The following is a 252,939-nucleotide window of genomic DNA, read 5'->3' on the forward strand; positions in this document are numbered from 1 at the left end:
GCAAGTTGTAATCGTTATACGTTGTCGGAAGCATCAGGGGTGGTCAGCAGTGGTCAGCGGAGGCCAGCGGAGGTTGACAGAAGTCAGTCGTAATTGTTATACGTCGTCAGAAATATAAGCGGAGGTCAGGAGAGGCCAACAGAGGCTGGGAGAGGCTGGCAGTAACCAGTAGTAATCGTTATACGTTGTCGGAAGTATCAGGTGTGGTCAGCAGTGGTCAGCTGGGGCCAGCAGAGGCACGCAGAAGCCCGCATATGCTGGCAAAGGTTAGCAGAGGCCAGCAGAAGCCAGCAGAGGCTGTGAGAGGCTGGCAGTAGCCAGCAGTAATGGTTATACGTTGCCAGATGTAGCAGATGTGATATCTGAAATGATATACATATGTACGCTCATACATAGGAATAATAAAAAAGAATTTATTTTTTTTCAATAATTCAAATATGATCGGGGGGTCTTAAAACGTGTATTTTCGTAAGAAAAATTTCACAAAATTTTTTTCATTATAGTATCTTGCTTATGTTCGTCTACATACATAGGTCGGAAAATAAAAAATACCTGGCCAGTCGAGACTTGGAATCGTATGCCCTCGACGTGAGGTCGAATTTCAGTTGTTCAAGTGCGAGAAGGCAAAGGAGCCTTCCTCTCTCGACTCCCACGAGACGGTCCGAAATTACTTCGGGCAGCTTCGGAGAATCGAGAAAGGGGGCATGCGTCAGTTTGCCTTTGTCAACTCTCCATACTCCACGAGCTCACGTAAGTACGCGTGATCTGGCATAGTGTGAGTAGTGCACCCGGTGCTCAATCTGGCATCACTGGTTGAAGGGAGGTCGGATTTCAGTTGTTAGAGCGAGAAGGCAAATGTGAGCCTTTCTCTCTCGGCTCCCACGAGGTGTTCCGAAATTGCTTCGGGTAGCTTCGGAGAATCGAGAAAGAGGACATGTGTCAGTTTGCCTTTGTCGACTTTCCGAAACTCCACGTACGCGTGATCTAGCATAGTGTGAGAAAGTGGAGTGAGGTGTCCCCGGTGCACCCGGGGCTCCGTCTGGCATCTCTGGTCAAAATATGAACCAAATATCCGGACGAAGTTCATCCAGAAATGAACAGAATTCAATTCGAATAATAGATGACAAATATAAATACCAAGTAGCTATTTATCAGTCACGTTTATTTCATTGAATAATTATTCAGACGAGCCTCCGTTCGTTTCGTATGAAATATAACTTCATTTCATAATTCAAATTGTAATTTTTATCGAACAAATAATTAATGTCATATTCACGCTTGTGCATACATGCTTTGTTAAAAAAAGATGCAGTGTGAACGAATTTTAAAACGGAATGGATAGAAATTTCGAATAAAGAATAAAATATAAACAACTGTCAATCCGCTACTCGTTAAATAAAAATATAAGTGTCATTTATAGTGTAATATATTTTACAACGAACAGATGAAAATATAATTGTTCGATCAAATAAACGTCACGAGTAAATTGCTATAGGTTGGTTTATATGGATTATCTATTATCCGAACAAAATTGTTCCTGACTCCGACTTTGAAACGCTTGGCTGGTGTTCACATTCAGATTTTGAGTCACCTTTAAACGCGATATCACTTGCTGTACGCTTCTCTGCAGCACCCAGTGTAAAAACGATGCACGCCCTTCCACGAAGTGGCGTCATGCGTCGCGATCTTTATTCATCGTGGTCGCGGCGTCCAGCGTACGACACAGCTGGTAGCGAAGCGTACATTACTACACCTGTTCCTTCCACTGTCTATTTTTAAATACAATAGTTATTAGAGTTCACGACATTAATTAATTAAAGAAAAATGAGTGAAGTAACGCCCTTTATACAAATAATTGAACAATACCCGTGTTTATATAATCATACATTACCAGAATATTCAAAGAAAGATATTACAGAAAAGGCGTGGAAAGAAGTGGCGATAGAAATGGAATGGACTGGTAAGTATAACTATATTATTAATTGTAAATACAGAAATTCCACTGTCATAATTGGCTAACTAGTCAAAAAATTAGCGTAGAAGATCTAGCCACGAATTTGAGGGGGAGGGAGAGGGGAGGGGAGAAAGGAGTTACTGGCCCGGGCCTCACTATCGAAGGGGCCTCATTTTTTCAAGTACTAACCCTTTGTACTCCACTAATACCATTACGGCGACATGTATAATGCGAACACAATTTAATTAAAGTTTAATTTATAGAAACATAAACTTAATTAACAAAATAAACGAATACAATATTAGTTATATGGATTTTTTAATTTTTGTATGAAAAGAGAACATTTAATTCACAGAAGCGGCACCATAGAATTCCTTTGAAGCTATTAGTTATTTGTATTGAAAACAATTGTTCTTTACCATTTTGCAATCTGGAGTTTCGTTTTTGAGATATCAGCTGTTGAAAGTCATAGATCCGACTACCGGGGGCGCTGTTCACACATACAGGGTGTTCGGCCACCCCTGGGAAAAATTTTAACGAGGGATTCTAGAGGCCAAAATAAGACGAAAATCAAGAATACCAATTTGTTAATGGAGGCTTCGTTAAAAAGTTATTAACAACTAAATTCAAAAATTTCAAATCGTTCTGGAAAAATTATTTTCGGTTGCGGAGGTCAATTACAATCATTTTTGGTGAATACACATACCTCCGAAATCCTATCCATTTTCGAGAAAAAAAATCGGGTAGGTGTTGAAATTTTTCAGCGAAAAAAAAATTTTTCAAATCGTTCTAAAAAAATTATTTTCGGTTGCAGGGGTTAGGTCAATTGCAATCACTTTTGTTCATTACACATACCCCCGAAATCCTACGCACTTTCGAGAAAAAAATTCTTTACCAAAAATCTAATTATAAGTGCCTTTCAACGAAAAAAAAAAATTTCAAATCGTTCTGGAAAGATTATTTTCGGTTGCGTGGGTCAATTGCAATCGTTTTTGGTGAATAGACATACCCCCGAAATCCTGCACATTTTCGAGAAAAAAATTCAGTACGGACGGAACTTTAGACGTTAACAACTTTTTGACAAAGCCTCCATCAACAAATTGGTATTCTTGATTTTCGTCTTATTTTAGATTGTAGAAGATAAATTGTTACTTGTTTGAACAACAATAATAGTTCGAATTATAGAATTAAATATTTTGCAATGGACAGATAAAAATTTTACCTATTCGAATAAAATTTTGATCAATCTTGCTTTATGCCAAACATCATAAAAGAGATATCATTTATTTATTATTTAATTCTATTAATATTGTTTGTTTTCTGCAGTTGTCGAATGTAAAGAAAAATGGAAGAACATTCGAAACGCATTTGTACGAAGCTTGAAAGCAATACCAAGCGGATCCCGTGCCAAACAAAAAAAACCATACTATTTGCACGATATTATGCAATTTTTGTTACCATTTGTAAAACCTGTGATTCACGCTCAAGATTCCGGAAATCATCCGCCTCTTTCGGTTACCGAAACATCTCAAGAAGTAAAAGAACAAGATGAAACGGGGACGGAGATAGATGTAATGGAAGAACCGTTTCTTTTAACTCTTAAAGAAGATCCGGAGTCACGAAGATACAGAAAAAGACTAAAACCGTACGCGAATGAAATCGATAAATTGTTTGTAGAGTATTTGCAACAAAAAGCAAAGAATTCTTTGACGGATGATCATCGAAAAATGTTTTTGATCAGTTTGCTTCCCGATGTTAATAAACTTTCGGACACCGAGATGCGGGAATTTAAATTGAAAGTTTTAACGTTGTTGGATGAAATTCTATCGCGATCAAAACACGAACATGACGTATAAATGCCAGTTAAAAATTTTCATAATTTTTTATCAACGTTTTCTGTTCTTTCATCAATTTCACATAATAGTACCATCTACTCCTCCACCTATCGATTTTGCTATACCTGCACAGGAAAATACATATCGCTACAAAAATAACTTTTTCAAAATTAATGCCTTGTTTATTCCTATGCCTCTAATTTAGATTCATTATTATGGAACCTGAATCCAAAGCTCAGTCCTCGGATTATATATTATGTATAATATTAATGAATTATTATGAATAATTTAATTTCTGTTTACCACTTTCATCCAAATTTTTATTTCAATACTTTACACGTTATTGCATATTTGTAGTCAGTATGTCTATACGTACTTGGTTTCACTATTTGTAAATAAAGATTTTTATACGTATTATAGTTGTCATGTATCATATGTTATATAATGCAGTATCAGATATGTAACTACTTACATATGTACATACTCACGTGTGTTTTTAACGTCATTGACGTTTAATAACATTTTCAACAAAATATGTAACTTTTATCATGATTAAAAATTGTTTAATGCTGCAATAAAATTCGGCTTACATACAAAATTTAATTTAAATTACAGTCCTATGAAGCATAATTTATAAATATTATTGGCTGTAAAATTGTCTAGGTTAGTTTTATTTTTAGTGATATTTTTATTCGCAATAGTTCATACATAGATGTACATACAGTACCTGAATTAATTATGTAATCGTAAAAAAATATTATGATCATTGCAGTATTGGGTTATTAAGAATCATGTTAAAGTTTAATGGGTTTTATGGAAAATCAACTGAACATTTACCCAGTATTCCATATTCGAAGTTCATGGTCGTAAAAAGATATAAACATCAACATAATATGAAGGTATTATTTCTCTATTTGATGTAACTTTTGTCTAAGTCTGTATATTTAAAATTTAATTGGTATTTTAATTTAAAAATGTATTGCTTATGCTTGGAATTATTTTTCTGGATACTTTAATATACATTACATTATTGAGATCAAATGTTTTATTGTATTTTAAGAACTGGTACAAAACATTGGAGGTTTCGGAAGACTGTGAGGATGAAACGCTAAGATTGGCATTTGTTTACCTAGCAAAACGGTTTCATCCAGATAGCGGTACATCTGAAGCTAATGCAATTAAATTTTCTGAGGTATAACAGCATTTATATTTATTCGTATATGCTATTCGTTATTAATACAATATATGGAACAAGCCATATAAATTATCTACTTTGATTATTTTTGTTGTTGAATCAAGCTAGGCAAAATAACAACAAATTTTAATTGCTCTACTAACAATGAAAATAATTGACAAATAATACAATTTATTTTTAATAATATCAATTTTGTTTTGAATAGATTGAAAATGCTTATAGACAAATTCGTAAGGCGAGAGTGCAGCAGAAAGAAAAAGAAGCAACGTTACCTGATGTTGAAGAATTTGATATTAAAGTATATACACTATAATAAATGTACACACATATCTGTTGCTTGTCCGATAATTCTAATTTATGCCTGTTAACTTTTTAGCATACAGCACCACAACATCGACATTATTTAACATATAATGTAGGAGTTGGAACATACAGTAAAAGACAGAAACTATATACAGCAGAGAGAGCTCAAAAAGCAGTTGATAATGTCATGGAGCATAGGTTGAAAAAGTTGCAAGCCGAGGAACGTAATACATTAGTTGGACAAGATAAACAACGTGCTAAAGACATTAAAACACGTTTTGGTATGGATCGTTTGGTAGAAGATTTAATTCAAGAAGCAATGAATCAGGGTCAATTTAACGATCTACCAGGCATGGGTAAACCTTTGAAAGAAAATATGATTACCCGAAACCCATATGTTGATTTTGTTACATATAAATTGAACGAGGTATGAAACATGATAACAAAGTTGCAATATATAGGATGGAAATATTGTCTTTAAAATCGGTAATACCTTATATGTAAAATACAATATGCCTGTAATTAAATTACAGGTACTAATAGAAAACGGATTTACTCCGGAATGGATACAATTATCTAAAGAAATTCGAGAGGAAACAGAATACTTACGAAAACGGTTAAAAGAAGCACGAAACGAAGTGGGTTCTCTTCCATTGAGTCTTGAAGATGAAGCATCTTGGAAGAATGTTATAGAAGATTTTAGGTCTACAACAAAACGTGTAAATAATAAAATAGATAAATACAATTTATTAGTACCAATACTTCAAAAACAAATGTGTCATATTAAATTAGAAAATCTTGCAGAAGAAGCACTCTCTATACCTCCAGAAAAAGTAAATAGAAAACGTTTAAATTACGAAAATATGAATTCATCTGTTAATGAACATGACAAAGGAATATTCGAAATCATAACTTCTATTTTTAATAAAAAGACTTCATAAGATATAAAATATAGTTCTTTTACATTCTGTATATACAGAGCACTGAGAAACTCTGAGCACAATGTGCGACGAAAATTAGGTATCATTATGTATGAATAAAGATAAATAATTCACAATAACTGGGTAAAAAATATACATATATACTTGTAGACAAAAATAGTTACAAAATATTTCGAGTTCAATAATTCCATACAATGGAATTATCTTCTTTCAATTGTATCCTTCCTGTGGTTAAGTGTTTCAAAGCAAGGGGAAATATGCGATGTTCAGCTGTTTTCACTCGTTCTTGAAGAGTCTCTACCGTATCGTGTGGTAATACGGGGACTGTTGCTTGCTCGATAATTGCTCCGGAATCTATATCGACCTAAAAATAATTTTTTTTAAACACATAAGATCTTTGACAAGTATTTAATATATAGTTTTTATATCAATTTATCAAGAATATTTTATACCTCGACAAAATGCACCGTACATCCTGAGACACGTATACCGGCTGCAAGCGCATCTTTATGTGCACACGCGCCTTTAAAGGATGGAAGCAACGAAGGATGCACATTTATTAACGCACCTCGCCATCGGGTTACAAAACTATCTGATAAAATACGCATGAAACCAGCAAGACAAATTATTTCAACTCCAGCAGCATCAAGTTCAACATTCATCGCCGAATCGAAAGCTTCTCGACTAGGATAGTCAGTATGTTTAATAACCTGTTATCAAATATTAAAATAAAATAAAAGATAGCGAGTAAATATTCTGTGATAGGGAATTAAAAATTAAAAAATATTAATTACAACTGTCTTAATGCCAGCTTTTTCAGCTCGTTTAAGTCCTTCAACACCTGATTTGTTCGATATTACTATGACTATTTCTGCACCAATATGTTGCGTTGGATCTCGAGTTGCATCGATTAGCGACTGCAGATTGGTACCGCTACCAGATATGAGAACACCGACTCGTTTTAAAGGCTTGCTTAATCCCACTACGATGTCCGGTACATATCGTTTCATCTCTAATTCCAAGACTTCTTCAAAATTTCCAACATTCACTCTAATTTGATTGTCTACAATGTTTTGTGCAATTAGTATGCATGATGTGCAAATGTATCGTATACAAAAGTTTTGTTCAAACGATATCGAATAGAACATACCTTTCTGATTATTTACATATCCAATTACTTTAGGATCTTCCATTTGCAGTTTAAGTAAAACTTCATCTTTATCTTTTTCCGAACAAATCAAAATAGCGCCAATGCCGCAGTTAAATGTTCTTAACATTTCTTCTTTGCTTATGCCACCTGGATAAAATAAATAAATCTAAATAAAAATCGGTGGGCAGTTGGCCGTACTCTCGCATTGTTAGTTCTTCCCTTACCAATAGCTGCTAACCAACCAAAAACTGGTTGTATTTTCCATTTAGTCGCATCCAATGTTACTCCCATATTTCTCGGTAAAACTCTTGGTATATTTTCTGTAAGACCTCCTCCAGTAATATGTGCAAATGCCTTTACCAAATTCGTTTGCAAAGCAGGAATTACTCCTTTTACATAAATTTTTGTCGGTTTCAAGAGTTCATTGCCTATAATGTATAATAATAAGTATAGATAAACTATTTTTATGAACGTAATAAATAACTAAATACCAATTGTTTGGTTATTCTCAGAGAAAGGTGCTATATCCAAATATTTTTTATTTGCTATTTTCAAAACTTTTCGAACAAGACTGAATCCATTGCTATGTATTCCACTTGAAGGAAGGCCAATTACAACGTCACCATGCTTTATGTCATTTATACGTGGAAGTAATCTGTCCCTTTCTACCGCGCCTACGGCAAATCCTGCTAAATCATATTCTCCGTTGGAATACATATCGGGCATCTCTGCTGTTTCCCCACCGACCTACAAATAACAGTTTTTAGAAGAGCTACAGCGGTGCCATAGATTCCATCAAATGATGTATTAAAAAGTATAAGAGTGACCAATTTAAATCGATTCCACTCGAATATTTTCGAAATTATCGACGACACTAAAAAATGATTTTTCTTCCTTCTCGTCCTAATCGAAGGTTGAAAACTATTATCAAGAATCTATATTTCGAACACTTACCAATGAACATCCAGCTCTTTTACATCCTTCGCTTACTCCGTTTATAACATCTCTGGCTATATCGACATTCAACTTGCCACAGGCGAAATAATCGAGAAAAAATAATGGTTCTGCACCATGTGCAAGAACATCATTTACACACATAGCTACTAAATCTACACCTACTGTATCGTGTACGTTGCATTCAAATGCTATCTGTAGAAATAAACCGATCCGTAACATTTAGAAAATTTTAGTTACGATATAAACACACATTCGTACCTTTAATTTAGTTCCGACACCATCAGTGCCAGATACTAAAATTGGATCCTTGTACCCCAGTGCTTTTATGTCGAATAATCCACCAAAGCTACCAATCGAACCCAACGTGCCCAAACGTTGTGTTAAACATGCTGATGGCTTAATAGCCGAAACTAATGAATCGCCCATTGCTATATCCACGCCGCTACTTTTATATGTAAGTTGTCCGTGATGTAATATAGATCTGAAAATATTGATTCATTAACATTAAAAAAAATTAAGAGTAACAAATTACTCAATCTTAGAATTTGAATGAAAATTCTGTCACGGAATTTCTTTATTCCGACGTTTTAATGTACCTTGCAATTCCTTTATGTGCTATATCTGTTCTAAATTGTTTTCCTTCAAACGATATGCTTTGAGCAGCGTGTGTTGCTTTGGCGGCAGCTAAAGCCAACGAGGATGCTAAACTTACTGTAATCAGAACTCTTCCTCCTAATAAACAAGTAAAGTCTATGTAGCCTGTAACTTATTTGTAATATTTCTATATAAGTTGATTTATGTTAAAATCATACCATTAGTCAACAATTCTTTCTCGGGAGAAATACTTGTACCACTGTGGAAAACAAAATGGTTCGATTTTCTTAAAACGTCATTGACCCCAGTTATAACTTGGCCTTTTGATGATGATGACGGATATCCGCGAGATGCCAAAACAACACCGACAGCAAATACATTTTCTTGCCATGTGACTAGAGATTCAACCAGAGAACCCTCGCAACAAGCCTAAGCGACAGTATACGTTAAATTAATTTCGATAAAAAACTAATATATTGAAGCAGTGCTAAAGTAGTAATTACCTTCATAATTGTAAACAAATCTGATTTCAGCAATGGCAACACCACTTGTGTCTCTGGATCTCCGAATCTGCAGTTAAATTCTAAAACCTTGGGTCCATTCTTTGTTAACATTAATCCAGCGTACAGTACACCTAAATTTTTGAATGTAATATTGTAATTACGAACAGTTTAAATAGATTTAATTTGTGCTTTAACCCCTCGAGCGATTATGTTGTATATCTAGGGTGTCTCGCTATCAAATAATTAAACGAACTCATTAAACACGATGCATCTAAAAAATAAAACGCAACACTCAAGGGGTTAATCTATTTATAATATAAACGAACCAACAAATGGGATTTGCTCTTCTTTAAGGCCTTTGATGGTTTTCTGAAGGATATCTAATTTCACTACTTCGTAATCTTCTGTTTGTAATAAGGGACATGGGCAATAAGCGCCCATACCACCAGTATTTGGTCCCATATCTCCATTAAATATTCTTTTATGATCTTGTGCAGGTGCCATTGGTACAACAGTATTTCCTGCGATGAAAGAAACCTTAATAATAATATCATATTAGAATAAAATTTAAGGGGATGTTCTAGTCTGGACATTAAGTTTTTATGTGTTCTTTGGAATTGAAAAGTAAAAAAAAACTATGATACTTTTGTATCGGATTTGGTCGCACGATTTTGGCCTATATTTAAAAAGTATGCACAATTTTTTTCATATAAAAATATTGAAAGATAACATTTTACCAGTGCTTTAAAGCTGGTTTAATGCTTTAGACAAAAATACCCCTTTAAGTCTTTTATTCAGAATATCCTATATTGTATACCATCTGTAAATGCTAGTACAGAAACTTCTTCACCCTCGAGTAGCTCTTCAACAACTATCGACTCTCCAGCAGATCCAAACTTTTTGTTTGTTAAAATTTCATCTATCGCTGTACATGCTTCTTGTTGATCCTTTGCTACAATAACTCCTTTTCCAGCTGCTAAACCTGAAGCCTTTATTACAAGTGCTGGAAATGGTGCACTATAATAAATCATTACACATGTAACAGTTCTAAATAATTTATCTGCAAATGAAATTTTATATTTACTTCATCACAAATTGCTTTGCTTCATCCGCATTTGTAAATCCTTTCCATTTCGCTGTAGGAATTTTGTGTCTGTCCATAAAATCCTTTGCCCAATATTTGTCAGATTCAATTTTAGATGCTGCCATTTGTGGCCCAAAGCAATCAATTCCTACATTTTTTAATTGGTCCGATAATCCATTTGCCAAATATTCTTCTGGACCGACAACTACTAAATTTACATTGTTCTCCTTGCTCCAGTGTGCTACTTCCTACCAAAATGTATAACTTTAGTGCAGTTTTAATATATTTCAAGTTTCAAAAGTAAACAATGGTAGAAGAGTGAAAAAACATACCTCGTTATTCTTTACATTTAGTTTTACTAAATCAACCTTATCAACCAATGAAATTCCAGTGTTTCCAGGCGAAACATATATTTTATTTACCTAAACAATAATTCAAATTTAAAACACAATTGTAAGTATGAAAAAGTTATACCGAAAAAGTTATGCAGAAGTTTTACCATTACATTTTACTTAAATACTTATTTATCGATAAGATATTTGTTAACTTATTACATTTAAAATACTTACATAAGGAGACCGTGAAAGTTTCCAGGCAATTGCATGTTCTCTACCACCACCACCAATAACCAAAACAGTATACTGCATAGTGACTAAAGGATATAAAGTTTATCATTACATACAATGAAATAGTACAAAGCAATTACAAAGTTAACAAGATTCTTCGTAGTACTAATTATTCTATTAATCAAAATTATAAAATTGTCATTTTCTATAATATAATTTACTTCAACAAAATTATGACCTTCGTTTTAAAAACGTAAAACAAATCAAATTGGTTTTTTTGTCTCCGAGAAAAATAGATGTTTTAAATAATACGTACTACTTTTACCTTGTTCACGTTCTTCTGATAATGCTTCACGCGCTTAAAGGTTTTTCGTTCAATTTGTGGTATTTGAAAAATTTGTTTCTTGATGCAACAGGTAGTGACGAAGTACAGACAAGATTGGTCAAAACAGTGACGGACTTTCGTAGGATTTTCCTGATCATGCGCACTGGAGCGAGCGCTACAGTTCTCACTGCCGTATACACTTAACTAGAATTTAGGGTACCGTTTGATCCCAGTAAGGAACAAAATTTAAGGAAGTTACAAGGAAAGAGACAAGTTTTTATGAAGGAAAACAGCATAAATGTACAATAAAAAGTGGAAAACAATTCATTATTTATTTAGTTTTTACGTGTGCAGCCGGTTCATTACATGAACACCAACATTTGTTGCTAGGGTAAGGAAAACTGCAGAAAACCTTACCAGTATTCGAACAAAAATATTGCACGTAAAAATGAACGTGAAACACGCAAATACATAAAATATATAAAATTATATACTGGAAACATATACATTATCAATATTAACCGAATACATTTAAATCAAATTAATTTCATATGTTTTAGTCGACTTAAAACTAAAAATGTTAGGATTCCCAACAGACCCCTTACATGCACCTCCTCTTGCGCTTAAGATACATCTATGGCAGCGGACGACATGTAGCTGTGACGTCAGCTTACGCATGTGCAGAAAGGAATCCCGCGAGGGAAAAATCCCACGAAAGTCCATCACTGGGTCGAGATACTTTGACTTTTTCCTATTTCATAGAACAACCGCTAATGAGTATTTATTGATGTATCGCCATTCGTGTAATGGAGATTGCTTCTTCGCAGGGGTTAATCCATTATAACCCGCATATCACGAGCGATGACTCCTGACCTTTCAAAACAGTTCGTGATATCTGCAGACCATTTTTTTTTTTATTGTGAAATACATATGTTCGCCAACAGCACATAAACATATAGGAAAACTTAAAACAGGCAAACGTAATTTGCTACCAAAAAGAAAAAAACCGAACAGAGATTAATAGAAATACATTTACTTCTATTGGTTTCGTATAGGTAATAGGTTCTTACATTCCTTAAAAAATCTCTTGTCAACGTTTTGAAGACCAACAATATATAAGTAATAAGAAAACATGTTTACAAGATAGCAGAAAATATCTGTTATTACAGCAATATTTTTAACTTTTATGTTTTTACAATGGCTGCCAGATCATTTGCGTCATTTACTTACTATGTTTAATTTGTTTAAATTCTAACGAAATGAAAATAATCAAGAGTAAATGGATATATCAAATAACGAATCGATCGTTCCCGACGTCTCAATTTTTGAAGACAGTAAATTCTGAAATAAAATTAAATTTAATATCTTAGACACGATTTTTCTAATTAATTTGCAAAATAGAAAATTATAATTTGTATTATCTTCATTTCGTTATTACATTTCTGCAGTTTGTACAGAATGAAATGGTTCACTTTTGGAACGTTTAATAATTGTTAGTCCAGAAGAACATTTGGCAAATAGATTGGCATATAAATTAAAATATCTAGGAATCGTTATTTACATTGTTCAAGTTATTTCAACTCGATACGAACGACCGTGAAGTTTTATCGGACGATGATATTTTGTTTCCATTTCAACGAAGTATTACACGGTCATCGTAAAAACAGAATGATCGAAAGATTAAACAAACAAAACATGCCCTTATAATCTGACATATTTACGAAAGATCTCGCGTATAATATTTTTTTACAAATATGTTCAATTTCAACATCGTCAATCAGACGAGGCAATTTTGGTTTTCTACGGTTTTGTCTCTTCGTCGAAGCACGTGTCAAAATAGTCATCATCGATGCCATAGATTTTTATCCAGTGATGAGAAAACTGCGAAATCGACTGAAAGTGAAGATGTAGTCTCCGCCGAGGTCGCCGTTGTTAAAGACTGCAAAATACCTCCAGAAGTTAGTGATCGAAAACGTTTTAATTCTGTTTCTTCTATCCAGAAAATACCTTTGGTCCAACATTCCACTTTCTTTCCACTTTCTATATAAAATTACAAAATTCTACGAAACATAACATCGGTTAATTTTTAACATCGAATACTGTCCACTATTTATTGAAGAATCAGAACAATTTCATTGTATGACTAATTAATACGTAGGAACGAAAACCGGAAGAAAAACCAAATCTCCAGACAGTTCGGGTATATCGTTGGAATCCAGAAAAGCCAAATATAAAACCATACATGCAACAGTTCACTGTTGATTTAAATAAATGCGGTACAATGGTCTTGGATGTATTGACGTTAATAAAAGCACAACACGATCCCACGTTGTCTTACCGACGATCGTGTCGCGAAGGAATTTGTGGATGTTGTTCGATGAACATAAATGGTGTTAACACCCTGGCTTGCGTCACGTAATATGTCAATTTGAAAATACTTTCTTCGTTACTACGAAATTACGATATATAGGTTATCCCAATTTTTAAACTCTTGTCGGGAATTTTTTACAAAAGAAAAAACCGTTTGTATAATTTGTAAAATATACAGAGTGTTCGGCCACCTCAAGAATGCCAATTTGTTGATTAAGGCTTCGTTAAAAAATTATTAACGTTTAAAGTTCTGCCTGTAGAACGACAATCTGCGAACAGCTGAGTGCATGCGATAGTAGTTCTCACTCAGCATGAGAAACTCTACTTACTGACGTATCGGCAGCCTTACAGATTTGTGAGTGAGAACCACTATAGCAGCTGTTCGCAGATTGCCGTTCTACAGGCGGAACTTTTAACGTTAATAACTTTTTAACGAATCCTCAATCAACAAATTGGTGTTCTTGATTTTCGTCTTATTTTAGCCTCTAGAATCTCCCATTAAAATTTTATTTATATTACATTTATAATCTGAAGCTTGAAATGATTTCCCGCATGCGAATCTTTGAAACATCATAATTCCTGAATGGATTGGAGGATTTTAATGTTTCAAAAGGTAAAACTACGCGTATTTTGATGGAGAATATGTGGAAATTCCAAAAATGTTCGAAAACTTGTTCCTTGACCCCGTAAAGTGAGGAAAACCCCATAAAAATGGTCCAATTTTCAAACGGCCTTAACTCCTACAATAGTGAATATATTTCAATGAAATTTTTTTCTGAAGTATTGCTAATGGGTACCTACATAAAAGTATTAGACAACTTTTCTGTAGAGCGTCAAATAAATTTATGAAAAATCAAAAACGAATTTTTAAGAAAAATCGACAGGGGGTAGGTGCCTAAATGTTTCAGCGAAAAAAAAATTTCAAATCGTTTTGGAAAAATTATTTTCGGTTGCAGGGGTCAATTACAATCATTTTTGGTGAACAGACACACCCCCAAAATCCTACGTGCTTTCGAGAAAAAAATTCAGGAAGGTGGACAAATTTTTCGACAAAATTAAAAAATTTCAAATCGTTCTGGAAAAATTATTTTTTTTGCGCTGTTCAATTACAATAATTTTTGGTGAATAGACATTCCCTCGAAATTCTACGTACTTTCGAGAACAAAATTCTTTACCAAAAATATACTGTGTGGCCGGAAATGTTTCTATAACTTTTTAACGTAGCCTCGATCAAGAAATTGGTATTCTTGATTTTCGTCTTATTTTGGCCTCTAGAATCTTCCATTAAAATTTTCCCAGAGGTGGCCGAACATTCTGTATATTTATAACCATTTTATGTACATATATTTTTTTTTTAAATTGAAAATAGTAAGAATCACGTATGCTATGTTTTGCTAAATGTAGGTATACAAAAAGAGTAGTGGTACTATATGCCCCCGCGGACAAAACATTTTCGTTCCCTGATATTTTTTCGTATCATCGACAACATCGGTATTACTGAAAATGATTAAATTAAGTGGGACACTCTATATGGATAGATATCATTTTTGATCCGATTATTTATAATTATTTGTTTACTGTTAACTATCTAACAATTTATACAATGTATGAAACCGTTTCCTTTGCTTTTAGAAAAGTAACGAAATCATCGAAACCAATAGTCATATATCCTTTACCGCATTCATACGTAATTAGAGATTTAATAACGGATATGGAACAATTCTTGAAACAATATGAAAATGTCGAACCATTTTTAAAGCGTCCTGGAGAAGAAAATTTCATCGGTTTACGACAGATTCTGCAAAGTCCAAAAGATAGAAATAAACTTAATGGTTTATATGAATGTATACTTTGTGGATGCTGTACTTTTGCCTGTCCACCGTATTGGTGGCTTGGTGATAAATTTCTGGGGCCTGCTACTCTTTTACAGGTATATCCTAAAAAAACATTAAAATATTCTTAGTTTCAACGAATAACAAATACGTTGAATTAAAATTTAATACCTGTGATACCTGATAGGTTTAACGCAAAATAATGTTTTTATTGTGCAGGCTTATAGATGGATAATAGATTCACGCGACATGGCACATAAAGAAAGACTCAGCAAATTACGAGATTTTTATTCGGTATATCGATGTCACACTATTTTCAATTGCACAAAAACGTGTCCAAAGGTATAAAATATTATCTAAGAAAACAAAAGAGAACTAAAACGTTTCCAGTAATTTATATTTCAATATTGCATCAACAATTTCTTAAAGGGTTTGAATCCGGGAAGAGCAATAGCTCAAATAAAGCGTTTGTTAGCGGGACTTTATAAAAAAGAACGACCGGAAATGGAGACTCCACTTCCAAACCCTTGCAACGGTGAAGAAATATATCAATGCAAGGAAGAATAGCTACTAGAAAAGAAAATGTGATCCACGAAACATTATTCTTGAGGCGTCTCGTAATTGTACATAAACCGGTATTTTTGATTACACGCAAGATCTTGCGTGCTATAAAATGAAAAAATTATCGAATTACATTTTATACATTAATCATAAAATCAAGTAGGGGAGGAATATCGCTATACAAATAACTTTTAATGACAAGAAGCATGTAAACATATAAAAGTACAAAAATAATTTCTTAAAATTATTCCTTAAGTAACATTTTGGTATTCGTTTTAGATTCTATACTTTGTTCTTAAATATCTTTGTAGTTAATGTAACTTAATTTTAATAACAATATAATTTTACTGGTTAGTTAAATCAATTGAAAGTATAATTACTTTTAATCTCATTTTTTATCAACTTTATGAACTAAAATGTTAATCTTTTATGGTATATTTTTCAACTTTTTTGTTGGCCTGGAAATTATTCAGGTTATATCGCGCATACATCGCTTAATACATAGCGAATAGATTGCAACTCATTAATTTCTGAAAAAGCATTACGAAAAGTTCGAAATTGTGTTATTGTATTTTGTAAACGTAATATTAAAAAAAATAAGAAATTTCTGAAAGTAAATTTTTATCGATGATATATTACTACTTAATTCTATTATTTGTACTTATGCATCCAGTCGCGCTCGTTTTAGTATACGTTTGTATTCACTGTTGACTTGACAATTCCTCGAGACACTTGAAGGCATTGTATTTTCCTGATCGTCTCTCGATAATAAGTTGTCAATAGTGTCTCGAAGGTCACGATCCTGTAACCAAGGATGTAACAAAACTTGTTTTATGGTAATCCGTTTTCTTGGATTGACCGTCATCATACATTTAATCTAAAAGAATGAAATTGCCAGAAATTAAAAGAATTTCTCATTATAAAACTATATTTAAACAATTTTGTGCTTATACCAAATTTATAGCTTTCTCAGAGACGTGTCCAAATTTTGAAGCAGGAAAACTATAATATCCTTTCATTATTTGGTCTTGCAAGCTAACATTCTTGTCTTGGCAATTAAAAGGAACTGCACCGCTTAAACACGCGTACAATATTACTCCTAGACTCCAAACATCTACCTGGATATTGAAAATGTTAAAAAATGAAATTTTACAATTTCCAATATTTGGTTACTGGTTTTCTGAATAAATAAATGTATACACTTTTATGTACATACTTGATTCGTATAAGAACCACGTCCAGTATTAAATAATATTTCTGGTGCAACGTACATAGGCGTTCCACAGAACGTTTTCATCATAGTTTGTGCATCAACTAGTTTCGACAAACCAAAGTCTGATACTTTAGCTAATGTAACATCCGAATCACTAGCTAATAATATATTTTCTGGCTATAAATTAATAATATTCATTTATTGCTTGAATTTAACATAAAATATATTCTTTAAAACGATTAAAGAATCGATTATTCAAATGACTAACGTTTAATAAGATATCTAATAGTTCGAATGTTCTGCGTGCTACGTTACATAAATGTTTAGTAAAAATATTACTATGTTATAGGGGGGGGGAAGGGCAGGGAGATATGAGGAGAAACTGAGTAGGGGAGAGGGAGGGGAGTTGGCTAGGTGGTGCCTAGAAGAGATAAGGGAAAGGGAAAGGGAAGGGGGAGAGGAATTGTCGGCGTGGGAGAGAGACAGGTTGGGGTGTAGAGGGTTGGGAGGATTGAGGGGAGGAGAGGGAGGGGCAAGTGGGCGAGCGGGCTGGGAGGGATGGGAGGAGGAAGATGGGAGGAGGCAGGAAGAGGAGAGATGGGGAAAAGTGGTGCAGTCGAGGTATAATAGGTGGTACAGGGAGTTGGTGGGACGGGAGTTACCGGGGTACCTGAAGGCAGGGTGGGGAGAAGTGAGGTATGGAAGGCTAGCTAGGTATAGGATGGGGAACGAGATGAGGGGGGGGAGGTACTGGGGGGATGAGGAAGAGAGGAGATGTAGGGTATGTGGTTGGGAGGAGGAGACATGGGAGCACGTTTTGGAGAGATGTACGGGGGATGAGGCAGAGGGGAAGGGGATCGGGGAAAGGATAAGGGAGATTTTGGACGAGGGAGGGGGAGGGGAGGGGTGGATAAAGAGGCTGGAGGTCAGGAGGAAAGAGAAAGAGGTGGAGAGGGGGGAAGGGGGGGATGAGGGGAGGAGTGAATGAAGGAATGGAATGCAAGGGCGGAAATGGAAGTCGACGGCGGGGAGGGCGAGCGGGGGTGGAGGAGTGGGAGAGAAGGGAGGAGGGAGAGAGGGAGAGAGCGAGTAGCGTAAGGTTAGGCTAAGAGCGTGCGGAGAAGGGAGATGAGAGAGAGAGAGAGAGAGAGCGAGTAGCGTAGGATTAGGATAAGAGCGTGCGGCGAAAGGAAATGAGAGAGAGGGGAAAAGCGGCGGGGGGAGGATGTAAGGGCAGTGAGGAGTAGAGTAAGAGTAGAATAAGTAGGATAAGTAGGATAAGTTAGGTTAAGGGAGAGATGGAAATGTAAGGTGGGGAGGAAGTGTAACCCTAAGGGGAAGCAGGAAATAAATCTATCTACTATGTTATAGGGTTGTACGGGTAGCCTGAAATTCAAGCTCGAGCCGTCTAGAAATCGGTGAATTGGAGTAGCGTCCAATACATTTCGGGTTAAATTACGTTGAATGGTCCCGAAACAATTCGGTTGCCCGAGATACAGGGTGTTCGGCCACCCCTGGGAAAAATTGTAATGGGAGATTCTGGAGACCAAAATAAGACGAAAATCAAGAATATCATTTTCTTGACTGAGGCTTCGTCAGTAAGTTAGTAAGTTATTAAAAAATTAAATTAAACAATATCAAATCATTCTGAAAAAATTATTTTCGTTTGCGGGGGTCACTTACAATCATTTTTTATGAATACACGTACCCCCAAAATCCTACCTACTTTCGGGAAAAAAATTCAAGTAGGTGCTGAAATTTTTTGGCGACAAAAAAAATTTTTCAAATCATTCTAAAAAAATTATTTTCGGTTGCAGGGCTCGATTACAATCAATTTTGGCCATTACACATATCGCTGAAATCCTACGCATTTTCAAGAAAAAAATTCGAGAAGATGCCTAAATTTCTCGACGAAAACGAAAAATTTCAAATCGTTCTGGAAAAATTATATTCGGTTGTGGGGGTCAATTACAATCATTTTTGGTGAATAGACATACCCCCGAAATTCTGCGCATTTTCGAGAAAAAAATTCAGTACGGGTGGAACTTTAAACGTTAATAACTTTTTAACAAAGCCTCCATCAACAAATTGGTATTCTTGATTTTCGTCTTATTTTGGCCCCTAGAATCTCATTAAAATTTTTTCCAGAAGTGGCCGAACACCCGGTATATCGGGCTGGAATTTTGGACTACCCGTACACCTCTACTATGTTACATCTTCCTTTTATTTTATCGAGTTATTTCTAATTATGATCTTCTGCTTATCTTGTGTAATGTATATTTAGAAGAGAAATACCTTCAAGTCCCTATGTGTTATACCAGAGTCATGAAGATAACTAACAGCAAGTACAACTTGATAAAAGATCAGTTTTGCAGTCTTTTCTGATAGTCTGCCTCTGTTTTTGATTCTTTCAAATAGCTCACCACCTTCCATTAATTCTAAAACTATATATACAGCTTTTTGACTATCCACAATCTCTTCCAATCGAATAATACAAGGCTAAAAGTAAAACATTTAATAATTAATAAAATATTATTAATTTTGATAATCTATGATACCATATTAGCTTACATGCTTCAAAGCTTTTAATATTTTCACTTCGTTCATAATTTTTTCTGGGTCATTCAGTGGATGTCTGAGACCGCTTGCACCGCCCAGTTTCATAATTGTTTTCATTGCAAATCTTTTACATCCAATTTTGGAAAATACCATTTTTACTTCTCCACATGCCCCGGATCCTAGTTTACGGGACACTGCATATTTGCTTTTTAGTTCTAAAGGCAAATCGTTGCTTTCAAATGCAATGGTGCTCATAAATATATATACTGTTACAAACATAGAAAAGACAGATATAATTAAAAATTACATTGTACTTAAAATATTAACATGAAGTGTTTAAATTATAAATATAAGCATTACACAGTGTTACAAGTTTTAACGACCATTAAATATAATTGTATAATTACATTTAAAAGAAAATATAAAAAGTATCTACCTGTAAGAATTGGTTGGGCTAAAGATATCACATCGTTGCTTTCCAATACAACTTTCTTCCCACGGCCTATTTTTACTTTATTAATAAAAGTTCCATTCTGGCTTAAATCTTCTAAATATATTATTGCATCATTTATATTACTATTAATGAACTCTCTAGTTATTCTAAAGTGTTGTTTACTCATTACGCTAAGCCATTTTGGTTTTAACTCGTTTTCGGTTATACATATATCACATTTTTCTGAACGACCAAGCGTATAAACGTCCTTGGTCATTTCTACGCAAATAATTATCTTTAAATGTTACAAATTACAAAAAGCAACATCGCATTTTAAAATTATAATTGATAAACAGCGGAAGTAAAATATAACTATACATTTTACAAAATATACATAGATGAACATACGTTAAACAGTATTAAATATGTAAAAATATTTACCCATTGTTTTAAAAGGTAATTTAATGGGACATAATCTCCCCCATACGACTGTAACTTTTTTTTGTGATAACTCTTGAGATTGAGTCAAACATACCGACTCTGCACTTTGTGTATCAGGCAATGTTAAAACAATTTGTTCATCGTTCATATTTAGGAATTAATTGGTTCAATATAAACCAAAAATATTCGTGACCCACGTCTAAATTTTCGATGTCAATTAAATAAAATACGATGAAATCCACCGTAAACAATGCTAACCCATAGCAACACAATTTTAGCGTTATTTTTCATTCAACTACTAATCAAGCACTATATAAATTAAATAAGAAAGCGTATATTAATTTCGTCGATTTAAATGTTTCGAAATTTATATTAGGCATAGAAAAGAAATCAAATGGATACTACACAACTATATCCCATAACGTAATTCACGATACACGTTCTTGCAATCGGAATACTAAATTTGTTTAGAAGAAAACTTGGATATTATTTGAAATTGTAAAGATTTTGAACTTCGCGATTTCGCCTATACCCTAGGTAAACGTGGCCAGACAATGTGGCGCCTAGGTAGAATACGTTTCCATGACAATTTATACAAAGTCAATCAGCGGACAAACCACCGAAATTGTCATTGTTTATTGAATACCGCCTACGAAATGTAGCTATGATTATTAATGTGATATATGTCATAAGTAAAGAAATCAAAAACAATTGAGATATTTATTTGTTTTATGTTAAATTAATCTATATTCCAATATTATTGAATAATTCTTTTCAAATAGTCGTGAAGTAAGCAATGACACAAGATGTCACTGTCATATTTATTCACGTCTATTTCGATGGTAAAATTGTTTTTTTCAATCAAAAATCGAGGTCACGTTCATTTTCTTAAACGACACTTTATATTACTATCGTAAGTTTCAAGTAACGTAAAGAAAAGAATGAATAAATGTTTAACACTGTAATGGAAGACAATTTGAACGTTTGTCGTTGTGTGAGTAATTCCATAGTAATTTGTAAAGGGCATCAAAATATGTAATTCAGTACATTTTAAAGTAGCATAACGTTTGAACTATTAAAACTGCGTCGAATATTTTAACAATGACTTTCATTGAGGCGATCGAATAAAATTGTACATTTTCAAAACGATTTACTGAATATTTACTTTACTTAAAATTCGAAAAGTTATCGACACGTGAAGTGTTAAAATACGAAAGAAACTAAAAAAATAAATAAATACATTCGAAATACCTATGAGGGAAGAGAATGAAGTAACAGAAAAAAATGGGCAAGATTGGAAATTTAAAATGTGTACATAAAATTCTGTCATTCATTATTTAATTTCAAGAAAAATAAAACAATTATAAACGACGACTTTAATTTCGGATGGTTTGAAAATAGGCTATTTTGAACAAATTGAACATACTACAAAAAATCATATGAAATCATTGTCTATATGTTCAATTAATTATTAGGAAATTAATTTTTCATTAAAATCCACTACGCGACGTTTCACAAACGTTATAGTTTGCATTTTCAATGAGCTAAGAGACTGAAATTAGTTAACATCATTAACGACTTGTTGAACTTAAGACGAAAGACTCGAATCACGAAATTATCAGTTAAACCGATGACATTGGATTGAAAAAAACTTTTTTACGAAATAAAACAAATTTTATTTAAGTATATCCTAATCTGTTCAAAATAAAGCATTATTGGCTCTTATACAAAGGCAAACAGTTAAATCACGGTATAAAAAGTGATTACTTTGTCTCAGTGGTAAGTATTAGAAAATATTTCATTATATCGTATAGTATTTGTTAAGTTATGGTTAACAAATGTGCGAAAGCAGGTTCAATGCAATAGACATGTTTCACCTCGTAAAATTTAATTGGCAATATGAAATTATATGTAGCTGGACAAAAAATTATTTAAATTTAAACATATCCATAATATAGAACCGCAAGTTTCGATATAATAAAAAGTTAGGGTCGAATAATCACTTTACAAATTGGTACTGGTCGAAAAAAAAATTGTATACAAAGTCATTGTGGCGTGTACCTAATCTTATGTTACGTTTACTAACTGTAATTAATGGTATATTTCTAGTAATATCGTTATTAGTATTATTATCACTTCAATTAGAATTCGTTATTTTGGCAACTTACGGTTCATCGGAAATTTTACATATCTTTACGTAGCCGTGATAGTACAGCTTAATTTATACAATCTTTGCTGCAGTGTCACAGTTGATTCACATAGGTATATTTTGTTTTCATTTTTACTGGCACTACATTAACGATTGTAGCATATATGTACCACGTATTTGACTTTACAAAAATTTATTTATATATATATTTACGAAAGTAAGAAAATACGAAACGGCACTAAGGAATTATTATTCAATGATAAACGTAAACATTTTAAATTACAGGATTTCTGGTGTAAAGGGTAGGTCTTAGCTCTTGAGCAGGAGGGACAGGGAAGTTATGTTTATAACTATCAGTATTAAGATAATAATCATACAGATGATTTTTTTGCTTTATGTATACGTGTAAATTAGTTTTTTTTTTAGCTGTCTATTATGTAAAAGGTGAGCTGCATGTATTTCCTTTATGTTCTTCGTATCAATGGATGGTACGTCAGTGGCGGTAGTATAAACTTGATAGAGCTGTGCGAACTTATCTTTTATTTTCACACATACTCTGTCTCCCTTGCATTGCATTAGGATGGGTCAGGCTTAATCCGTGTTTAGTGGCACTGTGATTCATTAGCTTAATGCTGAGCATCGGTTTCTTTCTTACAGTGCTTACGGCTTCCCTACATAAGTACGACAGACAAAATTATCAAAACGCGAAGAGAAAATATTTAAGTTTACATTGCCCAAATATCATAAAACTTACCAGAATTAAATAAGTCTTTCCATTTGAATATTTGTTCATCTCCTACGAACACTCCTCTTGGCTTTTTCTGACACACCTCGCCACCTTTCTCTTAAATTCTGTATAACTTTCCCTCCACTCTTTCTGTAGCATCGTAATAATTATTGTTAATAACTTTAGAATGCCAATTAATAACATAAATTTTTAGTAAGCACATAGAATATTACTTACGGCAGCATCCACATTAGCAGGGCTTTCATCATTAGGATCTGCGAGCATACTTATAACACTTATGAGAATAGTCTCAACCGTGTGAACTGGTAACCATCGTTCCGATGCTTTTTCGTAGCCCCACTTGTCATCCCCAGGTTCGTGTAAAATCGATATGCACACGTTACCATTTTTCTCGACTACAAATACAATATAGTATTATTTCTGATATTTTTTTTTTATAAATGTTTTAAAATTTAACGAAAAGATACTTACTGTTTGGATGCCATATTTCTGTTATAAATTTCATTCTTGGTGGCCTAAGTGGATATTCTTTTGGAAATTCTAAGTGTGCTTTGAAGAACCCACCTTCACTAAAAGGCAAAAAATATTTATAAAAATGCTTAAAATTATATGAATTTTATTACATATCATTGTAAATACATTGGTTTCTTACTACAATGTATCTGGAGGTCCAATAATGAGTACTTCCCAATGATATATGTCATTGTCATCTATGAGGCCTGCTGAAAACCCTTCTACTGGGTTTTTATTTAATTCTACAAAGAAAACAGAAAACCCAAGTCAAGCACTTTCCTCTTGTATACTAAAGTTATTTTTCTGTTAAGAAAACGAATTGAAAAAAAATTCAGATTATTTATCGATAATTACAATAAAAGTGTTACTACATAAAATATAGACTAGCAAAATATAGAAACATTAAAAATACTTTCTTATCGGAAGACACTAAACGGTTTAAACGTACATACAACCAATTATACGTTAATACGAGACTACCGTCGGTTTGGGGAAAAAAAAAGAACATAATAAACACTTTTGTTATTCGATGTGTATAGGTTAAATCAAATCGCACCGTACTAAATAACCGTCAGCACCAACGAACTAATGACGGTGAGTCAGCGTTTATACGATATTTTATGTAAAAATCTTAATACAAAGCACGCGATTAGTGTCGATCCGTGCACAAAAAACGAAGTTTAAGCGATGACGTTGGTAACATAATATTGGAGATTTTATGGCGTCGATCTTGTGTCAAAAGTAACAGACTATGGGTTTGAAAAAGGCTGACCTTCGGTGGTCGTTGCACGGGCATGGGTTTTCTCTGTCTTTTTTTTAGTTCAAACCGCGTCGTGCACGGTGGGACGCGCGAAATGCTATAAATAACATCGGTTGCGATTATTTTCGGTAACAGCAAAACCGGTCTTCGGTGTATGTGAAAATCACCTGCAAAACGGTTTACGTTCGGCTAGGGTACTATCACGGGTAAACGCGATACTGAATGCTAGGTTAAAGTTATTCATGGGAGGTACACTACGGTTCCGTAGCCGTATTGATTTTCACGCCCTAATCGAGCGCAGGGCCACCGTGAGATAACGAAAGGCTTAACCGGTGCCCAGATAAAATTCTAAAGGCCACGGTGAGGCTGATATCGCGGGGAAAAAATGTTCACAAAGGCAATTTTCGAAGGTCGAGACACGGTGGTGACGAGTCGCACGAGTTTTGAGTACAAAAACGGTTCCGGCTTTTCGCCGAGCTCTAATGCGCTGCACGGATCACACTTAGCACTTATTCTTTTTTTTAATCGGTACCTGCTAATTGTTTTCGTAGTAGAAGCGCGGACTGTGGCTCTGACATTAATAAAAGTTCCGTTAAATAAGACTAAAGCTGAAAACAATCACTTTTGCTTGACTGGAAAGATGGCTAGGTACGTCGCGGAAGCAATGATTGCGCATGCGCCACTACTTAAACATATGTTCTTCCGTCTCTCTGTACGCCGGCCTGATCAAACACTTGCGCTCTCTATTGGAAAAATTTGGAAATATTGCAGAAACAGAATACTTTTTGCTATCGATAAGTAATTTCTGTTATTAGCAGAAGACAATAAACTATGTATAGAAACCACAGATTAGGCACAGAATAATCCTATTGCCATAGACGAGTTATCGAATAGACGTTACATGCAATGCTTTTTTCTAGGCTCAAGCCCTCTTATTATTTCCGTATCACTTTCATAGTTATTGGTTCACGCTAGAATTCGAACTTAGCACTTTCAGTGTTTGGAATTAAGACTAAATATTGAGAGAATTTAATTATTCCAAACACAGACGAGGTATGCAAATAGATGTTACATCCAATGGATTTTTTCGGTCTACTCTGGGCTTCCAGAACCCCATTATCATTTTCATATTACTCACAACGTTATGAACAGACTATAGCCCCCATTATGGTAGGAATTGAAATTACAGAAATTCTTTTGTTTTTTAACTGAAATCGAGCAATCACGAAATGTCTTCTTACACGTTAAATACATACTAATTATTCAATTTATAAATATTATATCACCAAGTTTCATACTTACAGTTGTAAGCATGATTATGTTTATTTTATCGAATGTTAGAATATCTGGTAATTTTTACAATTATTCCAAAATTTGCAAAAATTAAAGTACGTTGATTATTCATGCTTAGAAAGCACATTCCGACTACGCAGTTTCTACGTTTTCTTAAAATGAAAATACGTATGCAAATTGCAATTACAATAATTCATAAAAACGAGGAACATAAACAATCAATTAAATAAATAACACTGGGAAATATTCAATCGCGATCAGAATACAGTTAAATATAAACTATTCCAATTTATCGTTAATATCTACCGACACCATTTCTATATATTTCGATATACATATGTCGAAGTAGATAAAAAGTTCGTTAACGATTTTCATATTTCGTCTTATGGACTTTCGTGGCCCAATCTGACTGCCATACCGACTTGAAAATTCGGAGGTGATTTTAGCGACCTCTTCTCATGGATGGCGGTCAGTTGAGAAACTATTCACTGAATTAGCATTGACGGGCAGACAGCTGTAGCGTGTGCGTAAATACATGTGGGTTGCTATGGAAGGGATTGAAATTCATTTCTAAATCCGTTGGTAATGTTGCGAGTGACATGAAGATAGTAATGGGGTTTCGAGACCCCATGAAAATGGGCCAAAAAAATCCACTGATTGAAAGATCTACCCGTATACCTCGTCTGTGACAATACACTAGAATCTTTAACGAATCAATGAGAATCAAAACTAACCTAGTGAAGAAGCTCTATATTTATGATAACCCATGCAAGGCGGATCGCAGCCAATTTGCTAATATTATTTAGTTTTTAATTAATAATTGCATTACCCAGCTAAGAGTGATACGATTATTAATTAAACGGTAAATAATATTACCCAGGTCTCACCACGTGGAGGTTACTGCGAACGGAGACCCAGAGGGAGATAGATGGAATCCAAGTTCCATCGATCTCTCTTTCACAATTTTACAATCTGAATAACTAAACTAAGAAGATAGAAGGAACCAAAATCCCTTCGATCTTCTAGTTTAGTTGTGCCAAGTAATTATTTTGTTTAAACGAGGGATGAAGCTAAAGAGTGGGATACGCGACGCGACGCGATGCTGAACCGTACAGCGGATCTTGGGATCGAACCTACTGCCCTTGCTAACTCGATCTCAATAGGAGAACGGATGGCTGCATCCCTGAATCGAGGTCTCCATTTCTCCAACGAAATCCGCCGGGAGCCCGAAGACTAAAAGTTTCTTTGAATTTCTATCGAGAACCAACGTTGCAAATGATACGAAAATGGTAATGAGATCTCATGGGCCGAAAAAATACATTGGGTGGAAGGTCTATTCGTATAAGTTGTCTGTACTATTTCTAATTATTGACCAAAATAATTACTTAGCCGTTATTATTCACATCTCGAAAAACATATCCTAAACATAATACAGGTAAATTAAATAATACTTAATTCTTGTGTCACAAAAATATTCGAACATTAAACAGATCTTATTAATTTTACATCAGCATACATACATATGTACATTACAATTTAAAAGCCAAGAATGAAACATTACGTCGTAAGTATCCTTATATGATGTACAGGGTTGCTATTATTAATAATTTGATCCGATATTTAAAAAAACTATTTTAAATTCGCAGCCATTAGCTTGGTGTTACTCACGAAGAAAAATTTTTTTCCATGGGTAACACTGATTATCAGGTCTCACCACGAGAAGGTTACTGTGAGTGAAGAGACGAAAGGAGATAGATGGAAGCCAAGTTCCATCGATCTCTTTTTCACATTCTTATAATCTGGATTACCAAACATAAGAGATAGCAGAAATCGAAATTCCTTCGATCTCCTCGTTTAGTTCTGCAAAGCAAGTGTTTGATAATAGAAAACTAGTAAAAATTGAGGGATACGCGACGCAACACGATATTGCATCGTGCAGAAGATTTTAGTATCGAATCGTCTGCTCGTTGCTAAGTCGATTCTACAGAAAAATGAATGTTTGATAACTTTACCGATTTCAGTAGTTCAGTTGGCTGTAATTTCCACGATCATCGTTTTTTAAAAGAAGAGGTCGTTTGAAAATCACTGGTTTTTTATCAGGTTGGCATTTCAGTTGTGTAACACTATATCTCATTTGTGCTATTATCGGTTGCATTTTGTTGTTATTCTTCTTCCACGAGAAGAAGACACAGCGTGTTTACATCTCCACTCCTGTTACAGTCTACTGACTCACAGGTATTGGTTGAAAACGGTGATGAAGATTGGTGACAACCAATCAGCGGACTGCAGCAAAAGTGAGGATGTAAATACACTGTGCCTTCTTCTCGTGGAAGGACGATACATAGCCATTTTGTCATTTTCGTATCACATGCGACGATACAAATTCAGAAAAGAACAAAACCATAGCACTAATGGAATAGCAGGAATTATAATTGAATTTAGCGACTATCAATTACTTTTATTATTTTTTCTTTGCGTTATGTTACAATTTTTGATATCGAGTGTTTCAATCTATTTTTACTAAAAATTACGAATCACAAGATTTTAATATTTTGTTTTATCACCCTCTACAATTTCAACTAAACATAATATTTATTATTACTAAGTCTATAATACAGTTATCAAAAACTCAAACGTGTATGTAAATTTATTTTAATAAATAGTATTGAACATTTAATGCAATTCATCATTTTATTGTAACATACATAAATATCATTGTATAACAAAACAGTAATTTATGCATTCAGTTTTACATAAACCTTAGGTTTTGAAAAAACCTTGATACCTTCCTCTAATTTATTTAGTTGTTTCTCTATTTCTGTTTTCCGTTGTTGTGCCCTAAGTGTATCTGACTTTATAGGCATCATATTTAGTTCATTCACATAATCTTGATAATCTGTAATGTTAACACAGAAGTTGTAATAGATGATGAATAAAAGACATTAATGTAAAGGTTTTTTTAATTGCATACTTTTCTTCAATATGTGCAATGTTTCTTTGCGTTCTTGGTCAGGTAATTGAACGTGACCATTAGGACAATCAGGATCTAATACCTCTTCTTTGGCTTTTTGTTCTTTTTCTTGAGCTTCCTTTCTGTTTTTAAGATATCTAATGAACCAAAAATTTTTTAATATTAAAATAGTGTATTATTAATTATTAGCAATTATTTTACAATATTAAAGCATGATGGAAAATTTTAAATAAAAATCACGTTAAGAAATCTGGAAAATTTATAATATTTCCTTTAATAACATACTTAGGAACAACACCCTTGCGATAATTGTTTGGTGGGATATTACTATTATTATTATTATTATTATTTAACCGAGTGGTTACTTTACTAGCTACAGAAATATGTTTCTTGTTTAATTTTGTAACATCTAGTTCTCCTTTAGACGAAAATAACTCGGAACTTCTTAAATTAGTTTTATTCTGTATATTTTTATGAAGATCTTTAACATCCCCTTGATCTAAAGGTGTGTTTGTTGCATCTCTTAGGGCTTTATCATTCAATTGATTTGGTTCGTTTTTATTTTTTGAATCATAATTGTTTAAACATTTCTTTGAAGGATATCTGTAAAAAAAAATTATATTAACAAAAAAATATAAAACAGTACAATTATACTTATTTTGTACCTTATCATTCCTTCAGAATATAAATTATCCATTTCCTTTGTATCCAGTGTTTGGATACCTTGACTTCTGAATTTTGTTTGAATTTTTGTATCATCATCAACGTGTTTACTTGATTCGCATGAAAGATTAGGATCTGATAAAACTTTCTCGTGTAATCTCTCTACAGATTTATGCAAGCTCTTACACTCCTTCTTTTTTTGCTTAACCGGTGAATTATTATTACTTGTTGAATGTAGCATATTTTTTGCGCTAACAGTAGTTTTGTTCAACATTGATGAATTGGATTTTTTACACAACTTTTGTTTCTGTTCTATTTTGTTATTTACAATTACATTATTGCCTTTATATTTCTTTACTTGAAGATTCGAATTCATTTTCGATTGAACATTTTGATATTTATTACCAATGCTTTTGTGTTCATGCAATCGTAACTTTTGTATTTCATCTATTTCTTTATTTGTATAACATTGTTCTATACGACGAACATTCTTCACATTCTCATGAATAAAATCTTTTCGTTTTATTGGTTCTAAGAAAAACATAACAATTATTAAAACAATATTAAACAACTGTACATACTTGGTGTTTCACCATAATTTAATGGAAATTTTATCAATGATCATCAAAGCTCTTTATAGAAAACATTTTGTTACAAATTGTCACTCTATAAAAAATGTTTTTCAGACTTTAAAGTAATTGTTTCAAAATCATGTAACTTAAGCAACCTACACAGTCTTATAGGAAAAAGTAGAAAACACGCAAAAAAAGATTCCCTCTTTGGAAATGCAATCCGATGGTAAACATATTACTTTTTAAATATATTCAGTCTTGATTATAATGTTAGTATACAAATTTACAAATGACATAATTATGACTTACTTGGATCAGGAAAAACACCTTTTAACGTTGTCATATTTACAAAACAAAATGATTCGATATTTTCGTCTATGAATTATTTACTACTTTTACTGTTAATTTATAAAATAAAAGCGTAATTTACATTTCGATTTCAACGTTAATCAAAATTATTACGTTAAATGACAACATTTCTAACTGGACAATTTTTAACGTATAATTTCAATTTTCTTGCGATCATCGTTACCAAACAAACAATGTTGTTTATAAACCGACATTCATACAACAGACTATAGTATTGACAGATAAAAGATAACTATCGGTTGATAGGTATCTTTTCCAGTTTTCACAAATGGTTTTGTAGCGCCTTCAGTGACATGTTTCGGAGTTAAATAATAGAGGGTTGTTGCGTGCAAGCGTCGGAAAAGGAGCATGAAAACTGTTATAACATAGGCATAGGTTCTTGAAACAATTATGAAGAATACATTTCAGAATACATCGGTTTAAATTCAAACTTTTGCATCCGTTCTATTACTGTTATTTTTTAGATTCTATACAGGTTCTGAAATAGTTCTGCATGTATCGTCCTTCCACGAGAAGAAGACACAGCGTGTTTACATCCCCACTCTTGCTGCAGTCCGCTGATTGGCTGTCACCGATCTTTGTCATCGTTTTCGACCAATACCTGTGAGTCAGCGGACTGCAACAGAAGTGGGGATGTACACACGCTGTGCCTTCTTCTCGTGGAAGCACGGTAGGTCGTAGGTGTATAGTGTAAATATTTGTCGTCTACGTTTACCGTTTTCGGCGGTCAGATCAGATTTCGCTAATTTTTTCAAGATACACATAAATTAAAGCTAATAAGTTTCTACGATCGCTAATAAAACTATATAAAACAATTACCTTGTAACTTCACAATTTTGCCCCACTGGCTGAGATATTTATAATTATGAAGAAGAGAGGAAACGACTTCTTTGCAAGCAAAAGTAAAAACAAGATACTGACGGAAGTGTTACTACAGTAGCATTTTAGTTATAAATGTAAGAAAATGTGTTTTTTTTTAGATTATATAAGCATCATAGAAAATAATAGCAATCGTAATACAATGATTGATCAAGTTTTTCGTTTAATATTTGAATGACAGTGACCAGTATAAACACTTTATGAATTTTTGATGTAGAAACAAAACTACGCTATTATTGTTGCATACCTTGTATTCTGTGCGTACCTAACCTAATTTTTCGTATTAGGCAAAATTTATTCTCGAATAATGAATAAAAATGTTAGATTCGCTCGTAACTAGCTTTTGTCAACGACTTTGCTCATCTGAATATTGGTTTAAAAAATTCGTTAGATTCTAATTTATAATCGAATTTATAAATAAAACGTAGATAGTTTACGAATCAATCTAAAATTTATACTTGGTTTTCGTGAATAAAATTTGTTTATTTTGTATTTTAAGTAAAATAATTTAGAGTGGCAATAGTTGGGTAGGCGGCAGTAAATGGGTTCTTTGCTCTAGTTCTCTGCCAGCATGACACTCATAATTACGTGGGTTTTTTCTTTTCATTACTTTTTATATTAAATGGACAATACAGTAACTATGCATAGAAATCGTTTATACAGCTTAATATTTATTTAACTTTGTTTGAAACTATCGTTGGGCGAGCCGAAACAAATATACAGTAATTCCAGCTATAGCGGATACATCTAACTTTATTGATGTATTTATACGAGTATTTACATTTGCTTATAGAGACTTATTTTAAAAAATATAACAAATCCATTTGAGAAAAGAAATTTTAGTTTTGTATACTTAAAATGTTGCGTGCATATAACAGTTTTGAAAGGGTACTAATTGTTTTCAGACCAATGACATAACTATAAAATATGTTTCCTGATGTATATGCTAATAAAGTTTATACATATAGCATTGCCCACTTCTTTCCTGATAGTACATACTTTGTAATCGCTTCGTGGTTATTTCGTTTAATCTACTTCTTAGTACTTTTCTAATTGTATATTTCCTCGTACCGATTGAGGATGTTATTGATCAATCGGGCGAGGATAATATACAAAGTAGATTTGTCTTTAATTGGCTTCGAGATGATCGGAATGCATTCTAAAATTTTCGCGTATTATTACATCTCCGGTGTTTCCTGCCGGCAAAGCATTGAATTGCATTACGTATATTCTTTAAAGATTCAATCATGATTTTAATTCGTTAAATACATTTCACTTATTTTTTTTTTTTTTTTTTGCTTTATATCTCGAACTTATATTTTGTAACGAAACATAAATTACCGTTTATCCACATATATTTGTTGGAAACATCTTTCAGTATCTTTTATAAATAATGTATCTTGAATATACGAGGTACTTACCGCAACGTGTGAAAATAATTGTATCAATTAACCACGGTCGATTCTTTCGTTCAATACTGAAGTAAAATAAAGGAAAAAGAAAATAATACTGCAAAGAATTCAGCACAGTCGATATTTTCTTATCATCGAATATTACAATGTAATTTTCTGACTTGTTTCTAAGATTTTTATCAAAAACTTAAAAGTTTCACATGACATTAAATGTATTAAATACACGTCCAATTATATCAGTTTTACGTAGGTCTATGTTTGTGTATGTATATGAATTTTTTTTTTCGTGTACGAGCATCAAGTTTACATGCATAAGCACAACAAACATACGTTGCTATGTATGTATTATATACATGGTATGAAAATGAAACACATTTCGTTTTCTTACATATCCACTTCAAATAAAACACATATTTGATCCGTAAGAAATATTTCTGGAGACTAGAGAAACTTTTTCATTAATAAAGTTTATTCTATAGTTTGTAACTTCGATTTTTTAAGCAACAAATTGAAAACAATTTTTTCGTTGTTTATATAAAGAATACTTCTTTTCTTGGCCATAAGAATATTCAAATGTAGTTCGTTAAGGATGACGTTTATAAATTGTACACTTTATATCTACGGTTTTACCTTGAAACCGTTTCTCTTAAAAGAAAGTACATATATACATATAATATTGTAGGGAAAATATACACCGTTATACGTAATTTATATTTAATTAATAAGTTTACTAACTTTAAATTATACACAAATACGTAAATTTATTGCTATAACGTTTCATACACCATCCTCGACGCAATTCCTGTTGTTTATGAGGAAGATCGTGACTATGCTGACACGCAGGGGCAATAAAAAAGATTTACTGTTTGTTCAAAGTGCAACATCTTAATTCTTAGAATGACTTCTTTTTTTTTTTAATATCCATAACAATATTCCAAACCCTAACGTGCATAATTATAAGAGCACGTAGAGTTGAAAATACCATTATGGAATCCTTTTTGGCCTATCTAAGAATCCATACTTTTCGAGGAATTTATTTCACCGGACAATTATCAGAATTCTTGTGCAATGAATTTTCTTGTGAAAAAATCTCACTCTTTGGATAAAAATTTGTTTTCGATATATGCATTTGATAATTTTATTAATGATACGTTTTCAAGGAATTTTCATTATATACAAATGCAATATTGTTTGTATCACAAAACATACAAACATTGCTTGGTGTAGATTCGTTTACCATTACAAATCTCAGATGCGACTTTATGTAATAAATGCTCAATAAATGATTTTTTTCATTCTTTTATCTTTCCTTTCCTTACTGAATGATTTTTAATGCTCTAACTTCTTTCCTGTCATCGTGGAAAAACAATACTCTTTTTAAATAAAAGAAGTATTTCTTTTTTGTAAATTCTACTGGCCAAAGTATACTTACTTTTTATGCCCAGAAGTAGTATGCACAATTGTCATTTTTAACTACGGATAAGATATTCGTCAACGCTATAAAACTAATCGGAATAACTTTCGGTTGTTATTCTAAAGTAAAATTTCTGAAGAAATTGGAAACTTTTTGTTCGACTGTAATTGAATTTTAGAATATACAAAAAAAAAAGGCGATTATATATAATACGTCTAAAAATGTTAATTGTTTGATTTTGATAATTATGCATACACGTCTTTGGAAAAAAATTAAATGAATTCACTCATCTTCTGACCAATGAATTCACTCAGTCTCTTTCAATTTAGTTTACAAAAAGTATTTCCTCGCAGGGGGTTTGAAAAGTATACGTTTCTTTCTTTTTTTTTTGTTTTGCAACGTCGATAAATTAAAAAAAAATCGTAAGAGAAGTAGGAGAGGGAAGCGGGAACGGTTGGCTTTTAAAATAGAAGCGATGGATCTAGTAGTAGACTCTGTTCAGACTTGTAATGTATTCTCCTCTGACCATACTTTGCCAATCACGTTGGTACTGAATCGTCAATACCGTGCCCACATTGTACCAACAACTTACAACATTTTAACAACTCTCTGTTACTCCCAAAAGCTGCAGTATGTCGACAGATGCGACTATAATACAAAGCAAGGGCACTTGATAAAATAACTTAGTCTTCTATTTCATAATTATCTATATGTAACGTACATATATAAAACAAATTATGAATAAAGAAATGATAATCAGGTCGGTACAGTATTATGATTTTTTACCTTAAAATTTTTTTAACGCCTGATTATACAAATAGATATATATCACGAAAATGTAAGATCATAGTTAACGCGCCGAAGTCCACTCTCGAAAAAGAAAATAAAGGAGCCACTCGATTAGGAAATTCCGGATTAAAAATGTACATGTGCATGGGGCATATAATAAGCGGTGGACTACGATTCTATACGTTTCTCTTTCATTTGGGAGCATCGTGATTCGTTTATGTTTTTTTTTTTTTATATTCAAACCTTAGATCAATCAATCCAGTATAGATAAAGCCCACTCGTTTCAGAATAGGAACAACCAACCAAATCTCCTCGTGTATGTTAATCGTTATTAGTCATGATATCAGTAATAATGTTAATATTTGAATAAAGTAACATGATGCGCAGTCAAATATTCATGGAATACTTGGCTGCACGGAGGTCATGCGAGGATCCACCACAGTTATCTTCCCACTGTCAATGCTGTCCTGTTCTTTACACCATATATATATATTATATCGGATTTATTAGTATATATATATATATAGTATAAATATATACACGCACGCTAGTTTTAACAATCTTTCGTCACATTCATTCATACATACATAACTTCAGAAGAGAGGAACGTCTCCGCGAAAGCAAAGTCCCTCTAACTGCTTTGACGTGCTTTGCCTCGGATATTTTAGCTTTCCGTTGCTTGTTATTCACCGAGTAATTCACTTCCAATGATTCCCGTTGCCGCACTCCTTTGTTTCCTTTTCTTCTTAATTTGAACTTCACTTTAATTCACAATGACTTATCACATGTTTTTTTTTTCTGTTTCTCTTTAAACACTATTATCAAGTCAGCTCACTGTTTGATACAAGGAACGATAATACAATTGAATATTTACGAACACAACATTTTTGTCATGCTGAATAATGTAGCTTGTCTTGTAGAAAGACGCAAGCTCCTGGACTTGCGGCGACCAGTCTCGCATCTCTCGCAATGTTTTATATAGTCGGCCTGTAAGTATAGTTGTAGAGATGGTGGAGGTGGTAGTGATAGTGGTAGTGGAGTGGTAGTGGTTATCGTGGTATTGGTGATGGTGATACTATCCGGGTTTTTTTTTTACTATTTACAGTTCGTTATAGCAATCGCTATTTTTTCCTACAATGAGATGGTGTTCAGTGTTCAGGATTTGGCATGTATTAGCATATCAAAGATTTTGTCTTTAGTTTCTTTCCACTACGAACTGCTTGACGCGTTCATACCACTAAACATGCCAATACTATACGAGGATTGTTGCTGCTGTTGTTGTATCTGTTGTTGTTGCTGCTGCTGTTGATTATTCGCTTGACGGCCATGCTTTGGCACTGGAGGTTGAAGATATTCGTGTCTAGCTAATGTCAATACATCTATACGTTCTTCTTTTCTATATACTAGGCAACTTCTTATGAAACTCTGAAAGGAAAAATATTGTAACGTGTCAATAGCATCTTTCCAATCTTCCGAGTTAATTCAAGGTTTCGTTTTATTATTTAACCCATTCGGTATCGACGGTGACTATAGTCGCTATTCGGATATCGTTCGTAGCAGCCGAACACGCTCGAGTGCCATAGCAAACACAATTGAACCATTCCGTACCGAAAAGGTTAAGTAAGCTTAAATTAAAATAAATACCTTTGCTTCGTTGCTAACAGTCGGTTTATTTGCAAATTGAACTTCAGTAGCTTTCAGAATTGTATTTTCTTCTAAAATTGTAGCTTGAGATTGATTATGTCCAAAAGGCTGAAAGTATATAATTCTTGGTAGTTCAAAATTTGTAAATTTATATCGCATGTAAATAATAAAATATTTAAACAAAATTACAGTAATCAATCATACCTTTTTACCATATAGACATTGGTAAAATATAACACCCACGCTCCAAACATCAACTTTTGATGATATTTTGGGAGGATTTTTACCAATCATGAAACACTCCGGCGGAAGATACCTATAAATCATGTAAAATATATATACTTTTTTTCTTTCTAATGTTATTATTGACGAATTCAAATATAGAGAAATATAACTGCGTCCTAAGCTAGAAATCACATTTTTCGCATGGTATAAACATACATACCAATAGGTACCAGCTCCTTGAGACGTTAAATCCATTCCATGATCTGGATTGTAGTTTTCTTCGTCCATTACTTTACTTAATCCGAAGTCTGTAATTTTTATTTCTCCACAGACATTACCTTCAGTTAATAATATATTACCTGTCAAGTTATAATATTAGTAGCACAATATGCAAAACCGAATAAAGTTAGTAAATAATTAAATCTATTTATATACAAAAGAAATTTACCTGGTTTTAAATCATAATGTATGACTGGGGGTTTTATTTCATTGAGGTACTTTAATGCAGACACAACTTGCATAACAATAGATCGTGCTTCTCTTTCAGGTATAGTTTTATGCTAAAAATGAAGAATGTTTAATAAAACATTTCTGCAGTATGTATATTAATATGTATATATATTAAAACTACATCAGTATACGTACCTGCTTGAGATAAAAATCTAAATCATGACCATCACAATATTCCAAGACAGTACAAAAGGAATTGGCATCAATTTCAAACACATCGTACAACTTCACAACACGAGGATGATCAAGAGCTTTATGAATATTATATTCTCGTAACGCATGTCTGTGTAAAAATGTTCGAGATAATCTATTAGAAATACACTATTATATGAATAAAATTTAGTGTAACGTTATGTAAACATAGCACGAATAAATAGTATTTTAAATATAATTCCGTTATATCACACTTAAAATACTTACTTAATATAATTAGCTTTCTTATCCTCTTTCCAGTCTTTATTCAGTTGATGAACTTTACAAGCGACATATCGTTGCTCTTTTAAGTCAAATGCCTATAAACACGAATTACTTTGATAGTACTTAAATAAATATCTGTAATCGCGAAATATAATTTTAAAAATATAATCGCCGTACCTTATGCACTTCACTGAAGCCACCTTTCCCTAATAACATTAGTAGAAGGTAACGTTCATTCAATACAGGATGAGAGTTGAATCTTGATTGGTCCTCATTATGAATACGTTTCAACTCTCTGATGTGCAAATTTCGTTCTCTTTCGAGTTTTTCCATTTCTAGTTGCAGATCTGCATCTTCTTTTTTCAACGCACTTTGTCTTAACTAAAAATTTAACACACACAAATGCACTTAACAATGATATAAGCGGGATAAAAGAATCTCACAGTCATTGGTAAGTTCGTAAAACGCGCGGAGGAATAGAAAAATTTATTACCTTGAGTATTTCGTCAGCTTCATAATACTCCTGCCATGTATAAGATCCAGGTACTGCATCTGGTTTCAAAAACGTAGCTTCTGTGCCATTATGCAAGGAAGGTTGTGGCTGACTACGTTTTCTACCAGTTTCACTATTTGATGGCCTCTTTTTTAATAGCAGTTTTTTTTGTTTGTCAATTTCTTCTCGTTCAGTCGCAATTTCTTCTTGTCGTCGTGCTAATTCTTGAAACGCATAACCATCTGTCCAGTTTTCTTGAAATGTTGCGCCCACCCTCTGAGTCACAAATTGACCCAATCTCAGTCTATTTTGCATACATTTTTGCCTAGCCTCCTTTTTTTCTATGTTTGATTTTTCTTTCAGTAATTTCTTTACAACGTCTATACATTTATTTATATGGGATTTGTGCTGCTCAATCAGTTTCTGTTGATTAGCCATTTGATGCCTAAGTTCGTCTGTCGTCTGTAAACAAAGTATAAATATTCGTATTAATTTAAGATATAACGAACTTTACTACATTATACATAAATGATTAATAGAGTTACATTCTAATAAAGAACTATTTAACGATAGTTTTAAATCTTTCTAAAATTTGTTCCTTCTTCATTATTTATTGCTAGCATAAAATTGAAAATTCTAAGAAAGTATTCATTTTATATAATATACTTACTCTATTTAATTCATCAATTTTGTTGTTACGTAATTCTAAATCTGAAGAGGCTTGAGTTTCGAATTCTTGTATCCTCTGGCAAGTAAGTTCTGTCTGGAATGCAATTAATATATTTTATAATAAATATAAGCAAGCTACTGTAACATCTGATACATTTGTCAGCATAGTTCATAAATACGAGATACCTTGCTGCACCCAAATAAAGGTAACGCGAATATTAAATGTTCTTATTTGTTACGATATATCGGCAATTTCATAAAGAAAACTGAACAATATTCTAACGTTTAGTATATGTTTTTAATGAAGTCAATACTACATGTGATTCAATTATAACAGCCTGACTCATTGGTTATCAAAAGTAAAATTACAGGATAAAACCCAAATATATTGATAGAACAGAACTGTCACACAGGCAGCAAGGAAAACACCAAAAATGTATGCAGGGCTCAAGGTATGCATGTAAATATGAAAAAACAGTAGAACATTCTGTATTTTACATTTTTTTTCCCCCAGAATAGGTAATATTTCATACATTAACTAACAGTTTGCAATTTACTCGTATTTGTAATGAAATCTAATTATAATTAAATACAATAACAACAAACATGCACACCTGTTTTTATTTTGGCAATTAAAATGAACATAAAATTAAAGAACTTTCATAACTTAAAGGCAAAACAAAAATTTTGGACTAAGAAGTGATATTACAAGGTAGCCTGCACTCCTATGATAACAAATGGATACAGTGCTACAGTCCAGTCAGAAGTTAGCTCAGATTACTGCAAACATCTGACAAGAAATGCCCATTATAGATTATTTTAGAAAATTAAATATATAAAACCGATGTGGCATTTACTTTTTAAATAAAAACTGAAGTATCCTAGTAATAAATAATAAAGTAAGTATATAATATTTATAAACTATGAAATTTCACTATGTAATTCAGATTTCCAGTGATAAGGTATTACAAAGAATTACCATTTATCTTGTTTAAACAATGAAAAATTCATTTTAAACATTTGTATCATTGAAGCATATAATTATTTCTATATAAATGTCATGAATATATTGCTTCCATCATAACTCGATTGCTCAATAAATGGTTAGGGAAGAATTAAATTTTCAATTCAGTTCAATTTAATTATGAATGTAACTCTTATGGTACCTTTTCATGGAGATATTAATACATAATTTAAAATAATCAATTTTATACAAGTGAAATTACAAAATTCAATTTGTAAACTGAATTTTTGTAGGTTGTTTCTTATAAAATGCTTGCAGGAATTACCAAATTTTGCTTACATTTGGGGTGTTAGTCTTCGCTTGCCTGACCTGGCTTGTCCTACTGAGGTTGGTAGGCCTTACCTGCACCTGCTTGCTGACCATCGAGCCTGCAGGTTGTGTCGAGGCTGGTGGAGGAGGAGGTGGAGGTTGAGGATGAGGTCTTGGTGGCTGCATCAGTGAAGAAAATTCTGCCACTGAAGAATTGGGTGTTGTTACTTGCGGTGAAAGGAGTTGTTGAGGCGATGGTGGATACTGTCAAAAAATAATTTGATAAAAGATCAGACAGAATATAGAGGAAAAAGTTAGAAAAGACATTGAGTTGTAATTATATCATGGGAAATACGTTTGAGGGATGCAAAAGTTTGTATATATTATATTTACCATAGGATAACCCTGTTGAGGAGAAGGGCTTTTAGCACCACCGTGTCGGATGGGACTATTGCCCAAATGATGCTTTGGAAAATACTCATTGATCTTTTTATTTTCAAGGGCAGCAACGGATCTAGAACCCTTACTTCCTATAGGTCCCCCTGTAACTCCTCCACCTCCATCATCTGCTTTTCGCTTTCTTTTTCTTTCCGAAGGAGTTCTTGGTACCTTTTCCGGAGTATTCGGGTCTACCTCCTTATCACTATGCGATGAGCCTATCACAATTATTGCAGTTGTAAGAGAAAAGATTTAACAATTTGCAAAGTATTTATTTAAATGACATTTATTTTATCCGAATACAGTGACGATACGGTAACTTACCAGTGCTCATGTTCGAATCTTGACTATGAACCGACTGACCAGAGTTTACAGTTGATTGGGGTGCCATCTGAATTTGTGACCCAGCAGACATCTGAAATTAAGAAATACTGATAAAAAAAATTAACGTTTAACATATTTCTTCATGAAGAAATATTGCAACAAAATACGAACAAACCATTACAGTACTAACGGAATTAGGCAAATACTGCTCAAAACACCGTAACGAAGAGCAAAGATCATATTATGTACACTTTATTTTGTACGATTACCGATATTGAAAAACAGTATACGCTTGTTTAGAGAAACAACATGGAGAAAAGTATCGTATCGCGAATCAAGATTCGATACTTGCAGAAGAGGTTACACTTCGAAAATCGTACCGGCGTATAAGATATTGGCCAACAAATATCGCATGTTATTAAAAGATACGATTTACTGCAGGAAGAAACTTAAAAGGATAGAGAAAGACTAACAAGGAAAACAGAGGAGAGAAGACGAATAAAGTGCGAGTGAGAAAGAAATAGGTTTAATAAGAAATGAAAAAAGAAAGAGTGAGAGTGGAAGACAGTACAAGAGAGAATAAGAGAGGGGAGGGAGGGAGGGAGAGAGAGAGATAGAGAGAGAGAGAAGTGACACCTTCCAGGATAGCCTATGGCGGAGCCCCATAGTCGTATTTGCTACTTGGATTAATAGACAGTATGTCAACCATAGACACAGTTTCGCGCACAATTTGTACGTAAATGTCAATAGCACCGCATGAACAAAATGTGCGATATATGTTTAGAGCTAGAGGAATCACGACAAAATGGAGGACCCTAGCAGAGGGGGGCGGCGAAGGGCAGAGAGTTTACGGGGCTAGAGAAGAGGGAAGAAGGAAGGCGACGGAAAACGGAGAGGGGGGTGGATGTAGAGAAGCAGAGAGAATGAGAGATAGAGAAGGGGGGTAGGAGGTAAGAACTCGATGGCAGAGGAGTGGTTGGATCGGGAACCACGGACGCATACCGCAAGGGGGCAGTTTTACTCACTGCTTCACTTCTGAACTCTGGTCAGGCCGGCTAGTTAACTGGCTTTCCTATCGTACATACTTTTCTACATACGCACCAAATACAGCCACTAGGCAAGCTGGTTTCGATTAACAGCAACGATAACCGCGATGACACACTACGTCACCAGGTTTGTGACGTCGATACCCCGATAAATTACGCACTCTTATTATTATTATCGGCGGCGTGTCAGCCACGTTTACTCTGCGCGCGGTTAAGAACCCGGATTAATGGTAAGTCCTCATGGACGCGGTCACGCGTTTGCGCGTTTGCCAGGCGGAACGCACACGTTCGAATTCCACGCTCTGTCACTGACGTGCACACGCCGTTTGCGATTAAAACATCGCTACTGCAAAGCACTGCAAATATGGATGAATCGTTTAAAAAATTGCACACCTCGACTCCTTGTCCTTTTTGATGCAACTTCTGTTCTCTGTTTTTAAAACTTCAATCGCGTAATTTATACATTATCGCTATATTCACGTTTGTTTGGATACGTTATTTCTTTTTTCACTTACTATATACTTGCTAAGTTTCAATTAACCTGCAACGTTTGAAAGTAAGACTGTGCTAGTAATCAATACGCGTATCGTTAAAGCGTTTCTATTACAGGAAGTAACTATTTTTATGCTTAATATTTAAGCAAAACACTGTATCCCGAAATGTACAAACATGAATGTAGAAAAATAGAAAGAACGATGCGGCATTTATATTCTATTATTGTTTCACGAAAATTCTAATGTATTATTTGTTCGGCAGATAAAGTAAATTCTTGTAACGTTATATTAAATATTTTCTAATGTTTCGTATTTTAGATTAATGTTAATGCAGTGTCGTATAATTTGAACTAAACAAGAACGGAGTACATGTTGCAATGGACGTTCAAAATTGTTTTACACTTTGATATCTTAGTAAATAGATAGCTTACATAATATTTCTGTGTGCAGTAATCTATATATAATTAAGGTGTTCGCGAAAAATATGAATGTAAGTACACTTTATCACGTACAACGGTAAAATGTTACGATACCATCTAAACGTTTATCGGAGTCAGAAGGAGAGGAAACGGAAGTAAACACAATGTTTATAAGAGTATCAATATTAAACTATATGGGCAATTTTAAAATTATATCAGAAATCTGCTCAACAACGTAAACGTGATCAATTCCACACGAGAAATGATTCAATCAAACACCGATAGTAATACACACAATGAACATAATCGTTAAATAAGATATCAAATCTGGAGGTTCTTACAATGATAGTAGCACGTGTAAACTATGATTTAACTTGACGTTTGCCGCGCATGTTTATTCTTGTGTGGATAAAGGTATCAAAAAGATCAAGAGATAAGAGGACAGAAAGAAGAAAGCTGAATAAAATATATATAATTTGTATACGATAGATTGGAAAAATATTCATCGTCGTGTACGAATCTGATGTGTTCGCGTATCATCAATTAGAACATAACGATGAATTCTGAAGATAGGATTCATGATATACGGATGTTTCCTATCGCTTGTTCGTATTTTATTTAAACGTGCCAAAAATCCGACAAGGGATAGGAAACTTCCTTATCGATGAATCAATGGCCGTGCCCGGAACTGGGCTAGAGGGCCGGGGAATCGTTCCTCCGGCAGCGATTTGCTTTTAAGACAGTCTTGTCTGTATTTGTGTGCTTACGCGAGTGTGCGTAAGCATTGCTTACAGGGAGGTTACATGCGAAGTGGTGTCATATACGAACCCAGTGAATCGGGACATGCGGATTTTACAGTGCACTCCTCTAACCCTGACGATCTGGCTCCGGTATGACCATAACCATGGAGTCGTATCGAACGATTTAAACGCCGCACATAAGCTATCTTTTCCGAACGCACACGAAGTTGGCTCACTTCGTGTCTTCCTCGGCAGTGCAGTTCCACTTGTAAAAGTGGCGTGCAGTTAGCTCGCCGGGTAAACAGCAACAGCACCAGCAGCACCGAGTGCCGTCAATGGCCACGATAAACGTCATTACGCGTACGTTTCACGGGCCACAAGCGAGCCAAAAACCCCGGCGTGGACTCGCCTAATCGAAACGGAACTGGAACTGTCCGACCACCGTGCCCCGCTCGCAAACTACTATCTAGCGGAGGTTTCTCTTTCTCCCTTTCTCGCTTACTCTCGCACTCCCTCTTTCCTTTCCTCTCCTCTTCTTTCCTCACCACTCCTATGTACGGCAAATGAGCAACGCGCGAGATTCCGAGATGCGGCAAAAGGTGCAACATCCATCTCCCTGCGACGGCGCTACCGCTCTGCGATCACAACAGACAGAGAAGAAAAGAGAAAGAGAGAAATTGGGAGAGAGCGAGAGAGAAACTAAGGGAGATCGAGAGACCCATGAGAGGAAGCAAAGAGGGGAAGAGGAAGGCAAACAGAGGTTAGTGAGCATGGTGGAGAGGGATGGACAGCGTGTAAGTTGGAAAGAGAGCTGGCTGACTGAGGGAGAGGTTTTACAGGGGGAGGGTCAGGAGGGGCAAAGGGAGAGGAAAAGGGAGCCGGAGGGAGGCATATGAGACATTCCTTCAGTGAACGGGTCGACCGAGTGTGAGTGCAAGCAAGCCGGTAAAATCGATGTGGCGAAGTGTGGCTGTGCCACTACGGAGTGCAAAGGGTGTGTGTATACCCTGTATGTGATCGGTGGTCTGCCCTGTGGCGTTACTTCGTACTGTATGTAATACAACTCGCGGTATTCGTCATTAAATCATGTCAAATGGAACGAAATATACGTCCACGGTGAAACGTTTTCGCGATATTAATAAATTGTATGCGTAGATTTTTAAATATCACTGAAATTACAATACATACGATGTAAAACTGTCGTGTAACACTTTCATTACCTACTATCGCGACACTGTAGATTTTTCGTCTCTATTGCTCGCCCGTGCGTAAAAATCTTACGCATATTATATTTTTCTCTTGTTTTCTTCTTGGCGTTACATATAATTATTCAAAATATTTCGAAAGTTGTTAATCCTCCATGAAATCCTTCACGGTGCGCCATTACGTTCGAAATACCCTTGTCGTTTTGTATAACGTGTTTCAGGAAACATCAAATTCTTGGCGTTGAAGATTTTGATGAAAAAAGATTTCGATAAAGCGTGTAAGTATTTGATAACGAGCCGAATAATTTAATAACATCAATGACAGAGTACATACCCAGTGAAAATATATAAGCCCGTCGCAGTATGTCCGGTGTGAGTCGAAACACTATTTTAATCAGCAGAATCTTGTACCGATTTGCACGATCATGTAAGGCATCGTGTACGTAGGACGGCACCTGTCTCGGAGTCGGACGCAGAGCGCCCTCGCAGTGGTTCCACTAGTTACGCTCCTGCAATATGCCGTGCCGACGCGTGCTTCAGCCTGTGCGAGGGCGTATTGGCGAGATATAGTCCCAGTGGAGGGGATTGAAAGAACCAAGCGTACGTATGAGATGACGGCTCGACAGACGAGCATAACCGGTCGGACGGGAGGGCAGGCGGGAGAGTATGTCAGGTTTAGGTCGAACCGCACAGCGTTTCTCAGTAGTCGCGTTTCTATACTCCGATGGTGCGGTCGTGTCGCTTTCTTCGACGTGTTTCTTGATTTTGTGTATAATTTGCACTTGATTTTCACAATTCGTAACGAACTATGTTTTCGCACGTTAACAGTACCATCGATTGGTCGCAAATCACCGTCATGTCACATTACATTGTAATTCTTGATCGTGGTTAAAGAACGTTCCTGCGAAAAGTCTTCTTATCTCTGACGTTCGCGATCACGTAGAATTTCCCTCTATATTGCGTCGGTTTCTATAATTTTATATTCCGACACATAACTATCGTCTTGTTACGTATTTCTACCGTGTATACGTCACATCGTAATTTAGACTTCTAATTATGTATTCACGAACCACGGCCGGAACTACGAAATAACCGAAACGTCGAGTAAACCACGAAAGTATCTTGCCATCGGAATATTTAATACGTCTTTCACTCTGAATACGACACAGTTGAACGGAGCAACGGAATACTAGTTCTTTATATTGATGCGAGACGGGAAAACGACGGGTGCAACGTTGCAATATTTCGGAAGCTGTGACAACACCGCATCAGCATAGTGTTTTCATCGTTTGATGGGTGGAATAATCGTCGGGTTCGCCGAGATGTGATTCTTTAACTAGTACGTGACGGATGTACATAAATGAATGTTTGTTTGCATATCATTTTTGCAATGGCTTCTATACAATAGTATTCGTGACAAACCGTCGAACATCAGATTTAAACGAACTCGATGTAATTTAGGTAATGTGTTGCTTATTAATTTTTTTTTAGTTTAAAATTTCATTGATTCTGTTTGTAATAAAAATGTTTGAAATTTAACAAGACTAGATATATTGATACAGCCTATCGATAATGTTTGGATGGAGACATAAAGTGATTTTAAACAATTTATATGTACGAAACTCGAATATTATTCTTGATTAAATGTTTCGTCATGCTTGGGGCTAAATATTTATAAAGAAAAATAAATCCCTCGAAAATGATCGTGCGCGCGAATAAGGGATCGTTACGAGTCTACGATGTCCGGCGATTATAAAAATAAATTTAAATTAAATTGAAAAACAAAAAAAGTATATTTGAAAACGAGATCGAGGGAACGTCGAAGCAAGAAACATTTGCGAAGAGAACATGGATACGTGCACGTCGTCTGGCTCCTAGACCTTGCAATGCCATTCGATCGTAGAAAACAGAGCGGCAGTGGCAACAAGAGCCACGGTTGTTTGACGTGACGGCAACATAGCAATGACTATCCCCACTCTTTCGTAGAAGCGGCCACTGTTTTCTCCTCCATACGTTGGCTTAGCCTCCTCCAATGAACTCCCAATAGGTCGCACACTCATTAGCCTAGTCGCGCGCGATTCTCTCCCTCTGCTCTCGTGGTGCCGCTTGCCGCCGGCCGATCAGCTGGTCGGCCACGCGGCGTTGCCTCGTTGCTCGGCCTGCGCTCTGCTCGCCGTTTCGCCACGCGGTTTTCTGTGTACACCGTTTCAGAGAAGGTTAGGTACGTTCCGATATTCCGTGTAAATGGCGTATGCGCACTGCACGTTACAAGGACGAGTTCCCTGATCTTGCCAAGTTGAGACGCCACTCGTAGCACAGTACAATCGTCGTCTAACGTTTCAACTATTTTGCTTTTTTTCTAAAAACATACACCATGCACTGTAACACTGTACACTAGATATTTTTCAAACTAGTATTTCATAAAACCACGCAATACGATTATACATCCGATAAAATATACGATCGTGTAAGTTATCGTTATCAGTTTTAAATCTCTTTGGATTGCTGTTCGCTGATAAATTAAATTTCCAATTTAATATTTATTTCAACAATAAATGCCGTATGGTAATATACCGATTTCAGTTTAGCTTTAGATTTAGTTTAGCTTAAAAACTAGTTTTTTTTACACTTCCAGCATTTCGATAAATGCTTTCTACAACATTGTATAATTTTATTAGGACTATTTTATAGCAACAAGGCTTTAATTCTATGTAAATGCAATGAGCAAAAATGAAGCTGATTATTTTACATACTATTTTATAAATTTTTTTTTTTAAGTTTCTGATAATAGATTTTAAGGTGAATTTAACGATCTACGATTCAAAATTATCGAAGATCATACATTTCCAAAAATAAAAATCTTTTCAAGCTTTTTCTCATTGCTATAATTCACTTTTGACACTTCAAATCCACAGTTAATATATGATGGAATACTGACTGAAACTAACAAGCTAAAAGTTGTTCATAAGCAAAAAGCACCGTGGTTTTTACGTCAGTGATGTCATGAGAAATATTTGTGTTCGCGAGAACATGCTTTTTAACTGAATGATATAATACTTATTTTGACTTGGAAAATTATACGAATAGTTTCGGTTTACGTTCGATTTTCATTGGCTATGAATTTAAGGTAGTAAAACTCGTTCTAAAACATGTAATCAGAATTATTACAACAATTGTACCGTATTATACAAAAAGAATTTGTTGGCCAATATTTATATTTAAAACTAATTTTTGACTAATATTTATATTTGAAATTAATTGTTATGAAGAATTCTCACAACAATCCAACTTCTGTTTATCTTGTTAGAAATAAAACTACAAGTATGTGTTTGTGCATTGAAAGTATCTATTCTAAAAGTTATTTTACAATGATACAGACTAATTTACCGGTGATACTTCAAATGATGTGCACGAAATAAAATGTTGAATGTAAAAATATTTGGATAACTTAACTTCTTGTATCGTTTTAAACCTAAAACTTATTCTGGGTGTAGAAATTTATTTTTTAGGTGGTCACATGTATGTATTCAGCTATTAAATACATGTAGGTATAATCGTGCGTTACGCAAAAAGTGTTTCTTTCATGTAGCCGACAGTGGAAGATCAATGGCAACAGTCTTTTCTTTAAAACCGATTTGTTGAGGCACACATCAATCTCCAACAGTGACCTTGTATATGTAACCATGAGCAGAGCGAACTGTTTTATTTTTATTGTTTCAAATTATCTTCATCTTCCGATTTACACAAATATTTACTTATAATTCGGGATTTTATTCGGACTCGTATTATCCAATAATTCTACTGTGGGCCAAGGCCGTTCTTCCATTTAAGCGACGCGATTGAAAAATTGCGTTAATATTTTAAAATAATTTTAACTTCGAGGATAGCCACATTCGTATCGATTATGAATCACTTCTTGGTGCTCTGTCGCGAGGTAACCTTGACATTGTTTTTATCAATGCCAACCACCTACTTTTTTTGACGTTACCACTCTATGCTCTTTACAATTAATACCTTTCAGATTCTTAAAATTCTGATGATACGCACATGTAACTTAAATATTAATACAGAGCACAATTTTGAAAATAACTCATTGTATCAGCCAACAAACCAGACTTAAGTATTCGCTTTCACGCGACACAGGTCTCGACTTTACGTTGGCGTTGACTGATGCGATTTCAAATACGTTTTGAAAGAAATTATTTGTATAGAAAGTAACGGAATGTAATAGAAACTGAAAAAAAGTATCAATAAAACTTAACGCGACATCTGTGATTGAAATGTCATAACAACGCTACATTAAAATTTTCATAATTACAAGTGTCACGATATCCAATGTCACGGCATCAAGAGACGTGACTTTATGTCACATGAGAACGAAGCTTTAGGTGGGAGAACGGCCTATGCGAGAGAATACCACGATCCGACGCTGCGTACGCAATGTCTGTAAAAAATAATGGCAGTGAAAGAGATGCACAGAAACAGTATTATAGAAGCAGGTGAACGTCAAACCGATATGGATGCAATTCTAAATTTAGCAACGTTTGCTATGTCTGCTCGACCTATCCCTATTTACGACTCCGTTCAGTGATTCAAATTTCAAGAATGTATCCTGGGCGTTAAGCAGGGTATTATCGTAAACGCCAAAGCACGTAATACGACCTCTCTATCATCACTTATGTCCCCCGTGGTTTCTTGTTTTTCTCTCTGCGACTCCTCGTGAATCAAACATGTATAAAGAAATTCAACATTACATACAGCCAGGAAACGAGGAAAACAATTCTGAGGAGTACTATGATGCAAGAGTAATGCTACTCGACTGTTTCTTGACTGTGTTTTCTAAAGCTTGGATTAATATTACGTTAGAAAAGAATTTAAATCCAACACTGGGCCAATAGATGACACTCTTCGAAGGTATTGCTTGTGCGTTACTAAGGAAGATTAGACATTCTGTCCAACGAGATTCTTATTTCTTTTAGGATCGTGATTTTCAATTTTCGCCTGTACATACCCGCGCAGGTACTATGTGTTTTCCGTGGCTGAATTCGTGGCTGCGTCTGTACCGTGACGTTGTCCTATATTAGTTTCATGAACGGACATGAACTAACGAAGTAAATAACGTTGTAGGTAAAGAGCTCATGGGTCTCCTGGCGTTACCAGCTTAGAAATCGGAGCGTGCGGCGGCGCCACTTTAGATTCTTTACATCAGGGGGTCGGAAAACTACGGTCCGTGGGCCAGAGCCAGCCAACATTGTACGGTACGCGAGCCGACGTTTTTCAATGAATTTCATGACAGAATCGCGAAACCTGCTATTTCAGTACCGACAGAGTTCATCCGACGCAGCCATGTCCGTTCGTTCGCATTGTTGGGTACACTAATATTGAATACCAATTAACACGTGGTGGCCACCGGTGACCGTCACTTTAGTATTTCGGAATCGTTTAAAACGAAAGAACCGTAGTACTCGTAAAATTTTAAACAACGCTACTGTTGTTAGAAACACTTTAGAACTTTGGCACACTACTGAATCATCAAAATTCTATTTGTCATGTTGTAAATAGAGTAAACGTCGAGGACATCTCTAAATATAGTAATATGACGTGGCAGTCAATGCGTTAAAACTAATTATTTCTCATAAAATCAAGGTATCATGCTTCTCACTCGTTTCCCAAAACTATGTTTATATGCAACTGTATTCTGCGCTTTATTAATAAAGAAAAATTGTTCAAATTGTTTTTGTATATACATACGTAATATCTTCCATTTCATTTTCTTAGCTAACAAAACCTGAAATATATAATACACAACCACAGAAAATATCTGTCGTCCCTTACTATATATTGTATCTTCAGAATAGACTGATGTTATTTTTATAAGAAATAATTCCACTCGTTCACGTATTGTTCGGTAAATTAATTTCGAATATAATGGTGACGGGCACTACAGTGTTCCAAAATTGTTTATAACGAAAGAACTCTCGTACTAATAAAATTTTAAATAACGCTACTGACGTTAGGAATGCTATAAAGAACAGTGGATCACGATCGAGAATTTGTACGTTCTTTTCTTTTGTTATACCATAATATTGCAAGGTATTTTTAGGAATTCGTAGCAACGGTATCACCCGTGAAGTGTTTAATAAATTTAGGCGTTTCTTTCTTGTTTTCTTCGATTTTCCGCGCGTCTGCGCAGGTTCCGCAATCTATCGAGCCGTCGCGTCGTGTCATTGAGTTCTCAAATGCATACGTATATGTACACTACCGTCCATAAGCATCCGAAAACTTAAATGTACTCTGTTATTGAAAGCAGATCTATAAGGATGCGCAGTAGCGATAAAATCATTGTTGAAGCCATGGAATAAAAAATGAATTTACAATGACAAATACGTGTAATGTATATCAACTTTTTAAAAATAGTTGCAAATAAATATTAGCACAATGATAACAAATAAAATCAAAAAAAGATGTAACATTAATGAAGTAGTTAAACATATGCACGTGTGAAATAAACAACGAAGAAATTAGAGACTAATAAAAGAAAAAAAGATAAACAAGTTTAAAAAGTATTTTTACACCAGAAGAGGAAATATTTTTTGTATTTCATCTCTGTTAAGGAGTCCTAATGGTGGAAAATCAGTAACCTTTGGTGTCTACATGGAAATAAATATAAGCTTGTATTCCTAATTGGTCTAATCATATATGACCACTCTGGAAAATGAGTAATGTACATATGGACGAATAAAAGGTAAAAAAGATTAGATTAAATGAAAATCAACGATGTAATTTTAAAATCTGGCGTTTGATCCGTTATGTTTTTATGGCAATTTTTTTTTAGAATTTACTTTTACACGAAAAAAAAATTATTCTTGTGTTCACTTATAAATCAGTAAACGTACATTATTTCTTTTCTATATTTTAGTGTTGGTTATATTTTCATTTTGGTTGGTAAGAAGTTCCAAAAGAATAATTTTTAATTTCCCTGTTGGAAAAACTTGCATGTACACTTCTGACAAATTTTTGTTCAAACCCGACATTTTATTTATTTTTATCGGAACTTATGATGTGAGAACTTTTATTACATAAGTTTCATTTCAACAGTTCCAATGGAACCTATTAAAAAAGTTCCATAACTATGTCGACCTCTGTTTAAATCTTTTTGTATAAAAATATGTTGTTCTTTCTCACTTCGTTGTATTAATGTAAACTGACGCGTGATAAATTTTTTATATTTTTAACCTAATTTTTCTTGCATATTTGATGTTAATCGTTCTATAATTTCTCGTTACGGTAATCGTCTATACCGAAGAAGACCTAAATCTAAGATCAAGTTTATTAGAAATAATAACATGCCTGTAGTAACTAACTTGTTATTAATTTTGGTCTTCCAAGTCTCAAGCGTGAACTTGAATGCTCTACATACATAACCGAATTAGATAGAAAAATCAGATAATGAATGCTCAAAATCTGAAAAGGATCGTTTGGGCACAATTACAGACAACGACAAGGAGAAATTCAAATAGATACGTATAACAAACTCATTACCAGACTACCACGATTAACACAAGCCATTATTTCCCAGAAAAGCGTACAGATAAGATGGACATTTAATTTTTCTATACGTCACTGCATCATCAGACATTGCAGGGTGTTCAGTTGCAAATGGTAATCATTTTAGGGCAGGCACGTCGAACACATTTTGGTCCAATGACTACTTTGCACTTGCGTACAATTATTTTCTGACAGTTAATAGCATTTTAATTTCTTTTGCAGACGGACATATTCGAGTACCAATAAGATTCTCTATGATCGTAACACTTCGTAACGATTAATAAAATTTCTTATATAGGGTGTTCGACCACCCCTGGGAAAAATTTTAATGGAGGATTCTAGAGGCCAAAATAAGGCGAAAATCAAGAATACCAATTTGTTGATGGAGGCTTTGTTAAAAAGTTATTAACGTTTAAAATTTCGTTCGTACTGAATTTTTTTATCGAAAATGCGCAAGATTTCGGAGGTATGTCTATTCACCAAAAATGATTGTAATTGACCCCCACAACCGAAAATAATTTTTCCAGACGATTTGAAATTTTTTTTTTACGTCAAAAAATTTAACATCTTCTGGAATTTTTTTCTAGAAAGTAGGTAGGATTTCGGGGGTACATCTATTCACCAAAAATGATTATAATTGACACGCGCAACTGAGAATAATTTTTTTAGAACGATTTGAAATTTTTGAAATTAATTGTTAATAACTTTTTAACGAAGCTTCCATCAACAAATTGGTACTCTTGACTTTCGTCTTATTTTGGCCTTTAGAATCCCCATTAAAATTTTTCTTAGGGATGGCCGAACACCCTGTATATAAAAAGAATGATTATTGTTTCGTACTAAAAATTGTTACATTGCTTTTTGGCTAATCCAGCCAAAAAGTGCCTAAAACGGAATTTCGTTACATTTAATCTTCGTCTTATCTTGGCCTGTACAATCGTTCTCTAAAAGGATTGTCATTAGTAATCGAACAACCTGAATTGCGCAAATCAATTTTCAATACGATGCAAAAGGCTTTCAACCCGATATTACTTTCATTGGAAAATATTTAACATTATAGTAAACGTTAATACGGTATTTACCTGAATTTCCTAAGTGTCCGGATACTTATGGATGGTAGTGTACATAATATACAAGGTGTCTCTAGATAAGTGCCGCACGAAATAGTTGCTCAGTGGTAATGTAAGAAGGCTATCCTTAACACGTCTCGTGCCGCATGGGTCGTGACCCACGATGGACTTTCCTTATAGGCTTCTTGTAGTTTTCACTATTAAGAGAAAGATTGTTGTGAAATAATTCGTAACATCACCAAACTGATACGTAATTAATATGTCTAGCGCGATTAGCATACCGTGGGTCACCTATAACCTACGCGGCGTTACTTTTTCTTTTTTCTTTTTCTATTTTTTTTTTGCTTTTACTAGCAATAGCTACACCCGATGGGCGTACAACTATCGTCGAAAGAATCACAAGAGTTTCATACCTCTAATGAAAGTAATACCATTGAGAATTAAAAAAACGATCAAATTTGTCACGAACTGTAAATGAAAAGATATTCGACGATACATTGACGACCGTGTAAGTGGACGTTGTCAGACATGTCACAAAAATACGCCAAAAAGGTTTAGTTGCCCAACTTAGGAGAAACTGTACCGTAAAAGTAGCAACATTTTCCAACGATTGTTTTAACAAACTTCACATATATGTTTATTATGATCTAACGTTATACCAAGTGGTACAAATGAAGTGTTTGAAACTATTTTTTCAGGAACCAATAAAGATATGGATTTTACTTTTTTTTTTTTTTTTAAACACTTTAACTGCCACAACATCAGAACTTTTAACCGAGGAAACTAAAACAATTAATTCTCAAGTTGAAACGTTAAAGAAAATAAATTTTAATAGGCTTCGTAACTTTTAGCGAGAATTACGAATACTACTTTTAAGTTATACAGGATGTTCGGCCACCCTTGGGAAAAATTTTAATGGGAGATTTTGGAGGCCAAAATAAGACGAAAATCAAGGAAACTAATTTGTTGATTGAGGCGTCGTCAAAAAGTTACAGAAATATTTCCGGTCGCATAGTATATTTTCGGTAAAGAATTTTTTTCTCGAAAGTGCGTAGGATTTCGGAGGTGTGTCTATTCACCAAAAATGATTGCAATCGACCTCCGCAACCGAAAATAATTTTTCTAGAACGATTTGAAATTTTTTAATTTTGTCGACTTTGTTCACCTACTTGAATTTTTTTCTCGAAAGTGTCTAGGATTTCGGGGGTGTGTCTATTCACCAAAAATGATTGCAATCGACCTCCGCAATCGAAAATAATTTTTCCAGAACGATTTGAAATTTTTGAATTTAATTGTTAATAACTTTTTAACGAAGCCTCAATCAACAAATTGATATTCTTGATTTTCGTCTTATTTTGGCCCTCAGAATCTCCCATTAAAATTTTTCCCACGGGTGACCGAACACCCTGTATAGTTTGCAATTGTCTAAAATATCAAAGTTTTTGTCTCGTAAACAATTTTAGGATTTTAGACTGGCAGTCAACGTGTTAAATGAATAGTCCAGGATCGCAACAAATTCTTGTGGGGTTGACTGTTAGAAAAATGGGAGGGGGCATTCGAGTAATTTTTTTAAACGGAAGATGATATTATTTTGTTGTTATTTATAGTAAATTAAAAATAAATTGAAATTCGTGCACGAAAAGAAATAACTTTGAATAGAATAAAATTCTCACGAACGAAATTACAGATATTATCAAATATGTCAAATATGTCAAATTTACATTAATTTTAAAAACGCGATATCTTAATAGAGAGTTACGATTGTCAAACACTTGATAATTTTTGTCAATATGACCATCGTCGAAAAATGTTTTGATTCCGGGTTGTTCGTGTGCAGTTGAATCCGAATGTGGAAGAATTTTTTGCTGGACTCAACTCTGAACCGGGATTCATTCTTTCCAAAATTAGTGTAAATTTGACATGCCTATTTGTCTGTGATTTCACTAGCGTGAATTTGTATTCGGTAAGAAATAGATTTTTTCTCTTCCGCGTGAACTTCAATTCAATTCGAACGGTATACAATTTGTAGCTATGCTTTTCAGATAAATTAATGTGAATATCTTTTATTTTTTAGGTGTCGTTGTTCGTTGTAGCTCACTCATTCATTTTTTGGTAAATTTATTAAATACTATTGAAAGTTTGTTTGTATCTATTTTTTGTTTTCATGGAGGCTACTCCTCCTTCAATTATAAATCATCTTCAGATAGATACACACATTTTGAACATATCAAAATTGAAATTGTCGTACCTATACTCGATCACGATTCATGTAATCTATACGTGACAGAACAGTATGGATTTCATCAATTTAACAGTTGATTTTTTTCAGTGAACTTTTGTTGCGTATAGTCCTCGAAGTTATTTAATGGTGAAAAGTTTGTTCATTTTTGTATTCAGCACGTCAAGCAGAGTTAAATGATACCCATATTGCATGCGTTAAAAATATTTTCATTTTCAAATTTAGTAAATAAAATTACAAAAGAAAACGTTTAAAAATGTTCATTTTTCAATGATTTTCAGACTTTTTCGGAATTAAATGATTATGGATTTCATTTCCGGTAAAAAATATTTTCATTTTCAAATTTAATAAATAAAATTACAAAAGAGAACGTTTAAAAATGTTCATTTTTCGATGATGACCAAATTCGTAATTATCATAATTTCTTCATAAATAGAAAATTTGGAATGACCCGCCATTTTTTGACCTACCCAATAAAGGTATAACATTTCTATTAACACGCGGTCTACCATTTTTAATACTTCGATTGTCATGTCACATTTATGATGTTTCAAAAACAATGTCCAAAAATAAATACTAAGACAAATCTATTATATTTTATACGTACAAAATGTTGATTGAAATTATGAAAACAGTTGTACAAACCTAAATTTAATGAAACGCATTATATTACTTCTCAGAAATTAAGCAGGGATACAGTTTATCAGTCCTTTGACTTCTGAAGATAATTTTTAAGTGATTTTTCGCCATTTACCAGTATTTTAATACTGAATTAGTTCTTGAAGTCATCCTACTAATATCCTTAATAAACAATCGTATAAAAAGAAAATTGTAAAAGAAAATATATCTATTGACACGATTACAACTTGAACCGGTAATCTGTGAGTTGTCTTGCGCGTGTATTGGTATTAAATAGTTAAAAATACTCCTCCTAATCGTTACATAACGAAATCTCGTTCTGACGATCCCTTTTAGTGGCCTATTGGTCAACGATAAAATAACAGAGAACAGTACAAACCTAAATACAAGTTAAAAGTTAATTTAATAATCAAATCTCGATGTTTTGATTATTTATCTGGCGATGAGATTCGAAACTTTTGACAAATCTCGAGGCTATACTTTCTGGTCAACATGATACAATATAAAAAAAAAACACCATTAGTGCTTATTTCTGCAAAAACACCGAGAGTAAAAACAATATTACTTTAAAAATATTTCTAATAAAAGCTAAATAGATATTGTTCATCTTCAATAGTATTTCAAAGTCAGTAATAAGTTTGTTACTTTTATTTTTAAGAACCAAAAAAAAATAAAGATCTTGTTTTCGTTGACATTAACAATTATAGTTTATACGTAAATATTTTCATCAGTGGTAATTTATACGAAATTATGAAAACAAATTTTGATTTTCTATTTAAACATTTTGATTACTTAGAACGTGTTTCAAACAAGGAACAGATTATTTAGCATGCAAACACCACGTGTCCATTAATAACTGTGTTTTATTTTCTGTCTCCATACATTAATAATAACTCAATTATGATGGATTACATTGGTTAACGTAAAAAAACAATTTCTTTTTTCTTCAAAAAAAAAGAAGATAAAGAATATTTATTTTAAAATGTTAATTTAACGTTATTTTACATCTGGAGATAATCTGTATTTGGTCAAAAACGAAATATAATTGTTACTGTCAATGAAAACATGGATGCTTTTAGAACCTATACTTTTTTAATTTAACATTATTTTACATTCAAAGATGATCTGCATTTGGTCGAAAACGATTATGCACGAAACGTAATTATTAATCTCAATACTTGTTTCGTTTTATAAATAATATTGTTAGAATGTTACGTTCAATGTCAATAATCGATCGAATGAATTTTAAAACGGTTATGTTGTATGGTGTCCCAAAAATAACATTCAGGGTGGGGCTCGAGCGTATGAACCTCGACCAAACACTTAATGTAGGTAAATCAGTAACGATCGAATCCTCTAGTTCGTCTCTGTGGCACTAGATGGTTACCGCAGGTGACCTCTCGGTTGCAAACAGAAAAAGTGTTCTTGTCGAATTCGGGATTATTTTAAAAAATCACAGTAAAAAATATTTTATCAACATTTCTTCCCGATGTCTATACTTGTACACTTTATTCAGCTTTCACGCTGAGAAAATATCTCGAATAAAACTGTATTTATAATGTCAGTGCGAATTAACTCAACACGTTCGCAGCTGCTGACGTAACATCACGTCTTTTCTTAATATGTATGTAGTTGTTTGTTGCCCGGCGTAATACTATGTTCTTCTCATTTTTGCAGGTTATTAAACATATATTTACGTCTTCGCGATTCTAGAAACTGTCTGACAATAAATTGATTCCAAATTAATTACAATTAGATAAATAAGTTTTATAACATTGAATTCAATACGGTATATAATCATAGACAAGAACTTTCCCTGAATGAAAGTATTATATGAATACCATACCGTCGGACGACTTTCTTTTACAGTTCATAATCCAATTAAAACTACGTGTTATTTTCGTGTGAAAGTGTTTTATTAATTTCAGTTTTTAAAAATACATTTACTTAACGAAGTTTAAAAGCTGAATTTGAATATATCGCGAGTTTATGAATTTAATAATTTCTATGTTTACACAATAACATAGTATACTAACTATAGAGGTCGTGTCAAACTCAGCGGCTGCAAATGTGTTAACACACTTAACCACCGAATATTGTTAATTTATAAATATATTTTTTCTGTTTTGTGAAAATATATGATTGTGCCATTTTTGTTATTCGTCTCTCAAACACAATTTTAACCATATTTTATTCCCGACAATTGCAATATATGATATGTAGATTAGTATAGAAAATGTAGATTCTACTAAATAAATTTATCTAACCTTAAAACATTTCTTCTCGATCAAAAAAATGATCACCTCAGGCAAAAAATAATTGAGCTGTTTAGGATAATCGAGATGAGGAAACTATTTTCTTTACACGTGATCGGACACAAGAAATACATGTATTTAAGATCAAGCAAATAAAAGAATCGACTTGGATATAGGGAGAAGATTCCAGGGACGAGAGCCACCATTTTCTACCTAACTCACACCGTCTCGGTCGTTTCTAGTGAAGTCTCGAGTTGCAAGGCGGATTCACATTATCCGTCGAATAGCTGTCGGCCATTCTTCGATTGGGTTTATGTCACAGATATGCAAAATTCGTTTCTGCATACCATTTTCAAAACACGAATAAAAGATAAACAGGTGTTGCCTGTGTTGTCTGCTCATTACCGAGGGTAGTCTTTAAGCTTCATTATTTTGACGAGACCATTGTCTATGTATATTCTTTTGTTTCTCTGAGTTTACGATTTTTATACTTCATTGAGACTGCGCTTAAAAAATAATCCTGATTTTTCTGCGTGTACTGCTTGTTTCTTTTAATCCCTAATTCGTCATAAATATTTCGAATAAATCATCGTACACAGTTCTTTTATTAGTAATCTATTATTCGAATAGAATTCTGTCCATCTCTGACGCAGTGACGTTCCCCTTCGAGGTACAAGTTTCTGTCCCTCTTCACGGCGTGGCAGTTATCCCCACCATTTTAACTGTATCTCATTCGCTTTCACTGTTCCTCACTCTCGTCCCCGACGTACTCGGAGGCGATCGAGACGAAGATAAATAAACAGCTCTCAATTCCTGGAACACCAACCTGTCCCTTTTACGCCACTGTCAAACTTGTATAACGCGCCAGAAGCGTACAAAATTTTATTCGAATAATATTAATAATTAAAAAATAATCAGCGGTTTCCCGAATTGTTCACTTTTTTCTATTTTTATGATACCAGGGTATCCCACTTAACCCGTATGCATGGAGAGATACTAAAAATCCACTTACATAACGAGGCTCTTGACTGACAAATTAAATTAAATTGTCCTTATTAAAACTATGTAAATTATATATCTTAATACCTAGTAATAATAAAAATCTTACATTTTATTGTATGTACAAAAGGTTTTATATTTAATATTACAACCTGTGAAAATACATAAGTTAGACGATTTCACATGACTATTTAATTCAACTTATTCATCAAGAATCGTATTACGTAACTGGATTTTTCATATTTTGTAGAATTCATTTTTATTAGAAGTTTCATCTTTTATCTTAAATTATATATATTTAACCATTTTTTTAATGTTATACAGGATGTTCGGCCACCCCTGGAAAAAATTTTAATGCGGGATTCTACAGGCCCAAATAAGACGAAACTCAAGAATACCAATTTGTTGATGTAGGCTTTGTTAAAAAGTTATTAACGTTTAAGTTCCATCCATACTGAATTTTTTTCTCGAAAATGCGCAGGATTTCGGGGGTACGTCTATTCACCAAAAATGATTGTAAATGACTCCCGCAACCGAAAATAATTTTTTTTTCGTCGAAAAATTTAGGGGCCTAATTAGATTTTCAGTAAGGAATTTTTTTCTCGAAAGTGCGTAGGATTTCGGGGGTATGTATAATGACCAAAAGTGATTGTAATTGACCCCCGCAATCGAAAATAATTTTTTTAGAACAATTTGAAAAATTTTTTTTTGCCGAAAAATTTCTGCACCTACCCGATTTTTTTTCTCAGAAGTGGGTAGGTTTTCGGAGGTATGTGTAATGACCAAAAATGATTGTAATTGACCCCCGCAATCGAAAATAATTTTTCCAGAACGATTTGAAATTTTGTAATTTAATTGTTAATAACTTTTTAACGAAGCCTCAGTCAACAAATTGGTATTCTTGATTTTCGTCTTATTTTGGCCTCTAGAATCTCTCATTAAAATTTTTCCCAGGGATGGCCGAACACCCTGTATAATTATAGAAATACTGTACCGAAGAGGACCTAAAATGGATGTCGAAATTTGTATGTTTAATACACGCTTATCTTATACTTCAAAGACTAAAACTTCGCGTTTAATTTATCATTAGACCAAGCAACAGCTCGTTTCAAAGTTATCAAGGTATTCAACGTTAATGTTTAGACGTTCATTTATCAATAAAGTATGAAGTACTTGATAGATTAGAGACATAGTCCTTCCACAAAGTAGAATTGCATTATATTCACATCTTTTGGGTCGGTTCAAAAATAATGTCAGAATTTTCGGTATGAAACAGTAATTATTTTTTGTTTAATATAAGGAATTGTATTAAACAACGTATCAAAGATTTTGAATCACAACTTTGAGAGTCGTTTGAATTTATAACATCTTTTAGACTAAAACCACATTCACATTCTTATTCACTTTCTAATATCAAAGTACCTATAAAAATTGAACCTTTAAAGTGAACCCAGGAGGATTATTCTTTTCAAGTGTCCTAATATCTATGACCGGTAGTGTACATCTTCTCGTCATTCATTTTCTAAATAAGTCCATTCAAGAAACTATTACCTAAAACATTTTTTATACAATAGTTGATTTGTAAACTATTTAAGGTGGTTTAATTGTATTGTATTATGCCGTTTATTATGTTTTGTTAACGCTTTGTATTATTGTATTAATGTAATTTGTTATATTCAACATTACTAATTAGCCAGCCCAATGTATCTGCAAGTGCAATGAATTGTCTACTTCCAATTATTTTTTAAATCTCTAGTGACAGGTCTATAATGTCCGGTGTCCACTTGAGAGCATGATTCTTGAGAGTTGGTATCGAGAATAAGAGCTCTTTCATGCGAGCAAGCGGAAGAGCCTTCATGCTAGAAGTTGCCCCGTCACTCTTAAGGTCAGCTCCCGCGTATCCGTATGAATGAACCCTTACTTTCAATACTGTGCCCACTATACCAGTGTTTCTCAACCTATCTTGGCTCATGCAATTTGAACCATAAGTTTTATTAGCAATAACGAAACGTAAACTATAACGTAAAATTTGGTTGGTCGATGGCAAGTGACAAAAAGTATTTCCGTCATCGATAACGATTAGGATCGATTGGAAAATTTTTTCTCGTCGTTAACTATTATAAGTAACCAAAAACAAAAAATCTCGATCATAAATAACGTTTATTGTGTTTTGGTTAAAATGTTCAAAATAATTATCACTATCTTCCATACATTTTCGGATACCATAACCGATTGATCGTGTCTGACTTATGATATGGCTCAGAGTTAGGCACATGGACGCAGAATTATTTTTCGCATGTTCTCTGAGGTTGTGACTTGATATTCTAAGCGTTTCCACAGGAGCAAAATCAACTGGTAATTATCAATAATTATTTTGAACGCTATTGGATATGTAACAGGCATTTAGTTATTATGTTAAAACACATAAATAATGAATTTTTATTAATGGACAGAAACATCAATGTCATTTCAAGGTCACTTATATTTTTACTTTTTGACTTATAAGAAAGGAAAGTATTGTAATCGGGTAAAATTTAGAAAAACATGTTTCTTTACGAAAAGGCACGTATTAAAATTCTCATTATTGTTTCGCCACCAATAATCACTCATCGATTGCCATAGTGCTTAGTAATGGCCGCCGTTTCAAGTTTACAACGTATCCTTCAAACACTTGGAACATCTGAATTTCAATAGTTATAAATTTTTTATTATGTTAATGTCATTAATGGCGATATAAAATGACAAGAACTGCAACAAAATATCTAATATTTCTGTTTTTCGTACTAAAATTTGAGAAAATGTCGAGGACATTTCTAAATACAAAAAACAGGTATGGTATCAAAACGGTTGAATGGATTGTAATGAAACTTTATATTTGGGTTCTATATTTTCATTTCAAGATCTAATCAGTTTTTCAGCAATATAGGTCCATAGATAATGATATTATAGGGTTTTGGGTCGTCTAGCATATACAGGGTGTTCGGCCACTCCTGCGAAAAATTTTAATGGGAGATTCTAGAGGCCAAAATAAGACTAAAATCAAGAATACCAATTTGTTGATGGAGGCTTTGTTAAAAAGTTATTAAGGTTTAAAGTTCCGCCCGTAATGAATTTTTTTCTCGAAAATGCGCAGGATTTCGGAGGTATGTGTATTTACCAAAAATGATTGTAATTGATCCCCGTAACCGAAAATAAATTTCCAGAACGATCTGAAATTTTTTTTGTTCGTCGAAAAATTTAGGCACCTAATTAGATTTTCGGTAAGGAATTTTTTTCTCGAAAGAGTGTAAGAATTCGGGTGTATCTGTAATGACCAAAAGTGATTGTAATTGACTCCTGCAACGGGAAATAATTTTTCCAGAACGATTTGAAATTTTTTAATTTAATTGTTAATAACTTTTTAACAAAGCCTCCAGCAACAAATTGGTATTCTTGATTTTCGACTTATTTTGACCTCTAGAATCCCCCATTAAAATTTTTCCCAGGGTTGGCCGAACACCCTGTATTTGTTGTTTATAAAAATTCTACAAAATGTTCTAAATAAATCTCAGTATTGGTTTGCTTAAATGATTGTTTTTTTCGATCGAAACGATGTTAAAGAGACGCGTTAGGAAATATTGAGATGTATTCGTACGTGTTAATTTGAAATGGGACACAGTATATTCTTTCCTCGTGTTCATAGAGAGTAACGATACGAGTTCAACTACATCATAATTATAATTTTGCCATTGTTTAGAGATCTATATCATTCTTTTTTTATGTATCACTTTTTAACGAAGTTGCGCTTAAGAATTTTTCATGGCATTTTAACGCCAATGATTATTATCGACGTCGTCGAACTATATTTCTCCAAAGTAACAGGAAGTAGATACCATAGTAAGTACGTTCCATGGGATGATGAAGTTGGATGTAAAGAGACCTAGTCACGCTATCGAAATTTAATTGGCACGCTATTTATAGAATTTTTACAATCTTCTTTACAAGATCGTCCGTTACTCGAATGTTTTACCATCAAAAAACTATTATTCGAACGTAACATATCCTTGTTAACTCGTTAGTTTACATTTCTAATTAAAGTACCATTGTTTACAATTTTATAAATACTAGTATCGTTACACTCTATGAAACCGAGGAACAAAATATATTAAGTTTTATTTAAAAAAATGTAAATGACCTTGAAGTGACCTTAACGCTGTCTATTCAACAATCTCTCTTTTCTTTTGAAGAAAATAAATTCATTTAAAGATTAAAATTAGATATTACCGTAGCATAATTATTATCAGTCATAAGTATCCAATTAGATTTGTTCTGTTCAATATACAGTTGTATCATATAATCTAATCTGATCTTATCTAATTTAATTCGCTTTTATTAATATGCATGAGTAAATAAAAAATTATATTTTACACTCGAGACCAATTTTTTGACATAGGGATGGCATTCCTTCCGGTTGTATCGTTATTACTGAACACTCTGTACGTTACGGATGCTAAGGATGGACACGTCTTGAACATATGACATGCAGCAAGTCTACGAGATGAACAGATTTGTAGATATGCAATTGTATTACTACTCATGGCCTTCTACATATTTTTAATACGGTACATATATGTATTTACATAACTGAATAAAGTATTTTTAGTTAAATTTCCTTTTCAGAAAAGAATAGGTATGGATTTTTGTAACTAAAATTGTATACCAAATGTATTTCAGAGAGAAAGAAAGATCAGCTCTGGAAGAAATCCTGTCATATTTAATCAGAACTTTGTTAAAGCTGCAGCCTGACAAATTTTTCTCAATAAAAATTATTGGACGCTGTCCACATCCGCCATACCTACGGTACAGCATCACGTTCACCGTGAAACTGATCTTTCTTTCTTCCAGGAATACATCGTATTTATACAATTCGACTTACGCGCAAGCTCCGGAACGAATTAATCGCGCGAGTCAGTGGTTTCCAATCTGTTTGGAAGGTGCCCCCCTAAAAGAATTAACAGAAATGAATATGTCAGAAATTTTTCGGGCACTTTATTACAAAGCATTATTAAAGCATACAGAGAAAACGTTTATTTAATATGTTTTTTCCATTGAAAATTTATAAGTAAGATTTATATGAAACATTTTTCTTAGAATTTTTGCAGATAAAGAATATATTTATCATATCAAAATCTAATCGCATCTTGAAATGAGAATAGAATACTTAAACATGAAAATTCATTGAAATACATTCAACCGTTTCGATTATGTTAAAATACATACATACATACATACATCAAACAAAAAAACATTTTTTTAAATAGTCAGAATGTGGGCGGGGATTTTGAAACGTGTTTTCCCGTGAACAAAAATATTTATCGAAATTCTTTTTGATTACAATATTTTCTTTCCTTATACGGGGTGTTCTACACCTGGGAAAAATTTTAATAGGAGATTCTAGAGACCAAAATAAGACAAAAATCAAGAATACCAATTTTTTGATGGAGGCTTCGTTAAAAGTTATTAACATTCAAAGTTCCGCCCGTACTGAATTTTTTTCTCAAAAATGCGCAAGATTTCGGGGGTATGTCTATTCACCAAAAATGATTGTAACTGACCACCGCAACCGAAAATAATTTTTCCAGAACGATTTGAAATTTTTTTTTTCGTTGAAAAATTTAGGCACCTAATTAGATTTTCAGTAAGGAATTTTTTTCTCGAAAGTGCGTAGGAATTCGGGTGTATCTGTAATGACCAAAAGTGATTGTAATTGACTCCTGCAACGGGAAATAATTTTTCCAAAACGATTTGAAATTTTTGAATTTAATTGTTAATAACTTTTTAACGAAGCTTCCATCAACAAATTGGTATTCTTGATTATCGTCTTATTTTGTCTTCTAGAATCTCCCATTAAAATTTTTCTGTACCCCAGATAAGCGACAGGTTTATATTCATGCAAGACAGATGTACCACAATTGTTATTAAATTGTGTTGATTAATGTATTAATAGAGAAAAAAAAATGATTAAGTTATCCACATTTTTCTACATTAAAAATATTCGTTTGCACACCCACCCCAAACTGCCATGCTCTACGCTTTGGAGGATACTAGAGTAAGAAGAGGACTAATTAGTAAACTAATATAACTATTATTATCTATGCTAAAGAAATTGTACTGTTGCTTATCTTAACACTTTGTCAACTGCATTAATTTTATTTACGTAGTTACTAAGACTCTTTGTTATCATACGGGGTGTTCGGCCACCCCTGGGGAAAATTTTAATGGGAAATTCTAGAGGCTAAAATAAGACAAAAATCAAGAATACTAATTTCTTGACTGAAGCGTTATTAAAAAGTTATTAAAAAATTATATTAAAAAATTTGAAGCCATTCTGAAGAAATTATTTTTGGTTTCGGGGCTCAATTACAATAATTTTTGGTCATTAGACATACCCTCGAAATCCTACCCAGTTTCGAGAAAAAAATTCGAGTAGGTATTGAAATTTTTAGACGAAATTAAAAAATTTTAAATCATACTAAAAAAATTATATTGAGTTACAGGGGTCAATTACAAGCATTCTTTGTGAATAGATATACCCCGAAATCCTACGCATTTTCGAGAAAAAAATTCTTTACCGAAAATCTAATCTCTGGAATTTCTAATCAGAAATGCTTCCCTGAAATTTCATGCGAATCTTTAAAATGTTATAACTTTTGAACGGATTGGACGATTTTAATGTTTCAAAATGCAAACGACGCGTATTTTAGTGGAGAATATGTAAAAGTTGTAAAAATATTCGAAAAGTTGTTCCTTGACTCCGCAAAATAAAAAGAACCCCACAAAAATGGTCCAATTTTCAAACGTCTACAACTCCTACAATAGTGAATATATTTCAATGAAACTTTTTTCTGTCGCAGAGTTCGTGGGTACCTACAATAAAGTATTAGACAACTTTTCTGTAGGGTATTAAAAAAAAATTATTAAAAATTAGAAACGAATTTTTAAGAAAAATCGACGGAGTAGGGCCTAAATTTTTCGGCGAAAATGAAAAGATGCAAATCGTTCTGGAAAAATTATTTTCCGTTACGAGGTTCAATTACAATCATTTTTGGTGAATAGATACACCCTCGAAATCCTACGCAGTTTCGAGAAAAAAATTCGAGAAATGTGTGAAATTTTCCGACAAAATTACAAAATTTAAAATCGTTTTGGAAACATTATTTTCGGTTGCGAGGTTCAATTACAATCATTTTTGGTGAATAGACATACCCCCGAAATCTTGCGCATTTTGGAGAAAAAAATTCATTACGGGCGGAACTTTGAATGTTAATAACTTTTTAACGAAACCTCCAGCAACAAATTGGTATTCTTGATTTTTGTCTTATTTTGGTCTCTAGAATCTCCCATTAAAATTTTTCTCAGAGGTGGCTGAACACCACTGTATATCAAATGCCTCAATTGAGTATATGTATATGAATGTTATAAATGTTCAAATACTTTCCTGTATGAGTGTATATTCAAACTTTCTTTTAGTTTATTTTTGTACTTGAAGAAGTTACGGAAAAAACTAGCCGAAATGTTGACCGAATAAATCGTATTCTACGTACATATATCTAGAATTTTCATTTGTCCTCACAATTCTTATTAAGAGGTTCCTAAGCAGCTCGACTAAGGTGTGTTTGTTAGAGTTCTATCATGCGTGGACCATTATTGATTACGTATCTCGGGTGGAACGTACGACGTAGATTCCAATGTCAAATCGACCTAACCAATTCCAAGTTCTATTACTATTTACTTAAGACATAAATTAAGTGATAACGCTACTTCGAGCTTGAAAGACACTATTTATTCCCAACTTCTATCATAAAGAAAATGTGGTTATAACTCGAAAAATTAACGTTTTCATATTTATTTAGTCAGATGTGGAAATAAAAAGATTTATATTTTCTATATAAATAATTACGTTTAAAAATATACACGGGATATTTGGCAACCGATGTTAGAATCTTTAACAGACAATTTTACATGCTACAAAATTTAATTGTATATTTTCAATTCACTTTACCACATAGAGTGACGATAATTGCTACTTGTATCATCATTTACCAAACACCATGTATATTCGTTGTCTGTAAATATTTAAAAAAGCGTTGCAAATAAACCTTGAAGATAATTTTACACAAAAAAGTAAATCAAAATTTACATAAGAATAACATTTGCTGGAAACAAAAATATTCGTATCCTATCATTTAAGATGAAGTATTAAAGTGTATATAATTGACATTTTATGAAGAAAATTATAAAAATAAAGTACCTACCAATGGTATTCTAAAAACAAAAGCAGTTCCCAATAGCCTATCGCATCTGCTCATTATTATTAATTTTCCATTCTTCCTGTTAAAATAATTTTCACGATCGACCACTTCCCTTTGTATTAGGTCGTACCACATGACATTGCCGATATTTGACTAGTTGAAGACTGACCGTGATTAATAAAGCAAATATAAAGTAATATATCCGTTCTACTATACAGGGTGTTTACTTTAACGTGTACATCTAGAAATTTCCGTTCCTTTCAAGAGATTCGAAAAATAATTAAAGAAGAGGATTGTTCGTTCCATAGAGGAAAATATTTAATAACCAAACATTTTTATTGTAGATTATACTTCATAAACAATTTCACCGACATGTTCGACGCTAGATCTACAAAACTCGTTAATTTTATGGATTCCAAATTCCATACTTAAAGAATGGCGGACCTGGGTTCACTTCCGTCCTATACCAGTTGAGGTTAGGTTCTATAATAGCATTTTTTGTTATTCCTTGTCATTTAATTTATATCTATGAACTTACGTACAACTTTATTATATGTAAATGACTCGTATTCAAAATGCTGCTAGAAAACCTAACCTCAACTAGTAAGGGTCAGAAGTGATCCACGTTCGCAGTCCGAAGGTTAACTCGCTAAATCGAGATGTAACTACAATTTACAAATTTCTTACCAAATTTATCGCGCCTACTAGTAAAAAATAACTCCGTTTAACGGTAAAAGACTTTTCCATTTGCAAAACTCGCTATATGTAAAGTTTATAGTATTTTTCGTTTTATAAACTACGTTTTCACGTCCCTACCTAGTATCAATAAATACGTAAATTGTAAATAGCGATTTATGCCAAAATTACCTTCATGACACGACACTAGCGTTGCGTTCGGCTACGAGGACAAATATTCACGGATATATCCAACGGAAGAACGCGACGAATACATGTTACTAAATTGTACAACGAAGAGAATTAATCATTGTACGTTTAATTACCGTATCACTCAGACTCGTTCGCGATATTACAGTCGTTCGAAACAGAGAAAACCGACGTTGATCTAAAGACAAACAATTATCATCGAATATTAACGGATACAAAAGTGTTCGCACAAATAAATTGGTTAGGATTTAGGAGTCAACTAGCTTTAACCTATAAACGAGTTTTGCTCGCATCAAGCTAGCGGTCGGTAAAAAGACGCCCGTCTTGTACGATAAGACCCGTTCTCATCGTATCGTACACCGGATCCTTACAGGTCGACACCTGGTAGATATCCGTCTAACCAAGAATCTGGTTCCATTGTTCGGATAATCGTGGTAAACGTGATGCAATCGGATGAGAAAAGAACGCAGCTGAAAAGGTATAGGAAACGACGAGGTAAACGGATAACTAAATTAACAGCTTGTTAAGAGAATAGTCTACTGAGCGGATGAGTAATCATATGAATATACAGACAGCTGTCTAGGTGAATACGCAAATAACCGGATAGTCGAGTAAGCAATTACGCGCATAAGCGAATGGAAAGATGCACGAGATAAGTAGATAAATAGACGAGTATACGTGGACAGAGTCGGGCAGCTAAGAGGACGTATCGTGACGAACGACGGAACGGCGAGGTGAGGGGTAAAAGGGGCATTTTCTTTGCTTGCTCGGGCGTCGATATATCAGCAGTCGGCGAGAGAAATTCACCGTGGCGGTAAAAGCGGACGGTAATGCAGATTGCGAGTCGAACTTCTAGTCGGCTTCTGTTGCCGCGTTGCACTCTACGCGTGGTCCCTGCATTTCCCGAGTTTTCGCTCTCCAAGCACTCCGCACGTTCTGCCCGCCGACCATTTTCCTTCTGCTCGACTCGTCTCGATACCCTTCCTCGCTCGAATTAGCGTCCCGTATCAAACATCCTCGTCCGACGACGGGAATAGAATACTTTTGCATCATTTTTACACGCGTTCTATTTATAGAATTAGAATTCGAATAACTGGCTCGATATGTACCGAAATAAGTCTCGATCGGGCGAATGCAGCGCGTCTAGTTCGGATCTCGGAAACACGAGAATTCATACCAAATATCTGGTACCAAAACTTAAACGGAATCGTACCTAGTTACTTTTTGTTTATTTTTTTTCTCTCTCTCTCTTCACGGTTCTCGGAAATCTTTGAAGCACGTTCATCTTCGTGCAATTACTGCGTGTTCGAAAATCATTTGTGAAAGATCAATCGACACACGATTATCATATAGATTACTTTTATCCGAGAGACGTAATCGCGTTATCATGCAATACGTAATAATTTATTATAGGTTGTATAATCAAACCTAACTTGATGTTCGGTTTATAAATAATTTTCTTATCATATAGAACATCAATTTTTCTCGGATTAAATGTTTTTTTTTCTTCCTCTATAATGAACAAAATTCAAGCATTCAAATGCTCGACTCCATACAAGACATTTAATTGTAACGGTACGATTTTAATTAGCAAGGTCATAATCAAGGTAATGCGATCCATTCAGAAGAAATTAGAAGGTCGTTTACTATGACACAGAGACGACTGCCTTTGATCTTTATAATTTATTTTAATATTAATACGGTATCCCATGGAACGATTAACTTGTACATTCAAATTCGATATTTGATACATGCAAGTTAAATGTAAGATAATAGTTCGTAAAGAATATGAGTTACGATACCAGTTTCGTAGAGTAGAGAATGATGTGGCCACGATGGCCATCGAGAGAACTGGAAAAACACTCGCACACGACGGGAAGAGGTTACAACTTTTCGAGGCTCGAAAAGGCTTCAGGAACGTCGAACACGGGTCTGTCCGTACGTGTTTAGTTCCCAAGGTTGGTAGGTAGGTATGTATAAACCTTCCATACAATGCGCGTAGTACCCACTTACTATCGAAAGGATCAATACGGGGGACATGCACCAGCAGCTTGCTTGCTTGCTTTCATGAATCTCTCTCGCTAAGACTGTAGGTCACGCAGCGACGTAGGATTACTTTTTCACGACGAAGGAAATACGATAGTTTTTTTTTTCTCGCTTTCGTACGTTGAACGGAATTTCGACCAAGGTAAGTATCCCAATTATCAACACATTTTTTTCAAATCGTCACTTTAGATAACAACCAAAAATTTTATGCGAGCTACACAGTGCGTTTTACTTATTTTATAGAAATCATCATTCATTTTACATTTAAATTCTTAATGAACTTCGGTTTGTTCGAACCTTTTTTATTTAATTTATATTATATAGAAACTGGTCCTAAAGAGAAACTGACACGAAATTGAAATATTAATACATTTACAAATGTAACTTGGGTCTTTAAGTCACGAAAATATATACGCTGCACTCAAAATCCAAAATATATACTTTCGACAATATTATTAATTACACTTATAGAGTACTAGAAAAAAGTAAGTATTCCACCGAATTATAAAATAATTCGATTTATTATGCTATAATTTGAAAAAATATCGTAAATGTGACCAAACAAGGAAAATTGTATTAATGAATTATGACTGGACTAATGTCGAAACTAGGTACACTTATCCCAGTTGTGCGTCAATAACAACAATACAATAAGTAATCAATTAAAAATTAAAATTCACGCTAGAAACAACCGAGAATTTAAATATTTTCAGGAGGGAAAAAATTTTTATCTCGGTACGCAAGGGATTACAATTGTGAACTTGAATTTTGCAGAGTCACGGAACGAGACTACTAACGCTTATGTGAAACAGTTATTTTATTGGATAGTTAATGTATAAACTGAAGGTTTAAACGAGCAGTTTCTGCATACACTACGTTTTCTGATAAACATCTATACCAACGAATACTTTGGTTAGAAGATACACGATTTCGTATTTTACCGTAGATTTTATTTGATTCCCGAAGCCTCCGAGGAACAGAATTTGATGACGAGGTATCGAATTTCTCTGAAACGGAGGAACAAACGGAGGTCATCTCAGGGGTGTAGCACGAATGTCATTTACCCTCCCCGCCTCGTGGCATCTTGTAATCGGACCAGTTCGGCGTAACTCGTGCATGTTCGTAAGAATACGGTGAGCAGATACAAGAAGGTTAACACTCCCATATTCGCAAAGAATACCTTTTTCCAACAAAAACGAAAGTTTTTCGAGGCTGAACGAACAACCAGTCGGAGCTTCGCGTAATAATATTTATTTTTACACGCTCGACGTATTTATCCTGCATTTTTTGTTATTCCCTGGACGACTGTGTATCATCCGAACGTGTATTAAATATGGACGAAACGAATACGGGACATAATAATTTGGTAAAATAGAGATAGAGACTGAATTTCAATAGGTATTTGTACAAAACACATAGTGGTTATCCAATCGCTGAAGTCTATTGCGATTTTATATTAAAAATGTAAGATAAGCCCAAACGACAGAATCGTTTTCGTATGAAAGATCGACGTCGCATGCTCTTGATAGAGGAAGCGCGTCGATATAGTTCTCGATTAAAGTGTCACGTGGTATCGTTTGTTCGATAGAAATTGATAGTTAACAGCGACAACACGTACGCTGCATACGAGTCATGGCTGTGCGTAGCGTCACGGAAGATATCGCAATAAATGAAAATTTCTTATCGAGCGGTCGAATTATCCGCACGCATGCTCGATTGAATTTTAAAGTTGTTGCCCTCGACGACGTAATTTCGTAAGCGTGTTAATATTTTACGTTATATCGTATCGTTCAATGAGGGACGAACAAAGAATCCGAGGCATAAACTGATTTAACATGGACGAGCGAAATTCTTGCCTAGATTTCGATCGTAGAATTAAATATTCACAACGATTAACTGTTCCAGCGAACCGAATATCACGCATAAATTGCTATTGGGTTGGCTTTATCGATCACGCGTTATTCGAATAAAATTTTGCCCACCTCTGTGGTTTAGCGAACTGTAAGCCAGCGAGAAGTTTCAATCTCTACGGTACGATGACGACCGAGGAAGGCTTGGAACCGTCGGAAGCTGCGTTTCAAGTAGCATCCGCCAGGGGCAACGAGAGTGTCGCCAAAGGTACAGAAGCGGGGAACTGGCGGAAGAAACAAACCCGTCCACATGCAGTTTCTTTAGCGAAGTGACGCGACATGATCGTCGCTGCTCCACTGAACGGTAGGCAGTGTTGTGTATAAATAGACGGGGCACGTCGACCGAGCCGTCTGCTGTTCTCTCATTGGTGTTACGCTATTGCACGCACGCCACTCGTGTGCTTACGCGATAAAGGGTGGTTTTCATATCGATTCGTGTCACGGTTCTCTATATTACCGACACTCTGCGAACAGTCCGATGACTAGTCAAAAATTACTTAATTATTACAAATCATTCAAACATCACAAACTGCCAGTGATATACGTAGGATCTTTCTCGTACCCGCCAAAAAAGAGATCCTTTGTTGATTATTCGTATATTTATGAATTAATTAACCCTTTATGCTCCTATGATCACACTCTGTTCGTCATTGGTTTCGTTCCAGTGGCTCTCATGGCACACTTTGTTCGCCATAGATGGCATGTAAAGTAAATTGCAAAATAAATAAATTTTATATGATTCGGAGACATTTGTATTAAAAGAGAATGGTGAATATGTTGTAAGGTACGATATTTTAAACAATTTTGGCAATATTGGCAAAAATCTTAGCAAAGACTCTACTCGAACCTAATCAGTAAAAATAGTTAAAGTAGGTGGTCGTTCATTGATACATACGTATAGACAGAATTTAATTTAGTGGTAGCGATAATTTTTACAAATATCTCTGAATGTTACGAATAAAATCCATAAAGAGAGGTATCATCGATAACTTCATCAGTTTTCTGACGGCAGTCCTCCCGTAAACGTGATTTCGCTAGTTACCAGTTGTTGACAGCTGTCACTCATACGTGACATTTCCAATTAGTAGCTATCGGCCGCAGTCACATAGATGTGACTTCACCTAACAGTGATTAACAAATTTTACACATTCTCTTTTCTTTTGTTTTCAGCTATCAACGACCAATAACTAAAAGAGGTTGACAAAAGTTACGGTTAGACTTTGGAAAAACCTATCTCTACATCTTTTTTTAAGACAAAAGGATCTCTGAAGATAAGATTTGGCTATCCGTAACTCATCATTTCTATTTTCGACGATTTTTAAGTCGTATTACAAGAACTTTAAAAATCAATCTTCTAAATTCTAGAAAATGCAAATTATTCAACAAAGTTTTGAGTATCTGGTTATATCGGTGCTATAATAAGCCAAGGTTATCTCTCTTCGTATTATCGATACGGTTACGAGTTTTTAATAGCCGACGAAGAACTTGATAAAGCCAGATTTAACAAAATAGGAAGTGGGAAATTTTATGCAACACAATGTTGCTTTCGTTAAGAACTACGGAAATTTTTTGCTTTTTTAGTACTACATACCCACTGTATATGAGCCAATCCGTTAATTTAGTGAAAATATTTCAAACAGAGAACAAAATAATTAATTTAAATTAATAAAAAAATTATTTGTGGTAAAAACTGTACACCATTTTTTTGTAACCAAGCAAACAAACAATAGAATTAGTTTTCAAACTAATTGCAACAATGAGGCGGCATAATGTTTTTATAAATCTTTGAAGAGTAAATACGATGTTTTGTTTTAAATTTAACCTTATTGTACTGAACTACCAAAGTATTTAGGATGTTCAATATTTTATAAATTTACAAGAGTCTGACTGTAGATCTTTATAACTTTGCAGAGATTACGGGAGAAAAAAACGCCGTTAAGATAAATTGAGGTTGCCATTGATCCCCTTTTTCCTTGTTAAATTCATTGGTCAGGAATAATCGGTGATTTTCGCTCAATAGAGTGTTGCACCCTAGTCCATGAAGAATCAGGAATATCCCTGTTCACGGTACTCCGACTCTTGGATTGGCTCGTGCTCAGGGTAGTCAAACAATGAAAGAAGCGCAATTTCGGTTAATTGTCTATGGTTAAGTTTTGTTGGGATTGTAATCTTTCTATGTTGGCAAGAGAGGCGACACGAACGCCTCTAGCGGTCACTCCTTGTATTTCTTTTCTTTTTCTATATCTAGATTATCATACAGGATAAGTCATCTAAGACTAGAAGTTGAAATACTTTCGAAACTGCTGGTTGTATTGAAAAAGGCTTCAGATAAAACTTGAATGATTTCGAGGCGGCCGCTACTCCATGTAATTAGCATTTTTGTATGTGGATGACATTTGAAGGTCAAGTTTATTTTTTAAAGATACACCAATCGATTCAGCTCATCATCTCTCAATAACAAAGTATAAAGCTAGTTGTACCGAAAAACCTTTACTTTAAAATATATTTCAATTTAAATATTGCAAAGTACTGGTACAACTGCAGCCATGTTTTTCGTTTTACTTACAGCGGTATTTGTCTCTACAATGTGACAAAGATTAAGGAGTAGGATTTATCTGTAGTATTTTACATATTATTTTGTTTACTACAGATAATCTTTTATATAGCAGTTCAAGTGTAACGTAATATACAGGGTGTTCGGCCACACCTGGGAAAAAATTTAATTGGAGAATCTAGAGGCCAAAATAAGACGAAAATCAAGAATACCAATTTATTGATGGAGGCTTCGTTAAAAAGTTATTAACGTTTAAAGTTCCGCCCGTATTGAATTTTTTTCTCGAAAATGCGCAAGATTTTGGGAGTATGTCTATTAACCAAAAATTATTGTAATTGAACCCCGCAATCGAAAATAATTTTTCCAAAACGATTCGAAATTTTTTTTTTCGTCGAAAAAGGGCCTGGCGGGATATGCATATGAAAAATGCCCCCAAACGGATTAGTTTGATTTTTGGCTAGATATTACTTCTAGATATGTATATAACTTTCCTTAATTTTGAACCCGAAATATGCATTAATTTTTAAGTTATTTAACGATAAAGAATTTTACAAAATATTTTTTAATTGAAAAACTATCTGTTCAAAAATTCTGAAAAAAATATATGTTGTACATACATCTGCCGCCCATCTAAAAAAAAATTGTTTTCTTTAATTTGTTTATTGCAAATGTTATAAAAAAGGTAATATTTATTTTAATCATTTTTTTAAGTGCTTTATCGTTTTGGTACCACAAACATATTTTGTACATATATGTATTAGACATTTCTGTGTAAGATATATTTTTTTCAAGTCGATTGTTGTAGTAGAAGGTATTCAAATATACTAAAAATGGGTGTAGCACGCGGAGCGCAAGGAGGCTGCCATAGTCGCGCGGCGCGGCGTAACTCAAACTCGATCGCTACACTAGCAATTAATGAAGATATTAAGCAGAATAATAATTGTACGAATGGTAGTAAGAAGCAGTAGCACACGTAGTAAAATTAATTGTTGCAAGCAATAATTTTATTATTTATTAGTACAAAATACTTAATCGTCATATCACTATTTTCATTTATTATTGGATGTATTTCATTTTTAGTAAATAAATTCGTCAAAATTTCAGCTGGTTTGAGAATTTTTGATAAATATCTGCCATGAGCTAAATAATAAATTAATGCAGCTACATGCGAACAGCAACCAACTGTTCTTTTGCCACTTGCACATACGCAAGCATATCGTGTCACTCCTGAATGTCCTATAGTATTTGGCAAATATTCTATATAACAGCGATATGTTTTTTTGTTTATATGTCGAGATTTTACAGATAATTTTAAAATATTACTTCTTTCTTTGACATATTTTGCAGTAATTGAACCATCCGCGTTCAATATTTCTGCCAAATACGAGATAGCTTGGGAGAATTGGTATGAGCCTGTGAATAAAATATGTAAATCATTTTCCGTCATTTCCGGAAAATCGAAAATATCTGAAGTAGATATATCGCTAAATATTAATTTTTTTCTGCTCCATCCGTGCTTTTCTATTTCTTCCGACAATGAGTTTTCTTGATTCTTTTTTTCTTTCATTTGGGCAATAATATCCAATCGTCCCGCATCGGAGTTTAAACGTTTGCCATAACGATTTTGTAAAAATGATGCAATTTTACAATAAATCCCAATTTTAGGTAACATTTTATTGTCTAATTTTCTGTCCAGAAGGCGATATTTTTGTTTAAGTATTCCATGGATGGCTTCAACCACCCATCGTAGTTTTGTTACAAATCGTGAATCATTTGATTCAATAGTTGACAACTGAGGTCGTTTCCCTTTTAAAGCTGGCATTAGTACACCATAACCTTGTTCAGTTAACATATTTTTAACGTCTCTGAAACCACGGTCGAGTATAAAAATATCCCCCTTTTTCATTAAATTACATAATCCATTTGATTCGGTCATTATTTCTTTCATTATTGACGCATCATTTTGAGTAGCGTAATATGGGCCTAGAATGTCTACAATATAACCATCTGTTGTACATATGGTAAATGGTTTACACAGAGGCACTTTTTTTTGTCCAGAAAATGACTTTCGTTGATACTCGTTATTAGAACTTTTTTGGTGTCGTATGTAAGTGCCATCACAAATTAATAGTAATTTGTTATCAATGTCGTACAACGATTTAGCTACATTACTAGTGTGATTATTAATTAGATATTCCCTAGTCGCAGATTTTAAACCAAACTTTAAGGGAAGAACATCTTTATCAAACGCATTCATGACTGCATTTGAATAATCTGAAACTAATTGTTTATGTTCTAACTGAAAAATAGAAGCAATTGTTTCATTTGCGTTACCACTTCGTAATTTAAATAAAAAAATAATAATAGCCTGTGTAACATTTCGAGATGCTGAATTCTTCATTGATATTAACATTGTCTTCAATTCTATAATATTCTCCCACGTTAAGCCAGTAAATATGAATAATTGTTCTTCTGGCATATTAAAATCACCAATTTTGTCAAACAATGTTGAATCACAAGTAATTGCTAAACTATTTAATAATTGTTGTAATTCTACAGGCTCAATGGAACTAAAATGTGAATAAATGGATATATGTTTCAATTCGTCATTATACAATTTATTTTTAATTAAATGTTTTCGACAACATCGATTCCCTTTAGGAACATAGATTTTTATCTTAATATATATTTGTAATCTTGCTTCAAACGGAATAACATGAATATTTTTTGTATCATTACAAATAAAACAATATTTGTGTGTTGCAACAGTTCTTTTTATGGGGACTTCAATCTTTATAACGTCATCTTTAGCTGATTCCATAAGTGAAATATTAAAATCTGGATCATCAAATGAAGATGAGACTGAGCTTTCCACAATCACATCATTTTCATTATTATTATCACAAGCACTGTCGGTTTTCTTATTTTTATATGCTTTTATTCGGCAATTGTTGCATAAAACATCATGTAACACAATTTGAGATTTTAGATATTGCGTCAAGAATTCCGCCATTTTTTGGGATGTCACGATCGTTTTGCGCGGCGATACTTTGATGACATATTTATTGCAGGAAGCACATTTCTCAGCGTTTGACATATTTCTAACAAGATATAACAAGATTATATATAACTAATAAAAATAAACGTACAGCTCAATAGCATCTACTACGTATCAAATAGCTTTCACTTTTGTTTGGGCAAACAAATGCAAGAATGGAAGGCTGTTGTCTATTGTTTAATGTACGATATCCGCAGCCAGTGTTGGCGTAATGCGCATACGATCATAGCGCAACTTGAGATTCATAACATTGCATATTATTATTCTGCTTAATATCATAATTAATTGCTATGTAGCGATCGAGTCTGAGTTACGCCGCGCCGCGCGACTATGCAGCCTCCTTGCGCTCCGCGTGCTACACCCATTTTTAGTATATTTGAATACATTCTACTACAACAATCGACTTGAAAAAAATATATGTTACACAGAAATGTCTAATACATATATGTACAAAATATGTTTGTGGTACCAAAACGATAAAGCACTTAAAAAAATGATTAAAATAAATATTACCTTTTTTATAACATTTGCAATAAACAAATTAAAGAAAACAATTTTTTTTTAGATGGGCGGCAGATGTATGTACAACATATATTTTTTTCAGAATTTTTGGACAGGTAGTTTTTCAATTAAAAAATATTTTGTAAAATTCTTTATCGTTAAATAACTTAAAAATTAATGCATATTTCGGGTTCAAAATTAAGGAAAGTTATATACATATCTAGAAGTAATATCTAGCTAAAAATCAAACTAATCTGTTTGGGGGCATTTTTCATATGCATATCCCGCCAGGCCCTTTCACACCTCAAATTTTTTTCTAGAAACTGGGTAGGATTGCGGGGGTATTTCTATTCGCCAAAAATGATTGTAATTGACCCCCGCAACCGAAAATAATTTTTCCAGAACGATTTGAAATTTTTTAATTTAATTGTTAATAACTTTTTAACGAAGCCTCCATCAACAAATTGGTATTCTTGATTTTCGTCTTATTTTGGCCTCTAGAATCCCCCATTAAAATTTTTCCCAGCGGTGGTCGAACATCCTGTATAGACATAATCTAAAAATGTCTGCTTTATCGATGGAATTTTGATTGCAGCATCTTTTACATGGTTTCTGTTGTACCAATATTCCGCAATATTTAAATTAAAATATCTCCTAAAGTAAAGTTTTTTTCGATACAAGTAGCTTTATATTTCTTATTGAGAATGACGAGCTGAATCGCTTTGTGTATCAAAACAATATATGACTCCATTTAAAAAACAAACTTAACCTTCAAATATCATCTTCGCGTCCACGTACAAGAACATAAATAAATATGTCTGCAAAATATCGCAATTAAGAAACTTAACTTTTTTTTTGTAAAAAAAAATCCTTAAAATGATATAAAAAAAAAGGAACTCCAGACTGAAATACTATCTTAATCATTCGAATAGTTTACCGCGCATAAATGTCTAAATTTCAAGTAAAAATCGATGCAGATTCGCTGATCTACTTATTCGGTCATTGCAAATGCAACGATGACGTAGTACGCGCTCTCTTTTAACAATATCTCACTAACGATTGAATGACACCACGGGAGAATAACTGTGCACACAGGCACAGTAAGGTCCCCCTTGACTGCTGCCTATCAAGTTACAACACGCCAGGCGTTACCGGTTTTCGAGCCATTCAATCTGGCTGGTTACTTTCCGGACAGACCGCGTATGTCCGTGAACGTTCCGTTTTGGCGAAGCTGCGGACAGTTGTCCAGAATTGACCCACGATTTTCTGCATTTAAGATTATCCTGATAGATCCACTTTTCGATCCTATTATTTTTTTGCCTTTAAGAGTGCGAGACAAGTGTCCAAGCGCCGTGCACATTGCACCTTGGTCGACACTCACTTTCCTTCCTTTTGGATCTTTTCCGTCGCATGCAACCGATTGGATATGGAAACTTGACTCGCTTCAAGTTGCACAGCAAGCTTTTCTCGCGTATGTGCTGTGTGTTTTTCATCAAAAGTGCTTCCAATTCGACTTGGGTTGACCGAGTTCGACCGGAACGCGATTTGTCGTGCACGTCGAAATTTCTACTCTCAACCCCTTTCTTTTTGTACCGAAAAATGCCTACGAAATTATTTCCTCGTTGTACGTTTGTATCTCCAACAGTTTGTTTATTCTTCCCCGTTTAACCTCCAGAGTACTGTACCGGAGTCACTTTTGACTCGTCGCTTTCCTCGATACGCTACCGTGCATAAATATTTGGACAGCTGTTCATTATTATAAGAATGTGAATTATAGTATTAGTGCAACCCTCTATTATAAATCTGGTTCAAGATTTCATCTTAGACGGTCATACAGTCTCTATAAACACCAAAAAATATTAATTATTCAACGATTTTTAAAAATTGTTTCGCTCGTAGGAAAATGTAAGTAGGGAACGAAAGGGTTAAATGTAAGAGTGAGTCACAAATGACTCCGGCACAGGCTACAAAGTCCAGTACTCGGAAGGTTAAGGGTACGAAGGATAGTTTCATTGTATAAAGGGTGTCCGGTCACTCCTGGGAAAAATTTTAATGGACGATTCTAGAGGCCAAAATAAAACGAAAATCAAGAATAGCAATTTGTTGATGGGGGCTTCGTTAAAAAGTTATAAACAATTAAATTCAAAAATTTCAAATCGTTCTGGAAAAATTATTTTCGATTGCGGAGGTCAATTACAATCATATTTGGTGAATACACATACCTCCGAAATCCTACTCATTTACAAAAAAAAATCGGGTAGGTGCTGAAATTTTTCGGCGAAAAAAAATTTTTCAAATCGTTCTAAAAAAATTATTCTCGGTTGCGGGAGTCAATTACAATCATTTATGGTCATTACACATACCTCAAAAATCCTACGCATTTTCGAGAAAAAAATTCCTTACCGAAAATCAAATTAGGTGCCTAAATTTTTCGACGAAAAAAAAATTTCAAGTCGTTCTGGAAAAATTATTTTCGGTTGCGGGTGTCAATTATAATCATTTTTGGTGAATATATGTATCCCCGAAATCCTACCTACTTTCTAGAAAAAAATTCGAGAAGATGTGAAATTTTTTTACGAAAAAAAAAAATTTCAAATCGTCTGGAAAAATTATTTTCGGTTGCAGGGGTCAATTACAATCATTTTTGGTGAATAGACATACCTCCGAAATTCTGCGCAGCTTCGAGAAAAAAATTCAGTACGGGCGGAACTTTAAACGTTAATAACTTTTTTAGGAAGCATCAATCAACAAATTGGTATTCTTAATTTTCGTCTTATTTTGGCCCCTAGAATCCCCCATTAACATTTTTCCCAGGGGTAGCCGAACACCCTGTATAAATCGGTGCTTACTTCGATAATTCCATTTTTAACGATGTAATTACGGTCTTTACTATTTATTATGCAAGCAACGAACATCAAAATTAGATCAATCGTTGCAGAATAGTGCAAGAAAGAAGATTACAGTGAAAAGCGAATATTGCTATCGAAGTAGTAGCATCTTCTGTAGGTTTACTTTATAGATTCGAAGCAGATGACTTTATTATGAATCGATATTTCACATTATTTAAAGAAAGTTTCACATTGAAAATTTTAACGAATTTAATTATAGTGTATTACAAATACTAATGAAATAACTATCAAACGCTTGCATCGAATCACAAGGTTACGAGAAGATAATTGTAACAGTAGTCAAAACATTCTACGCCGAGCTAAACTCGACATAGAATTAGTTGGAACGAAATAGGATGTCGAGTTCAGATCGACATAGGACCGCGAGGAGTTAACAAGGTTTTGATCGAGTGATAGAGTTTGAAACACTGAAGTTAATTATACAGTTTAGTCTACTTCGCCCAGACCTAATCTAACCTAATCACTGCCATTGGAAGGCAATTTTATACTATGAGTACAAACAACCAAATGAAAAATTCTGAAAAACACTGCTTGCAACTGGACAAATTGAAAGTGGTAATTCAGAATTAGCGAGTAAGTGTATTATATATTTCACCAAGATAACGTGTGACCATATGAACCGTATCATAAATCGAAAGGCTCGACTACTCTACTTTTTAAAAATATTTTAGTCTCAAAACATTAACAATTTTGTCTGTTTTTATTCTGTGGAGTTAACCCTTTTGAATTATGACATATACATATGTCTCTTTTGATTACATTTGGAATAAATTGCACCACACAACGATAGACCATATTAAACAATTCAAAATGTTCCTTTACAATATTGTTCTACCTTCGATAAGAGCAGAGTTATAGTTTGACCCAGTTATTAGACTCACCCTGAAATTGTTAGATACTGCATTTTCCGATTTTCCGATTTATTCTAATCTCTACAAAATTTTCTTGTTGTTAGTAACAAAAATTTTGACTGTTTGGAACGTGTAAAATATCATTTATTGCCGACTATTCTGTTACCTTGTAAGCTTGTACGTATTTTCTACGATAAAGAAACATTTGCGTTAAAATATGAAGTTTCCTTATTTACTTAAAAAGAGAGGTAAACATCCTGGAGAACCGTACAATTTAAACGCACGAGTCAAGCTTGAAATATGATATAGTCAGTCCTAAGAAATACAATAAAAAATGGAGGCGTTGTTTCCCTGCGCGAAAATAGATCGAAAATTTATAATAAAATTTTTTTAGGCGAGGCTTCGCTTAACTACGATAGTTTAAACAGTTGACATGATTGTTTAAATATGTACCTATTTGTTCACGTATATACAATTTTACAATCAGTAAGGATTAAGAGGCGTTTTCATTTTGTTGAAAATTAGATCATATTTAATATTTTTTGTTATTCAAATTATTTTTATATTTTACAAGTACGTTTATTAATTTTCCCTCCTATGACAAAAATATTGAACAATTTGAAAATCAGAGGAAACTGGCGAGGAGTCATTAAAAAATGTTTAAAATTAAATTTAAAATAACGATCTTATGAACAGGAAAAAATTCTTTTCGAGACCAGAAATATGTCTTTCGATTAATAAAATAATAAACTGTTGAATATTTTTTATCCTCCGTAATATACTTAGGGACGAGTGGTTTCGTACTGCACATATGCTTGTAAAATTTGAAGAGTGAAATGTTTAAATGACATTACCGAGACCGCATGTATTAACAATACGTTGAGCACAGCTGTGTACACAATAAAGTGGAACTAGTTTCAATAATTTATCATTCGATAAATGCATTAATTACCAAGCTTCTCTTGTATTTTATTAAGCTTTACCAATTATCAAACTGTATACACGTGAACGAAATCAATTATACAGGGTGTTCGGCCACCGCTGGGAAAAATTTTAATGCAGGATTCTAGAGGCCAAAATAAGACGAAAATCAAGAATACCAATTTGTTGATGGAGGCTTCGTTAAAAAGTTATTAACAATTGAATTCAAAAATTTCAAATTGTTCTGGAAAAATTATTTTCGGTTGCGGGGGTCAATTACAATAATTTTTGATGAATAGACATACCCCCAAAATCCTGCGCATTTTCGAGAAAAAAATTCAGTACTGGCGGAACTTTAAACGCTAATAACTTTTTAACGAAGCCTCCATCAATAAATTGGTGTTCTTGATTTTCGTCTTATTTTGGCCTCTAGAATCCCCCATTAAAATTTTTTCCAGGGGTGGCCTAACACGCTGTGTACAAGTAAACAAGCATACCAACTGTCTAAGGCATAACTTTTACCGAGTCAAATGAAACGTGTTTTATTTTTAAATAATGACAAATTTATTTAAAATATATACGTGTCGTTCCCATTTAAGTTGGGCATTTTAAATATAACTCTTAATCATTTTTCCTGAATTCACTTTTTGACTCGATAAAAATATTTTTTTTTAACAATTATTTTTACAGTTATTTGCATTCACATACAAAGGTGCTAAAAGGCACCTTTTGGTCGAAATAAGTATGCTTAAAATCGCGGTAGAAATAATGTTAAAGAATTGATTCGAGACCATCGATTTTAAAGCGATATTCGGTATAAAGTATTTTTGTAATTATGAATCATTAGTATTGAAACTCTGCATACGTATTTTGGTCATGTTTCTAGATAAAGCTGGTAAATTATTGTACCAATATCTTTATTATTAATTAAGAATTTTAAATGGCTGCCACGGATTGGATTGTTGTATTCGTCTGAAATAAAAAATTCGAAAACAATTTTTATTTAAAATGAATTAAAATTTTTAACTTCTCTGGGTGATATAAAAGAACTATTATAGACGCTGACATAATTTTAGATCACACGATAAAGGAGCATCTATTTAATAATGTAAAATTTAAAGAAGATGAATCGATTCATATTTTAGATATCGTGGCAGCCATTGAAAATAACAGACCGCTAGAAACAGGCAGTGCCTTGAGTAATAATATTGATTATTGCACGAAAAGTAAACAGCGTTATCTCGAAAAATGGTTAAACGTATAAGAAAAATTTTTAAATCTTTGTTCTATAATTATTATAATAATTCTTTATTTTAAAAATCACCTAAAATCGAGGTCCCCGAATGGGAATACCACTTTAAAGAATTCATCGACTCCAGGAATCCAGAGGTTTATGAAATTAGGATAAACAAACTTAGAAATCCATCTTCTCATAGTCTAATTAAACACACACATTATCCACTTCCAAAAACATACATGAACGTTTTCGACGTTTATCCGATTTTCTTAGGGTATAAATTAACAAATCTGAGAATTAATTGCATGAAAATATAAACATGATACAAAACGTAACACGCGAAGCACAAATGCGAACACTATAGTCTAAGCGTTTAACAAGGATATAAACTTACATTATGAATTTTAGTATTAATAAATCTAAAATTTATGTGTAACTAAATCTCCTTTCTCTCTCGAAATCATTATATAAACATTATACATGCTAGAGTATATCTTTCTGTAATATTATAATAATCAATTACACAAAAATTATATTAGTATAAGGAATAATTCATTCTCACCAATGAATAAAATATATGTATGCTTGATTGGTCTATGAGAAATTGAATTTAAGAATGTTCATGAGCAACAATTTCAGATTTATTTTAAACTTACAAATTGTTGGCAAAAATGCAACAATGCAAACGATTTTTATTTTTATTAAGAATCTTTGGTTGTAACCGAGTTACGATTGTTCGAAGTTGGAGCATAAAATACGTCTTTTATTTATAAACTGCCTAATACTAGGATCATCTAAAAAGTAATGCACAAATGCGCGTAAATAAAAGAGAACGTATTTAACGTCATGGTGGTCACTGGTGACAGACGGCTCAAACTCACTACGTTTTTCTAAAATAATGTTTCTGTCATTAGGAGTGTTAGATGCACTAACAATTTACGAGAAAGTAACGAATACTAAAACTGTTTATTTCTCTGCAAAAAGTAGACAAGAGTAACACAGACGAAATGTCTTAATAACTATTATCCGAAAGTATGACCCAACTTAGATAGAAATGTAAGAAACATTGTAATATATAGTTATACAGGGTGTTCGGCCACCACTGGGAAAAATTTTAATGAGGGATTCTAGAGGCCATAATAAGACGAAAATCAAGAATACTAATTTGTTGATACAGCCTTCGTTAAAAAGTTATTAACGTTTAAAGTTCCGCCCGTGCTGAATTTTTTTCTCGAAAATGCGCAGGAATTCGGGGGTATATCTATTCACCAAAAATGATTGTAATTGACCCCCGCAACCGAAAATTATTTATCCAAAACAATTTGAAATTTTTTTTTCGTCGAAAAATTTAGGCACCTATTTTGATTTTCGGTAAGGAATTTTTTTCTCGAAAATGCATAGGATTTTGTGAGTATGTGTAACGACCATAAATGATTGTAATTGACTCCCGCAACCGAGAATAATTTTTTTAGAACGATTTGAAAAATTTTTTTTCGCCGAAAAATTTCACACCTTCTCGAATTTTTCTCTATAAAGTGGGTTGGATTTTGGGGGTATGTCTATTCAACAAAAATGCTTTTATTTGACCTCCGCAATTGAAAATTATTTTTCCAGAACGATTTGAAATTTTTGAATTTAATTGTTAATAACTTTTTAACGAAGCCTTAGTCAAGAATTTGGTATTCTTAATTTGCGTCTTATTTTGGCCTCTAGAATCTTCCGCTAAAATTTTTCCCAGGGGTGACCGAATACCCTGTATAGTTATACATACTTGCCTTTAAACGTATTTGGATTTTAATATTTTACTATTTTCTTTAACTACGCATAACAAATAGAAAAGAGTCAAAGTAAACGTTAGTCGGTCTAATAAGAGCTAAGTAATAAAAAATGTATACTACCTTCCAGTTAAGAAATCTGGAGAAATTTTCCTCCTAATAGTCGCCTTAAAAGAATTTGCCACCCTGGACCCTTTAAAAGTCGATATCTCCATTGATTTCTAAGAAAAGAGCTCGTAACGCTTTATTCGAAGCATACGCGGTATAAAACGTTGCTCGTGTGTTGGACACTGTGTGCATTACTTTAAAGATAATGCTTCGTATTTTGTTATGCAAGGTGTCTCACATGTTAGTGTGAACTACAAGTAAAAATAAGATTAAAATATAGTGTAACAAAAAAATCTACAAATGCTTCGTTAAGTTATAACAAAATATATGATTAAATATATCTCCAAGTCATTTTTTATTCAGAGGATGGAATTTCGTGAATGGTACGTAAGTACGGTAAACAGAGATAATTTTTTCCAGTCAAGAGTATCGTGAATCGACGTAACCACGTATACGCATAAATATTTAATTTACAGAATAACCATGTATGGGCAAATGAGAATCCATATGCTACGCAATAAAGATCATTTTAACATCAATTCAAATGCAACGAGCATGTATGACTATGTTTTAATTGGTCTTCGTTTCCTTTCTGAACAGTTAACGAGAGTCTTTTTTAACACATTCACGGCTACTTTTTTGTTTAACTTCTCGGTGATGCATTCATGGATATTTGTTATACGACAATTTAGTCTTATTTTTACTTGTGTATATTCAGAAAAGTGTGAGTCAACGTATCGAATATAATAAGCTTTTAGTCATGAATCGTAAAAATTCGAGGTGGAACTGTTTCCTGGTCTGTTGTTGCTCATGCACCGATGATTAGATAATAAACGATATTGATACGTGTGAGAGGGGGAATAGAACTGGAGAATCGGCGAAGAAAAAGAAAATGTATCGGAGAGAGTGTATACGAGAGCGCGTGCGCACCCGAAAATGTAGCTCACCCTTGCTCCGAGAAAGCGTGCCTCCAATAGCTCCTGCTTCCTTGGGTCCAGGGTGGCCTGAATGTGCTCCATCTTGACGCCAGCGCCTAGAACAACAAGTTACACGAAATAAAAACTTCGTTGTTTGCTGGAAGGCAAGGAAGCTGTTTGATGAAGTATGGACACGATGATGAAGCTATTTGATGAAGCATGAAACCGATCATCCTATCCGTAAGTGTTCTCGTCTTGTCTCTGCTAAAACGAAAACCACCGACTAAAGTGCACCTACTCTAGAATCGACCAGGCCACGTTGTCGCCAATATTATACTAATTCGCTTTGTCGGAACGATTACATATATCCATAATTACGTAATATGTCTGACATTGTCACGTCCACAATACAACTTCAACCAAAACCAAATTGTTCCTTCATTGTAAGCTTGTATCTCTGACAGTTCGTTTATTCTTTCCCCCATTTAACCTCCAGAGTACTGTGCCGGAGTCACTTTTGACTCATCGTTTTCCTCGATACGCTACCGTGCATACATATTTGGACAGCTGTTCATTATTGAAAGAATGTAAATTATATTATTAGTGCAACCCTCTATTATAAATTTGGTTCAAGATTTCATCTTACACGGTCATACAGTCCCCGTAAACACCAAAAAATATTTAACATATGTTTATTTAAATGGGAAAGCATTAATTGAAATCGGTGAAACATTTGATTTTGCGGAGATGTTTAAATTTGTCCATTACAACCGCTTCTCAACTACTTTTTATTATTTAGACCCCTGCGTTGAATTGTGAATGTTTGCAAGAGAAAATATATCTGCATTAGTAAAATGTCGGTGTGAGTCAGAAATGACTCCGGCACAGCCTGCGAAGTCCAGTACTTACTAGGAAGGTTAAATGAAACCTACTATGTTGAGCAGAATTCATTTTTAAGTTTACTTCTCGGTTCTAGCATTTTATCATTTTTTAAATAACATTTAATGCATCCGACGATACACATTCATCGCATGCTGTTATGTTATTAAATTACTAAATAATTTAACATGGTAAATAGCATATTTTTAAGAATATCTTTCTAGACTTAATAAGCTGTGGTCTTTAAATGCCAGTTGGCGAGATTTGACGAAAAATTTTCATGCTTCACTGGGCTTTAAGGGGAATCCCCCGAGTTGGAAGGGACAGATGAAAATATTCAATTTTCGAATCACACATGGGGCTCACTTTAAGAATCATTTCTGTAGAGGAACTGGCACGTGCCAGTTGTGTATACATACGCGTAGAAAAAAAAACGAATACATTGTCGCGTTTTACGAGTCTAGTCCCTTGTTGAGTTGCTGGAATATTAGACTCGGAGCAAATAGAAAAGACTCGAGAGAAAATGTCCTTACATGCAATAGAACTGGGAATCAAGATTGAGTCGTACAAGTACCCTTCCTCGATGATACGGAAAGCGTTGAGAGGGCTAGTAATTCTGGGTCTTTACCCCTTGGTGTGGAGCGGCCAAGGGGTAGATTACCATGCTTGTGATCTCCGGATCATGGTGATATAAGCACAATAGAGCCTCGAAACACCAATGCGTCGAAACGCAAGGCAACATTCACTGTTGCGTTCAGCTCCAAGTAAGTGTATCGCACAATTTATGGGATGTTGTTACACATATATGATAACGTTTTCAGAATATTTCCGTAGAACGTTAAATAAGTTTATTAAAAATGAAAAACAAATTTTAAAGAAAAATCAACAGGGTAGATGGAGAAATTTCTCGGCGAAGTTAAAAAATTTCAAATCATTTTGAAAAAATTATTTTCATTTGCGGGCGGTAATTACAATCATTTTTGGTCAATAGACGTACCCCCGAAATCCTACGCACTTTCGAGAAAAAAATTTAGGAAGCAGGACAATTTTTTCGGCGGAATTGAAATATTTCAAATCGTTGGGAAAAAATTATTTTCGGTTTGGGGGGTCAATTACAATCATCTTTGGTGAATACACATACCCCCGAAATCTTACGCATTTTCTTGAATGAATTCCTGAACGAAAATATAATGTATGGCCTGAAATGTTCCCCGGAAATTTCATAATCTTCGAAAATGTTATTTACTGTAGATATTTTGATAGTTAGATACTGTCATAATATCTAGTATTAGTTATAAATTTATGATCAATAAGTAATATGTTTTGACATAATGTTTTCTTAGTGTTTCTATTTTGGCCCCCTCTCGATATATTTAGAAACTATTAGTTTTAGGTAATTTAAAAGAGACTTATTGATTTTTTAAAGTAACGTATCCTATAAATAAGTATATACATTTAAAGCAGGATCACTTAAACTGGCACCTAATATAGACAGAATTTAGTGTCACGGTACCAAAATTGTTTATTAATATCTTCGAAACTGAACTGAACTGCTTATTGTACGTATAAAAGATCGTTTATATCATTTTTCAAACCCATCAAAATCAAAGATGAATTACAGTAAAAATTATTCAATGCCCGTGGTGCCTAAAATTGTTATGTTTCGCGTGCTTTTACGAAAAGTTTAATAGTAGATATGAAATTCATTGTATAAAAAAAATATATTTTAAGGTTAGTAAAAAATAAAATATTATATTGACGCGTATGATTAAAAAACAAATTGAAAAAAAGATCCTGCAAAAAACTTTTCGACCAGGATGCGAACGCACGACCAGAGTATTACAAGGCAAGTATCGTATCAACTTTGCTAAGTTTTTCCAAACTCTACCACTGAACGAAACCCGATTAAAAAGTCATCGTCAAGCTTCAGGACCTCTCCTTGCAAAGGAAAAGAAAGAATTCGTATGTTTATCGACAGTAACAGATTATAAAACTTACATTTATTTAAATTTAAAATTATTTGCTCGTAAATACCCGTTCCTTTAGGGCAGACGGGGTTGCGTAATTAGTCGCATAACTTGTATGCAAATCGAAGATTGATAATAAAATTTAGTAAATTTGCGACATAATACATGCATTTTTAGATCATGAATAAATACTTAATAAAATTATACAGGGTGTTCGGCCACCTCTGAGAAAAATTTTAATGGGGGATTCTAGAGGCCAAAATAAAACGAAAATCAAGAATACCAATTTGTTGATGGAGGCTTTGTTAAAAAGTTATTAACGTTTAAAGTTCCGCCCGTATTGAATTTACAAAAAAAAAGTTAAGTTTCTTAATTGCGATATTTTGCAGAAAAAATTTTTATTTATGTTCTTGTACGTGGACGCGAAGATGATATTTGAAGGTTAAGTTTGTTTTTTAAATGGAGTCATATATTGTTTTGATACACAAAGCGATTCAGCTCGTCATTCTCAATAAGAAATATAAAGCTACTTGTATCGAAAAAAACTTTACTTTAGGAGATATTTTAATTTAAATATTGCGGAATATTGGTACAACAGAAACCATGGAAAAGATGCTGCAATCAAAATTCCATCGATAAAGCAGACATTTTTAGATTATGTCTATACAGGATGTTCGACCACCGCTGGGAAAAATTTTAATGGGGGATTCTAGAGGCCAAAATAAGACGAAAATCAAGAATACCAATTTGTTGATGGAAGCTTCGTTAAAAAGTTATTAACAATTAAATTCAAAAATTTCAAATCGTTCTAAAAAAATTATTTTCGGTTGCGGGGGTCAATTACAATCATTTTTGGTGAATACACATAGCTCCGAATTCCTATCCACTTTCAAGAAAAAAATTCCTTACTGAAAATCTAATTAGGTGCCTAAATTTTTGGATGAAAAAAAAACAATTTCAAATCGTTTTGGAAAAATTATTTTCGTTTGCGGGGATCAATTACAATCATTTTTGGTGAATACACATAGCTCCGAATTCCTATCCACTTTCAAGAAAAAAATTCCTTACTCAAAATCTAATTAGGTGCCTAAATTTTTGGATGAAAAAAAAAACAATTTCAAATCGTTTTGGAAAAATTATTTTCGTTTGCGGGGATCAATTACAATCATTTTTTGTGAATAGACATACCCCCGAAATTTTGCGCATTTTAGAGAAAAAAATTCAGTACGGACGGAACTTTAAACGTTAATAACTTTTTAACGAAGCCTCCATCAACAAATTGGTATCCTTGATTTTTGTCTTATTTTGGCCTCTAGAATCTCCCATTAAAATTTTTCCCAGGGGTAGTAGAACACACTGTATACCCGGCGTTAGAAAAATATTTCCAACTTTTACTTTATTTTCCTCGTTCCATCGTAACTTCTTAAGACCGATCGAATGAAGAAAATTGTCATTTGCAAAAGCACACTTACATCGCTAGAAGGTAAAGTTCGTGTCTGAGGGAAATGAAAGGTTCGATAGATGCCGATGTATTTGTAGTAACTGCTGATTTTGCTGAAAATAACAGTTTTGTAAATCTAGATGAAATGCATAATTATGAATGCAAGTAACTATTCATGCTTTTGTAATGCACAGCAAGCAACGTAAAGATCAGGCATAATATAATTTCTGATGCTGGAGGATTTGTATTGATCGAGAATCCGGTCGATGCTCGCCAGAAAATAAAAATGATTCATTCATAAGTTCGAATCTATCAACGAATACTTTAAACCGACCTATAGACGAAAATTAATTTACAAATAGTTATTGGTTCCAACTTCGTATTTCGACAGGGTAATGATCCGAAACGATCCTCGAAATTGTACCAAGGCTTTGTAAAACAAAAACAACGGGAAAAAGTTCTAAAAATCATGAAATGGATCGCCTAATTTGTCTCCGATACGACTACGGTGAGATGAATTCTGCAAAAGAATAAAAATTCATTATCCAACCATAGTTGCACGACTATGGACATGTTTACAAGCAGAATGAGAAGCTTTAAATCAAAACTATTTTGAAAAATTAATAGATAGAATGTTTAGAATTTGTATAGAAGTAATCGAAAACAATTTGGATGATTATGTAGAGAAATAAATATACATGTCCGAAATACAGTAAAATTTCGTTTTGAGATCAGTTTTATCGATTCCTCTTGTTTGAAATGTATTTTACAGAATTCGGGACATTAGTCACCAACTGACCTTCGTATAGTATTTTCGATATAAATTTTGGTAATTAGCGGTTCGAAGTCAAAGGACCCCGCACAGATATTATGGAAAATGGCCCCCGGTTAAATTAGCTGAACTTTTGATATGATGTAGTTCATGATGTCTTGATGAAAAGTTCCAATGGGCCCAAGCTCGTAAAGTGAACAGTTTCCGAGATATGGGGGATCAAAAGTCAATAATAGTGAGCCTTATTCTAGACTACCACGTTTGAGCATATTTGAGTGTAAGAAGCACTGTTGTGACCCTGTAGGCCCTTAAATATTACCCCTTGACCCCCTGACCCTCTGACTCCCCTTTAGGAGTCAAAATAAAAAAATGCCAAAAAGGTAAGAAATAGTTTTCTGTTTTATTGTACAAACATGAAGCACCGTCGTTATTAGCATTACCCAGTGTGCACCATGAGGAGGTTGCTCGATCGGATTTTGCACACCATGTGGCCCTGAAAAGGGCCGTTTTTATAGTTCTCTCTATTTGTCCATAACAATCTCAACATTCATATTGTCTTGATGCCCTCTATTAGCACAGATTGACACTTCGTTGGTAGATAACAGCCTTAGAAGACTAAAAGTTTATTCACGATTTCGGAATCGTACCAAACATCAAGTTCTTATTTCTCACATTCCCAAAAATGAACTGGAACTAGAAGAGGAAGTAATAAATGGTTACTACTGCATCTGTCAATCCGGTACCAAAACATTGGGTACATGTGCACATATTGCAAGTGTTTTAAGGTTTTTAGGATTCGTCATAAAAGGCATGCCAAATATTCGGATGGCAACCTTCTAAATACGACCAAAAATGCCGATAATAAAGACTATCAAGACAATATGAATGTTGAGATTGTTATGGTCGAATAGAGAGAACTATAAAAACGGCCCTCTTCAGGGTCACATGGTGTGCAAAATCCGATCGAGCAATCTCCTCGTGGTGCACACTGGTTAATGCTAATGTCGACGATGCTTCATGTTTGTACAATGAAAAAGAGTACCATTTTTTACCTTTTTGGGGGTTCTTTATTTTGATTCCTGAATGGAAGTCAGAGGATCAGGAGGTCAAGGGGTAATATTTAAGGGGTCTGGTAACTCTAGAATATTGAAAAATTCGATTTTTTTTTTTTTGGCTTAAATAATAGTTTGAAGCCTTAAAAACATTATGCGAAAGGTCTCAGTGTCGGAACAATGTTTTTGCTGAAAATTTAGAGCCCCAAACGATGACGTGTGTCTGCGTCCTGTAGCGCGTTAAATGCATTTTCCTCGGAACTATGTTTTACAAAACGGTGTGCAGCATTACTCCAGTTCTAATTAATCAATTGCTTTGAAAATTTACAGTTATCTTTACTATTATATTTATTAGGCATTGACAATCCGTTTTTTTTCAAAATTGTCAAATAATACTGCAAAATATTCGTAACAAGAACTCGTTTTTGTGTTAAAATTCGATTTTAAGTTTCAAATATCTGCCACATTGTTCATTTTTATATAAATTGAAATGTCTCATCGTCAATGCCTAGGACATTTATCATAGTTAATGGAATATTTCGGTTTTTGTTGTACATAACAACCATTTTACCACAATCCTGCACACCAGCTGGGCATCAAAACAAGAAGTGGCTCGGGAACATGGCGCTGTGTAGGCTTAATTATAAATATTTTTTAAACATTGCCAAGGGTTTTTTTCAACATTTGTTATACCTAAATACAGTGCAAAGTTTCAGGATAATTGAATGCTTACTTTATCTTCAGTGTTGCTTAAAAAAATGCCTCGTTTTCCATACCGCTAGAGGTACCAGACCCCTTAAGGGCCCACAGTACAACTACTGAGTTTTAAGGGGTCAAATAAATGGACAGTGTACAACAGTGCTTCTTACACTCAAATATGTTCAAACGTGGTAGTCTAGAATAAGTCTCACTATTATTGACTTTTGATCCCCCATATCTCGGAAACTGTTCAATTTACGAGCTTGGGCACATTAGAACTTTTCATCAAAACATCATAAACTACATCGTATCAAAAGTTCAGCTAATTTAACCGTGGGTCATTTTCCATAAGATCTGTGCGGAGTCCTTTTGTACACAACTTAAAGTAACGTGTACAAATTTGAATTGTACAATGCGAAAGACATATAACACGGTAACTCTAAAAACTATGTCAAACTGTACCTCTTCTCTAAACAAAGATACAAAAATCTAGATATAATAGATAGAACAAATTATGAAATACATAAAATGGTATTGCTATAAATTTCTTAGCAGACAATATAGTTACTCAAACGTTGTAATTTAAAATCAGAATCCTGTAAGGGCTAAGGTTAACAGATGCAACGCATGCTTGGAGAATTTGTTAGAAAATCAAATTCTTTACACAGTGTGACTTAATTTAAACGCGCGAAGCCTCATTTTACCAACATTACGTTCGATCGCGTCAATCAAGATCGATGGAATGAACGCGCTGCTAAGATCGAACAAATGAAAGAACCAGCTTGAGAAAACTTTTTCATCTGTAATGACGACCACTTGAGAATTTTACTCTTCAGATTCAGTATCGAGAATAGGAGCCCCTTCATACGAGTAAACGAAAGAACCTTCATACTGGAACTCGCCTCGTAAGGTGTCTGTATGAAAGAATTCTCACTCTCGATGCAATGCCCACTAGAGAGTTCCTACTCTTGATTAGAGTCTGGCTTTTTGTCAATTCTTCCTCATTTCCCGGGTTTGGGATCGAAAATAGTAAATTTCTCAGGATTTTTTAATTTCTCATGTATTAGTATTATATTTGTTTGTATAGGTTGCAGTCCACAAATAGAGCAAATCTTAGATAACTAAGAGAAACACGAGATCGAAGTGTCGTGGTTAATTTTCAGTTTCCAGAAGGGCACAAGCCGAGCTACGACATTCGGTTTAGTATTTTGCCAAACGTAGAAAAGAACTGCGAACGAAGGACAAATAAGAATAACACAATGTGAAATTTATTTATTTTTTGTTAATGGGACCCTTACTGATATGTTTACGAGGTTCTGAGTAAAATCAGACCAAACACGATACAAGTTGGATCATATTTGCGTATTTAATCGTATTAAACACCATCTTATACTCTATTAGAAGTAGGTTGAATACAAATTATATCGTGTTTGGTCTTATTTTAATCGGGAAACTCTCACAAAGACATTGGTAAAAGTTTCAATTAAAATAGAAACAAAAATAGAAACGTTTCATCTTTGCGTTATGTACTACGTAATAGGGGGATTTCCTCTAAAACCGGACAGTAGCGATATCTTTAGAGTGTGAAACGCTATGCGATCGTTATTTCGCATAAACATTAGTACGGATAGAATAAACAATGATCAAGTTTCGCTATGTTCTAGTCAAGTGTACATAGCTAAAAAAATCAGTTGATTGTTGCGTGTAATTAGAAGCTAACGTATCGTGCAAATTATAAACTACCATACTCCTCAATTTTTGTAATGAAAAAACGCGTGAATAGTATTATTATATCTTTTGGTAAATACTTTTTTAATTACCTTTGTATTTTGTATACAGGGTGTTCGGCCACCCCTGGGAAAAATTTTAATGAGAGATTTTAGAAACCAAAATAAGACGAAAATCAAGAATACCAATTTGTTGATAGAGGCTTCCTTAAAAAGTTATTAACAATTAAATTCAAACATTTCAAATCGTTCTGGAAAAATAATTTTCAGTTGCGGGAGTCAATTACAATCATTTTTGGTCATTACACATACCCCCGAAATCCTACACACTTTCGAGAAAAAAATTCGAGAAGGTGTGAAATTTTTCAACGAAAAGAACAAATTTCAAATCGTTCTAGAAAAATTATTTCCGGTTGCGAGGCTCAAGTACAATCATTTTTGGTCATTAAACATACCCTTGATATCCTACCCATTTTCGAGAAAAAAATTCGAGTGGATACTGAAATTTTTAGACGAAATTAAAAAATTTCAAATCATACTAAAAAAATTACATTTATTTACAGAGGTCAATTACAAGCATTTTTGATAAATAGACCTACCCTCGAAATCCTACCCACTTTCGAGAGAAAAAATTCAATACGGGCGGAACTTTAAACGTTAATAACTTTTTAACAAAGCCTCCAACAACAAATTGGTATTCTTGATTTTCGTCTTATTTTGGTTTCTAAAATCTCTCATTAAAATTTTTCCCAGCGGTTGCCGAACACCCTATAGTGCAATGTTTTTTATAAAACAAACTATTTTTCATGACTTTGGTTGCTCTTGGTTCCGGGCAGATCATCGTTCCCTATTACCCGACACTATAAATCTAAATTTTGCTTATTCATATTCGTACTAATGGCTTCAAATGTACTAGAATTTATCCTCCGGATAGAAATATATTCTGAGACATTGATTATGCAGGTTGTGAAATGACAAATATTCCACACGAAGGAATAAGGAACCAGCAAAATTTGACTTCTACGATGGGATCTGAAGATCCTAGAGTAAAAGATGAGAAGACAGACGTGTAGCCATCTCCTGTTTTCGCTGATAATATTTCCAAAATAATTCTGAAAGTATCTTCCTTACCTAATGCCAAGGAAAAGAGAACTGATTAAAATATTTCTTTGGACAGCGAGAACTTTTTTCCATAGAATTAGCCAAGTCAATGCTTTCATTTGTTAGACCTTAATTCAAAAGCTCGCTTTTCAGCAGTTTTACCAAACGCTTGCATTAGAAAGTTTCATAGCTTTACACCAATATTACAGAACAAAATCTTATTGAAAACTTGCGCATTTGATGAAACTGGCACTGTTTCCAGCACAATGCAGTACATTGGATCGCGTTCTTACCTGCAATCAGAATGAAGACAAATCTTTATTTGCGTAAAAATTGAAAAGAACAAATAAAAGAATAAGCAAGATGTTCCAAGTTATCTTTATCCGATGACAAACAGATAAACAGAATGATACTCTTTTTATTCAAGGAAAGGCTTATTTTCTCATTGGAATAATAAAACAGGAGTTTCTTAATGTACTCCGCTAATATTTCTGTAGACAAATTTTTCGACGAAATTAAAATATTTTAAATCATTCTAAAAAAATTATTTTTGGTTGCGGGCATCAATAACAATCATTTTTGGTCAATAGACATACCCCCGAAATCCTACGCACTTGCGAGAAAAAAATTTAGGAAGATGGATAAATTTTTGGACGATATTAAAATATTTTAAATCGTTATAAAAAAATTATTTTTGGTTGCGAACGTCAATTAACATCATGTTTGGTCAATAGACATACCCCCGAAATCCTACGCACTTTCGAGAAAAAAATTCCGATAGGTAGGCAAATTTTTCTACGAAATTAAAAAATTTCAAATCGTTCTAAAAAAATTATTTTTAGTTGCAGGCGGCATTTACAAACATTTTTGGTCAATAGACATACACCCGAAATCCTACGCACTTGCGAGAAAAAAATTCAGGAAGATGGATAAATTTTTGGACGAAACTAAAAAATTTCAAATCGTTCTAAAAAAATTATTTTTGGTTGCGGGCGTCAATTACAATCATTTTTGGTCAATAGACATATCCTCGAAACCCTATATACTTTCAAGAAAAAAATTCTTTACCAAAAATATACTGTATGGCCGGAAATGTTTCTGTAACATTTTAACGAAGCCTCAATCAACAAATTAGTATTCTTTATTTTCGTCTTATTTTGGCCTCTAGATTCTCCGATTAAAATTTTTCCCAGGGATGACCGAACACCCTGTATAATAAGCTATGAATTTTAGACTATAGTGTTTCGACTTTTGTCCGTTACTAGTCGCACGGGGGGGGAACCTGGTGTGAAGGATACAAACAAAGAAGTAGGACCCAGAGGGTTGCACCCCAGATACGATCGATTCCAGGCGCCGTACCGTGAGTTTATGACACGGCAATCACTGTTCGTTAGAATAGCAATAAGGCGATGCAGGTGTTGACAAAATTATAGAAAATTCATTACAATAAGGGGATTTATTTAAATTTATTTAAAAGTCTTAATGGAGTTATTGTTAACAAATACAGATCGAAAATAGCGCTTTATAACACGGTACAGTTGTTGGCTACCTACCAGTGATTGGCTCTATTTTAAGTCCTTGTTGCAGACATTGTTATATTCATTAATGTTTATTTAAGACTGTTTAATAATGAATATCGTAAAAAAGTGTCAGAAAAAAAAAGAAGTTTAGATATTACAACTCGAAGACACTGATATAATCACAACAATCAAAGTATTTATTTTGGGAATGATACGTGAACGTGTTAAAGGACCAATCACTGTGCTGTTTACCCCTATTGTTGATGTTGCACGATACATATACTGATCCCCATGAGCTCCGGGCGACAATTCGCTACCGAAACGACGCTCGACAACTTGAATGGTCATTTCCTAGGTAGTCGCTCAAACTAGCCACCGTGCTACAAAGAGCTACAAGAGTTAACCAAGCACCTGGCTCGTCCACAACCTCTAATAAAAAAAATTCCTGGGCTTTGCAGCCGCTCAGCCCCAGTTCGTAACAGTGTTAACCGCAACTCATTCGGCAAGCCGTGGGGGCTCTACCCAACGATACGGGGCAACCACTGCCACCACGATTATCCGACCTCGTCGGCCCGGCTCAGGGGACTGGGGGCTAAGCACACTATTCAACCCTAGGGTTTGGTAACGACTGGGGAATATTCAAGCTTGTCACCTTTTTTACCGATCTCCGTTGTACCATTTAACCTATCGCTTATGAACTGTTAAATTTAGCACATTCATTTTTAATCGTACAAATTACCTATACAAACGTATACAGTAATGATTCTTAAAACGAGCACCAGACGTGATCCGTAAATTGAACATTTCTGTATGTACACTAACGCTCATAAGTATGTGGACACTACCTTGGTTCTTATATCTACCTGAAAAAAATTATGATTACTTTGCATGCATTCTAGCTCGTACAGTATTAGAGAAGATATTTGAGTAATAATTTATTAAATATCTCACCGATAACTATAAAAAATAATTATATTTCCTTTTCGTTTACGTATCCACCGCGTTTACCAGTCGTGGCATCCTGGCTACTAACTTTTTCATTATTTCTATATCAATGAGGTTCCCACTCAGAATGTAAGATTTCCCACAAATGTTTTTCTGACTTGGGACATCGTTTTCGAACCTGTCTATCTATGTGATCCCATAGTTTTTCTATGGGATTCAAATCGGGCGATCGGGGTGGCCATACCATCATTTTCATTTTAAAATTCTCTTGCAATTGCAGTAAATAATTTCTACATATTGTAGAAGTGTGCTTCGGGTCATTGTCGTGCATAAATGTAAAATTGTGCCCAATTATGCGATGTCCAGATGGAATTGCATGTTCTCTCAGAATGTTCAAATACCCTTCTTTTCTTAAAATTCCGTTTATTTTTACTAAATCTCCAGTCATATTGTTCCCAAAGCATCCCCATACCATCACAGAACGACCCCCATGCTTAACTGTTGGCACTACACAATTGTCAATTAGTTTTTCAGAAACTTTTTTTGATTCATCAGACCATAACACCTTGTCCCAGTCTTCCAGTGCCCAATTTTTATGGCATTTAGCCCACTGAAGCCTCTTTTTCTTATTTTGTTTTTTTAACAATGGTTTTTTCACTGCAACACAGCCTCTAAGACCGCCCTCCTTAAGACGCCTTTTTACTGTCGAAACCGAAATTGTGCGGTCCCTATAATTATTAATTTCTGCAGTTATTTCGGAGGCTGTGTCTCTCCTATTTTTTTTACTTATAGTTATAATATGGCGATCTTCTGACTCAGTTGTTTTTCTGAGTCTTCCAGGTCTTTTTACAGAGGAACAAACTCCTGCAACACCGAACATTTTGATGCTGTAGCTCACACAAGACTTCAAAACTCCTACTTTTTCGTCAATATTCCTTATAGCATACCCTTCTTTCGATAAAGTAACTATTTTCGAACGCATTTCTACGCTTATTTCACTTCTTTTCGTGCCCATCGTGCTCTTCCAAGTATTTAAACTGAACTGATCTAGGCAGATCACCAAAGTGATCGCTGTGCTCTTATCTAACATTCTTTCGTTTCGAATTACATTTACAAATGTTTATGTTACTTTGAAGAAGGCAACAGACCTCACTCAAGTGGTGCAGTCATCGTAAACTGCGAGAAAATAGCCTTACAAACCGTACGCACGCAACGAAATATAACGCAGCTTTCCACCCACCGGATAGACTTTTATTTAATTAAGAAAATTGCACAACTAAATTGTTAAATTAGCACTACTAGAATACATTACATACATATACCTAATAGAATTTAGCAACGAACATTATTTAATAATCGAAATATATATTCCTTCTTCCTTGGAAACAGCGAATACAAATAATTAATAAATTCGATTTAGTAATTTACGTACTAATTACATAGTAATTAACGAATTAGGTAACAATTGCAGTGGCAGTATTTTTAATTATTTGTATTCGTTCCTCGATGTATCTTCAACGCGCATCTTGCTACCTACCCGGCGCGGTGGCTCTCCGAGTTCGGACGGCCCTGAGCGCGCAGAAGGCGAGCGCCGTGATTGGTCAGTGTTTTTCGTTAATAATTCAAAAACGAAGCCCCATCCGACATTTTTGCAAAGGAAATTGTTGTTCAGAATCGTCTCAGCTACCCCCCATTTCCGGAACACCCTGTATATCACAAATTTCGTGAACGCGTTAAGGGGGTCTTCTACAGTGTCGGGTCGAAAAAATTCATTTTTTTTTTTTACATGAATTACATCTAAAACTCATGTAGAATACGAGGCTAAATGGATTTTTTGAGATTCGATGCCGTTCAGAAGTTGTAGGCGTAGAACGAAATAGGTGTTCGGAGTGCGCTGGTGGCGGGTGCTGTCGCGCTTTCCTCCTCAATATTATGTCATTCTTCGGGCATGTACTAGTGTTTATTATGATTTCTGCTTATGAACGACCGAGTCTTTTTTCATATCAGACGCAATTGTGACAATTGATAATTACATATGTGAACAATCACGAACTTTCTAAGAACGTTCGCTTAGTCGGTGCAGTACGCGACAATTGTTGATATTTCGAGAAACTGAAAACTCCAAAACTGCAATTCCACGAAGAATGGTTATCGAACCACAAGGATTGTTCCATAAATCATATTGGCAGCTCTGGTAAAATGGAAATTGACGCTATTATTGAAATGTTTTTACGTTCTATGGAGAAACATGGCGTAAAGTACCTAACATACGTTTGGAGACGGAGATAGCAAAACATTCAAAGGTATTTTGAATGCTAATCCGTATACAGATGAAAAACAAGTTGTGAAAAAGGAGTGCGTAGGTCATGTGGAAAAGAGGATGGGCACGAGACTTCGCAACATTCAAAAAAATCACAAGGGAATCGGTGGAAAAGGACACGGTAAACTAACTGAAAAAGTCATTGGTGAATTTACGAAATTCTATGGCTTAGCCATACGACGGCATCCTGATTCAATAGATGATATGAAGAGAGAGATTTGGGCTTCGTTTATCACTGCAGTTCTTCTGATGATAATCCGCAGCACGATTATTGTCCGAAGGGTGAAATCAGCTGGTGCAAGTGGCGTAAAGCAGAAGCTTTAGGACTCCTCAAGAATTTTAACCACTATAGAGTTTCTTTAAAAAGTCAAGTTTTAGAAACAATTAAGCCGGTTTACGAAGATTTATCAAAACATGATTTATTAATCAGATGCTTGGGAGCTGAGACTCAAAATAATAACGAATCATTGAATTCCCTAATTTGGACATTCGCCCCAAAACACATTCATTCTGGGCCTAAGGTGGTTGAAATAGCTACTTTTTTGGCAGTTATTATTTTTAACGACGGATTTGAAGGAGTATTAAAAATTATGGAAACAATGGGATTGAAAATTGGCACCAATTCTTGCACATATTCTACGCACCGTGACAACGCTCGCCTGTACCGCTTCGAACGAAAATCGTCTGACTTCGCCAAAAAATCTCGGATTCAAAACCGAGAAGAAAATTCACTTCTGCATGACTTCCAGGAAGAAACTGAAGGTGTACTGTATGGTCCAGGCATTGCAAATTAACGGTAAGTAAAATTATCTTTGTGTCATACGTACTTGAACTTCCAACGCGTTTTTCTCGAAACGCATTTTTTTGAAGCGGCGCCCACGATATCTCAAAAAGTCTTCAACCGATTTCGCTATAATTTCGTACACATCTTTCATACACCTCTAGTTTTCGTGTGAACTAGGATAATTGAAATATTTTACTAATTACTTGTTCTTTAGCTTAAAAGGTTGAAAAAAAAATACGAAGAATTGACTTTTTTTCTTAAAAGCTTTGTCAAATGTTCAAATTTGAATATTTTTATTTAATTCTAGTTCACACGATAGCCATAGATCTACATATTAAAATGCTATTTGATTTTTCAATTTCAGATGAATAAAAAATCGTGAATCATGGGTGCCATCCGCCAACATTTTTTATACATGGTCACCATTCCAGTGCTATAAAGCTAATTATTGTTATTATCATGCTTTACAAAAATTTGTAAACAAAGTTCAATAAACAATACACTCGATATAAAAGTTATATCTTTGTGTGTTTCTGTTATTCCTCAAAAAAAAATTCCGAAAGTAAGCTGAAAAAAACAGCCTTCACAGTAGAAGACCCCCTTAAGTGTCCACATACTTATGAGCGGCAGTGTACATCCCTTCGAACTTGGGGGATCCCCCCTAGAGTCCAGTCAAAAGTGAAAAACAACGTTTTGTGAAAAGCCGCCAGTGCATTGAAGACTACATTAACTCTGGAAAGATATTGTTAAAAATACACTATTTACCACGTTAAATTATTCAGTAAATTAATATAATAGCACATTGATGGCCAGACAGCTGTAGTGTGTGCGTAAACACACGAGTTCACCATGGAAGAGATTAAAAAACGCAATTTTTAAACGACCATAACTCCTACAATAGTGAATGTATTTGATTGAACTTTGTGACTGAAGCAGAGTTCATGCATACCTACAAAAAAGTATTAGGCAACATTTTTGTACAGCGAATTTTTAAGAAAAATCGATAGGAGGTAGGTGCCTAAATTTTTCGACGAAAAAAAAAAATTTCAAATCGTTCTGTAAAAATTATTTTCGCTTGTGAGGGTCAATTACACACATTTTTGAAGAATAGACATACCATCGAAATCCTGTCCACTTTCGAGAAAAAAATTCGAGTAGATGCCTAAATTTTTCGACGAAATTAAAAAATGTCAAATCGTTCTGGAAAAATTATTTTTGGTTGCAGAGATCAATTGCAATCACTTTTGGTGAACAGGTATACCTCCGAATTCTTACGCATTTTTGAGAAAAAAATTGCTTACTGAATTATCTGAGGAGAACCACGATTGACATCCGCACGAAAATTTTGCCAGATCTTGATAAGCAAATAAGTGTTCGACATTGTTTAAACGAATTTCAACTCGCTAAAAAACTGAGATAATTTCAACAAGGAAAACAAAAGTCCATTGCCAGATCAAAACCGTATAATATTCTGCAAGAATAAAGGACAATGTTAAGTCATAGAGGGGTTTACTGACCCAAGAGCGTACAGCATATGCTATACACCGTTGGAAAGGTCTCGCCAAGGCGAATCGACTGATACCATTTTTAACTTCGATATCAGATGGGATAATGTCGAAAAATGGCCTCAAAGTTCGAGATTTTGCGGTTTTGAACAAAAGAAACCGGTAGTAAAAGCCCATCCGGCCCGAGGGACCTCGGGTAGGCACCTGAGGAAAACCCGAGGGGTGTAAGCGATACTCTAGCAGATTGGGACGGCAAATGTGCCCCACCACCTTCAGTTCAGTGCCGTGTTGGGCCTGCGTTTGTCGCATGGGCACCGTTCCAAATGCCCTGGGCGAAATCGCCAATGGATCAGTTGTTTTTCATGAACATAATATATTCATGATAGACGATTCGCAGGTATGAGTTGGGAATGTGCAGGTTAGTATTCAGTATTCACATCATTATGTTTCGTTCAATCAATAAAATGTCACTAAATTCACTATTGTAAGTGGCACATTAGTCTGAATACTAACCTGCACATTCACAACTTATACCTGCGAATTGTCTACCATGAATATATTATGTTCATGAGAAACAACTGATCCATTAGCGATTTCGCCCTGGCCATTTGGAACGGGGCCCATGCGGCAAACGCAGGCCCAACACGGCACTGAAATGAAGGTGGTGGGGCACAGTTGCCGTCCCAATCTGCTAGAGTATCGCTTACACCCCTCGGGTTTTCCTCAGGTACCTACCCGAGGTCCCTCGGGCCGGATGGGCTTTTACTACCGGTTTCTTTTGTTCAAAACCGCAAAATCTCGAACTTTGAAGCCATTTTTCGACATTATCCCATCTGATATCGAAGTTAAAAATGGTATCAGTCGATTCGCCTTGGCGAGACCTTTCCAACGGTGTATAGCATATGCTGTACGCTCTTGGGTCAGTAAACCCCTCTATGACTTAACATTGTCCTTTTGATTTAGACCTTCGTAAACTACATAACCTAAAATTTGTTTCAGTATTAAAATTTATTTCCCTCGAGATCTCAACTTGAGAATTAATTTCTCTGGTTCCACAGTGGTAAATCCTGTCACTCATATACGGGTGAAGTGGCAAGTCAAATTGTTAAAACATCAAGAATACCTGATTAAGATAAATCGACCGCGTGAACTTTCCCAGCAGTATCACAGGTGGGGATAGATCGGCCGCCTGATCGTAAGAGAGTTAAGGTCCAAGGCGGGTCTGGGTTAGGTAGAGAAGTAAAAACGAACCTAACCCGGTTCTGGGGCCGAGAGACTTCTACCCCGTTGGGAAAACCTATTTTCCGGCTCTCATTCAACAGTGTTATCGCTTTACGAGCCTCTCGAAACTGACATAATGAGATCAGAATATCACCACCGGCGACAGCCAGAGCCATTGCTGCCATCGCATGGCAGACAAAGTGGGAAAATACGGCGACTAACTTGAGAGAAATATGTATAGGGAGTCCACAATTCCTTAGAGGGCGCCCATGTCGCTGTATCGCAGAGAGGAAGTGTCGCTGACTAGAAATAGAATCGGGCATGCCGCACTTATCTCTGTGTATCTATTGCTAGACGAAAACCTATCCATGCGCAGCACCTGCAACAAGATTCTCTCGATTCGACACGTCTTCTGTTGGAAGGCCTGCATTACAGGAAAAAAAATTTCGAAACGAAACATTTAACCTTTTATAGGTTACCGATAGGAGCTGAACCCAAATACAGAGCGCTTTTTATGTAAGGGCACCATTTCTCAAAAATCATGAAACCAAGAAAAGATTTTTTCAATTTACAATTTACAATTTACAATTTACAATTAAATTTCAGTTTCTTAATATTTGTTATGTTTGCCATTGCGAATTCTTTTAGATATCGCCTACGGAATATTAAGTGAAAAATATAGTTGGCCGGAAACTTTTGCACATCACTGTATATAATGAACAAAGATAAGAATGCTAATAAGTGCTTCTTAATGACACTAATAAGATCGAAACAATCCCAATATTGCTTTCAATATTTTGATTACGAAACTACTCTTGCGCTACACGTGCTGAGTGTATGGCAGCACTATCATGTGGAAAAATCCAACTTCTTTGTTTCATAATATATACAATTTTAACCGAAACATTCTCTAAAATATTTGTATATTTTCTTGTATCTTCGTTTCCTATCGTTATTACCAAATCAACGACTCCGAAATTGGATACCGAACTCCATATCAGAACAGAATCAGTACATGCGTGACGACGAAACAGAATTTTTTGTAAATTGAATTGATTATAAAAGAATTTTTTAACATTTTTATTAAATTGATGCAATTCGTTATATTATGATAGACGTGTCAAATATTTGATACAGTGACGCGATAACGACAAATTACTTAATGTACAAAAATTTAAATTTGTTTTTAAGTTCGTTTCGCGAAGAAATTACGTTTGCAATCGCGTTTCTCGATGCTTCGATAGAAAATTATGCGATAGCTAGAGATTGATTGCAAAAGCGATGTGATACGTCAAGACTGATAACAGAGTCATTGGTAGCTAGCTTTCGAGCTTCCTGAGGATACTTGAGATTTTCTTTAACATTTGAAGGCCTTATCTGGAAAGGCGCAGACACATGTTAACGTACTTAAAACACTGAACAGCCTATTCAACACTACAGTACATCTATCAGTCAAGCATCTAATTATATCAGTTAACCATCTAGATTTTGTATCTTAGGCGCTTTTTCTTAATAGAGAAGAAAGTAGGATTATAAGATAGGGATATTCGTATGCATAGTAATGGATGAAAACGAAGTATCATAGTAATATCATATAGTAACAACCGTCGTTATGTACCGCTATTCCATTTTTTAGCAAACTTTCTGTTAACTATTTTATGATTTTAAAGAAAAGCAGGAAAGTAAATTTTCTATAATAATCGCAGTTTCATAATATCAATGAGGACGTTAATATGAACCCACCTGTACAAGCTTTAACCAGGATCAAATGATGCAGCAAAATCTGCATATTTTGCACGACACTAATTGTAAGTTTTCTGAAGACATTATTTAAAGGGGTGTGGGTGGAGGCAATTGTGGGGCTCTATCACGACTGTGCATGTTTAGAAATATATGCAGATATATATGATTTTATTTATTGTATTACTATTTCGCATATAGTATTTTTGCTTTTACAAATACGATCTAAGAAAATTCTAGTTAGAAAAAACCGAAATGAAAAAATTTCCCAAAGTTCGAGAAACGAACTCGAGACCTTGAGAATCGAAGACAAGCGTCTAAGCCACGCAGCCGCGAAGCACTCAATGTATTTGATTATTGTAAAACTACATAGAGTAAACCCTTTAACGCAGTTTCAGAACTTATTTCACAGAAAAGTAATGCTGTCTCATATTACCACAGTAAAACATATATAAATATCTAAACAAAATGTCGAAATTAAGAAACTTATGCTTTTTGTGAAAAAAATCCCTAAAAATACAGGAACTCTAGATCAGAATACCCCCTTAAGGACACATTTTTAGCATTTTGTAAATAATTAAAATAAATAAATTATTGAATCTTACTACATTATTTAAAAGTATAACAAATTTTAATAAGGACATTAACACTGACGACAACGATGATTGTGATTATTTTATATCTACATAAACAAACGATGTATATAAACTGTCTTCTATTGTCACATTATGTGGAAAATCATAGTCAAAATATACAATTGGTCTATTAATTATATTTTATTTATAAATACTTAAAATTTATCTTCTGAATCAAATAAGATTACTATACATATGTAACCAACCGAATGGTAGTAGCAAACATGTTAAATAAATAAAAATATGTATGGTAACTGTCTCAATAATCGAACGGTTTAAGGAAAAAAATTGTGTTTCAACAGAATTTCTGCCACATAAAAAACGCGAACGTTGGTTCTTCGCTTTTCGGTTTCACAAAAGAAGTTACCGTCGTTAGGTGTATTTCTGAAACGGACAAAGCTGTTGTACTTTTATTGACAATGTATGGTACAAAAGGCAAACGTAACAACAGAAAATCCTGAAATAATGCTACATGATAACAATGCCAGAGGAGGTGTCGACTCTGTAGATAAAAAATGCGCAATGTATTCCGTCGATTGACAAACACGGCGTTGGCCGTTAATTGTTCTACAGAAAACTCGATATGAATTGAATAAAGAGATATGCAGGATGGTTCTAGTAAGTGGACCAAGCTATAGGGTAGTTTTTGATAGAAACAAAAACAAATTGTAGAGAAAAATTTTATATGGTTTAATGATCTCTATTATCCTATAATACGACGTTTTATTAAAATATATCAGTGCATTTGCAAACTGCGCTTTTGAAAGAAATGAAACAGATTTTTTGTCAACAGTAATTTTTAATAATTTCAAGAAAAAAAACCTATGATAAATCTATGATATAAAACGAATGTAAGTCAAAAAGAATGACATGAAGAATGGGAGCAAATGAGAATGTTCAGAAAACAAGTGGACGGGTTTTCTACACTTGCTAACCTTGTTGATTTCGATAGTTGCGTCTCGAATATGATACTTAAAGTCATTATTCCTCAACATAGAGGGCGCTGCTAAACTACACTGAATTTTCACGACGTCGGTATAGTAGAGAGGAAGAAGGATCAGCCGTTGAAGGAATTACAGACCGCATTGGGTCAGACATTTTGGTCCGATTTAGTATAGGAAAGCCTGCAAATGATCAAAAATTACTAGATACTGTCCACGTTCTAATAATGCATGATATAGCATTCTCCTAAACTCTATCATTTCAAAATTATTAAAGCCACAGGAAAAAAATATTTGTATTTTCGTAAATATTAAATAATAAATAATCGATTTTTAAAAACACCTTCATATTTAGAAAATATTTAAGAATTTTGTCACGTGTTTTTTTTTTGCATATATGTGTGATAATTTGCATTCCAAACTTTTTATACCCGATAGAAACAGTTTGTCTTGTCATTGGTTTAGTAAATACGCTCGAAATATTTCAAAGATATAGTTTTCAGAACTTGTATTTATAACAACAATTATTACCATTCTGTAACTGCATCTAAACGACTGATGGTAATATATTCTATTCTACTACGAAGTTTTTAATTGTATGTCAAAACATAAATGCGTGATTATAGAAAGCTAGAAGGAACTAAGCCATATTCATAGATTTGAAAATCTAGATGACAGTAGTATTTTATTCGATAATTATGAATATGTAACCGCATGGGAAGAGTGAGAATGAAAAGATTAACTCGGGACTTATATTTTTTTTCTTTCTGCAATACTTCAATTTGCAAGAAACAAATTTGTATTTAATATCCCAATTTATGAAATATTTCTTCAAGAACTACAATATAAATAGATGACCGACTCTGTGGTAAAACAGTAGAAAGACATTTCTGACCAGCAACAGGGGCACCTTACCCGCGTGATAAAATGACATCCATTTTATACCTTTATAAATAAAGTATAAGCTGTCGATCATTGTCACATTATATGATATATATATATATATATATATACTATATTTAAAATATTTTATTTGTAAATAATTAAAAGCATTTGTTATTTTCAAATTTGAAACTCATAGTTTCTTGTCTTTAAATCTATTTGGTATCGATAGAGTATCAATCTAAAAAAATACTCAAATTTTCTCGGTGCACTTCTAAGTATAATACGAATATTCAAATTTTTATGAATATCAATATATTAGGCAATAATGAACTGCACTATAATATTTAGGCCAACGACCACTGAAGGTTATGGCACAACGTTGTACAGCTTATTAGCAGAGAAGTTCAACAAGGGTGGTGGTCACGGGGCTACCACAATTCATAAAGCCTAATTTGATCTATACTAGTGAACTTGTCAAAGCGCTATCTTCTCATGGATTTTAGTGGGACTCATTTAAACAGATTGATATGCCGTACATATAACAGAAAAAATAAAAAATAATGGCGATCAAACTCCAATGATTCATGAGCAACTTAACTCTATAATCCAACGTGACTCTGAAGTCACATACTCATTATTTACATTTTTAAGATCTGATTCAATCTCATTGTCAATACGTTTCTATTGCAGTTTTGAAGTCGCAGTATACAGGGTGTTCGGCCACCCCTGGGAAAAATTTTAATGGAAGGATTCTAGAGGCCAAAATAAAACAAAAATCAAGAATACCAATTTGTTGATGGAGGCTTCGTTAAAAAGTTATTAACAATTAAATTCAAAAATTTCAAATCGTTCTGGAAAAATTATTTTCGGTTGCGGGGATCAATTATAATCATTTTTGGTCATTACACATATCCCCGAAATCCTACGCACTTTCGAGAAAAAAATTCCTTATCGAAAATCTAATTAGGTGCCTAAATTTTTCGACGGAAAAAAAAATTTCAAATCGTTTTGGAAAAATTATTTTCGGTTGCAGGGGTCAATTACAATCATTTGTGGTGAATATACATACCCCCGAAATCTTGCGCATTTTGGAGACAAAAATTCAGTACGGGCGGAACTTTAAACGTAAATAACTTTTTAACGAAGTCTCAATCAACAAATTGGTATTCTTAATTTTCGTCTTATTTTGGATCCTAGAATCTCCCATTAAAATTTTTTCCCAGAGGTGGCCGAACACCCTGTATAAAAAGACTGTTGGAAAATTCAACAAAATATCTGAAATATTTTTTTTTAAATATTACGTACATATTTATTTTGCGATAGTTAAAATAAAATAGAATTACATTTTAAATTTTATGTTAGATTAATACGTTCAGTATCACGTCGGTCACCGGTGACCGACACTGCGACATACACAGAACGCTTACCATAGATACACCCTAATTCTTTTAAACTTTTGAATAACATTAATATCATTGAAAATACTATAAAATAATACGAATATCATTAAAATATTGAATATTTTTAATATTGACGTAATTGGCATAATAGTTTGGACAAATGTTGAGGATAATCCAGAACACCTGAGAGATGTTCAGCGCGAATCAAAAGGCATAAAGAGTTCAGTCAGCACTCATCGTATTAAAGCTTTATAAAACATAAGGTGTACATCACAAGTGTCATTTGATAGAGGACCTTCTGCTCGGTTGAAATCTTATAGTCTGTTTTATAGGCAATCTTTCCGCAAATTAAATACCTTGTTCTTTCCGTCGAAACATAAAGAGTAGCTAAACGAAACTTCGCGTGGACTGGACAAAGATAGTAGAAGTTACAGAGAAATCACAAACACATGGGTTTTCAATTTTATATTAATAATAAATAGCTACATATTATCAAAGCAGAAAAATGACTAAACTTGGAAACAAAGGCAAATAGGAGGCATGTTTATATGTATAAGCTGTTTTCATTGTTTTTGTGTCCCCAATCCATCGTTTAAGTACCACAGGTTATGAAATACCCTGTATATATAAATAGCAACAATAGTGTCCAACGAGTACAACCACTTAACGTAGATGATCTATCTCGTAAGCTGAACGTTCGTACAGACAACATTTTTGAAAAATGAAATTCAATGTACTAAATTTAACACATTATGAATGAGAAAGTTAACTTATAATCTTATAATCTTTACTGTAAAATACTTGGTAACCTATAGAGTTAAAGAAAATATTTTCTATTTCCTTATCTGTCTGTAAAATTTCATTAAAATTGAAACGTGAAACTTCATGTTATCCCCTTATTAACACCAATAATTTGGTTAATCGGTTATTAATTAAATATATTATTATTTGGTAAATATGAGTGATTCCTTGAAATTTAATCCATCTGGCATGCTAAATTTCGAACAATTGCCACAGTAAATCGAATTTAGATTAATTATGTTTAATTATGTGTGTTGTGAAATACGATAGATTTCTTTTCATTAAATTAAGCGCAGATGCATTCCAATTATGTGCCCAATTATTTTATGGATACACATTCGTATAAATAAACAACGAAACAAATCCACACGTAAAAATAAATACAAAAATTTAGTCAAAATAAAGAGAATAGAAACGGACTTGAAATTAAAAATTAAATCGAAAACGCTTCTCGTTGTTAAATCGTAAATTTAAATAAATGCACAAGGACCCTAATAGAAATAAAAGGTACTATTAATTTAACTGTAACGTAAGAAGAATATGAATTTTCCCTAGCAACTATACATTACTATAAAAATAACGTACATGAACGTACAAACTTTACGCAACACTAAGTTTCCTAAAATGTCTACATTTTAGGACAAATCAAATTTTAATAAACAAGGAAAATGTACAAAGGCAGAAATGTTATGTTTAATATGGTAATTGAAAAATTGCACGTAAAAGATTTCGAGTAATTAATTACATTTCTGAAGAATCCTTTAAAACTCAATGAATTTAATAATGCAAAGTCTAAAAATGTGAAAAAATACAATCTTACTAATAACCTATATTGTTCCACATTCGTCTAGAATCTACGCAAAATACTACAAATGATCTGCAAAACATTAATGTACAAAGAATGCCCTATTTATGTTTCGCGCTCATCGTTTCGCGAAAACATGGCGCCAGCCAATCGGAAGAAAGGATGGAAGGAAGGAAGGTATTTCGCTAGGAGTAACCGATTACGGTGCCTGTCGTGACGTGTGTCAATCTGTTCGAAAGAATTGTGACGCATTTTCATGGAGGCGTGTAGAAAACCCAACCTAGTTAAACGTACGAACAACATAAAATGATACACATCGCCATTTATCGATGTTATTCAAATAACATACGTCGCATTAATGAAAGGAAGCATAATCCATAACTGTCACAGTATCAATCCTTCCATCATTTTTTGAACATTTTTCTTAAAAACTAAACAAAACTATATCCAACAAAAGCCGTGCCCTCATAAAACATATATTATTATTTTAGGAGGAAACGTTTATATAAATAAATAAATTATCTATACGATCGACATTATAATTTTCTTATTACGATTTCTTGAATTTCGTCAGTAAAGAAATGTATACTGTGTGTATCATTTTATTATTTTTAATACTTTAACAATGTATTATACTGTATTCAATAATTTAGTTATTGCAAATGCAAAAACGAAGTTTTGTAGTAAAAGAAAATCTGCACAAAGATGTATAAGAAATTAATACGTTTATTTTCAAGAAAACGAAAATAAATTTTTAAATATATTTTAGAGATATTTGATATCGAACAGAATATAACTTAAACAATTTATGTTTATTTGCAATTATAAATTTTTCCACAATTTTGCGTTAATATACTTCCCAGATTTTCAACAAATTTTGACTGAGACCTTTAACATTATATCTCAGTAAATAATTTATAAAAAAAACAATTTTTACAACTACATTGATCAGACATTGATTTTCTTTTAATAAATCTGGTTTATCATGCTAAAAAGTAATATAACATTGACTTAATAAAAAAATATTAAATAGATGTTACAATTAATATTCAATAACAAAAGATTATATCACAGCATTTCACATTCTTAACACCTATAATTGAGTATCATTGTAATTGTAAGCATGCAATATCAATTTTATAGAAGTTTCTTATAAAACTCTCTTATGTACCAAATATAAGTTAATGATAACAGTATTGTATAAAAACATAAATAAACTTTATCTTATCTACTACACATGTGACTGTAATACTCATTCTTTTATATTTCACAAAAAAAAACTGTGACACATATTTTATTAATACATGAAATTATTTGTAACTGATGACATATAAAATAATAAGTAAGAATGTATGTTCCATATTTCTTCTCTATCAAATATGTATCATAAAGATGCACAAAAATAATATATGAATTGAAGTTGTTAGAATATGAATACTATTAAATTTATTACAAATTCATGTACTAGTAATGAAATGTAATTATGAAATGTTTAATATGCTCCGTTAAAATTATATTTTATACTTTATATATCTTCAAATTATAATGGATTAAATTAAAATGATATAATTATGTTATTCCCAATACTAATTATAAATATTAATTTACACAATATCAAATTTATGAAACTTACCACCACCAGAGTTCCAGCAATTATCAGTCATCCCTGTTTATCCATCTGCAAAGTTGGCACTACATTATTACACTGATATCCAACTTGCTCAATTATGTCACAGCACAGATGTCTTCGCCAGAAATATGCACTCTCAATGCACTTTTCATGGGCTTCTTGTAACCGATAAGGAAACTCTTAGTTTTGTTGAATCGAATTGCACCAATGAGAGCACCAGTTTCATTATTGATCTCACTACACTCTCTTGATCATAGAGTATAAAATTGATTCAAACAATCGTGTATTTATATACTTGTAATTATGTCCGAATAAATTACTTTCTGAAGTATAAGATGTACACAAAAAGCTATTATAAGATGTGATAATTAAATAAAAACATTAGGCCATATTAACAATTACAAGATGAAGACAATTTTTTCTATTTTGTTTCTTCTCAAAAAATTTACAATTAATCAGAAAAATATATTTTATAATACTGACACTTTATATTACACGTATCTCCTTCGTATTTAAATTGGACACTCAGATTTATTTAGGCAACAATCCAAAATTATTTTTTCCTTTGATAAACTCATAAAAAAAGATTATTTTGAATGGAAAATATTGCAATTTAAATGTTATAATAGTATCAGGAATGTTACACTAAAACAAGCAATTTTTAGTAGAAAAATTAAATAACACTGATAATATAATATTTAGCTAAAAATGATTATTTAATCTTACAACATTTAATATTTTAAAAAATGTTTGGACTATACATTTAATTGTTTATACCAGTATGAAATAATACTTCCATGTTTTTTACTTTCAGAATCACATTTTAAGCATTAAAAACAATCTTTTATTTGAAAAAATACATGATATTTGATATTTTTCTGTGTTTTCCTCAATAAAAAAATTTGTTCACCAATGATCTCGTTTGTTTAAAAGTATGAGCACGAATACTGAAAAAACAACAACCACCATACTAATCCAAAAAATACAGAAAACAAACAAAAACGCATTTAAAAGGTGATAGGTTAATTAAAATTTGGTCTTACTTGAGTTTTTGAAACGACAAAAATTTGCATAAATAGTAACAGCCAATAAATACCAAGGAGAGGTTATGAAACCTTGTAAATAAATTAAACGGTACAGCAAAAACAGAAAAGTATCATCGTTCATAGCGTTGATCAAGGTTATTTAAACAAGTCAAAGAAGAATGAAACACTTGAAACACGATCGTGTAGATACCTGTTGTGCGGTGAAATGCCGTATCACAGGCACAACAATCAGCTTAAAACTTGAAGCGAGACACAAAGTCGTTTTCTCGTCGCACGATTAAGTTTGACAAGCTTCACCTCGATTTTGTCTGAATGACGCCTAGAAAACGTCGAATTCGTTTCGCGACTTTGAGGTTATCGCGTAGAATCAATAAGAATTTTATATCGTACTTAAAACGCGAGTCCACTATTTTATGACCGCGGAAATCAAAGACCAAGTCACTCATAAACTAGGCCTGACATCATGACAGAGACAGGAACGGTCGTGATACGTGATTACGAACGGATGACCGAACGCGCGGCAATGGGGGGTCTGTGTATTGTCTGTGGGTAGCTCTCTCTCTCTCTCATTCTTTGGTTTGCTACTTCCCTAGATAATTCTATCTTCTTCGCACCGGCCAATACAAGGTTAAACGCTCATTAACTGGAAAACGGCACACGTTGCCACGTTTGTGAATTTCGGTGGCCGATCACTAAACGCCCCGTATGTTCAAACGTACTTCGCAACACATAATAAGCACTATTCTTTCCTTCTATTTCTTGATTTCTGTCTCTTTCCTTTCCCCTACCTGGCAGCTACCTTTCTCTTTCTTTCTCTTTCACGACATAGCGCACTTTGCTTATTCGAAGAAAGGGGAAAAACTCATCTGGAAAATGGCTGCCGCCCGCCAGTTACCGATTTATCCGTTTCTTGCATAGCTACTCTCAAACGGAAATAGTAACGAGCGTGAAAACACAAACAATGCTGATACTCTTTGTACTCGTTCCGATAGATCGTTACTGTGACGAAAACACCGATTACGCGACGGAGCGAACGTATATTCTAAACGCCGGCACACACACGTAATAATCGCAGTGCATACTTGCTATTCCGAGAGAGTATGCATATTAAATTTTTTTCTCCGAATGTCGTACGGCAACTCTATCTTTTCTCGTGTATGCGCGTACGAAGAACACAGCACTTGTCAAGACCGTATTTTATTACGGAAGAATCACTGTAACGAGCAACGACCGTCAGCGTCTTAAAATCATCCGATTTTCTTACGCACGCACTCTTGTCGGCAGTGACGTCGCTTCACTATACACTTGTACAGTTCTACTACTCGTTCGCATCAGTAATCTCGTTCGCCACCTTACGACTTCGGCTATTATCGGTGAACTACGATGTTTATTCGGCCCATCGGCCGACCAGTCACGGTTCGCCCTGAGATCGTCCCTATTTCTTGTTTACGAATTGCGTTCGCTACTTCCAAACGGTAGACGGTTACCAGTGACTAAATCCTCTGATCATTCAAATCGCATACGGTTAATAAGATTTTTCTTACAGAATGACAGTCTGTTTCTTTTTCGAATATATTTTTGTTTAAAATACTTTCATTGATTTTCTCGTATCATCTGGTAACAGAGATTGACGAAACTTTCATATTCGTTAGTTACATTATACAGTGTATGTAGTATGAACCACAGGTTGAAATCAGTTATAATATCGGTTTCGATTCTTCAATCAGTCACAAACAATTTTTATTCCGAATTTTTATATTAATATTATAATGGTTATATTACATGTTTCGTTTCTATGTTGGTTTGTTTTGTTTGTTATACGCGGTTCGTGCACAAGTTTGTTTATATCTACTGACTCGTCTCGAATCAGTGAGAAGCGCTTTAAATTTCATACAGAATAAAATTATATTTTCTTAAGGCGAACTATTGTTTTCATTACATTAAATTAATATTACTGTTACATATTAATATATTCGTGAGTGATACTTGAAAAAATGTTGACACCATGAGACGAGGAGAATGCAACGTTGTACATCAATATTTTCAAATCTGCGATGTATAATCGAAAATTGTTCTGCAATAATTTCGGTATGTAATGTACACATATACTTTATTTAGACACTTCATTGTTTATTTGTTTCTATTTAGTATTTTTAGTTCCAATATTTATAATTTCCAGTTTTCTAAAAATAATAATAGAATTTTAAAGAAAGGAACAAAATAACACTGACATAAGAATTATCTCTCATAATTGATACAAAACCGAAAAATGGTAATTATAGGACCCATGTAATATTGGTTCTGACGAACTGAAACCAAAACCAATACGCTTGAAAATGTTGATTCTATGTAACAGTTATTCAAATTGAAGATTTTTTATAACTTATTTCAATCAGTCCCAATATATAATAGTTCAAAACGGGTATTTTCAGAAACTTTTCAACTGTATTAATCTTTGATAGATACAATAATGGGAAATTTATTTGAATAATAAAATTGTCACCAGCATCGTGTTTTATAACTAGAGTTCGAATTCTAGAATATGTTTAATTGGTGCAATTATAGTCATAGTTACATTTAAGATATAACTGACTTATAAATATGTATAATAGTTACATTATGAAACATAACTCAAATAAAATACAGTTAATATTTTATTTATCAGTAACATAAGATGTAATCAGCATTCAATTTTTGTATTATTTAATGTATTTAATACATTGCTTTAATATCTGAATATATGTTTGTATTACATAATATAGCATCAATGTTTATAATTAAAACAGATTTTGAGTTTAGAATAGTGTCATTTATTGTTACAAGATTATAGGCTACAAAATTGAAAAACATATAATCATTTGTTCTTTTTCGCTTTTTCTTTAACAAAAGTAACATTGTATGAAATAAAAAATTAAACACATATTATCTCCATTTTGAGAGAACTAATAAGTTGCATTGTTGTAATTATATAACAGATAATGGCAAATTATAAATAACTTCTATTGTTACACAAATATTTACATTATGCTATAAAAACTTTCTATAAATGTAGAAAACATATTTAACTATTAGTAATAACAAAACATGTATCTGTAATTAATATTATTTTTCACTTTGGTATGGCTCAGATTCAAAGTTTTATAAAGATTAATCCTTAATTTTTTATTTTTTATTTTACTTTTCTGATAATATGGTATGTAAACATAATAACACTCACTTTAATCAATGATTGCTTACAATATATCTGACATTCCTTCATGTTTCAAAATACACCAGAAATGTTTGTATGTATGTATAAACATCAAATATATTTATATATACATATGTTATATATTGAAAACAGTATTGTTAATTAATTTTCAGTGATAAACACATTCTTTTCATCCATGAAATTAAAAAAAGATTTGAAAAAAATACGAGAAAAAAGCGAAATAATAATTCTTCGATACAATTTATGATTCGATGTAATGAATTAGTATTAGAAATAAACAAAAATTATTTTAAATACAAAATGCATTACCATGTCTATGTAACCCTGTTTCATATTTAGATAACAATTAATAAGTTTTATTTTACATGCTTTCAATTATCATTTAAAAATTCACGAAATAAGAACAAATTTCAGTATAATATATTTAAATCATATAATACGCGGTTTGATGACTAGTGTGACATAATTTTATAATATAAAAGCTTAGTGTTTATACGAGGGGTTGAAAATTGTCTACAAATAACTCTTTTAAATTGTTATATAAAAGTTCTTGGTACAACAGATATGAAGAACCATTATTCAGAATAGGTGTTATGGAGAACCAAAAAAAGTAAACATATCGATTCTGGTTATGATAGTAATATCGGTTTCCGTTCCGATTATGTAATGGTTCCTGCATCGATTTCTTAGAACCTGAAACGGTTAAATGTGTATCGTGTATACAGAATATTTAAAAAATACATATAAATACTTAAGGAGTTAAACCTATACATTACAAACAATAAAAAAAAAACCGTCATATGAACATATGTTCTGTATTTCTTAATTTTCGAGTTATGAAAAAGTAAAAAAAATGTTCGTCAACACATGCTACTACACACTTAGTAGTACATCTTGTCATTACATGATTTTTATAAATTTCATCGATTGTAAGATTTATTAATAATCTAAATTCACAATCAGTATCTCAATTTCAAGAGTTTAGTACGGTTCTAAAAGCAGCAAAATGGTTTTATGTACCGTCTTCTGATCAGAACTCATATTAGAATAGCAAAATCTATTATGCAACACAAATGAACAATGTCCAAAATTTACGAAAATGGATACAAAATAAATTTAAGACTATTGGAGAAATACTCAATATTTTCCAACAATTACTATAATTCGATATTGAGGCGCGTTATGAATATTTCGAATTCCTTTAAATCTCGGCTTCCTAACTATTTACATGTATTTCTGCAATACCCTGTATGTAATATTACTCCTCTATTCTTTAAATCTTTTGAAAATTTATAAACTTCATACATTTTCTAGAAACTTACAAATTTAATTATTTATTTATTTGTAAGAAATCGAAGAAAATTGAAAAAATTTATAAATATATATAACAGTTTTTAAGAATGTACATTACACACTACTATCCTACAGATATGATACACATTTAACAGTTTTATTATTTAAAAAGTAATTTATGGAACTGTTACACAACCGATACGTAACAGTTACAAAACCGATGTAAGAATCGATATTAAAACCCTAATCGGAATCGATGCGTTCACGCTTTTCATATCTATGTAACTATTATTCCAAATAACAAATATAACTATTTCAATAATCTCAATCGATATTGTAACTGTTTTCAATCCCTGTCTTATACGAATAAGTAATTTCCTATAACAATGGATCTTGCGCAAATTTATTTTCAGTACCCTTATAAACCATAAAATCTATGTTTATGTATGCCAATAAGTTTGAAATAAATATTGATAGTTATAAATAAAATATCACAATTACTAATTCACTTGGGGTTTGAAATAAATTAACGTTATACTTGCTACATATAATTCTTAGTCATTTAAGTACTTTATATTAATATTTAATATAATAAACCTTCCCTATGAACTAAAGTCTATTAGCAGGTAATGCATTTTTATTGCATTGTAGAAAATATATCACATTAATGACGGTTTAATGTTCTTAAATTTAAGGCATAAATTTGTAATTTGTTACAAGAAAAATTGTTAAGTTAGTACTTAAATATCTCGTAAGAAAGAAAAATAATTTAAAAATGCATTCCCTACTTTAATTAAATACATATATCGTTCATCGTATACTAACACATACTAATCTAATATATTATAAATAGTCCCGCATACTTATTGTAAGTATAGAATCTAAGTTTATAATAAATTATGAATAACAAAGTACGATCATTTGTTTTGGAAGTTATAAAACTGCACTAGGTTCCTTAAATATTTTCTTCTAAGAAGAAATTATTAGACTAATATTTTTGTGATATTTTCCGATTTTTATACCACAATAAATACATCACACAGATAAATTTCAATATTATAGACTGCAAGCTAACATATCAAAGTTTTTATGTTCTCGATTAAAGATATAATGCTTTGTAAAAAGTGTAAAAGTATAATATTATGGAAATTTGATAAAATAGAGGACTTATGTGTCAGAAATTTTGAACAATTTAAAGTAAAATCTTGTAAAATTATAATATTTCAATAATAAATTACACCATTTTTTAACAATACTCAAATTATTATAAACAAATTTTAATTAATATCATTATTTAGATATACATATTTTCGTTTTATTTCTATATACAAAAAATAAAACTGCAGGTACTTTTCAATTAAGAGTATCATTCTGTGTAAATAAAATATAATAAATGTATATATTAAATAGTAGTTGTATCTTCTTAGTAAAAGTATATTTAATTAAATAAAATTAATTTCTTCTTCTTTTTGATCGAAAAAAGAAGTCACAAATCAAGAAACAGATATAATCAGAACATATTACATGCAAACTAACAATGTAAAATGTTAATAAAAACTTTATACATAATTTCTTTTCCATGCTATCACATTAATACATTGTTCAAGCTCTATTTTATGTATACTGTTCATTTTGCAACTAATGTTTTCTTACCTGAACGTTTCTGGTTATATTTAACCACCTTATTTTATACATCAGCATCTTACATAATACGAATAAATTATTTTTACTCTACCATATCTATTTATTATTACGGTAGGCATAGGATCACTGTTTTATATATGGTCTTAAAAAAGTTTCTTATAGCCACTGTAATAAATGATTAAAATTTTTGCTGTTTTCTACATTACTCTACAACAACTCCTAGATTTGTGTTATTAGTAGATACATTTATTTCTTCGTCTTTTATAGCAGTGTTGTCAGTTATAGTTGAAAATGTTTGATGTATGTTTGGAGTTTGATTATCAGGTTTTCCTTCCTCTGGTGGTTGTACCGTAGTCAATGTACTCCACCAATTAGAAAAAGCTCCTTTAGCTTGCGAAATCGCGCCACCTAATAAACGAAGCACATTGTTTTTAATGTATTATACAAAACGCAATATACATTTTCTACATATAAATTTATAAGTCAACTTACCTACGGCTTTCCCTGTTGTTGCAACTGCTCTTCCGGTTGATGCCATTGCTTGATTTAACTTTCTACCACTTTCTGTATTTTGCATTGTACTGCAATACATGTGTCATTTGTTTTACAAACACAATATAGTTTGTAATAATTATTCAACCGATAGATGTATTACGTAATTTTACTTACTGTGATAATCGTAATTTCATATCTTGCACCGATAACTGTCCTGCAAATGGATGACCAGGTTCTATATTATTGATTTCTGGTTTGTTAGAATTACTCCACATTTTATAGTTATTTGTCAAACGCCAAGCAGCAATAAATGCGGAGTTATAGTGATCAGACTGACGACTATCTTGTTGCATAGATGTTCGCAACATACTCAATAAATAGACTCGAAATTGAGTTCTAATCCATTCATCGCCACCTTCCCATCCCACACCATCCAAGAAAATATCTTTACGAGGTTCTGATACATGTCTAACTATGTAATCAGCAAATCTTAGATCCTCTGTTGTGAGATGTAATTGCCTTCTCAATTCTGGATCAGTTGTTTCTATTCGTGTATTGTCAACCTTTGTAATCGCGGTAAAAATTTTAATCAGTTTGTTTCAAAACTACTTTTCATTAAAAAAAACCCGAATATAAACTTACCTCTACCAATACATCAATAAGTTGTTTTTTTTGTTTGAATAAAATATTTGTTACTCCCACTATGTATCCTCTAACATTAATATCTGCCAAGAGATCCAAATATGGTAAGGACAGATATGGTAAACATAGGTAACCCTTAAGGAAATTCGTAAATCATTAATCATTTGTTGTTTTATATATTCGCAATGATAGTAATAACGTTGTTCATATTCTCGTACCTTCATAAACAGATTTAAAGGTAAGCCACAAAGTTCTGGATTTATATGAGCAATTTGAGTAATATTGTTTGTTAAACGTGCATCTGAAAGTGCGTCATTACTTGTATCACGCGGTAATGTATTGTCTGTATCTGTTGTGCCTAATGTGATTGTTGTTACACTTTGTACTCTGTGTACATATTCATTTGGTTTCCCAGAATATAAAGAATTATTTTCTTCTGTATATGACTCTGTACATTCTTGCACGGGTTCGACTTCGATAACTTTCATATTTAAATTTTCATTTTCATTGTTATTTTTTTGTAAGGTCATGTCTCTAAATCCATCCTCGAATTTGTCCTCGATGGTTTCAACAGGCTTATTATCATTTATACACAATGAATTTTTATTAGAATTACCATTAACATGCTCTTTCAATGTATCTGATATGTTATCTTTAACAGAATTTATAGAAGATACATTATTATCAATATTATTTATTGATATTTCTTCTTCATCAAATGATGGAATAGGAGACATTGGTCTAGATGGTCTAATAAAAAAAAAATTACACATTTAGTGTAAGGAAGAATGTACCTTTAGTTTGTTATTTAATACTGTGTATATTACCTAACATAAGCAGCTTGTTGCAAGCCATGTTCAATCATACCCGGATATAACGAAAGTAATGTTAATATTGCCGCACATAATGGTTGCACCGGTGATTGATAGAAAACTATTTTTTTTTCTAATAAAAGTAGTTTAAACAACAAAAGAACTTTATGCCGAAATTGCAGAATAAAGTCTCTTGCAGATAATCCTGTAAATGTTAATATTGATTATATAAAACGTTTGTTCGTATCATGTATTTGAAAACTTTAATATCAAGAAAGGTTTGCCACTATTTTATAATTACCGACAAAGAGCTGCGGTGGTATTTGACTCTCACTACTCATACAAGAATTAAGATGATGATAAGTATCTTCCAATAACGATACTTTACTAAAATCACCTTCATCGAAGTATGCATGCGTTATTAAAGCCATTTTGACTTGAATGTGGCCATACAATGGTAAAGTACTTAATACACAGACAGATTTTTGTACAGTTCCCCTTGTTATGTCGGATGTACGGTTTTTTAATTTCTAAAAATTCAACGATCGTTAATATTATTGTACCTTAAGATTGCAAATAAATATCACGCTAATTCCATAATTTGTATATATCTTGTATACATAGTATTATAAAAATATATATTTTTTTATTGTATTAAATTAAATCCTTTTATATTACTTATAAATAATGAAGCCAAAGAGAAAACATGCTTTTCCTGAGTTGTGGTTCAAATAATCAGGTTTCAGGAGCTGTCTAATTGTAAGACACTCCCGCCCCCCATCTTCGAATATTACTGACCACTTGTTTTTCTGAAAAATAACATTTTATTCGGCACCTGGTACTTGAACGAAGAGTAATCTTTAAATTAACAAGTCTTCGAATGATATAACACACAGAGTGATCTATTTTAATACTTAAACAAATACAGGATGTTCGGCCACCCCTGGGAAAAATTTTAATGAGGGATTCTAGAGGCCAAAATAAGACGAAAATCAAGAATACCAATTTGTTGATGGAGGCTCCGTTAAAAAGTTATTAACAATTAAATTCCAAAATTTCAAATCGATCTGGAAAAATTATTTTCGGTTGCGAGGGTCAATTACAATCATTTTTGATTTTTTTAGAGAAAAATTCGAGAAGGTGTGAAATTTTTCGGCAGAAAAAAAAAATTTCAAATCGTTCTAGAAAAATTATTTTCGGTTGCGGGTGTCAATTACAATCACTTTTGGTGAATAGACATACCCCCGAAATCCTGCGCATTTTCGAGAAGAAAATTCAGTACGGACGGAACTTTAAATGTTAATAACTTTTTAACAAAGCCTCAATCAAGAAATTGGTATTCTTGATTTTCGTCTTATTTTGGCCTCTAGAATCCCCCATTAAAATTTTTCCCACGGGTGGCCGAACACCCTGTATATGAAAATGCAATAATGTTTCTAGCAATTTAAAAAATTAAACATCATCTATGTATATTAAATAATGTCTTATTTGTTGTATATTTGAATAACAAATTTCGTGAATATTTATCGAATTGAATTTTTCAGTAAAACTTCAGTTTATTAATGTTCTAGAAACTAATTTTCGCATACATTGTGTATAACTTTTACTTGTCTCTTATCGTTAAAAAGCTTTTTTTACTTTTCAGTTTTATAACAGTTGTTTCACCGGCTACTTGTAACACTTATTGATGACCATAAAGCAAGTTGGTAAACAATTTAAATTTTCAAGCTGCGTCTTTTCGAGACGTACCACTATTGTAATAAATGGGCTGTTTATTTTATGATCAGGAGGTCGGATAATCGAGGGACTACCGTATTTTATTTCTGAAACAAGTATAATAATATAATGGAATGATAAATAATAGAATTTAGGATGTCAGTATTATGCATAATAGCGTAAAACAAAATAATTTTTATAATCACTCTTATACGTTTAGAATAAAAGAATCAATGATAGAGAATTTTAATCGGAGCGAGTTTAGTTCATATAAACCGTTCGAATGAAAAAGAACAGTGGCTTTGTCTTCTCTTCTCGAAATATGATACGTTACAATTAAAGCCGCCAAAGTCTCGGTCGAAATTTATGGCCTGTAGTCTGACTCACTCGCCGCGGTAAACAGACCCGTAAAATAGAGGACGGTTTCGACATTAGTTGTTCTTGTGCGTCGAACAGACGACTAATAGTGAGTCAATACATTTCTTATCATTTATAGATTAATTTTATCACATTTCAATGTTGCGTTAATTACGAATGGATAGTAACTTGAGCACCTCTTCACATTTATAAAAATAAAAAGTACCGTGATTGTACACCATTATTTATTGTGAAATATTTCTCTCATAAAATTAAGTGACGGTGATAATTATGGAATATTATTCGAGGCACTAGTATAGATAGTGCAAAAAAATTATGTCATGACCAACACAACGGGATTTTGCAGCTTCGACTCGGAAAAATTTATTTAAAAAGAATGGTTATAAAATTGACCTAGATCTCACAAATTGGTTAAGTTCATAACGTTCATGTTTTATTTTGTTGTCATTGAAATCGTCTAAATATCAACCTTGAAATTACCGAAACCCTTTCATCTACAAAAATATTATTACTACCATGATGTGGTACCCTTCGTTGGATGTAACTTTTGCGAATAAATGTTTTCCATATTTCACAAAATAACGGGAATATTTAAAGCGGTTAAAATTATTGGATTGTCCTGTGTATGCATGGAACACCCACTTCACGATTTTCACTTTTGTTCTCGATGTATAGAAACACCAGCGAGTGTCGTGTCAAGGAAAGATAAGTTGCTGGTAAATTTCGCTTCCCACTTTTTCATTGTGTCACCGCTCGATCTCAAACCAGTGACAATAAAAGAATTTTCTATACTGAGTGAACCACGTAACTTGACCATTCATATTATTTTCATTGTTACTGTATTGATCAATATTTTTTCACTTGGAATGACATGGTGCAGAAATTTTTTATAACTTCTTTTTGCGTGAATTTCCAAGGCCATCTTCAATTTGTATATACACAACATTACGGTTTCTTTTATCTATCCTTTAATGGGTACTGAATCAAAATCAATGAATTGTGTAACATGAAATTTAAATGATTTTGAGTAGAAAATTTTTTATTGTCAGAACATATTATTCTATGTAAAGTTACTTTAGAAACTGCTGGCATTCATTCAGAGTGTTACGTTTCGCCGAAATTAATACTCGTATTCAAGGTCATATACAGGGTGTTCGGCCACACCTGGGAGAAATTTTAATGGGGAATTCTAGAGGCCAAAATAAGACGAAAATCAAGATACCAATTTGTTAATGAAGGCTTCCTTAAAAAGTTATTAACTTTAAAGTTCTGCCCGTACCGAATTTTTTTCTCCAAAATGCGCAAGATTTCGGGGGTATGTCTATTCACCAAAAATGATTGTAATTGACCCCCGCAACCGAAAATAATTTTTTCAAAACGATTTGAAATTTTTGAATTTAATTGTTAATAACTTTTTAATGAAGCCTCAATCAACAAATTGGTATTCTTGATTTTCGTCTTATTTTGGCCTCTAGAATCTCTCACTACAATTTTTCCCCGAACACCCTCTATAGAGTGTTCGGCGACCCGTAAGAAAAATTTTAATGGAAGATTCTAGAGGCTAAAATAAAACGAAAATCAAGAATACCAATTTCTTGATTGAGGCTTCGTTAAAAAGTTATTAACGTTTAAAGTTCCACCTGTAGAACGGCAATCTGCGAACTACTGCGTACACGTGACAGTGGTTCTCATTCACAAAACTGTTTTTCATGCTGAGTGAAAACCACTATCGCATGCACGCGACTATTCACAGATTGCCGTTCTACAGATGGAATTTTATACGTTAATAACTTTTTAACGAAGCTTCAATTAACAAATTGGTATTTTTGATTTTCGTCTTATTTTGGCTTCTGGAATTTCCCACTAAAATTTTCCCCAGGGTTGGCCAAACACTCTGTATAATAAGGTTAAAAATTATCTTAATAGCTCATAAAATGTCTCATTACTTTAATGATAGAAATAACAGAAGCGAAGTACTGTGATTCATCCTGAGTATCATGAAGTTATCAAATTTCCATCCTGTCCAAGATTCCTCTTAATAAGTATCAGGATGCCATATACAGCACATGGTCAGAGAGTGAGTTAAAAACAAGTGACCAATATCTATAATGTATTAAACCATAACTTACTAAAAATATGTTTCCATTTAAATTTTCTAACTTATTAAAAATTTCAAAATGTAACAGAAACAATCAATATATTATACTGCCATTTCTTTATCTATTTCATATTATATACATTATGCAGACTTTTTCATTTCAATCAAACCATGCAAGTACATATCACCAGAATATTTTAAGCAAAAATTGAAAAGTTATGTGGCTAACATTATATTATGAACATGATCTTTTCACAAGTAGAGACAGTTTAGATATTCAAATATAAAACGAACCGTAGAAATTTTCTAACCGATAGATGATGGTTTAAATGAATTGTTTAAATGTTAAATGACATGGTTTAACAATAATTTTTTACTGTTTTTAATTAATTTTATATAATTTGTTGACTTCTTTTTATATCTGATAATTCTTAAGATAAATAGCATTAAAAAGCTTAAACGTCCAAATCTAGCTTGACCCCTTTAAATTTGAATTATCTGTGTTAAAAAAAATATGTATCTATTCCTTATTCATGGCTTTTCTACAATTCTGCGGTTTCATTAAAATCGGAGGAAATACTATGTATATGTTCTGTGTAAGTAAATATTGCTATGATCTAGATACAGGGTATAGGATTATATAAATAAATGTAGTTCATTGTTTTTATATTTTCTGTAGTTTCAATGCGGTATGAAAGATGGGTCTCTTTAAAGCTCTTCAACTTTCATTTGAAGCATTCTGTGATATCATTAAGAATTTTCTAGATACTCATATGGATCAATTGAAATGATAAAAATGATGCACAATAAAAACGAAAAATGTATTGTCATGTAACAAAATAAATTTAAACAAATTGAACTATTATACATTGAAAGGCTGTATATTAAAATTGTAATTACCTCAACAGGGATTTGTCTAAAACATGAAATACCATATATTGTACGTTTTGCATCATTTAGACTAGGTAAATGGAAGTAAACTGTATCTTCATCATAATTGTGAGATCCATCTGGTAAAGCAAGAGTTGGCAAATATTTCCAGCCTGGTGGACATTCGTTTGGAGCCCCAGGTACCAAGGGAGGAAATGAATATTCTACCTAATAAATTAATGATTGGTATTCAAAAATATTGTAAAATTGAAATTCGTTATATCACTTTTGTATTATAGCATTATTAATTAACACTTTGACCAAATAATTGCAAAAGATAAACTACATATAACATTTGCATATGAAATTAGCAAATTAGAACTTAATAAAGCATTTATTAGCTTATGTTTATATAACTCTTTCCTTTATTTCTACTTGTAGAACATATTGGGGTAGCTTGACTGGAAAATCTTAGGATACTTTACATGTATTTATCTCGTGTACACAGGATAAACGATTTAAATGAGATATCTACATTTTTCTATTGTGTATGGATATAAGAAAAATCACTCGAAGGACAATATAGTTATGAGCAGAATTTTCTTAAGGATCTTTTTTTCAAAATTGCAAATGTATTTTTTTAAGTGTAGCCATATATAATTTTTTATATAGGATACGATCGAAAAACATACAAGCGGATAGAAGATGATTTCTCATGAGAAAATTAGTTTCTATGTCAAAGAAATATTTTTGAATAATAAATACATCACAATGTATTTTATATGGGAAATAAAGAAATTGTTTGTTGCGTTAATGGAATTTTAGAATATCTCTTTCAATAAAGTATATTTCCAATTCAAAAATTTTAAATAAGACGTGTCAAAACAAAATAAATATACGATACTTAAAATTACCTTATAAACATTTTTTTCTTAATATTATTTTTAATCCTTAACAATATAATATTGCACACATAGTTTTTTCTTATATTTATATGCAATAGAGTACGTTGACATTCCCATTTAAATAGTTTGACCTGTATATTTACCGCATACATATATTAATTTATTCAAGTAAATATAGTGCTGTGTAGCAAAAATAAGTGCTATAAAATAATTCATTTTCAATTTGTAAAATTTTAAAATATATGCACTGGCAATACTTTGTATGAGATATTGTTGTCAAAACTGTACAGTGAAAAATCCATACTCATAGAGAAAGAATGATCATTAGCTTTTTTAAGAAGAATAATAAGATAATAACAGTAACTTACTTGACATCCTTTTTTGTGATGAAATCCAACTACAATCACGTGAAGTATTGGTCCAACAGATTCTGCCATATTTTCACAATATACGTTAAATATAAAACTTACATATGGCGTATTTATTAATTCCCGTATTAATTTATTTCCTTCATTTTGAGTAAGTAGAAATATCTCTTTTTCTGAGCAGTCAAACTAACATTCATATGCGTTTTCAATTCACCATGTTAGTTTCACGCCTACCAACTACTAGTGTTACCAGCAGTGTGGCCAGATCTGGCATAATTGAGTGCATCGACGTCGACATTAGTAACGATGAACTTCCTTAGCGTCTAACGGAGTGGTGGGGATAGCAGGCATATACATACTACCGCTCGAGCCACGCATGCGTGAGCTCGACACTTCGCGCAGCTTCGGGAAAACGATAAAGAACGCTAGCGTGAGCCTTTCCTTCTTGCTCTTGTAACAACTGAAATACGATCTCGCGATAATCGGCATACGATTCCAAGTCTTGACTGCCCCAGCATTTTTACTTTCCGACCTATGCAAGGTGAAAGGAAAGTACCATAACGAAGAAAAATTTCGAAAACTTTTTTTAGCGAAAATACACGTTTTAAGACCCACTGATCATATTGTGACTGTTAAAAAAAAGAAATTTTTTTTCTGTGCCTAAACGACTGAATGTATTTCAATGAAACTTTACATTTATGTTTTATGTTCCCGTTTCAATGTCTGATTAAATTTTGAGCGTGATCAGCTCCCGGATAGTGATGATTATATGTGTTATAGTTTTATAATTACGATCTAAATAGGAGAATTAATTGCTACAGAAATAGATTAATCCTGACTTTTTCCGCGATGTTTTTCAATAACCGTATCAATTTGTTACACAGAATCAAATGTTATACAGGATGTACGGCCGCCCCTGGGAAAAATTTTAATGTGAGATTCTAAAGGCCAAAATAATACGAAAATCAAGAATATCAATTTTTTGATTGAGGCTCCGTTATAAAGTTATTAAAAAATTTCAAATCATTCTGATAAAATTATTTTTAATTGCGGTTGTCAGTTACAATCATTTTTGGTAAATAAACATAACCCTGAAAACCTACGCACTTTCGAGAAAAAAATTTCTGACCGAAAATCTAACGCGAGACCAGAAATGCACCCCCGAAATTTCATGCGAATCTTTAAAATGTCGTCACTTCTAAACGGATTGGGGGATTTTAATGTTTCGAACGGCAAAGAACGCGTATTTTGGTGAAGAATATGTAGAAATTCTAAAAATATTGGAAAAGTTGTTCCTTAACCCCGTAAAGTGATAAAAATGGTCCAATTTTCAAACGGCCATAACTCCTACAATAGTGAATGGATTTGATTGAAATTGTTTTCTGAAGTAGAGCTCATAGGTATCTACAAAAAAGTATTAGACAACTTTTTCTGTTTAGTGCTAACCAAATTTATTAAAAATGAAAAACGAATTTGTAAGAAAAATCGACAGGGTGCTTAAATTCGGCGAAAAAAAAAATTTCAAATCGTTCTGAAAAACTTATTTTCGATTGTGGGAGTTAATTACAATTATTTTTAGTCATTAGACATACCCTCGAAATCCTACGCACTTTCGAAAACAAAATTTGAGTAGGTCGAAAAATGTTTCGAGAAAATTAAAATATTTCAAATCATTCTGGAAAAAATTATTTTGTAGGAATACACAACTTTTTTTGTAGGAAATACACGTTTTAAAACCCCCTCATCATATTGTGACTATTAAAAAAAAAAGAAATTCTTTTTTCGTCGAAAAATTTAGGCCTCTTTCTGAATTTTTTTCTCGAAAATGCGTAGGATTTCGGGGGTATATCTGTTCACCAAAAATGATTGTAATCGACCCCCGGAACTAATAATAATTTTTCCAGAATGATGTGAAATATTTTAATTTTCTTGAAAAATTTTTCGACCTACTCGAATTTTTTTCTCGAAAGTGCGTAGAATTTCGAGGGTATATTTGTTCACCAAAAATTATTGTAATCGACCCCCGTAACTAATAATAATTTTTCCAAAACGATTTCAAATTTTTTTTTTCGTCAAAAAATTTAGGCACCTGCCTCCTGTCGATTTTTCTTACAAATTCGTTTTTCATTTTTAATAAATTTGGTTAGCACTAAACAGAAAAAGTTGTCTAATACTTTTTTGTAGACACCTATGAGTTCTACTTCAGAAAACAATTTCAATCAAATCCATTCAGTATTGTAGGAGTTATGGCCGTTTGAAAATTGGACAATTTTTATCACTTTACGGGGTTAAGGAACAACTTTTCCAATATTTTTAGAATTTCTACATATTCTTCACCAAAATACGCGTTCTTTGCCGTTTGAAACATTAAAATCCCCCAATCCGTTTAGAAGTGACGACATTTTAAAGATTCGCATGAAATTTCGGGGGTGCATTTCTGGTCTCGCGTTAGATTTTCGGTCAGAAATTTTTTTCTCGAAAGTGCGTAGGTTTTCAGGGTTATGTGTATTTACCAAAAATGATTGTAACTGACCACCGCAACTAAAAATAATTTTATCAGAATGATTTGAAATTTTTTAATAACTTTATAACGGAGCCTCAATCAAAAAATTGATATTCTTGATTTTCGTATTATTTTGGCCTTTAGAATCTCACATTAAAATTTTTCCCAGGGGCGGCCGTACATCCTGTATAACATTTGATTCTGTGTAACAAATTGATACGGTTATTGAAAAACATAGCGGAAAAAGTCAGGATTAATCTATTTCTGTAGCAATTAATTCTCCTATTTAGATCGTAATTATAAAACTATAACACGTATAATCATCACTATCCGGGAGCTGATCACGCTCAAAATTTAATCAGACATTGAAACGGGAATATAAAACATAAATGTAAAGTTTCATTGAAATACATTCAGTCGTTTAGGCACAGAAAAAAATTTCTTTTTTTAACAGTCACAATATGATCAGTGGGTCTTAAAACGTGTATTTTCGCTAAAAAAAGTTTTCGAAATTTTTCTTCGTTATGGTACTTTCCTTTCACCTTGCATAGGTCGGAAAGTAAAAATGCTGGAGCAGTCGAGACTTGGAATCGTATGCCGATTATCGCGAGATCGTATTTCAGTTGTTACAAGAGCAAGAAGGAAAGGCTCACGCTAGCGTTCTTTATCGTTTTCCCGAAGCTGCGCGAAGTGTCGAGCTCACGCATGCGTGGCTCGAGCGGTAGTATGTATATGCCTGCTATCCCCACCACTCCGTTAGACGCTAAGGAAGTTCATCGTTACTAATGTCGACGTCGATGCACTCAATTATGCCAGATCTGGCCACACTGGATCGGACACCGGTCACCGGGCAGTGTGGCCAGATTTGGCATATTGGGAGCATCGACAGCGACACTAGTAACGACGAATTTCTTTTAGTGCTCAGCGGAGTGGTGGGGAAAGCAGGCACATACTACTGCACAAGTCGCGTGAACCGCGTGAACGTGAGCTCGATACTTCGGAGAATCGAGAAAGAAGGCGAGTGTGCCTCTCCTTCTCACTCTTGCAACAGTTGAAATCCGAAATCCGTCCTCGCGACAATCGGTATGCAAATACGATTTCGAGTTCAAGTCTCCGTTCAAGTATGCCGTTGACGCGGGGTCGGATTTTAGCACTATCGAGAGCAAGAAGGAAAATGAATGTGAACCTTTCTCTTTGACTCCTTCAAGACGATGAGAAGTGCATCTGCGTTCACTTCGGGCAGGTTCGGAGAAGTGGAAAAGGGGGTGAGTATCAGTTTGTCTTTCTCGACTCTTTGAAACTCTACAAGCTTACGTATACAAGATTAGACGTAGTGTGCGAAAGTGGAATGAGGAGTTCCTGGTGTACCCAGTGCCCGATCTGGTAACACTGCCAACTACCTAATCAGAGATGCCAGAAAAGCACCGCCGGGTGCACACGCACACATGCCAGATACGCGTACGTGAGCTCGTGGAGTTTCGGAAAGTCGACAAAGGCAAACTGACGCATGCCCTCTTTCTCGATTCTCCGAAGCTGCCCGAAGTAATTTCGGATCGCCTCGTGGGAGTCGAGAGAGAAAGGCTCACATTTGCCTTCTCGCTCTAAACAACTGAAATCCGACCTCCCGTCAACGGCATACGATTTGGATTCTCGAGCCGAGATTCTCGACTGCCCAGGCATTTTTACTTTCCGACCTATGTAGGCGCACATAAGCAAAGTACCCATAATGAAAAAAAAATTTTGTAAAATTTATTTTACGGAAATACACGTTTTAAGACCTCCTGATCATATTTTAATTATTGAAAAAAAAGAAATTTTTTTATTCCCATGTATGAGCACACATATGTATATTATTATTACGATTGAGTATAAATAGCTAAATGAATTTAAATGAAACTTTACATTTAAGTTTTATGTTCTCATTTCAAAGTCCGGTTAGACTTTGACTATAATCAGTCCATGGATAATAATGATTATACCTCTTGTTTCATAGTTGTTCCGATATATGTATAGGCATAATGTATAAAAAATCTTTTAAATGTTTCATATAAATCTTAGGACGAATTAAATTTTATATATGTTATACAGACGCGTAGAATGGAATTAGGAATTAAGAAATACGTAGGGTATTCGTATACATGCTTTATTCCCGTTCTTTCAGCGTCGGAAAAACAAATGAGCCCGTCCTGGGCCTAGACCCACGCCTTTGTCGTCAGCCTTCTCCCCCATCGGTAGGGGTGGGAGTGTTGACGGACGAAGGCCAGACGCGGTCCCTTGCCAGCGCCTCGGCTTGGGCCTCGCCTTTTCCCGACGCCTTACATATAAAAAAAATTATATAAACTTTTTCTCTATCTTCTCTAGAAAAGAAAAAATTAAATGAAATCTTATACATTACATGCTTACTTAAATCGCATTGAAAACGAATACCACAAATGTTTTAGAATAATGTGCAAAATGTGATTACGATTTTCGCTAAGACAAATTGAAAACTCGGTTCTAACAAGGAAAAGTTGGAATGGTACCCGATTTTGGGTTAGGTTTTACTTTGAAATATTAATAAAGTTATTACAGATACTTATCTTCAGAAATAGAAATACATTCAACAACCAGCGTGGCGTGAATGACAAGGTATTTGCCTGCAAGTTCCGAGCTTCTTCTGCTCTGCAGGTTCAAACCCTGCCAAAACAAATCCTTTTTTTTATTTTTTCAATCATATTTTAATCGTACACTAAATGTGACATTATATTTTTGTCTGACCTTCGAATATTTTTTTTTTTAAATTGAATTTAACATATGTTATTTTCAATGTACGAAGTACATGAATCTGGATGGTACTTTTCGTAAAAACAGTGAAAACATAACAATTTCAAGCACCACCTACATCTAATGAAAGTTCTGTTTTCACAGAAATAACAAAATTTTGTATCTAACTCTGATGGAAAGGCCGCTTCATTTACATTGATAAAATGTGAACGATTTTCGGATAGTCGTACCTTGTAGCTCGTACTTTTTACCTTATACTTCAGGTAAAAAGGGATATAGCTGAGAAAAACAGTTTTATGACATTACCTGCTAACTCATGTTACTGTTCTACAATGAAACGCTATGTTTTGTACCTTTAAAAATATTCGACTATGTCCTTTTAAAATTTAAGATGCAACCCATACTTTGTATTAAACTGGCAAACGGGATCACTTTTCCTTTGTTTCTAGTTAGTTCTATTTAGTTTGTCATAACAAATTGATACGGTTATCTCAAAACAATCGAGGAAAATCATTATTAATTAATTTCTGCAATTATTAATTCTACTGTTTTGTTTATGTTATAAAAGTAAGAACTCTTCTTATTGAAAAATACCACAGCGTGCACAATACTGGTAAAGAGTAGAATCTCATTTTAATTTATTAATTTTCAATCTAAAGTATTTTGATTTTGAAAAATCGTATTAATAATATATGTACATTGTTGTATGACTAACTCATAAGCCAACATAGATACCGCACTAGAATCATCCTTACACAAACATCCCAGTCATAGGTTTCAAACTCCAGCCTTTCTAGCCTCCTGTACCCGCTTACTCATCCTGTACCCGGTTACTCATTCCGTACGCCACCATTGTCACCCTCAAATACAGGGTGAGGCATTTTAAACAGGTCACCTGAATAACTCGCTTGTTTTTGAAGATAGGAGAAAATGCATTAGACCAAACTTATTTGGTATCGGGGGGCTCATAATCTGGTATTACCAATTTTTTTGTAGGTGGAGGCGTCAAGGAGATATGAAGGTCAACTTTGTTTTTTTAAATGGAACAGTATATTTTATTACTTACATTCTGATAGAGTGTTTCAAGGCGAATACAATGACCTATTATTAAGGTCATTCAAGGTCACCCAAAGTCAACTGCAATAGAAAATAAATTGTGTCAGAGTACATTTCGAATACTTGTGTATCACGTGTGTGTATTGCGTGACACGGGTCACAAAAGATAAACAAACATTCAATCACATTGTACGCTTATCCGTATCCTCAAACATTATTGGTAATTTTACTACCGACTAGAGCACAGCTTCGTAACATTTATTCAGTCTAAGTGTTTAGTTTTCTAAAATGCGTTACACGATAGCAGAGAAAGTAGAAATGGTTCTTATTTATGGTGAATGTCATAGAATTATGAGGGAAGCGGTACGTGTGTATAGTGAAAGATTTCCCGATCGTAATAATAGACCTTCACTTTCTGTCTTTACAAACATTATAAAAAAGTTCCAAGAAACTGGAACTGTGGATAACAAAACACGTAATCTTGCCAAACGAGCAACTGATGATGGAAACTCGATAAATATTGTAGCAGCTGTAATACAAGATCCACATGTTAGTACAAGACAACTGGAACGCGAAAGTGGCATCAGTCAACGAAGTATTTTACGAATATTACACATTAACAAATTTCATCCGTTCCACATATCACTTCATCAACAATTAACTGAAAATGATTATACAAAACGTTTACAATTTTGTGAATGGGGCTTACAAAAACTACAAGACGATGAAATGTTCTTGAGTAAATTGTTATTTACCGATGAGGCCACATTTACAAACCATGGAGCAATTAACCGTCACAACATGCACTACTGGTCGGTAGATAATCCACGATGGTTGAGAGAAGTCGACAAACAGAGACCTTGGTCTGTAAACGTCTGGTGCGGTCTTCTTCATAATAAAATAATTGGTCCATATTTTATTGATGGCACGCTAAATAGTAGTAAGTACCTGAGAATCTTAGAAGACGTTTTGCCAGAATTGTTAGAAGACACTTCACTGGACATACGACAATCCATGTGGTTCCAGCAAGACGGATGCCCTGCTCATTCAGCACGCAATGTTACAGAATTTCTAAATAGAAAATTTGGAGATTCTTGGGTAGGTCGATCAGGAAGTAACAAATGGCCGGCACGATCCCCAGACCTGACACCTCTCGATTTTTATTTGTGGGGAAAATTAAAGGCAGAAGTGTACCGCGAAAAACCAACTACCAAACTTGACATGCAAGAACGTATAAGAAGAGCTTGCTCTGTAATAGATACAAATGAAATTTGCCAGGCAGTGTCATCAGTATTGCAACGATTTAGACTATGTATCCATGTTCAAGGTCGCCATTTTGAACACTTGTAATAGCAGTATCAAAGTATCCAAGTGTTCGAAGAGTGCTTTGAGACAATTTATTTTCTATTGCAGTTCACTTTGGGTGACCTTGAATGACCTTAATAATAGGTCATTGTATTCGCCTTGAAACACTCTATCAGAATGTAAGTAATAAAATATACTGTTCCATTTAAAAAAACAAAGTTGACCTTCATATCTCCTTGACGCCTCCACCTACAAAAAAATTGGTAATACCAGATTATGAGCCCCCCGATACCAAATAAGTTTGGTCTAATGCATTTTCTCCTATCTTCAAAAACAAGCGAGTTATTCAGGTGACCTGTTTAAAATGCCTCACCCTGTATATAAACGACGCACATTTTTGGACTCAAGTCAGATCTCTGTAGTTTGTACTAACGTGCGGAACTTGCCGTAACGATCGAATAAAACCACCAGTCTCTCTAGTAAAGTGTTGTTCTTAATCCCGCAACCCGGGATCCAACAACATATGCACGCTCATACATGGGACTAATAAAAAAAATTTCTTTTTTTTCAATAATTAAAATATGATCAGGAGGTCTTAAAACGTGTATTTCCGTAAAATAAATTTTACAAAATTTTTTTTTCATTATGGGTACTTTGCTTATGTGCGCCTACATAGGTCGGAAAGTAAAAATGCCTGGGCAGTCGAGAATCTCGGCTCGAGAATCTAAATCGTATGCCGTTGACGGGAGGTCGGATTTCAGTTGTTTAGAGCGAGAAGGCAAATGTGAGCCTTTCTCTCTCGACTCCCACGAGGCGATCTGAAATTACTTCGGGCAGCTTCGGAGAATCGAGAAAGAGGCCATGCGTCAGTTTGCCTTTGTCGACTTTCCGAAACTCCACGAGCTCACGTACGCGTATCTGGCATGTGTGCGTGTGCACCCGGCGGTGCTTTTCTGGCATCTCTGTACCTAATCAACCTGTTTTGCCTGACGCTTATATCCTAGGGTGCGTTCAGTTTGAACGCCCACGCGCTTTAAGCGCTTGCAAGCATCACTTATGTTTTCGATTTGGCGCTGAAAGCGATAAGAAAAATAATGACGTATACACTACGTCATAACTTGCAGCTCGTACAGTATTTCTTCGCTGGGAAAACTGCGCGATCCACAGTGTTTTAAAACTAGTAACTACACTTTATTTATAAATAAATAAATTTTAAATCCAATTTCCTTTGAAAATAAATGGCCGAAAGATGTGATAGAATTGTAGTATCAAAAAAACAAAATGAGAATCGCAAACATTCATTGCCATGTCAATTATTGTTTAAATATTGTATATTATATTAAAGAATAAGTTAATTAATAATTAAGTTTTAAACGAAAATTTTGTAATTTGCTTTTTTGTATTTATATTTTGTTTTAGGGCGAGAGTGGATCGGAATTTGACATCATTTTTTCAGAAGGGTATTTTCAAATGTGATAAGGGATGGAGGATGGAGGAGAGCACTAGCATTGTTCGCGTTCTGACTCTTCCGATACAATTTCCAGGTTAGGCACCCACACATAACATATGTTGCAAATTAAAAATAAATGAAACCTGAGTTTTTAGGTTTAAAATAATATGTATTGGACAAAATATAATAACATTTTGTTATATAACAATATTATTGCACAAATTACTGGCAAGCGTAGGCATAATTTTTTTTTCAATTTACTTTCCTTGCTTTTAAATTATAAAACTTGTTAACAATTATATCAGTCTCTACTCTATTAGTTTGTATGGAATGCTACACCGAAATATGATAACTATGAATTCTTTAGTAATTTTTTAAATTATTCAATGGTTCTGCTCCCCATTGACTCCATAGAGTTTATCGTTTGCTCTCACGTAAATTTAGCTCTAACTGTAAAATTAAAATGTCGTGTGGCTGCTGTTAATTCTTATTATGTAAAATTCGCCATGTTTCTATCATACGTATTAAAATTTATTCTTAAAATGCAATAAAACACTTTTAATCAATAATCAGTTCAATCCATAAATTGATTAACTATTTTAAACTTCACATATTGCGAAATTATTGACAAAGCATTGTTACATCATAGCGACTTATGCGTGCCGTTCTACGTAATTTATTCTTAAAATGCAATGATAGAATAATAGTTTCCTGAAATCATAATCTACTACAAAATTTTCATATTGCAGAGCTTTTGATAGAATAGAATATTGTTCTTATTTGATAGGCACTTGTGTTTAGGTTACATACTTCGAAATTTAAGCTTGTCGAGAAGCGAGAAGGGAATTTTCTTTTGCGTACCATATTTCCCTCAAACGTGTAGAATCATGTGCGATTCCCACCAACATTCAACAGATATTTACGTTAAATTCAAGACATAGCGAATACGAGTAAAGCATTCTCTTTGGCGTGACTTGTGAATGTCTAGAACAATGTTAAAATTTTTCTGTTGAGCATAATCATAGCGTCTTTGAATATTATGTAGTGGAACTAATATTAATGAATCTGGTGATAGCTGCGCAACGTAGATGCGCAGAGATATTTATTCTACAAATACCACTGTTGCAATCATATGATTCAGTTTGCCCGCGTTCTATGTTTAACTTAAACAGAGTATGTTTTAAATTTTTACTAACGAATGACCATAAAAACCAAAACCTCTATAGATTTATTGTTTACAAAGGAATGGTTATCTGTAGTCAAGAACCCGGTGTCATCTCATGATATTGGATGTAAATTGAATATGGTTATTATACGAAATATATTTTATAATTATAAGATTTATATAATTTTATAAATCTTAGAGTTAATAAAAATGTATATATGTATATAGATATTCGTGACATTTATCAAACCTTTTACAGATGCAAAACTGGTACATACCATTAAATGTTGCTGTCTATTCCATCAGAATACTTTTTTATTGTGAATTAATAATGCAAATTGTAATTTATTATTTTACATTATTTACTGTTATTATAAATTAACCGATTACTTAACATTATTAATCCTAATTTTTGACTTTATCTGGTGGACTAAGATCATATTTGATACCAAGGGGCGATATCAGGTTCTCGAGTTTTTACGTTTAATTAAGCTATCATTACATTGATGAAGATGTAGATGAAATTAATAATGCTTAATAAAATGTATAGAAAATATTTGAAAATGCTCCTTTCATATTAATTGTATGTGTTATAATATATATATAATGCCTAATGAATGAATATACATTATGTATGGTAATAATATATCTAATGTTTTATTTCAATCTGCATAATTTAAGAAACTAAGCTTTTTGAAGATTTGTAATACTTTATACTTACTACTGCGTATCTTCAGTTTCATTGACGAAAAAAATCGTTTGTTGCATTTTTTACATGATAATATTTGAAATTATTATACCAAAAATCTTATCCATCAAAATATTCGGCGATTATTAAAAAGAATGACCGTTAATTGAAAATTGCATAAATATTATTAGAAACTATTTTATCTATTTCATATATTTAATAAATAAAAGTAAAATTAAAAACACTAAAACAAAAGAAACGTTAGAACACATTCCAATAAAACTAAGAATACATTGGTTTTTATATGATTAAAATGTACATGAATTTAAAAATTGAAAAGCTTTACACTTAAAAATTGCGTAATATTTCTATACATTTACTTATAAAATGCAGAAAATTAAAATTATTATGAAAAAACGAATTGCCGAAATATATAACAGATTGATATAAGAGAAATCTTTTATTGTACAATTTGTTTCAGAGATTTGAGTAGCACATACAAGTGTAGAAAGTAAAATAGTTTCCCACTTCGTATCATACTGTAATTCAAATATTCATCTTAACGTGTTCCCTGCACGACGATTGTAGATTCTAATTTTTTAATAAAAGTTTTTTAAAATATGACAAACATCAACAAAACATAGCATCATATTGGTAAGAAATATTACCATTTCTATAGTGACTCATCTTTGCCGATTTATAGCCTTGATCCTTTTGTAAGTACGGTCTATGTAAAGCACTGCCTATAGGGCATAGCACTTACTATGCTCCGTTCAAAATGACAGGAGCAGAATGCTTGTATTTGGTCAGAAACATTAAGCTGTTTCCTGCCATCAGCCTCATAGCCGCCTCTCTTCCCCGTGCCAAGAAGAAGGAAGAAGAGGAAAAAGATGGGTGAAAAGTGTTGATCCCTGAAAGACGCGCTACCTGCGTACATTAAACCCCCGTGTTCCGTCTGGTCCAATAGGCATACGAAGAACATTACTTGGTAGGCCACTACCACTTGGAGTTATTGACTTTGGTTGAATTCTACTTATTTCTTGTTCTAATTTTTCCTCTGGACTTTTTTCTTCACCCAGAATTCGTTTTCTTGCTTCTGCATATTCTTGTTCCCTCTATAGATATTGTTTATTATACAATTTTTTCTTATACGGTTCATTTCAAGATGTTAAAACTGTACCTGTCTCAAAGTCTTTATAGGTTGTTTTGGTTTATCTCCATTCACTAATGGCCCATCACCACTACCTTGTGAATCTCTTGTAGGTCTTTTTAATATTTTTACAGTTGGTTTTGGAGGTACATATTGAGATCTCACACCATCATCACCTAATATTATCATTCTTGTGTTTGTACTGTGATTGGTTTTGAAGCTGAAACATTATAATTTCAAGATACTGTAGTACAGGAATATTCTAATAACTATATCATGTGTGATATATTAAACAACTACTTTATATTAATATATAATTCATTAGTAGATTTATCAATAATGGTTTTTAAGTTATTTTTATGCAAATACCAATCAATTTAATTATTAATTCTAATAATATTTAATTCTAAATAATTCAAGTTCTAATATAAATTTAAGTTTTATACATACCCTTGTTTTTTAACGAATTGCTTCATTTCTTATTTAGTAAATTATCCTCTGTTATTTTGCCAGTCATTAGAATTCTTTTTTTAAATATCAACAAACCATAAGAAAATAAATCTTTTTGAACTTACCTAGAAGATTCTATTTCTTCTAATGCTTCAACCGCATTTAACTGGAGGGCATCCAACTTTTTGTCAAGAGCCTAAAATCGATTGTAGTTCTAATATTACATTATCATAATACAATAAAATTATACCATGACGTATATATGTAATTTTCAATCACAATTTTTTTATTCAATTCTTCCAAATTTTCCAATAATTAGTCAGTTCTTTTTATCCTTAAACACGTTAAAACATTGCATTTTAATAATATAATATTTACTACTTCGAATTAAAAAATTCAATGTATTTATAGGTATACGCTCATTTAATAGAAGATAAAAATACAAAATGTGTAAGACATCTACAAATGATATTCAGAGTTAAAAGATATTACAATGTTCTGTAATCAATAACCCTTTTCCTTATTGTAATAGAAAGGTAACCTTTTGGAAAGTAATGTGCATACTTTCTTATTACCACTACTATCAATAGTCATATGGATACCTACCAGTGTAATACAAGAATATAAGCCATATATAAGCATTTGTAAAACAAGAATCTAAGAATAATGAAACTGTAAGTATCTTTTTATGTCAGACGTATGCAATATTATTTTATTGAACAAAATGTTTTACTTTAGAGTTTACGATACCCGCAAAAATTAACACTTTAAAAACTTCCTTCGTGTTACAGGTTAACACAATTACTCCATTATTAACTCCACTTTAAATAACACTACCTAAAATATACTAAAACAATAACTTACCCCTGATTCTTCAATTTCTTCCCAGCTCTCGAGAACGTCATCCATGGTTGACATTCCGTGATTTATGTATTAATTTCTAATTTTTACGTATTACTGCGAGAAATTTAACAATACAGTCTTAGCATGAACTACCGAGGAAAGTATAGATGAGGGTAACTTAGCACACACATATGCTCCAGGTAAAAGGAAAATCAAAATAGTGTGTCTTATATCATATTGGCCAAATAAAGAAATTAAAAATTTCCTAGATATACTTTTTCTTAGTGTTACTTTTAATATAAAACTAAATTTCTCGTTAATGCGCACCACATTTTTATTAATTTTATGTGAATTTATACAGTGACGTCAAATATCTCTAACTTTATTTGTTGAAAACGGAAGTTAATATAATCACTGTGTATGATGACCGCGGGTCACACTCATTTTCATTTACAAAATGACCCGCATTTTCTCAAGTTACATCTATAATAATGTTACAGTTTTGCAAAAAATGATAGATTTATCTTTTAGGATAGATTTATCATTAAAGGTGTTAAACAAATTTTATCTAATATTGGGTTTATTATTTCATACGTATAGCTTATTTATAAGATTCTTGGAGCACAGTCGACTCCAGTATAAGCCATACATAGCGAAAAGCAGTAAAGCTGCGAGTGTCCGTGTTTGCATTGGATAAACAGAGACACAAACACTGCGTACTCTTTCTATCAAGTGCAAAATCAGACTCTTGCGATTTTACTGTTTCTCGTTCAGTACGGCTAGTACTGGATTCCAATAACTGGAGTTAATTGTGACTGAACTAATATGTTAAAAAGTTTCTGGCTATTTTAGTTTCTATATAACATCTCTGTTCAACGAACCAAACAGATTCTTGTTAACTAAGAGGAAAATCACCAGGCTCCATTACTCTTTCTTTGAGACACGCGTTTGCTCTCGCGCCAAAATACTTGATAGTAAAGCGAAATCTTTTAGTTATACTTTATTCTGTTTTTTAATCACTCTTCCGTTAGAACGTAAGTTATTGGACTATGGCTTGAAAGTGCCTACATTCTTCATCAGTGTAGTCCCTTCGTTTAACTAGTATATTTTTTTAAATATTGGGTTTTTGTTAGTAGATCTTTTATTAAATACGTGTATTTCATGCGTAATAACGAATTCATTTGGGATATTAGCGACCACATTTGTGTGGTTCATTTATATTACATGGTATGTAGAATAGAGTGGTTAAACCTATAAAAGTATCTTAAAATTCATAGTGTATTACGAATTTGGTGAGTTAAATAAAGTTTATGATTCCTATTTTTTTTTTAAATTGTATTGTTTCATCGCACGATTTAATGTCATTTAATTGTTCTTTGTTAGTCTTGTACGTAATTGTACATAACAGCGCTAGTATTTTTATTCTAATCTGATATGATAACGTTAAAGCACAAAGTATACGAGAGACCTTACACCACAGACGAGATATACGAGTAGACCTAACATCCAATACATTCTTTCGGCCCATTTTTCTGTGGCTCTAGAGCCCCATTACCATTTTCGTGCCACTCGCAACATTACCAACAGGTTACACAAATGAACACAAGAGAAAGTGTGATTAGACATCGATCGATTAATTTAATTGGAAATATAAAATCATTAAATATGGCCTTTAAACTGCATCACAGTTTCTGTGAACTATCATTTTTGGAGTAGTACTACTTTGATGAATTTCTTGGTGCTCTTTATGATTATAAAATTATGTTTAATAGTATTAGCACAGACAAGGTATACAAGTAGACCTTACACCATGTGCTATGATCGCTTTCTGTAGCCTGTTGGTAATGTTGCGAGTGACATCGAAATGATTAAAAAGGGGGTTCTAGAGCTCCAGAGTGGAACATCTTGTATATGTCGTCTGTGGTCAAAGTGACTTGGAATTGGTAAGAACTCTAATCTCTATTAGAGATTCTCTAATGCCTCTACAGATCCCTCTAGACGTGAGACAGAAAGTTGTATTGTATAACCAGTCTGGTGGTCAAGCTGGGTTAGGCTATGATCCGATCTGTTATGTATTTCATCTGTGTTTGTCTTGTCTATATCTATCCTCGTCTATATGTCACCGACTGTTCCTGTCTTCGTCTGTATCAAAAGTACGCATGAATTGAAAGCTTTCACTTTTCAGATTTGACGTTTTTAATACGAAACAATAAAATGATATATTTGGTCGATTTATAATAATATGTGATATTAATAACCTATAACTGTAATTTATATTATTTTTTCTTCGATTGTATTGTGAACAGTCAATACATCTGAAAAATGGTGAAAGCAAATTGGTATGTATTTGACATATTTCTTATCAGTATTCGTAATTAATAGAAAATTTAAAAACTCTAAATTCTTGTGCACTTTATAGGATTGCAAAATCTGTGAACCATAAAACAATACGATTTATGAATTTAGAAGAAGCAACAGATCATCCTCTGAAACCCGTTACAATTACGGTAAAATATAATTTGATAATATACATAAAAATTTAGAACATTTAATTGCATATAATGTTTCGTTATAGATAATTCCAGCAATGTAAAACATACTTGCAAATCTTTGGCAATAATACTTGTATTTGACGATTTATTCTGTCAATATTATTAGTGCTTTATACAAACAATAGAACTTTAATGTTATATTGTTTATTACATGGTTACAGTTAATTGACGGTCGTAGCGGAGTTAAACGCAATGTATTGCAGCATATGAACAGTAGCTCTTCGATTGATACTACAGTACCAACTCACACACCAATCTCTGGAAATTCTTTAGTAGATCCATTATTAAGTCATTCTTCTCTTGATGGATCAGATCCTCTTTCCCAGTTTGCTAGAGAAGAACTAGATCCTTTATCTAAGATGGCTGCAGATGAGGTCTTTGAATTATACTTGTTTAAAACGTCTGATTCATAAGCTTAATATTACATACCTCTTATTCTACAAAGTCGAATCTTTATATTATAGTGGGATTACTCTTGCACTATTGCAGTCGCTGGTAAGAAATCTAAAGATACCGCAGAGGAATTAGTCGAGCCTTGGTCAGCAAGACGTACTATGATATTAAATAAATATACAACTTCAGAAAAGTTGTCGATTGTTACTAGCTTTTTGACGGGCGGCGAGAAAGGTATTATTTCTTTTTGATAAGTCATACTAGGTGAATAATTAAATGAAATTACGATTAATGTCAATACATTTATCGTAGTTGTTGTTAAAGTTCAACCAACTGGTGGAGTAGTTGATAAGGTACGAACAAGATTGGAACAACTAGATGATTTTGAAGAGGGATCTGTTAGACAAATGTTAGATTTGTCGCAACAGCAATATGCTGCAAGAATCGAACAATTAAATAATGAACTTGTACAAGCATGGCACTCTGATCAAAGAGTTAAAGCACTTAAAATAGCAATTCAGGTGTTTTTCTTCTCTATTTATGTTATTAATTATGCCCGAAGAAAAGTTCAAATTAATATTATGTTATTTCAGTGTGCCAAATTATTAGTAGATACATCCGTCATGGCTTTTTATCCCAGTAAATTTGTTCTTATCACAGACATCTTAGATATTTTTGGGAAACTTGTGTATGGAAGATTAAAAGTTAAGGCCGAATATTACAAGTTAGTATCGCGTTGTTTTAATTATAAGTATATATAATTTTCAACTTGGGTATTTTAATTTTGGCCAATTTCGGTCCCGAACGTCGGTCACTATCCAAAGCATTACGTCTAGAGTCGAATTACGAATTATAAGCCATTTAGTTTTGCTGTATAATTGTTCTTTTATTTTATTTTAAATTGTTTCTATAATACAGCCTCTATAATTTATAGACCAGGAAGTAAAGTGCCTACAAGTTTACCAGATAATTTTACACCAGATATGGTACCAGAGAATGCAAAAGAAACTTGTAGAAACTGGTTTTATAAAATTGCATCAATAAGAGAATTAGTTCCACGGCTTTATGTAGAGATGGCGATAATAAAGTCTTACAGTTTTTTAACAACAAGGTAAAATATTGGAATATATTTACTCATAATTTATGTAGGATGAAACGTAACGTTACCATTTAAAAAGTCTTTCAAACTCTATATTTTATATAAAACTTGCATGGCTTTATAGATGAGAAATTTGCATTACTCCCATCATTCCTTTTCTTGTACGTTTTTCGTTTACTAAGTTTTAGTAAAAATTAGAAAGAAATATCAAGCGAATACTTTCCAAACTACTGTTTAAGCAAATGGTTTAGATAAATCTTATTCTATTTCGTTACTCCTTCGCCTGGCTTTTTTCACGTTTGCCGGCGTTACGCGGATTTGTCGCATATCAAGCGAATTTAACCGAATTTATAAACTCTTATATTCAGTCATAATTGTTCGATCTATACTATATTATAACTAATAAAGAGCTTTCCATTTTCAGTGAATTTAATAAAGCACTATTACGAATAACACAAATGATACGAGGAATTGGAAATCCACTTATAGCTATATATGCCAGATGTTATTTATGTCGAGTGGGATTAGCTTTAAACAAAACGTCTGATTTTGAATTTGTAAGAGAAAATTTTTATGACTTCCTCTCTACATATCAGCAATTATTTGGTCCATTTGTAAAAGACGAACTGGTTAAACAAAACATGTCACTACAGTCTTATTTAAATCTGTATTCGCCAGGTTTAGATTGGATTTTGCAAATTTTAGTTGCCACAACTTCCGAAAGTAATTTGGAAGGTGTGCTTTCTGAATGCAAGAAACAACCAAACAAGTAACTATATTATTTTATTTTATAATGGTATATTTCGTGACGTGAATTGCTATTGAACTACATTCTCTCTTTCAGTTCTTTATTATTAAATAGCGTCTTAACAGCATTTAAGCCAACATATATCGCTGCACGCGCAATGGAGTTTGTAAATTTGATAATTTCAACCGAAGATGATGGTAATTATAATACCATGATTAACTAACAGATTAAAATTTGTAATTAAACATTCCTTACTTTGATTTCATTTCAATAATTTTCTAGGTTTTCCTCAATATCTTTTATACCGAAGTTTAGGTGAATGTCTAGTACAAGAATCCCCACCAAAAGAAGATTGTCAAGCAATTCTTAATGTAACTTGGAAGTACATAACAGATTTGACAAATCCTACAAAATTTATGCATTGTGTTGAAATATGGATTCAATTTACTGCCATTCATTTCTCTGTAAGTGCAATTATTATTCTTACTTAAAGGATAGTCGTTACTAATCATTCCCGCGTTACAGGTAAACGAACTAAACGTATTCTTCGGAAAAATAATCGATCGACTAAATCCAAACAAAAATTTTGAACATTACTATCCGCAGTTACAAAATATCATTGAAAAAGTAGTTGTTCATAAACAAGATTTTGAGTCACTATTCGCTATGGTAATTATTACTTGTATATTATTTTATATTCTATTCTCACTTTAAATTGTACGTATAAAATATTCTAGGAAACATTTTTCAGGATAATTTTTTACCTTTAATCGATTTGTTCCACAAGGAAACTATTAAGGTTGAAGTTTGTAAAACAATTATAGAACGTTTAAGTGCTCAAGGTGGTTCTATCGCCGATCCTATTATTATAAATGCTCTCATGTTTGTTGCTAGAATAATGCACGATTCCGTTAGGTAAACGTAACTTTTTTTCGTTTCATAAATATATATTTGTTGTCACATAATAAGCCAATAATTTCAGTGCTTTAACCGTTGAAGATGAAAAGCGACAAATTGGTCAACTAATATGTGGTCTAGTACAACGCGTTGATTATGACCGTGATTTTGAAAAGCAACTTAATTTTTACGTGGAAGCCAGAGCAGCTTTCCCTAATCTCGACAGCGTTCATATACAACTTGTACAGGTAATTAACCCTTTTGCACTACTTTCACGAGTCTGACTCGCGATGAAAATTTTAGGCCAAACTTGAATATCACGAGTTAGGCTCGTTGTTCAATTTCACGTCAAACGTGAATAACACGAGTCTGACTCGTAATCGACATTTTGTCAAAACATGAATATCACGAGTCGAACTTGTAAATATCGATATTCCGTCGATCGACATATCGTGTTTCAAGTTCCGATATTAGGGCTCGTTCCGATCATTCGGGCGTATGGGTTAGGCATGGCTTCCGAATTTCAGAGTAGTGCAAGGGGTTAAATAATAATCTATTTCTAATATGTGATTATAATTTTGTTACAGAACTATAGATCATGTTTTCTTTCCTGTTTAGTGTGTAAATAGATTAGCAGTCGATACTAGAAAGATCGTTCGTGGACATCACACGAGAAGAACGTCAGCATTTGTACGTGCCTGTGCTGCGTTTTGTTTTATTACCATTCCATCACTGACGTTAGTTTATACACGACTTCAATTGTATTTACTGTCAGGTCAAGTTGCACTTTTAAATCAGTGTTTAGGTCAAGGTAACTATTCACGTTCTTGTATGCAGAGTATTTATTTTATAATTAGAACTAAAGAAAATATCTTTTGTTAGCCGATGCATGTTTTAAGGCTGCCTTAAGCTTAGTTCCAGAAATGCCAAAAACAATAGATATAGATGGAAGGCAAAAAAGCTCGGAAGCATATTTACTTTCATATTTGTCCAATTTTTTATCAACCTTATTGGTTGTACCGGTATGTACTTACATACAATTTTCTATCCAAGCATTTTTTACATAGAAATAGTTGGTACAGAGAACAAAGTATTGCTAAAAAAAAAACTGTGATAATCTTATTAGGATAATCCTCAAAATGGTTTTCTATATTTGATGAGATGTTTCCTTGATACTGTTGCGCGTTGTTTCGTGGAAAATCCATTATTGAAGTCGTATTTGGATTTACGTGCGCTCGATTTATTGTCAGCGCTAACTCAGGAAAATTATCCGTACCACGTTGATAAGGTATTTCAAATAGGAATTGAGATAAGAGAATGTGCAATAACGTATTATGATTTTCTTTACATACGCAGATTGATTCTAACGATAAATTGTACGGATCCGATCTAACATTTATAACCGTGGTGAACAAAGTGTGTGCAGAAATAGTAGAAAACATCTTGTTACATATACAGAATATGAGTTACAACGGGCAACGCGAGAAGCAGGCAGCTCTTGCGCTTGAGCTTTTTAATTGCTTCGTTATTAGAGCTGAGTTACGTGATCCGTCGTTGGCGCAGATGGCTGTGAATTTATGGAATTTTTCTCACCGGCATGATTTAATAGATTCCAAAGTGAAGGTAAAAAAGGAATAACAGTTTTTATAAGTTAATGGTTTACGAATGGAATGGAATTTTTGTTCACTTTGCAGATGAAAACTATAGCATATATGGTACTAAAGAGTCATCATAAGGAGTATGAACATTTCTCGGATATTTTGAAAAAGATGTCGAAATAAACTTGTGAATAAAATATAACAAATGAATGAATAAAGATTGAAGTTCTATCTATTTTGATGGAAAGGAAGTATAAAACATCGACTCACGGTTTAAAGGTTTCTCGATGGTAGCTTTCTTTCAAGATAAATTCATTGTAAATACATTGAATTTCATTTAACTGCAGCCGGATATATGATGTACATAAGATAACGAAATAAGAACAATTTGTATGAGCCTGATCAATTTGTTACAGAGTGTCAGTTTCTTATGGTGTTTTTAAAAATGTAGTGAAACATACTACAAAATATTGACAAATTTTTTTACATAAATATAAATAGTATTAATAGTTTAATTATTATGTACGCCGACTTATTCTGTGATACAATAAACGTACTATACAAAAATAAGTTTTAATGGAAGACTCTTTTTAGTGGAAGACTTTTGATTTGAAATGCCATGAGGAACGTACTTTATAAGGTAATATACATACACATGCCATTATTCCTTTAAGGTTGATCTGAGTGCGTCTAAAAATATGTCCGCGTGTTGTTCTGTAAACGTCAATGCGGGCCTTAATCTTACCGCTGTAGATCCACAGCCACCGGTTTGGATACCTAATGTCGCAACAGATTTTTGTGTTACATTTTATAAAATAGCGTGGCTTAACAAGAGTATGTGATTAAAAAATTTTATACTACCTTTGGTCAAGAGTTTCTTTATTATTGCGTCTCGAAGTTCAGGCGAGGCACAATTAAATGCAATGAACGTTCCACGACCACGAGCCGAATTGATCATAGTAGAAAATTCGTTCTGTAAAGTCTTTAGTTGTTTCAACGTGTAATCACCAACGCGTGTAACTCTATCCAATAGACTTTCGTTCCGTATCGTTTCTAAAATTGCTTCGAGTAGTATTATTTTACTAGGATCTCCCATCCAAGTGTTAAATACACGGTACGATTGTTTAGGTCTGTAACGATACATGCATGCTTGGTACATTGGTCGTAAATCATACGCTTTCGTATAATCAACCGTTTAAATAATTTACTTTAAAGATTCAACGTGGTAATAACCACCCAGCTGCATTTTCTTACTGAAAGTCACTACGTCTGGCGGTGATTCTAAATTGAAATGTTCGTGACACCACATTTTTCCTGTTGGACCGCCGCCAGTTTGTACTTCGTCGATTAATAAAGCTGCTCCGTGCTAACATGTTAATAGACATCATGTAACGTTGAAAATTATAATATCCTAACATTTTAAAAGACACGTACATAATGACTTTTGGAGTACATGTAACTGCAATGTTTTAAAATCCCTTTTACATTACAGGACCATTACCTTTTTCGTTATGCGCCTCAATTCTTGAAAAAATTCTGGAGATGCATGATTGTCACCTCCTTCGGCTTGAATTGGTTCCACTATTACACCGGCGACCGGAATTTTCTTCTCAGTTTTATATTTCTCAAATAATTCTTCAATCTAATGGAACAATATTACAAAGCAATATTCTGTAATTTACATGACAATACGAGATACAATACAGAGGATAAGTCGAGTTACACATACTTCAGCTAGACAACGTTGATCTTCTTTCTGATTCTCTCGAGTATGTTCGTTCAACGGATATTTGTATACAGGAAATGACGCAACGGGCCAATCAAAGGCCGGAATGTCTATTTTGTGAATGTATTTGCTATGGGTGGTCGAGAGGGATCCCAATGTTCTTCCATGAAATGCGCCTATTGTCAATATTATTGTTACACTTTAAATTTATTTAATGTATCGTGTTCACAGGGAATGTACAGGGTGGGACAAAAGTCGCGAAGCGATTGAAAAAATTCGTAATTCCTTTAATTTATATTTTTTTCTTTTTTTTCTTTGCAGAATTTTTAAAATATACCTAAGAGATGTACAGCGTTATTCAACATACCAAAATTATTGAGTTTTATTTCGAAAATCATCGCTCAGTGACACTGACTCAAAGAGCTCATCGTTGTCATTTTAATGTGTGAAATCCACCTTCTAAATCAATGATTTAACGTTTGGTGCAACGTTTTCAGCAGCATGGTGAGGTATGTGGCCTTCCAAGGTCCAGGAGACGACCTTCTGTCAGAAACAATTTGAATAGTGAACGTGTTCAGCAGAGTATTTAGGAAAATCCAGGAACATCGAGACGAAGGCATTCTGCTGAATTAGGACTCTCTATGAGATCATTGAAAAGGATATGAAATGAAGATTTACTGATTCCAAGGTCCGGGAGACCACCTTCTATCAGAAACAATTTGAATAGCAAACTTGTTCAGCAGAGTATTCAGGAAAATCCTAGAACATCGACACAAAGGCGTTCTGCTGAATTAGGACTCTCTACGAGATCATTGAGAAGGATATTAGGAGAAGATTTACTGATGTTTCCGTACAAAGTGGAATTAGTTCAAGAATTGAAGCTAACAGATCATGAACATGAAGCATGAAGTTCCGGATTTTCTCCTTTGGGGATACCTTAAAGAGAAGGTGTACGCTAATAAGCCAAGGACCCTTGAACAGTCGAAAGAAAACATTCGAATCGAAATACGGAACTTAATGCCAGATACTCTCACAAATGTCATGGAAAATGTTCTTAAAAGAGCTTAACTTTGTGAAACCAAAAATGGCGAGCACCTACGTGACATGATCTTTCATACTTAGCTTAAAAAAATCTCCATGATTTATATTTTATTATTTTGAAAAGAAATAAATTTTAAGTCAAATATTTTTTAAATTATTCTCATTTTAAATCGATTCGCGACTTCTGACCCACCCTGTACATACAGTTTACTTTTTTGTTTCATTCATTGACTGTAATTACCTTTGAATGAAAGTATGGAGAATTTTGGCGCGCCAGGAACTTGATTCATCATGCATGATTCCATTTCATCTTTTGTAAACGGTGAACCTTTCCTTTGACAGTCGGCGTACCAAATAAAAATATTTTTAAAAGCATTCTCGTTGGAGCAAGAGCCGCACATCATGGTCGTTATACAAGATAATCCCGGTGGAGCAACCTGTGTACATGTATTAGATTATAATATTACGGAAAGCGTTTTATTAATACTTAAAGATTAAATAAGTGTAAATAGACTGGTTTTAAATAAGCTTATCCATATACTGCTACAAATGTGTAGGCGCGTTTCAACTTTTTATTGATAAGAAACGGTTGCATACGCAAGCTGATAAGAAATAACTCCCACGCGTTTCTGGCAGGTTGGACAGATTTTTAAAAACCAGTACACGTATAATTTAAGTTACTTACTCCTTTTTGGAGTAAAATTTTTTTAAGCCTATGTGGCCAATCCTTTCCAGGGAAGACACCTAATGCAGGTCTGTTTGCTATGATTCTCTGTTAAAGCAGTTATGACATTTTATTATGTTCTGTATCATCAATTATTGCTATTATTTATATATTATGTGTTATTAACATATTTTGTTTTTTTTTCTATATAATAACAATAAACTATATGTATATGCAGGGCAATTTATTTTAATAGACCCACGCGATTATCTTTGCAAATAGTAATGTTTCAAAGAAATGTTTTAGAAAAAAGATTTACATATCTACAGAGAAAGAAACGTTATATAAAATGAATAAATGTTTTGTTTTAGAGTTAGAAAAAAATGTAGAATAAATAATAGAAAAAAATTGCAAACTATGTTGAAAAATATGCCCTGCTTGGGTGCAAGCTTTATATAAATAAACAATTTATTACTCTACGAAGTTCCTCAGTATGTTGCTGAATTTCAATAACTGCGTTATTAATTCTTTGTTTAACCAACTCTAAACAAAGCGTTTATTCATAAACTTTATATGACATTTCTTTCTTCTTTTAACGTCTGGCTTAAGTTCTCGTAGTTTGGCGGATACCTTGTATAAGAAAATTTATAATATATTTTTTGCTTACCTGATTAACAGGATCAGCGAGGACTCTCAACATAGCTGGGTGGTTGTAGCCCAAAGGCATCGATGAAATTTGCATATAAACATCGAGCAAAGCATTGCCATCGACGTCCATTATGTAGTTACCCGTTGATTTTTCGTAATCCGCGAAGAATTGTACAGAAGAGGCTTGCTAAAGTCATGGAATTTCAACATGTATTTAGAAGAAATCAAGATTTGTAAAACGAACGTGACTCTAATTTTATTTAATTATGATAATCTTGCTCACAAAAATTCCTGTAGATTCTCTCGATAATAAGCGAGTACAAGTACTTTTGTACGAGTAGATAATTTATTAGATACGTTTATTTTAACTCGTTGGCATTATAAATAAAATTAAATGAAACATTATAGAATATGTTCATGTTTAACACTGTTTCTATCGCGGTTTTATGCATACCTATTTCGACCAAAAAGCATCTTTCGATATCTTTGCATTTGGATGGAAATAATTGTTAATGCGAATTATGTTATCTTTGATATGAAAATAATTTTAAGTTAAAATTTTAAGAGGTACTTTTCGACACTTTTGGTAGACATAGCGTTAAGAAACAGATATGCGTGTTCGGCTACCCTTAGGAAAAATTTTAATGGGGGATTCTAGAGGCCAAAATAAGACGAAAATCAAGAATACCAATTTGTTGATGGAGGCTTTGTGAAAAAGTTATTAACGTTTGAAGTCCCGCCAGTATTGAATTTTTTCCCCGAAAATGCGCAGGATTTCGGGGGTATGTCTATTCACCAAAAATGATTGTAATTGACCCCCGCAACCGAAAATAATTTTTCCAGAACGATTTGAAATTTTTTAGTTTCGTCCAAAAATTTATCCATCTTCCTGAATTTTTTTCTCGCAAGTGCGTAGGATTTCGGGGTTATGTCTATTGACCAAAAATGATTGTAATTGCCGCCTGCAACTAAAAATAATTTTTTTAGAACGATTTGAAATTTTTTAATTTCGTAGAAAAATTTGTCTACCTATCGGAATTTTTTTTTCGAAAGTCCGTAGGATTTCGGGGGTATGTCTATTGACCAAAAATGATTGTAATTGACCCCCGCAACCGAAAATAATTTTTCCAGAACGATTTGAAATTTTTGAATTTAATTGTTAATAACTTTTTAATGAAGCCTCCATTAAAAAATTGGTATTCTTGATTTTTTTAGAATCCCTCATTAAAAGTTTTCCCAGGGGTGGCCGAACACTGTATATTTTCGATTTTTGGTATAATTATAACGAGAGCGATACATTTTATTTATAAAACGAGTAAAATAGTTTCCCGGTATAAAAGATTTTTAAACAGAAGTAACTATAAGTTACGATTAACAAGTATGTATTCAATGTGAATTAAGCGATAAACTCTGATTGTTATATAAACTGTAATAATAATTTGAATTGAGAGCAATTCGACACATTGATAATCTTAACGTACTTGCATCGTATTGAGGTCTCGTAACAAATTACGTGATTGGGGACCCGGTATTTCCGTTGCGACTACCGGCTTTTTCGGTTCTTCCGATAAAAATCCAGTTAGGCATCTTTTCCACGAGGTCGTATTTCCTTTACAGAATCAATAAAGGAGTCAATTTTTGTGAATTTTACTTGTAAATTAAATTTTTATCATGGTCAAACAATTAAACTTTATAAATATATTTATACGTGTTCTCGAGACTTTTCTATCAACCTACCGGTTGCTCGAACAGGAACAGTTCCATTAATGTGTAATTAATGAAATAATCATATACTTACTACGAAAAAAAGTTTCAATACGAAAAATGTAAAAAGCATATCTAATGTTAAAATATTTGTCACCGATCATTATCATAGAAATCAGATATCAAATGTTATAGTTTAATCGTGGAAGCATTTTTGTCCATGTTAACGTGTTGTTACGTGTATCGTCGACTTTAATCACGTTACTCGACCCTCGTGTTCAATAAACCGAACGTTCAGTCCATTGATGTCAGTTAAGGATAATTGGTTGACACACTAACGCACTTTCACGCGATTTATACTCGCTACATTAGAACGGAGAGTATTAATTAAGATTGTATTCAGAGTATGAGCGTTTAAATCTTATCATAAATATAACTATCTTTAAGTATTGTATGATAAATATTACAAATCGTTATATGTCTTGTCGTTTGGGATTATTATTATTATTTATTCATACTATGACATTTTCTATATTCCATTAATTACATATTATCGTCAACGCTATTAATTAATTTTTAAATATAATTCTCTTAATATTGTATGATAAATATTGCAAATCGTTATATGTCTCGTCTCTTGGGATTATTATTATTATTTATTCATACTATAACATTTTCTATATTTCATTAATTACATATTATCGTTAACGCTATTAATTATTTTTTTAATATTGTATGATAAATATTGCAAATCGTTATATGTCTTGTCTTGGGATTATTATTATTATTTATTCATACTATGACATTTTGCATGTTCCATTAATTACATATTATCGTTAGCGCTATTAATTATTTTTTTAATATAATTTTCTGCTGGTGATCATCACACAAATTTCTCGATGTTTTAAACGGGCGAGCTTCAGTCATTGGATCACAACTGAAACGTGAAATCGGGTACATTCGTAAAAAACAAATGTTTAGTCAATTTTAAGGTTATTTTTGAACGCGCAAGGCCAATAAACATGCTTGTAAATGCATGGAAAGTCGTGTACGCTTGTGTGTAACATATCTGTAAGATGCCTGCGGATTATGATAAGATAACTAGCGAAATTAAAATTAAATTCAATTTGTACAAGAATTAATAGATATATAAAACGCGAATAGGCGATAAAATCGATCTTATTGGAAAGAAGTGTCGCAATGTTTATTCCGAGCGAACGAATTTTTTTTGACCTTTCGTTAGTTCAACCATGAGAACAGCTGAGCTAAAATTTCCATATCAGTATGATTAGTATAGATCGCAGGACAAACGAAACAGAAAAGACTATAAATCGGTTATTATTATATAGCAGAATACAATTCTTAGTTGTAAAAGAAAGTGTTTCGACCGGCATTTTAGTCCTAAAAATATTCTCGATTCTGTTCTAAAAAACTAGAGTAAAGCACAAAAATAGAATCGTTTAAAACATTTAACAGGGGCTAGAAAAACGAATGGCGTGTAAAATATTTTTTATACGCTATTCAACATTCAATTCAAATTACAGTAACGACGTTATGTTAGTGACAACGAAGTTAAGATATTAAATCGATCGTAAGAGTCGAAAGTTTATATTTCGTGCAAAGTTTTTTCACGATCGTTGCTTGAATTTTGTGTAGTTACTTCATTTTATGAATGGTATATTTTTTATAGAAATTTATACGCCACTAAATTACGTATGTAAATAATGTTGGAAGATTCACGAGAGAAACCGAGTTATCGATTCTCTCAGTGTCATCCGACGCTGACTGACTTAGATTTCGATAAACTCTTAATTCTCGTATCAATTTTTTCTGTAATTGAATACTAACGATAAACGAAAGTAAGGGAGTAAAATGACTACAAATACCATTGATAAGTTGCCGTGACAAGATTCGACCACACCGAACAGTTTGACACCTGTTAGCGAACATTTTTGTGTTCCTGTGGGCTCGTTTCCCACGAGATGAATCTTCGCTGTTTGCGTAATCCGCACCGAGTAAAACGTCCCAAGCGTAGGGATGAATCTGCACTGGCTACAGATAAAGCTATCCTGATCCTTGCACAGGAGATACTCGATCGCTTCCGAGACTGTACGAACCTCAATAGACCACGCAACCTCGACTATCGAATTTTTAACTGAACTTTACACGACGTAATCTTGGCTCGTCTAATTTACGTAGCTGCGACGCCTTTCCGGTGTTCGAACGATCACTTCGAATACAATATTCGACGATCGCGTACGGATTACTATCTGTGGATGGACAGGCACCGCAGGCACGTTCTACTATTGATAAAGACTTGGAGTTCCACCTTCCTATAGGGCACTTTCGAGCGAACACGGACATGTACGAAGTTTCACGAATATTTAAATCCAATGGCGCGTACATTCCTATACTATTCTCTGTTTCTTTCCATACGCTGATCTCTACACACGATTACGTCGTAAATAATTGCTTATGTCTAAAGCATACTCACAAAAACTGTTATTTATTATTATTTCATGTATTTGTTCATACTCGATCGGTTCAACCAAATAACCGTATTTTCTTATTTTCTTGGTAATAATAAGAAGCAAACCGTTTATTTAATGTATACCAGTTTAAGAACCGGTTTTTATGGTTCTTTGTTTTTAGTAATAATAAACTGTTTTTATCATTTTAGAACGTATACGTGCGTGGATATAAGTAAGAGGAAAACATAATGTCACGAGTTTATAATCACGATATGTTTATAATCATGATATGTTTGTATGATATTGATAGTGTACAATTTTTTAATTGATAGAAATGGTACAAGGCGCCATTGCTAACAGACATTAGGGGATCCCTACTTTATTTAACAGTTGGTCTCGAGCTTTTCACCTTGAGTTTTATATCTTGTTTACAACGCACTATGGCATATGTAAATTAAAGACGTAAAATTAATTTTCGTCCTCGAATATCATTCTACAATTTCTTTTTATACAGGGTGTTCGGCCACCCCTGGGAAAAATTTTAATGGGGGATTCTACAGGCCAAAATAAGACAAAAATGAAAGGATACTAATTTGTTGATTGAGGTTTCGTTAAAAAGTTACAGAAATATTTCCGGCCACACAGTATATTTTCGGTAAAGAATTTTTTTCTCGAAAGTACGTAGGATTTCCGGGGTGTATCTATTCACCAAAAATGATTGTAATTGACCACCGCAACCGAAAATAATTTTTCCAGAACCATTTGAAATTTTTTTTTCCGTCGAAAAATTTCACACCTTCTCGAGTTTTTTTTTAGAAAGTGGGTAAGATTTCGGAGGTATGTCTATCCATAAAAAATGATTGTAATTGACCACCGCAACCGAAAATAATTTTTCCAGAATGATTTGAAATTTTTTAATTTAATTGTTAATAACTTTTTAACGAAGCCTCAGTCAAGAAATTGGTATTCCTGATTTTCGTCTTATTTTGGCCTCTAGAATCTCCCATTAAAATTTTTCCCAGGGTTGGCCGAACGCTCTGTATATAAAATCTCTTGAAATCACATTGCTCCAGTGTCCATGATATCTCAAGTTCTGGTTGATCGATTGGCATCGAATTTCTAGGGAAATTTTTCAGCATTTAAAAAAATATGTTTACAGAGTCGAAAAATCAATCGGGGAAAAATTAAACATAGAAAAATAATTACTAAAATTTTCAAGTTTCTCGACACCTTTGGTAGAAATAATTTAATAGGTGTGTCGAGAAATAAAAAAAGGTTGTCATGTCACGGGCGATTTAGTATACGTAGTGTATGTGTCCCCGATAGAAAGTAGGTGTTAATTTTGTTATTTCCCAATCTGTTATTTTGCAACCGTTTCCGATTACTCGGTCGTCAAGACGCTTTCGTGTTTCTCATCAGCTTTTTTTTTCAATTCGACCACGCAAGTTTCAAGGTTTTCGTTGTTCGGGGGGCTTCGAGCTTATCAGTTACGTGGAAAGTCGGGCTTGCTCAAGGTTTTCGGTCTCAAGTTTCACGGGCGTTCGTTCGGTACGTGGATCATCCTAATGCGCCTGGAAACCACGCCTTAGTCCTTTGCTCTCAGACACTGGCCAGGCAGTGGCAGTCAAGTTTTCGGCAGTGGCGAGCCGTTCTGTGTCGCGTGGAGGTATTATTCGTTCGCGCCAACGCATTCGAGTCGGTTCGCTCGATCGGGCGGCATCGCGATATCGCTATAGTGTGCCGTCGGCTGATTTCGTTCGATTTCAAACTAGCCGTCGCTACGAAACGATTCCATTGTCGATCGTAGCCTTTGCCCCGACGTGTCGATCGACAAAACTCACGTGAACGCGATTCAAACGATCCTCTGGGAATAGAGAAGGGCACGTGAATTTGAATTCTTCCTAAATTCCGTAAACAGGTGACCCAGACAGTTTTCACCTACATAATCGTTCGGCCACCGATATTAGGACTCCGATCACGTGTTCGCCGGTAAGTTACTTTGCCATTCTAGCAGTGCCTATTTACAGGTTATTTATTATCGTACAATCCATATGTGCAATTTCACGGAAAGCGGATTCCTCGACAGAAATTATCGTTAACATTTTACATTTAGAGTAAACTGCATCGATTAAAAATTAAACGATAGAAAAATGATTAATTTAATAGCAATTTTAAACAGCGATATTTGTTTTATAATATCCTTTTACCGTAAGATATTTTTGTGCCGTTTTCCATTCGATCGAATATTCGGGATTCTTCATAATTATTCAAAACAATTTCGGGAATTGATTATTCTGTTTTCCGATGAGCTGAGTCCTTGGGAGATTGTTATTATTATATGCACGGTGCATACTGTGCCCTGAGATTACTTTTCTTTTCTACTGTACTTTACTATTTTACTGCCATTTGTTTGTTATTAGCATTGTTTTCCAGATAAATATTATCCACTAATAAGTGACAAGATTATTTTTAAAACTTGAGTATGTATCGAAGTAATATTGATAAATATTCGGTTCGAAGGGTGACACGTGGAGTATAAACTTTGTAAGGGGTTGAAATTACCCCTTTTGGTATACATAGGCGGACTATATATAAATTATAGATAGAAAACAAAAAAAAGAAAACTTTTATTTTATAAAATTAATCGTTTATACAGGGTGTTCGGCCATCTCTGGAAAAAATTTTAATGGGAGATTCTAGAGGCTAAAATAAGACGAAAATCAAGAATATCAATTTCTTGACTGAGGCTTCGTAAAAAATAACAATTAAATTAAAAAATTTCAAATCGTTTCGGAAAAATTATTTTCAGTTGCGGGGGTCAATTATAATCATTTTTGGTGAATACATATATCTCCGAAATCCTATCCAATTTCGAGAAAAAAAATCGGGTAGGTGCAGAAATTTTTCGACAAAAAAAATTTTTTCAAATCGTTCTAAAAAAATTATTCTCGGTTACGGGGGTCAATTACAGTCATTTTTGGTCATTACACATACCCCCGAATTCCTACGCACTTTCGAGAAAAAAATTCCTTACCGAAAATCTAATTAGGTGCCTAAATTTTGCAAGGAAAAAAAAATTTCAAATCGTTCTGGAAAAATTATTTTCGGTTGCGGGGGTCAATTACAATCATTTTTTGTGAATACACATACACCCGAAATCCTGCGCATTTTTGAGAAAAAAATTCAGTACAGGTGGAACTTTAAATGTTAATAACTTTTTAACGAAGCTTCCATCAACAAATTGGTATTCTTGATTTTCGTCGTATTTCGGCCTCTAGAATACCCCATTAAAATTTTTCCCAGGGGTGCCGAACACCCTCTATACTTCAATAAAAGTCACAAACAATATTAGAATAATGCTACAAAATTATAATAAATAATAAAAATCATTTCGACCATCTTGTTAGATCTAGCATTAAGTAAGATTTAAAATAAAATCCATTTTTGAATGTCAACTAGAAATTCTAAAAAGTCTTATACAACTCGTATAAAAAATTTTTATATGTATGTAAAGCCGTTTATTAAGTCAAGAATTTCATCTTTAATAAATTCTAGGAACATTTCGTTTTCCAAAAATGTCTTTTTTGGCGTTTCAGCGTACTTCGTCGATAAGGTTGATACGTTAAATTCAATTTTCTATTACAAATAATTGTTCTCGATAACTCGAGTAATGTTATTTTCAATTCCCAAATCCTCGGAGTCATTTTACAAAAAGTAGTTCTGTTATATCGTGTTCCATCTGAAGTGACTTTTTTTATGTTTTTGTGTTTAACGTCAAGATACAAAAATATTTAACATATTCGGGGAAACACGGAATGCAATATTTTTTTCATCGCACAATTTCAAGTTAATACAAATACGCGGTGAAAAAAACAATTTCCGTGTGTATAGCGTCTACAAACTATTATGTCGTTGACACATACTTTATAGATTACTATTTTCATATTCTCATCGTTTCCTGGTATTCAAATGGCACGTTTACGTATGTACGTGAAGGGCTTAAAGTTTGGTAAACCATCTGTCACTTGGCTTCCCGAAGATGTATTCATAGTTTCGCGAAAGTATCGTGGTTTAAGTAATTTCGAATTCTGGAGGTATGAGCGAGTGTTCTTTGTTCGTCGGTACCTTTTAACCGTCATCTATTGTCAATTGAAACACCTGTTCTATAGGCATTTTGCCCAATACATATTCACGAGCCTTAAAACACACTTCGCCATTTTCTTTCGCGTTGAACTTGAATCGAAACACTGGGCTTCGAGATCTCCGAACACGAACATTTTTAAACGCGTATTAATAGTCTTGCATTCGTAACAGTGCATTTCATAATGTCAAGTTATGCGTTTTCTGTCGAGAAACAATTGTTTTGTATCGTTTGTGCGAATAAAATTTGAACATATTTACTACGAACATCATGAAAAAAAAAACTTTTGAACCTGTAGAAATGTTATGGGAGTTTAAACGAATTTATTCGAGTTCATTCAAGATTATAGAAAATAGAAATTATTGTTCGTTTGTTAATAAAAAGAGTCGAATGTTTAATATTGAGTCGTGGTTGAAAAGTATTATAGTTTAATATAGCAGTTATATTCATCGTAAGTGTAGACAATGTAATCAACATTATCGTTTGTAAAATATGAGGATAATTCGAGAATATGCAGAAGGATGTGAAATAACGATGAAGGATGTCTCACATGATTCATAACACGTGCATCCAGATTCCAATATTCAACCTTCACCTTCGATAATCTTCACGAATCGAGAAGCCAATGTCCCTCTCGAAATCCTTTTAGCTCCTTTAAAGTGTTATCTTGTTCCCGAGCTACGCGAGTGATAAACTCATACATATTCATATTGCACTGTCGATAAGGAAGTTTCGGGTTACATGGGTTCTTCGAATGCTCTGAATACCGCGATAGAGAATCCTTTTGTCCTCCATTTTACCCTGACTTGGTTTTTAAAAAAACTGCACTTGGCGTATTTACCCTGACGTTATATTTTTACCCTACCTCACGATTAACGTTTTCAGTTTTTTTTTGTATACGCTGCTTGACCAGGTGAACGAGGGTCAACAAAATTGAAAACAAACGATGTAAACATGAACTTTAGTAGTGTTTGTAAGTATCGTATATCCGCCATTGTAAATATCTATTTCAATTTGTAATCCAATTTGATCACTAATAACCCAACAGGTTGATGTGATTTTAAGCTTAAAAATAAATATTGTGAATCTTAGATTTGTCGATCGTGTTCTACATCCTGCTTCTACCCTTTCAGAGAAGTCGATAAAATCTCGAATAAAAGATTAGGTTGTGGGTTTAATAGGCAGGGTGGTTATTGCTTATTTGGTGTTGGAAGCAGCTTCTTATTTCTGTATATTCTTTGATGAGAGAATACCCAGATAAGAGTTACATGTTTGTTTGAGTTAACGAGTTCTTATGGAGTTCTTAACAGGCTTTTATTACACTCATAGAATCAGGATAGATAGCAAAGTATTACAAGGAAAACCTTTTTCATTTGCTTTTCATCAATTTCGAGAAATCTATTGATTTAATACAATTCATTATTAAATACTCCTTATCTAATCGCCTCGTGTACTAAACTGACAAGATACACATATTTAGTAATAGTATCGTGAACAAGAGGTCGAATCTATGTCAGATTTGTTTACGTTAATGTATAACTTACGACTTAGTAAGGAATATTATTACATTTAAGAGTGACTTTCCAAGCAAGTTATCTAAGAACTTTATCTAATTCTACTTACAATTCCAAATAGAAAAAATAATACGTTGCTTTTTACTTATTCTTTCTGAGACGAGGATAATGTTGTGTGTATTTGCGATTAAACAAAACCGAGTAAAACATACTTCTTATAGAAACATCTATCATTGTAAGGACAGAGGCTCCTAAAAGTCGCTTCTCTCTATTAAGTATTTAATTAGTTGCGAAACAATACAGAATTATCACAGCTTAATATTACGAGGAACATAAAATTTTACGATATTGGAACGAGATGCTTCTTTGTTCGAAATTGTCCTCAGCGTCAAAGACGTAAATTTTCTGTCGGAATACGCTTACAAGGACAAGGTTTCGTTCTCTAGATCCTGTTTCTCAGAGTGGCATCTCACAGTCTTTAAATTCTATAGAGAAGGATTCGATACATGCGTTAACATTTTGGGTAACTTGAAACTGCGAACATGAATTTCTCAAGGGGGTTGTCCAGTCCAAATACAACAAAAGACTCCTTTTACTGCGAATTGAAGAGACAAAAATCATTAAACGCATATTTATTTATAATTAAGAAAGTAATGGCTTACAGGAGTATCATGTTGGTGACACGATTCTATCTACAGAAACTCTCACAATGAGTTGTCACCGATATAATGGCCCTCTGAATCATTACTTTCTGAATTTTTACTTCATCAATGAATAATAATGGTATCTTATTCAACAATGTACCATCTTTGTATTATTAATATCTTCTCTAACACGTTTACTGCTAAACTCCTCAAATTGTCCACGAAAACGAAACTTTGTTCCTAGACAATTGGAAACTAGCTACAATTTGTCATAGAACTTATTTGTACAGCTTTGTTAAAATTCAAGAGCCTAATCTTGAGAATTAATTTTTTTAGCTCCTTAATGAAAAATCGTGTCACCTTCATGTGGGTGACGTGGCAGTCAATGTGTTAAACGTTGAATACATATTTATGCATATTTCAAATATTAGATTGACGCATATTGATGCAATATTAAAACTATTTTAGGAAACAAGTCTGCATCTATCAAAATAATTTCCATCTGTTTTATTACATTTCTGTCAACGACTAGCAAGGACATAAATACTATACGTTTTTTAAATTTGAATTTTTACATTTGAATACTCTTTTAATCTCCAGTTCCCATCTCCAGATCTCCCATTATCGTTCGACAGAGTAGATCTCTGTTTGCTTGGAAGGATTAGACACAATATTTTCAATTTATCGTGCATTTGTTAAATTAGTACTTCTTATTTGTTGTTACGCTTTTTTCGATTATCCCATTTTTAGAATCTACAAATCGTATCATATAGAATATATTATTGATGCCGATTAAAGATCAGAACATCACGGCCTTGAAGTAAAATTTGCAAGGATCCAAACTGGATCCAGAATCCATTGATCAAGTAATTTGTTATACAGGGTGTTCGGTCTGGGAAACATTTTAATGAGGGATTCTAAAGGCCAAAATAAGACGAAAATCAAGAATACTAATTTGTTGATGGAGACTTCGTTAAAAAGTTATTAACAATTAAATTCAAAAATTTCAAATCGTTCTGGAAAAATTATTTCCGGTTGCGGGGGTTAATTGCAATCATTTTTTGTCATTATACATATCCCCGAATTCCTACGCACTTTCGAGAAAAAAATTCCTTACCGAAAATCTAATTAGGTGCCAAAATTTTTTAACGAAAAAAAAATTTCAAATCGTTCTGGAAAAATTATTTTCGGTTGCGGGGGTTAATTACAATCATTTTTGGTGAATAGACATACCTCCGAAATCCTGCGCATTTTCGAGAAAAAAATTCAGTACTAGCGGAACTTTAAACGTTAATAACTTTTGAACAAAGCCTTCATCAACAAATTGGTATTCTTGATTTTCGTTTTATTTTGGCCTCTAGAATCCCCCATTAAAATTTTTCCTAGGGGTGGCCGAATATCCGGTATTATATTTTCACGGTTACTGATTTTAGCGTTCTTTTGTTAAGTTATAGTAACTCATTCATAGGGCCATGAACCTTTTGTTTCAACTTCAACTTCTTTCAGTAGCAATTCACCCTTGTTCTCGTAACGACCTTCCCTCGAGTATCGACTGTCGCGGTTTGAGGCAGACTGCAGTGATAGTTATTTTCTTTCTCACAGTATTTTATACAGGGTGTTCGACTACCCCTGGGAAAAATTTTAATGGGAGATTCTAGTGGTCAAAATAGGACGAAAATCAAGAATACCAATTTGTGGACGGAGGCTTCGTTAAAAAGTTATTAACGTTTAAAGTGCCGCTCGTACTGAATTTTTTTCTCGAAAATGCGCGGGATTTCGGGGGTATGTGTAATGACCAAAAATGATTGTAATCGAGCCCTGCAACCAAAAATAATTTTTTCAGAATGATTTGAAACATTTTTTTTCACCAAAAAATTTCAGCACCTACCTGAATTTTTTTCTCGAAAGTGGGTAGTATTTCGACGGTATGTGTATTCACCAAAAATGATTGTAATTGACCCCCGCAACCGAAAATAATTTTTCCAGAATGATTTGATATTGTTTAATTTAATCTTTTAATAACTTACTAACTTACTAACGAAGCCTCAGTCAAGAAATTAGTATTCTTGATTTTCGTCTCCAGAATCTCCCAAAAGAAGATTTAATATTTTTTTATGGTCTTGCAACGAGTTTTGTAACACTAATAGAACTTTGAATTGCGATAAAATGAGAATAATTTCGACGTTCATAATTCATAAGTTCCGTACATCTTTCTGATGTACGTACATATGTTATACCAATGCGATCGGAGTTTGAAATTTGTTTCATAATGCAGTTAATTGTTCGGAACTATTGCGTCACTATTATGTGTCATAAAGCGCAGAAGATCAAATTACATCTCGTATGAAAGTGTAATTATGAGTCTAGATCGCTCGTGTTTAGAACCTAAACTCAAGATACATAATAAGCGTTTCGATCAAAGGCTCTACGATTTAGCAATTCATTTATTGGACGTGCAAAGACATTAACATTGGTCTCGGTTTTAATGTCAACTTTAATGTATGCTAATCTCATTCAATATTTTGACTTCGCGTTCGCCGGTGTACACGATACAAAACATAGTTCAGACAGGATACATGATATTGCAACAAACGTAGGAAACGATAAATTAAAGGAATTCTAATTTCATCAAGAAGAATTATATTAGAAACATGTTTCTAATCTAATTTCCTTTTGAGGACAATCTTTAAAATATTCGACAAAATTAAGCGAAGCAAACGTTTGTAATATGCTAAATTCACAATTGATTAACCTTCTACAGAGACTTCGAGAAACACGTTGAAAAATAAATAAATGAAAAATTGTAACAAAATCACAGCAAGATACACCTGATTGCAGAGGCGCGGCAATCAAAGTCAAATTCACTGCGGATTTGATCAGAAAGGAGTAGATAATTTCTCAACTTTAATATCTCTCACAGTAAAAGTAATAAATTAAAAATTGTACCAAAAATAGAAGAAGAGTTTCACAGCAAGCTACGATTACAAAGTCATGGGAAGCTAAATAAAATTCATGATAGATATTACGAGATATTACAAAGATATGGAAAAATATATTTGAAAATTAACAATCAAAATGTGGCACCAAAAATAAAAAAAAATTCATGAAAATCTTTGCAAGAATGGCGCTGCAGATAATCTCACAACTTGAAACCCCTCTACAATAGATTTTAGCAAACACATTAAAAAATGAATAAACGAGAAATGAAACCAGAAAGGCAAGAGAGAGATCACATCGAGATATATGGTTGCAGGACATGGTAACCGAAGTAAGATTCATGGGAGATTTTATGGGAAAGGGACAGGACATTTCACCATAACTTTAAGACTTCCAGGGGCTCGTTAAAAAATTAATAAGTAAGAAATGGTACCAGAAATCGAAAAAAGAAACCACAGCAAGATATATGTATGGTTGGCGGGACGTAACCGACGTTAAATTCATGACAGACCTTACGAGAAAGGAACAGTTCATTTTAATGCAGTTCAGAATCGAGCATGCTAATTGTTCTCTCATAATAATTAGAAAGGATTACTGTTTTAACTGTTGCCACTCGTCACTCTCAGGGTCAGAAAGTAACAAATAATAACAAAAAAAAGAGCTACGCAAAAGTTGAGCTTTTTATTTGAATTACGATACGTTCGAAATGTTTCGACGAATGGAAATGTTGTTACTAAACGATCGTGTGTAACAGCTGATACGTGATACAATAAACAGCTTCAGAATCACTTTTATTGTCGTAATCTGACCCGATTGGCTCTATACATACATATAAATAGCGTCTACTTTCTTACGCAAGATTCCGTTGCTACTAACTGATTCAAGGCCATACCTTTGCAATTTATTCACGATGCCCCCTAATTTATTTGCTACTTTGAAATAAACGGAACCGGATCTATGGACCGCAATTAAAATTACTACCAACGAATGTTGTCATATGAAAATTGAGTTTTTACTTCTTGAATAACAGAGCAATCGAAATTCCTTCTTCTTGATCAGAGATTCTCAACGGGGGCCACATGACCTCCCTCCAGTTCGCTATGTTGTATTTCTTGAGGGTCACGAGTGAAAGATCTAAAAAAAATGAATCAGTGTCTGAGCGAACTACGAAAAAGATTATAACAATAAACATTCAAGTTTGGGTTATTCAAGCTAGAATATATTCATTGAGAAATAAACATTATTATTTGTAAACATAAACATTTAAAAAGTGTTAAAATAATGAACTCTGAAATGACAGAATATAATTGTTATCATCATGCTGCTATTTGTAGCTTTAACGAATTTGAAGTAATTTAATTCACTTATTTCTATTATACAAAATTACTTGCATATAAATTATTTTTGTTCTTAAAAGAATATTTTATCGATGAAACTTTATTTGTCTTGTGATTTCACACAGTTTTCGTTGGGGAAATTCGTTAAAAATAAACCAATAACAATTTAATTTGTATTTACGTGTAAATTTTGTTTCAGGCAACCATGATTACCAGACTTCGAAGTCCCGATATATGCTTTCTAATATCCTGCATTATCCTATATGTAAGTAATGTAAACTGTTCATTTATTCGAGCGCAGAAACATGGATATTTTTCAACTGCATTTAAAATTACGTAATATTAAATGTATTAATATCGTATCCAAGTTTGTTTTTATTTTTTAACCGACTGAAAATCTCTGTCCAGTTTCATTATTTCGTTATCTTTGTTGTTCAAGTTGGATGCACGTTAAAAGTTTGTTAAGTACATTATAAAATATTCATACACTTTCATAAAGTGTATGACGTAGTTGTATAGTAATGCAAATCCAGGTAGAGAAACTACAACTACTTGTATAATAAGATCCATAATAGGCTGGCATATACAGGGTGTTCGACCACCTCTGGGAAAAATTTTAATGGGAGATTGTAGAGGCCAAAATAAGACGAAAATCAAGAATACCAATTTAACAATTAAATTCAAAAATTTTAAATCGTTCTAAAAAAATTATATTTAGTCACTGGAGTCAATTACAAGCATTTTTGGTGAATAGACATACCCCCGAAATCCTACCCACTTTCTAGAAAAAAATTCGAGAAGGTGTGAAATTTTTCGACGGAAAAAAACAATTTCAAATCTTTCTGGAAAAATTATTTTCGGTTGCGGGGGTCAATTACAATCATTTTTGGTGAATAGTCATACCCCCGAAATCCTGCGCATTTTCGAGAAAAAAATTCAGTACGTGCTGAACTTTAAACGTTAATAACTTTTTAACAAAGCCTCCATCAAAAAATTGCTATTCTTGATTTTTCGTTTTATTTTGGCCTTTAGAATTTCTCATTAAAATTTTTCCCAGGGGTGGCTGAACACCCTGTATATTTACATTTTAAAACCCATAAAATCAGAATTATTATAGACATAATACAAAGATTTTGTTCACCGAGAATTGTCGGTGTATAATTCTTTGTTCTAATTTATAAAATTACAACATTTAAAGTATCCTGGAAGCAGATTGCCTAATGAATCGCCATTTTCAATGCTCACTCCTAGAAACATCTTATTATTAATTGCACTTTATAAAAGGTATTGCAATCGAGCGGTATTGTTACGCAATATTAGATATATCACAGTCTTTAATTGGTCCATGTTAGTTTTAAGAAATATTAACGTTGCCGTAACTTTTGTACGGGCACATTCTTATTTTTTGCCACTGGCAAAGAAAGGGCTCGCTTAAAATTATTCAACGGACCTGTCAGTTACGTGATTTACTTTTACGCCATCGCGTTTCGTAACATACTTGACCGCCTGTTTATTTTGTTTTTGAGAAAAGTGCATATTATTTGCCTGTGATTCTGGAGGACGCCAAGCGACATTGCGCGAACAATTTAAACGAAATTCCTTGCAAACCAGTTATCGGTGAATTTATGAAACCATTTTTCACAAACACGGACAATAGCACCTCGAATTTACGATACAGTGTTAAATTCAGCGTACAAGATTCTTTTGCTTCGATTCGTTCGAGATTTTCTTACATGCCCGAATACGGATTACAAGCAATCCTTTAAAAAATATGATAGTTATTTTATTTTTATATTTCGCCGTGAATTTGTATGGGAAATGTTTGTAAAGTACCCACGATGTTTAGAAGAATAAAAAGTGATGATTCTAAAGGTTCATAATCCCATTCCTGTAAACTCTCATGGACGTCTGATGGATCCGCCTTCTCGAAATAGTATGTGGCGGTTTGGATATCCGAATCCTGTTAATTACAACGATAACGAGCTCTTTTGCGGAGGATACGCAGGTGAGTTACTCGACAACGATTAATTTTCATTAACAAACGAACTGACCTTGTTGCTTACGAAAGTATTCGAACGCTTGTATTGAAAATTGCTAATACATAAAATCCACGTTTCAATCATCAGACCACAGTTCTGAGAAAGCTACTGATTGAAAATTTAACAAAATAAATATTAATCTTAATACTATACTCACTATTATTGACGAACTATTATAGAAACGTTATTACTTTTTTATTTTAAATTATGAACGACCATCGATAATTTAAATATTCTTATTTTAGATCACGTTATATAGGGTGTTCGGGTACATCGGGGAAAAATTTTAGTGAGAGATTCTAGAAGAAAATCAAGGATATCAATTTCTTGACTAAGGTTTCGTTAAAAAGTTATTAAAAAATTTCAAATCATTCTGAAAAAATTATTTTTAGTTGCAGGGGTCAAGTACAAGCATTTTTGGTCAACAGACATACCCCTGAATTTCTACTCAGTTTCGAGAAAAAAATTTAAGTAGGGGTTGAAAATTTTGGGTGAAAAAAAAAGAATTTCGAATCGTCTTGGAAAAATTATTTTTAGTTGCAGGGGTCAATTACAAGCATTTTTGGTCAACAGACATACCCCCGAATTCCTACTCAGTTTCGAGAAAAAAATTCCTTACCGAAAATATAATTTCTGTAGGAATGTTCATGCGAATCTTTAAAACATCATAACTTCTGAACGGATTGGACGATTTTAATGTTTCAAAAACCAAACAACGCGTATTTTAGTGGAGAATATGTAGAGATTATGAAAATGTTGGAAAAGTTGCTCCGTGGCCCGTAATGTGAGAAAAACCCCATATAACTGGTCCAGTTTTCAAACAGCCATAACTCCTACAATAGTGAATATATTTCAATGAAACTTTTTTCGGAAGTAGAGCTCATGGGTACCTGCAAAAAAGTATTAAACAACTCTTTTGTCGGGCGACAAACAAAATTATTAAAAATCAAAAATGAATTTTTAAGAAAAATCGACTGTGCCTAAATTTTTCGAAAAAAAAAAAAATTTTAAATCGCTCCGAAAAAATTATTTTCGGTTGCGGGGGTCAATTACGATTATTTTTGGTGAATAGACATACTCCCGAAATCGTGCGCATTTTCGAGAAAAAAATTCATTACAGACGGAACTTCAAACGTCAATAACTTTTTAACGAAGCCTCAATCAACAAAATCGTATTCTTGATTTTCGTCTTATTTTGGCCTCTAGAATCTCCCATTAAGATTTTTCCCTGAGGTGACCGAACACCCTGTATACATTAATGTCCTTTAAAAATCTAAGTTTCATTACGTTTTCAGTTGAGTTCATTACCTCGATCATATCAATTTTAATTTTGTGTTTTCCTCTACTATGATGAAGATCATTGGATTCAAATATAGTATGTTTCCTACTGAGATTTACATTACAATTTGGACATTTTTTAACATTTTTCTTTGTTATTGCGAATGAGTTTAATTTTAACATGATCGTTTCTTCTTAAGTTAGTTAGATCTATTTTATACTCGTTTAGTGCAATGGGTACAGAACAATGGCCAATGCGGAATTTGCGGCGATGCTTATCACCTGAACGAGCCAAGACCGCACGAAGCAGGTGGCGACTACGCGAGAGGAACTATTGTTAGACGCTACACGAGCGGTCAGGTGACTTAATTTTATCTTCGTTTCTATAAACATTTGTACTGTTGGACCAATACGACGAAAACGGACCTTTAATGGGCGTAGAAAAAATTCAGTCGATGTAACAAAATGCAAATACAGCGATCCCCAGCTTGCTTTGGTGCCTCTCGTTTCCACGCATCCGGGAAGGTGTCGATTATTTTGAGGCATTGACTTTTTTTTTATCCCGATCTGAGGCCATGGATCGTACGTATCCTTCGACGACAAGCGTAAAAACAGGGTACGTCGAAAGTGGGCGAGATAGAGCAGCGTAGTGGGCCTCAGTCTCTTGTCGTCAGATTGGCTTCTAGAATATAAAAATCGAATTTTATTTCATTTTCTCGACATCAGAAAATTCGTTTGGTTTATTAACATTCTTCTAGCATCTTCTCCTAGATTATAGCTTCGTTATATTTCATTTGTTCTTTACACTGTTCACACATACAGGATATTGATGTCGAGGTTGAACTTACGGCAAATCATTTGGGAAGATTCGAAATGTACCTCTGTCCAACCAATAATCCAAGAAACGAAGCGACCCAAGAGTGCTTTGACAGGTAACAGGAACAACGTCTACAGTATCGTGTGTGTTATTAATGAGTACAGCGTTCAATCTATTGATATAAATTTTTATGCTTGAGGTATCCTTTGTACATTACCGGAACTCGAGACGTTCGCTTCGAAATACCACTAGATACCGAAAAAAAAGCTATATTTCGGTACAGTGTTACTTTGCCATCCTACGTCACCTGTTCTCAATGTGTGATACAATGGAATTATTACACCGGTTGGTATTATCATGTTTATTTATTCAAATTTAACTGTTATATGCACTAACGAGGGATGTTTAAAAGCTTTGTGGCTTCCTATAGAAATAGCATTCGAATCATTGCAACTCAAATGGAAAACTGTTATACGAAAATAAATTAATTCATAAAATGATCCACTGGTTCGTCTCTGTAAGGCAACAAAGTGTTGTTTTATCGCATAAATTAATTGTTGAAACAGCCAAAATCCATGAAATTGGATTTTATATTTGTTAATTATAGCTCGAAAATTTACAAAAAAAACTTGCAACTTTGCAGAAATGTAATTCAAGCTAAAAACATAACTATTTTTTGTTTCAGCAACGAAACGATCCTAGGGGTGAAAACACCTTTTAGAAAAATTGTGAGTTTTCATATTATTGTAAATGTGTATTCGTATAATATTTCATATTATCGACAAATGGGGATTTCGATATCCTTCCAATAAAAGGTTAATTTATTTGGGGGTATGTTTTCACCTTAAAACCGTTTCGTTGCCAAAATAAAAAAATGGTTAGAATATTCACGTTACTCGAATTTCGTTTCTTCCAAGTTAATAAGTTTAATAATGGGAACGTAACGATGCAGTATATTTGGGGTAATTGCATTTACCTCAAGAGAGATTGTAATGAGAAAATAAGGCGAAAAAATGAAGGAGGTAATTGCTTTTTAAGCGACCGAGATCACGAATGTAATATGAATGACTTGTAGAGAGAAGACTTAAATTAGAATATTTGAATAATACAGTAAAGTCTCGTTAGTCGTCGCAGAGTTATCGACACAACTTCTTGGAACCACTTGCACGGAGCGAGCCTTCGCCTTATTTACGATCCGCGATCGATGATGACTCAATTACCAATGAGAAAACGACGCTAAACATATAAAATTTTTATATTCGTTATTTTACTACTGCCCCAACTGCTTTAATCAGAATGATGAAATTCATACAATTATAATGATACCAAACACGCTCATATTTGATTAATTTCTATTTTACACGAGCAATCTGAAATTGTATGTATACAGACATACAGGGTGTTCGGCCATCCCTGGGAAAAATTTTTATGGGAGATTCTAGAGGCCAAAATAAGACGAAAATCAAGAATACTAATTTGTTGATGGAGGCTTCGTTAAAAAGTTATTAAAAAATTAAATTAAAAAATTTCAAATTATTCTGAAAAAATTATTTTCGGTTGCAGAGGTCCATTACAATTATTTTCGGTCATTACACATACCCACGAAATCCTTCGCACTTCCGAGAAAAAAATGCCCGATCGTAAATTTAATGAGGCCAGAAATGCACCCCCGAAATTTCATGCGAATCTTTAAAATGTCATAACTTCTGAACGGATTGAGGGATTTTAATGTTTCAAACGCCAAACAACGCGTATTTTGGCGAAGAATATGTAGAAATTCTAAAAATATTCGAAAAGTTGTTCCTTGACCCCACAAAATGAGACAACCCCCATAAAAATGGCCCAATTTTCAAATGGCCATAACTGCTACAATAGTGAACGTATCTCATTGAAACTTTTTTTTATAGTAGAGCTCATGGGTATCTACAAAAAAGTGTTAGACAACTTTTCCGTAGGACGTCAAATAAAACTACCAACAATGAAAAACGAATTTGTAAGAAAAATCGACAAAATTTTTCGGCGAAATTAAAAAATTTCAAATTGTTCTAAAAAAATTATTGTCGGTTGCGGGGGTCAATTACAATCATTTTTGATGAATACACATACCCCAGAAATCCTACGCATTTTCGGGGAAAAAATTTTAGCAGGTACTGCAATTTTGAAACGAAAATAAAAAATTCGAGAATGTGTACAACTTTCAACAAAATTAAAAAATTTCAAATTGTTCTAAAAAAATTATTTTCGGTTGCGTGGATTAATTACAATCATTTTTGGTTTATATGCATACCCTCGAAATCCTACACATTTTCGAGAAAAAAATTCAGTACAGGCGGAACTTTAAACGTTAATAACTTTTTAACAAAGCCTCCATCAAAAAATTAGTATTCTTGATTTTCGTTTTATTTTGGACTCTAGAATCTCCCGTTAATATTTTTCCCAGGCATGGCCGAACACCCTGTATAAATGTTATAACTAGACTGCAGATTTTAAGGATTCATAACTTATGTTAAAGATTTGTTTTCATGAATTACTAATTGCTCAGAAAAAATGGGCATTGAAACGAATTGTTCTACAGTATGTCATCATACGACTGCTAGATTGGATCCATTCAATTTGCATCAGTTCTCAGGGAATCAATCATAGTATCTTCTTGTCAGAGATTAACGAGTCGAAGGTAGATAACACCACTTAATTCCTGTCACCTCTGTCGCTCATATCGGGTTTCATAAGGCTTTTGAAGCAATAAGTGGTTTGAGCGTGAAAGAGAGAGTGATGCAGATGGGACCAGGCGATAAAATTATTACCTGAATCTGTCATCTGATACTTTTGATACTGTTTAAAAGAAATAAGGTTACTAACAGGATGACAAGAATGTCTATTTGGTGACAAGAAATCTTCTTTAAGTTTTTAAGCTACACTTCACAGGCTTGTCAAGCTTACAGCTTGTAAAGCATTGATGTCAAAATTATTAGTTTATTACCTGGCATTATATCACGTGGCCCAAATAAAGTGTTACAAGTTCTTCATCTCTGAAATTAATGATACAGTAATGATTCTTAAAATGAGTCCTAAATGTGATTCGTAGATTGAATATTTCTATCCCTCCCAATTGTGGGGGAATCCATAAAATCCGTAAAACCAGTAAAGCGTGAAAAATGACACTTAAAAAACGATATGAACCGAGATACCGGCGTCGATTTGTGTAAAGGACAATTGTTTTTTTCTCATTTGCTCTCCCTTATTGTCCTTTTTTTCGGTTGTCGACTGCGGCTGTCGGCAAAAGATAAAGGCGACTCCGAGGCTCAAGGATATTGCTGTGTACAAACATCTGCTGGTGTCGAATTTCGCTTCCACCGGTACTTACATGAAATGAACATGTTAACCCTGGGGCGATTACCAGCGAAACGATACAAATATATGTATATTTATAAGTAACGGAAATATTTAAGTCTTTTCATTTACATAATCCATTTTGTATACATATTGTGTACTTTCGTACCTGCATTAAACGCATCAAATTCCTTTTTAATGCATTTAACACTATTTGCTCTGCGATTCAGCAATGCTATCATAAATAATATTATTGAAATTCACGATGTAATTTTATTATAAATGTTATCAGGCAACATGTGGGGTATTTGTGAAAATGGAACCGAGGCTAGCGGCTGTGGTAGACCAGAAACGTTCCGAAATTGCGCCGACGTTAGCATCGTTACGAGCACAGCAGGCGTGCCACCACTCTTCGTGCAGCAGGATAATCCCTTTTTGCTTTATTACAAAGATTATAGTTCTCCGAACAATATATTCCCATTGGTCGTTAGGTGAGTATTCTACGAATCGTCGCAAGTGAAACAAAATTACTACTAGAAACAATAAATAGAAACAGTAACAGATAGACTGCTTAATCAAGTCCTAAATAAGGTTAAGTTTTATATAAATTTCTTACATCGAACATTCGGAAAAATCTGTTTCGTACAACCGTAATAGTAAATAATAAAATACTAGTTAGAATTAATAATGTCCTGTATGTGTCGTATAAAGAATGTCTTTCGAAGTGGCCTAATATTATGAGTAGTCCTGTGTTACGTAAGATGTTCGTAAAAGATGCGCTTTCTGTTCCGCAAACATAACGAATTCATACAGTGTTCGAGAAAGTAGACAAAACCAAATGAGTAAACATTGAATGTCTACAATCCAATATACTGCATTGTCTTGCTTATTTGAACGCGGGCTATCCAGGACAAAACAAATGCTAAAAATAACTGTCATTTAATAAATGTTTTTAAAACTATTTCTAGAATATATATATTTTAGAATTTTAATAATTCGAATAAATATTAATATACTACGATATAATGAATTTCGACGTTATGAAAATCGTTGATCACTCAAATCTGATTTGACAGAAATAATTGTTAGAGAACTGTTCTCAATATAATGAAAATAAGTGACAAAATAGTTTATGGTTTCTTGGTAGAGAGTATCGTTTATAATTAATGCTTTAGTTTCGACTGTAATCTGACACTGTTAGAAAGATTCGAAGCAGGATGGTCAGGCCGAGGCGTTCGTGTTGGATCGGATGGAGGTCGGTTTTTTTTGTCAACCACATCAAAGAAATATCGCACGTGTAGTGTGAGAATATTTATGATGGAAAACGGATAACGCGATACCACATTTTCTTACGTTACATGGGTGCATTGCTTCTTTAACACATTCACTGCCAGATCAAAACCATATAATATTCTGCACAAGTAAAATTTTAATTTTAGATTTGTAAGCTACATAACCCAAAATTTATTTTCGTAACCCTGTTAAAATTCACAAACTCTATTCAAATTTATTTCCCTCGACGTCTTAACTTGAAAATTAATTTTTCTAATATCAAAATGGTAAATCTTAACCCAGACCTAACCCTATATGTAAGCTACATAACCTAAAGTTTGTTTCAGTACTTATTTTCGTAACCCTGTTAAAATTCACAAACTCTATTCAAATTTATTTCCCTCGACGTCTTAACTTGAGAATTAATTTTTCTAGTATCGTAGTGGTAAATCCTGTCACCCATATACAGGGTGTTCGGCCACTTCTGAGAACAATTTTAATGGAAGATTCTAGAGGCCAAAATAAGACGAAAATCAAGAATACCAATTTGTTGATGGAGGCTTCGTTAAAAAGTTATTAACGTTTAAAGTTCCGCCCGTACTGAATTTTTGTCTCGAAACTGTGCAGGATTTCGGGAGTATGTCTATTCACCAAAAATGATTGTAATTGACCCTTGCAACCGAAAATAATTTTTCCAAAACGATTTGAAATTTTTTTTTTGCCGAAAAATTTGTCCACCTTTCTGAATTTTTTTTCTTGAAAATGCGCAGGATTTCGGGGATATGTCTATTCACGAAAAATGATTGTAACTGACCCCCGCAACCGAAAATAATTTTTTTAGAACGATTAGAAATTTTTTAATTTAATTTTTTAATAACTTTTTAACGAAGCGTATTCTTGATTTTCGTCTTGTTTTGGCCCCTAGTATCTCCCATTAAAATTTTTCCCAGGGATGGCCGAACACCCTGTATGGGTGACGTGGCAAAGTATTAATGTGGTTGGCGAAAACCGACTTCGGTCCGTTCTAGCACGAACGCCACAGAGAACTACCCTGCTGTGGCTTTTACTGCTTCGAGTCCATTAAACGGTGTTGCATTACAGCTGAAACCTTGGCTCGACGAACTGTACAGTGGTGATCAATCGATTTTCAGCTGTACCGTGTGGCTGAGAACCCATTTCTTATGGAGGAAGTCAATGCTTAAAATGCACGTTTCAAAAACAGTAACATTAACTAGTTCGTTTAGACATTAGTTGTACAGTTTGATCGCTAGTTGGAGATCCATCTTTAGGACTACGTCAGTTAAAGCCTTTCTTTATATTATACCACATTTTTGGGTGTTTATTTCTATGTGAAAATTTTTCAATAAAAATAGATACATGTATCAATAATATATATGCATTTAAAGTTAAAATTTTTGTTGTTGTCATGATATATCAGAATTCAGAAACGTTATGCTGTTAGAATTATTGTAATTTATCATTAAGGATGGGAACACCAGTATCACTAAATAAATATTGATATTGATATAACTGTCAATTGGCAGTGTCATAAACTTAACTATAGTTACGCGAGCGGAAATTACTATAAAATAATTTAATATTCAGGTCTCAGATTTGCATGCCCACTCCCCTTTACCGACGTATACCGGGAATGGGTGACTGGTGTCAAAATAATTGTCTTCGTTATCCACCGAACTGTCCATCGGCTATCTGTCAATGCCCGTAAGTTATTATATGCAGTAACGTTTCAACATTTTAAATAGTAAATGACTTTCAAAGTTTCTTTTTTCCAAGCAACAAAGTAATCGTTTGTACATTTTTAATAGGGAAGTGTGCGATGCGATCGGAGAAATAGCTGGCAAGGAAGGAGCAAGTGTTTATTGTATGGACAAATGTCTCGTTTATCCACCCAACTGTCCTCTTCATCGATGCCACTGTTATTGAACAAAGTGAGGTACACTTGCGTAAAACTATCGTACGACGAAAGTTATAACAATTTTTTTTTTGTAATTTTATTCAGTCATTTCGGAATCATTATTATCGTCGTTGTGTGTGTTTTTCTTTTAGATGAAATTCACAGCACATGTTTCGTAATTTCGAGAATAGATTATTTTTTGTTTATACCCAAAACTATCGAGTAACTCGTATTCCGTCCACGAAAAATGTGATAATTTTTATTTTATAATAGTTTAGTATCGTACATTGTGTTTTATGAACAATACATAATATTTACTGTATTTTGTACAAAATTTATACTTTATAAACATAGTTTCCAAAATCTGTTTAAGCAGACCATTATAAAGATAAAAAAAAACGTCCGTAAGATTTTTATGACATAATTTGTAAACGTTTTATCGTTAAAATAGCGTTGTTTTGTCTACTTTAACAGAACTGTCGATATCATTCTAAAAATAATTTAATCTTCGATTTCAACAAAAATTGTAAAATCTGAAAACAGTGAACATCAGTCGTCTTTTTATATATAATTTTCTAAAATTGAAATAAAATCTTCGTCTGTACGAAGCCATTCTATTTTTCTTTTCCAAACAGAAAGAGGTTCGATTTTCTTTAAATATTTTCTTCTGGTGATTTTAAAGTTTTTTTTTTCGACTGAATTTGCAATAAAAATGTAAGAATATTAAAAGGAAGTACCGATAGGGAGTGTAGGATAGCAGTAATAGCGATTAGAATCGTTAAGAAATCGACAGGTGAAAAATACGCACTTAAATAATAAGTCGTGAAGCTCTCAACACGTCTTGTTCTACCAATTTCCACGGCACGAATGTCAACTCTATAGTGGAAAGCATTACGGTTGTAAATTAGGAGCAAGTGGGGTTAGCTCAAACGTATCGAGTCTGATCGCAAGAACAGGTTAACCCCCAAATTCACTAATATTATTGGTCCTTATGGTCGAGGACGGTCCAGGTAGAAATTACGTCAATAAAAGAATTAAATAAAGCTTCAAAACCAACCCTTAATTGCCCAATGATTTATTATCCTTGCACTTTCCCGACATCGTTATGTGAAACATCCATCTAGCGAAAGATTCGATAGTTCTTCTTACACGCTGCATCTTCATCTACTACGCGAATCATAAGTGACTCTGTCAATCGAAATACGTTAATTTTGCAATGTACCAATGTATAATGCGTAAATATATTACCTTTCGATCTAACTTAATCAATGTTTTTCATGCAAATTATTTTCGATATTAATAGCAAACGAAATTGTTGGTACATGGTTTGAATACGAGTTTCCACAGTCAGATTTCTTAAATGTAGAATGCCTACGTTGTAAAAGTCTTTTTCACGATATATGTACTTCAGTCTCTAAAAAGCCTATGACTGTAATAAAATACACGCAGTAGGTTTGAAAAACTCGAAACAATTTCTCGAATGCTATAAATTAAATGTAAATTTTACTTTTGTAAATAAAGCACAGTTTTAAGCACTGTATAAATTGATAAGAGGAGTCACAAGCTCTTTGTCTGTGTGTAATCCATGTGTTAAGAAAAAAACATTAAATGCAACGTTTATGTTGCACATTTCGTATGTGCGTGTGCCACAATGCGAACTCGTATCTTTTACCATTACAGTGTCAAATACGATGTTATCGACTCAGGATCAAGAAAGGTTCCTATGTAATTACTGGTAGGTATGAAAACAAATAACTTTAGGGAACATTTTAGGACGCACAAAGAAACAGTTGATTTATAGGTTAGAGCAGGTATTTAGTGAAAGTTTGTGTTTTATAGCGTAGACTGCAACATTGTCGATTTGACAGGTAACAGAGTTCAGAAATATTATTTGCAGGCAATTCATGTTGTATTTTATTAATGTAACAATATGATTATATGTTCTAATTAAAAGAAAAACTGCATTTTAATGTAATCGACAACATGATGAATGACAATAAAAATATGTGCAATCAATATTCATAAATTTAGTGGTTAGCAAATGCAAAAATTTCATTCGTTATTATTTATTAAGTTGAAAGTTAATATATTTACACATTATACGTTAGTAGGGTTATAAAACTGAAGTATTTCGATCGATTGAGTTACTCATGATTTGCGTAGTAGATCGAGATGTAGTCTGCAAGAAAAACTCTCGAATTTATCGAAAGGTGCTGCATCGCATTGTGATGTCATAAAAGTATAAAAATAACAAATCACCAAGTAATTAATTGTTTGTCTGGAATCTTTATGTATGTATTTGTTTTACAAGTGCAGTTTCTATCTGGGAGCATCCTCAATTACAAGGAACAACGATATTATTGAATTCGAGGTTTAAGTTTTTGGCCCAAACGTAAACATCACGAGCCAGGCTCGCGGACAGCAAATCACGATTGTGATTGAGTTTTAGTTTCTATCAGTACGCCACAAGAGTCGGTCGCGATTCTTATAACCTCTGTTACAAAGCAGTTTAGCATCAGTCTGGTCTGTTTACCGCGTATTGACGCCTGCCATTTAGGCCCGGATTTCATCGAGCTAAATGATACGGGAAGAGGTTAACCTGTCCTTGCGATCTAGAATCGATACGTTCGATCTACCCCCACCCTCTTCTTATTTGCAACTTTGCAACAGAAACGAGTTGCGCAATGGGTCGACATACGTTTCATGGAAATTGGCGGTTTACAACGTATTGGCAGCTTCACGACTAATTAGGTACATACTTTTTATTTATCGACTTCTAAACTATCCTAATCACTGCTCTCTGCCACTCTCTATCGGTGCTTTAATTTATTATTAATACGTTTGTATCACTAATTCAGTCAGAACCGTAAAAAAGGTTGAATCAGTTTCGCGCTTTTTCTTCGATACCGGCATCACTTATTATTAGATCTTTCTAAATGATATTACAGTCGTATAAAACGTGTTTCAAGTTCATTTACCGTTTAATCACGATACAAGTACGGTTATTTTAACACATTTGATTGAAGCATTTTATTTTTATTATAGTTTTCGATTGCAATTCGAATGGAAGGAACGCTACGGTCACACTACGGCCACGCAATCGACGCCGTGATACTTGACAATCTCAAATGGAACAAATTTAAAATGAAGTGCTGGTAATATCTAATATACATACATTATTACAACAGATGTCGTATGTGTAGATGTCTATATATTTTAGTCTTTGTATTGGAATTTTATTGGAAAATTGGAAGTACGTGTATTTTACTACATTTTTATTGCTCATAACTGTAATAAGAAAAAGCAGTAACATAATATTTTTAAATTCAATTCGTACGTTTATTGACAAGAAACTATATTCGTAGTATAAGAAAACAGTATTTCCTTCGTCAAAAACTAGATAAATAAAAAAAAAAATAGAAAACAGCAGGTGTGTTTAACTAATATTTTTTGTTTTCTCTCCCAATCTCTCTTCTAGCAATTTTGATAGCCGCGTGCAATGCGGCAGGTAAAATCGGTGTTTGTTTCGTAAAATAATTTGTTTCTTTTTAAAGCACAATGACTTTGGTGTAAATTATCGTTTACAATTTAAATGCACGCGAAGATCGAGTCAGTGTTTATTGCGCACTTGTAAAATTTTTCCAGAGCATCGGGGCTCCTTTTAGGTTATGAATCGGGATAAAAGAGTCACTTTACAATTTTTTTTTTGAAAATTAAAATCATTCGTTACCAGTATTAGAGTCAGTGCATCACTGAAGAAAATTATTGGACGATGCTTCACAAGCGAAAAATGTAAGTATATATTTTCATGTTTAGGAAAAAATTGTTATTGTTAGTTTCAAATTTTCAAAATTATAATATTTTTATTAAAATTAACATTTTTATAATTTTCAACACAGAGTGTTATATTTTCTGTCTTTTTTACAGAATTCTGATACCACGTCACCAGATTTATCGATCGAAAGAACTTCTTTGATGACTTCGATGATGATTTCCATTGGATAATGGAAAACTACTACTTTTTGCATTCTACAATTGGTGAGTTGCATACTATTTTTTAATTCCCTGGTCTTCTTGTACACTGTTTTTTAATATCATAAATAAATGTTTCACATTGCGATGAATAATTTTTAATACGAACATTTATTAATGAAAATATATTAAATATTTATAAAATGAATATTTTCATTAACATACGACTGAGTAGTTCAAATATGAACGTTAGTTGCATAATAATTTTTATAATATGAGTTAAATATGGAATTTATTCATTTATGATTATTTTTATTATAAAATTATGATACTGGTAATATTGTACAGATATGGAATATAACATATGTATGATGTATTTCATGTAGAAATAGATATTTATTGTATACTATTTTCTTCTTTTAAAAAATTTACTTTGACGTCAGAATCGACTAAGGATAGTTGAATATTTGAATTAACAATTTAATAAATTTATTTCAATGATTTATCTATAATTTTCAAAATAAATTATTTCATTTGTGCCAACATCTCGTCTTCCAACAGTAGGTAGGATAGGTAGGTTTTTTTTGATACTAGGAACATGTATACTATAACTTGCACCTACTATCTTTTCAAAAGCAATTTCCACGACTGTAAGGTCCCCTTGTAAGTAGGTAGGAAAAGATTGATACAATGGGTATAGCCGAATAAGGGGGTCAAATGTGCCCCCAAACCGAATTGAACGAACGATGGGTCATTCGATAGCTTATCAAAAAAAAACCCTATGTGCCAATTTTTAACTTGAAATTTCGACCGCGGGGGTAGTAATGGAATGAAAACGAAAATCATGTTCATTCGATAGCTTATCAAAAAAGAACCCTATGTGCCAATTTTTAACTTGAAATCTCGACCGTGGAGGTAGTAATGGAGTGAAAACGAAAATCATGTTTTTGTGCAATTTCTCTTGACCTACTGAGTAAAAATATGTACAAAAATTCAGAGACATTTCGGGTACCGGGGCACATATTTTGGAAGATTTTCAGATTTTTTGATTGAAGAACCAGGTAGCACAAAATAAAAAACCGCAAAAAATGCCGAAAAATGTCAATTACGTATTGAAGGAGGTCCGGAATTACTTTTATACTTTTACAGTAAACAGGTATTGCTATTACTATTATTCTAAATTTTTTTCAGACTTTTCATTTTGATGGGCCGCAATAAAAAAAAATAAAAACCGATTTTTTCCTCATTTTCTGCGTATTCGAGTAACTTACACGTTGAATTTTTATGTATTCTTCAATATATGAGTGTTTTGTAGACTGTTTAAAGTTTCTACACTAAGCAAAATTACATAACAATTGAAACAAATAATATAAAGCCAACCATTGAGCGCATACATAAAAAATTCGAGTCTCTCTTCTGGACTTAGTATTTTTTTTTTTTCAAATTCTAATTATATAACAATGTTTTATATTTATTTATTGTTCTAAAAGCATTTTGCAAATATTTTTACCTGAAATATGTATAAATATAATTTTTGAGCGTTTTTTGCGTCTTTATTTTTTGTTGTCGACCGCGATTATTGTTTAACATCTCTTACACTGAAATTAATGTGAAATGTTAGTTTTCAAATTTCTTACCTTTGACAGAAGATCGTATATTGGCTTACTATTACTTCTTCTTCCCCTTCGATCAAGCAGATCTTTCCTTCTTTTTCACTTTCTTTGATAAATATAAATGTTTGCTTATTTTCACTTTAAAGCGTATTATTTTATAGAGCACTTGAAATTTTAATATTACGAAAGTATTAATCAAAACATGAAAAGAAGCACAATCTCACGCGTATGTAGGTGGAGAAAGTAGGTGAAGCAGGAATTAAATACAACAGACAATTTAATGTCACTATAATATTTAATATTAGGACATTCTATTGACAGCTTATAACATTACGCATGTATCACATATTATATATGTAACGAATAACATCTTTTCTGCATTTACGTATACGCGACTATGCGCGACGCGTACGCACGAACGTGCCACGTATACGTAATCGCAGCTACGGTTCAATGAGAAATTTCTTCAATACATTATATAATTCTCTCCATAGTGATCATGGTGAACTATGCAAGTGCAATATACACCTTGTGGTTGAGTATCTTAATTTCTCAATGAAAACTCGTCACTCGTAGTTTATGTCGGCCTCTACTGACGTAAAACAATTACGTCGGCTCTGCTCCGGTCGTTCATCTTTTTGATCACTATACACTGTTTAATACTTTACAAAACTATGTACACTAAAGCCTTTTTGTACTCTATAACGTGTTACCTTATCCCTAAACAATAACGATTCTTTCTTGTTTCTTTCTTTTGCATATACTTTAATCGTTTATAGTTGGATCGAAGAAAGAGTCGACTTGAAACACATTCCGCCATATTGGGCAATGGCTACCGATCGCCAAATATATCACAAATCGTGTCGAGAATCAAATTACGCGAGATTGAAGTTCATAATAGTGTCGTTTGAATACAAACTTTTTAATCGGGACGAAAAACATACGGTATGGAAGCAGTGTGCAGAAATATTATGTTCAAAATGTCTAATAGGTGCAATTGATAGAATTTCCCTCGCCGATCAAGTCGATTTATTCTTCGATCCTAACGCGCTACATCGTAATTCTCTTTGTGTGTTCTTGTATGCATGTAACAGTAATGAGTTAAGCACCGTGAAAAAAAAATTTGAAACGTAATAGGCGCGTCGCACACCACTAGCGTAATTACAAGGTGTCTAATACAAAGGTCGTTCCCTTCATTCCTTTTTCTCGTTTACGTTCTAATTTTATCTAAGCAACTATTCAACAACCATAACTGGATTTAGAATACACCAAACCACGTACGTCTGGATTTTATCTTTAAGTCGTCTTCGTCCTTGCTTCTTTTTTTTCCCATTTTTTTTTTTCTCGTTAAAACATCAATTTTGATTCTGACATTCCGTTTCAAGTTTCGTCGTGTGTTCCCTTCGATTTTTTCGCTGTGTCTCCTTTTACATTTTCACCGTTTGGCTTCGTCCCTGGACAACGTACGAAAAAATACATCCTCCTCCTTTCGACGAGTGTCAGAAGAGTTAACTTTATTAATACGAGTCGCGCGCGTCCTACATTTTGCCAAGCGATTTTCATTCTTATTCGTGTTAATGGATCGTCGAGTTTCGGGCTATTCGACGTTAACGATTACAATAAAGTTTCGTCAATGGGAATACATTTTTTTCCATTTTCGTTTTATTAATCCCTTAACGATCGATACTTACATTTCGAATTATGCTCAACCTGCCGCGTGTTACTTTTAACAGCCTGAACGCTGTCGAAGTTTGTCGGCGGTCAATGAAATTGATGATCAAGCACGTATCGCGTGAATCTTTCGTCTTCTCGAGTAGGTACTATTTTATCCATACGAACCTTAAGTATTGAATTTAATAATATCCATTGATATATATTGAGCTTGATATTAACACTAAACCGAAAGTGTAAAAGAAAAGTTTATAATGTAAGTAATCGATGAAATCGAATTACATGTATCAGTGGTGGCCAAACCATGATAAAAATCATATACATATAATATTCACACCATAAACGTATCGGTGATTATGAAAGCGGCGCAAGTAAATCCAAATGTCGTGTTTAGTCGTGTGTAAATTATGGTAGTGACATAAAACAATAATCACAAGAGAAAAGTGTAATTGTATTAATTTTATAAAAAATAAGGTAGCTTTTAGAGGTTTTCATGCCCATCAGAAATATTGGAGAACTCTGATAAAATAGTATTTTACGTATACGGGGTGTTCGTCCATACCTGGGAAAAATTTTAATGGGGAATTCTAGAGGCCAAAATAAAACGAAAATCAAGAATACCAATTTGTTGATGGAGGCTTTGTTAAACAGTTATTAACATTTAAAGTTCCGCCTGTATTTAATATTTTTTTCGAAAACGCGCAGGAATTCAGGGGTATGTCTATTCACCAAAAATGATTGTAATTGACCCTTGCAACTGAAAATAATTTTTCCAGAATGATTTGAAATTTTTTTTTTCGTCGAATTTAGGCACCTAATTATATTTTCGGCAAGGAATTTTTTCCTCGAAAGTGTGTAGGATTTCGGGGGTAATAGTAATGACCAAAAATGATTGTAATTGACCCCCGTAACCGAAAATAATTTTTCCAGATCGATTTGCAATTTTTTTTTCCGTTGAAATATTTCACACTTTCTCGAATTTTTTTCTAGAAACTGGGTAGGATTTCGGGGGTATGTATAGTCACTAAAAATGATTGTAATTGACCCCCGCAACCGAAAATAATTTTTCCAGAACGATTTGAAATTTTTGAATTTAATTGTTAATAACTTTTTAACGAAGCCTCCATCAACAAATTGGTATTCTTGATTTTCGTCTTACTTTGACCTCTAGGTAACCTCTTTCCCAGGGATGACCATGCATTGGGAATAAAACAAATTTAATAATATATCTTCTCGAAAATATAGATTTCTTATAAATTATTTTCCCTCCTTTTCTTTTTATTTAAATACACCAGTTTTTTGTCACTGGTTTCTGTGGGTTTGTAGTTATAATATAAATTCTATTTAATTTTATGTAATTATAATTAAATTTTTTAATAGTATCCACGAAAGAAAAGAATTTTAACACAGTAAATTTTAACGAGTTTCAAGTTTAACATTTTTTAAAATTATCATTGGCTATGTCGCATTTGATTCCGTAAATTAAACATTTTTCAAAGTTTTTTTATAAAATTTGAGGTTTAGAGCAAAAAGAAGCGGAATATTTATTTATATTGGGTATGAGAAAATATGAAAAAGTTACGTCGAAAAATGTTAATTTTCTAAAAAGCTAGCAGAACTTGAGAATTTATTTCTCTATTTTTGACGTGGATCCTTGAATCGTAGAATTTAAATATAACGAGAAGTATAAGTATGGGGGAACCATAACAAAGATAATTTGGCCACCATTGTCACATACGATTCGTTAGTCTACGCTCGAGGTACTTCTTATTCGTTATATTTTTTTTCAACATCGTTCGTTGTTTAAAACGACGACGATGTCTCGACGGCGTGTCGGATTTATTGTTTAAAATATATATTCGAGACGGTGGATGCAAGATAGAGAACGAGAAAAGGCTGTCGTTCGTGAAACTTTGTCCATCAGCCAAGTCGATTTCCTTTTATCGACTCTACCACAGACGACAGTCGACTTAAACGTTACAGTTTCTTAATTTTAACGGTAATTCGCTAGATATATAACATTTTTCAGCGCGCACGTGTAAAGCAACCTGGATTTATCTAATACGAAACGATAAAATATCGCGGGACACACGGGATCGCTGAAATCTTGAATCGATTACCTTTGTCCCCCACAGAAATTGCTACTTAGCTACATAATGTACGTTCTCTTTAAGACTTTCCATCGTCGACGTTCCTTAGTGGTTAAAACGACTAGACGTTCATTGTCTTGTAGCGTGGATTCTTTTTTTTGGGGTTTTTAGGTACATTTTCAGTCTTTCGGTGGTAATATATGGTTCATTTTCATTTAATCGTATCGTTGTATAATTATTCAGGCCGAATGAGAACAAAAGTAATTACTTTATCTGGAATCTCATGGATCTTATAAATCAGCCGAGACAGCAAAATAAAAATAAAACATAACATTCAGAATTTGTTCTATCATAAGTGAAGAAATTCTAGTTTAATATAAATGTTATGTAGTAACAAAGTTAAATATATTCGATGGAAACAAGAATTTATAAAAAACTAAATTACGTTTAAAAAATGTTAATTTTACCAAATTAACAACATGGTGTTTATTATTTATATACGATTATTAGCAATATGTGTTTGTAATCTTTTTTTTATTATTTTTTTGTTTTTTTAAAGCAAACGATGAATACAAATAGACAATTTACGGTATCGAAATAGAGAATCGCTGTTTACTTTAAGAGCATTTTTTATTCAATCGAGCAAGTTGTTATTACAGGTTCAAAAAGTCTTGATACATCCTTCGAAAACACCCTGCACGTAATTAGCAATGTACAAATGAATCTACACCGGCCCGAAGAATTATAAGTTACACAATTAAATCTAGAAAAATAATAGTGCCTTTTGTTTACAACGTCCCTTTTCTGCTTGTTCTCGTTAAAAAAGACTTGGAAGACATTTGTAGTCAAGGAATCCGAGTGTTTGTATATCGTATATATTAAAATATCATACAACTACAGATTTTAAATAATGATCTACACAGGGCCAGATATAGAACAAAATTTCATTAGACAAATTTAAACAGGCATTTCGATGATTTCAAGATTATCCCTATTCTTTGTTTTTATAGTTACTTTCTTCGTCATACTTGAACGTAATCCGGGTACAGTGAAGTTAAAATACCTTCTAATTAATTTTCGACTTACCCTTATATCTTTTCTGTAGAGAATAAACGTTTAAATTTGCCTACTCAAATTGTCTTTTATCTCTTTCCATTTAAGTGTTGCACAACACCCCGTACAGTAAAAGGAAAAGTGCGTTTCAAAATTGAAAATCAAAAACGTTTAAGAATCATAGATCAATAAAATCAATACAATTCTTAAACTTATAATTTCCAATCAGGTGTCCCTCGTCAGGCGTTTGTCGTCATTTTATGAACACTGTTTATCATTTTTATATACATATTTGTAAATACCGATGTAACTTACTTGTTAAGTATTTGTATGTATAGTCGTTACTAAAAGAGCAATTGCCAAATGGCGTTCGCTAATAAATATTTGTATCTCGTCTTTTTATTAAACGTCTATAAAGAAACACGTTGAGAATGAAATAAAATGGAAAAAAAACGGCAAGAGATTCAGGATGTACAGCGATCCTCTAATTGTCCCTTGTACGTTAACAAGGACTTTAACGAACGATGAGTAAAATCAATCTTCCATGATACACGATTAAAGATCTGTAGATACATCGGTGCACACGTATAAGCGTCTCTAAAAACGTGGAACAAAAATAGATTTTTTTGATTCATTTTGAGGCTCGTTCGTGGATAATTGTATCGTGAATATCCTCCCTACTCCCCATCCCAGCGGATTTTTATAAGATAACGTAACCGAATAGATCGTCTCTGTTCACGTAAATAAGATCCAGTCTTACGACGAAACTATCGCTACTAATGTCACAGTTAACTGAATAATCTCAACATCTATACCGTACTCATACGCATCCCCTTAGAAACTGTAATATATTTGTCGTCTTCATTTTATTACCAACTGCCTATCTACAATAAGAATGTTTATAATAGTTAAGTTGAGCTCCCGAATTAACAGTAAGTTCGTCGTGAGTATTTAAAATTTCTTAGAACTAGCCTCGAGTGCCCGAACTGTTACCAATGACTGCTTTGCTGTGTTTCTAAACTAACGTCCCTTAATATTAAAAATTTTATTGCACGATACAACGCTGCGAAATTAACGCGAAAAATATTTACCGGAGCATTTACCGGATAACCGAGTTTGTCAACGAATTTTACTTGCCTTTGTTAAAATAGAAAAATGCTAATTAAATTCGTGAATATCCTTAAAAGATCCTCTGTCCCTGTTCCGTTTCATCGTAATCGTCAATCGTACCGATCCGATCGAAACATAGTCTGTACTTCATAGAAGATGTTCGCGCGGATGTTCGACACGTTTACTGTACTTTCCTGTACGTATTGCGGAATATTTAAAACACAATTATCTAGATGAATGGATGTCGTAAGTTTATTCTCCTAATTCTTAAAATACAACGAGACGTTCAAGTTATATCTAACAAGCACTCGAATCGATTTCTTAAGGAGAGAGAAAAGTAGATAAACAATAGACCATACGATCAAGTTTTATTTATAATTCGATCAAGGGTTCGATCAATGTCGAAGGGTTCTGGGTACTAGGGCAGTAACAGTACCCAGAACCCAACCGTATCTCAAGGAAGCGATTATTCGGGGATATTTAAATATTTTTAGGCAATCGACGGACGAATCGTTATTATTACGTCCCCTTATTTTTCTGCGTTTTCCTTTTTCCTTCTTCGTCGATTTAATTTTTATATAATCACGAACAGCGAGTAATAAACAGCTTACACATCGAGTTTCTACCATCGAAACGTAACAGACGCGTTGTCTCTGTATTTCTTAAGCATATAACGCAGGCCATTGTATGTTCAGGCCGTAAGCGAGTCTAATATAAGCGCTAAATACTTTTAATTAGATACTTGTCGCGTATCCAACGAACGCTAAAAGTTACGTGGAACCATAATCAAATATCACGACGACGAAGCGTTCCTATTACGAACAGTAATCTAAACCATTTACACGTTGGTGTAACGTTTGAATCGTTTCGTCAAATAACATTTCCAATCGGATTTCTGGCACGGACACGAAACTTTACGGTATTAAAAGAAATTAAAAGGGTTTTCGAACCAAACGATGAAAAAATGAAACAGTTTTTTAGTTTGCAATTTGTATTAAAGAAATTTGCGTTTGGCGAGGGCGGCCAATGGGCTCATGTTTGACGAGCACTCGCGTGATCGCATCTTTGCATTTAATACTCATGCAGGATCGAACGATAAATGGAATTTGTTCTGTATAGATCGAACCGAGAAATACTTTGTAACGTCGTAGATTAAATTTCATTTGGCTACATAGACAGACACGGTTATAGCTTGGTTTTTTTTTCATCTGGCCACAGTACACCATCTAACATCACGGTAAATACGTTATTCTAACACACGTTGCACGCTATAATATACTACATCTATGGCGCAGCGACGCTCGAATTTTTATAAATCGAGGATCTACGGATAACGATCGCGTCGGTTGTGTCCCTTTCCAAGAGGAAGATACATAAAATGGCATTTTAGCGGACGCGTGTACCGAAACAACGTCGTCGAAAACTTACGATTACAGTTAGAATCACGAAAAAACCGGCAACAATTATGCTTCGTGTATCGGTAATGCATTTTGGTGACGTATGCGTTGGAACTTACACGTACGAGCCTCTCGTGGCGTGATCTAGTCGAATATCTTATCTTACGCACGCGCGAGATCTTCAGCGATTTTCTTTCGGATCGAAACGACGCTCCTTCTTCTCTTCACCGCTCGTTATTTCTTCCCGGTAACCAAATCGACGATCGGTTGGCCTCCCTTTCTCTTCGATCGATCCCAAGAAACGAAAACAATTGTAACGCGTTTCTCGTTAGCTCGGGCACTCGAACTTAGTATAGTAAAATCGAAATTGAACCTCTGAATGTTGGTTTAAGTGTAAAATGTAAGTTTTTTACATATTCAACGCCAAGTTACAAGTAACCTAAAGTCGCGTAGGTTTTTACATAAGGTGCATCCACTCTACAGTTTTCCCTGAAACAAATTGCAGACTTCAGACGTTAGTCGGTCCAGTTACAAATTCTAGTTTAAAGCAATGAAATTTGTACGAAGCGGCTAATGCTCTATAAGCGGTGAGTAGAATTGCGACAATATTGCTGTGACATGAGTTCGTATCAAATGAAAAGAGAAATAGGAAAAACGGAGGATATCGTTGTTTATCATTTTTTTTTCTATTTACTTCGTTGGTTTGATACGTGTGTATGTGCATGTGTGGATGTCTATGCTAAATATATCTATTGTTACTGTGTACACTGGATCTATAAAAATTGTCCTTAATTTGTGAAAAATCAATCTTTTTTTAAATGAATTTTCAAGACAGTAGTTATGAAGTTTGACGGGTAATGAAATAAACTTTTTCCAAAATTCTGATTCGTGTTTTTATTGACACCATATACAGGGTGTTCGGCCACCCCTGGGAAAAATTGTAACTGGAGATTCTAGAGGTCAAAATAGGACGAAAGTCAAGAATACCAATTTGTTGATGGAGGCTTCGTTAAAAAGTTATTAAAGTTTAATATTCCGTCTGTATTGAATTTTTTTCTCGAAAATGCGTAAGATTTCGGGGGTATGTCTATTCACCAAAAATGGTTGTATTTGACCCCAGAACCTAGAAATAATTTTTTTAGAACGATTTGAAATTATTTTTTTCCGTCGAAAAATTTTTCTTAAAAATTCGTTTTTCTTTTGTAATAAATTTGGTTGGTTCTGTACAGAAAAGTTGTTCAATACTTTTTTGTAGGTATCCATAAACTCTAGTTCTCCTCCAAATTTCAATGAAATATATTCACTATTGTAGGAGTTATGGCTGTTTGAAAATTGGATCGTTTTTATGGGATTTTTCTCATTTTGCGAAGTCAAGGAATAACTTTTCGAATATTTTTGCAACTTCTACGTATTCTCTACTAAAATACGTGTAGTTTGCATTTTGAAACATTAAAATCGTCCAATCCGTTCAGGAGTTATGGCATTTTAAAGTTTTGCATACAAATTCGGGGGTGCATTTGTGGCCTCACATTAGATTTTCGGTAATGAATTTTTTTCTCGAAAGTGCATAGGATTTCGGGGGTATATCTATTCACCAAAAATGATTATAATTGACCCCTGCAACCGAAAATAATTTTTTTAGAACGATTTAATATTTTTTTTTCGTCGAAAAATTTGACCTTTTTGAATGTTTTTCTCGAAAATGCGTAGGATTTCAGGGGTATGCGTATTCACCAAAAATAATTGTAATTGACCCCCGCAACCGAAAATAATTTTTCCAAAACGATTTGTAATTTTTTAATTTAATTATTAATAACTTTTTAACGTAGCCTCCATCAACAAATTGGTATTCTTGACTTTCGTCCTATTTTGGCCTCTAAAATCTTCCATTGCAATTTTTCCCAGGGGTGGCCGAACACACTGTGTATGATGTACGATATTTTCGTGTTATTTTTAACCGTAAAATAGGTCGATGGAAAATCAAGGAGATATCCTACTCACGGAGGGCTGGCGACACAAAAATAGTAGCAAAATTTAAACAAACATGTACCTTGTTTGTACTTGCTTGTAAATTGTAAACATTTTATACTTCAATAATTGTACAGCGTTTAATTTAATAAGAAGTGATCGAAGTAGTCATCTTCTCTATGAATGACAGACGTGTCGAATTAATTGAATTGAAGAAAATAGAGGTACTATTCTTCACTTAAGAAACCAACAACAATACAGTGCAAATGTATGGGCAGAAATGGTTAAAAATAATCAAATTGAACCTGTTCTTTTTGATTCTTTATATAATACATTAATATGTAAATTTTTTGGGCAAATAATTAATAGAACAATATAAAAAAATTCTATTTGATGTTCGAATTTAACTTTCATTGCTAATGAAATATCTTATGTTATGGTTGTATCAAATACTTAAGGGAGTAAAATAATGTCAAGATAATTTATTCAAGTTTAAAGTATCATTGAATCGTTAAACCTGTTTTTTCAAGAACACTAAAAGTGGAGATACAATACGTGTGTTATAAATTATCGATATAAAAAATTGAGAAACTTTGACACAAAGCCAATAAGGTGAAGGTGTTTCGAGTGCTTCCTGCGAAGGTAAGCAACTGCACTTTACCAAAGTATAAAAATGACTATAACTTCAGAACAAGGTTAAATAGGGAACATGTTTATCGAATTCTTTATTGTTTCTACGTCCCCAATTAAAATTAAAATAATAAAATATTTTGTTAAAACAACCAAACAACATGGAGATTAATTAAATCGCAATAATTCATAGGCATTGCAACGGATTTAAAAAATGCAAAAGATGAAACTATAACTAGGATTTGCAAAAACTATGAAGTTACACAAATTTCGAAAACTGCATAAGTATCAAAAATTGTATTACCAATACGTGTATATACAGTGTTCGTGTAATTAGTGTCCAGTCTTTCTTCAAAACTGATATGAAAATAAGTTAAATATAAAAAAAATTTTCTCGATCTTCCAATGAATTCAACATTATAAAAAATAATTTCACATCTTTTAACCAGCAAATACTATTTTTATACAAGCACAGAAATTACGTAATAATTTAATTTTTGATTAAAAATTGCGAATTTTGGAACCTTTCGAAGGAACTAACAATATTTAGTCGCATTCTTGAATTGTTCTTTTGCATCTTCCCTTGTAAATTGCGGATGTAATTCTGTTTATTCGCACACCGACCTTAAGTCGAATTACAGATATTGCAAGAATTACACTCCATGGACATAAAATGTATTTCAACGAGTGATCAATGAAAATTACTACTGTAGCGTGTAAATATAATTACATACATTATACGGAATTACAACAACGTATATTGCGTAAAGCACGAGACAATCGAGTAATGAAGGAAAAATGTTAATCGCCCGTGGATAAGTTGAGAGAACTAAAGAATAGAACGCAACTAGTGAATTATTCGATAAAGGAATTGAAAAATGGGCGGTACAGATACTGAAAGGCAGAGATATGCTTGGACATTTATTGTAGGAAGCACTATGGACTCCGTAGCTTCCTTTTGGCCGTTATGCTTCGTTGTATACTGGTACGTTCGAAGAGATAATATAAACGGCGATTCCACGTGGATCATCGAACGCATAATTTTTGCAGATCTCTGTTGGTTAGAAGAATGCTCCTCAGTTGATCTGCCCTTTCGTCTTTTACCTGCCCAAGGTGGAAAAACTGCATCCCGGCTCTTTCGTGTAAGGGATGGGTACATGCCTCCTATATGTAGAAAGGCAAAAAGATTTTGGCCACTCAAGCTTTCTAAGACATTACATTTCCCATATTATTTGACAATCCTTCGTTAATTTAAAGAAAAAACCTAGAGCAAAGTAGACAATCTCTTTTCACACGATTCTTCTTAGAACAGCGGTTCTCAACCAGTTTTCCTCACAAAATATTTTCAACTAGAAAATGCTCTTTGCAAAACTCCAAAAAGTCACTTATCCCCTTTTTCCCCTCTATGTATCCCAAATCTGTTTTCCTTGCTGTTACTAATTGTAAGCCTAACGCCAAATACAAAGAGGTATCTTCTAAGTTTTAGCTTGTGTGTACAAAATAAATACAAATAAAAAGGATTCAGATTTAATTCGTTTCATTTATGAAAATGTTACAATATGCATCAAATTATATTTGTCGAGAAGGTCGAGGAACCCATATTTTTACATCGAATTCAATTTACAATACAGTAAAGTACACAATAGGAGGTCAGCATCGATTTGATGCAACTGCAACTAAAAATGAAAATTTCTGTCATAGGAACTATGATACTTTTAAATCTGTTTACTCAACTAACATCTTTTTACTTACTTATTAAATACATAATTTTTAAATTTAATTATGTTCAGTTCGAATATTACATGTATACTTTGAGAACCGCTGTCTTAGAATACAAAAATGAATTAGATATGTCACGTGCTGCTACTGTAATGGCCAAAATCTTTTGTTCCTTCTACAAAGTGTTCCTAAAATGTTTGTCTAAAATTTACTGGTATCACGCTAATCGTACTGACGAAAAACTATCGTATAAAGATAAATCTATAAATGCTCTACTTCCAAACGAAGTCTCTTATCTGAGTTATGGCATTTTGCAAAAAATCCTCTATTTGGTGAGCAATCTATAATATTTTAGATATGTTTAAATAAAGAAATATAAGGGCCTGGAACAGTTTTCTTTTCTCAATCCAACTGTTAAGAAGAGCAGTGCATCTGAAACGATTCGGAGCTCTGTTACGCATATAAAACATTCGACCACGCGTTTCGAATGGAATGTTTTCTAGTCACACAGACAACTTTCTCTCTTTCCCCCTTCTGTTTTCTTCCAAGTAACTTCAACTTCAACCCACAAAGTGTCGAGAAATAGTCTAATTACACAACATATTATGATATCAAATTCCTGCAGAGTTCGGTTTTGAAAAATATTTTATTCAGCACATGTTACTTTATTTCAATTTATCCAATTTATTCCAAAAAGCGTTACTGTATACTATTGGGGAAACAAGATGATGGCATACTGCCTATAAATTAAACGATGCAAGGGGCAAGGAGAATCGTTTGTACGTTCTGGCTAGTCAGAAACATTTCTGACCACACGTTATATTTTCGATAAAGAATTTTTTTCTCGAAAGTGCGTAGAAATTCGAGGGTTTGTGTATTAACCAAAAATGATTATAATTGACCCCCGTAACTGAAAATAATTTTTTTTAATGATTTTGAAATTTGTTTATTTCGCCGAACTGCACCTGCCCTTCGTCGATTTTTCTTAAAAATTTGTCTTTGATTTTTGTGAAATATAATCCGTAACATTTACCGAAGAATAATCGGAACTCTACTATACTAGAATTTGTACCTACTACCGTTTCAAAAGCGATTTCCACTGTCATAAGTTCCCCTTGTAAGGAGATAAAAAGAATGGATACGATTGGAGATTTGTTTTCTCGAAAAAAGCCCAGATATGTGTCCACTTATTTTTGCTCTAGAATCATCAGAAAAGGTTTCACGTTCGTAGTGTGCGAACATCTCGTTTCCCAATAGTATCTATCGTAATCGATCCTACCAAGCCCTTTCATAATGTTTCTATATTTAACATCTCACTCGAATTGCGAAATAGTAGTTTGAAAGGAGTGCATTTGGAGATTTATATCAGTACGACATTCTTGTTCATCGGTATGGTTAGTAAAAGATATCGGTAAATTTTGTCTGAATATTTTAGATCACACTGTACAGTCACCGTCTTCCTGAGTTGCCACCTTTCACGTCCATCTTCGTGCGCGTACATCGTCATTGTCAAACAAGCTTAACCATAAATATTAAAAAACAAACCAGGTCCTACGGTGGCTATACCCTACGTCTAGTCTTACTGTTCGTAAATATCGATCGTGACTCGATAAAAAAAAAAAAACAAGATGAGATTGTACTTACTCGTCTTCCCACGGGCATACTTCGTTAACGTTATTGTCACGCTTTTGCTGATGTTCTGGTTGAGTGACAGGCGCTGTTTGGTCGTCCTGTTGAGTATCCGGCTTCCAAACTGGAACAACCTGTGCCTCTTCCAGCAGCTCCACGATTTCTGTTTCCGCTTGAGCCGGGGTCGCCGAGTCCTCGGCGGCGATCACCGAGTCGCTGTTATCAGGGTCCGGCTCCACCCTTTTAACAGTGCTTTCTGTCGCTTCTGACTCTGCTGCTGTCGCGCAATCGTCGTTTCCTTTTTCCTCGTCGTCGATCGCCGGTACGTCGGTCATTAGATCGCCCACGATCGCGTTTATGCTTATCAGAGGAGCCTTCGGCGATGTTCTCGTCGTCGGTTCCTTCTCGAACGACGAGACCCTCGACTTCGTAATATTGATTTCGGGCTCCTCGGTTACGATTCGTCCTATCGTAGACGTGTCTGGTCTATCGATTGCCACGTGAGAGCACTCGAACGAGTGTTGCGGTGACGGATAGGTGCAGGACGAAGCCGATGGTCGACCAATCTCTGCAAGCTTTACTTTTCTGCTGGTCGAGCTGACCGAGTAGTTTCGTGTCATCATGCCGGATCCACCGGTACTTCGTTCGTACGTTGTTACACCACCTGCGTCACGAAATAAATTACGTTAAATTGAATAAAGTAGAATGATATTCTTGGTAATTATTCAGATTCAGGCGCGTCTCTGTGAAATATAAGGGTTTCTCGGTAAGAAAAATTTAACTATCGATCGTCATAGGTGTCATATTTGTTATTCAGTTGTACGAATATAAGTGACAAAGTTGAAGAACATGACCCAGATTTTTTCCAACATATCCAAATGCGTTCGCCACAATATTATTGATAATTATTGGGGCTAGGGTGCATCTTGTCGTTCCATAAGTTCGTGCCGTTTGACATTCTCAAATTGGCGAAGATAAAACTTGTAATTTAGTAGACAACAAACAAAATTTGCCAGTTCAAGGGATTTCCGTGTGGCGACACTTTCCACGCTCGCCGCTAGGGGGCTACGCTCGAACTATCTCTCTCACAAATGCTTGACTGTTTAATGTCCCGGCGTAATGTAAGGCTGGGCCTGCTAGGATTGCCTTACTAAACTATTACGAAATTTTCACAAACAGTGTTAAGCTACATTTTTAATAAAAAATCAAAGAAATTTTGGTAGCGACGATATAATAGCTTTGCCAAAGGAAAGGAAGTTCTCAAACGAGGAGGTTTTTCGTAAAGGAACTTTCTTCGATGCTCGTACAATTTTCGTTATTTTTACTTGAAAAAATACTGCGGTTTTTTTTTGTAAACAATGACAAAGAAAGGTCCTAAAAATTGCATCTCTAAATCAAGAATACCCCATTAACACGTTGATTGCCACTCTGGCCACCGGTGACGGGCACTCTGAACTTACAAGTTGTGGAAATGTTATTTACAACGAAAGAACCCTAATATAAAATTGCAAGTAACGCTATTTTAATTTAAAATATTGTAAAATTCACCGTTGAATTATCGAATATTTCTAAAAGACCCCATTGACCACGTTGATTGCCACGGTGGTCACCGGTGACCGGCACTCTGAACTTACAAGTTGTTGAAATGTTATTTACAACGAAAGAACCCTAATGTAAAATTGCAAGTAACGCGATTTTAATTTAAAATATTGTAAAATTCACCGTTGAATTATCGAATATTTCTATGTTCACGTCGTAATTTGAACAAATGTTGAGGACATCTTTGGACATGGAAAATGGCGACATGTTAGAGTCTCATGAAAGGTACCGTACCTGTACTACCGCTGTATTGTACGCTGCAAGACTTTCGAAGGTATTCAGAGACTTCCGTTATTACAACACTGACATCGGACGAAGAACTGCAGGAGTCGACCTGCGTTGAATTTTTACGAGACGTACGTGCAATTTCGATAGATTGCGGCTGTCCCATCAAATTGTTACCGCTGTCTTCGGGTTGTCCTTCAACCGACGTTGCTCCAGATAACGTCGGTTGTTGCGGACCCGTGGAGCGCGTGGCGGGCTCTATACTGGGCCCTGGGGCCGCGTCCCACGGACAAACGTCGTCCATAGGGAGAGCCGTTGCTTCCGGCGTACCAACATCCCTGACAACATGAACTTTATTATAGGATTTAGTTTTCACTTTTTCCTTTCGGTAAAGTACCATGACGCCAAAGACGTCAATCTTTTGTTTGATTGTGTCGGTAGGCCATGCATTTACGGGATACAACTGAAAACAGGACTTGTGTAATTAACTATCAATTGCTCCTATTTAGCAACAAAGAGAACTCACAGCACTGGGATCGTCTATTCGAATCGATTTCTTTCTGGTAACCTGTTCTTCCTGACGGTTGGTAGTCAGCTTCATAAAACATTAATTTCCTGACCAACTCGAGTAATTGCAAATCAAAAATATTTTCTAACGCGCAACTTTATATTTTATATTCCTTTTGGTTATATTGCTATTTAATACTTGCTTACTTCGTTACTCTATGGTTTTGTTACCTAAAATTGTTTAAAATTCTTTATGAAAAAAATACTTTTCTTAGTGTTATAAGTTAATTTCAAATATTTTGTTTCTATGAAGAAAAGGATCTCGTACTAATCGTAAAAGTCAAAACGTATTATAGTTCGAAACTTTTGATGAAACACCAGAAAACAGTTGTACAAAATAGAAGTTTACACTGCTGTGATCTCTCCTTGTAAGTGGAAAGTTAAGGATATTATGTACACCGAGGAAGAAAAAAATTACTTTTAGACAACAATAGGTAGAAAAAAGCAGTTGCGACGACTTAATATACTATACAGGGTGTTCGGCCAATCCTGGGAAAAACTTTAATGGGAGATTCTAGAGGCCAAAATAAGACGAAAATCAAGAATATCAATTTTTCATTTGAGGCTTCGTTAAAAAGTTATTAACAATTAAATTAACAAATTTCAAATCGCTCTGGAAAAATTATTTTCGGTTGCAGGGGTCAATTACAATCATTTTTGGTGAATAGACATACCACCGAAATCCTACGTACTTTTGAGAAAAAAATTCTTTAGCAAAAATATACTGTGTGGCCAAAAATGTTTTCCCGAAATTTCATGCGTATGTTTAAAAATCATAAGTTCTGGACGAACTGAACTTTTTAACAAAGCCTCCATCAACAAATTGGTATGCTTGATTTTGGCCTCTAGAATCCTCTATTTTTCCCAGGGATGGCCGAACATCCTGTATATAGGCAAAATTTTTTTAAAATTGATATATGATCATAAAAAATTTGACAATAAACGATACAGTTCACAAAAATATTGTTCACGTGAGATACACATAACACATTTTCCATCATAGCACACAGAAGTGTGATTTTTTTGTCTGGTCTGCGATTACACATTTTTTGATCATCTGATAACAATTCACTGTCATTAATAAAGAATATAATTATATTGTTGTCATTTTGACAAAAGATACTAATTTACTCGATAATTGAGAACTAGCTGCTACTGATAGTGTTAAAATAAGTATTGAAAACATATAACTACACAGGTAAACATAATCGATCTTCCGTGCACTGTGATGGAGAATATTACCTATTTCATGCTGATAATATTTGTTTATAACTTTGTAACAAAACGTTTATTGCCAAATTTTATATAACACTTTTTTCTTATTTTTGCCTTTAGCGATTAAGTTCTCGTAGTTGGTCGGAAAAAATCCGGGACACCGTGTACATTATTAAAGAAAACAGTATCTAAGTGCGTTATTGTAATAATATTGCGTGTATAATATTGCATGTAGTACTTGTACAAGATATTTCGAAGTGTGTGACAAGTAATGGGCTTTATTCGGCACAAAATAAGAAATTTAAACAACGCTGAAGTCCCTAAAAAAGTAATTAAATAACTATTCTCGAAACCTTATATTCATTTAAATGGATAAGATATAACATGTTTTGTAAATTACCGTTCTACAAAGACTGTACGAAATGTCTTGCAGATCCACAGAGTGTATTATACATATAATAGATGATCAAATGAAATGGTGCTAACGAGTATTTTAACTACATAAAATGTTCGTAATATAAGTATATAAAACGGTAACAGATGTCCAAAAATTATAGAATAACCAGTAACATAACTTTCAAGTCGTAGGAATACACTCTATCAAAGATAACATTTATATTTATTTTCCCAAAATTACGGTCATTTGTTTATGGAAATATCTTTATAGAAAAATTGTAAAAACGTCAAGGGAAACCTATAAATAATTATAATTCGATTTACACTATACTAAATTTTCTTCTTAAATTTTTTAAAAATGAAATTTAGAATAATGTAAACCAAATACAAATCATCTAGAAGTTTTTTGCAAAAAATTAAACAACAAATCTAGAAATTTAAATTGTTTATTCAGGTGTCCCCAAAAATTTGTCACCAACTTTCAGGAGCACCCTGCAGGTATACATGAAGACTGAAGTTTCAAAGTACAAAGTAATAATTTGCACGGAAAACTTTTCAAACTTGGTTCAAATTCATAATTTTGGGACATCTTACATAACAATATCGTGACCTTACAATATATTGTTCAAGCGACAAAACTGGATGAAGAAACAAGTTTGATATGTACATATAATAAGAGATACATTACTGAAATTGCCATAGATAAAATACGGTAACGCAAGAAAGTTTTCAAAATACGATAGATACTCAATAAACTCCACCATTTCGACATTTAGAAACATCGAGAGTCGAATAAGATTTGCATACACGTAGTTGTTGGAAATGTCGAACACCTTGAGAAACACACATCGACTAACAGGGATCGTAAAAAGGGAAAAAATTGAATTCAAGTCAAGAGATTCGTATCCGCATACTTATGCAAGAAAGTTACGGAATTTTTTTCGAGGACTTACTGAACACTATGCGGAATAGGCCTGGTGGAGATCTTTGCAAGTCGAGCCAGATCTCCCCTGAAAATACCGCACTGGATAAACCCTATCCTCTCTTCGGCCATTTATTATTACAGACATTGAAACCATTAAAAAGTTGGAACACTTATTATTTCGTAGTACCATCAATGAGATTATTCGAAAATTTTTAAATATAAGATTCATTTATTGTAAGCGTTTCGAAGACACTTTGTAGGTTTTTAAATGTTTATTTTTAAAAAATCGTTTGATATTCGATTCTAAGCTTATGCTCTATCGTTATACAAACCTCCATTAAAAATCCCATTAATAAGAAAAACGTGATAATTAAGTGGGGGAGAACGAAGGAGTGAACAGTAAAGAGAGGAAGAGAGAAATAAATGGAGGAAGTGACAGAAACAATGAAATCGCTGAAGCATGGTGAAACGGTGAGGTGGTATGATAGATGAAGTATGAATATATGATGGATGTGAAATGGAAAATGCAATATGGAAGATTTCCAGCGGAATATAAAAGAATCAAGGTTGGTCAAGATTAAGAAAGGAGGGTATGATTGTGTAGATAGCGAAGAAAGGGCAGAGAATGAAGATTATAGAAGTATAAGGGGGTTACATTGATTTCGATGCTATACAATGTATAGAATGTTCGAATAAGGGACGATTCTTCGCATGAAAATAAGACGAAATTGTATTCGAGGTTATTGTATCCGAATTATTATCTTCTGATAATACCAGAAAGAACTAAATGTGAAGTTCCATTGAATTCCTTTTTTATCAAAGAACATGGAGAAGTTGAATTAAATTTTTTATGTACAATTTAATTCTCTTCAATATTATTGCAATATCGTTTACAATGGAAAACCCTAATACAGGGTGTTTGGCCACCTCTGGGAAAAATTGTAATGGAAGATTCTAGAGGCCAAAATAGGACGAAAATCAAGAATACCAATTTCTTGACTGAGGCTTCGTTAAAAAGTTATTAAAAAATTAAATTACGTAGAAAAAATAAAATATTGTTCAAATTATTTTTGACGATGTTGAGGAACTGTATCTATTTTTGAGAGAGACTTTTTTCAAATTTATTCGAAAGATAGAGTTTTTGGTAGGCTGTAAAACATTTTTTTTTTACGTCAGAAAATTAAAATAAGAAATGTTTAAATTTCTTTATTTCAAAAGACATCGTCGACAGAGCCATTAAAATCATTGAAATTAAGATTGAAAGCATATTTCGATTTTTAAAAAATTTAATAAAAATAACATATTTAATTCTAATAAAATACGAAATTTATTTAAAAAAGAAATGTACACAGGGTGTTTGGCCACCCCTGGGAAAAATTTTAATGAGGTATTCTAGAGGCCAAAATACGACGAAAATCAAGAATACCAATTTGTTGATTGAGGCTTTGTTAAAAAGTTATTAACGTTTAAAGTTCCGCCCGTACTGAATTTTTTTCTAGAAAGTGGGTAGGATTTCGGGGTTAGGTCTATTCACCAAATATGCTTGTAATCGACCCCTGTAATTAAATTAAATTTTTTTTAGTATGATTTGAAATTTTTTAATTTCGTCTAAAAATTTCAGTACACACTCGAATTTTTTTCTCGAAAGTGGGTAGGATTTCGAGGGTATGTCTAATGACCGAAAATGATTGTACTTGACCCCCGCAACCAAAAATAATTTTTCCAGAAGGATTTGAAATTTTTTCTTTTCTTAAAAATTTATTCTTCATTTTTAATAATTTTGTTTGACGCCCTACAGAAAAGTTATCTAATACTTTTTTATAGATACCCATGAGCTCTATTTCAGAAAAAAAGTTTCATTGAAATATATCCACTATTGTAAGAGTTATGGCTGTTTGAAAATTGGACCATTTTTAGAGGGGTTTTCTCACTTTACGATGTCAAGGAACAATTTTTTCAATATTGTTAGAAGTTCTACATATTCTCCACTAAAATACGCGTTGTTTGCATTTTGAAAAATTAAAATCCTGCAATCCGTTCAGAAGTTATGACATTTTAAAGATTGGCACATTAGATTTTTTTTTCTCGAAAGTGCGGAGGATGTCGGGGTACGTCTGATCACCAAAAATGCTTGTAATGGACTCCTGTAACTAAATATAATTTTTTATGATGATTTGAAATTTTTTAATTTCGTCTAAAACTTTCAGTACCTACACGAATTTTTTTCTCGAAATTAGGTAGGATTTCAAGGGTTTGTGTATTCACCAAAAATGATTGTAATTGATCTCCGCAACCAAAAATAATTTTTCCAGAATGATTTGTGTTGGAAATGCGGCCAATGTCGGCATTGTTGGCGGGCCTGTAGCCGATGGTAGCGAGGTCGAATGGGGTTTCCCCGTTCATGAGCGGGCTTATGTCTTCTTTCTGTGAGGCGTCCACGTGTATTCTTTCCATAATGTCCAAGTTTATTTTTCTCTTCTTTGATATACGTATATGTGTAGTATTAGTTAATTGCGTTAAATGCGCAATTTATTGTGTACAAGTTTAATATAGTTCTAATTTGATTACCTTTGTAATATTTCATAACCTCTGATAATTTGAAATTTTTTAATTTAATTTTTTAAGAACTTTTTAACGAAGCCTCAGCCAAGAAATTGATATTCTTGATTTTCGTCTTATTTTGGCCTCTAGAATCTCCCATTAAAATCTTTCCCAAGGGTGTCCGAACACCCTGTAGATGTAAAACTGTAAATAACTTTAATTAAGAGTTCCGTCTCGTAACAGGTGCAGCGTTAAATTATCGAATATTTCTGTGTTTCACACTGCAATTTGAACTGATGTCGAGAGCATGTTTGCACTTAACGTGTTAAAAGATAAAGACGGAGTGAAAAGGTGATTTTCGAAAGGAAAAGAGGAACGACGGGCAACGTACATTTGAATTATCTTATGGGAGGGAGAGAGATTGGGAAGAAAAAGGGAAAGCTAATAGCCTTCTTTGTAAACTTTAAAGCGGCTTTTGATACACTGGACAAGAGGAAAAGATGAGAGGGCCGCTAAGAGGGTCGGATGAATGGTTGAATGAAAGGATAATGAAAATGTATAAGGAAACGACGTGACTAGAATGAAAGTGGATGGAAGAATGGAGGAATGTGTCTGGAGAACGTTATGAGACAGGGATGTTCGCCGACATCTTCAACATTTCCATGACGAAACAGACATTTGTTTTCGAATTTCCAGAACAATCGTGTAACGTACGATTCGTACATGTCTCGACTTTCGATGTAAATCCAATTTTATTTGTTGCCTCGAATATGGTTCACATCGTACAAATCGATGGACAATTCCGTAATCGTGATCGACAATGGATAAGGTTCTAAATCAAAAGGTCGACGCTTCGACAAGCCATACGATCACGATGTTTCTGTAAATTGTAAATAAATTTCTATCTCAACGCTGTATCGATTTAAAGAACAACGGACGCTGTTTATTTTCATGAGAGATACGAAGGAAAAGTAAGGTGAACGAGGATGACATTCTGGCGACTGCTAAAAAGAATCAAGAAGATGCTACTTGCGTTAAATGTGTACTCGAGGTAGAAAAGTCTAATGCTCGGTGTCCACTCGAAAGTTTTACTTTTAAGAGTCGGTATCGAGAATAAGCTTTTTCACGCGAGCAAGTTAAAAAGCTTTCGCGTTGGAAGTTAATTCGTCACTTGTAAAGCTCGTTTCCGCGCGTTCGCGTAAAAGAATTTGCCAGGGTTAGAACAAACGAGTTATTTACTATATTTTTAACTTTTAAATTATTTCTTTTCTGTTTTAAGCTAAGTTTGTATTTTTAGTTTATCTTATATTCGATTAAATGAAAGCTCTGGAGGAATTTATATTCCTTAACAAATATTACGACACATTCACCATCTAGGTTACTCGAAGAAATTTTTTATTCCGTGTACGAACACATTTTTATTCGATATGCAGACAAACATATGCCCAACTCTGCTGAACGGTAACTTAGTTACTTTCTCGATTTTCAAAATAAACATTCAGAAATGTATTCCTTGATAAATTTCTAAAACGTGTAAAAAAGAAACATTCGATATATCTGACTCGACGCCATTGAAGAATAACGATTAATTTAACTAACAATTAATTCATTTTCGAGCAAAGTCAAAGAAATTTACTGTTCCTTGGTATGTTCATCTTAATTCCAGACACGTAAAAATGCATATTTATTACATCGTAGTAAATAATGAACAAAAAATGTTTCTGGAACCGAGGTGTTTGAATATAATAAATCATTCTTTGGACTTTGCTCGAATAGCAAGAAGAAAATAAAAAAGTCATTTTTCCTTCGATTACTCGTATCAATCGTAATTGTAAATTGTTTATTTGATTTGGAGAAATAAAAGATCGTAACAAATATGGCCGCCCGTTGCATCTGTGCGGTTTAGAAATTGGTGGCGTACAAGCGGGAATTTCTGTATTTGCGTATGAACTTGCTGTGCCGTATTTGTGTCGAAGTTTAGGTACGCAGTGCGTAGTACCAGATTGTTGAGAAACGTAAAAAACATTGTGTACCTGTATGGAATATCGGTGAGATTCGATTGACTGTGAGAATGCGGCACCCTAGGCGCCGATGCGGTATCTCGAACACCACAAACGGCCAATTCATGGGCTGATCCGGAAAGACTTCGATCGCTTCCTCTGCGTTTACCGCCGCTTATACTACCTACACCATGCTGTTGCAATGTACTTGGTGTCGTAGTCGAAGTTGAAACTTTCTTTTTGGCTTGTCCGCCGAAGACAAAAAATCTATAATCAGGAACGAAACATTTTCTTACTTTCGTTAACTACTATCCAGAGATGACTTGTTGGCTAGGCACCGACAAACTAAACGGAGCAATGGCAAGGAGATAGGGTCTACGCTAGAGGGTCTACAGTCCCTTACTGTGTTCCCTTTCCTTGTGCTCGAAGGACCACCCAAACTAGTGTTTGGGGAAATACCGATAACTGAAGCCCGTTGCTTCTGATTGAGAGCTCGTTGCTCTTCGTGTTATACAAGAGTATGAAACGTCTTGTGGAGAGTCTAGTCGAGTTCGTAAGACTCAATCAAAAACGAATCTAATCCGAAAACTTAATGCTATCCTTAACCTAAGCTCGGCTTCCACTACCAAGGATTGGGAGGATTGGTCGAGCCAATCCTCAAAGTCGTCACCTTGGCAGGGCGTTTCCTGCTTTTTGCAACATTCCCGCTCACCCTGCTGTTCGGTGTCCAGCTACACCATGCAAGAGTGAGCGAGAACGTTGCCTTTTTTATAAACATTTGGGGAAAACCAAAGCCCCCAAGACCCCGGTGGTCTGCAGATGTGCGCTTCCGCGGATTTACGATACGTCAATCGCTATTGAGGCAAGGAAGAGCTCCAAGGATTCCAAGTTCCGTGTGGAGTTTGGAGTTTCCTTAACCCTTTCGCTTCGGCAGTCCAGTCCGCCGAAGTGTCGTCACCGTACGGAGTCGTCGCGCGGATGCCGGATATATCCGGCGCTCGAAGCGAAAGGGTTAATGACCGTAACGTAATTTGTCAAGTAAAAATGTCTCGAAGGCCTAATCCTCAAAAATAGCGGAGAAGTCCTTAAGTTCCTTAAGAATCCTTAACAATAATAGTAGGGTCTCCATAACCACGAGAGATACACTTTTGTTCTATTCATGGCTAGTATTTTGAGAGTACGGTTACGCCAATGCTTCTCAGTCTTGTCCTATCCTACTCTGTTCCTATACGTTTCGTTCGTGTTCTTTGTCACGCGATGGAATTATAGTTGTGAGCGACTCAGCCAATAATGACAATGCGTGTGAGAGCAGGCGTAGCTATTAAGCTACGGCCAATCGGCGTGCCTAGCCATCAAGTCATCACTGTGTAGTACATAAAACTTCTTATAATTAATTTTTAATTTTCTTTTAAATCGCTCATTACGATGTTTGTAACCTATTAGATTTTTCACATTTAATTCACGAAATTCATTTTTTTACTATTGTTAACAAGATAAAATTTTGTAGAATTTTTAATTTAATTTTAAATTATTAATCTCGATGTTTGTAACCTATTAGATTTCTGACATTTAATTCATGAAAAGTCATTGAAGAAGTTATTTTTCAATAATATGTTTAATAATATTGGAAGGCATTATTTAACTCAATATTCAGAGCTACGAGGGTTGTTCGATAAGTAAAGAGAAAAATGTTCTGTTATGTAAAAATGAGGACTCCTATAGTGTTAGAGTTATTATTAAACATGTTTAATTCATATAACTAGACTGCGGATCTTCATGCATATTCATATTTTTATTAATAAAATTAATGAAATTGGAGCTTTGTAGAGGGTTGTCTCAACCTCTAAATATAATAATTCGTACCTTACTTTAAGTATTTCTTATATTCTTGCATATTAACTAAATTCTGTAGTTTTTTGAAAATTAAAATTTCCCATAAATGCATAAACATCCGCAGTCTACATATAACCATGAAAGATCCTTTTAAAAAGTGCACTATGGAAGAGCAAAGAAGTTAGTAGAGGAAGACTGTAACAATTATTAAATAAGCAATTGTTTCTGCAGAAGTTTGTCTCTTTGCTTGTCGAAGGACGCTGATAAATAGTGTAAAACTATTGAAATTACCTCTTTTTTTGCAAAGGTTGCACTCCCGCAGCTACGAGGTTCCGGTATTGATCGGAACGAATAAATCTAGGATAACAATCCTTTTTCAATAGTAGTGTGTAGACGTGCTCAGCAGCGGAATCGAATGTAAATCGGCTTGGATTTTTCATTTCTTGATGGACCTTTTCCATTGTCTTTCCATCAATATTTATTTCGCAAGGGGCTCCAGGTGCCAGGAATTCTCTAAACGCAAAATTCAAACAAATATTCATTATTATAAAATTCTGTTCATTACTTAAACTGTAAAAACGATATCACGCTTTACGCACTTGAAGATTTCATTGACTTTATCGTTTATTTGTGCTTGGAAACTATGCCTTAAATCTTTGACTGCCAACCAAAATCGTATGTTCTCGTGACTGTATTCCTTCCTCAAATAGTTCGTGAATTCTTGCAAACCTACGGACAGAGTATATAAAACGAAAAGATCAGCCATTGTAATAGTTACTATTCTTCGATCCTTTCCTTTTCAACAACTTTATCATCACTTCTATACAAATAATTGGAATCTAAACTCAGTTACTTCACTGTATCAAGTTTCAAATAAAATTCAAAAGTTATTTAAACGTACCACTTTTTTCAAGAGCAATGAAAAAAGTTTCTTTTATTATTCAGAATTAAAAAATTAGTTGAATTAGTACTTGTAAGTATAAAACTTAATAAGTTTCATGATAGACTCGCTCCTAGTTATTTTCAATTATTTCTTTTATTCCTAGTCGATATTTATCTGTAGACATACGATTGAAATTATTCACCTGTGGGATCAGACATTAACTCTTCCATCGATAGTGCCCAGCGCTTTACACGTTTCTCCGTCGGGGCTTCCACACTACAGATACATTAATGAAATAAATTAAAAGTATTCAATTTTACCCAATTCGAATATCCTTGCCACGGAACTCGAATACATTACCATTCAGGACACATATTTCGTTACGAGACAATTAATCGTATTTTAGGATACTAACACAGGACTGTTCAGTTGCCAAAATGTTTGATCGTCGGTGATCCACGGGTTGGATGGCTGTGGCTGTATAAACATTGGATCGTATTCCACATACGTCTCAAAATATGATTTAAAATTTTCAATCGCAGCCGAGACCTTTATTCTTGTGCGTGTTAAGCTGTTCTTCAAAAGGGCCACCTAATTTTTCAGTAAACACACGCGTGCCATTTGTTAAAATATATACTAAAACTGCCTTAAAATGTCACTCTACTTACAATTTATTAATTTTAACTAATATAAAATTCTTTCTTGTTTTAACTGCATTCTTTTTAATTTTGATGAATCGCATTATGTGTTATGAATAGACTGCGGATCTTTACGCAAATTCGTATTTCTATTAATAGAATTAATGAAATAGGAGCTTCGTAGAGGGTTGTCTCAATCACTAAATATAAAAATTCGTTATTTGAAGTATTGTTTATATTTTCGCATATTAAGTGCATTCTATAGTCTTTTGTGAATTAAAATTTCGCATAAATGCATAAACATCCGCAGTCTAGCTATGAAACCAACTTCAAACAATCGTATTTTATTATAAACGAAAATCTCAAGTAGTGATTGAAAAATTATGAAATTAATATCGATCTTTTATTATTGTTAACAATGTAAGAAAGAAGAATTTTTGAGTATCCAGATTTAAATAGAAGGATTCACCTCGCGTTGTAGATCGGTTAATGTGCGTTTGCGTGATGGAGGACGCGATAGTCCAGGACGAAAACGCGTAGGTACGGGTGCTATTTCGAGGCTACTGAGACAACCAGGCGGTGGTCTATAAACTCTCCAAAAGGCTCGTTCTTGAGAATCGCTCACTATCTTATCTCCCTTTTTTCGCTCCTTCGATAATCGCACCTGAGCCCACAAAATTGACACAATTTCAAGAAAACGTACGAAGAGGTTCGCCACTTCATTAACGTATACAGATTCTATCGAAACACATATTCTTAAAAATTAACTTGTACTTCCAATTTTCCCCTGTTTCTATCAATTCATCGATCATTCATAAATATATTCTCAATTTCAATTGTTCAATTCTTCAATAAAGAAAATCAGATACGATGTTGATTTGAAACAACCCTTAACTGATCGATAAAGGTTGATCAAAATAAATCGACATACGATTGAAATATAGGTATATTGTATACAATTATCGAAACGTAAAGTTTGAAATATCTTTTAAACTGATTTTAGCTAAAATTGAGTAATTGTTCACCTGTTCCTCAGCCTGAAGTTGTATGATATCCCACTTGTTTTGCAAGTTCCTACGTAAGCTGTTTAAAGCATCCTAAAAGGAAAAGATTGTTTAATAAAAAGAGGAAACATCGTACGTGGAATTTTTAGCAGAATCAACTGAATTTACATACAATCTCGTAATCCTCAAGGGCATGGCGTTGTTTGTTTCTTAAAGTTCTTTTAGCCAGATAAATAGCATACTCCACATTGTCAGGGGTTCTATGTTGCCATGGCCAATAATACGGTGTCTGTACGGTGAATAAGAAAAATCTTTTTAACTATGTCAACAGAAGTTCACAATCCTTTGGCTGGTATAATTTTTAAATTGGATAATATAAATATATATATATTTTCTTCGTTAATAATTTGATTCTAATTTTTTCTAATTGTGCGTAGAATATAATATTGATTTCACTAGGTATATTTCTTTTATTATACAGGGTGTGTCCCAGCATCAGTGGTACACCCAAGAAGAGGATTATTTTGCATGAAAAAACAAAACAAAATGAAAGAATAAAATTTGTTCATTTGAGGCTTTGTTGTTGAAAAAATTGATTTTGAATATTCAATGAGTATGTATACATTTAACTATGTCGGATAGATCTCAATACAGACTTTTATTGTGTTTTCTGCATTTCTATACACTCGTGTTGACAAAACCTCCTTAGCATGTATCACAATTTTATTTACTGTCTTATTGTTAGTATGTTATTATCTTTAGTTTTGACTAATCATGGTATCCAGATTTGATACTCCTTGATTTTTATTTATGGGATCATGTTAAAACAAAAGTGTACAAGAAGAATATTTTAAGCCTTTCTCAATTAAAAGTGAGAATCATTTGGTATTTGAACAATTAAAGACAGAAAATACATTAGAGTGTATGTTCATACAAATATAATTCAGAAAGTACAGTTATGTGTTCAGCACAATGAGCAATTTTCAACAATTTTTGTATTAATTAAGTTAGTTCAGTAAGTTAATTAAATGCCTTATTTTCATTTAAATCCTGTAAATATTCAGTTGATTTTCTCCACAACGAAATCTCAAACGAAAAAATTTTATTTTTTATTTTCGATTTGTTTTTTCATGTAAAATCGCCTCCTTCCCGCTTGTAACACCAATGCTGAGACACCCTGTATACGTGTACCACCCCACAGAGATATAAGTTGGAGATTCTCTCGATTTTTAGACATAATCAGACAAATACTGTACCTGAAATCTATACAGAGAACTATCATCCTTCACGGCGAGTGTCTTGGAGTCATTTACCGGGAAGAAGTAGCCATACTGGCAGAGCTGATTGGCAATATGGACCGCCTCTACTGTCAACATAACAATTCCCTTTCATGAGAAGTGAAATACCTCCCTAAATGATACCTAAGTACGTGAAACTCTAGACTCCTTCAAAATTCTCTCAACGTTTCAACCCCAAACCCCATTTCTAGTGATTCTTCTCAAAGTTTGGAACATCTTGAACACCTTATCTGTGGCATAACTCCTTCAAAAATCACTAAAATTCTATTCACAAGCTTTATCATACCAGTTGAGATCGAAAGTTGCGTCGTACCGAAGGATTAAACATTGAATCAAAGGAAAATAATGAAAACAAAAATTGTTTACCTGATTCCTCGATGGAAAGCCGCTCCATCAGCCACTCGATGAGGTCATAACCTGTAACAAGCAGGTAAATAACTATAGTATCCTAGCCGTGACACGTTTACTCTGCAATACGAGACAATAAACTTTCGAGAATAATTCAGTAACAGATTTTATTTTGAAAATTAAACAGATACAAGGTTATCGTCTTCAAAGTAATATTCAATCGATATACCTATTGAATCGAGTCATAAATAATTGTTATCTTTTCATATCAAATTTACTTCCCCTTTGAAAGAGTTACGGAACAATTTAATCTAAAACTTATTCTTCGCTAGTACATTAACATTTTCCCATTTATTTGGTATTAAATATAAATGTACTCAAAAATAGTTTTAAACTGAAGTTTTAAAATTTAAAAACATTTCAAACATTTCATAAAAATTCAAAAAATTTAGTGAAATTGCCCATTGATCTTGTCACAGATTTTGTTTATTTTTATAATATTATATTATAATATTAATTAATATAATTAATATTGTATTATATAAAAAATAAACAAAATCTATGAAGATCAATGGGCAATTTCACTAAATGTTTTGAATTTTGAATTTTTCTGCATTTAACGAGTTTTCTAGGGATCGAAATACATAAGTGATGATCTATGGAGATTTAGATACGTTGAGTAAAGAGGGTGCGATAAAACAGAGCATCCTAACTCCAAAATTTTGTCGTAAATAATTCTGGCAAAACACATAGTTTCAACATGATAGTATTTGTATAGCTCTGGTCACTATTCATCAAACAGTGTCACAATTTTTTGCTTCAAATTGTGGCCCATTGTTCACGTAACAAATATATCTGTTGCATGCAACAATCTCTAAAATAAATAAAATGATCGATAATATTTACCTTTCGCGCTTAGAGAGGGCATTAAGCTAGACAATAAATGAACGTGACTGTTGGGTTTATTGCAACCGACCGCGGAAATAAAATTATATTCGAAACTTTATTGTCACAGCTCGTACAGGAATCGATGCCACTCACCCATGAAAGCTGAGGGGATTGAAGTGAGAAATTGTTTTTGACTACGCACGGGTATCCCGTTCTCAGGGTCTTGCATCTCCCGCACCAGCCCCTCCATCTGCAATAAATTCAATCAATCGATTGGTTCTGCTCTTTAGCACAATATATTGCTAGTTCTAAATTAAAAGTCCGCCTCGAGCTCGATACAAAGTTGTTCAAAGACCTCGATCAGAGTTTTAATTGATTGTTATTCAACGAACCGTTTCAGGAATACACATGTGTAAATACTTAAAAAGCTGAGGCACACACCGAAAGAAGTAAAAACGTTATACAAACTCATACTATCATCCATAAGTCACTTAATGAATGTGGAATAAAAACGAAGTGGCATTAGGAAACGATGGAAATTATTAAATGAAATTAACAGTTTCATTCATTCCATTATAAAGAAAATGCAACTCACATTGTATGTTATAGCTTTCACTAAAATAGAGCGAGTTTTTTATTCAATTTAACCGTTGAAATTAATAGTGAAATTCGATGCCGACAATTGTTTTGACATTTTTAATGTTTCAAGAAGGCACAATTAACGCCTATAGGGATTTATACATTTTTTAAGGAGTATTTGCTATATAAAAATCAAATCAGAGATCTTTATTACTTTTTAAGGTTCATCGATAACTAAAATCTGCAATAAAATATGTTTGAAATAAGAGGAATTAATGAAAGTGATCTAAAAATAACGTAAATTTATTGCGCATCAACTGTACATATTTATTTTTGTATATAATCGCCATTTAATGCAACACATTTTTCCAAACTCTCTGTCCATTTTTTAAGAAATATTACGGTTTAATCTTGATTTAATTGCGCGCAGCAACCTGAAATTCGATATTCGATGAAAAATTTTGACTTCTCAACGTCTCTTTCAACTTTGAAAACAACCGATGATGCCGATGATGTAACCTTCAAAAAAACCTTTAAAAATCCAATTACTGATCGTTGCTCGCAACTCGGAAGTCGAACTCAAGATAAATGACGTTATGCAGGAGATTGTGTACATTTAGACCCTGCACACGCTATACTAGGGTGAACGTCGCGAACAACAAAAGGCAAATACTATAAATGTATTCGTGGTCGTTTGTTAATAAAAATTGTTTATGTTTTCCAAGTTTTGTTCGACGTTTTACGTCAATAATACCCGTAGGTACCGAGGAATTCAAGTTTAGCGGCGCTCAAGATTCATTAAAACTTTCAAGACCCCTATCTAGGCTTCAAGTCTAATCAAGACTTTCAAGACCGAGCAAGACTTTTAAGACCCACCAAGACTTACAAAACCTATCAAGATTTTCGCGGAACTTCTGCCATCGAATAATGCTAGGAGCGATTCGAATCTGACGTCATAGATTCGAAGGGATTCGATCTGATATACGGCTCTTTGCTACCGTACGAGTGTCGCGAGGCGACCGCCAGTATAGAGGTACTCTCGTTTGCTCGTGTAAAAGAGCTCTTATTCTCGATTGCGGCCCTCGAGGATAAAACTCTGGAGTGGACACTCAGCCCCCAGACGCTCGGTCTCAAATCGGGACGGACCCTGAAGATGCGCATACCTTATCGAAGGCGCAAGGCCTATGGACACGTGGCTCCTTCTTCTGTTGTTGATTGCTAGAGGCCTCCATCGCGATCGAGGCGGCCCTCTGCGACGCTGGCAGGAGCTGTGGCGATATTGATGGCGGAGGGGGCTGGGGAGCTGGGCCGGAGACGGGTCTACCCGAACTCCATGGGGCTCTGGCCCCATCCCATCACTCCAGTCACCCCCGCACGCACACTGAAACATTGCAATTTTAATTCGTATTAAACGGGCTGCCTAAAACTTTCCATCGTTTTTAGACATTTCCTTAATTAATTTTATAAACCATATCACAACCCCCCTAAATTTTACAAACACCTTTGTATGATATTGCAGGGTCCAGTGAAAGAGTTTTTTTGGCGAATAGACATACACCCTACATTAGACAAATCCTACGCACCTTTCGAGACACAAATTCACTAGATCGACTTTTTCGTCGAAATTAGAAAATTTCGAATCATTCTGGAAAAATTGTTTTTGGTTGCAGAGGTCAATTACAATCAATTTTGGTGAGTAGGCATACCCTCGAAATCCTACTCACTTTCGAGAAAAAAATTCATTAGGTCGATAAAATTTTCGGCGAAATTAGAAAATTTCAAATCATTCTGAAAAAATTGTTTTTGGTTGCAGGGGTCAATTACAATCAATTTTGGTGAATAGACATACCCTCGAAATCCTACGCACTTTCGAGAAAAAAATTCACTAGATCGACAAATTTTTCGGCGAAATTAGAAAATTTCGAATCATTCTGGAAAAATTGTTTTTGGTTGCAGAGGTCAATTATAATCAATTTTGGTGAGTAGGCATACCCTCGAAATCCTACTCACTTTCGAGAAAAAAATTCACTAGTTCGACAAATTTTTCGGCAAAATTAGAAAATTCCAAATCATTCTGGAAAAATTATTTTTGGTTGCAGAGGTCAATTACAATCAATTTTGGTGAATAGACATACCCTCGAAATCCTACGCACTTTCGAGAAAAAAATTCACTAGATCGACAGATTTTTCGGCAAAATTAGAAAATTCCAAATCATTCTGGAAAAATTATTTTTGGTTGCAGGGGTCAATTACAATCATTTTTGGTGAATAGACATACCCTCGAAATCCTACGCACTTTCGAGAAAAAAATTCACTAGGTCGACAAAATTTTTGGCGAAATTAGAAAATTTCAAATTATTCTGGAAAAATTGTTTTTCGTTGCAGAGGTCAATTACAATCAATTTTGGTGAATAGACATACCCTCGAAATCCTACGCATTTTCGAGAAAAAAATTCACTAGATCGATAAAATTTTCGGCGAAATTAGAAAATTTCAAATCATTCTGGAAAAATTGTTTTTCGTTGCAGAGGTCAATTACAATCAATTTTGGTGAATAGACATACCCTCGAAATCCTACGCATTTTCGAGAAAAAAATTCACTAGATCGACAGATTTTTCGGCAAAATTAGAAAATTCCAAATCATTCTGGAAAAATTATTTTTGGTTGCAGGGGTCAATTATAATCATTTTTGGTGAATAGACATACCCTCGAAATCCTACGCACTTTCGTGAAAAAAATTCACTAGGTCGACAAAATTTTTGGCGATATTAGAAAATTACAAATTATTCTGGAAAAATTGTTTTTCGTTGCAGAGGTCAATTACAATCAATTTTGGTGAATAGACATACCCTCGAAATCCTACGCATTTTCGAGAAAAAAATTCACTAGATCGATAAAATTTTCGGCGAAATTAGAAAATTTCAAATCATTCTGGAAAAATTGTTTTTCGTTGCAGAGGTCATTTACAATCAATTTTGGTGAATAGACATACCCTCGAAATCCTACGCATTTTCGAGAAAAAAATTCACTAGATCGACAGATTTTTCGGCAAAATTAGAAAATTCCAAATCATTCTGGAAAAATTATTTTTGGTTGCAGGGGTCAATTATAATCATTTTTGGTGAATAGACATACCCTCGAAATCCTACGCACTTTCGTGAAAAAAATTCACTAGGTCGACGAAATTTTTGGCGATATTAGAAAATTTCAAATTATTCTGGAAAAATTGTTTTTCGTTGCAGAGGTCAATTACAATCAATTTTGGTGAATAGACATACCCTCGAAATCCTACGCATTTTCGAGAAAAAAATTCACTAGATCGATAAAATTTTCGGCGAAATTAGAAAATTTCAAATCATTCTGGAAAAATTGTTTTTCGTTGCAGAGGTCATTTACAATCAATTTTGGTGAATAGACATACCCTCGAAATCCTACGCATTTTCGAGAAAAAAATTCACTAGATCGATAAAATTTTCGGCGAAATTAGAAAATTTCAAATCATTCTGGAAAAATTGTTTTTCGTTGCAGAGGTCATTTACAATCAATTTTGGTGAATAGACATACCCTCGAAATCCTACGCATTTTCGAGAAAAAAATTCACTAGATCGACAGATTTTTCGGCAAAATTAGAAAATTCCAAATCATTCTGGAAAAATTATTTTTGGTTGCAGGGGTCAATTATAATCATTTTTGGTGAATAGACATACCCTCGAAATCCTACGCACTTTCGTGAAAAAAATTCACTAGGTCGACGAAATTTTTGGCGATATTAGAAAATTTCAAATTATTCTGGAAAAATTGTTTTTCGTTGCAGAGGTCAATTACAATCAATTTTGGTGAATAGACATACCCTCGAAATCCTACGCATTTTCGAGAAAAAAATTCACTAGATCGATAAAATTTTCGGCGAAATTAGAAAATTTCAAATCATTCTGGAAAAATTGTTTTTCGTTGCAGAGGTCATTTACAATCAATTTTGGTGAATAGACATACCCTCGAAATCCTACGCATTTTCGAGAAAAAAATTCACTAGATCGATAAAATTTTCGGCGAAATTAGAAAATTTCAAATCATTCTGGAAAAATTGTTTTTCGTTGCAGAGGTCAATTATAATCAATTTTGGTGAGTAAACATACCCCCGAAATCCTACGCACTTTCGAGAAAAAAATTCACTAGGTCGACAAAATTTTCGGCGAAATTAGAAAATTTCAAATCATTCTGGAAAAATTGTTTTTGGTTGCAGAAGTGAATTACAATCAATTTTGGTGAATAGACATACCCCCGAAATCCGAAGCACTTTCGAGAAAATAATTCTTGACCGAAAATTTAATATGAGGTCAAAAATGCACCCCCGAAATTTCATGCAAATCTTTAAAATGTCATAACTTCTGAACGGATTGGGGGATTTTAGTGTTTCAAACGGCAAACAACGCGTATTTTGGTGAGGAATATGTGCAAATTCCAAGAATATTTGAAAAGTTGTTCCTTAAGACCGTAAAGTGAGAAAAACCCCATAAAATTGGTCCAATTTTCAAACGGTCATAACTCCTACAATAGTGAATGTATCTCATTGAAATTTAATTTGGAGGTAGAGCTCTTGGATACCTATGAAAAAGTATTAGACAACATTTCCGTACAGCATCAAACAAATTTATTAAAAATCAAAAACGAATTTTTAAGAAAAGTCGACAGGTGCCTAAATTTTTCGATGAAAAAAAAATTTTAAATCGTTCTAAAAAAATTATTTCTAGGTTCTGGGGTCAAATACAATTATTTTTGGTGAATAGACATACCTCCGAAATCCTACGCACTTTCGAGAAAAAAATTCTTTACTGAAAATGTAATGTGTGACCACAGATTTGTGATTATATTGTTCATTCTGCGAACAGCGCTTTGCTCACCTAACTTGCTTTTTAAGGGGGTATTGCTTTCTAGACTGTCATTTTTCCGGTTTTTTTTGTGACTTTGTTTAATGGCAGGTAGACTAATTTGTATTAAAATTTTGCAGATATATTTATTCATCTTATAAGTATGTACAGTGTTTTTCCCATCAGAAAATATTAAAAATTGTGGGGGTTATAACTAGTTGTTTAATTGCTGTTCTGAAAATATACTATAGTTTTTTATAAGAGATTGAATAAACATTTATTTCCATTGCATTATACATTTCTTCAAGCATCTATCGTTTTAATTTCTTTTGTACAAATAAATATACCATAATTGTCTGTGGTTCTAGTGTAAAAGACCATCCTGGTCTGCTTCCATATTCTCAAAGCGAGTATTTTTCTTTTAAAAATCATTTTTTGCTTCAACTTCAAAAAAACAACCAGAGCCAAATCCAACGAGCACAGTTGGTATCTGATCAACTGACTTTTTATAAAAGAAACATTTAGTAATAATCGCTGAAAAAAGCTCTGGAATATTTATCTTGCATCAAGAACCGCTCTTACAATTGATATAAACCCTATCTGACTCGACGAACTCATTTTAAAACGACTTTTGAACGTTTTCACAGTAATTTTTCCACGTTTGAAGCAAAGTTTAATGCAAAGTTTAATCCTGTGCTTCATTTCGAAATCGTACCGACGTAAAAGAATTAATAATCTTTCCACTCTTCCAATTAATATAAACCCTGTCTGACTCGACGAGTTCATTTTAAAAGGACTTTTGAATGTTTTTACAGTAATCTTTCCACGTTTGAAGCAAAGCTTAATCATAGTCCTGTGCTCCATTTCGAAATCGTACCGACGTAAAAGAATTAATAATCTTTAAACGCGTATTGCAAATGAAAATTTGCTACTTTCTTAACAGTTTAACGTGCCTACTTCCGGATTCGATGAACTCTAGATCGCACAGCTTCCAATGGGGGGGTTCTGGAATTAGGATACTCCCACTCAGCGCATCCGTGTGAATCACAAAATACCCATACGAAACCGGATTACATACGTCGTGTATACATATTTGTTGGTAAGAAGCCTCTGTAAACGTCTACCGTCTCTGCAGACTGGGTAATTAAGAGTTCATTAACCGCAATTCGCCAGGCAAATCGAGACTCTATGCCACGACATGGGGCCGTCAACAACTACTACGATGGTCAGACTTTAACGGTGAGCAAGGGAACTAGGAACCCTGTTAGCTCTGAGCTTTGAAAGGGACAGGAAAAATATTCGACTCTGCTAATCCCTTTAACCGACCCCTGTGGTACCGTTTAAATCCTTCGTGGCATTATTAACATCGTTTCCAGACACCATGCAGTTTTTAGTACCCATTAACTAGCGTATCAAATGTGTAAAAATGTTACCTAGCAATAGCAAATCAACGCGACGAGTTGTAATAGTGCGTGCAACTTATGCTTGACGAGACCTTGTTTTCGAATTAGAGCTAGTTTTCTGTCGTAATATTCACTCGTGTACTTTCAGAGAATTTACTTAACGTTAATATCTCCAGCTCCAATGCAAACGTAAATTCATATATGTATATTTCTTTATCTTTGTACTGAATTATTTTTTATTTTTAAAACAATAAATTTAGTGAATAGAAAATATTACTCTTTTAATGATTTTATCTCATTTATAAAAAAAGACACATATAATCATCGAATCGTGATCTCAAAAATTCGGCCTTTATTACCGTATTGTGTAAAATGACATCTTATTTCTTGTATATTCGTTTCATTGATACGGACTTCATTAATGATGGGAAGATAAAGACTATAATAGAAGCATTATGATGTTAACAACGTTATTACGCGAAATAAAATTTTAATGCACGATGTACAATTATTATACTTAAGCAGCATTAAGTCCTTTTAGGAGAAAGCCATCAATTCCAGCACTAGCCAAGACCTCTTCTCCTTGAAACAGGCGTCTTGGTTGGCGGAGGAGCTAGCGATTTTCTCCTAAAAGGACACAAGTTAATGCTGCTAAGTGTATGTACAATTTTACTTATTTCTAAATATCACACGGTTTTAGTTTAATTTAAATACTTTATACGTTGACGTAGTTAATAGTAAATGTATTTGCACAAAATATACTAACAGGAAAAGTTCTGGACTTTTAGATTCTAGAGGCCAAAATAAGACGAAAATCAAGAATACAAATTTGTTGATTAACGCTTCGTTAAAAAGTTATTAAAAAATTAAATTAAAATATTTCACATCGTTCTGAAAAAATTATTTTCGGTTGCGAGGGTCAATTACAATAATTTTTTGCGAATACGCATACCTTCGAGATCCTACGCACTTTCGAGAAAAACATTCACTAGGTCGACAAAATTTTCGGCGAAATTAGAAAATTTCAAATCATTCTGGAAAAATTATTTTCGGTTGCGGGGGTCAATTACAGTCATTTTTGGTGAATAGACATATCCCCGAAATCCTGCGCATTTTCGAGAAAAAAATTCAGTACGGGCGGAAATTTCAAACGTTAATAACTTTTTAACGAAGCCTCCATCAACAAATTGGTATTCCCGATTTTCGACCTATTTTGGCCTCTAGAATCTCCCATTAAAATTTTTTCCCAGGGTTGGCCAAACATCCTGTACATATAATACTAAATAGAGTGAGTCATAAACAATTTTATGTTTCAAACATATGTACCAGATAATATAGAAAAACTGGTTAACTCCATAGAGAGTTTAATATACACATTTTAAAAATATAAATTAATAAATTTTTCTATGGTGCACTTAATAACTTTGTGATAGAGTTATTAAATTTATTTTTAAATATACATAATAAAAATATTTATAATTCATATTTTTAACTAGAATTCTTATGTGTATTGAAAATATGTGTTTGAAAACAAACTGTTGTGCATCGAAATTTGGGAGCAGGACCATTTCTGAGTAACGTGCTAAGTGTGCACTTGCATGTAGTCAGGAAAAAAATAGCAGCTGCCAATTAAAATTTAAAATAAAAATAAAAATCGTGAAGCAATAAAAATGAGGGCAACCGCAAAGTGTGACCCCGTTCCAGAGTGTTTAACCAGGATAATTAACGTTTTAAATAATATTATTTTTTAACGTCAATTGCCATATCATTCAGTAATAGTAATAGTAAAAATAATACAGTATACAATACAATAATCGCTATTTTTTTTTCATAGCATGTGAAAGCTAATAAAACAATTCTTAGGGTTGTACGTTGACTAAAATAAACAATCGTCCGTCACATATTCTTTACGATCGAGTTATACGATGATTTTAGCTGTCGTGTATTCTAACTTTGTTTAGGTTTATCAAAGTATAGAGGACGTGGATAAAAACGTCCGCAGATGAAGCTATTGTTGAAGTTTATTACTGCTCGAGTGAGATGATACCTGCATTATTCAATAATGTGGCAGTCAATTCAAGGGATAATTACCTTATTGAGGATCTGTTTATTCGTGTAATGTTTGGTGTAGTTCGATTCTCTTGTTCTGTATTTGCATTGATACGCAGACTCGTAGAAGGAATCCGTCGAACCGTTTACTTTGATCCATTTTATAATCTGGTATAATACATCGGTCTGATTAAAAGCTTGCAGTATACAAATACAAATTTCCAACTGCAAAATCCGTAAAACCGCAACTTTATTTAACCAATTATCTGAACGTCACAGTATCCAAAAATGTATGAAAATTTCACGAAATTGCCTTTGTTAATTTGCACATAGCAGAAGGTTTTCCATTACGGAATGTTCCAAAAATGGTTCTGGTGTAGGAACCAATGAGTAATTTGGAAATCTCCAATCACCAATACTAATGTTTGATCAATTTTTATCTACTAAAGTCTGACAAGGGGAGGTCATACCCTGTCAACCTGGGATTTCAACCAAATTTGGCAGAGTTGTTGGGGCTGATGTCCAAACGCATTCTGTAAAATACTAGACGTTTATGGCCAGCCATTTTGTTAAAAAATGGCATTAAAGTTTAAGATTTCGAAGTTGTCGGATCGACGTTTTTTTTAAAAAAAAATTGTAGGTCTCGAAGAGGGGAACACAAAAGTCCAATACATTTTTGCCGTAACATCAATAGTTTAAACAAAAATTTGAGTTTTTGTGACGGGATAAATGCATATGTACCGTGTAGTTAGAGCGTACTTTCAACAGTCATGGTAGCCGTGGAGTTAGCGTCGAGGAATTCGGGTTGGAAGACTGGGGTTCGTGTCCCCGGAACTAGAACATTTTGTTTTTTTTCTTTTCTTCGCTTATTTTTGAATTTTTATTTATTTTTAATTTTAATTTTTAATATCATGGAAAAAGATGGCTGTTACAAATAAATAAAATACTATTATGGTTATAAATGTTTATTTTCACACATACAAACATATTCTCATATATATTTACATCTCACGTATAAATAAATACAAAAATTAGATATTTATTTCATACGGGTTTCGCAATGCATTGTATGATTTTTATCATAAAAACAGGAAAAACATAATGGTTTCATACACCAAGCGCATGTTATAAATGCTTGTTCTGTACAGCATTTTTTATTTCTTAGGTCGTGTGGAAAACATACTTGATTCACGTTACAAAAGATTTCTTTTTTATGATTCGGAGGGGTGAGTTTAGACGCATACCATGCATATTTAATCATGTCGGTAAAAATTGGAGCAGATAATTGATAATGGATTATGGAATGTAATTTTATTATATCCTGTCTATTGGTTAATTCTCTGTTTTCGCGGATTAATGTTAGGGCATTTTGGAGTCTTGAAAGAAAGTTCTTAACCTGTCTAAAAAAATACACGTCACACGGTTGGCAAATGGGTGTACATTTTGGTGGTATCACTTTTAACGTGCAGGTAGCCATATTTTTATCTTCCGGATCATAAAAGATCCTGTCATATAATGCTGGATTTGTTTGTCCACCCCACGAATCGATGACTAATAAGAATTTATTTGCTTTTACGTAAGGTTTTAATATATTTTCCAAAAATAATTGATAGGTATCAGATTGCAATTTCCCTGACTTTGTGCAAGTGACATGTACATTGCCTAATTCCTCTTCTTGTTTTCGAACATCTACTGCTACCCGTGGTCCAAAAAATGCTGTACAGAACAAGCATTTATAACATGCGCGTGGTGTATGAAACCATTATGTTTTTCCTGTTTTTATGATAAAAATCATACAATGCATTGCGAAACCCGTATGAAATAAATATCTAATTTTTGTATTTATTTATACGTGAGATGTAAATATATATGAGAATATGTTTGTAAGTATGTGTGAAAATAAACATTTATAACCATAATAGTATTTTATTTATTTGTAACAGCCATCTTTTTCCATGATATTAAAAATTAAAATTAAAAATAAATAAAAATTCAAAAATAAGCGAAGAAAAGAAAAAAAACAAAATGTTCTAGTTCCGGGGACACGAACCCCAGTCTTCCAACCCGAATTCCTCGACGCTAACTCCACGGCTACCATGACTGTTGAAAATACGCTCCAACTACACGGTACATATGCATTTATCCCGTCACAAAAACTCAAATTTTTGTTTAAACTATTGATGTTACGGCAAAAATGTATTGGACTTTTGTGTTCCCCTCTTCGAGACCTACAATTTTTTTAAAAAAAAACGTCGATCCGACAACTTCGAAATCTTAAACTTTAATGCCATTTTTTAACAAAATGGCTGGCCATAAACGTCTAGTATTTTACAGAATGCGTTTGGACATCAGCCCCAACAACTCTGCCAAATTTGGTTGAAATCCCAGGTTGACAGGGTATGACCTCCCCTTGTGAGCAGTATTTTATCAATTATTATATCAACAGATATTATACAGGGTGTTCGGCCATTCTAGGGTTCAAAACAAGACGAAAGTCAAGAATACCAATTTGTTGATGGAGGCTTCGTTAAAAAGTTATTAACGTTTAAAGTTCCGACCGTACTGAATTTTTTTCTCGCAAGTGCGTAGGATTTCGGGGGTATGTCTAATGACCAAAAATAATTGTAATTGGCCCCTGTAACTAAATATAATTTTTTTAGTATGATTTTAAATATTTTAATTTCGTCTAAACATTTCAGTACCTACTCGATTTTTTTTCTCTAAAATGCGCAGGAATTCGGGGGTATGTCTATTCACCAAAAATAATTGTAATTGACCCCTGCAACCAAAAATAATTTTTCCAGAACGCTTTGAAATTTTTTAATTTAATTGTTAATAACTTTTTAACGAGACCTCAGTCAAGACCTGACATTCTTTATTTTTTTCTTATTTTAGCCTCTAGAGTCTCCTATTAAAATTTTTCCCAGGGTTGGCCAAACACCCTGTATTTCTAACTTGAATCGACAGTTGGAAAATTGCATTAATGGAGCATAATAGTGTTTTATCGAGTCGTCGGAACAAAATATTTTTTGTCGTAGCTGACTTTGAATGACCTTGTGATATAGGTCACTATATTCGTCCAAACGGCCTCTATCAGAAGTTAAATATAAAATGATCGCATTCCATTAAAAACGACTAGAGGCAACCTTGACATCTCGGAAGCAACCGTACCTAAAAAGTAAACCATTATCGTGATATAAATGATGACGTTTTTTCTGTCTCACAATTCCCAAGATATCGAACTAACGTTATTTTAGATATATTTCTTACAGTTGCAAGTTCAATCTCGTCGAAACCTTCCGGAAGTTGAACGTAAACTTAATCACGTGTACAGAAAAAGCTAGATATTAGTTTCACGTGGAAGTATAAACGACTGCGTCAAAGTGCCCCGGAGTAGAAGGACCAAAAATAGAAATATTACCGAAATGAATAAAGAAAACACGATTATCGTATCCGAGTGCAGCTCTTCGTGCAACCTAATAAAGTGGAGACTGATAAAATTATTGATGAGCTTTCTAGTTTAAAAGCAAGGAAAGTACATTTTTAAAGAGGCTGTGTTCAAGTCCAACAAGTAGACTGTGCAAGTTTAAAAAGACTAGTTGTGAAAATGTAAAATGAACATTTTTCGTACGAGGTTTTGTTTTTAAAAATTTCACTGTGATAATTTTTTGGTACAATATAATCCAATTTATAGAGATCATTATTAAGTAGAAACAGTGAGTAATGGACAGACGCGCTAGTAGAATCGTATCCAATTTGCACGCGTATCTGACAAATCTCTATATTCGATCGTTATTTCACATTTACGACTTTTAAATAATAAAAACATTTAATGAAAACGTGAGGAGATATTGATATTATTTATATTTGTATAAATATGCTAGCATCTGTTTTGTTCTTTGTATCTCAGAAGTAGTTTAAAAAAAACTTTTAATGGGAGATTCTAGAGGCCAAAATAAGACGAAAATCAAGAACACCAATTTGTTGATGAAGGCTTCGTTAAAAAGTTATTAACGTTTAAAGTTTCGCCAGTACTGAAATTTTTTCTCGAAAATGAGCAGGATTTCGAGAATATGTCTATTCACGAAAAATGATTGTACTTGACCCCCGCAACCGAAAATAATTTTTCCAAAACGATTTGAAATTTTTTTTTCCGTCGAATAAATTTCAAACTTCTCGAATTTTTGTCTAGAAAGTGGGTAGGATTTCGGGGGTATGTCTATTCACCAAAAATGATTATAATTGACCCCCGCAACCGAAAATAATTTTTCAGAACGATTTGAAATTTTTGAATTTAATTGTTAATAACTTTTTAACGAAGCCTCCATCAACAAATTGGTATTCTTGATTTTCGTCTTATTTTGGCTTGTAGAATCCCACATTAAAATTTTTTTTCAGGGGTGGCCGAAATGTCATTCAATTTTGGAAGTAAAAAAAAAAGAGAAACTTAATTCTTTTAGGTCTTAGTTTTCTCCATAATCTTAGTAGCTTTTGTTAGAAAACATGATTATTAAAACCGAGAAAATTTTAAAGATTAAAAAATAATACGTAAAAACATTCTGCAACAACATTCTCAGCTTTTTTCTTAAATCAATAATTATGTCTTGCTTCTTTGAATGCATTGGACGTTCGTTTCTTAAATCTTTGAATGGGCTTTTCGTTAGCAGACTCGACAAATGCCTTTGTTGCCAGGTTGATGCAAATGCCTATTAAAACTAATACTCGTATAATTGTATAGAATCTATCGTTGGATATACAATCTGCTAAAAAGGATGCAGTTTCCAGTGCTTCCTTTGCACAATGCATGTATTTTCCAAGTAAAATGTCATTCATTAACCAAACAAAGACACCTCTTAACAGTAATCGTCAACGATTCCTTGGGGCAAATAAATCAAATGAATCTTTGTTTACTTAACAATTTTCAATTTTCCTACCTTCTCTATGCGCATTTAAACATCGTTCTATCAACACTTTTACGATCAAACATTTGATCAAATAATTTCTACCTCAGTAAAGTTAATATTTTCCTTATTTTATTATTACACAAAAGATCAATGTGTGTTCCATTACAGACTAAATTAATATGATCAGACAAGGAACATTAGACTTTTATGGATAAGATAGTTCGTTGCTCGATAAACGTACTTTGTAATAATCTAATTAACGGTTTATGTGTCTGTTTTTAGTCTTAAATATTTACTTATGACTAACTACTTAGTGTATCTATTTTACAAGAGATACTGGTGCTTCTTGTGTACAGTTTGTTAGGCAACAGGTGTTGAAAACTTTAAGGAGCGATTCTACATGCCAAAATAAGATGAAAATCAAGAATGACGATATTACGTTTCTGGGTCTGTGGCCTAGTTATTAAATGCTGAAAATACGCGTAAAAGGCGCAGAAGTGAGGGACTTATACTACTGCCGGCAGGCGAACGTCAGATGGCGTGAATTAACCCTCCGGAGATCGCGGTATTCTGACAGACATATGCAAAACCTTTTTATAAATATTTTTAAAGGAACACATCACGAAACTTGTCAAGGAAGAGTAGCTATTCCATGACACATTAGGGTGAAGCTACCCAACATGGTCCAGTAAATATTAAACTGAAAATATAATTCATATTTTTGCATTTAATTTGTCACCAAAGTAAAAAGGAATTATTCGAGTTTCAAACAGAGTGGGTTAAAACTGCTGAAATCTACAAATTTTTGATTTGTAACTGGAAAAACATAAGACGCGGAAGAATCAAAATCAGAAAATTTGAAACATTGATTAATTCAATTTTTAAGTGCCTTTTTATTATTTATTGTCGTATGAAAGTTTCTTCACAAATTTTGTTTTATTATAGATCGCGTTTAAAAAGTATTTTTATTATCAAAAATATAAAAATAGATATACATTTTTTAAGACGTTCGTATTTTCATACTATTTACTATTTTTACAGTAAATATGCATACACTGGCTATATAATATATAAAAAATAAAACATAAATGTGTAATTCTAATCGTTATGTGTTTTTAGGTTCGTTTTTTGGATTTGTTCCGCTACACGCAGCAATAATCCTCTGTATCATATTTTCGGTGTTGTCGGTCTATTTTTGTACGCAATATTCTTCAATGCTCCGCAAAGGAAATAATCGAAGTGTTAAGTGTGGCGAACATGCTGGCCAGGAAATTGGCCCCTAGCGTCCTATTCACCGATTCGGAAAAATGTCATCAAGGGTAATTCTTACACCCGATGCATAATATGCGGGAAATCCATCATGTTTGTACCACGTTCAGCCCAATCGAATTAGATATCAAAATAGCCCAAAATCGGTGCAAATTCTCAAATCTAATTTTATCACGTTCCCCAGAAAGTTTTAAAAAACGATACGATCCATCGATCCACTCTAACGCGATAATAACAACGGTTATAAACAATAAAAAGTGATAAAATTGGAATTTTCTGGAAAATTGGAAAATTGGAAAATTAACACTGCTGTTATCATCTTAGAATATAATTATCAATGGCTTATATAATTTTTGAAAATCTATTGGACAATGTGATGTAATAAAATTTGGTAACCTGTTATTTATTTTTAAATTGCTATTTCTGCCCGATAAAATTGAACCCCAATGGCTCATATCATTTTTGAAAGCCTATTGGACAATGTTATGCAATAAAATTTGGCAACCTGTTATCTATTTTTAAATTACGATTTCTACCCCATAAAAATGAGCCCCAATGGCTCATATCATTTTTGAAAATCTATTGGACAATGTTAAGCAAACAAATTTGGCAACCTGTTATTTATTTTTAAATTAATACTTTTGCCCCCATAAAAATTCTCCTTTCAGAAAAAACTCACTTAAAGCTGATTTTCTGTTTCCTTTTTTAGAAATAAAATATTTAAACGAATTAGATAAACTCGAAGATGTAACAGAAACAAAACAATTCGTCCTGGTGTCGCCATTAATTTAAAATTGTTGAGATTTTTCATTCGTCTTCGCCATTTTCGAATGGTCTTGTGCAATTAGAATGTTCTCCTTTCAACGAATCACTTAATACTTTGTAAGCGACTTTCATTTCTGGGTGTAATTGCTCACTCGCGGAGTGCCTGCGGTCTGGTACAATTCAAAGTAGGCTTTCAACTTTCGGCCTCTGTATTACGAGAAAAGTACGAAACACCAAGAATAGGATTTTATGTTAATACACAAAGTCAAATTGGCAAAAGTATACTTTAATAGCTTAGGATGAAGCATGACATCGGTAGCTAAAACCATTAACGAAACCAACGCGGTTTCTAAATACGTTCGTATACAGGTTATTCGGCCACCCCTGGGAAAAATTTTAATGGGGTATTCTAGATGCCAAAATAAGACGAAAATCAAGAATACTAATTTGTTGATGGAGGCTTCGTTAAAAAGTTATTAACGTTTAAAGTTCCACCCCTACTGAATTTTTTTCTCGAAAATGCGCAGGATTTCGAGAGTATATCTATTCACCAAGAATAATTGTAATTGACCCCCGCAACCGAAAATAATTTTTTCAGAACGATTTCGAAATTTTTCTTTTTCGTCAAAAAATTTAGGCACCTAATTAGATTTTCGATAAAGAATTTTTTTCTCGAAAGTCCGTAGGATTTCGGGGGCATGTGTAATGACTAAAAATGATTGTAATTGACCCCCGCAACCGAAAATAATTTTTTTAGAACGATTTGAAATTTTTTTTCCGTCTAAATATTTCAGCACCTACCCGATTTTTTTTCTCGAAAATGGATAGAATTTCAGAGGTATGTGTATTCACCAAAAATGATTGTAATTGACCCCCGCAACCGAAAATAATTTTTCCAGAACGATTTGAAATTTTTGAATTTAATTGTTAATAACTTTTTAACGAGGCCTCAGTAAAGAAACTGATATTCTTTATTTTCGTCTTATTTTGACCTCGTCTTAGGGGTGGCCGAACACCCTGTTTACATTGGTATCTGTATTATTTTTATTTTACCAAAAGATGCCAATTTTCAATGAAAAATTAATTTAATTTGGTGTTTTGAATAAATAATCAGAAAACAATCCACAGCTGGAGGGTCAAATGCCTAATTTTAATACTTAGTTATTTGTCTTCATTTTGTAGTTGAAGTTATTAAAAATAAAATTATGCAAATCTGTTTTTATCATTCGTTTAGTTACCCTAAAATACGTTTACTATTTATTTAGTCATTTTTTAGTACGAAATTATTCAGTGTATTTGAATTGTTTCGTTAGCGATGGAAATTTATGATTGATTTTATCGATAGTTCAGAAAAGAGCAAAGAATTGGAGAAATATTAAAATATCGAAGAGACTCTTTGCAACCCGAATTTGTTGGCTTTAATCATACTTGGGCAAACAATCTTGAGAAAGAAGTCTGATCTGGAGAATGCAAATTTAGAATTTTTTTGGCTAGAAATTTGAAAAAGTATACTATTAAATAGAATTCTGAAATTAATGAAGAAATAATCGTAGAAAACTTACGATAAATTAAATCTAAATGGACGTGAGTACATGCATTGTAGGTTACGATTATTCAACGATTATAATTCCAATGTTTTAGTATAGATGTGCTTCAACGCTGTTGTTCCTAGAATTCGCCATTATATTTAAATAAAGAAGTAGATCCGTGTATCTCTTTCACGTCTCCGCCTGCAAAAAGGCTATTGATATCAGATTATGTCCCTCTTGAAGCCAAGCAAGATTCGTTTGAAGCATTTTTCTCTGTCACCAAAAATAAATGAGTTATTCAGGTGGGATGTCTTAAGTGCCTCGCCACTTGACACGTGCGCGGTAAAACTCTTATAGCTCCGTTATTTATACGAATTTTAGTCAAATCTCTCGGGAACATGTTTTTAAGGCTCCAAGGTGTAAGGGAACGCTAAAAAGGTCATCGATTTTAAAAAAAAATGCTAAACTAGACTGCTCTCGGTAAAATATCTTTATACTTCTCTATAAAGCTAGAATAAAATGTTAACAGTATTTGAGAACTGTTCCATCGTGTGTCACGCTGTCTGGTTAAGATATACATTCCGAGAAATGTGAATAATAATAACCATTTATTACACGTCCGCTATTGATTTACTTATTTAACTCTGCTGTTCTCGGGTCTATAGACCTGCCCGATAGGTCATATAGCTATGACCCGAAATAAAATTAATAGAATAACTGCCATTGGTGTTACGTATCGTAATATTTACCTTTCATATTTCGTGACGTTATATTTTCGATATTAACCTTTGCAACGTTTGCATTGTATAAAAAAAAAAAACGAATGTTTTTAATTTAAACGAAAGGGTTGGTTATTGTCGTAAAACATAGAATAAACATTTGTCGTACAACGCCTCGTTTTCGAGACAGTTTAAGTTGAAAAGACGGACAAGCGTGCTAATGGATACTATTTGGCTGACGCGTCTGTTCATTACTCACTATTTCTACTTATACTGTTCTCCAAGTTGGACTCTATTGCACGCGTGACCAAAATATTTTTAAAATCGATTTTCTCGAAATCGAAACATTGTACGAACAAATTTTATTCTACACTTTCAATATATCTTTCTATATAAAATCACCTCTTATTGGTGGATTGTATTACCTGCCCTGGGACAGCCAGTATTTTCTCACGACCACAGGAAAAATCATAGATACTTATAAAAATTGCATTTATTTCATGAGATAGGTTATTGAAAAATTCCGTAGAAAAATAGCCGCCAGTTTTATAAAGAAAACTCGATATTAAAAACCTTCGATTTCGGTATAAATCAGCAAGCAGTATATTCGATTGCTATGAGACACAACCCCCAAGAGGGATTTCTCACATTACGTGACTGTAGGTGCATCGATTTTTCTGCACTTTTTTTTATAGGGGCCACAGACTAACGATTTATTGTGCCATGAAACGCACATCGAGTTGCCACGATACTATTATGGCAGCACAAATCGTGAAAAAAAGTAATAAAAAATAGCGCCATACTTCATCTTTTCTCGTTCACCAAAATAGTAAATCAGAGAATTTTTTGGGTCACGAAGTTTAATTTTCAAACTACAATTTTTCATTAAAATAAAATTGACCCCCAGGGGGACGTAGATTATTGAAAGTATTTAAAAATGTATCTTGTGCCACTTTTTAGTTTGTAAAAACGACATTTAGAATTGAACGAATTTTATTCGAGACTAACGTTTAAAAATTTTAGATTTATTCCTTGACTAACTTTTAAACGTAGGTTTTATGAATTCGTTAATGGATTCTAATTACACGAACGAAACATAAAAGTGTTAGAACGTTAAATTTTATTTGGTTGGTGTAAGAATATGTTCATAAATCTTCATAGATATTTTTATTTTTTTTCAAAGACAAATAATTTTTTATTTCGCTTTATTAACTAATCTCATAATGACGAGATCTATTTTTCCGTGGCGTCGTATACGTAAAGGCCATAGACCTAACGATTTATTGTACGATAAGTCGTACGTTCTATTGCAACGATAGTTATATAATAGGGTCGGACTGTTATCAAACACGCTTGCGTCGTGTATGGGTGGTTGTACAAACCCCACACATTTTCCAGTTATCGTTCAAACTAGTCGTATCATGATAATTGTATGAATTACTGTATGAAAAATTATTACGTTTATAGCTCCTATCACGACAGAGTAAATTTGCCTAAATTATACTTCAGCTATAGTTCGAATTCAGTAGAATCTGCAGTACCTTTAACGGTAAAAAAACATTACTATTAGTTGGCCATTAGATTTCCATTTATTTTGTGAAAAGTTATTCGAGAAAAATTATTTTTCAGTAATATTTTGACAATGTTTAGAAGAATTATCTTAATGAACAGAATAATTCCTGAATATTCAGAACTAGGAGGATCGTTCAATAAGTAAACACACGCTCCGGTTCAAATAAAATTAAAACAAGGAACTTTTGAAAAAAGAATCTTATCTTGGTTTTGAATTTCATGTATACATATAGGGTGTTTAGTCACCTCTGGGAAAAATTTTAATGGGGGATTCTAGAGGACAAAATAAGACGAAAATCAAGAATACCAATTTGTTGATGAAGGCTTCGTTAAAAAGTTATTAACAATTAAATTCAAAAGTTTCAAATCGTTCTGGAAAAATTATTTTCGATTGCCGGGGTTAATTACAATCATTTTTGGTAAATACACATATCCCCAAAATCCTACGCACTTTCGAGAAAAAAATTCCTTCCCAAAAATCTAATCTAAAGCCAGAAATTTCATTCGTATCTTTAAAACATCATAACTCCTGAACGGATTGGAGGATTTTAATGTTTCAAACGGCAAACAACGCGTATTTAGGTGAAGAATAATGTGCAAATTCCAAGACTATTCGAAAAGTTGTTCTTTAAACCCGTAAACTGAGAAAAATCCCATAAAAATGATCCAATTTTCAAACGACCGTAACTCCTACGATAGTGAATATATTTCAATGAAACTTTTTTCTGAAGTAGAGCTCGTGGGTACATAGAAAAAAGTATTAGACAACATTTCCGTAGGGCGTCCAACAAATTTATTAAAAATGAAAAACAAATTTTTAAGGAAAATCGACAGGAAGAGTTGTCTAAATTTTTCGACGGAATTGAAAAGTTTCAAAGCACTCTGGAAAAATTATTTTCGATTGCGGGGGTCAATTATAATCATTTTTGGTCAATAGACATACCTTCAAAATCCTAACCATTTTCGAGAAAAAAATTCCGTACTGAAAATATAATTTCAGGCAAGAAATGTCACTCCATAATTTCGTGCATATCTTTAAAAGGTCATAACTTCTGAACGGATTGAAGTATTTTAATGTTTCAAATTCTAACAATATTGAAAAAGTTGTTCCTTGACCTCATAAAGTGAGAAAAACCACATCAAAATGGTCCAATTTTCAAACGACTATAACTCCTATGATAGTGAATATATTTCAATGAAATTTTTTTCTAAAGTAGAGCTCATAGGTGTCTACCAAAAAGTATTAGACAAAATTTCTGTACAACGTTATACAAATTTATTAAAAATCAAAAACGAATTTTTGAGAACAATCGACAAGGTGCTGAAACGACGAAAAAAAAAATTTCAAATCGTTCTGGAAAAATTATTTTCCATTGCGGGGGTCAATTGTAATCATTTTTGGTGAATAGACATACCCCCGAAATCCTACCAACTTTCTAGAAAAAAATTCGAGAAAGTGTGGAATTTTTCGACGGAAAAAAAATTTCAAATCGTTTTGGAAAAATTATTTTCGGTTGTGGGGTTCAATTACAATCATTTTTGGTGAATAGACATATTCCCGAAATCTTGTGCATTTTCAAGAAAAAAATTCAGTACGGGCGGAACTTTAAACGTTAATAACTTTTTAACAAAGCCTCCATCAACAAATTGGTATTCTTGATTTTCGTCTTATTTTGGCCTCTAGAATCTTCCATTAAAATTGTTCCTAGAGGTGGCCAAACACCCTGTATAAGTAGAAATAAATATTTGCAAAAACTTGCAAACTAAAATTTAATAATAGTAGGATAAATCTAATATCTCTGCGACTAATCGTAAGAGCCGCTGGTTTAAATTGTCAAAAAATCGTAAAATGCATTCGGAGTGTGTAAAAAATCGCCAAAAATGGACACTTGTGGAATAGAGCAGAGTCCTTTGGACCGATGAATCCGTTTCCGGGTATTTGGGTCGTAACGAAGAACGTCTCTCGAGCTATAGAAGGAAGAATGTTGCCAAAATGTGTGTGCCCCCTGACAAACATGGCTCGGTTATGCTACGAGCATTCTTCTCAACAGTTGGGCCAGGAGAACCGATAAAAATAGGAAATATGATAAAAAAAAGGAACACCGTAAGCAAATAATCGAACAGAATTAATAGGTAGACGCTTTGTTACGTAGCAAGATCCAAAGCACTCGTCTAAATTGGGTAAAGAGACTCTTACTGCAAAAAGAAATGGAGAGAGTCCTGAGAAATATGACGCGTCCAGTACAGTCACCGGATCTTTAACTCAACCGAGTTTTTATGAGGGAAAGCCGGGTAGAAGTTGAACCAGTGGTTTCGAAAAATTTGAAATTCTTTAAATTTAGTTTATAAATTTGACTAATTTCAACGCGTAGAGCAACCGTGTCTCTCTATAACGACTTGTAAAGCATCACTGAATACAAATGTTACGGGACTCCGAACAAGTAAATAACAAATATGGCGGACATGGCGATTGAAAGTTCTATCGCTGTTATTGGAAAACCCTGACTAATAAGGTCAACGTATAGCAATTTATACGATCGAGCGATTAAATTGTTATTCGTTCGTTGTGAAATACTTCGTTCTACAATTAAAATTCGTGTCTAGATGAAAATTGCACCGTGTGCGAAAGCCGGCGCAGCCCTCGTCAATTTCCACCGTGAACTTTCCCCCTTTCCAAACAAGTAAAACATAGAATGCTTCGCGCTTTAAAGACCTGTCTTCGGAAGATTTATCGGTGCAATACCTCGGAAGATATACTCAAAATAATAACGTAACCGATTTGCAGAGAAGGCTGTATTTAACGGTGCAACGATCGCTCAGATTGCGACTGTTCCAGTTCCTTGTACACTTAATAACTAATTTACTCCGTGACTGGAAATTATACGAACGATGGATGTCGTAGTTGAAACACAGGCTGAAATATTTGCCAATTGTAGAACCATAACTCAAGAACAGGCGGTCGAGCGTTCGCAAAAGCGACGGAAAATAAAACGCTGTCCAGAAAGTTTCAGAAAACTGTCGAGACTCGAATTTTACGGAAAAGGAGACGGCTTGTTACGTCGCGTAAAAATGGCTGACTATAAATACTCGAAATTATTCTCAATATCATGTTTGGAAGTGCAAAATTCGTATTTATTGATATTTAATTCAAAAAACATAGACGTTAAATAAATAAAAGTATATTAGTCTTGAAATGGTACAAATTAGCAGTTAAAAAAGAAGCAAAGAGAATCTGTTGTCTAAGAACTAAATAATGAACGTTCTTACTTCTAAACAACTTATTCGGTTTACAAAAGTTTATCGAGAACAAAGAATATAACGATCACTAAATGTCCAGTTTAAACTTGAATCGTGATTTTCTGGAACCATGGTTTTTCGAGACGACAAAAATAGTGTTTCCAAAATTAAGATACGAACTTGAAATTTTTCGATATTAGAATCAACAGAAAATATGCAATACTTTTTTTAATCAACTAAAACGTACCTTTTTGCTACGTAAAATTCGATTGCTTGCTTTTCAATTGACGCGATTTGAAAATTTTCAATTTATCATATTTATTTTAGTACCATTACCACATCTCTATTAAATACAAAGCTTGGAATTATTTCCGATAAAGTGGAGGCGAGATGTTTAACACCGGATGATATTTTATTCGCAATCTACATTTGAACGACTCTTGAAAATAAACAGTATCCGTATTTTTAATATTAAAAAAAAAAACAGCCTTATATTAAAATCTCATATTATTTGCGTCTGGATTAGGTTTGCAAACAATTCTCAAAATATACCTTTTTCTGTTTACGTTTGAGGAAGCATCCCTAAAACTCCAAACAAGAAACCTCCCTTAATGCAGCGTTATTGTTTTCAGTACTTTTAATAATTTTGAAACATTGAAAACATTGAAAATTTGAAACATTGATTAATTCGTTTGCATACGACTTTGGTAAATTTTTAAGTACCTTTTTATTATTTATTGCCGTATGAAAGTTTCTTCACAAATTTTGTTTTATTAAGAATTAAAACAATAATTTTTCAGTTTGTTTCAATGGCAAAAAGATGTTGAAATAGCTTGAACAAACAATTAGTAAATAAAAGAACACGTGGATAATTAAGTTGAAAGACCCCAAACAAATGATCAAATAATTCCAACTTTTATAATAGATATAAATATAAATATAAAAATATGATATTTAAAATTTGAATGACACACGAAGCACATATATTGTGAAGTCTGTTATAAAAATCAACAGAAAATACGCAATACGTTTTTCAATTGACTAAATCGTACTGCCTTCTTGCTAAAGTTCGATTGTTAATATTTTATTTTGTTTTCAACTTTCTAATATTTATGTCTTACAATGCAAAATTATTGATAGTATCTGATATTGTTCCTAATATTATCGACAGTTTTCACTTGTCATTTTACAAAATAAAGTTATAAATGAGAAGAAAAAACAAGGGATGTTTCTTATTAAAATTCTGAGTTCAAAATAAAATACTTTGAATAAACGATCAACAGAATAAAATATACAAAATGGAAGTTGGAATATTTCTCTTCGTGCTATATTATTACTTTTCAATTTATCGGTTCAAGAAAATATATTCAAGTGCAATTTATAGTCTTGTGACGCACAACACATAATAAGGTTTCACTCTACTTTCAGACAAATTGCAGAATCGCGCTTGAAAAATTTCTTTAAATACTATTTCGGTATCCATAAATCCTGGAGAAATCTGTGACAGTATTGGCGGATGCTCGTTATAACGCAATCGTAAACTAAGCGACTAAGTAGGCCACGATATATTCTCACTGTTACGTTTTGGACGATGGTAAATAAATAAACAGAAAGGTAAACGGATATAAATTTATGAAAATTTTAATAGAACGAATCAAAGTCTGTTCGTTATATCGTCTCTTGGCATCGATAGCAACTCGACAAAATTATACTAGAATAAAAACAAAATGACATTTTTTTACTCGTGAAAAGAACAAGAAGCAATATAAAAAAAATTCTTGAGGATTAATATTGACGTTTTCCGATTGTCAGTTTCGCTTCCACGGAATCTGACAACGGTTTCATTCCGCTAATACACACTCACTGGTATTATATGCTACTCGAAGAACTTTGTAAACAACGGTCAACGACGAAGAATTGCGGAAGGGTGCAGCTCGATAACAGGAAAGTGCATTCGTTTCGTTCGACTTTCGTTGAACGTTACTATAGCAATATCGATACCAAATGTATGTTAAGAGTGACAATAAACTACCCCTAACATTTACAGATATATTAACGAAAACATTCTGGGACGATCGACTCTCAACGTTCCCACTTTGGCATTGCTATGGATGACAGGTGGATACATCAAATAAAACGTATATATCGATACACGTAAAGTCAACAAAAATACACTGTCAGTTCTGTGGAAATCGTCGAAACGAACGGTAAGGAAACGTTTTGCACGAGCACTGTCCTAAATACGTTCCTGGCTCGTCAGGAATTTTGGAAAACGCACGTCAAGAAATTGCGACGTGACCCGGTTCGCACTCTTGAAGCTTTCGTTCGTTGTCGGAATACATGGTCGATACTCATTGCGGTTCTTCCGTACGTATTTCCCCGGTGATGGGATCCTCGCCTGTCTCTCTCGAAAGCGTATTCGTTTTCACGAAAGAAAAAAAATCCGACGAAACGAACGCGCGGAAGTGTCGCGAACGACGAAAATCGCTTCGTTCCTCTCTCCTTATCGTTTTCTCCGTTTAATCGGTTCGGTGATCAATCGGCTCGAATTTACCAAAGGGAGGAGGGTGGGGGGAGGGGGAGAGGGGGGGGGTTGTAAAAGAAAAATAACGGGCGAAAAGGGTATCCTTGACACGGAACACGCATCGAAATCCACGGAATTCTCACGGACAAGGACGAATTAACGGTGGGTTACGTGACGGAATGCAAATCGCGAGAACGGGTTGCAGGAGGAAGCGAAATTTGGTCGTAGATCGATCCTCAGTTTTATTCGAAGGCCGTATCAATATGCGTTAACTACTACTCACTCGACGGGTCAGGGCAGTGTAGCTTCATATACGCGTCCCGGTAGTGTATATCAGGCCATCGGAGCACGGCCGAGCTCACGGCCCTTCTTCCGCGAAGTCTAAAGCTGCCGTCTGCACTGTATGCTGTCGAGACAGCACCGCGCGCGCACACCCGCGCTACACCATTGGCAGCAGCACCAGAACCACTACCAGTGCCAGCAGCACCGGCATCAACCGCGACGACAACGACGCCGCTATCGCCTCTACGCCAATCATATTTTACACGGGCACGACGGGCACTGCCGATGAGACGAGGACAGAGACACCACGCGCGCGGACGATAAAATAGATTCGCGGGTAAAGAGGCCAGCGGACGGGAAAGGGAGACGAGAAAACGATTGAAACTGGTCGGTGGCTGCTCTGTCGCGTACCACACCCCTCCGATGCGATTACTTCTCATAGGATCCGTACCGTTCACGGACCTGTGTGTGCAAATACACTCACGCGCTTCGGTACAGCCTATGTGGATCCTCCTCGTTCCTCGGCACTCATCTCGCGCTCACGGGATCGCACGTCACCATTGTACGTTCGACAGCACACTGGGAAAATCATAGACAGAGTAAAAAAAAAAAAATAGTCACGGTGAAAGGGAAGAAGGCGAGACTGGTGCACGGTGGTGGCCTACGCTCGCGTGTCGCACGCACGCAGTTGATAGAAAAACAAATGGTATTCGAAATAGTGCACGAGAGAAAATGAAAGAGAGAGAGAGAGCGACAGAACTAGCGAGGAAAGGGGTGGGAGCGAGGGTGAGAGGAAGGGAGAGAGTGAGGAGGGGAGGGGATGAAAGACAGATCGTGCGCGCAATTTGTCTGCTACTTTTTTCAAACTGGTTGTCACAACACTGTTTATTGACACTGGCTGTCGTAGGCGGTGAGCGTGAACGAGAGATGATGCAAACCGACCAGCGACAATGCTGTAGTCAAGTTCCGGTGTCGGTTTCGCGGAGGTCGAACCCCGCAGACATGTCGTCCCGTTATAAAGCGTCATCTATCTACTCGGCACCGCTTCGGACGTTCTCGTACACGTTCGTCAAACGTTACCGTGCACCTTCGGACGAGGATCGGAGGCGCTCGGCACCCCCTTCGAAGCTCCCAGCTTCCCCGTTCGCCCGATTCCACCACCCTTTCGGCCACCGAGAAGACCGCGCGGTCGAATTACACCGAGTTTTATCGACGATGCACAGCAAAATGCGAGAAACCTAACCGAAACTAAATTTTTAAAAGAATCGAACACCGTTCGATTCGAGGAGCCAGGACTCCCTGACGCGTTCAAAAGTAAGACGTGTTACAAATAACTGCAGAAACGAAAATAAACATTTTATCGATGTAAGTTTTTGTGGATTAATTCGCCATAGTACGAGCTATGGAAAACAGCGGTAATTTTTTAAAAAATGATCCTTATTCGCGTTTGTGACGTCATCGCTTCCAGGAATTCTCTTTCTACATGGCCATTCGGTACGAATGATTCCAGCCAAACGGAACGAGGTAAAACAAAAATTCAAAAAGTGCTTGAAACTGTAATATATTCTCTAGGGATTGATGTTCGAAAAATGTGATTTTAGTGAAAATTGTAACAATGGCAGCTATTTATATGTGAAAAGTCGAATTTGGATGAAAAATTTGTATGTTTTTTGTTTATATTGTCCGAAATAATTAATATTTTTTAACAATGGCTACGTCATTCCCTAATAAATGTCACAGTGAAGATATCTACGAAAAAGATATCTACACAAACGCAAACAAGGATCATTTTAAACAAAATTAACTATGGTAAATTGAACCACAAATACTTATATCAATCAAATGTTTATTTTCGTTTCTACAGTTACTTGTAATATGTCTTACTTATGGACGCGTCAAAAAGTCCTGCCCCCTTAAAACAGTTACAATACAATCAACTATTTTGAATAAAAATGTTAAGAATTTGTATAATATTGTTAAAGAAATGCTAAGAGGTGCGCAGAAGGGTAACAAAAGTATAAAAACTATAAAATGAACATCTTCAAACATTTTTTAAACAATTGCCGATACGCGAAACCGGAATTAACGTAATTTACAAAATCATTTTATTTTCTTTCAATTCAGATAAGCCCGTCACTAGTAAGTCATGAACACTGTCGAAGATTATTCATTGAAACGCGATCTCGTTCCTGCCATATGCAAGCCATATCACTAATGACACTTTGAAGTATTGAAAAATATTCATGAATGTGCGTTCTTTTGATTTAAAAAAAAGTTTTAATATCCATTCTTTAATAGTTTGTTTGTATATGCCTCCCAGAAAGCACGGAATTTCAAAGCGTTCAGTGTATTGTAGTATATCCGCCTACGACATTTTTCATTTATTTTTTAACAGACGTATGAGGAGAATCCAACGACAACTACCAAATATTTTATTCGCCATCACTATTAAAGATACAGTAACAAATATACAATTATTTGGTATTAAAATTCAATTTTATGCCTCCATAGTACTTCTGGTTTATTTTCAAATAAATGTAGAGTTTTACATGTTACGTATCTTTTAATTGTTTTAGGTATTTATTATTGTTGCTTTACGCACGATGCACAAGATTTAAAATGGTTTTAATCGTGAACGAAAATGAAGAAGTTCATATCGTTTTGACAAAACAAACAGACGTATTTCATTTTTCAATCAATTACCCTATAATCGCTCAATTACACAGTATTTTGTTCTTCATCGCCTTTCGATATGTGTAAATATTTATATTTATTTATAATCTTATCAATAGTCACGAGATTCCTCTCGAGATTCTCCTATACGCCCACGCGCCATTATTATTGAATCGCCTACGTGCTTCACCCTCGGAAATAATTTTAATATTTATCTCTGTATTTGTTTTTCTAAAATTTATTACATTCCACTGAAAAAATTAAATTTGAAAACTGAATAATTGTTATAAGTGTTGCAGAAGTCCTGCTGTTCGAGATTGGTTCCACTCACACGGTTTGCTTCGAAATTAAAAATTCTTTAACGAAGATTGTTTTTTCAATAAGAAATTAATGTGTACGCAAATGTAGGTTGATCAAGTTTCTTTGAATTATCAGACGGAAGATGTGCAGTAATCGTTCTCTCGGTAAGTTTTCCTAAGATCGATGCTACTGCTCTAACCGAACGAATAAGAAGCGACTAATTAACATTTAGTTATGTTTGAGTATTATACGAGTTGTTTCTTATCGAAACATGTATAAGTTTATGGCGAAACTTCTATGTATGAGACGTAGAAATTTTACGTTTCTTCGAGTTGGTTTTATTGAATTTACAAGTAGAACAGTTTTAAATTCTGATTAGGACCTGATGGATTTACAATTTCTTTCTCTTTAAGGCAACATTTGGTTGATGTATATAATTAATCCAGTGGTTTTCGATCTATGGATCGTGGAGCCTTTTGTACTCTTATTTATCAATTATTTGTACATTTTCTTATATAGATATCTCTTGTAATGACAAATCAATCAGAATGTAACCTTGCGATTGTCTATACGTTTGACAAGAAATTTATTCGACTTCTGAAAATTATGACAACGATGAAAATCATAATTGCACCGTAGGCTAAAATAGCTGCCAATTATACAATCGTAACTCGAGACCAAGTAGTCTAGCATCGATTCTCAGAAGCGATAGACAAGCTAAAAATGGCTTAAAAGTTTCACGAAGCTATCGAATTCGAATTCTACGAAAAAGTGGAGAATCTGTTACGTGACCTAAGGATAGCTGATTAGCCGTAAGTACCTTATCAGAATTGTTCTAAATATAGAAAAGGACTACATTTTAAACTTTAATCACGATTTCCTGGAACACGGATTTCGATATGATGAAAATAATGTCACCGAAAGTAATCTATAATAATAAAGGAAGGGATCTGTGCGTCCGGAAATTAAAATCCACTTCCCTATGAGATGGAGAGCTAAAATTTTTCACGTTTATTGATAATCTGGCTACATTTACGAGGGAAATAAAAAATTTGCAAATTGCTCCAATGGCGAAAAGTGAAAAAGGAAGGAACTAGGGACTTCTTGTCGAATATCCAAATGCTTCAACGGTTCAAATATTAGTTAAATAAGATTTGAATATTACTCGGATATTTCCTATATAACATTACACTGTTCCAATATTTATACAGGGTGTTCGGCCACCCCTGGGAATAATTTTAATGGGAGATTTTAGAGGCCAAAATAAGACGAAAATCAAGAGTACTAGTTTGTTGGTGGAGGCTTCGTTAAAAAGTTATTAACGTTTAAAGTTCCGCCCGTACTGAATTTTTTTCTAGAAAGTGGGTAGGATTTCGGAGGTAGGTCTATTCACCAAAAATGCTTGTAATTGGCCCCCGTAACTAAATATAATTTTTATTACTATTATTTGAAATTCTTTAATTTCATCTAAAAATTTCAGTACCCACTCAAATTTTTTTCTCGAAAGTGTGTGGGATTTCGAGGGTATGTCTAATGACCAAAAATGATTGTACTTGATCCTCGCAACCGGAAATAATTTTTCTAGAAGGATTTGAAATTTTTTCTTTTCGTCAAAAAATTCAGATTATAAATTGATTATAGCAATATCTTGAAATGATAAACAATAAAATTCTTATGAAATAGTTTTATATGATTCAAAAATCCTATTTAATAATAGAGCAAATTCAATTTTTAAGTGGGGTTAGGTTTGGGTTAGGTCTGGGTTAGGTCTGGATTATTATTCTATTTAATAATAGAGAAATTTTCATCCCTGTCGATTTTTCTTAAAAATTCATTCTTCATTTTTAATAATTTTGTTTGACGCCCTACAGAAAAGTTGTCTAATACTTTTTTGTATATACCCATAAGCTCTACTTCAGAAAAAAGTTTCATTGAAATATATTCACTATTGTAAAAGTTATGGCTGTTTGAAAATTGGATCATTTTTAGGGGGTTTTTTCTCACTTTACGGTGTCAAGGGACAATTTTATCAATATTGTTTGAATTTCTATAAATTCTCCACTAAAATACGCGTTGTTTGCATTTTGAAAAATTAAATTCCTCCAATCCGTTCAGAAGTTATGACATTTTAAAAATTCACATGAATTTCAGGGAAGCATTTCTGACCTCGCATTAGATTTTTTTTTTCTTAAAAGTACGTAGGATTTCGAGGTACGTTTATTCACCAAAAATGCTTGTAATTGACTCCTGTAACTAAATATAATTTTTTTAGTATGATTTGAAATTTTTTAATTTAATTATTAATAACTTTTTAACGAAGCCTCAGTCAAGAAATTAATATTCTTGATTTTCGTCTTATTTTGGCCTCTAGAATCCCCCATTAAAATTTTCCCCAGGGGTGGCTAACCACCCTGTATTGTTTTTATTTTCTTCACGAATAATACTATGTATATTTAACTATTTACATTACTATTTTATTTACACTTTATACATATTTGCAACTCGAATCAAGTCAATTAAAACTACTGTTTTCATTGAAGGGGCATCCTAGATTTTTCAGTTTCGATTTGTCACAGTCGAAGTAGCTTTTCATCGAAAAGAAAAATCGCAGAAACGAAATAAATGAATGGAATCTCGCACGAAAAGTTCAAGTCGTAGAAAAGACGAGCGAGGGATGATTTTTGAGGATCTCGTCTAACCTTGGCACAGCAATGGCTTCACGGAGACCAGTGAGTTATAAGGGGATGTTCTGCACATGTGCAATGCACTCGATGAAACATCCTGTGGCACCGGCGTAGTAACTTACATCCAATTTTCACTTGTGTTGGAAAGTGAATTGTTTCCTCGCAATTTTAATTGTCCATGATATTTCATTCTCGTCGACGGATCCATCATACAAATTTCTATTTATAAAAAGACAAGTTTTCATTCATCGATAAAAACAACATAACTGATTCGTGTATATTAAATTTACCAAGCCATTACCAGTAAAAAAAAACAATTAACTTTCATTAGGTTAGTCACTTCGTACAGCATTTATTCATATAGTAGAATTTAAGTCCATTTGTAAGATACAAATCTGTTATCAACGATCTACATGAAACCAATGTCAAAATATTGTAAAAATATTTATCTCGTTTGAAAAATAATTTTCTTCTTCGTAATAATTAATATTACTGCGTGACATCTCGTTTTTAAGATAACGATCAGTTATTTTATCTCGCAAGCGGAACCTCTACGTTAATACGCTACTGCCATGAGAACTTATTGATCAACGATCAGTATACATATGTGCTAAAGTTTTGCGCACACCATTCCTTGAAACGTGACTGTCGGATTCTTAACGTTCCGTCTTTCATCCCGCAAGACAAATTGTCTTCTAAACCCTCATACAGCTTATTTTCTAACGCGTCGATCTGAAATGTAATTAATACACTCCCACTGGATGTTTCTTTCTTTGTTGGTGCACAAATATTAATAATTTATAACATCGGTCAAAGACAAATATATATTCTTAGCCAAAAGGATCAATTCTTGGCCCTGTCACGACTCTAATTACGAGAATGAAAATTAAATTAAAATATTGGATCTAGGTTTTCTAAAACGCAAACTAAACGTGGAAATTTCGTTCTTAAATGATTATTAAAAAATATCACGTTATTAATTTCAGTATTGCAGGAATTATAAAAGTTGACAAAGCGTTAACAGAAATCTATTTGTCGATAAAATCGTTTACCATTCAAAGTAGAATAGAAGTGAAAACTTGGGTCTTTATCCTTACAAGATCTAGTTAACTCAAGAATCGAAGTTTCCTGATTAGTTTCTAGAGCAGATCGAAACTGATCTTGATTTTGTCGAAAGATTCACCTTCAACGACGACACTCACTTTTAAATTAAACCAACAAACTACAAACTGTTGATGGTCTCAAAGTAAACATCATTCGTATTACTGATGGGTAGACTGCGGATCTTTATGCAAATTCACATTTTTATTAATAGAATTAATGAAATCAGAGCTTTATAGAACTCTGTCTCAAGCCCTAAACATAATAATTCGTATCTTACTTTAAGTATCTCTTATATTTTTGCATATTAAATACATTCTGTAACTTTTTGAGAATTAAAATTTCCCTTAAATGCATAAACATCCGCAGTCTACTGATGAGCTACAGTCTGATTCATGGTACCAGAGTCATTGAAAATTGCATTTATCGTATTCACTCCGTGAAATACAATCGTGGTGGTCATTTAAATGATATTGTATAATACAATACCATCAATTGTACATCACGATAAAATAATGAGCACCAGATTATCTTTCGCAGTTCTCATTTTATATCAATTCAAAATTCTACAACTCATATTGGAGAATCTTATACTACACTAGTCTTTTAAATAATATTGTATTTCATATACAGGGTGTTCGGTCACTCTTAGGAAAAATTTTAATGGAAGGTTCTAGAGGCAAAAATAAGACGAAAATCAAGAATATCAATTTTTTGACCGAGGCTTTATTAAAAAGTTATTAAAAAATTAAATTAAAAGATTTCAAATCATTCCGAAAAAATTATTTCTGGTTGTGGGGCTCAATTACAATAATTTTTGGTCATTAGACATACCCTCGAGAGTCTACCCACTTTCGAGAAAAAAATTCGAGAAAGTGTGAAATTTTTAGACGAAATTAAAAAATTTTAAATCATACTAAAAAAAATTATATTTAGTTACAGGGGTTAATTACAAGCATTTCTGGTGAATAGACGTACCCCGAAATCCTACGCACTTTCGAGAAAAAAAAAACCTAATGTGAGGTCAGAAATGGTTCCCTGAAATTCATGCGAATCTTTAAAATGTCATAACTTCTGAACGGATTGGAGGATTTTAATTTTTCAAAATGCAAACAACGCGTATTTTAATGGAGAATATGTAGAAAATCTAACAATATTGAAAAAATTGTTCCTTGGCACCGTAAAGTGAGATAAACCCCCTAAAAATAGTCCAATTTTCAAACAGCCACAATTATTACAATAGTGAATATATTTCAATGAAACTTTTTTCAGAAGTAGAGCTCATGGGTATCTGCAAAAAAGTATTAGACAACTTTTCTGTAGGACGTCAAACAAAATTATTAAAAATGAAGAATGAATTTTTAAGAAAAATAGGTGCCTGAATTTTTCGACGAAAAGACAAAATTTCAAATCCTTTTGGTAAAGTTATTTCCGGTTGCGAGGGTCAGGTACAATCATTTCTGGTCATTAGACATACCCTCGAAATCCTACCCACTTTCGAGAAAAAAATTCGAGTAAGTACTGAAATTTTTAGATGAAATTAAAAAATTTCAAATCATAGTAAAAAAAATTACATTTAGTTACAGGGGTCAATTACAAGGATTTTTGGTGAATATACTTACCCCCGAAATCCTATCCACTTTCTAGAAAAAAATTCAGTACGGGCGGAACTTTTAACGTTAATAACTTTTTAACGAAGCCTCAATCAACAAATTGGTATTCTTGATTTTCGTCTTATTTTGGCCTCTAGAATCTCCCATTAAAATTTTTCCTAGGGGTGGCCGAACACCCTGTATAATGCCATCAATTGTACATCGCGATAAAATAATGAGCACCAGATTATCTTTCATAGTTTTCATTTTATTTCGATTCAAAATTCTGCAACTCATATTGGGGAATCTTATACAATACTTTTATCAAATCACTATGATAAAATATGGACATTAATAATTGACGATAATCTGATAGGATTCGTTTTTCTTGATGGAACATTAACAGGTCAATTTTATGTAAATTTCTTGGGCAAACAATTGAATGAACTATTAAAAAAGCAGTCCCACTTGATGTTTTACAGTGCATGCGGTACATGCACGATAGTGCACTACCACATTGTAACCGAGCAGCTAGACAGTTATTGAACGAACGATTTCCCAACAAATGGATAGGTCATGTAGGGCCTATTAACTGACCCGCTCTCTTCCCAGAATTAAATCCACCAGTTTTTTATTTCTGGAGCTACTCGAGAACAATCGAAGAAGTGGATGGATGGAAGTGCCAAATAAATATTCATCATGCAGAAGTTTCATTAATTACATCTACCAATTGGTTATGATTTTTTGAAAAACTACTTCGACGTGATTCGTCGTTGGAGAATACAGGGTGTTCGACCACCCCTGGGAAAAATTTTAATAGGAGATTCTAGTGGCCAAAATAAGACGAAAATCAAGAATACCAATTTGTTGATAGAGGCTTTGTTAAAAAGTTATTAACAATTAAATTCAAAAATTACAAATCGTTCTGGAAAAATTATTTTCGGTTGCGGGGGTCAATTACAATCATTTTTGGTGAATAGACATACCCCCAAAATCCTACTCACTTTATAGAGAAAAATTCGAAAAGGTGTGAAATTTTTCGACCGAAAAAAAAAATTTCAAATCGTTCTGGAAAAATTATTTTCTGTTGCAGGGGTCAATTACAATCATTTTTGGTGAATAGACATACCCCCGAAATCCTGCGCATTTTCGAGAAAAGAATTCAGAACTGGCGGAACTTTAAACTTTAATAACTTTTTAACAAAGCCCCCATCAACAAATTGGTATTCTTGATTTTTGTTTTATTTTGGCCTTTAGAATCCCCCATTAAAAGTTTTCTCAGGGGTGGCCGAGCACCCTGTATAGTGGTAAAAAATGTAAAGTATATGTATATTGTCTGACCCAAAAAAATATCTACTACTTCAAAACAAAACGATGAATTTGATTTGCATAGAATTTATCTTGGAATAAAAAACCTGTACACTATTGACTGCAAAACACAATTTTGATTCGTGTTCCGAATAACTTGTCAATTGTATATTGCAATTGACAATTAACTTAACATTTCAGCTTCTTAATTGTGAAGATCTATTGTTTGTAGCAATGCTACTGATTAACGAAATTAAATAATTATAAGAAAACATGGGATAACATCGGTATAACTGAGATTGTTTTTCAAAATATTTAAAAGAGTAAAATATGAAATTTCGATCTATATAGTATAAACAACTGTTAAACGCTCAATCGTTTTTTTTATACTTTTTTTATACAATTTCACCAGCACTCTTTATTATAATAGCGAGAAGAATTATAGTGTCATATAAAAGCACTTATATTCCCTATGTAGTAATATGGGCATATGTATGTGTGAGAAATATGGGCAATATAGATTTTATTGTATTTCATTAAAACCATCAAAAACGAATTTTACTATTATAGCTTATTTACTCTCTATCTATCTATTTAATTAAAAGTTATGAATTACAGTCGAACTGCTTGATTCGAATTGTATTCGGATGAAATTAAACATAATAATTCATTTTTTAATTGCAATTGAATTCAATCGTTATTAAAATTCGACAAATTAATTGTTTCATTAATTGATCAATTAATTAAAAATATAATTGATTAGCCATTGAACAACAGTTTGCACTCCACTCACGCGTGATTCGAACACCGCACAGTGGTTCGGCATCAAAAAATTGTGGAATACGAAATTGCGTTCGTATGCGCGGTCCAAAAACAAAAAAAAATAAATAAAATATTTCTAATTTAGTAATAAATGCATGTCTTCATGCTTTTGTATGATACAAATGAGTTAAAGAATTCTTATTCACCCTATAGTAAATTACAATACTTGGAGAATAATAAGAACTGTTATACATGTACACACGATCATGTCAACTATTCTCTTCACTGCGCCAGTTCAAAGTGTGTGACCCATCAGTGGTACATGATTTGCCCAGCCATCTGCGGCAAAACGCCAAAGTTTATCGTGGAATAGTTCGTTGTTTTCAACAATAGATGGCGCTTATTTTTCGATCTTGTGGCCGACAGTCGGAACGTTGACGCATCTCGGCCATCACCGTGATGCCCCTGGTGGACAGACAGCGAATTAATGGGGTTTTCCCAAAATCGAGTGATCACTCTAGCTACAATAAGGTAGCTTGGACAACGCGCGCGGAAGAGTACGAGGAGACACGTTGTTGATTTACGTTTAGTTACATTTGTTAACACTTTTCGAGAAATAAAGGAATATATACCAAATATTCATCCACCTCGTCCTGAACATTATTGTGTGTATAGCCGTAGACGTTATAAGGTCGATAAATGAGCGCCATCTAGCGTTGAAGGAAGCAAACTATTCCACGACAAACTTGTGCGTTTTAGCACCAAAGGGTTTGAGGTTGTGGGGTCGAAACTTATGGTCTCGTCCGCACAAGAGTATAGGGGCGCAGTTTCCCGTCAAGTGCGAATCTGCCGTAAGGCTGCGCGCGCAGCGCAGCAGGGCGAAAGCGCGTCCTCCCAAAAATGCAAGGACGCTCAAGTCACTGCTTGGTAAGAACTTCGCGAAGAAGCACCTCAAAAAGATAAAGATTAAAACTCCTGTTGCTAGACAAAGACTTGTACGCCTAACGTTAATAAAGTAATACTCGTTATTGTTGTTGTTGTTACATACACGTGTTCAGTTATTTCAAATATTAATATCCGTGGTCGTAGGGGTGGGCCTACGAACGCACGCGCATAATTCGTGGAAACGAACCACGTGCATCAAGCAAGCATAAACCCACAAGGTCGAAAATGCCCGCCATCTAGCATCGCAGACAGCGAACTATTTGGCGACAAACTTGGGCGTTTTGCCGTAAAAAGCTGTGCCAATCATGCTTTATGTA

At 33.6% G+C, this 252,939-nt stretch overlaps 14 protein-coding genes and 1 long non-coding RNA gene across 38 annotated transcripts; 6 read left to right on the plus strand and 9 right to left on the minus strand.

Annotated features, from left to right (window-relative positions):
- Positions 1-1,535: 1,535 nt before the first annotated feature.
- LOC122400747 lies at positions 1,536-3,888 on the plus strand. Its single transcript, XM_043402372.1, has 2 exons — positions 1,536-1,960; positions 3,281-3,888. The coding sequence occupies exons 1-2, from the start codon at positions 1,825-1,827 to the stop codon at positions 3,808-3,810; spliced, it is 666 nt and encodes a 221-aa protein (XP_043258307.1). The 5' UTR covers positions 1,536-1,824; the 3' UTR covers positions 3,811-3,888.
- Positions 3,889-4,255: 367 nt separating this feature from the next.
- Positions 4,256-6,262, plus strand: LOC122400934 (dnaJ homolog subfamily C member 28). Its single transcript, XM_043402716.1, has 6 exons — positions 4,256-4,452; positions 4,562-4,688; positions 4,850-4,981; positions 5,190-5,282; positions 5,361-5,714; positions 5,821-6,262. Exons 2-6 carry the CDS (start codon positions 4,581-4,583, stop codon positions 6,226-6,228), a joined length of 1,095 nt encoding a protein of 364 aa, XP_043258651.1. The 5' UTR covers positions 4,256-4,452; positions 4,562-4,580; the 3' UTR covers positions 6,229-6,262.
- Positions 6,263-6,283: 21 nt separating this feature from the next.
- LOC122400933 (trifunctional purine biosynthetic protein adenosine-3) lies at positions 6,284-11,512 on the minus strand. Of its 2 annotated transcripts, none has more exons than XM_043402714.1 (17): positions 11,408-11,512; positions 11,086-11,168; positions 10,849-10,938; positions 10,517-10,764; positions 10,250-10,449; positions 9,759-9,953; positions 9,433-9,563; positions 9,148-9,358; positions 8,932-9,067; positions 8,594-8,816; positions 8,333-8,527; positions 7,870-8,125; positions 7,603-7,806; positions 7,379-7,525; positions 7,023-7,291; positions 6,681-6,938; positions 6,284-6,592 (listed from the first exon to the last, which is right to left on the minus strand). In XM_043402714.1, exons 2-17 carry the CDS (start codon positions 11,161-11,163, stop codon positions 6,407-6,409), a joined length of 3,027 nt encoding a protein of 1,008 aa, XP_043258649.1. In that variant the 5' UTR covers positions 11,164-11,168; positions 11,408-11,512; the 3' UTR covers positions 6,284-6,406. The 2 variants fall into 2 exon arrangements, with proteins under 2 accessions (XP_043258649.1, XP_043258650.1); XM_043402715.1 differs by having other exon boundaries at positions 11,399-11,510.
- Positions 11,513-13,161: 1,649 nt separating this feature from the next.
- On the plus strand, positions 13,162-16,326 carry LOC122400705 (succinate dehydrogenase [ubiquinone] iron-sulfur subunit-like). Its single transcript, XM_043402288.1, has 5 exons — positions 13,162-13,365; positions 13,566-13,822; positions 15,410-15,707; positions 15,829-15,951; positions 16,039-16,326. The coding sequence occupies exons 1-5, from the start codon at positions 13,162-13,164 to the stop codon at positions 16,174-16,176; spliced, it is 1,020 nt and encodes a 339-aa protein (XP_043258223.1). The 3' UTR covers positions 16,177-16,326.
- Positions 16,327-16,541: 215 nt separating this feature from the next.
- LOC122400706 (serine/threonine-protein kinase Chk2-like) lies at positions 16,542-21,154 on the minus strand. 2 transcript variants are annotated; one of them, XM_043402291.1, is made up of 7 exons: positions 20,817-21,154; positions 20,379-20,489; positions 19,955-20,208; positions 19,679-19,882; positions 17,387-17,560; positions 17,124-17,288; positions 16,542-17,047 (listed from the first exon to the last, which is right to left on the minus strand). In XM_043402291.1, exons 1-7 carry the CDS (start codon positions 20,962-20,964, stop codon positions 16,832-16,834), a joined length of 1,272 nt encoding a protein of 423 aa, XP_043258226.1. In that variant the 5' UTR covers positions 20,965-21,154; the 3' UTR covers positions 16,542-16,831. The 2 variants fall into 2 exon arrangements, with proteins under 2 accessions (XP_043258226.1, XP_043258225.1); XM_043402290.1 differs by having other exon boundaries at positions 20,379-20,654.
- Positions 21,155-22,222: 1,068 nt separating this feature from the next.
- On the minus strand, positions 22,223-25,654 carry LOC122400946 (ubiquitin-conjugating enzyme E2 G1). Of its 3 annotated transcripts, none has more exons than XM_043402747.1 (6): positions 25,519-25,654; positions 24,369-24,468; positions 24,185-24,282; positions 23,930-24,108; positions 23,720-23,842; positions 22,223-23,636 (listed from the first exon to the last, which is right to left on the minus strand). In XM_043402747.1, the coding sequence occupies exons 1-5, from the start codon at positions 25,562-25,564 to the stop codon at positions 23,762-23,764; spliced, it is 504 nt and encodes a 167-aa protein (XP_043258682.1). In that variant the 5' UTR covers positions 25,565-25,654; the 3' UTR covers positions 22,223-23,636; positions 23,720-23,761. The 3 variants fall into 3 exon arrangements, with proteins under 3 accessions (XP_043258682.1, XP_043258680.1, XP_043258683.1); XM_043402745.1 differs by having other exon boundaries at positions 24,366-24,468; positions 25,519-25,579; XM_043402748.1 differs by lacking the exon at positions 25,519-25,654 and adding an exon at positions 24,999-25,145 and having other exon boundaries at positions 22,224-23,636; positions 24,366-24,468.
- Positions 25,655-28,967: 3,313 nt separating this feature from the next.
- Positions 28,968-31,028, minus strand: LOC122400852 (flap endonuclease 1). Its single transcript, XM_043402563.1, has 5 exons — positions 30,795-31,028; positions 29,916-30,444; positions 29,536-29,853; positions 29,251-29,387; positions 28,968-29,175 (listed from the first exon to the last, which is right to left on the minus strand). The coding sequence occupies exons 1-5, from the start codon at positions 30,826-30,828 to the stop codon at positions 29,015-29,017; spliced, it is 1,179 nt and encodes a 392-aa protein (XP_043258498.1). The 5' UTR covers positions 30,829-31,028; the 3' UTR covers positions 28,968-29,014.
- A 3,349-nt stretch (positions 31,029-34,377) lies between these two features.
- LOC122400850 (serine/threonine-protein kinase tousled-like 2) lies at positions 34,378-117,015 on the minus strand. 13 transcript variants are annotated; one of them, XM_043402550.1, is made up of 17 exons: positions 116,857-117,015; positions 114,732-115,077; positions 87,989-88,074; positions 64,911-64,976; positions 41,342-41,432; positions 40,973-41,235; positions 40,610-40,843; positions 39,308-39,400; positions 38,638-39,099; positions 38,322-38,525; positions 38,148-38,239; positions 37,863-38,010; positions 37,666-37,777; positions 37,438-37,576; positions 37,197-37,308; positions 36,993-37,100; positions 34,378-36,773 (listed from the first exon to the last, which is right to left on the minus strand). In XM_043402550.1, the coding sequence occupies exons 2-17, from the start codon at positions 114,760-114,762 to the stop codon at positions 36,558-36,560; spliced, it is 2,457 nt and encodes an 818-aa protein (XP_043258485.1). In that variant the 5' UTR covers positions 114,763-115,077; positions 116,857-117,015; the 3' UTR covers positions 34,378-36,557. The 13 variants fall into 13 exon arrangements, with proteins under 13 accessions (XP_043258485.1, XP_043258486.1, XP_043258487.1 ...); XM_043402551.1 differs by having other exon boundaries at positions 114,732-114,776; positions 115,965-117,015; XM_043402552.1 differs by having other exon boundaries at positions 40,673-40,843; positions 114,732-115,051; positions 115,965-117,015.
- Positions 117,016-121,861: 4,846 nt separating this feature from the next.
- LOC122400744 (late secretory pathway protein AVL9 homolog) lies at positions 121,862-130,453 on the minus strand. 3 transcript variants are annotated; one of them, XM_043402363.1, is made up of 9 exons: positions 130,207-130,453; positions 124,550-124,680; positions 124,173-124,401; positions 123,887-124,076; positions 123,278-123,809; positions 123,060-123,194; positions 122,592-122,980; positions 122,415-122,503; positions 121,862-122,330 (listed from the first exon to the last, which is right to left on the minus strand). In XM_043402363.1, exons 3-9 carry the CDS (start codon positions 124,300-124,302, stop codon positions 122,125-122,127), a joined length of 1,671 nt encoding a protein of 556 aa, XP_043258298.1. In that variant the 5' UTR covers positions 124,303-124,401; positions 124,550-124,680; positions 130,207-130,453; the 3' UTR covers positions 121,862-122,124. The 3 variants fall into 3 exon arrangements, with proteins under 3 accessions (XP_043258298.1, XP_043258299.1, XP_043258297.1); XM_043402364.1 differs by lacking the exon at positions 124,550-124,680 and adding an exon at positions 128,964-128,979; XM_043402362.1 differs by lacking the exon at positions 124,550-124,680 and adding an exon at positions 128,964-129,161.
- A 3,109-nt stretch (positions 130,454-133,562) lies between these two features.
- LOC122400812 lies at positions 133,563-141,019 on the plus strand. The gene is made up of 4 exons (XR_006259393.1): positions 133,563-133,792; positions 133,832-133,974; positions 138,838-139,013; positions 139,253-141,019. It is a non-coding gene; the product is annotated as an uncharacterized LOC122400812 (long non-coding RNA).
- Positions 141,020-141,616: 597 nt separating this feature from the next.
- Positions 141,617-143,729, minus strand: LOC122400815 (SUZ domain-containing protein 1). 3 transcript variants are annotated; one of them, XR_006259394.1, is made up of 5 exons: positions 143,601-143,729; positions 142,862-142,932; positions 142,317-142,506; positions 141,805-142,251; positions 141,669-141,727 (listed from the first exon to the last, which is right to left on the minus strand). XR_006259394.1 is itself a non-coding variant. In XM_043402483.1 (4 exons), the coding sequence occupies exons 1-4, from the start codon at positions 143,652-143,654 to the stop codon at positions 142,060-142,062; spliced, it is 507 nt and encodes a 168-aa protein (XP_043258418.1). In that variant the 5' UTR covers positions 143,655-143,729; the 3' UTR covers positions 141,617-142,059. The 3 variants fall into 3 exon arrangements, 2 of the variants coding, with proteins under 2 accessions (XP_043258418.1, XP_043258419.1); XM_043402483.1 differs by having other exon boundaries at positions 141,617-142,251; XM_043402484.1 differs by lacking the exon at positions 143,601-143,729 and having other exon boundaries at positions 141,617-142,251; positions 142,737-142,873.
- A 1,863-nt stretch (positions 143,730-145,592) lies between these two features.
- LOC122400924 (VPS35 endosomal protein-sorting factor-like) lies at positions 145,593-151,101 on the plus strand. Of its 2 annotated transcripts, none has more exons than XM_043402697.1 (18): positions 145,593-145,918; positions 145,999-146,086; positions 146,293-146,505; positions 146,596-146,758; positions 146,837-147,045; positions 147,118-147,248; positions 147,459-147,635; positions 148,048-148,392; positions 148,468-148,568; positions 148,654-148,835; positions 148,897-149,040; positions 149,123-149,286; positions 149,354-149,516; positions 149,887-150,079; positions 150,151-150,290; positions 150,395-150,556; positions 150,625-150,891; positions 150,963-151,101. In XM_043402697.1, the coding sequence occupies exons 1-18, from the start codon at positions 145,902-145,904 to the stop codon at positions 151,047-151,049; spliced, it is 2,946 nt and encodes a 981-aa protein (XP_043258632.1). In that variant the 5' UTR covers positions 145,593-145,901; the 3' UTR covers positions 151,050-151,101. The 2 variants fall into 2 exon arrangements, with proteins under 2 accessions (XP_043258632.1, XP_043258631.1); XM_043402696.1 differs by having other exon boundaries at positions 150,960-151,072.
- On the minus strand, positions 150,955-158,912 carry LOC122400926 (4-aminobutyrate aminotransferase, mitochondrial). Of its 2 annotated transcripts, XM_043402698.1 has the most exons (10): positions 158,536-158,912; positions 156,427-156,554; positions 154,965-155,132; positions 154,319-154,405; positions 153,875-154,070; positions 152,596-152,768; positions 152,368-152,508; positions 152,075-152,232; positions 151,728-151,996; positions 150,955-151,643 (listed from the first exon to the last, which is right to left on the minus strand). In XM_043402698.1, the coding sequence occupies exons 1-10, from the start codon at positions 158,597-158,599 to the stop codon at positions 151,528-151,530; spliced, it is 1,500 nt and encodes a 499-aa protein (XP_043258633.1). In that variant the 5' UTR covers positions 158,600-158,912; the 3' UTR covers positions 150,955-151,527. The 2 variants fall into 2 exon arrangements, with proteins under 2 accessions (XP_043258633.1, XP_043258634.1); XM_043402699.1 differs by lacking the exon at positions 156,427-156,554.
- A 10,986-nt stretch (positions 158,913-169,898) lies between these two features.
- On the plus strand, positions 169,899-180,373 carry LOC122400890. Its single transcript, XM_043402625.1, has 8 exons — positions 169,899-169,958; positions 171,566-171,698; positions 173,240-173,370; positions 173,833-173,942; positions 174,027-174,172; positions 177,450-177,648; positions 180,035-180,151; positions 180,256-180,373. The coding sequence occupies exons 1-8, from the start codon at positions 169,899-169,901 to the stop codon at positions 180,371-180,373; spliced, it is 1,014 nt and encodes a 337-aa protein (XP_043258560.1).
- Positions 180,374-188,723: 8,350 nt separating this feature from the next.
- Positions 188,724-241,587, minus strand: LOC122400767. 2 transcript variants are annotated; one of them, XM_043402400.1, is made up of 16 exons: positions 241,259-241,587; positions 217,299-217,516; positions 215,710-215,806; positions 214,687-214,737; positions 214,279-214,388; positions 213,195-213,311; positions 213,044-213,115; positions 212,488-212,682; positions 211,796-211,971; positions 211,583-211,656; positions 211,097-211,226; positions 210,789-211,010; positions 208,698-208,931; positions 201,030-201,358; positions 199,212-199,860; positions 188,724-193,739 (listed from the first exon to the last, which is right to left on the minus strand). In XM_043402400.1, exons 2-16 carry the CDS (start codon positions 217,365-217,367, stop codon positions 193,679-193,681), a joined length of 2,586 nt encoding a protein of 861 aa, XP_043258335.1. In that variant the 5' UTR covers positions 217,368-217,516; positions 241,259-241,587; the 3' UTR covers positions 188,724-193,678. The 2 variants fall into 2 exon arrangements, with proteins under 2 accessions (XP_043258335.1, XP_043258336.1); XM_043402401.1 differs by lacking the exon at positions 188,724-193,739 and adding an exon at positions 196,815-196,952.
- Between the last annotated feature and the right edge of the window lie 11,352 nt (positions 241,588-252,939).

Source organism: Colletes gigas, unplaced genomic scaffold, assembly GCF_013123115.1.
Source record: "Colletes gigas isolate AHSC1104 unplaced genomic scaffold, ASM1312311v1 Colletes_gigas_Sc00020, whole genome shotgun sequence".
Classification (NCBI taxonomy): domain Eukaryota; kingdom Metazoa; phylum Arthropoda; class Insecta; order Hymenoptera; family Colletidae; genus Colletes; species Colletes gigas.

Bases quoted from the DNA above. Each gene is read 5' to 3' on its own strand.
- LOC122400747 (XM_043402372.1), top strand. From the start codon at position 1,825: ATGAGTGAAGTAACGCCCTTTATACAAATAATTGAACAATACCCGTGT. The intron at 1,961-3,280 runs GTAAGTATAACT...TGTTTTCTGCAG, and splicing joins GATAGAAATGGAATGGACTG to TTGTCGAATGTAAAGAAAAA.
- LOC122400934 (XM_043402716.1), top strand. From the start codon at position 4,581: ATGTTAAAGTTTAATGGGTTTTATGGAAAATCAACTGAACATTTACCC. The intron at 4,689-4,849 runs GTATTATTTCTC...TTGTATTTTAAG, and splicing joins AACATCAACATAATATGAAG to AACTGGTACAAAACATTGGA. The intron at 4,982-5,189 runs GTATAACAGCAT...TGTTTTGAATAG, and splicing joins ATGCAATTAAATTTTCTGAG to ATTGAAAATGCTTATAGACA.
- LOC122400933 (XM_043402714.1), bottom strand. From the start codon at position 11,163: ATGCAGTATACTGTTTTGGTTATTGGTGGTGGTGGTAGAGAACATGCA. The intron at 10,765-10,848 runs GTATGTTTTTTC...ACATTTTGGTAG, and splicing joins TAAATGTAAAGAATAACGAG to GAAGTAGCACACTGGAGCAA. The intron at 9,564-9,758 runs GTTCGTTTATAT...TCAAAAATTTAG, and splicing joins AGAGCAAATCCCATTTGTTG to GTGTACTGTACGCTGGATTA.
- LOC122400705 (XM_043402288.1), top strand. From the start codon at position 13,162: ATGTTCAATTTCAACATCGTCAATCAGACGAGGCAATTTTGGTTTTCT. The intron at 13,823-15,409 runs GTAATATGTCAA...CTTTGCTTTTAG, and splicing joins AACACCCTGGCTTGCGTCAC to AAAAGTAACGAAATCATCGA. The intron at 15,708-15,828 runs GTATATCCTAAA...TTTATTGTGCAG, and splicing joins GGCCTGCTACTCTTTTACAG to GCTTATAGATGGATAATAGA.
- LOC122400706 (XM_043402290.1), bottom strand. From the start codon at position 20,964: ATGAACGATGAACAAATTGTTTTAACATTGCCTGATACACAAAGTGCA. The intron at 20,209-20,378 runs GTAGATACTTTT...TGTTTGTAACAG, and splicing joins AGCCCAACCAATTCTTACAG to TATATATATTTATGAGCACC. The intron at 19,883-19,954 runs GTAAGCTAATAT...TTTTACTTTTAG, and splicing joins TATTAAAAGCTTTGAAGCAT to CCTTGTATTATTCGATTGGA.
- LOC122400946 (XM_043402745.1), bottom strand. From the start codon at position 25,564: ATGTCAGAGCCACAGTCCGCGCTTCTACTACGAAAACAATTAGCAG. The intron at 24,469-25,518 runs GTACCGATTAAA...TTTTCTTTGTAG, and splicing joins ACTACGAAAACAATTAGCAG to AATTAAATAAAAACCCAGTA. The intron at 24,109-24,184 runs GTAAGTATCTTT...TTGTATTTGTAG, and splicing joins AGAAATATGGCATCCAAACA to TCGAGAAAAATGGTAACGTG.
- LOC122400852 (XM_043402563.1), bottom strand. From the start codon at position 30,828: ATGACAACGTTAAAAGGTGTTTTTCCTGATCCAA. The intron at 30,445-30,794 runs GTAAGTCATAAT...TGTTTTTCTTAG, and splicing joins AGGTGTTTTTCCTGATCCAA to AACCAATAAAACGAAAAGAT. The intron at 29,854-29,915 runs GTACAAAATAAG...TTTTTTTTACAG, and splicing joins TATTCTGAAGGAATGATAAG to ATATCCTTCAAAGAAATGTT.
- LOC122400850 (XM_043402550.1), bottom strand. From the start codon at position 114,762: ATGACTGATAATTGCTGGAACTCTGGTGGTG. The intron at 38,240-38,321 runs GTACGGCGATTA...TCGTGTTTATAG, and splicing joins GCTTCAGTGAAGTGCATAAG to GCATTTGACTTAAAAGAGCA. The intron at 37,778-37,862 runs GTACGTATACTG...CTTCATTTTTAG, and splicing joins TAGATTTTTATCTCAAGCAG to CATAAAACTATACCTGAAAG.
- LOC122400744 (XM_043402362.1), bottom strand. From the start codon at position 130,275: ATGGCAGAATCTGTTGGACCAATACTTCACGTGATTGTAGTTGGATTT. The intron at 124,077-124,172 runs GTAATTATAAAA...TAACATTTACAG, and splicing joins ACCACCGCAGCTCTTTGTCG to GATTATCTGCAAGAGACTTT. The intron at 122,331-122,414 runs GTAAGTTGACTT...TTCGTTTATTAG, and splicing joins AACAACAGGGAAAGCCGTAG to GTGGCGCGATTTCGCAAGCT.
- LOC122400815 (XM_043402483.1), bottom strand. From the start codon at position 143,654: ATGTCAACCATGGATGACGTTCTCGAGAGCTGGGAAGAAATTGAAGAA. The intron at 142,933-143,600 runs GTAAGTTATTGT...AATCGATTTTAG, and splicing joins AAGAAATTGAAGAATCAGGG to GCTCTTGACAAAAAGTTGGA. The intron at 142,252-142,316 runs GTACAGTTTTAA...CAATATCTATAG, and splicing joins CTATAAAGACTTTGAGACAG to AGGGAACAAGAATATGCAGA.
- LOC122400924 (XM_043402696.1), top strand. The intron at 147,249-147,458 runs GTTAGTATCGCG...TATAATTTATAG, and splicing joins GTTAAGGCCGAATATTACAA to ACCAGGAAGTAAAGTGCCTA. The intron at 149,041-149,122 runs GTAATTATTACT...AACATTTTTCAG, and splicing joins TTGAGTCACTATTCGCTATG to GATAATTTTTTACCTTTAAT.
- LOC122400926 (XM_043402698.1), bottom strand. From the start codon at position 158,599: ATGTTCGCTAACAGGTGTCAAACTGTTCGGTGTGGTCGAATCTTGTCA. The intron at 156,555-158,535 runs GTATTTGTAGTC...GATTCTGTAAAG, and splicing joins GTCACGGCAACTTATCAATG to GAAATACGACCTCGTGGAAA. The intron at 151,997-152,074 runs GTAAATTATTTA...GTATCGTTACAG, and splicing joins TACCACGTTGAATCTTTAAA to ACCTAAACAATCGTACCGTG.
- LOC122400890 (XM_043402625.1), top strand. From the start codon at position 169,899: ATGATTACCAGACTTCGAAGTCCCGATATATGCTTTCTAATATCCTGC. The intron at 173,371-173,832 runs GTGACTTAATTT...TCACACATACAG, and splicing joins GACGCTACACGAGCGGTCAG to GATATTGATGTCGAGGTTGA. The intron at 174,173-177,449 runs GTTGGTATTATC...AAATGTTATCAG, and splicing joins ACAATGGAATTATTACACCG to GCAACATGTGGGGTATTTGT.
- LOC122400767 (XM_043402400.1), bottom strand. From the start codon at position 217,367: ATGGAGGCCTCTAGCAATCAACAACAGAAGAAGGAGCCACGTGTCCAT. The intron at 212,683-213,043 runs GTGAACAATTAC...TTGTGGGCTCAG, and splicing joins AACTTCAGGCTGAGGAACAG to GTGCGATTATCGAAGGAGCG. The intron at 201,359-208,697 runs GTACACAATGTT...TCATGTTGTCAG, and splicing joins CTCACCGATATTCCATACAG to GGATGTTGGTACGCCGGAAG.